At 41.2% G+C, this 240148-nt stretch overlaps 4 protein-coding genes across 13 annotated transcripts; 1 reads left to right on the forward strand and 3 right to left on the reverse strand.

The window, feature by feature from the left end:
• The first annotated feature begins 2588 nt into the window (after window positions 1-2588).
• Window positions 2589-186349, forward strand: nbeab (neurobeachin b). 4 transcript variants are annotated; one of them, XM_041941455.1, is made up of 57 exons: window positions 2589-2861; window positions 48544-48775; window positions 49821-49921; window positions 50150-50245; window positions 51465-51586; window positions 53618-53744; window positions 55662-55781; window positions 56843-56989; window positions 62336-62533; window positions 62679-62812; window positions 64649-64757; window positions 66132-66284; window positions 67594-67762; window positions 72765-72844; window positions 73884-73946; window positions 74321-74418; window positions 74874-74966; window positions 76455-76563; window positions 76667-76748; window positions 76858-76981; window positions 77769-77961; window positions 78111-79115; window positions 80033-80250; window positions 80498-80651; window positions 81650-81830; window positions 82858-82985; window positions 83317-83424; window positions 83743-83911; window positions 85794-86232; window positions 92356-92513; window positions 93936-94059; window positions 94853-94972; window positions 95804-95931; window positions 99904-99965; window positions 104169-104233; window positions 106115-106223; window positions 108274-108440; window positions 117113-117237; window positions 125228-125374; window positions 131019-131155; window positions 152659-152776; window positions 152861-152963; window positions 153670-153785; window positions 155949-156061; window positions 164868-165008; window positions 166081-166200; window positions 169767-169919; window positions 172504-172671; window positions 177297-177386; window positions 178464-178656; window positions 179513-179584; window positions 179743-179898; window positions 180600-180770; window positions 183617-183718; window positions 183892-184088; window positions 184597-184748; window positions 186259-186349. In XM_041941455.1, the coding sequence occupies exons 1-57, from the start codon at window positions 2589-2591 to the stop codon at window positions 186347-186349; spliced, it is 8823 nt and encodes a 2940-aa protein (XP_041797389.1). The 4 variants fall into 4 exon arrangements, with proteins under 4 accessions (XP_041797389.1, XP_041797393.1, XP_041797390.1 ...); XM_041941459.1 differs by having other exon boundaries at window positions 83359-83424; window positions 95804-95934; window positions 99901-99965; XM_041941456.1 differs by having other exon boundaries at window positions 83359-83424; window positions 131019-131170.
• On the reverse strand, window positions 131845-134171 carry mab21l1 (mab-21-like 1). The gene has a single exon (XM_041941477.1). It carries the CDS (start codon window positions 133781-133783, stop codon window positions 132704-132706), a length of 1080 nt encoding a protein of 359 aa, XP_041797411.1. The 5' UTR covers window positions 133784-134171; the 3' UTR covers window positions 131845-132703.
• A 2201-nt stretch (window positions 186350-188550) lies between the features above and the next one.
• dclk1b (doublecortin-like kinase 1b) lies at window positions 188551-210974 on the reverse strand. Of its 6 annotated transcripts, none has more exons than XM_041941471.1 (16): window positions 210614-210974; window positions 210037-210383; window positions 199195-199294; window positions 198312-198422; window positions 196346-196440; window positions 195334-195421; window positions 195066-195235; window positions 194425-194544; window positions 194024-194170; window positions 193095-193228; window positions 192831-192908; window positions 192559-192655; window positions 192339-192419; window positions 192099-192212; window positions 191178-191251; window positions 190374-190557 (listed from the first exon to the last, which is right to left on the reverse strand). In XM_041941471.1, the coding sequence occupies exons 1-16, from the start codon at window positions 210972-210974 to the stop codon at window positions 190500-190502; spliced, it is 2175 nt and encodes a 724-aa protein (XP_041797405.1). In that variant the 3' UTR covers window positions 190374-190499. The 6 variants fall into 6 exon arrangements, with proteins under 6 accessions (XP_041797403.1, XP_041797402.1, XP_041797401.1 ...); XM_041941470.1 differs by having other exon boundaries at window positions 195340-195421; window positions 198306-198422; XM_041941469.1 differs by lacking the exon at window positions 191178-191251 and having other exon boundaries at window positions 188551-190557.
• A 3020-nt stretch (window positions 210975-213994) lies between these two features.
• Window positions 213995-222392, reverse strand: spartb (spartin b). 2 transcript variants are annotated; one of them, XM_041940529.1, is made up of 8 exons: window positions 222101-222387; window positions 220668-221491; window positions 218914-219111; window positions 217384-217525; window positions 217071-217265; window positions 216820-216978; window positions 216637-216727; window positions 213995-215632 (listed from the first exon to the last, which is right to left on the reverse strand). In XM_041940529.1, exons 2-8 carry the CDS (start codon window positions 221484-221486, stop codon window positions 215428-215430), a joined length of 1809 nt encoding a protein of 602 aa, XP_041796463.1. In that variant the 5' UTR covers window positions 221487-221491; window positions 222101-222387; the 3' UTR covers window positions 213995-215427. The 2 variants fall into 2 exon arrangements, with proteins under 2 accessions (XP_041796463.1, XP_041796464.1); XM_041940530.1 differs by lacking the exon at window positions 213995-215632 and adding an exon at window positions 215642-216445 and having other exon boundaries at window positions 222101-222392.
• Between the last annotated feature and the right edge of the window lie 17756 nt (window positions 222393-240148).

Genomic DNA, 240148 nt, shown 5'->3' on the forward strand with positions numbered 1-240148 from the left:
CGGGGTCATGAAATGCAAGCTCAGCTTCTGGCTGTCAGTCAGGATGATGGACAAGATTGTTGCCAAGCTGTCAGTGTCAGTCTCTTTTATATAACCACTGGAACCTGGTGGCTTTTTTAAAAAAAAAATGTTATTTGCTATTACATACTGTATATCTCTTTCCATATGACTGCGGGCAAAGTAAAATAGGCCAAACATGAGATACTGAAGAAATCATTCTTCCTGATACTCTTCTCATAAAACATTTAAAAAGGCAATAAAGTGCATAATTTCTCCAACACAATGTGTGGAGGCAATGCATCGTTCAAAGGAATAATTGAAAATATTTTTCTGGCCTGGAGATTAATATAACATAAATATGCAAATATGTATCATGCATGGTTAACCATAATGGAAGCAAACCACGAGTAATAAACCAGACAATTCATGAATTTGCACAAATGCTGGTAGATGCTTAAAATTCTGCCTGCATTTCCAGTTCAATGTGTCAACAAGCAGACACTACTAACGCACAAGGAGCATCAGGAGGAAGCTTCACCAGCTGACCAAGGGAATTCATTTCAGTGTATACTGTAACAGGATTTGTTGTATTGCTTTGCATGCACGACTATCCATGGTCACCTTTGTGCCTCACAGACTGATCAATGAAGAGAGAAGAGAGGAGGAAATTGTAAGACTATAGCACAGGTGTGATGAGACAAGTCAGATGTGCACTATGTCCAGGTTTTTGTTTATGCATGGTCTTGAGCAAAAAGATCTGTCACGGTCTGCACTCGCTTAATTGAATAACAACCTTAAAGGTAGCCAATTTAAAAAAGCAGACCATCAAACCTTATAGCTTTAATTAACCTAACAGCCACTGCAATAACATTTTACATGGCCATAAAACTAAGATCTCTTGTTAGTCTTTGGCTAGGCTGCTGGTACAAATCGACCAAAATGAAATTAGATCTTTTCACTGTTCATGCATCAGCTTTTTTGGAGAATTGAATCTGTTAGACCCAAAGGGCAGAGAGATAGAGGAGTATAAACACAGGACTGCAAAATGTTTGACACTGCTTTGTGTAGAGTTTTTTTTTTAAACTAAATACACTAACAGGCATCACTTTTCCTGCCATTGCTAATTATAGTTAATTATGAATGTTTTTCATTTCATTTTTTTATTTTAGATTTATAAACTATTGCTTATATGTTTGTTTAAGAGAGTAAATATAATCATAGGGTGAAAAGTACAATCACCCTTACAGGTGTCACAAGAGTTGTGATGAGGCTGTGAAAAGGCTGCTGCTCCATTAACACGAACACACACTGGTTTGAGTTGCTTCTTTAACAGTTTTTTCATAGGATTGTGCTTTGTTGCCTCATCCCACCTGGGTAGGTGGTAGATGAGCATGTCCATGTTCCTTCAGCCCTATGACAGGCTATGTTCCCTGAGGGTTAGGGAACCCTAAACCCCTAACCCTGACTCATTCAAAAAGCACAGCACAGGTTCATCGGTGTAAGGGTACTTGGCATATTTTCAGTCAGTATTGTTTAATCTCAATATAACCATGTATATCAGGATCAGATAAATACAGTAAATTGTGGATTTTTTTTTTTTTATGTTGAGAGAAGATTGGGCCTTTTCCAAGTGAAAACATTGCTTTGAGGGAGCATAGGACGCAGCCTGGTGGTAGACCTGGTGGTCAGGTGAGGCTGAGGTGGAAAAATGCCATTCACTTGAGAGGAGGGGAGGAGGGTTAGTTTTGTTGAATTCTCGGTAATGTTTGCCTCTATTATTTTTGTAATTAATGTCACTTTTTTGCATTTACTCCTGCTTCTTCAACATCCTTTTTAAAGATTTCTGGTGCCGCAACATCATCTTCCCTTTATATGGGGTTTGTGTGTATTTTTTGGCGATATCATTTTTTTATGCAAAAATAAAATTAATATGTATGTTAAGAAAAAACTGAAATGAATGAAAAGAATTGTATAACATGGAAAACAAAATAATTCGCTCCAGCACTTGGCCGATGTTATGCAGCAGCGGGTCAACTTTCGCTGGTGAAATCTAGCTAAATTGGTTGAACTAACCAGACGAACTTTATTGAATGGATGTGTGCGGTTGTGAAGCCACTGCTCATCTTTTCGTTTTTTATAAGCAACCAGCTAGCGGTCGATCTGCGGCTCCGGCGCGTCGCAGCCAGCGCAGGCGTGGTGAGCGGAGCCGCAGGCAGGGGGCGGCAACATGGCGGTGACAGACGCGGAGACGCGCATGCAAGAGAGCGGAACATGCACACGCACACGCACGCACGCACGCACGCACACACAAACACACATACATCTTTGTGTACACAGCGCAGGTCAGTCCGCTCAGTTAACCGGCTGGCACCGACAACACACCGGACTCTCTCACCGGAACTCTCCACAGAGGATTTTACTGACAGAGTGATTTCCTGTGTGTGTGTTTTGTTTTTGTTTTTCGGTGCTTCGCGAGTCTTCTTCTCTTTCATTTCTTTTTTAATGCTTCAGAGCAGTGATTCAGTTTATTACAGGAGAGGGGGGGAAGCGTGTAACTAGCCTCTGAAGCCGCCCGGTGTTGGGTGGAAATGACAAGCGAGAGACCGGTGACAATGCCGAGCTCGGTGTCGCTCTCGGACCGACAGCCTCCTCCAGGTCACAGGCAACACGCGGCTGCCGTCTCCGCTGCCACCCGGGAGACAATGATGATGTCCGGCTCAGGTTCAGTGGTCCTCCCGGCTGGGATTATCAATCCATCGGTTCCAATCCGGAATATCAAAATGAAATTTGCTGTTCTCATCGGACTGATACAGGTTGGAGAGGTTAGCAACCGGGATATTGTTGAAACGGTGCTGAATTTGGTAAGTAAACGCTTTCCCCCCCTCTCCTTTCACTCAATGACTGGACGTTACTGCCTAATCCCAAATCCGGCAATTCAGTGACAACAATGACTGAATACAGTGTTGACATGCAACAAAGCAATGGTCTTTTAACACCAAGACGGTGCAAATAAATCTTGAATTATTTGCAGCGCCGATATGAGTGATTGAACAGCAAGATTCAAAAGTCACACATGCACACAGTCAAGGTGTGCTGAGGGATGAGGGGACGGTGATCCTAAGCCAGTTCTCAAGTTTTTAAGTTCAACAAAGTCCCAACTTCACTGTGTTTGCTTGTAAATCAAGCAGACTGATGTGGATGATGTCAGTGAAGATAAAGTGCATACCTGTGGGGATTTAAGTGTACTGTGAGTACTACATAGCTTGCTGGCACACAATTTTGTAGGTGAGCAGAGGCAAGGGGCATCTTCTGCTGTGTGTGTGTATGAGGATGAATATTCTTGGTGTATCCTGGACTTGCTCTTAATAAAGTGCAAAAACTTGTGGGAGTATGATGGTCATCATCCCCAGATTCGTTCTGAGTATTGCACGTATAGCCTTTTTTTCCTCCTCCACTTTTTCATTCGAATTATGCTCAGCACAAGGTGGACGGGGATTTGAACTCATCCTAAGACCGGGGTCAGCAAATGAAGCCAGTTGGCTCCATTGGCACAGAGTAACATGATATGAAGAGACCGTAAAGACTGCTAATACCTTTGCTTTGCCCATCTGCAGGAGTACGACAGCAAAGCTTATTTGCAGTGCTCTCGCTTCTTCCTTGTTAGCACACTAGAGATTAATTACAACCTGTTCTGGCACAACAGAAATCCACTTTGTGGAGCAGGACAAATTGTAGCCCCTGGCGTGTTCAGACATGAGAGCAGTGGAGTCTCTGACACCTTGCCCTCTCACTCTTTGCAGTGCTATTTTCACAAGAAAGAATAGCATTCGATTCAAAGACTAACAGGCTGTGGTCTATGCTGATTTGATTTAATTTGAACACAGAGGGTCTTGACAACAGACGACACATTTCTTTGCACCAGACACTGATCTTGTTTTAGTAATTTCTCCATTTTGCTTTCTTCTGTTGACTCATTGATTGATTGTTTAGATGTTAAAGTATTTTGTGCATGCCCATATGTACAGTATATGTACATATGTACAGTAACATGCACTTTATCCATTCTCTCAGTCACATCCAGGTCCCAAACTTTTGATTGACAGATTTAATCAACAGAAGGTATTACTGCTTTGCTGTGGTTAGCGTTTTGGGATGTCAGGCCATTTGGATTCTACTTGACTTGTTTGCAAACAGAAATACAACCTCTATCCAAATTATGTGCATACAAATAAACCACATATAATGCGGCAATCTTGAGCCGAGATGACATAGTAATTGTTATTATATCTGCCTCTTCATCTAAATTACATCACAAAATGTGCATGAATAACACCAGCCAGGGCAGAGGGTGGAGAACCTGTCATGCAAACAAGCCTCCTGCCTGTAAAATGCCATGACTACAGGATTTTTTATGCTTATAAACTCAGATTATTTTTATTTTAAGCGTATTAAGTGTAGAGAGAGCCTGAAACTGTATCTCTTTGGGGCCAATTTGTGGAGTAATGAAATAATAATGTTTTCTCGATCTCTAAGGAGTATCTTGGAAAAAAATGTGCGCAGGCAGGGGAGATGATCTGAACATCTATCGTGAGAAAGTGTCTTATTCTGTTATTTTTATTTTGTTATTTAGCTGCAGATCTGTTGAACTGCCAAGATGGAAATTTGATGATAAAATGAATCTGATGTTACTGCTCCTTTACCAGAGTTAGAGCCTTCATAGAAACCTACCTCAGATGTTAGAGATTTATGAAATGGGCACCGCCCATCAGAAAGGTAAATCTTAGCCGACTTAGGCACAAAACACCTTCAGAAGGTAAAGCATTCGGTTATAGTGGCCCAGAACTATCAGCTTGAAATGGCCCATAAAATAGTCATGAAAAATAGACTTGCATAGAAATAAGATGTTTGACCTCATCTTTTCTTACTTTTCTTCTTTTTCTCTTATAATCTGCTGTTGTTTTCAGCCAGTGGTTTTGCTATTCTGTGCCTTTAGGAGTGTGTATGTATGTGCACGTACCCCTTGTGTAATGATTTTAAAAAAGTGTGCATCACAACCTAATTACACTACTTTCCTTATTAGTTTATTGGATCAAATTACTGTCCCTAAGGTGTGAAAAACTTTGGTAAACAACTTGTTAGTCTTTTTAGTAAGAATCGTCAGCAGCTCTTTTCAGCTGCATATAAGGTTGCACTCAAGCTCTGATCACTAATATAAGTCATACACCCAATCAAATTTGGAATAAGCAAGACCACATTGCTTGTTGTCTTCTCACCATTAATTTGGAAACAAAGTGGATTTGTCTCATACTCAGATGTGCAATTTACAGTACGCTCATCCTGCGTGACCCATCAGCTGACTCACTGCTTTCTCCAAGATGTGAAAGTACGAGTGGGTATTTCTTCTCTCTGCTAATTGTCATTTGGTATGAATCACTGAATGAACAGTTCTCTGGCAAAACAGAAAGTCGCATTGCTCAACACCAAGTTAAGTAGGATGGGATGGATAATGAAGAGAGATGTGAAAAGAAAATGGCTTGACCTATGAAATCAGGGAAAAAGTCATCACAGCACATCTTCATCTTGACCCCAGCATTTCGGAGTAACAGAGTTTGCATATGCTGCTTTGGCGAAAGCATGAAACACATGTGGTTGGAGTGCACCACAACCATATCACGATTGACAACATGCTTCACTGCTAGAACCAAAGCTATGGCCTCCTTCTGGATAGTTGACTATGCTTGCTTATGTTTGTTAATCTTCTTTGAGAGGTATAACACTGGTTTCTCACAACCATCCTCCCCTGCTTGGAACAGCTCCTGCTCCCACCTCACAAGCATCAACTGCAAGCAGAAACGGCAGACAGAAATCTGGAGCTGTTGGATTTGAGCGAGCACCTCCTGACATCTGTCTGACCAAACCCATTTCACACTTTTCCTCAAGATATTCATCAAAGGGGCCGTAATGGTTGCAGAATTGCGCACAAAGCAGCGACGGAATCCACACATCCAAGAGTCACATCAGGTGTGTGTGGGTGCATGGGACCGGGAAACCTATAATGGCTTGAACTTCTCGCCGCCCTTGAAAGCACAGCTCCATCTATCTGATGTCCAAGACAAGTCACTCAACCCTTGCCGAGATCACACTTGGCCAAGTTAAGTACCAGACCAGCCAACTTGAGAGATTATCTGTCTGATGTGTTCTTCCCAGACTTCACTAAAGGTTACCACATCATCAATGTGAGTGACTGTGTTCCTTATCCTCTGGCTGACAGAATTCATTAAACACTGAAATTTGGCTGGTGCATTTTTCATCTTCACTTTAAAGCTGTACCATTGTGAGTACCAAACCTGAAATCTCACTTGCACGTTCCGTCAGTGGCACTTGAAAATAACTCTTCAAGAGATCCACCTTAGGTACATACTTGGCCTGACCAATCTGATCGATACAGTCTTCAAGACGAGGAATATGGAAAGCATGATCTTTGGTCGCATTGTTGGCCTTTCTGTAAAACATGCAAAACATGTCTACCTTTCCTTCCTGGTCTGCCAGCACAACTGGTCAGCTGGCTCACTGATGCCAATCTGTGAAATTAGAACCTCTCTATCACTTAATGGTAAGAGGCAGGCCTGCCCAGGAGAGGAACTACAACTATGCTGTCCACTATTGGCCTGATGCTACATCCGAGATTCTCATTCATCCAGGTCATGATTTCCAGTTGCCCTTTGGAAAAACCTTATAAGTACATCAAAGATGGTCAATCAAGATTTGAGTAAAAGGCTCCTGTTCAATAGGCAAAGGTTGCAATGGTGCAACAAGGGGAGCCCTTCCAGGTTTTGCAACCACCTGACATGCATGGCATGAACAACAAAACCGCTGCATACTTGTCCTGATGCTGGGCCAATTAAAGTGTCAACTTATTTCTTTCCTTCATTGTCTTTCTTGTGCCCATATCCCCATGAAGAGATGAATCGTGGGCCAGTTGCATCACCTCCTGACTGTAACTTAGCGGCTTACCAGCTTGTACATGACCCACTCCTCATCGATAGGACACGCAGCAGGCCTTCACTTCCATCCCTGGCATCCCTAACCCAGAAGATTCAGAACATAGCCCACTGATGGCTCCTTCTGCTGCTCTTCCACTAGGAGTCTTCTTGGCTTTGCTCTGCAGGCTCATGGACCTCACCATGCCTTTGTGCTTCCCTTTTATCCATGGCACGGATAGTCTTCCAGTTGTCTGAGCTCAGGTGAGTCCACCTGCTGCTCAGATTTGTTTGGAATTAACTTCTTTCCAGCCACATCATTGCTCATAACAGGGTCAATCACATTAAAGGTAAGGGTCTGCACACATTTACATAACCAGACAACCAATTTTAAGTAGAAACAATTAAACAACACAGTCTCATGTCCGCCACCTACCCCTCACACTACAGTATACTGACCATACTGACCTTTTCAGAGTAGGGTGTATTTGGCCCCAGTGTCTCCAACTGTGGTGACTCAGAAACTGCCGCTTGGAAGATGAAGGCCTCATAGCCATGAAGATCACGTACAACCACACCGCACTAACCCAGCTGGCCTAGTTGAACTTCTTCTGTTAAAATTCGGACAGCGACTTGGGCCACCTCGTAGCTGTCATCCAACTCCGCTGCATGCTGTGGGCTGGTCATATCATGTTCGTTGAGATGGACCTCCGTCTCCCAACGGACACTGTCTTTTAACTCTTTAAGTGGCAGTCGATCTTTCAGTTTGTGGTAATCACAGGTATTACAAGAAGGAATCCAACAATCAAACTTCTTGCCTTCGCCACAGATCCAAGTGTGATTCATCTTGCTTTTGTCTTAATCACAGAATTGTCGCCTGAAGGCTTCTGGTGCACTGCTGTAGGCTTCTAATGCAGCTTTTCTCAGAGCATTGTAATTACTTTTTTTTTTCTTTATCTGGAAAATCTGTTGAAGTCAGACGTTTAAATCTCTCTTGTCATAATGTGAAAATAATTCAAGAGTTGCTGATTCTAGAGAGCCCCACTGCTTCTCTGATGTCCTCCCTCCCTCTCCTGCCTCTCCTGATATTCTCACATTTAACTTGATGAATTAAAAGTTTATTTCAACCAAGCCAAGGTTGGTGGTGATTGTTGGGGCAGTGAAAGACGAATCAAGAAGGTTTAGGTTAGTTGATTTTGTTTCTGCTGAGTTTGAATGAAGTTTGTTTTAAGATGATAACATTGCTGTTTCTGTAAATGGAGTCTGATGGCTTTGGTGAGAGCAATATACTGGCTGTTTCTGGTTAAACAAAAAGGGTCTTACACTTCAACAAAACAGTCTGTCTCTGTAGGAATCCTTTTCATAATACTGTCAGACACTTAAAATAAAAAACTGAGCGTGTCAGTGGCAAAAACAAACACTTTTAATGGACATAGATTGACGGTGTGCAAACGGCCGCAGGGACTACATTGCATCCCATTTCACGGCTGCTGGCTGCAGTGCTCTCGCTCAATACTGGACCAATTTCAAAAATTGTTGTCCCCTTTAGACAAAAAAAACATGAAAAAATAGGGTCCATAAACACAGATAATTTTTGTCTGGAATTTTGCCCCCTTATCTGGGACATTGAAATCTTCCAGGACACTCTGGAACACAAACAGAAACACAATGTCACTTTCATTGATAAATAAAATAATAAAATAAAATGTAGGTCAAGCTGAAACGAGCGGATAATTCAAGTGCAACCGTACAACCATGTGACAGAGTGGCGCTCACTCTACGTGGTCCAACATTCTTCAGTGTCGGTGCTCCTGTGACAGTTCATTTGTAGACATTAAACTCAAGGACAGTAACTTGAAACAAGACCTTGTGGGGAAAAGGGGTTTAACTCCACAGTCCTTATCTCTGTTGCGGCACTCAAACATATCTCAAAACTCCAGTCCTGCACCTGCTCTGAATGGTCTCTCGTGATCACTTGGGGCCCCTTTTCCAACTAACACCTGCTTGATGACAAGTTAAGCCCATCCACCTCGCCTGACCGCCATGCAGGACAGCCAACAGGGAGATAGTGTGCTGTGACACACACTATAGATACCCTTGACTGACATGTCAGGTCAGAGTTATCGCCAGGCTTATTTCGCCTCTGTTAAAGTGATACTCCACCAGATTCTATTCTTTTCGTATCAAACACTCATCTGCTGTAGACTTGCCAGTTACATGGATTTCAGTTGTTCCATTTTTGTAGAAAAAATGGAAACCATCACAACACCTGTAGAAATTTATCAAAACACTCCTGCAACCTAATCCAGTCATCTACTGTCCATTTCTACACTCATGATCCACATGTTCATATTTCACTCAATATGGTAAAATACAGTTTCTGTTGGCTCCTGCAGTTATCTGTTTGTGTTTGTAGCTTGCATCTACATTTGCCAGATTTTGATGGAAATATGAGCTTGGATACGACTGAGTGTGAAAAAAACAGGGAAGATACTTATGCTGAAGGAGTGGATTGATACACTTCTGCATTATGGATGTTGGAATTCATGTACAGACATATGTATATATGAAGTCAAGCTGACCACAGAGTATTTTTCATGCCCAAAAGAACTGCCAGCATTGTTTTTCAGCCTACAGTGGTGGAGTCAAAATTTTTGGTGCATCATCACTTGGCATGCTTCCCCTTGCAGGCCAAATATCTTGAAAAGGGGAATGGAATCCTGTACCACTGGCCAAACGTAGGGTTTTACTAAAACATTTCCAAAAAATACTGACAGAGTTACATTACTCTTGCTACTACAGTATTCCCTCCCCATCTATATCAGTGACATATCAGCTTAGATAGAAAGCACACCAGCATGCTGAGACACTTTGAATGAGAAATTGGCAGATTCTCAGTATTTCATATGCCTTTATTGCTTCGTTAAATATATGATCACCAATAGTTGCCAAATCAATTATTTTCATTAGCTTAATGGAATTACACACACTACCGCAATTATCCTTATGACAGGCGCAATGACACACATTGAACTATGATTAGTAATCACTCATCCTTGCTGTTTCTTATTACAAGATCCTTTTGAGAGCAATTTTCTTGAATCAGAACCAAATGCAGAGAAGAAAAGCTCGAAGTTGAAACTCATTATTTAATGAGACTTAATGTTTTTTCTTGAAAGCCAAATTAGTCAGGATGTTCACCTTGACGATGTGACCGGAGAGTTGTCATGCCTGAACCATGTGACTGAAGTACCTAGGAATCAACCCGCACTCTTAGAAACTACTTATACATTGCTCATTTATTTTCCTAATCATGTTGTGGAGTAAAATGTAATCACTGCCTGGACTTTGTCCAGAGGCAGCGTTTTTTGAATTGCCCATTTTTTGCCCATCATGACTCCTATAATATTTGTTGGTGCAACAGAGTAACTGAATGTCCGAACACCCAGATGCACCTGTTATCTATTTATTTGAGTTTTTAGGAGGCAATAAAGACTGTAGCATCCCAGATTTTACAGCCTGGAGCCTGAACACATTTGTGACTTTATGGCTTATTATGCTAAATGGGTTCCATATTAGCAATAACTTTGTTTATTTTACCTTTTTCTGCCTGCTTACTGTAAGATCATTTATTTCGAGTGTAAACTCCAAAAGTGTCTCAGTACATTTTACAAAGAAGACGACAATAACAGAAAGATAAATAATAACAATAGAAAATATACATGTTTAAACCAAGTTTTAGTTGCTTATTCACAGAAAGTTTTTAAATCAGAAATAAAACTCAGAAAAAGGTGACATTTATACAATTCAGTTATAGGAAAGGTGAAAGAAAGCTCTTTAGTGATGTTGGTGTTATATTTGCTTCTTAAAATATGAGTCAAAGGTGACTCTCAGATTTTTAACCATTGAATATGGAATTCTAATACTACTACCCAGGTTGAGAGCTGCATTTGGGCAAATATGATCAGGATAAACAATAACGGGCATTTTCTGCTTGGATTATTGCATGCATCTGAAAAATATATGTGAGAAGAGTTTGTTTTTGCAGAGGAATAGATATTTCTTCCTCCACTGACAGTTGCGTCAGTAGAGCAGAATACAATGCAGGCACAAGGCGTGTTGAGACTAAGGGGATTTTGCTCTGCTCTCTTCATGTTGTTATTGGTACAGCTATAACTTTTGTTCTCTGCCTACACATTATGCACTACATGTCATATTGCTTACTTCCCTCCAAATAAAGTCGCTAACAGCTGCTTAAAAAACATTTTGAAGGTAATTCACAGCAGTGTTCTCTGAGGCATTTAATTCACTCTATCTTGTGATTACAATTTTCTTGATTGAAAGAATAGAGCTATGATGACACCCACCGAAAGCGGAAACCTAATGGAAAAACAAATGAATAAGGCATCGTGCTTCAACATACTTTACTTTACTTTATTAACATGGTTCCTCTTGGTCAACTAAATTTGAGTTCAGTTTTTTTTTTAATATTTTTTAAAGAAATGATATCTGCAGTTCTCTTTGGTGGTTAAAAGTCTCAAAAGTAAAGTACAGGATGCTTGTGCATGCACAGAATAGTAGTAAATCACCTTTCTGGACTCAGACCTTAACACCATCATATTTGTGGTACAATCCATTGCTTAAAAATGTGTCAGCTTTTGAGCCTTTATAAAGCTCTCTTACATTATGCAAAATTATGCATTTGGAAAACAACCCTTTTCCAGATGTATGTCGATATGAATTAAAAGAATTACAAAGATTTGGCATTTGATGTCATTCTTGGTCAGGAGTAAAAACAGCACTTTTCTCCAGAAATCAAACTACCCGTTCAAGATTGTCTAGAGAACTAATAAAAAACGTGTTTTATTAGTGTTTTATTAATAGTTTTATTAGTTTTAAAGCCCATCAGGTGCGGCCTGTTAGATCATCCTGCCTGACACAGTTTGTCATCCCAAGGTTTATGTTAAAAAAAAAAAGGTGGCGCGTTGTTTCTGTCAACGTCCTCATTTTGTGGAACGGCTGCCAGGAGAAAATCTGACCTGTCCTTCTTTATTGATATTATTATAAATTATATGTTGAAATATATTTTAGTCTATGATGTTTTCTTATGCTACATTTAGATAAAGTTTGCTCCATTGTACCTCCCCCTTCTAGTCAGACCCTGGTACTTAGTTCTGTGGCAAAACGCTGATCTCTGAGTTTGATGTTTTCTTCATCTGTGTTCTTTTTATCCACAGATTTCAACAGTCAAAAACCAGGAAGCATCTTTGACATTCCCTCTGTTTATACAGTGTAAACTTAAATCTGGCAGAAGTGGAAGAGTCTATTTGTATCTGTCAAAAATAAATACTTTCATGTAGATGATGACTGAGGGAAGACTTTCCATCGCCAGCTCTGTGAAGGTTGTCTTTCCTTCCTCTGAAGCCATCTAAGATTCCTGTTGCCCCACGCTGGTGGTGATGAGATGTTTTGTCATCGTAGCGTCAGAAAACAGTGTTCACTTGGGATTGCAAAGCATCATATTGTGTAGGGAATTAATTGAAAATGGAATCAAAGCTGCCCTAAATCAATTAACCTTTGTTTCGTAGAGTTGGATGAAAATCAATTGAATGATATCAGAGCTAAACTTTTATGCTCACCAACTGCCTTTCCTACAAAAATTAAACTCCTTTAGTCTGCAGCTTTGCCAGTCAGTATATCTGGAAATGCATAACCGATGAAAGACAAGGACTGAGACTTGAGTGTGGAATACTCTGTTTTCAGTCATGGTTGGCCTTCACTGTAAGCATCCCTCTGCTGCTGTTGAGTCAATTGCACACTTTGATCGATCTTGGATCGATATCACCTCTGGGCACTGGTACAATTTTGCAAATGTCGCCCACAATTGTTTTCCGTGTCACTCTTAAAACACGACCGAATGAGTCCTTGGCAAAAGTTGGGATGCTGTATAAAACGTAAATAAAACAGAATGCAACTATTTGCAGATAAGCTGTCTTTACCAACAACAGTTTACCAAATGTTCCTGAGCCCATGTAATAATATCCTTTATACAATCATGTGTTCACAAAGTAGTGAACCTCGCTCCGTCCTTGCTTGTGAACGATTTAGCTTTGCACCTGTTGCCAATGAACCTGTTTACCTGTGGAATGTTCCAAGCATGTGTTTTTGGAACATTCCACAACTTTCCCAGTCTTTTGTTACTCCTGTCCCAACCTAGCTGAAAAAGGTTCATTCAGAATAAGCATATATTTACAAAAATCTATGTTTAGGAGGTAAAACGTTAAATATATTGTCTTTGTACAGTTTTGAGTTAAATATATGTCAGAAAGGATTAGCAAATTGTTGTGTTTTATTTATATTTTTAGCATCCCAGCTTTTTCGTATCTGGATTGTATCGCATACCATTCGACATTCTTTGATTGATGTGTTAATTTCCTTTAGGGCATGCTGCAAAGATTTTGCTGACTTTAAACTTCACAGGTTTAAAGTGAGATGAAGAATTCTGCTGACATTTTTAGCCTGTCCTGAATGTGTTAGACATCATTTCAAGCAATTCTGAAAGAAATGTCTCAGTGAATGATCTTAAACTTGTGTATTTTTTATTCCATCCTAGCTCTTCTGATGTCCTGCTGAAATGTTCCTGAGCGTGAATCTCTGCTTTAGGTTCTGTGTAGCTGTGTGCACGTAGACGTCTGTGTGGAGTGGGTCACTGAAAGATATTTTACCTACATGGACCAATTAAGTATCACATTAATGCTGCTAATGTACCTAGTGCTCAGTATACTACATTCTCTCCATGGTAAGATAATTAACTCATTCATCCGGAGTAGTGTTCACCTTCATGAAGTCTATACTGAGCCCTTCATATTTTCCAGTTTGAACCAAATGCATTGTAGGAGGGTACTGTATGCTAAAATTGTGCTTCCTCAGTGAAGTTTATTCTCTACTAAGCCATCCAATTTCTGCCAAGAGGAGTTTCCTCTGATCTACTTCATGATAATCTTCTTAGGATTTGAGAGAAAATTGAAATTCTGATTCTGTGCGAATTTGTTTGTTTAAAAGTGATTTACCTGAACTGATGATTGATTCACGGAGCATGCTGACATGCATTTTCTCAGCCAAGGGCAAAGTGAAGGACTGCATTTTTAACATTGTCTGAGTCCTGTCAAATGTTTTCAGCAGCTTTTTCAGCCTCTTCTTATGTTTCTAATTTTCATGAGGTCTCTATTTAAAGCGTTCTTGATGCCCGTGAATCATCTCATGTTTATAATCTGTCTTTTTTTTAATCATTTTTTAAATCATAACCAGTGTTTAGAGAGTTGTATTTGTTTGTTTTGTTGTGGAGGAGTTTGCTCACTACTCCTGCTACTACCGTCCTCCTACCTGGCAAATTAAAACAATTCTACTTTCAGTTTTATCTATTGTGTTTTTTATCCACTGTTTGTAATGCTGCCAAAATAGGAATTTAGGCTTGTTCTGTAAGTCAGCTTTCTCTAGATAACATTGGCAAAATGTACTTGGTATAGACCCTTTGTGGCTTCAATGATAACCAACAGCTAGTGCCTTAAGGGAATGTTAAAGAGAGAGGTCAAATGACTGTGCAAAGGCCATGGATCTATTTTCTCTCTCTGTTCTCCCCCTGGCCTTACTCTTTCTTGCTATGCTCATCCCTCTTACTTGCCCATGCAGTGCTCCCCCAGAGAGATGCTGATCGTATATTATTTGGCTGCTGCTTACATTTGTGTCAGGGCTCATTCTGTGATGCATCCTCCAACTCAGTCGAGGCTGGTCTACCAGGTGCACAACTGACTCCTGGTTGCAGGGACTCTGTAGCACTGGCTGGCCCTTTCTTTCAGAACTTTTTGATACAAATGTGTTTCTTTGCTGCTGTATGATGTGGACAAATGTGCAAAATCCTCAGTTCTCAAAAGAGTATTGTCCTTTTTTTTTATCAAAGGATGTCTGAATGTGGTTTGGCTGTGATGATGTTTCTTAATCTCTCATTGACAGGACATTCCATTGATGCTTGATCCAATGTGCCGTCACTCTTCCTCAACCAACCCCTGAGGGCCATTTTACAAGAAACTGTTCAAACCAACATACATTCAGATTAGTCTGTGATCAAGTCAGACCAATGTACATGATGGACTTTGGGCTAGCATTTTGTTACATACAGTATGTGTATAATGAATTCCATATTCTTAAACTCATTGAATTTTTTTTGCATTGGTTAACACTACAACTGCAGACAAAACAACAGGATCTTAACCCCCTTTGAGTAGCAGCCTACACACAACACATTGTTAACATATTCAGCAGTGGTCAGCTACTGAACCATTGTTAACCAGACCTGTTTACAGCATGGGACAAGTGTGTTGGATCATCTGCAACAGCCATGTGCTTACTCCCGGCGGTGGAGCTGGTTTTGGCAGTCAACCAAATCCCAGCCTGGATGTTAATGCGTTGTGTCCCCCCATAGGGACGAGGCCCTGCGCACACATGCTCATTTCTATGGAGATGAGCTGCATCTCTGATCAGGCAAACATGCAAAGTCATATTGCCTGCTGCAGCAGGGTGACAGCCAGTTACTATAGCAAAGTGTTCACATCACAGTGCCAATGCAGCAAGATCAAACACTGCTTGATAACTAGATAGTGAAGGTGCAAATAAAATCTATGGGCCTGCTCCTCACGGTCCTCACAATACGGTTGTGCTGGGAAATGGAAATCTTTGTCTAATATATATCTAACCAGAATATATGAATGGAAGCCAAGAAACTCATTCATGTGCTGTAATGTTATAAAATAAGTTGGCAAATATTAGAACTTGCGTTTGACAAAAGCAAATGAATCTGAAGGCAGTCACCAGTGTAATTGGATGTGAGGATGTGGGTGATTTGATTTTTGAATTGTCTCTGTGTTGAGAAATTATAAGCACATCCTTAGGTCATGAAACTTAACAAATGGATTTAAATGTATAGACCTACAGTGTTTGCTTTTGATAGCAGCAGCTATCTCACCCTTGCACAAAGGGTTATTGTCTGTGCAGCCGTATTTTCTGTGCCTCTTTTTTATTTTAACATTAAAGGTAAATCAAGATGCTTTCTAGCCTGCTATTGTTTTGTAACAAGATTGTGATTAAAGAGGGTGTGGGCAAAAAAGTAAACAAACCAAAAATGTGCACATATGTTGTGATATATCTGACATTTGACCCAGTGATGCAGTTGTGTCTCTCTTTGAGTATGTTAGCATGGCTTCTCAGTCACTGAAGTCATGGATGGATCCATGTACTTAACTCCATCCTTAACTGCATCAACAGATACAGGTACTTGAAAACATGTTCATCGGCACGGGAACGGGAGCCCCTAGTGGCGGATGCTTAGAATCTTACATGCAAGAGTGAGACAACCCCATACCTGTCCCGTAAAAATAAGACTGAAACGCCTACGCAAGGCATACCCATAATAAATTGAGAGCTGTTCTTGAACCAGTACATGCATGATTTAAATTGTGTGCAACATCCCTTTTAGCACTGAGTTTCTTGATTTGAGGTGCAAGATCTGTAAATACTGCACTGCAGTGGCCTGTTGGCATATTCAAAATTTCATTGGCTATTTGAAGCGTCAGTCATCGTTTGTCATTGAGTTGAGCTTCACACAAAAAAGAAGGAGGCCCTTATGTTCAGCTCAGACTGTTATTGGCCTCTCTGGTTTCTAGTCATCATATGGCAGATCGTGATTGGTCAAATGAGTTCTTATTGGAAAGGTGAGACTCCGTACGTAATTGGAGACAAGATCGTCAGTTTCCGGAAGTTGTAAAGGGAAACAGAGAAGACAAACACTTGGCCGGTAAATTTGAAAGGACAAAACAAACATCTTTCCGTGGATTATTATCATGTTTTGGACTAAATATTTTGACTGCACTGGACCTTTGTTGATGTAGCCAGACCGTTTTTGAGGAGTGTTTTGATCTGTTGATCACTGAGAGAGGTAATAGGTGAGTTACCTCAATGTTGTCAATTTTTAAAAATGGTTGTTGGCGTTTATTGCAAGTCCTGTTATGATGATTGATTGATGATTGATTATATTTTGAAATCGCTTGCATCGGTCTTAGCTTTCTAACTAGCCTATGTATGATATGAGTATAAGCATAATTGTGTCAATACATTTAAGAAGAATAAGCAACGCTAAATTTTTTCCTCCGAACAGTGTGTGTGTGTGTGTGTGTGTGTGTGTGTGTGTGTGTTGCATGGCTGCTAGCCTAGCTAGGGGCTGTGTGTGTTGTTGTCATAGCTACTTTTGAGTGTCATTGACTCAGAGCCCCTATTCTGCACTTCTGACTTTACAGTTAAATATTTAGTTGGCAGCCCTCCCCTCCCTTTACTTAAAACATCTTCCTCATGTGCATTTACATGTTCACGTCATACAACAGTAGCTTCCCGATGGAAAGTTAGTCTTTGTGTAAGCAATTTCTCTTTCCATCTCTGCTAGTGACAAAGCACAGACAGCAGAGACTAACCCAGTTTATTGGTGTAGCATTAGGCGTCTGAGGTCCGTATTACAGGAAGTGACAGATTTATAATTCTCTGTTGCACATGAGCCACTAGGCAGTTAATGATGTGTGCTGTGAATACAGATTTCAACATTATGCCTGACAGGGCTGGTGTTGTTGATGGGATGGTTCTGTTTCAAATATGTTATGTTTTCATTTACACTTCATTCCCTTTGGTCTTGAAGTGCTGCAGCGCTGTAGCCTGCAGTGTTTTGCCATTAGATAACTAAGGCCAGGGTGCAGTGCGCATCCTGCTGTCCTGCTTTATGCAATCCTGTGAGGGCTTTGCATTTGATAAAGGGTAGTGTAATCAATCTCCTAGATGTTTATATTTATTGCTTTAACACAGCTGGGATGTTTCCATTTCCTGCTGATATTGAAGCATGAAGGACTGTATAAGAGCTAGATCACACACTGATTTAATGTGGCTGAAGTAAGGGGGAAATAATGGAGGGCTTAGTGAGAGTTAGGGTTTTGGATTACAATTAATACTAAGGGATCAGCTTAATGAACGAAGACACCATCCATTTTTATGGCTCATTATCCTCCCTGCCACATTCTACCGGGATCTTTTTATAATTAGTCACTTGGACATACTTTGTCTGCTGTCTGCTTGTTTTTCCATCCTGTTCAGTGCACTTACTTTTAAAAACCATTTTGATGGACGCTCACCAGTCTGCTGTTGAATATTTAGGTACGTCTCAAATAAAAACATCAGTAGTGCATAACTTCAAATTGATTCAAATGCCATTTAACATCAGATTTCCTCTGCATGAAAGTGTTGCTCATGCATTCGTGAGAGAGCCCTGTATGTTCTACTTCCCCTTTTAATCATACGTTGACAGCCCGGCTTCTCCTCTATAGTTAATCAATTCAGATTGTGTTCATTTCTCAGTTGTCATCAGTTTGTCTATTGTCTTGGTGCCCTATAGATGACAATTTTGTGGTATATTTGATTCTTTGTTAATTTAATTCAATTTGATTAGGGAACCAGTGTATCATGGCCTATGTTGTAACCAATTTTACACCCTCTCTTCATTAAAAAAAAAAAACTATATCATTATGAATTGCACAGTTTACCTTGCCGACAAATGCTGCTTAACAGTGGAACATGTTGCCGCTGCTACATACTGCACTGCATATCTCTTTTGTACCTTTGGGGATGCGGTTAAGTCTGTGTACGTCGTACGCATGGACATATTGAAGCCCAATTTCAAGCAAAGGCTGTGTGTCTCTGGCTAATGCTATTAGTTGTGAGAGTTGGACTGCTTTGAAAGGAACATCTGGCTGGAGAGCCTCACTGTTGCTCCAGAGTCTCAAGCAGAGAAGGATTACTGCCGTGGCATTTGGTTGAAGATGATTCAGCTTGGAATTAGATGGCCTCTATGGAACACAGCTTGGGACAGGGTGACAGTCTTACTCTTTTTGTCATCGTGAATACAGGGTGTTAGGAGTGGTGAGGGCTGCTGAGATGGTGAATCCTGGCATCATGCTTCTGACTGATAATGCATGCTTTGAATTAATGTTTCAGTACTCTCATTTCCTGGCTTTGGGCTGAAAATCCCCATTCTGGACGCAGTTTATATTATATTTATTTCATGTTTCTATAAATTGTGCTGACCACATTTTTTTTCTCAGTGGGATGCTCATACAGTATGTGGCTTTGTCAAAGCTGCAGGCAGCTTTTTGAATTTTATCTATCCACAGTATCAGTATCCCACCTGTCAGCCTCATCTCTCCCCCTAAGCAGTACCCTATACACACAGTATAGGAGGGAAAAAAAACATGTGGGAAAAGGCAAAGTAAACCAATCGAACAACAAAAACTGAACAATGGAAGGATAGAGGAAGTCACTCGATTCATATTCTACTAATTATATTACATACTAACGGCAGTTTGTTTGTTGAAAAAGTTGAACCAGCTGCCTGGTAAGTATTAAATAACAAGTAATTAATTTTAAAAAATTCTATGTTGTGTCAACAGGTTTTACTTCTTTACCAATCTTTGAACCCACTGGCTGTCGTATGGTGAAGATTTAGCGTCTGGGGGCAGTGGCTAATGTTTCAGGGCTTCCTGTGTAGCCAGTGGATATCGGGGTAATGGATATCTGGGGCAATTCGGCTAATCTCCATAAGCAGATATCTGCATATGAATGCAGATAAAATGAAAGAAAGATACCAAAAAGCAAAATTGTCATGAGACAATACCTGATGGGTTTTGAGATTTCATTTTGGCCAATGTGTTCTGCTTCTTTTGCCCCCTCGACTACCTGCATGCAACCAGAACCCACTCAAGTAGGATTTGCCGATACTAATCAGACTACAATTGGGCTTCGAAAGAAAACTATACCAAAATCTTGTCCCTTGCCTACAGATTCTGTATTTGTATGCAGATATCTGTTTACAGATTACTTCTTTACTAAAAAGACCAAGAAGTACACACCCTTGACATGCAAGCCATCTGAAGTGACCCCAAATCACATTTTCAAAACACTCTGGTGTTTTGGGCCTTTCCCCAACCTAGACAGTGGAGTATTTTATGTATTATCTTCTTGTTACCAACATCAAGTTTGTGTCTGGGAAACGGGCACCTCTCAGAAAATAAAGACATACTAATTACCTTTGCTATACTCAGGAAGTTCAATTCTTTCCATTCGCATTTGTACACCAAGCAAGTCTCCTTAAATGTGCAATATTTCAAGGGGACCAGGCCGCTGCTACAAAGTAGTGAAGGTATGAGAAGATAAAAGTGCTTACTGAAGAGAGGCTCTGTATCCCAGGTGTAAGTTTTTGGGGGTGGCATATTTTCTCCTAGAAAGCACACTCGTCGTGATTATCCCACTGACAACCTTGTCTGCACACAGTTTAAAATGTAGGGCTGTAACTGGAGAGAATCTGCGTGTACTATTCAGTTTACTGGTTTCACAGTAGTGTGAGCCCATGGGTATGCCATCTCCAGCCTAAAGTTGTACTGCTGGTTTTCACTGCTACCAGCCAGGGTCATAATTGCATTCACTGGGTGTCCCAGGTCTAAATCAATACATCCAGACTAGATCACTAGAATGAAAACCAACAATTCTGCCTGGCAATAATTTGCTCAGTGTGACAGATAAATAAAATATTGTTGTTGATCATCAATACATAGGGTGAGAGGTCTCTCTTCCCAGAATTCCTTGATATGATGGTGCCAGTACCAATGCATTTTGTATGCTAAATTGGCAAGAGGATGTGCATTTAATTCTTTCTAAATCTCTGCTTTTGGACTAGAATGCTGTTGCGAGAATATTATGCTGCCTGGCTTGTTTTTGACAGCTAGTTTCACAGTTTTGTGTTGGTCAAAGCAATGGAAGCGTGTTTTTTGCTCCAGTCTCTGAAGGGCTTTCTCTTTTGCACATTGCCAGCCGTGGCTGATCCAGGTCTCTGTTGACCTTGGAGAAACCGCTGTTTCACCCCACCAGGTAGTAGGTGGAGGATGGGGAATGGGGTGAGGAGCAGTTCAGGACAGCCTCATGTCTACTCTGGGGCAGAGGACAGCCAAGCTAAATCCATGTGGCAGCTGCACCTGCATTTTATAACAGCAATGTGTTAACAATGTAGGCATTAACGATGATTATATTGTTCCAAGTTCATCTTCGCGGCTAACGCTAAGAAGAGTCCTGTGGCTACAGCCCTGCAGTGGTCATTGTTAACATTTCCAATCGGCCGTGCAACTTTGTGTCCATTACTCACAGCCAGCGGATGTGATGTGTAGCTGTCCTAATATTTTCCCCTGTTTAAGCAAGGAGCGTCTTGTACAATACTAAATTGGGCTCTTTTTACAGACAGTGTATTTCCGCCGGTCTCAGAGAACATCAGTGTGATGAAGTTTTTTTTCTAAAACAATTTGTGTTCATCATCTCCTCAAAAGTCTCGACCAGTGACCGAGGAGTCAGTGTTGGTCTCTTCTCCCTGCCCTCTTTCCGGCTGCGCTGGAGTCAGAATCACTTCTCTGCGACACTTTTATCTGCCTGACTTTATTAAGAGCGTTGAACAAATTAGTGAGCCACTACTGGCCCAGAAATGTCCTTGAGGCTTAAAAGTAAATTTGCACTGGCAGGTCTAACAAAGTTGTACATCAGGTCTCTGACAGCTCAAAACTTCTCAACCCCCCAGTGGTCCAGTGTCGTTGCCGCAGCCGAGGGGAAGAGGCTTTGAATTGGGATAATGTAGTGGGAGGTGCATGCTTGGGGGGTCGAGGAGAAAGGTGGGGGTTGCTGTATTTCACACATAAACTGATGTGTATTTAAGTTTAAGTGAATGTTTTTTGTGAGAATTCCAAGCGTGATATAATAAGAGTACATCATTATGCACAACCGCAAGAAAACACAAATAGCCAAGGCATACTTAGTTTGACACGTCTAATAGCACATGTGTACATTTCTAAACACGCACAATATTTTAACTGCACAAATACATTAGACTATTCAAACCTGTAACTCTGTGACAGGGCACGGACATCGGCTGCACACATTCAGCTCAATGAGGTAGCGTATGTTGACCATGATCCTTGCCGTTATTTTCATAATTCATAGTTATTCAGTATTGCTAGCTCTAGCTATTTCCCAAATAATCCTAAACTTCCTCTCAGGTAAATAACAACAACAATTGTTTAATTGTTTTTTTTGTATCTGATGAATCTTATGAATCTGTCTTAGAAACACCTGTAGATCCTGTGGTTTTTTGATTACGGAAGCACTCGTTTGGTAGTAGAGGCTTAAAACGGCTATAAGGAATATCCTGTTTTAAACAATTAACTGGTTAGCTTGTCACAGAGGCTGTGACGCTGCATTTGAGGAGATAAACGTCTGTTCAAAGTCTGTTGTTACAATCTGCAGCTCATTGAGCATCAGTCTCTTCATTGTCAGACCACTTCACCCCAGAAATGTCAGAGCATAAAAGTCTGCAAAAACAAGCTACTTGAATAGTTACTTAAACAAAATTCAAAACAGTTTTAATATTATGTGAAAACATCAACAACATATGAGGGTGACAGGCCAAAGCCAGTTGGTGACTGGAAGACTGTTTCTGTAGAGTTCTGAATAAAGTTGGTAGACTAATATACTCAAGCATAGTAGGTCTAGTGGTTGCATAAATGATCGTATATCTGTTTTGTTGTCTACCTTGTGTGCCTCTCTGTAGTGATTATGAGAGGCAGGCTTAGGCACATCCTCCTCCTCCTCCTGCGGATTCTCTCTCAAACTTGCACATTTGAATGACATAATGGCAGAGTGGAGTAACCAGGGCTGGAATTGGACACCCAACATGAGACATGATGGTTAAAAGTTTTTGTTTGTTAGGCGAATTAGTGTTAGTTATGATTAAAATGCCTACATTATGCATATACGGTCCTTGCATGTGTATAAACTTTGTCCGTGCTGATGGCAAATTGTCTGAACTAACCAAATCAAGGTAAAAAAAAAAAAACATGGCTCTGTATCTAACAGGCACTTGGTTGTCTGCTCCATTGGCTCAATATGAAGTGGTAGATCTTCTTGAGTGTTGAACCCGTTGAACAGATTTCTATGAAAAAATGCAACTTAATATTTTTCTCCATTTAGGGGTATTTTGCCAGGTAAAGTTTTTAATTTACTAACTTGGCTGGTGAGCCTAGATCAGGCATGTCCAAGCTATTCCATTCAGGGCCGTGTGGCTGCAGGTTTTCATTCCAACCAAGGAGCAGCACACCAGGCTGGACTCGATTAATCAGCTGGTCTCAGTCTTCAGCTGATCATTAGGTGACCTCTAAATTTGTTTGTTGGAACAAAAATCTGTAGCCACACAGCCCTTGATGAAATAGTTTAGACATTCCTGGCCTGGAATATTCACAAAACATCCTGAAATCTGGTCCTTTGGCACCCTGTGTCCTGAGCAGCATCTCAGAGCTCCATGGACTGTTTGGCCCTCACACTGTCTGAACCTGCCCTGAACCCAGAGTGCCCTTCGTGACAACAACAATATTTGCTCCCTATTCCAAAAGAGCTTATTGGTTGGAAGAGGGGGTTAGAAGAATCCAGCCAAGAAAAGTATGCAGGGTTATCTGAACCAGAGACTGAAAAAAGGATAGATCTTCTAAACTCTGTTATTGGCTTTCTATACGTGGAATGCCAAATGTAATGCTTTCAAAGGACACTTTCACAGGTTCAGTTGTACAATGCTTTTCTTCTTGTTTTATTTATTATACTGTTTTTTGTAGTCCTTAAATGGGATTGCCAAGATGACTTTATTGTAAAGATTAACATTTTCAGTTTTCATTGTTGCTGATATCTTGCACATATAGAAATATCTTAATCACCCAGTTCTTTCAAATCAGGCTTTTGGCTTGTTACATCAATAGTGATAAATGAAGACAAATGACCCAAAATTATACAGCAACAAATCTATTATAAAGCCAATAGAAAGCCTAGAGAAAATGCTAATTTTTGTTATAGTTAATAGGGATGTCCTGATCCAATACTCAGATAGTTAAATAAACATGTGGAATCAATAACTCTGCATTTACATAAAAGCCACCATCAAAACTTTCTCTTCATTTTGACATAAAGCTGCTACATGAATGTTTGTCCACTGCTTTGTACCGGATCCCACAAATGATTTTTGTGCACCACTCAGTGTTTGAGTATATATGTGATTCTTTTAGTGTGATGAAAATGGCACCGCATGTTCCCATTGCGCAGCGACAAAAATAAATTTCAGCCTCTTAACAGCATATAATATACAGTACCTACCATCTGCCAGTATGGTATTCAGCCACTGTGTTATGTCAGTGAAGGCTTGTTCATTCATTCCCTCTGACAGCTGCCATTTCAGTCAGTGAGTGGGAATGATTTTACTGTGCTTCCAGCGGTCGAGCATGTTACAAGTTTCGACCAGTGTTCTGTTGCTGGCTTATGAGATTGAGTGTGTGACCTGTTATATGGGGGGTCATCTTGAGCTTGGCAGGGGAAAAAGAAGGAACTAGAGTGACAGAGGAAAACTGATAAGCTGAGGAGGAGAAAATGTGTTCTACACAGTTCATCAACCAGTCATCATTGTCCTCAAGCCTCTAGTATTCAGTTCACAACTGTTCAACAGCGTGATTTTAGTACACACACTCATTTACAGTCCTGCAGTAAGTATATTAATGCATAGCATTGATATATATTTATTCATAAGAGCTGAAAGTTTTGCAAAAATATCTTTTTTCTGTTGAAACAAATACAACATGCACAACATCATTAACATTAATGAAGCTTGCCGCTATTCCTCAGAATTCAACATTTAAATGAACATTCCTGTTCAACCATTTTTGTGCATGATCTTTTCCTATGAAAGGCTGCTAGACTCCGTGCGAATGCGAAATGCAGAATGTTGTAGACTGACGTTGCTCTGCTGTCATTCGCAGCTGTATTTATTCCTTCAGGCAGGCTGTAGCCCTTTGGCTGTGCATGGCTAGACCCCAGTGTATTGTTTTAATTTGTCGTCTGTCATGTAGGACTTCAAGTTAATCCCACTTTAAATTACGGATGTGACAGAAGTGCTGAGTTACTGTGGGGTCCATGGCTTGTCTAATGTGTTCTTATTGTAATTGTTAGAATGTTTTATATAATGCAGTTTGACAGAGTATCCATTGGCTATGAATAAACTGAGTACCACAAAGGGAATGTTGCAGTCTGTCCTCGTGCCTTGTTTTCTGAAAACAATCACTTACACTTTACAAGTTACCACATATGATGACTTCTTTATTGCTAGCATCACAATCTCAGTGGGACTGAAGAACAAAAAACCATCTGCATTGACAGCGTTTCCTAAAAGTGAAAGCAGTAGGATGTTTGCAGCTCATGCTACAGTAACCAGTTTAAAAATTGATGTAAGGCAATTTAACCTAATCCTCGTGACTGACTTCATGCTATTACACTATCCCCTTTGCAGCTGTAACACTGAAAATGTCCCCGCTATGGGTTTAATAAAGGATTATCTTATCTTATCTTATTTTATGACGGCAGTCAGTTTAAACAGGGTATTCTAAACAAGTTATGACATTTACATGCTGAACACAACAACTGGATTACTTGAGTAACCAGATTAAGAATGAATTTCTCCATTCCTGTAAAAGTGGCCACTGATTGAATCAAGCCCTCCCCTTTAACACTCTCAGTTCAGCTCCAAATAACCTCTCGTCTCTCTGCCTGTGAAGCCTCCAGAATGACACTTCAGGGAGGAGACGGTCGGTCCCTGTAAGTACACTCATTCTCAGTCAGAGGGCAGCTGGTGCTTCCAGGTCCGTCACTGAGTCAGCGGTGTTGTGGACGATGTGCCTGTGTTTCTGCACTGAGCCGTGTGATTGCCATGTGTCAGAGAGCATGGCCAAATCTCATTCGGGGCATCTGCAGATTAGTGTGTGTTGGCTGAGTGACCATGTTTCTTGGCTGTCCAGTCCCCTCCTCTCCTTTCCTTTGAGTCTTAAGTCGCTGGCTGGTATTTTGAACACACTCCAACTGTGATACTGTTCACTACACATTGACATTAAGGTAGCACTGTTTGAAGCATCCGTGGTAATTATTAGCCTTTTAGCTTTTGATTTGGTGTATCTGTGACACTTAAAGAAGTTACACCTGTTGAAGTGTTTGCCTAAATGTTCTCAGCTGGCTGGCATGTAACTAGAGTTAAGCTGGTTTTTACTCGTTTGATTAGTGGCCTTTTGCCCAGTATGTAATTATAGCATTCCAGGTTTTCTTTTCCCCTCCATTTCTGGAGGTAATTGCTGTGCTTTTTGAGGACAGATGATGTGAAGAGCTTCACGCTGTGGGCAAACTCCACTGTTGGCACCGTAGGATGACTTTGCTGTTACATAGCCATCTGGCTCCTCTGTCTGTCTGTCTAGGTTGCCGCACCACACCCTGATCCATCCATGATTAATAAATGCCCACATGTGCTTATACCCATATGGTTTTAATAATTGCAAATGATTTTCATGTAGCACATGTTGGAATGTGCCACTGCCATTTTTGTTCAAGTTACTAGGTGTGAGTTTTTTGATGTTGATATTGTTGTGAAGCTAAAACAAACTACAAAATAAATTTGCTGCCTAGCATTGCTCAAACATATTTTAAAAGTTCTGCTGGATCGAAATCCCTTGAGCTATGGCAGCATAATAAAACAGCATGCCATTCATGCAACAATTACTGTGCTCCACTAATTTTTGTTTTATTTTATTACGCTACTAATCTACACACTTCTTCCCCGAGCACTGAACAAACAAACCTCATATTTTGTCCATCTGAACAGTTAAATCTGGTTGAATATCCAAATACCCTGCAGGAGCAAGGCTAGCATGTGCACTGTCTGCAACTCTGTCTGAAATTGATCAGTGCACATGAGTGAGGAGGATGCATTGTTGATATTATTCCCCACTTTCAGGGAGCGACATTCTGCTCAGCAGCCTCATGATGTTAGGCAGATTGAGGCCGACAGGTTGTGTTGATGCAAGTAATTACACAGTAGATCAAATAAGACCATAATAGAGCCATCAATCACTGTGCTGAGACCATGCCACACTTGCACGCATGCGTATACCCACATAAACACACACAGAGATGACACACACAGTTTGATGGAATGACTACAGTCTTTTTCTTAGACACCCATTTTAAGAAGTAGCAAGTTTATGTCTCTGATAGAATCCGTTTTAAACCGCAGCCCCATTTCGGTCTTATTTTCCAAGCATCTGTTTACTCTGTCTGAAATGCAGTTGTTTTTTGATTGATTTTTACTCGTTCCTTCTTCACCGTCAAGAGACTGTCAATAACAGCTTTCCATGCAAATAATTCCAGCTTTTTCTTGCTGTCTTTTGTTTGTTTTTGGTGTTTGATAACCTATTTGACATTCAGTTGGAGAGAAAAGTGAAAAGCACTTTGTCTTGGCCTAATATAAACTGAGCATGGCACTCGGCTGTGTTGTTTTATGTTGCTGTGGCTTGGTTCAGAGGAGCTTTCAGAGCTTGTAAAATCCGTGCTGCAGAGGGGCAAGGAATTGCCTCTCTCTCCCACTTTGTCACAGCGGTCCACCGATTGTGTAGTTGGGTGAATGTATAGCATCTCTGAATATTCTGGTAAAGCCTTGCAGCTGGCTAAAAGATGAGACAGAATTTTTCTTTGTGTGTTTGAGTTATACATATTCACATGCTTTAATATATGATGCATGCGTATCCGTACTCTGCTTTTCTCCATAGAGCACCGAGGCTGAGCTTGAATTATTCATTCCCTTTTCATTTTCTCCCAGCATGAACATGACAGTCAGGGTTGAGGTAGAGGTTGAAGTACGAGCAAGCCAAGGAAAGATTCACCTCTTTCTGTCCTGGCTGGCTGTCCTGTTCATTTTTATACAGCCTCACTGAGTGAATGAAACAGTTTGGACTCTACATCTGTTACTGAACTCTATAAATATTTGGACAACAATGGTTTGGCTCCACACTGATAGTAATGGATGTGAAGTGATGACACAGTGACTGAGGCTGAGGTGTGGACTGTCGGCTTTCACTGGAGAATGTTTTCCCACCACATCAACATGCGGTCCATTTCACATAAAATAACTCCTGTCTTTTTTTTTTCTGTCTACATGCCTCCAGTTTGGGCTATAAAGATCCTTTGGATAGATCAAGAATAAAATAAGTTGCATGACTATACAAGAGCCAAGCGGCAGAAAAACAGTAGTAGAAACTTATGTGAGAGTTATTCTGGAGGTAATTCTGTGGCTTTGGCTTGTGTAGTTCTGTTGATTTGAAAACATGTGTGAAACAGGATCAGGAAATGGGCAAAATGTTAGCTTATAATGAGAATGAATATTGTAAACATATGGCGTTGACTTGGAAAATATGGCTACTATTTTTTTATGTTTTTAAATGTCTTCATTAAATTTCTTGAAATTTGAAAGTGATATATAAGAAAATACTGTAGTGGTCTACTTTGTACTTCAATAATGGACCTTTGAATGGTTGTCACGTAGATTATTGCTTTTAATTTTAAGAACAAAGAGAAAAGTAAATCCCCAATTAGTCTGAGAGTCAGAGGAGTTTGCTTTGATTTTGTTTTTTCCCTACATTTCCAAAGCCAGAAACACCTTGACAGGTTACCAAAAACAACTTCATTCTTTAACAGAAAAAGAAATGAACTTATTCATGTGAATGTTTAATTCATGAGATGCTGCCAACATGTTGAACCCCCCAAAACAAATTAAATTGTAAAAAAAGTAAAAAGTAATTCCTGTTTTTCTTATTGGCACTTTGTTACTTGTATTTTCATTGATTCATTCGAAGTCTTTTCTTCTGCACTTTGCTCTGCTTTAATTCACATGTTGATTCGAGACTACTTACATCTTAGGTGTGAGGGTTTATGTCAGCACACCAGCAGCATGCATCCTTTTGAATTAGGCTGATTAAAGATCTAGCAAGTGTCTAGCCTGCCTCAGATAAAATTCAGCTACACTGATTTCATATTCCACCTGGCATGAGAGGAGAATCGCGGATGAAACCTGTAAATCCTCACAGCAGACCAGAGATTTCTTCATTTTGCTGTAAATGCTTGGCTTGCATGCAGGAACAGTTTTGTGCTGGAGTTTCACTGCAATTATACTCCATGACGTTGCCGTGATAATTTTGTGATGTATGTGACATTGTCTGACTTTCAGTGTTCATGCCTTTGCACTATAAAGCAAGTATGTCAGTGTTCTCACCATAAGTATCAGGTGGAGCATATGGGGTACAGCATGAGATGAGATTTGTCCTTTTGTCACTGGGTAATGACCATGAATTTTCCTGGACTGACAGGCCAGGCAGGTGGGGCAGGCAGTGAGCAGTCAAGTAATTACACTGCAGGACCAGGGGGGAGAAAGGCAGAACTGCAAGGACTCAGAAGTGTGGAGATTGGCTGAAGTGGCTGGCCTGCCAGTGTGGAGGTGACGGAGTGGTGAGAGAAGGCAGCTGGTGCTTGAAGGAGCAGTTGATGGCAAGGCGTAGCATTTGTTGCGTGCAGTGAGGATCGTGGCTAACACATGGTCAGCAGAGCCCTGCAGATAGACCAGATTTGAGAGACAGTATTTGACAGTATGTAGACTGATGGACGACAGCAGACAGTCACAAGAAATGGCCATAGTGTCTTCAGGTATTGGCTGTTTTGGAGACAGTTGTGTAACATCCTAAACTCTGTTCTTACACCATGTTGCTCTTATCACTTGCCCTTGTCATTGTTTACTACAAGTTTGACATATAGAATCAAATTCTCTCTATATAATTAGCTAGATTATTATGGCTATTCGGGGACAGCAGGGTCCTCCCTCCCACTCCCACTCCTACCAGCAGCATGGCTTTTGAAGTTCCCAGGAAGCTGTTAATGTACCTGCACTGAGAGATGACAGGGTATCCTATGACCCCTGCCTCACCCCGACGTTGAATATGCAAAACTCTGTTCTTTGCCGCTAGAACGGCACTCATAATGAGCTTGAACATCTGATTAATTGTGCTCACCCACTAGCTATTATGGACTGCTCTAACTAGTACCTAGTACTTAATGATACATGGGCAACCAGTATCCAGATTCATTTAGTCCTCACCTGCCTGCCCCACTGCTTTTTGTGTTGCCCTAGCCTGATGCCACAAGACCTGGTGCTCCCTCACCAGAAAGCCCTTACACTCTGAGGTCAGTTGCAGTTTTCCCTGTAATTGCAAATGTAGCGTTGCACTCTTGTTAAAATATATCTTATTTTTAACAGTTTTGTTTCTACAAGTATTAAAACCTGTCTTGTGAATAGACAAAACTAGATGTGGAAAAACTCCCTCCACCTCCTCTCCTCTTGTTAAACTCCCCCTTTAGAGTATCTGCATTTCCATCCAGAATCTATTGGAATTTTGATGTTATCGGAGAGGAGAGCTCTTTTTCATGCTGTGGACGTTATTGTATGTGTACATTGTCTGCACTGTTTGTCAGGCAGCCAGAGTTGGTTGAGCTGTGGGAGTCTCTGTTGATTGGGTACATCAGGTACAGTATGTCCATCATTTGAAGTATAGCCAGTGGATGGAAGCCTGGTGTTGCGTGTAAATACAGATTGTATGAAAGGGGAGAAAGATTAGGAGGATTTAAATGTACATGCCCCAGGCGAGGATCTGCGAGTGTAGGAATCAGAGAATTCCCAAAAGGCGGATGCTTTATTATGCTTATGCTTGTATTAGGTGTTGAAAGTGATACTGTATATGCTGTGTTTCCCAGAAATTAACATTTTTCCCGTATGAATTTCATTAAGGAAAATCTATGCTTGCTTTATTTATTCTGCTAACTGTACATAAACCCACTGGGAAAATGTTACTTTACTATAGTTTTGACGTCAGTGTACAGTTACAGGATATTCGTGGAAGCACATCACAGGAATAAATGTATCAGCACACAACCCCATAGAATAATTTATTTATTGCTTAGTTGCTTTAGCAGTGCGTTGGCAACAGAGTGTTAAGAGTGTGTGTAAGTTGCCATTATTCCTATACATGAACCTTTATTTTTGGCTCTATTTGCTGCATTAAATCTTCCCCTAAAACGCATGATAGCACGTATATTTGTACTGTATGTTTAACACTGTTGATAAGTGATCTGTGCGGTTTGCTGATATTGCATTGGCTCAGTGAAAGAAGCCAGTGTGGCTTGGTGTCAGTGTGTTGATAAATTGTGTGTGAGGAAACAGTGTCATTAGTGTTGTGGTCAGACAGAGGGAGTGGGGAATTGCTGCAGTAAACACTGTGGACTCTCTCCACCACTCTCCCCTCCCCAGTTCTGTGACCTGCATACTGATCCCTGTTTTGAACCTGGAGGACATCTTGTCCCAGTCCTAGCCTGGTAAGAGAAGTGACACTTTGATGATCTGGAGAGGACAGACTCAAGAGCTCTCTGCTGTCATTCCCCTTTTCATCTTTTGCCTTTCTTGCCTTCTCTCAACCCTCACTGCTTCCGCCGTCCCTTCCTATCTCTCCCTCTGGTGTCTGCATTGCAGTGTACTTTTCCTTCCTCTATCAAACAAGAGATGTTTATATCAGCAGTGGACCTTTAAACTCCTCCTCTCCTCTCCTCTCCTCTCCTCTCCTCTCCTCTCCTCTCCTCTCCAGATGGAAACTAGCAGCACATATTTCTGGATTGATGTCCCTTGTCGCTCTCTTTACGGTGTATGAGACATCAGGAGAACATATGTTTTTTGACAGCGGTATTCAGCAGGAGGAAACTGTGCGCACTAATCACGAAACCCCTCGATTGTTAGGTCTATCCCCAGCTGTCTGCTTCATCAAGTGTAGATGCAACACGGTGCGTTTGAAATGTGAGCTTGATTTCAACCAAATTATATCTCAAGGTCGGTGGGGTTAATGCCGGCTCACAACTGTTGCTCTGTATCTAATGTGCTTAATTAGCTGGGAATTGGGGAGAGGCTTGGTTGATAGTTGTGTGTTCAGAGATGGAGAGGAAGACTTTTTGTTTCAGTTGTCCTGCGTTATGGGATTATATCACATGGCCTGACTGCGTCAACAAAGGTTAACAGAGGAGACTGCTGCAGTGCAGAATACTGTCAAGGTGACTGTCTATCTTTGGTCAAATTTATAACAAACTCATGGTAGCTGCCAATTTACACAATTATAGTTTTTGTACAGCAGCCTCATGTCTCTGCAACCTCTCTTTGGATTAACAGGGTGTTCTTATTCAGATCATGTACAAAATGTTTTACTTTGTTGTTTGAAACCTGTGCTGTCCATCAAATTTGGTTTGTTATCCTCTTGTGACAAGGACATTTTTGAGAAATTATACAGTACATATTCTCTTCCCTGTGTTCCGTAGGGTTGTTATTGTGTCAGGTTACCACTCAGATTTGATGATGTGTGTTCTGCGACTAGCACTATCACTCAGTCAGGCTTCCTGGTTGTGTTCACGGCGCACCCTCTCTCCTTTTGCGAGATATATTTCCTGCAAGATTGCCTTTTAATTTTCTTCCTCTCCGGCTCTGGAGAGGTGAGCACTTCTGCTGTTTGACAATTCCAAGCATTTCAAGGGATTAGAGGAACGACCACATGATACAACCCACCAGAATAGTAAACAGGCCTGTGTTGCCACACAGTAAGCTGTGAATATGAGATAGGAAAAGCAGTGTGGCTTGGAGAGTTTTTTTTGTCCCCCCTTGGACATAGACCGCCTTCCCACTAACTGCCCCACTGCATGTGGCCAGCTAAAAGGTGTGATTAATTAGTAGAGTGGAACAAAGACAAAGTGCTCTCATACTCTCTCCCTTAAGTGCCATTCAAAAGCAAACAGGCTGCCATTATTGGGCTTTGACCCCCGTTCTAGTTTGAATCAGTCAGGCCGCTTTAAAGTTCAAGACTGGCCGTAGATGAAAGGCCTCACTTCTATGACCATTGGCTGCACCAGATGACAAGGTCTGGCGTGGAACTGAGGAGCTGAGGGAAGACGGTGTAGACACTGTAAAAAACATTTTACACCATAGAAAGTGAAAACTCCATGTTACAAAGCTAAACCTGTCAGCTTCGCTTAAAGCGGACCCTCCTGTTTGACACGTCAGAAGTCGAGCGCTGATTCCTCTGGGTTCCACAAGAAGGGAGCTGTCCTCAGTGCTGAAATCAAGACAGGCAGCTGGTGTCTGGGGTGGGAGCTGAGGGAATCTCGCTGTTCAACTGCCTCTTTATCATTGCAGTAATCAGTCACTTCATAGCCTTTTCAGTTTAGCTTTACCTGATGAGCTTTAAGTCCTGAGGGTGTGGAAATGTTGATTTTTGTATTGCAGGGCAGATTAGTGTATGAATAATTTGATATCATATTCTTAAAACAGGACCTCTATGTTGCATTGTTCTCCAGATTCAACTTCAGACTTTTCGATTTATTCACCCCCTCTGGCTTTGGGGATCTGAATCATATCCTGATGCCATAACTCAAAAGAAAGCCTACTTTTTCTAAAACAATTCCCGCATAACACTCCTCTCACGACTATTCAGTTTCCTTCAAATGCGGTTTGTTGCTTTTTTCTTTTTTTAAACATTTGAAGATTCGTAAGGAGGTTAACAGTTGGTGAGTATTTTTATTATACAGGTGAAATTATGAATAATGTGACTCATCACACTTTCTAATAACAGGGCGCCTATAGTCCTTTGTGCTCCACTGTCACCTTCAAATTAAATAACCTCTCGTATGATGAAGTGGTTCACAGGACTGAATTATTTTACCACACCTGACATGTATTTCCATTTATTTCATTTTCCTGCAGATGGAAAATGTAGTCATGCAATTACTGCTACTTTATATATAAGCATGAGCAAACATCCTGACCATTTTACCCTCAGTCAGGGCAGCTAGACAAATTGCACTTTCTGTGCTTTTTGAGGTTTGCTACACTTCATTTTCCCCTTAATTTATTGGTGGAGAAAATGAAAATAGGCAGAGGTCACACCTTTCCCAAGGTAAGGCACTTGACAATGGAAGGAATTTTTAATATTCACGTCATGTCTCTGTGCTTCTTTGCTTTTTTTGTTTGATCACCCATTCCCTCCCTCTTAAATAAGCCACAAATAACTTTTTAATGTTTGCTTAAGGCCTGCTGATTTGATACAGTTTTCTCTGTGATTGAAATAATTGCAGCAGCAGTGTAAGTTCAGGGACACATTTCAGAGCCTGGAGGTCTCGAGAAAAAGGAGCCGTATTATTTCAGTCAAGATTTTAATGAATGAACGTCGGTCAAGTGTGTTTCTCTCTCTGCATTTGCAGGGCGGGAGGTCAAAATGCTCTAATGCAACTGCTACTTCAGTTGATGTTCTTTACTTAGTTTGCGGTTTTATTTTTGATGATGGGATGCACTGCACTCTGTCCTATCATGGTCACCAAACTTATCTTTTAAGTTTTGCCTTGGTGGCTCAGTAGGAGTTGTAAGACCTGTCCCCTCACAGAGGGTTCCTGGATTGAAACCACCACCCTGCTTCTGTCCGGTCTTTCTTGTGTTTTTGTACTTATTATCTGTTTTTTTTACCTTTAGTACAATGCTTTTTACCGTCAATAAAAACAAGAAAATGAATCAGTGAGGGGCTACACGGTGGCTCGGTGGTTAGCAGCGTCGCCTCATAGCTAGAAGATCCCCGGTTCGATCCCGCCTGGGATCCTTCTGGGTGGAGTTTGCATGTTCTCTGTGCAGCGTGGGTTTTCACCGGGTTCTCCGGCTTCCTCCCACAGTCCAAAAACATGCTGAGGTTAATTAATGACTCTAAATTGTCCATAGGTGTGAATGAGTGGTGTGCATGGTTGTCTGTCTATATGTGTAGCCCTGTGGTAGTGGATAATGGATGGATGGATGGATGAATCAGTGAGTTGAGTTCATGTGTAGCCAAATGAAGTTATGTCTTGACTCTGCCAGAATACCCTGTAAGTCTCTTTTCTCTGCTTGTGTCCCACTCTTTGGTGCGTCCTCTCTTACCAGTGTCTTTCCTCTTCGTGTTGTAGCATTGCCGCCTCTTTCATTTGCTCTCTCCCTCACAATCTGTCTCTTTGCCATATGCCTTTAAGTCTAAATGCTGCTGGAGGCTCAGCCTGCTGGGCTAAGGAGTTCCGAGACTCAAGCAACAGTGAGCTCCATATGACTGCTGTTCATCTGCCTTGTCTGCTCTCAACGGCACTTTTAACGATATCCTCAACCCACTCAGGGAACATATTGGCTCATGTTACTCTTAGTTCCACTTCAGACACACTATGTAGTTGCCTTCCTGTAGCCTTTTAATATTAGGTCAGACCTCTGAACAATTTAGACATAAAGGATGGTCTTCATGAAATCCCCTTGTCGGATATCAGTAGTTGTACTCACCAACTGATGGAGCAACGATTGGATGTCACTTCAAGAAAAGGAGTGATTGACTTTGTGTCTTCTTTTAGAATTGGTACATTTTTCCAAAATACCTCCTGTTACGTCGACAGGCTGCCAGGGTCATTTGCAAAGGTGGCTGCCAGAGACTGATTAAAACTGTTGCTTGTGTAAGAGCATGTTCAGCAAAAAACTCTTTCCTAGGCAATTTTTACAAATCCTTTTCATTGTTATCACCTGTGACTTCTCTTTTGCTTTTTTCTCATTTCCTTCCTCCTTGAGCTAAGCTCCCATTAGCGCTAATCAGAGTAGCACTCAGATTCCAGTACTGGGGCTCCTGGATCTCAGCAGAGTCATCAGACCCACCTAGCCTGTGCCTAATGACAACAGAAAAAATGTAATTTGACTGTAGAGATTCAAAACATAAGGGAATCTGCACCAGCTGCTGTCTTCAAGTGCACCTATCGTGCAGAAGTTAACCCAGATTGTCCTTGTTGTTTGGAATGAAATACAACCAGTGAAAAACTTGTCTACTCCAACCTTGACTTTCTGCTTAACGGTTGTACAGCCAAGTGCTAATGAGACTGCTGACAGAGCTTAAGCTCAGCATTTGAACATTTAATTTGTTATTTACTCAAATCCAAAACTACAGCATCACCCTGATGCTCCTCTGACTTTGAATGTACAATGTTGACTTTTTTCATTAACATAACCATTGATGTGTCTGTTTCCCACACAGTTTCCCCCAAATTTTTTTTATGCAGACTGCTGTTATGGCTACTTATGATGATCAGCCAGCTTAATTTATTGTTCAAATGACCAAGATTTGTTTTATCCTCCTTATTGAGAAACAAGTATTATGGTAATTAAGAAAAACACTGAAATTGCTGCAGATTTTAATTTGTGTCAGGACTATGAAATAAGGTTGAGACATAAAAAGTTATTTACCAGCAATCACCACCGTGAAATATAGTTTACATTAGGTTAAATGAACTGCCAGGGCTAATTTATTGGTGATTTGAATTGGATGGGCTACACAGTGCAGTAAAATCAGACAATAATGTATAATTGCATATTCCAAAACACATGTTGTGCACAAGTTTAAACAAAAAAACTCTGTCTGAAATTGTTCCTTTTAGCTTAGATTCTTTTACTCTTTGCAGGTAGCCATAAATCAAAGCAATGAATTAAATCCTTAGTGTGTCAACTTTCAGTTTAAGGATATGGCTACGCTAAGCCCAGCTGATAATCAGAAGGTGGGAAGACAACGCTGTCACTAAACTGACAGACAGATGTTCACAGATAGATGATAAATTAGTGCTGTTCCTAATGAAATTCAGAGAAGCAAAAAAACACAGCCTGGCTCCATTATCCATGAAAAATTTCCAAAATCTTCAGTGATGGACTCCCCGCTAGACTGAATCATTATGAACCACCTTTCATCTTCAGTTTCCTGGGGGCTTGTTAGCCACATCTGTATGCCGCAGGCGTCCAGTTCAATGAAGCATGAACACTGTAATCTTTAAATCTTGAGCAGTGTTTCGACAAACAACACACCAACCCTCCTGAAGTCTCAATCACACTCTGGTCACATGCATGGAGTTAGTTGTTAATTCAGGTCACATTCTCTCCTGGCCTGCCAGTGCTTACTGGTAGGTTTACGCTAATCTCTATTTAAATGCAGTCGAACAGTCAGCACTCCTGTTTAGGTTCTGTAAATAAATGCTACTGTTATTCTCACCTCATAATGTAGGCACAGTGGCTGTACTCAAGGGGTGGTGGGATCAAACTACTACTTATGGTCCTACATATTGCTGGTTGTTGTTGTTTTTATGGTTCCTTGTGTATCTGTAGTTTCATATTTGCTTTCCATGTTTTTTTAATCAATTCGTTTTGGGTTTCTAGCACTTTTACATTTAATCACTGAAATAATGAATACAGTAGCTGAGCTGTGCGGAAACAAGTGTTAGCAAATTTGTTACGCTGCTCGACCACTGTCAGACATATGGATGTCGAATGTAGACTGACCATGGAGCCACACTCTGACTGTACATGGCAGAGGATGCACTCACTCAGACATACCAGGTGGCTGCTGTCTGGTAGCTGTTACACTGAGACTAATTTTTAGTGAAGGAGAGGAGAGTCTCCAGGTGTCACGCAGCACGCAGTGGACATTGTGTTGTTGCATCCTCTCACCTGTCTGAGTAGAGCAACTCAATTATGTGTTATTCCTCCAATTATGACGTGCACATCTGTATTACAGTCTGCAGCAGGATGAGAAGCATTTGTTTCCAACTCTTGGCTGATGCTACTTTATGTGTTCGGGTGACTGGTTGATTTGCAACACATTCTGGATATGTTTTGTACAGTTGCAGCATGAAATCAGACACGAGTATGTGTGCAAAATCCCTGTATTGAAGTCATTCAGTAAGCAGAGCAGGCCAGTAAAAAAAAATTTGGCCTGAAATAGATGCAGTTTTCACATGGTTTCGTGATGTTGGCAATGCAAATACGAATCCAGATTCAGTAGTAAATGAGGAAGTGTTCCACTCTCTCAAGCATGTCAGGAACAAGATATGGTCCTGCATTGACTGCCGTATCTATTGTAAGTCCTGCTCTCTCTCTCTGTCGCTCTCTGTCTCTCTCTCATCTTTTTTTCTACTTAAATGAAATACGTAATAGATGCATGCGAGCTACAGTGTATATACAATCTCTCTTCCTCTCTCCTCAATGGTATGATCATTTCTACAATACTTTAATTCACAGGGGCATCCCGGTCATGCGAGTTGTCCCTCACACTGCAGCTGTTTTCAAACATGTCGAGATGAGATGGAGGAGACGGGAGGTGTCCTGTCATTTCTAAAACTCAAAAGTCTGCAAGTCTAAAATTCATGCATTAAGGACTAAATGAGGAGACAGATAAACAAGATTGCATGGTTCAGCATTGATGTGAAGTCCATTCATCAAACTAAATGGAACCACATAAGCACTAAGCACTCCTCTCATACATACTCAACACCCCCCCTCCCTCAAACGTTCCACACCCCTGTCCCTTAAATGGCTTGACCTTTAGTTTGGTGACATTTTTAAAGTAAAGAAAGAATGGCCCTGGGTAGTCGTGCAGCTCAACTCTTTAGAATAGTTCCCTGGAGTGCCAGTGCCATTTTGTCTCAGTGCAGTCTATTGTTTGCGTAATATCTATTTAGACATCTTTCTTTTCAACTCATTCATTTTAGCAGTCACAGATTGAAAAACTGGAACTAAATGTTAATGTTTGTCTGGTTGTCTGAACAACTGGCACTCAAGTCAGCACTCTGATCTGAGATAACTACATATGCCCAGACAGTAAGTGCAGTTTGCCAATTTATGTACTTTTTTCTTCTCACCAAGTCTAAGCAAACTCTTTTGCATAAACGGATTTATTTGCATGGGGTTTTCACGTCCATGTTTTTTTTTTTTTTTGTACTTGCTAAATTAGTTAAATAGTTGTATTTCTTTTCATCATTTTGCATCCCAGGGGTGCAATACAACAATTTGGATACATGTTAATTCTCTTTGTGTACTTCTGGCAATTGAGAAAATTCTTTTTGCTTTTATTACATGTATGCACATGTTTTTAAACAGTTCCAGAACAAGGGGATGAGATGTTAGTTGTTGATCTCTGAGACAAAAAGGCTTAACGACAATGGAAGGTCAAAATGTCTGAAATGGCACATATCTCCCTTAAGAGTCAAATGTTAACTTATCAGAAAGCAGGTAAGGACGTGAGATTTGATCACTTTTCTGAACTGATGTCCAGAAAGAACCTCAATCCTAAAGTTCTCTTTAAGGTAATTGATTCTGTTGTTAGTGGTCCCTTCACTTTTTCTCCTGGCCCTGACGTTGAGCTTTCCAAAAAATTTCTCACTCATTTTGTAAAAAACAAGGTGGAGGATGTCAGATTCCAAATTAAGCATGACCCTTGCATTCTCTTCTTAATCCTCATGTCAATTCTACCACTTTTTTGCCCAGTTTCAATCCGTCAGTGTTCAAGAGTACAGTCTCCCATATGAACTCGTCTTAGGGCATCTTAGATATATCCGTACTAAGCTGCTCAAGCAAGCATTCCCCGCTGTTACCCCTGTTATTTTGTGGACTTTTATCAACTCTCTGATTTGTGGTTCTTTTCCAGACAGTGTTAAGTGTGCCATTGTTCATTCACTGATAATAACCTAACTTGGACCCCCTGTCTTCAAGTAATCTCAAAACTCTCTTTTTTTTATCTTAAGGTCCTGGGGAAAGTAATTTCATCCCAGCTGATATCTTATGAATAATTAGTAGTATTTTTGACAGTTTTCAGTCTGGTTTTAGGACCCTTCATTGTTCTCTCTGTCTCTTCCATCATTTGGACACTTGGTTAGGCATCAAGGGCTTAGCTCAGTTTATTAGCTATTAGCTTATTACACACAAACCTCCACAACAGAACCTTTTCTATCACTCTGGCTTGCTCTTCTTCCTAGACAAATCAGTTGAATTGTGGTGTCCCTCAAGGCTCAGTTTCAGCCCCCCTTCTGTTTTCTATATGCATGCTGCCTCTTGGCTAAGTTCAAAATCATGATGTACTACATGAGTTTCATGTATACATAAAACCCACAGATCCTATAGAAGCCTAGCTAATCTCACAACCTGCCTCTCTGATATCAAATCCTGGATGTCCTGGAGGGCATTGTGTTTGGCCCCCTAAAGTCCCTCTGCGCTTTTGGTGCTAGTCTTGGTGGTTGGAATCTTGGGGTGTGAGATTTGAGTCTTACCTCTGTTTTGACGATCGAGTCGAAAGTGTTGCTCAGTCGTGTTTCTTCCAGCTCAAGATTTCAGAAAGTTGTTCATGCTTACGTATATTCTTTGCTTGATTGATACAATGCACTTTACTCAGGTATCAGCCAAGGTTTCCTCAACCGTCTGCACGCTGCAGCTCAACTCATTACTGGAACAAAAAAAATATTATATTGACAACGTAATGTAATGATGTGTTCCTTTACTCTATGTACTATTAATGATCTAACCTCCAGTTTCATTGCTATAGGACTACGGCTGCTACTATAAGAGTATTATTTTCCACTTCAGTCATAAACAATGCTCTCCATCTGTAATAGTAGGGGTCACAGGGTTAAAGCATCACTGAAATGCTTCTATTGTCCTACCATTTTGCCTTTCTGTTAAATTTTCTTGTCTTTTGTGGGATTATTTCAGAATACACTATTTCACCTATACTTCAAAATACAGGCATTTAAAATATTTTCATTTAAATTAGATACTCCAGAAAGATCGTGAGTTTAATGAAAATATTATGTATGCATTGATTTATAAAATATTGAAAAGTTATTTATGCCAGTGCTTTTGTGCATAAATTGTATAATCTTTACATAACCTCTCTTTTATGTCTTTTACCTTTGAATAGTTCAGACACATCTGTATGCCTTTGCCTCGTTGTTGCTGAAAACAATTTTTTTTTTGGAGTGCCTGTGAAGTGAGAGGGGTTGATGGAAAATCCGAGTATTCTATATGGATATTGTGTTTTGTGTCTAACTCCCTCTGGTGCTGCTAAGCACTTGGCTGCAAAATGGCCATTTCATTGTTTCCTCCTCTACTTCTGCATACCAAATTTTTGCATCATACTTTATCCCTTTGACTGCGTTTGGTTTTGAAAGTCAGCTGCAGGCTATTCTGATTCTGAAGCTGAACTTTGTTATTGTGCTTTCGCTCAAGTTTACGAGGAGAGGAGTACTTATTGGAGTAAGCCACCAGTTAAATTGTCATTTTTCTGACATCTATGTTTGTTTGTTGTTTGTTTTCTGGGTTGTGATTGCAGTGCTGTTAGTTAGCAACACTGAATGCTGTATGTTGGAGCTTCATGCTAGCACGCAGATGCACCACACAGAGACGCACTCTAGCCTTTTGGTTGCATAACAATCCTAATAGGCAAACGTTAGACGAGTGTATCTGGGCTTTATCAAGCCAGTGCAGTCTCTGATGATAATGATTGGGGCTGAGCAATAGAGCACCCAGTTTAGTGTGATTTTTAGGGGTGAAAAGGCTATTTTGAAAATGGGGGAATGGGATTCATTCAAAAAATAAGGTTAGACAACATCTGCTTCTGTTCACATTTTGCAGACTAGATGAATATGTATTTGAACCTGTAACGCTTCTCATTTTTTTCGTTGAGAAATATTGTTGAGGACAGCCCTCCTCTTCACATCTGCCCCTGAGAGATTCCCTCACTGCAGTGTTCGCACTCCACCAGCAGTCTTCGTAAATAGGACATCAGTTCTATTTATTTTCACCCAATTTAGTGGTCACTGTAGGCTTCCCTTGGAAACTGTCTCAAGTCCAATCTTTGCTGCCTGTCACCATGGCGACAGCGAGCCATCAGCACTGGCCTAATCAGAAGCAGTGGAAAGTGGAGGGATTCTTGAGGGCTCAGATGTAACTCTCTTAATTCTCTGCCAGTGACGCACAAATGAATTCTCTCTAAGGGAAAAAAAAAAAAAAAAACATGCTTGATTGAGGCTCATAACTCTATCGTGCTAGAAGAGAGGAACCACAGGGGTGAGAAATTAAACCAAGCACACACCTTAATTGCTTTCACATAAACAATTTTTGGTTTTGCTGCACAGTAAAATAAATGCCTGCTTGGTGGAATGCTACTCCCAGCACATTAAAGAATCACTGTAACGGCTTAGGTTCTTTCATTTCCTCAGACACATCAAGCTCTGCTGGATTATCTGTAGCATCACAGGGTCTCATTCTTTCCCCGTCAGCATGCTGAAAGTGACAATAAGCTTGTGAGCAGTTCAGTGAACCACAGGCCAATGTACAAGGGTGACTGAAAGACTTTATTGCTAATCTAGTTGCACCTCTGGTTTATGAACGGTAAGGCCTTCTCTCCACGTCTCTGTGCTATTACAGTGAAAGGAGCTGGCTGTCACTCACTACTCTTGTGTAACCACCCTGACAGGTCTTCCAGCTTGAGCTGTGTAGATACCAGTTAGAGCCTAATTAAAGCGGTATTATTCTCCTGCCTCACATTGTAGTGTTGTTTCTATAACCTTCCTCTGGTTTGCAAATCATCGACCCGCAGCTCCACTGAGCTTCTGAGCATGTTAATAATCCGGAGCAGATATTCTTAATTGAAATTATATGATTAGCCATAGCTGCAGGAGGCAGGTTTCCTCCTTCTGCGGGTCCCTCTCCTGGGAGCAGGGAAATAGGTCAGCTTTACCTCTGTCGGCAAAACCCAGATTTGAACCAACACGTGGGTACTTGCATCATATGTGGATTCTTGACTGCTGAATTTGCTTATCTCCATTACACTTGGCTTCTACATGGCTACGATTTTCTCGAAGTCTGTGTGTGTCTGTGTTTGTGCAACTCTTCAATTCAGTGCATTCACGCTGTAAAGAACCCCTGCACCTCTTTGATGTTGAATTAGGATGCTTTCAAAGAAATGTCAGAAGGTTTAATTCCATTTGCGTGTGTGCGTGAGTGGAAAAAATGTGAATACAGATTGGCTGGGCGGACGTGCAAAGATAAATGCTTAAGCTGACACTTGACATGCTGACTGACAAGCTGTCTTTTAATATGACTGTACCACAGACCTCAAACACTTGTAGCACCTAAACACTTCAGTCAGAGCCTGTCATTTTTCAGTTTTCCCCCTTAAGTCAGACACAGAGACAGAAAAGAGCAGTCTGTATGTTGAACAATTATGCAAATACTCACAAATATGCTGTGCTCCTGGTCTAGAAAATACTCACTTTAGGTCATCTCTCCCATATGGATGAAAAAACTCAGAAGATGTCATCATCATAACATCAATTAACAGTTCTCCCATCCAGAAAAAAGGCTGATTTGTTGGCTGTGTTGCCTCATGTGATGAAAGTCATAGAAGCAAGAACAAAAATCATTTTGTCTGTTTTAAATATAAGATGTTTTTCAGTATTTCCTCATGAATCACGTGAAGTTTGAAATCGGTGGATCTAATGGTGACTGAACAGCAGAGGCGCAACACAGATTGACTGGCAGATTCATGGCAACATGGTGACCACATGGCAAAATAAAGCCTGTGATGATGACTCACAGAATGCATAATGTAATTCCTCATTTGCCATGTAAGTACTGATCCATCTAATGTAATTTGGGTTCCATAAAGTTCAAGGACATGTTGATGAGTTTAGTTTTGTCTTATCTTAATCAGTATAGCTTTGTTCTCAGTCATGAGTTGTGGGTTGTCTCTGCATGTTTTTAAATGCCTAATAAAGTTTTGTTCCTATTGAGTTTGGTATAGTAAAGGACTTCAACTATATCATAGATTCAATTCCCATCGGGGAACACACTTAGGCTTCAGTACACATAGTTAAACAATACACAACAGTTCACAGTATCAGTCAGCACAGCAGCACAGCAGTAAATGTGGTATATTGTGATATTGTTAATTTAATTTTTTGTTTCTTTGATTGTTCTGACTCATTTGCCTCAGAATTTATGACACGTGTGTCTTTCCCAGAGCAGGAGTTTCACTGTGCAGATTACTGGTAGTGCTATCATCTCTGTGTCTCAGTCAGAAAGGATTTAGCAGAGCAGCTCAGTCTCACCAGCACTCTGAGCTGCCGTTGGGTTTAACTGTGGTAAACAGACCAAGGCTAGCAGTGTTCTATCAGTGAAAACCATCAGGAATAGAAGTCAGAGATAGACGCAAAATACATCAGTGTACAGTCACTTTCTTTCACTGTCAGTGTCTCCTGCTGTTATAGTATTTTAGATAAGTACTGCAAAGCCATTGGGAGTCGGGAAGAAAATTAAACATGTAATTCAGATGGTGGGTTTTTGACAGGAGTGAAAATGTGCCTCACTTGTTATGTCTGTGCTTCTTGTTGCTTCCCTTGTTTCCTTTAAACCTGAGAACTCAGCAGTATAAGGTGTAAAGTGTAACACATTTTAATAGCATTGGTTTGAAAATTTGAAAAACATGGCTTTGGCACACACCTTTCTCAACGTTAGATGTGTTATAGACCCAAGTTATGAAGTAAAAATATGATTTCAGATGTTGCAGATTTAGCTGATGTGGTACAGAGAGGTATCTAGCTTATATTCAGACTCTATTACTTTCTAAAGGCCCCATTTGCAGCAATCCCGTCTTCAAGTCCTCTATGCTTTTACTATCTAACGTGCCTTTTTTTGTTGTGGAGATCCTCTCAGCTCCTGTTAGATTGGATGGGCACAGTCAGAGAAAATGCAGTTTTCTAGTCTCCCAGCAGATTTTCCAACAGGTTCATCACACCTCAGCCGATACCTGGGTGAGTCCACACTCGAGCAGTGTTTCCATCATGCAACCGGTTCGGTTCAGTTCAGTTCGTCACACATTAGAATGATTCCTTTCATGTTTCCATTGTCAAAAGTCGTGGATGGTACCAATAGAACCGCTCGTGGTTACAGAATTGTAACAGTGTTGGCTATGTGATGAGCCGTAGCCGCTTGTTACCGCTTGGTTTGCCGCTTGGCATTCAGGCCAATGTTCCTTTTTGTTTTTTTCCATCTTGTGCTGTCAAGTTTACTGTCATTAAGTAAACTCCAGGCAGGCTGCCATATAATTTATGGAGGTGGAATCTATATAGCTATTCTACCAACAAGGCTTATTAATGGAGTGTGACAGAGATTGTTTTCTTTCTAACAGGTTCTCCATCTCTGCAGAGGAACCGTGAGTGGTCATTTGGCCCTAATGAAGCTCTAAAAAATAGTCCTAGCCTGTCTAAACATTTTTTCCTTTGCACTCTTCTCCCACATTTTTACCTCCACACAATTCTCTTCACAGTTTCGAATTCAATTAACTGGATCTCAAGACCCCCCCCCCAAAAAAAAATAAATAAATAAATAAATAAATAAATACATTTGTGCCATAGTATTAGACTGAAATATACTGCACAGTCCACTTTATTGGGGACACCTTTACAGTTTAATGCAATAAATGCAGCTATTCTACCATACAATCTGCTGTTATAATGTATCCCAACCAACATGACCTATGACCTCAATACTAGATGTGTCATTGAATTTACAAATTTGTGCTAATGTCACCAAAATCTGAACATTGTGAGCTTTGTAGCGATCTGCTGTGGCAGGTCCGTTGTTTTGATTTGCAGTAGATTATAGAGGAGTACCTAATAAAGTAGCCCCTGATTGTATACGTGTGTAGATTCACAGTTTCACAATAAAATGTCATTTTAAAAACATTTTTAACGGTAATTCTTTGGAATTACTGATGGGAAATGAGAGAGAGAAAAACTTGACATGCAGCAAAGGTCCCCACTATGTGTCAACGTTCCCCACACAACGCCCCCTAACATTTTAAAAAACATATTGTTTTACATATATTTGGAATGCAGCCAAAGTAATGAAGCAGCTGCATGTTATTAGAATTCATGTAACTGGCTACAGGATGTGTTGGTGCAGCATGATGAATTTACAGGTTTGCACTCTTTTACTATGTAGCAACTATTGTTTTTACTGTCGTAACATGTCATCATATTACAGCAGTTTGCCCCTGTTTATAAAAATTTTGGTCATTTACTTCTTAACATTGTTTACGGGGTTTACATCACTGAACTTAAGTGGCATTCGCTGCACTGATTTAAGAGTTTTTGTATGGCTCAGAGAAGCTCGACTCTCCATGTGCTGAGTGTGTAATCAGTGATTTCATGTCTTTATTTACCTCTTGTAACATAATGGTTGAAAATTATTCTGCGGATCTGAATCTGCAATTACACCACTTCTCAGGATTGTGGTGTGCCTGTGAATAGTGTGATTAATAGCACTGAAGAATGATCAGGTTTAGTCTAGACATTGTGGCCTTTTCCCCCTTCCTTGCATGCAATATTGGGTGATATGCATCATGGTGGCTGCAACAGGAGAGCCTTTTGTCTGACAATGTAAACCTGAACAACAGCAACCTGTGACAGCCCCTACATCCATAAAAAGTCTCTTCTTCATTATCAGTTGATATACTGGTATTCTTTATACCACAAAAAGCCATAAAGTAAGAACCTTATAAACAGTAGTGGGAAAACACACTGTAAATAAGCACGTACAATTTCGCTGAGAATTCATAAAAGCGGCACAGTTTTCCTGTCTTCTGCAGCATGATCGAGATGTCTTTGTCGTGACATTAAAGTGAACGTGAATAACTTTTTCTCCTATGCACTTCATAGTGCTGCACTTCAGGTAGCTGAACTTATTCCTCATTGATAGTGAGACATTTTGTCTTAACTGGAATTCATAAACGATCTTAAAGCAGATGGGAGCTTGACAGGTGCTGTATGGAGGCTTTTGTCCTTGGCATTATCTTGACCATATTTAAATGATCAGTAAAATGCCAAGTTTACATTGTTTCATGTGAATCTTGTTGGTAATTTATTACTTAAATAAGTGTGTTCAGGTACAGCCACACACATTATTTGATACTTAGAAATATGCTTTACTCCACATTCATTTAAGCAGTTGCAACAAAATGTGTCAGTTTACACAAACAATACATGTGTGTAACTATTTATTTAACTGACCATCTTTTAGGCAGGAACAGGAGTTTTGGTACCAAACTGATTAGACCCAATCAGACTTGGCCACCGGATACAGCATGGTTCACCCAGAATAAGGATAAAGCAACAAAATGTTGCTTTATTGTGATTGGAGTGTGGGATTGGCTTTTTGCAGCAGATCACGCATGGTGGCATTTGTGGTCGGAGGAGCGGGCAGTTTGGCATTGAAGATTGTCTGCATACCCATAACGAGCTTTCCACCAGTTTGTTAATTTTCCGCACCAGTTAACATAGCGACTATATTTAGAAGACAGACGTGTTACAGCTTGCTCGGCTTTATAGGAGTCGTCTGCACATTTTGGCCACTGAGCCGACTCAGACTGCATATTACCCCGACCCCATGACTTTCCAAGCTGTGAAATTCCTGTTATTGTTAGTGCCTCTGTGCTCTCTGTGCTCATTGATAAAGACATCTGGTGTTCAAGCTGAATTTCAGCTTAGTGTTTTTATGTTGTATGTAGGCAATAGCTTTTTAATTTTTCCAGAATAAACTGCCTCTATAAGCTGCTCAAATCTTTTTAAGATTTCAGTCTGTCACTTAGTGGATCTGCAGTACCTTCAACTTCAGTTCAATGTAGAGACTAAATGTGGCACAACTGTTTTTAACAAGATTTAATTCTTTAAATTAGTTTAACATGCATCATTTCTATAAAGTTTTCTCTCATTTTGAATGCACAGTGATGGGTGCTGTAGCTGAGAAAGAATAACACACCTAGCTTCTGTGGAGGAAAGATGGTCTCTCCAGTCTTCAGGTCTAAGCAGGCCAGTGACACACATCATTCTAATGTAATTGCACCAAGATCTCATGATGATTGAAGTGAGGTTCGATTTATAACTCCACGGACCAGTCTTTTTCCACGACTTTAGGCTGCTTTTTATCTCACATAGCTATTACCTGTCAATCACAGTAATGTGCAGCGGGCATCTCGGCCCATTTTCCACCTGCTTGCTTTGATGCCCACCAGCAGGTTGTTGTCAGTGCTCTCCATATACCATACACTTCTTTAGAGGGCTAATTTCATGCTTGATGAACTTGAAGAACTGCATTATTGATTGTTGTTTTCTACTTTCTTAATTGTGATTATCATTTGTGACTCAAAAGCAACAGCAGGGCGATAGAGACTCCCTCCCCTCCACTTTTCATTAAATGCTAGCGTATTTTATTTTCATGAGTGCTTAAATTCTGATCAAAACCCTTTAGATAGGAAAAATATCTCCGCTTTCTTCCACTGCTGGCAAGCCCTTTAACATCAGAGTAGTGACCTGACAAACATGTGAACGGGGCTCCTGGTTAATTTCCCCTCAGAGAAAAAACCTGAACAGGAACAGGGTTGAAAGCTGGGTCAAACAGCAAGGCTCATCGTGAAAGTTTAGTTTAATTTTAGTCGCTCCATGCTGGAGCATTACAGCAACAGAACACAGGATTGTGAAAGCATGTGAAAGGCATAATAATCCAATCGTTTCTTACATTACCTATGTGTCCCATCTCATTCTGCAGTTGGTGGGTGGTGAGTTTGATCTGGAGACAAACTTCATTATCCAGGATGCAGAAAGCATCGGCTGCATGGTGGAGCTGCTGGAGCACTGCGACGTCACCTGCCAGGCTGAGATCTGGAGCATGTTTACCGCCATCCTTCGGAAAAGTGTTCGAAACCTGCAAACAAGCACCGAGGTGGGCCTCATCCAGCAGGTGCTGCTCAAAATGAGCTCGGTGGATGACATGATTGCAGGTATGATAATGGTGAGAGCGGGCCTGTTTGTGCTCGTTCGCAGTTTGTCGTACGTGCATGTTCATTTTTAGATTGATTTGTGCTCATGTTAATATCCAGAAATACTGTGTACTGTGTGTGCCTCTTTGGTTTTATTTCTCAGTCAGGCAGCAAAACCATCTGTGTGTATCTTTTGCTAGGTCTGCATTTAGAGTTATAATAATGGGGAACGCTAATTTTCGCATTTCTGCGAATTTCTCTGTGAGTCTCAGTAACTTTTCCAAATGTGCAAATTACACAATTTAAGGAAATATACCTTTGAAACTTCAAACTTTCAAAACGATTGAATTTTCCTCGTAGTGCTGCCTGTACTTATGTCTAACACCACCATCAAGTTAGAATTTCCCCTTGACCAACACTTTATTCATTAGCAACATGCGCTATCTGAAATGAATCTGGTTTTCCATGAAGTGTTGTAAGTGGCAGCACTGTGGCTTTACACAACCGCGGTTATGAACGTTGAAGTCTGCAGGGACTGCTTGTACTTTTAGTCTTTTTTTGATATTTATAGGGCTGGAATAAGTCCCTCAAATCTGTATTCAGGTCACTGTGTGGTTGTCTATGGAAGTCAGTGTCACTTTGATATTTTGCACTGTGCAAATTACATCCATACCTTGTGTAACCTGTAAATTATGTTTCAGCTGATGAAATTCAAATGCATTTTTCCCTCAGTGTTACTGTGCCTCTAAGTTTAACAATTTAGACATCACTTTGATTTACAAGTCAGGTTCCATGTAATTGCAGTGGAAGTGTTTCTATGATAGATATAATGGAATTTCACAGACAATGAACTCAGTGAGAATGAAGCTGAACGAAAGCGAAACTGTTTTTATTATCTGAGGAGTTGATGCATATGAATACTTTCCACCATGAGGACCTCCTGTGCAGTGTGGACGAATTCTAATATCAGAAAAATACAGCTGCATTTCATGATTGTCCTCTCTCTCCTTTTGTGTGTGTGCGTGCGTGCGTGCGTGCGTGCATGCGGGCTATCTTGCCATTAAAGACTTGCTGGTGGATATGCTGGGAGTGCTGGCCAGCTACAGCATCACAGTGAAGGAACTGAAGTTGCTTTTCAGTATGCTACGAGGGGAAGGAGGCCTCTGGGTAAGTGATAGCAGGGACCAGATGCAGGCAGAAGTGCGTGTTTTGTGTGTGCTTTGACACTGTCACTTGAGTTGCCTCCAGAGAGCCATTTCACTGATATGTTTGGGGCTTGTTTTGTAATTGACTAACTGCAGGACGAGGTAACTCACAATGTATTGACTCCGGTGCAAACAGGCATTGAGAAGACCTTGGCTGTCTTGTTATGACTCTTTTTTATCACCTGTGCAGCCGAAGCATGCGGTCAAAATGTTGTCGGTGCTGAATCAGATGCCCCAGAGAAACGGTCCAGATGCCTTCTTCAACTTTCCCGGCCGCAGTGCAGCAGTAAGTTTTCACGTTACTACTCTGCAGTCAATTTCAAAATGGCATTCATTCGTGCATTTTTATGGAGCTGCAGATGATCAGGGTAAAACAGCTGACTGTACATATACTGTGAGATAACACATGTTGTGTTTACGATAAAAATTTGAAGCATGTAAATTATGTATGAAAAAAAATGAAACCTGATATGTGCACCACGTGTTGCTTTAGGTCATGGCATAATTTTCCTTTTCCATGAGCCCGTTCTGATCCAACATGCCCTGTAAATCCTTCATTTTAAGGTTTCCTGAAATATGATCATAGGTGTGAACTTGTCTTTGTAGGTGGATGGAAACAGCTGCAGTAATGCTGCATATACATGCATAGCAAGTGTAGTACGATTCCAAATGCATTAAAGAGGTTTATAGATGAGAAAATGTGAGTAACTTACCCAAGAAAGATTGACATCATAGTTTGACTAAGTTAAATAGGCATATTTGGGAGCTGCTGATAGTTTATCTTGGGAGCTGACATATTGACAGAAACCAGGGACATTGTAGATGACATAGGCAGGGGGAGATGCAAAACCTGTGGCAGGACTTTACACTTGCTACAGAGTAGAGCATACTCTTCACCGCTTTTGCATCTATTTGCGTCAGGCCAGCGCTTATTGATTAAAGCAAGTAAATGAGTTGTCACAGTAGTTTCATAAAACGTAATTTTTCGCCGATGGTTGTTTTAAATGACTCTCCAGAATCTTGCATATTAATAGAGCGTTAACCTAAATGCAAATAGGACTTAAATTCATGGCTCGATTTATTTCAACGAGGCTGAACATTGTAAAATATTCAGCATGAGCAGAAATTATAATGCGATCAGTTGGCCTCTAACATTGTGGAGGTCAACACACATTTGCAATTTCCAGTGTGTTATTTAGTTTTATAAAACTATTAATAAATTAGAACAGACACAGTGGTCTGACCTAAGCAAAGATCTTTCATAGATCATTGAATATTTGCAATAACTATTAAGCCAAAAAGAAGCTTGAAGAAGTTTCAGATTACGCTTAAATTGCTCTGTTAGTCAGTAATTATAATTTGAACATCATAGTTTTGTGCTCTGACTCAAGTTTGTTCCTACATAGTGGAGCTTAATTTTATATTAAACTACTCTAGAGGTAAAGCAGCTTTCTAAACAATTGTCACTCATCCTGCATCTTTGTGCCTGTTGTTTTTTGTCCAAGGCCATTGCTTTACCTCCTATTGCCAAGTGGCCTTATCAAAATGGGTTTACATTCAACACCTGGTTCAGAATGGATCCCTTGAATAACATCAATGTTGACAAGGACAAACCATATCTCTACTGGTGAGTAAACAATTATATGTGTTCCATGTTTCCGATGTCCTCAGTACGCTCCTAGCTCTCTCTCGCAGGTGCTTTAAGTCCATATTATGACACCGGAGAGATGAAAATAACACTTTCCTGTTTTTCATCAATCTAATTGCTTTAGCTTTGTATGAGGAATCATTCCCTCTCTGCAGATACCTATAAAGCTACCAGCAGCTTTATTGACAAAGCAATATGCTGTCTGATACTCTGACCTACAGTGATTTTCCCATCTAAGCAGATTATGGCTGCAACTTGTTTTTCAAGGTTAAACTAGTTTTACAGATACTATTTTTCACACACTTGCAACACTTATGTAATGTGGTTTGTGAAAGGGTCTCATTTTTTCCAGATAGTGTTCATGAATTATAATGGAGTAAGAGGGGAATTAGGTAAGATTAGTGAGATTAAAACCCATGGAAGCATGAACTTCAGTGACTGGTACTGGCTGTTACAGAGGTGGACTGCTGCAGTGGGAGGCACTGTGGAGGTATTAATTTAGATTTGAATATCTGCCACACAAGGCCCACATACCAGCTCTTGCAGGGGCTTGTGGATAATTAGTGCTAAAATCAATAACCCAAAAGTGCCGTGATGTTCTACGGCTGTTTTTTCTGTTTATGAGAGGAGCTTTGGGAGAAAATCACGGGACACAATGGGACATATAAAAGAGTTGTGGAAGGAAATGAGATGAAAGGGTAGAGTTTGCTGACGGGTTCACACTATTTGGTCACAGATAACAGTTAGTTCAGTGTGTCATCTGCTGGCTGCCATTGCTTTACCTGGATCATACAGTTCGAATGAAAGAATCTGCTCACCTTGGAAGGACTTGTTCTGCGTTTCTCTGATGTGTAACATCAAAAAGGAAAAAAAAAATAGAAATACTGGCTACGCTAAGTTGTTAGTATTCATGTGGCAGCAATTCCTTACTGACAGAGTCACAAAAAGGCTGAGATATGCCAAGCTAATCCTGTTTATGCTTTGCTCCGAGGGCCTCGTAGCTCAGTGGCCGGGCATGTAGACAACAAAAAAGAGCTGTATCTTCAGAAGCGGACCAAGGCTTGCTGCTTTGCACCTGATGTGCAATCACAAGCAGGTTTGTCCACTGAAGTGTCTTGGCTGGCTCCGTGGTAGCTAGGTGTGGGGCTCAATATCTCTCTGTCCCCGCAAGCACCCCACAATATACAAGCCCAGGCTCTCTTTATCTACCTTGACAAAGAGGTCTGTTTGTTTTAGATGATCCCAGTGGGTGGGTGGTGGTGTTGGTGTGGAGCTTTGAGGGTGGTATATTGCTGTAGACCTTAAGACTGTGGGAATGTAGTGAGTACATGTCAGCAGTGAAAAAGATGTTCAGTTCAAGCAGGGAAAGAAAGGAGAACTAGTGTGTTATTGCTGTTATTGTTTGTTTGTGTGTGTGTGCAGGGTGAGGGCTGTACAGGGTCTGCTCATATTGTATATAGTTATCTTTCATTAGTGCTGGCATTATATGTTTTTTATCTGGTGACAAAAAGATTGCAGTGGAGAAATGAGACCCTGGATGCATCACTGAAGTGTGCTCATCAACTGAATGGTTTTGGTTTTTTTTCACATTTGTAGTTATTACCATGTCTGCAAAATTTGCAGTAGCTATAGTCTCCCTTAAGGTTTTTTTTTCCTGTTCTAACTGGTTACCCGTAATATCATAATTCTCATAAGAGTTACCTGTCAATTACCTCTGCAAATTGCTTTGTGTCTGCATTGTGCCAGACATTCAAATATTATGCTGACCCCAATTTTATTATGCAGAAGGAAGCCACTATTTCACTTCAGTTATTAGTTTGTACAGTATATGCAGTGTTGTTAAGGAGGAAATATCCGAAAGAATATATTAAAGAGATGCAGACTGTGGTCAGAAACCTTGCACCCGAGTTGGGTAGAAATCTATTATATCATGTCTGTTGATTAATCCATTAGGTTAACCCGATCAAGTTTGCAGCTCGTGCTATATACAATCCATGTTTCTGTTTACAGCTTCCGTACCAGCAAGGGAATTGGGTACTCTGCACATTTTGTTGGTAACTGCTTGATCGTGACATCACTCAAGTCTAAAGGAAAGGGTTTCCAGCATTGCGTGAAGTATGATTTTCAGCCCAGGAAGGTAGGAGAACCTTTGGCCTTCAATCATGCATTTCAGCTATTACACAACATATAATTTTGTTATTTAGACCTATAAAATTTTGATATAGGAATGGAATTATTGGACACTGAAGACATAGGTGATAGCTACTTCAAATACAAGTGAGCCACACCTGAACATGAGTTGCATTATACCAACCGTGGAATACCAGAATTGCACATAATTGTGGCCTGAGCTGAGAAGAAGTGGCTTTAGATTTCATTTAAAATGGTAATAACACTGCTCTTTAAAACAGCATGCAGGTTTGGCTGCACCTAAACGTGACTCCTTACCTACCAGCTGTTCTTTTTTTGGCGTTACGAAGTTGTATGTCTGCACATAGATCTGAAGCGTTTAAGACCCACAGAGGAGTCTCACAGGTGTAATTGGATGTAAATGTAGAGTAGAAAATTAAACTTAATTTAGCGTGGAATGTCAGTGTAATGCAGCCGTCCCTGCAGAGAAGGAAAACAGGCTCAAAGCATGTGTCAAACAATTAGAGCCCTCGCGTAACACCTGGGAACAACTATTCATCCCATTCCTACTGTCACAGCGCAGGTATCGTTTCGTAGAAGCTCTTGGAAGATAAAACATGTTGAATTAAGTTTCTAATTGATCCTGGGTTCAGACATCTGTGGATAAGTGCCGTTCTAAATTATCTGCAGGCTGCTTGCACTCTTCCCCTCAGCCATGAATCCTGTTTTAAGTGTCCTCACCTTTGTGAGTAGACGGCCGTAATTCCATTACACTGCTCACAGTGCGGGTCAAACCCATAAAGAGTGGGCACACAGTCACATAAGAAATGGACACCCTGTTGCTTACTTCTGTGAGTGGTTGTGCCAGTCTTGCCCTCATGTAATTCGTTCCAAGAGTTAACACAGATGGCAGGGAAGCATTGATTACAAGGCATTGACTGAAAATTGACAGAAAATAAACACACACACACACACACACACACACACACACATGCACAGTCGGCTGAACAGATCCCTTCGTTTTTAACTTTTCAATTCAAAGAGGCAAAAGAGTGATCTGAGTAAGGAGAAAATTTTGGAGATAAATGTGAAATGAACTGATGTCAGTGCTACAGCTGCTGCATCAGCAACACAGAATATGGATTAAACAGAAAACTTGAATAAATAAAATGCAGCTACAAAGTGTTCTGATGTGAATAAATAATGCAGTATATACGTACAGGATCCACATTATGAAATATGATCAAAGAAATGCATGTTTAAAACTTTCTTTTTTATTTTGCTACTTTATAAGCAGAACTTCAGATATGTTCCACTTTACTGACTCGGTGACTCGTCACAGTTTTTATGTTCACATATCAGTAAACATACCCACAGGAAGAGCTTTAAAGAAATAATGAAAATAGAAGTCATCAATCATGTTTCCCTCTCTTAACATACAGTTGTTTTGAGATCAATGCGATGTAGTTTCTTTGTGAGTTTTGTACCAACTTTGTCAACCATGACATCTTTTAAAATCACCTCTAGCTGTGGACTTGATCTGACTCACGTTATTGTTTCACTCCTGAATAATTACTGCCAGTACCTGACATGGCTTTGTTCAGAATGAAAAATGAGTGGTCTTGCGTCCTCGTAGCCTTTTCTCTGATCTATCAGTCACAGTCGTTGGGTGGAAAAGCAAGCAAGTTTCTAGCAACTTTGAGGTTCATCTGAATTTTCTGCCTTTAAAAGAAACAAACAGGAGAGCTTACCAGAAATGTTGTAGATGTTGCGCAATGAACTAAACTCTGTTGTAGTTTAAGTTAAGTATAGTCAAATTTAATTAAGTGTAAAGACAGTCTCAGAAAATACAGATAATGACTTGTGTAACAAATGACTTGTTCTGTACTTCACTGACATCATGTGTCTCTCTTCTCACCCTCAGTGGTACATGATCAGTATAGTTCACATCTACAGCCGCTGGAGGAACAGTGAAATCAGATGCTACGTTAACGGACAGCTTGTTTCCTATGGAGACATGGCATGGCACGTCAACACAAATGATGTAAGCGCGCTCCCTTTTACTCCTCACTGCTGTCATTTTTCCCCCTGGTTTTGATGTTTATTGGCACAGGACTGACCGAGGCTGGAACGGTGACATTTCGGATGGATAGTGCTCATTGAGTAAAATGAGTTTTACCATATAAACATGGAATTCTCTCAGAAATATGACTGACATTTCAGTCTTAATTTGGATATCCATTTGTCACAGAGCTGTGCTGCAGTGGAGGATGGAAGATGGAATTTTCAGATTCATGCATAGAGAATATGTACATGTATAGAGTGAAAATGGCTACATCTCAGAAGCTACTTTATATATGTGTACAGAGATTGTAATGTGTGACAACATTGCGAGTGATGATGTAACAGTATAATATAATATATTTATAATATATATAATATATTTATTTAATATGTCTGAATGACTCTAAGCCAAATGAAACTTAGTCACAGGACAGTTTTAAAACGTGTGTTGCACATTTCCAAAGGTAGCTGTATCTGTGTATTGAAAAGAAGACAAATGACGGGTTGCGATATACGCTCACTGGCCACTTTATTAGGTACACTTACCCAGTACTCAATTAGATAGAATGGACTTTTGTAAAAGGTCAAAGCTTGATCAAGAATTTAAATTCTTTATTAACAAATCTGATGTTTTTTTCCCCCCAATACCAGCTGTATAGACCTTCATACTGACTGTTTCTTCTGTTGTCATTCACTGATGTCATTGATAGTTATCTTTCAATTTTGTCCTGAATGCAATCACAGCACATATTCTCTCTATCCCAAAGGTTATATTGAGGTTTCCTATTTTTGTAAATCAGAGCCATTGTTTTCTTCTTCCCATTTGGGAATTGTCATGGTTGACGCAAAAACAGCACAGAAGGCGATGCTGGTCCAGATAGTTACATTTCTCAGCAAAAATATAATGCTTTTGTGCAATCAAATTTGCGTTTTCGAGTTTTTTGCCTTTGCCTAATTCAACTGTGTGTGAACTTGGATATTTTGTCTTAAGTCTGAAAGTATCAAATGATGTGGCTGTTTATTTCTATGTCCCTCTTGCAGAGTTATGATAAGTGCTTCCTCGGGTCCTCTGAGACAGCAGATGCAAACAGAGTATTCTGCGGGCAGCTAGGAGCCGTCTACGTATTCAGCGAAGCCCTAAATCCTGCACAGATATTTGCAATTCATCAGCTAGGACCAGGCTATAAGGTATGTGCTTTAGGGTGACTAAATTAGATTACATGTAAGCAGACCGCATCACCTATCAATCTGTGAAATCGGTGCCCGGTGCTGCCCTGCCGCAGCTCCTTTGCCATGTGTCTCCGTCCTGGGAGTGATGCTTTTCCTCCCGGATAAACGGCTGCATAGATTACCTTCCTCCTGGAAATAATGGCACAATACACAGAGGAAAGCAGCAGGCACTGCGAGGGGATGGAGTCCTGAGCTGACTTATATCAGCTGCAGCAGGTGTAGCACAACCAAGCTCCTTGACAAAGACCAAAAGATTGTGAATATAGACAGATGCTGACCTACCCGGAAGGGGATTCAGCTGTGAATGTTAATCATATGGTGACAAAATATTTGGTTTGCACATTTTATTTCTTTAAGTGTGGTGGGATGACTCATTCTGGAGAGAGATTGTTGATATTCGCTGAATTTGAAATTCGGTGACTATCTCCTCACGGCCGGCTATCTGTCCTCTCTGTGTGTGGAAAAAAATATCTGTGTTTTGTACTCATCCTTTCCCTGAATGGGAAGCAAACAAAGGGGTTCAGATGGAGCTGCGCAACACTTTTCCAGCCAATCAGCAACAGGTGGCGTTCATGCTCATGCACTGCAAAAAAGGAAAAGGAGTGGGTGGGGTCTGAGATGCTAACATGTAGCCGCATTTTGAAGAAGGGGAGATGGCATTATCGACAATCTTTCTCCAGAATGACTCACCCCTCCTTTAAATTCCAGTTTTAATTATTTATTTTATTGACTCTCTATCCCCAAATATTCCACTCATCTTGAACAAGATACAGGGTGTGTCCTCAGTTTATTCTCAGATTTTGAGGCAGCTCTTTCTCACTCTCACTGTCTCACTTTGCCTCCTGATGCTCACAAAGTGCTGCTGTTTCTTCACAGATTTAAGCCCTGCACTCTGTCACAAATTGAGGAATGACACGCACTGCCAAATCAGCTTTGAACACAGGATGCGTCTTAGACTATTTACAATATCTCTGCCCATTTTACACCAGCTCTGTTCGCTCTCCAGCTGCTTTGAAGACAAAATTAGGCTTCTTTTCATGGCAGGAAGGAACGGTAGTCCTTGGCGTTGTCATTGTAAAACCTACTCTGTCCAGGATTAGGAGATGGATGTTTGTGATTTCAATCATGTCTATGAATGCCTGGAGATCCCCAGGAGAACCCGTTGTTTGGTCTTTTCACTAATGGCTGGTGACTTGCCGTTTACCTCCTTAATTGTTCTTCCAGACCTTCTATTAGAGAGGTAGCACACAGCGGAGCAATTCTCCAGATTTCTCAAAATAATGAAGTGCATGTCCCAGGGAGACAATTACCTGCAATTGATGAAGTTGGGAACACGTGGTCAGGGTGAGTATGACAGAGCCAGCCAAGTGAGTTGAGGAGGAAGGTCAGAGAGTTGTCAGGCCCACTGATTGGCTGTTGTAATGGGAGTGCTGTCCAGGGGACAGAAGGCTCGTCTGTTTTAATTGCAAACTGCCAGGAAGAGTCTGAGTGCGGCAGATCACAGCGTTAATCTGCTACAGTATGTACATTGGACTCTCATTATATCTGTTTCAGCTCAGCTCAGCTCCACAGTCGGGGAAACAACATCTGAGCTGATGTATGATTTATTTTCTGATCCATGGTCCTCTCATCCATGTTTGATGTTTGACACGCTTCCCCTTGCTCTCACAGTGTATGGAGTGTAACTGTTGGTGCGGCTAGTTGAAATGCAGAGATTATTGCTGCCTAGGGTAACTATCTCTGTTGCATGTTATGATTTGTGGCTGTAAATCGGACAGACCTGTTAGTAGAATCTGCTCCCTGGGCTCTTTTCATATTGCTAGATGTGAAATTGCACTCTGACGCGAGATGGACTCATGGACATTTCATTTAAAGTACTAAACAACTTTTGCTGTATATTGCTATTTCTATGACTGACTGGAAACATTCCCAGCCTTTTGGAGATAACATCAAGGGACAGTGTTGGGTCTATAGACTCTGAGGCTGACACAAGCTGGCTGTCATATTTGACTGTCATTCATCACTGCTGTTTTAACAGATCTCATAAGCTTTGGTGTTAGTGTAGGAAATTGTAAACTGAAGTATTCATTCAAGGGAATTGCCTCACAACTTTGTGAGATGCAACTCAGATTAAAGAATATGATTCCCAATGGAAGCTAGCAAACACAGAAAGGGCCTCTTAGGGTGTTTATTCTGGATAGCTGGATATCTCTTTCCAGCTCTGGTAAATAGCCTGGTCTGGAGTCATAAAGTAACATCCGTCACAGCAATATCCAGTGACAGCTTCACTGAACACAAAGTATTAGTCAGTGAGTTGACTCGTCAAAACAATTAAGCCACGACTTAATGTCTTTTCATATGATTCACTTCGAGTTATTTCTGTCTTCGCTTTCTATCATCACTACCATATGTGTTCTACATGAGGCAGATTAGCCCATTGAATTTGTGCCAACACTGCTCTGCAGTATGCACCACAGATTGCTGTAGAAGAGACTGAGGAGCTGCACAGTCCTGGTCCTCCCTTGCCAGGGAAGACAAATGTTATTTCATCGTAGATGCCATGCAATTGTACAATATGTGGACATTACATGACAAGCTTATCAGTGTCAAACACATTTGGATACTAAACAGTCCTACACACTGTATGTACCTGCAAATTTAGGCCTATTTGCAGAAAACTGCGGCTGTCAATGCAGCAACAACTTAAGTCTCATTCACAACTAGAGGGTATATATAACGCCACCAAGGCTACAGAATAGAAAATGTTAAATCTGTCTGATGTTTTCATTTGCATCAAAATGCTAGTTCCGCTAGACAATCATTAGCTACACGTGGATGACTTTTTTTTTTCTCAAGCAAATGCACATTCTTCTATATTCCCCTAGTCTGGTTCTGCAACTAAATCTAATCACTTTTCAGTAACTAGCATGGGAGCGTCCCCAGCTTGTCCATTGTCTGCCCCCGGCCAAAGACAGCCTTTAGGACTGGGACAGAAAGAAAGCAACTGTGCTGTAATTCTTTTATATGACTGGCTGGTCTGTGGAATGATGCTCTCATGCTACAGGGTTTGTTACTGTAGCTACAACCCATGAGATCATTATTTTCACACTGCGGCAGGGCTCATACTAAAGTGCAGGGCACTGGAGCTTGTTATTTCTTGTCACTTGGGTTTCATGAGTAGGAACTTTTGAAGGATGTTAGAGACTACATGATGAGATGCACACTGACTGTTGTGGGGACTTGATCATAGCAGATGAGCAAAATACTTCTTATACCCTTTTTATCATCTGACTGGAAGGAGATATGCTATTAAATGTGGCTCGGCCATCTCAGTTTCTTGAACTTGCCTTTAAAACTCTTGTAAGAGTAATACTGCCAGGCCACAGATATAGCTCCAACAAATATACATGCATTATGACCAATATAGTTTAGACTCAGGGTTACCTTACCCAAAGTAAAATATGAAACCCAGAGGATAAAGTTCCAGGATCAGAAAACTTACTAAAGACTTGAACCATGATACAATTTAAACACTTTTGATACAAGCTCTTTTAAATGTATCGTACAATATTTGTAGCAGCTCTGGTGAATAATATAAAGTTGTAATGTTGTATCGACCATCTCAAGGTCGCCATGTCCTTAACATTCTGCACTTTAGAGGCACACAGAATAAAATGCACAATCGTTATACAATTTGACAACCTGATTCAGCTCACCTTTTTATCCATTTACTCCTTTACTGCAGCCCAGATTTAGATGGCTTTCAGGCAGGCACGTGAACCCTGTTTGCTTGTGTTGCATAACATACTGTATTTATCTACAGTCCCTCTACGACCAGATGGTTGTTTTCTCTCTGGTACTTCAGCTCTTTATGTCTCCCTTTATCTTATCACCAGCCGCTTGCTGTCCATGAGTCAGAGGGGGAAGGAAAAACATTTCTCTCATTCATTAATAAGTCAACCCTCCTGATTAGAGGACTTGATTTCCTTATTAAGCATGTTCCATTCACACTGCATTGATGGATGAATTCGGCTCATCTCTCATCCTCTAATTGATTGAGTAAATTAAGACTAGTCTGTTATCGATCAGCTATTTGTTATTTCTGCCACAATTAATGTGTTACTGAGCTACTGACGGATGGAAGCCCCAGTTATAGATGTGACTGAGTGTCATTTGGGTCTAGTTTTTCTGTCTCTCTGGTCTGAAGATGGGACACAATTAATAAATAAGAGAAGAAACCATGCTGAGTCTATATTGTTATCTCAATAAGTATTTGCACGGTGTTTTGATTCAGAGTCTGATTACTTTGGATGTGAATTGACACAGTAACTCAAAGCTAAATTGCAAACTGCTGGCTTTAATTTTAAGATGTTTTCAGCCATACTGGATAATCTTCTCTCGTATTTGCTCCTGTTCCATGAGTGCAAAGCATATTTGAACAGAAAAATACTTCTGCCAAAAAGAAGCATATGCATTGGAAAAATCTTACGTCTTGCATGACACACACACTCTCTGTAGCCTTTTTCCATTTCAGTGGATTTTTGTGAGAATTCAGCAGTGCCTGTGCTCAGCCTCGAGATTGCTCCAGAACAGGCTAGAGCGAATGGCTGGGTTAAATTAATGGCGGTAAACAGTCATCGGTGGTATCAAAGCAACTCTCATCCCTCTCTTCAGCCCCTGTTCCTCCTAATTATTTTAATCTGCAGTAGAACCTGGAAGATTGTCATCAAACAATGTTCCCACAGAGATAAAAAGGGAAGGCTCCAGAGTAAACATTCAGAATAAAACAAAATGAAGCCAACCGATAAAAGATGTGCAACAAATCCCTACTTAACCTGATAATGTCACATGCTCCTGAGGGGACACGTTTCTTGCACCTGGAATGCAGATTTTCTTAAGCAATGCAACACCATACTACAGGTTAATTTCACTATTTGCCCTGACACATTGATTATTTAATTGTGTCCACAACAGTTACATTGTGTTGTTTATTGCATCGATATGGAATTGTAGAAATGAAAAGGACAGATTTGAATCAAATCAGATAAAAAAGAAAGCTTCTAATCAATGTAATTCAGTTTCTAAATATTGACATACTGCGATGCACATAGATTGACCTCTAGAAATGCAGGGTCGTGAACACAAAAAGGCATCTTGCCATTTTTCATTCATGAATGGACATTTTTAATCAAGTTATAATGAAAAGATAACACCCAAGAGGTACTGAATGTGAAGGACTCTCTCTCTCCATGTCTTTCTTTGTCTCTGCCTTATTCTGCCTCATTTCTTCCCTCTTCTTTCCAGAGCACATTTAAGTTCAAGTCCGAGAGTGATATCCACTTAGCAGAGCATCACAAGCAGGTGTTGTATGACAGCAAGTTGGCCAGCTCCATCTCCTTCACCTATAATGCCAAGGCCACTGACGCCCAGCTTTGCCTGGAGTCCTCGCCTAAAGAAAATGCTTCCATCTTTGTGCACTCACCACACGCCCTCATGCTACAGGTCAGTTGCTTTAATCAAAGCCAACTCTAACTGTGTGTACACTATCCCAGATTTTGATTCGTTAATTTCCAGTGCACTCATTTTAAAATGTCACTACAAGGGTGTGAGTAAGCTTTTTTTTTTTGTTTTGATATTATCCTCACAGGATGTTAAAGCCACAGTGACTCACTCCATCCACAGTGCCATCCACTCCATTGGGGGGATCCAGGTGCTCTTCCCGCTCTTTGCTCAGATGGACTACCATCAGCTGAATGACAGCCAGGTGGAATCCACTGTATGGTAAGAAGAAGAGATGTTGTTACTGTATAAGAGAATTTAACTTTTCTGAAATCTGCGTTGATGCCTTAGAATTTTACAGATGAAATTGTAGGTGACAAGAGCTCAGTTTGGAGTTATTGTGAATTTGATTACTTTTTGATCCTTTAATCCTGAACCCTTTTTGACTTGAATATGAGGCTGTGTTTGTGTCTGATTGAGGGAAAACTGCAAGTCATATTAATGGCTTTCAGAAGTTGTGCAAAGGTAGATTTTGGGGTAAAAATCTAAATAAAAGGGGTGCTGCAACAATTGGAATGTCATATCTTGTTAAATATTATCACTGCTTTGCTGGAAAACAGCAGTTTTGTTGAACCTTTTGCAAGATACAGTTGAGTGCTCAGTTTGTTGACATATTGGTGATAAAGTATCAACATCCAGAATGATATAGGTGTCTGTTGGACAAACAATGTGGTGATATCAGTGTTTTGTATCACATCTTTTTTTCTGTATTGTATGCTGTAATTTTTTGTGTGTATATCAGTCAGCGTGTACTGTACACTGATACCAATATTTTTGTAATAGACCAATGCCTGCTTATAATACCAGCCTTGGTCAAACTGCAGTCCAGTTTTCATATTTGTCTCTACTCTCTGGTTCAGACTCCTCTCATCCCCATCATCCTGAATTGGTCAGTCCAAAGCTTCCCCACTGTGCCCTGGGTGGAGTCTGAGCTCTGCTCTAATCCTGTGTTAGTTCGACGACAGCAGTACGACTAGATAGACGCAGCGGTGGACACACAGCAGCGCAAACTCCTGATGCTCTGTGCCTCAGCAGCTTCCTCTCATCTCTGCTCTCTGTCCCTCTTTCTCTCGCGCTAACATGTCGCAGGTCCTTCCCTCACAAAGTGTCACTCTCCCCAGCGCTTGCCTTGTCCTTGCCTTGGCTCTCAGACTGAGTCTTCCTAAAGCCTGCTGAGCTGAGGAGTTCAAAGCCTCTGCAACAATTAACACTCTATAATGCCTGTAGATCTGCTGTGGCTGCTCTCAACAGCCCCCTTGAAGAGTACAATTAAAAAAAAAAAAATCCTTTAAATAGCCATGTTACTGTGCTTGCCCTTAAAATCCTAACAGCAGTGATATTACATCAGTTACTACTGCTCTGCCAAATTGGAAGGAAGCTGTGCTTGCAGTAAAGGATCAGAGGCTAAACCAAGACACACAGAGTTAACTCTCACCCAGCTCTGTATGTATTCCCCTTGGCTCGGTTACAGTGAAGTTGGAGCAGTAGTTAGAAATGAGCCACTGCAAACTGACATGGTAGTATGCATGTACTGTAGTTTGTATGCATGTAGTGTATGTGCAGTATCTGTTGGCTGCACAGGAGCGGTTGTGTCCTCGTGATTGTTGCGCTAGAGCGGAGGCCACCAGAGGATGTGAGGGAAAGCCGATTAAGAAGTGTCACTGAGCACCACTGTCACACAGCAAAAGGCTTCAACTGAAAAGCCCCGCAACAAAGAAAAAAAATGTCTTGTGCACTGCCCCTTGAACCCCTTCCCCCCTCCTCATACACATACACACACACACACACCCTGTTACAACTTGCCCCCCAGACCACTCTGTCTCTAGAGAGCCCAACGAGCCAACCCTTTCTTCTGAGTTGAAGAGGGATGAAAGTGGTGAGCGAGAGTTCCCAGCTGATTGCTGACATCCTCTGAAAATGACCTTGTTTATTCCCCTCTGCCACACTGTCTCCTCACGGCGCTGCGGTTTACAGAATAACTCCTTCACCACCTGATGAGTGTGTGAATAGATGGGTATTTCACCCCTGTGTGATACGTTGTGTCTTCTTCTTTTGCAGTGCCACTCTCCTGGCTTTTCTGGTTGAGCTACTCAAGAGCTCTGTGGCCATGCAGGAGCAAATGCTGGGAGGAAAGGGCTTTTTGGTGATTGGATACCTGCTTGAGAAGGTATGGTGAGGCTTCTATTACGTATCGCTGTGGTTTCCTAACCTCAGTGACACATCAGTTCTCTGGATCTTCTTATTTCCAAATTAACCAATTTCACCTCACCCAAACAAATACTGTATTGTTTACACTTTTGCTCTCAGTTAATATAAGAGGCAAGTGCATGTAGCCAAATCATAGCAACAGTTTTTTCTCACAGTAAAAAGAAAAATAAATGTGTCCAACTCTATTTATTTCTTGAGTGAAATAATGAATAGGGAATAATACTCTGATATGCATTTTTTTCCTGTAAAAAACCCATCTTCTTAACTTCTTTCACTTTCTCTACTATCAAGGTGCACTGTATCTTGTCTGTACTCTCCACTGACAACAGCCAGCTCCTCCATTGCATGTCGAGTCCTGAATGTGTCTTTGAACTAAACAGAGCTAGAAAGACAGAGACACCCCCCACCCCCACCCGGTTTCTCTCTCACTCCACATCAATCTTTATTTACCCATTTTGTGATGCAGATCCAGCAGCTTGCCGGCCTCCCCAGAGTGCTGGCTCTTTTGGAGCACTGAGAAATGACTCCACTTTGTCACTCAGTGACTTGCCTGCCTGCTGGCTTCAGCTGCTGTTAACTAACAGCCAGGCAGAGTCGGCACCTCAGAGCTGCCGTTTTTTCTCTCTCGCTTCCTTCCTGCTGCCAGGTTTCACACTTCCACATATCGCACCATCTGTTCATGATCTGTTTATGCCACACCTTCCCTTCCTCACATACCTTCATTTTCCCCCTCTCTCCTGCCCTCACCAAGTCCCCACCTGGGCAGAGACCAGGTGCCAGACAGGACCTGTATCGGTATTTGTCAAAGTGAAATTCTCTGCAAAGTCAAGCCTCTACAACTCGCCCTGATTTTGTTTTTACATTTTTTTTAGATTCAGTAACTTGACAAAATGACTAAGTAGATCAATTTATCACCTATGCCAACATGCGAAGTTGCTGCCAGAGAATGTAAGTGGAGCACAGAAATCCAGGCGATCCTTTAACTGAGCCTCTGTGCTGGGAAATTGACAGCATGATGTGAATAGTGAGTCATATTAGGCTGCACTCCAGTTACCAGCTCTCTGTTTCTGACCACTTCTGCGGTTTACAAATCTTTCTACCTGTCATTCAACCCAGAATGACCTGCTTTTGTGACAGGGTCGTACAAGTAGTTCTTTGTCACTTTTCGTTTTTTTTCTACTTTAAGTGCAAAGAGACATTTCCTGAACAGTTGCCACAGGATGTTGCTCTCAATAATGCAATCAGTATCAAGAAGGAAAAATACACACTTACAGCAGAATAGACATAGACGAAATGATTATTGTTTAAGGTGACTTTGTGCTTCTTCCTACAGTCATCACGTGTACACATCACCAGGGCTGTGTTAGAGCATTTCCTCTCCTTTGCAAAGTATCTGGACAGTCTGACACATGGGGCACCACTGCTGAAGCAGCTGTGTGACCACATCCTGTTCAATGCTGCCATCTGGATCCACACCCCTGCGAAGGTAAGCTTGTGCAAGTAGCTCCACCCATGAGGGGACAGGTGTCTTTGCATGTGTGTATCAGGCTGTAGTGGATGCTTATCAGGAGCTTTCAACCACAAAAGGCTTCAGTAGTCCCCTGCTTCAACCTACTCTAGATTTGAAATGGCAAGTCCTCACATGAGCCTGTTTTTCAGAGGAAATGCCCGTTGTCAAGTATGTACCACACTGGTGTACTGGTGAGATTCATCATGGCACCAAGTGTTTGTGGTCGTGGTGATAAAACCAAGTAGCGGAGCATATACACTGGATACGTTTTCACATTTCTAAGACATTAAATGGTTGCAGAGTTCATCACTCACTTCCACTTTCCTGTCCTCAGCCTAACCAAGTTTTTTAAATGTTCCACAGTCCACCCCACCCCCCCTCCTTTTAAATAATGACCCATGAAAAAATGGGATGAGGTATATCAAAGGAGCTGAGTTTGTGTGGCAAATACATTTGCCTCAGGAGTGCTGCTGGTGGGCCAAGCCATGAATAAATAAAAGGAGGAAATAAATACAAAAGTGTCTGGAGGCTTGCTTCAGACACTCCTCTAAAATAGAGCGTAGAGAAAGAGGTAGAAAAATGAGAGAAAAGGGTGAGGTAATGAAGTGGGTTAGAGCACTTCAAGCTGCAACGGCAGAGAACTACGATGCCTCCTTCCCTTGGGTCATGCCACAAAGTCCACATTACCTCTGCCCCTCTCTTCTGCATGAGGTCCAAAGAGCCAGCTGTGTGAATGATGGGTACATGCAATATGCATTCATGACATGGGCTCACTGACCTTGTCCAAGTCGATAAATAAGACCTCATAAATGCATTTTACTCTTCTGTTCTCATGGAAATTACATTACCAATGGCGTGGTGTTCACTTATCTCCACTGTTTAAATTCAGCAGCCTCAAACCATATCTCGTCATGCTAACATCGTAACCACACTTTAATCATGACTCACATTTGACTCCCAATATCCTATAATTTATGATATATGAGAGAACGCTCTCAGTATTTATAACTGCAGTAACTCTGGTGGGATTAAGGATTCTTGTCAGGTTTGTTGCTAATTACAGAGGACATGCTAATCATCACTGAATAGAGTGGAGCTCCAATAGTTATGAAATTCAGTAATATAGGGTCAGTGGCCATCGTTACCGTACATCTGCACAGATAATAGGCTCAGCTAGTGCAATCCACCACAGTGAAATGTGTTGGTTAGTCTGAAAAGGTGAAAGGTACAAGGGAGTAATTATGCTGTGGTGTTCATATATGTGCATGTTTTTTTTTCTCTACAGGTACAGCTCTCTCTGTACACATACCTGTCTGCTGAGTTTATTGGCACGGCAACCATCTACAACACGATTCGTCGAGTGGGCACAGTGCTTCAGCTCATGCATACGCTAAAGTACTACTACTGGGCCATTAACCCTGCAGACAGCAGCGGCATCACACCAAAGGGTCTTGGTGAGCATAAATTAAGCTAAGTTTATTTGCTTTTTTTGTTGTTGTTGTTGATTTGATTTGATTTGGGTTATTGTCTATATAAACTGTTTTCCATCCATCTGAAAGCTCATCCAAGTGAAGCTCAGTGTTTTGGAAAGGCAATCACTGGGACTGAACCAATCACAATCAGTGTGTGCAGTCACAAGCCTGCTCTTCCTGAAATGGCAGCAGCTACCCCCACATTTGAAATGACTCATCCCCACACAGAAGTCCTTGCCTGTCAGCTGTTAGGACCGTGGCCATCACTGGAGACGACAGTGAGGCGGACACGCCACATCAATACTGTCATCCCCCTAGGGTGCTTGGTGTGGGTGTTAGGCCTCTGAAACCTGGGCCAGTAGTATGACTGGCATCCTCTCTCTATGAAACAACAGTACGTCACTAAGCAGACTGTGCTGGAAGTGAAAGTGTCCTTGAACTGTCATTTCGTTTTTACTCTCCATTATTCTTTTCTGAAACTATCTGTGTTGAAGTATAGGGGTTGTTTTATAATGGTACTGAGAGCTCAGTTTATGCTGCACCAAGGCCTAATAAACTTCCTGAAGGTTAATGCTTGTATTCTGACAACGCCAGTGTAATCCTCGTCATATAGTCAAAGGTGTTATCTTCCAAAAAGTATTCTTCCTTACTTCCATCGACATTGTTAGTACCACCTGCAGTTTCTATGACAAGTGAAAATCACATTTATTAATGCTGCAAGATGCCAACAGATGCTCACTGCCAGTGTCAGAGCTGGCTGAATACAGAAGCATTTTAGTCTATATACTGTATATCCCACATCAAGGCACGTGGCCTACATTTTTGATCTCTTACAGCTGGGAGTGATCCTAATTGATTTCATGCTAATAGTGGTAGTGACCTCCAGACTGAGGTTAGCTGGGATAATATGGGAACACTTATCTGTAAGTTAGGTCAGTCCACAGGCCCCTCAATCTCTCTTTTCCTGATTTAATTAATTAATTTGTTCCTTGTCCCATCTACTTACACTGTGCAGGGTACCTTATCCTTTCATATACTGTGCAAGGGAACTTTACAAGACGTAATAAGAGATGAAAGCTCAACCTATCCAGAGCTCATGTTCTAGGGTGATGAGCTATATATAGCATGGACATCAGAGGAACTTTTCTTGTGGATTTATTTCTATCCAGTCCACTATGTTGGACGCTCTTGGTAGGTGTTTTGTTGCTTTCACTACTGTTGAATAATAGATTTTAATGTCAAAATCAGTTGTTTGGGAAAATCTCTCTGTGTGTAGCCTCAGGGAATGCAGTATAGTTCTGCTTTATATAGAAGCATCATAAGAGCAAGTAGTCTTCTTATTCGTTTCAACACTGTCAGAGTCAGAGTCAACCCTGGTTGTAAAAACACCAAAATGATACACAGGATGTGCTGTAGTGTATTCACTGTTGTTCCTGCATTGTGTCCTATACAGGAGAGTCAGGCCTACCACCTGTAAGGATAGTTGTTGATGCCTGGGTTGGTGCCAGGTGAAGGCAAGGTTATTGGGTGACTGATGCTTTGCTATGAAACAGGCGCAAACAGTCCATCTCCCCCTGTGGTCATGATGGTTCCGCTTAGTGACTGAAAGCTGTGTTTTAATGGCAGACCACACATTTTAAAGAGCATACAGTAGGTAAGAATCACAGCCCGACAAAACACAAACACAAAGTGTTTTTGTACGGGTGTGACGAGACCTGATGGAATACACACTGAAACAGTTTTTGATTTGATGGTTCTTGATAGCAAAGACGTATACATGCCATCCACGCATATTGTGCTATACTGCATATTTATCAACGGGCTTCTTTCAGTGAGCTCTCTACTTTAGCCTCCCGTAAATTTAGGCCTCTTGAACACAACTCTAAGTATGGTGCTAATTGTTGCTGTACTCCTGGTAGATTGTAATGGGCTGAGATTCTGGGGAAGACGTATCCCCTTCCCACTGCAGGTAATTTTCAGAGTGGATCTGCTTCCATTGATCTGCAGTAGATTTGGCAGGTCAGTTCTTCTCTCTGTCCTTCTGAACTGAGAAATGACCAAACACAGACACATATGAAGAGGGAGAGCGCCAAGCACATAACAAACTGTTCAATTACAGGGTCACAGAGAAGACATTTAAAACGGCGCTCCTCCAGCTACTCGCTCTGTTTCTGGAAGTGGCTCCTCTTTTTATTATCCTCAGGTCTTAATGGAGAGTGCTATCAAATTAAAGCCATGCATCATTCCGTTATGCGCAGAATCACTGCAGGCGCTCAACGGCGGAAGTCCATTGCTCAACTTTTGTCAGTTGTTGATATGTACCCACAAGCCAACACATAATCTGTCTCAATCTCTATTGCTCTCCCTTTGTCTCTGTCTGTGCCCTGCTTCCAGTTTACTAAATAATGAGTTATGAGGTGGCCAGTTAACAAAGCTGTTTGGCCAGTCACCACTTTCATTCAAGCTGGTTCTGTCTTGTTCCCATAATAGAAGAATTCGCCAGTGACAGAAATGTTGGTGCATCAGAGGAATAATCTGATCAAGGCTTGTGGTAGATTTAGATTTTTTTTTGCATGCTTTCATCCTGATGTTTTAATCTGATAGAAGACATAAATTACTGATCACAGGGAAGTCAGGGAACAAGTTGGCACACACATGCTCTTTTTTAACACTGCCTTGAAAGAGAAAGAGAGTTGGCCTGATCCAATAATTTTTTGTGTTTTTGCCTTCATGTTTGTCCTGTGTGTGTCATATGAAATGTTTAGTCATTGTAATTTAAACTCAACATACTCCAAATGTTCTAAATTGAGCAGGTTAAAGTAGTTAAAACCTCTGGAAACCACTTATTGCTCCTGCAATTACAAACACTTTGAGTTTTTCCTCATCAGCTTTTGTTTATTTACAATCATTCAGTGAGTGAATATTTTTAATTATTCTTGTTTTCTATTTAAAGGTTTGTAGAAATATACAGGACACATACTCTTGTAAATGCTGTGGCTTTATAATCATTGGTCATAAGATGAAATTAGATACCTGCATTAATCACATGGACATAAATTGTTTTTCAATGAACTTCACCTTCTCCTTGTGCCCTTGGGATGCGGAAAGCAAAGCAATATGTGAGTGAGAAACAAGAGCTGTGCAGAGCTGCTGAGCATAATTGGTCGTGAATAACTTGCATGCAGTGGCTGCGGTAATAATGTCCTTATCATCCCTTCCATGTCAGGCTGTGTCCCTGCACTGGGTTTTCCTCTCTCACTCTATTAATCAGTGTCTGGATGCAGCAGCACTCGCCGTCGTCCTGCAACCTCAGGGAGCCTCATCATTGATTACATTGACTGGCTGTTGAAGCAGCAGGATGGTCAGGTGTCTGCCGCCATCGTATCTGTCATCATGGCACTGTCCCCATTTAGAGTGAACATGTGTCCAGCCAAGGTTGAGGTTGGAGTTCATCAGAGCTGAGAACAGAAGAAAGACATTGGGCAAAGTGACCAGTTTTCTCCGAAAGGCTTTTGCTGATTTATTTGGGCCCGGTCATTTAATACTTCTGCAAATGGAAAAGATTTTGTCAGTTTGTTTATACCTGTCTATGCAGGATGAATAAGATATGAATGAATGTGTGCCATGTTTTACCTTTGTGCTACAGTGATAGCATTGCTAATCTTAAGGGGACATGTATGCCATATCCGGTACTTGCTGATGTGTCTGACTGAATAGCTCTGTGTTGTATTGATCTGCCTGTTGCTGCAGCCCATTAGTGAGCTTACTGAGTGCACGTGCAAACATTTTTTGGTTGCAAACAAAAGAGCTCAGCATATTGAACAGGATCTAGCCATGCCGAAATTAATTCTTGTGCCAACAAAACCAATACAACAGCAGCAGCTCTGTGATATGACAGTTAATCAATGCTTTCTGCCATATCCTGCCATTCGTCTTTATTTGCACAGCACACCTACACCTTCTGACAGCGTTGAGCCCATCAGATTTTAAAATGAGGACAGGAAAGGATTGCAATGGGAGTCTAACTCACTGATTCTCTAACTGGCCTTGCAAGGCCTACTTAGTGTTATAGGCCTCAAATTTTGTTTATTTATAAGATATACAAAGTGAAGACCTGAACACAAGCTATATTAACAGCCTTCACTCTCTTCTAAACAGCCTAAAAAATACAGACCAAGAACTGTAGAAAAAGTTCCTAAAAATACATCATCTGTGGTGCAATATTCACACGAAATAATCTGCTCAGAATTCATGCAAATTGCTAATTTTGCTCAAAATTACTGCAGTTATTACATTCACTATTTCGGTTATATGTGCAGTTCATCAGTTGTTCCATACTGCTATTGTTATGCATTGAATATGATATGAAACATCTAGAAAATCTGTCACTTAGTCAGAGGTTGTTTACATAATGACAGAAAAGAGGCTTCATAAAGAAAAAGGTGGGAAACCACTCATCTAACTTCAGAGTGCTAAAGTGACCTGAAGTCGGTACAGGCATTCTGGGTAGTTTTAATGAGATGTTGGCCAGTGTGATGGGCAGGTGTGACTATGGTGACCTTGGGCTTGCTGCCTGGGTGCTATGCTGTGACCGAGGCTATCTGGGATACACAGACTTTGGATGCAGCATGAATGATAAATACATTTGGGTTTAATAAACAAAAGCCCCCCTCCTAAACGCCAAGCAGGCTGTGTAACTAAAATATATATTCTGAATTTGAATTGAATGAACATTCATGGTGAATCCTGTGCATCAGTACAAAGCAGATGTTTTTTCTGCTTTTTTCAAAAGCTCAAAGGAGGTGAACACAAGACATCAATGAGAGAAATGTTTCATTAGCCATCAAAAAAACATAAAATAAGTAACTAGATCATTAAAATGCACCAAGAATAAAATTGCCAGTAAAAACAAAAATATAGAGGGGACTGGAAAGATATCTTATTTGGTTCCAGTTTCATTGCTTCTCTCTCTCTCCATCTACAGATGGTCCAAGGCCGACCCAGAAAGAAATAATTTCTCTGCGGGCGTTCATGCTTCTCTTCCTCAAGCAACTCATCCTGAAGGTATATCCCACCTGTCTTCATGCCTCGCAGCCCCTCACACGGCTTGATTTTGAGCTGCGGGGAGAAAATATGGAGATTGTCAAGTCTCCCTGTGTTGTCCTTTAAAACGTTCTGCCGATCTGCTCCTTAATAAATTCAGTGCTATTTATTTATTTATTATTTTTTCTCGAAAGTGTGCCTTGAAGAAAACCAGTTGTGCTGAAACTAATTTAATGGATTCATTAGTCAGTCAAGCGAAAATTAATAAATGACAGTTTTGATAATTATTTCATCATTTAACATTTGATGCTTCCAGCTTTTTGAATGAGACAAATTGATGATGATTTTCTTTGCTTCTGTTTATTCTAATTGACTCCCTCTTGGCTTGCTGACTTTATCAAACAAAGTTAGCCCTGATAAGGCGTCCCTTTTGGCTCTGGAATTGTATGACAGGTATTTTTAGTAATTGTGTCGTTTTACTGACTAAATCTATTTGATTATTTAAAAGATAAATGATAAACTCGTCACTAACAGCGGCATTAGAGTGCTGGGCTACATAGTGCACATTTGATTTGTTTCTTTTCATGTTTTATACTGCACAGTTTCAATCAGTGTATTGCTGCCCACATCCCAGCATGCCAAATCTCTGCAGATAATTCTCATGCCACACTGTGTAACAGGTTTTCCAGGGCATGGCAGAAATAAGAGGAATTTTAACACTGGATAGAAAACAGGCTTGGCACGTAAGGCAGATACAACTTATCTAGCTCTTCAATCTGTATTGTTATAGAAACCTAAATCCTCACACATTAATTGTACAACCAATTAAAGCACAACATAAAGGTTAACACACTGGAGGCCGAAACCTTTAGTGTTCTTCCTCCAGTAATTTCCAGGACCCTCTTTTCAGCTGTATGAAACTGAAAAATACTGTGATGCTTTTTGTCCGAATATACAGCAGACCGTTTTGTATGTTTTGAAATGCTACGATCCTTCTCCAATTATTTGCCTGGCACATCATTTAATTGTTTACCTTTTTTTTATTTTTGCATTCTTTCAGGACCGAGGTGTGAAGGAGGATGAGCTGCAGAGCATCCTGAACTATTTGTTGACAATGCACGAGGTACATGAGATTCTGTCCCTGCTCCAAGTGAATTCACTCAGTATGTTAGTGTGCCACTTGCTGCACTATAATCTTTAAGGTCACATTTCATATTCTAGTCGCTATTCTAGGTGTTTATTTTTTAGTTTATTTTTTCCTGCCCAGCAAGATGAATGAATCATTTTGATTAGCAACGGCCAGCCACTGCCCCTGCTCTATTGTAAGGTGTTCCAGGGCCCCAGGTGTATTCTTCAATTGCAGGTGATACAATTGCAAGGCACATACATTATGTGTTTGCTAAGACTCTGTAAGTGCAACGGCAGCAAAGAACAAAGACAGTATTTTCTCTTTTGACCTGCTTCTTTTTCTCTCTCGACATCTTTCTCTGTGTGCAGGATGAGAATCTGCATGATGTGTTGCAGTTGGTAGTAGCCCTCATGTCGGAGCATCCAGCGTCCATGATCCCTGCTTTTGACCAGAGAAATGGAATACGGTAAGCTCCTCAGGGGAAGACACAGTCCCTTCGCTCTTCAGGCACAAAATGAAGAGGTGATTTCGCAAAATAAAACGAAGCACCTTGTGCTGTTGCTGTGTGCCTATGAGACACGTGAATAATTCATAAGCTCGGGGAGAAAAAAAAACTATGCATGGAGAAGTAACAATATTAACATATTGATTTCATGATATGACATGGATGATCAAACTTACCCCATGTGATCCTATAAAATATAAATGCACACACTGTAGCACTACTTGTGAGTTCTAAGGACTTCATTGTGGAAAGGCTGCTGCTTTCATTCGGGCATTCATTTGATGCTCATGTAAATTCTCCCTGAAAGAAAGTGGTTGTCAGCTAACCAGCGCAGGGCCTTTTCATCAGCAGGGCTATACTTTTTTCTGTCAAGACAGTGTGCTGTTGCCAGCTTTTGCTTCTTGTGTCTATTCCAGGGTAATCTACAAGCTCATGGCCTCTAAGAGTGAAAGCATTCGAGTACAATCCCTCAAAGTCCTTGGCTACTTCCTCAAGCATTTGGGCCACAAGTAAGTAACCAATTTGAATAGCTGTGTCATAGATTGTAATTACACACTTTAAGTGTTTGTATACTGGATAGTCTACAGATTAATGGATCGTCAGATGTCTGTTACATGCCTCATGCTGTTATCTGCTCTGTGTTGTCATCCCTGCAACGACCAGGTTAACATCGTTGCGAAAGGCTATTAGCTTAGGAACTGAAAATTCATGAAGCAGCTTTTACATTCAGAGAGATGATTCATCTGGCCCTGCCACTCCTTTGAAAAAGTGTGCAATTAGAAGAGCCAAAAAAACTTTTGACTGCATGCCAGTTTTGCAAATTACGGTGCACGTCTTTGTTGAACACCTGAATTCCTGGCATTGTGCCCTGAAACCATTACTTCACATACGAGAATGGTGGAAGAGGTCCAAGTTACTGTCCCGCAGACTGAAATAAATAATAAAATAGGTAGTAGGATGTCAGCATATCCTCTTTATGCTGCACATTGGTGAGGAGAAAGAGAGAATGCCTATGGGTGGAGAGCCTATGATTCAAAATGCAGGATGCAGGGAGAGGATTTGTCTGTGCTTGCAATGGTGGGGCACCAGGTGTTGTGGTGTTACTGGTGCCTACAGAATGGAAGGAAAGGGCAGCCATAAGCCCATGCTAGACTGCCCCAGGCGCAAGTGAAAGGCCTATATCCTCCAGGGACAGGAGGGCTTCATGAAAGCCTGCCTTTCAGCCCTCAATTTAATAGCTTTCATACATTTTAAAGCACCATCCTAGTTCTATAAGCTCTACTGCAACTCATGAAGAATTAAACATGTTTTTTCCACGCTTTGGTGATTTTATGGCTTTCTGATAATTGACAGAGTGTATTCATTTTCACATTGTCTTGATTTAGACAATTTTAACTGTTTATTGAGAGTGACTTAGTCTGGATTTACACTCATGCAAGCCTTTACAAAAATGTCTCTCCTCCCACTGTACCTTGTTGGTTGAGCAGTCTTGTACAAGTTCTACCTCAGCTTGCCGTACATCATCAGTCTGCCCTTTTCTCACAAATTTCCATATTTATACAGTTGTGAGAAATACTACTCTTCTCCTAAGTGTCCAATTTGCCAGCTTCTGCAAAATGCAAAAAAATTGTCGACTTATTAGGAAAGTCCCAACTCTTCTTGAGGCGGTTGCAGCAGCTTTGGCATAGCATTGTGACAGCAGTCCTTATGCTGTTTGCAGAAGTAGTTTGTCACTGTTGAACCCATTCACCTGTGGTGTGCCTCCGTTATATCTTGGAGCCATTCCTAGTGACAGGCTGTCTTCGTTATCCTACACACCTCCAACAAAATTCCCCCAATTTATGACAGCAGGCAGTTCCTGACACTTGTCTCCAGAGCCCAGCTCCCTGTGGGTGAGACTAGGAAAGCAAGCTGACGGGACTCACTGATCCTTTCAGTGGCTTAGGGAGCTCTAAACAAGGCACTTTACCATTATGTCTGTGTGTGTTTATCCACAGGAGGAAGGTAGAGATCATGCACACACACAGCCTCTTTACTCTGCTGGGAGAGAGGCTCATGCTGCACACCAACACTGTGACCGTGACGACCTACAACACTCTGTACGAGGTAACAAAACATTTTCCTCTGAAATGTCCCAACATTGCTGCACCTTTGGTCTGTGCACAGAATGTGTGACCGATCATTCTTTTCTCACTGCTTCCCGCGTCAGATTCTGACAGAGCAGGTGTGCACACAGGTAGTTCACAAACCTCACCCTGAGCCCGACGCCACTGTCAAGATTCAGAACCCAAGTAAGCCTGTTATGTGTCACATTGAATTTTGTTCCCTCTGAAGCACTCGGTTCTCTGGTAAAACTGAAAATGTGTGTATATGTTTGTGTTTGCGTGCGTGTCATATCAGTGATTCTCAAGGTGGTAGCCACGTTATTGAAGAGCTCCGCCCCCAGCACGGAGCTGATGGAGGTTCGGCGGCTCTTCCTTTCAGACATGATCAAACTGTTCACCAACAGCCGAGAGAACAGACGGTGAGCGGAACTTAGACCGTCTTTTACTCAGCCACTCCTTCGTTTATCCTCCTGATTTATGTATCAAAGAAAGAGAGAAAAAACACGCACACACACTATTCCTCCTCCTCGTGCCCTGTTAACAAGACTCATATTGATGCTAAATCATCCATAGACATGCACATGTTTTCCAGCAGATGTTTCTGTGTCAGATTTGACAGTTGCTCATTCCTGCTTTCTCTCATTTTCACTCTCACACCCTGTCTCTCCTTCTGAAAGACACACTTTAAAACATATTGCATTTAAATTACAAGTCTTAGGAAACCACTGACCTAAATCAGTCACATAATTAGCCTAAAATCAATAGGCAGAAAGTGCTTAGTCAAGTCACACTGTTGAATTGAAACAACCCCCCCCCCACCACTTAATTGGTTTTCACTTGCTTTCCCCTTTTCTGTGTTGGCTGTCATATTGTTTCCTGACTTACTTCCACCAAATAAATGAAGGATATAATATATGAATGGCCAAATGATCAAAATAGTCTGTTATAATGTGAATAACAAAATGCCAAATAGCACCTGTATGTTCTTTTGACACAAAGAAAGGTGCTGAGCAGAAACAGAATAGTTATCCTAAAACGTGTTTAATTTTGGTGGAAAAAGTCAAAGTAGAAAGTTGTAGAAAATCATTCCTTTTTCCCATCAACATCAATTAAACTTGCTAAAGGCAAGGAGAAAAGAGTTTTCTTAAATTACCCAAACTATCTGGCTTATGTAAGGCAGGTTGTATTTGTTGATGCCTGTTGCAGGTGTCTGCTTCAGTGCTCCGTATGGCAGGACTGGATGTTTTCTCTTGGCTATATCAACCCTAAAAACTCTGAGGAGCAGAAGATCACTGAGATGGTGTACAACATCTTTCGTATTCTGCTCTACCATGCCATCAAGTATGAGTGGGGAGGGTGGCGTGTGTGGGTGGACACACTCTCTATTGCCCATTCTAAGGTGAGTACTATACTGTGCAACAAAGAGGAAACACTGACCTCTGCTGTTTAGCCAGATATTCCTATATGTTTTTCCCTAACTGTTAAGCTTCTTCTTAATTGATCTTCTCGTTATAAATATGTGGCTGACATGGTCTGCCCTTTTTATAGGTGACATATGAGGCACATAAGGAGTACTTGGCTAAGATGTATGAGGAGTATCAGCGTCAGGAGGAGGAGAATATTAAGAAAGGGAAGAAGGGTTTCGTCAGCACCATCTCTGGTCTGTCTGCGCAGGCCTCTGGCATCAAGGGCGCGATTGAGATCCGAGAAATGGACGATAACTCTCAGACACCTGAGAGTGAGAAGGACTATGAGAGTGCAGACTCGCACAACCTGCTGGCTGAAGGGAAGGGGCCAGAGGAGGGTCTTAGAGCAACAGAGGGTCCGGTAGATGGGGTCAAGGTTGAAGTTCATGACCTTCTGGTGGACATCAAGGCTGAAAAGGTGGAGGCTACAGAGGTTAAGATAGATGATATGGACTTGTCCTCTGAAAGTCTGGGAGTATCTGAGAATGGAGCACTGGTGGAGGTGGATTCTCTGTTGGATAATGTTTATTGTGCTGCTGTGGAAAAGCTCAACAGTAATGTTAACAGTGGGTTGTTGCCAAAGGGCAGCATGGATGACCAAAATGCACCCCCTCTCATTACTCTTGATGATGACAAGGGCGCCATCCCTAATAGCAACAATTTCCTGTTCGGCAAGGTGGTAGGCAGCATGGAGGATAAGCTGCTGCCTGATCTCAGTCCAGCAGAGCCTCTGGTCCTGCCCAGCCCAGAGCCTCCAGTGCACACCAGTGCCAGTGTTGAACTGGGCCTTCTTGCACACATGACAGGCAGCTCTGAGCTTGGCTCCTTACCCAGTATCTTGGAGAAGGATGAGTATGAACTACAGGCAGCCCTGGAGGGCATTAGCTCTGTGGCTGGTACAGACACTGAGGCCTCCTCCAAAAGCCTAGAGGTCAGTGAGGGCCAAGCTGCAGCGGCATCTGAAGGGGACCCCTTGACTGTTAAGACCGGCAGTGCAGCAGATGCAGCAAGCAACAATTCTGACACAGAGAGATCAGATGATAACAAAGACAAGGAGAAGAAGATTCAGACAACAGCCACCACACAGGTTTGTCCTAAGTAAAATAATTGTTGATGTAAATTGAGTTATTTGGTAATATCCAGCACAGAAAAAGTCGGTCTTCCCATTTTCAGACTTTCTTATGAAAGAAATAGTGAAAGTTCACTGACTTCACTAGAACAGCAAAGCTTAGCCAGAGGGAAAAATTACAGTAGAGGATCATCAGTGCTGAAACATAGCAGCACCAGGGTCACAGAGTGGAAAGCAAGGAGAGAAGCCGTTTGCCATTGTGAGCTTGTGTTGACCTTTAGTGAACAGTTCTATATTAACAAACCCATAGGGATCATTCCCTTGCCCAACTCTGGTTGTAATAGGGACAGAATGGCCTGGTGCACATCAGGCAACATCCCTCTGAGACTCAGGAAAGTGGGCTGCTGGAATAGTTGAATGAGCCAACAGCAGGGCAGAAATAGACAAAGTATTATTCTGCAACGATCGCCTGGGAATTGTTGATTGCTCCCCTTCTCTCATATGAGCTGTGCTCTTTCTCAGAGGTCATAGTCTTTTGCCTAGACTGGGTCACTGATGGAGGACCAGTGGGAGGCTGGATTTATTTTTAAACTTTTCTTTGCTGTTGCATAATTGCTCATGTTCAATTCATCACTGCTGCTTTTTAGACAGGCTTTTTTTTTTTTTTTTTTTTGCAGGACCTTGCTGACTCATTCATCTTACATTTAGAGGTTGCATTGAGCTTGAGTATTTTTCCTTTACCTGCAGGCAGGAAGAGGTTATTTGAGGACACACTTTTATCTGGCAATTCATCATTCTTAGTGAATAGTATGACATTAGCATTATCTCTCATTAAGACTGCACTATTGATCTTGACAGAAGAATATGATTAGCAACTAGTCTGTAAACAGTATCTCATGATACTGTTTTAAACTGATTAATTGGTCTCCTGTCAGAGTCTGCATGGCCGCCTGGCCACTCAGATGGAGAGGGACATACGCGTGGACTTGGGGTTCAGAGGGATGCCCATGACCGAGGAACAGCGACGTCAGTTCAGCCCTGGCCCACGCACCACCATGTTCCGCATCCCAGAGTTCAAATGGTCAGCCATGCACCAGAGACTGCTCACTGACCTGCTGTTTGCACTGGAGAGTGACGTCCATGTGTGGAGGAGGTGTGTGAAGTGCTTTATGTGTGCTTGAAAGAGACAGAGGGAGCGTGTCGTGATAGTCCTTCCATATCAGAACTAACACAACATTTTATTGCTGTTTTGAGAAATTTATTGAATGATGTGGCTTTTTTTTGCATATGGAATATATAAATATTTTTCGTTAAATTCACGGAGAAATTAACATGATTTACATGATGTGAAAAATGCTTGTACCCATAATAATCCAGTTCTTTCCCTCCTTCCCCTGCAGCCACTCCACCAAATCTGTCATGGACTTTGTTAATAGTAATGAGAACATTATTTTTGTCCACAACACTATCCACCTCATCTCACAAATGGTAGACAACATCATTATCGCTTGTGGAGGCATCTTGCCCCTTCTGTCAGCGGCCACCTCTCCTACTGTAAGTGCGCCTCACTCTCTTCACTGTAGAGGAATATCGCCATCTAGTGGTAGTTTTTCATGACCGCTTGATCTAAGGTTGTCTGTCCTTACTACTGTATAGTATGTACCTGTGGGAAATAAGACTTGTTTGCGTTTATTGACTGGGTGTACCTTTATTTGCTCAGCTTCACTTTGCTACAATTAATGTTGAGGACATCAGTTTGGTACAATTTCATATATTTGTAATTAACTTTATGTATGTCATTCATGGTTGCTTTTATCAGTCTGCTATAATTCTCAAATTTAATTTCCAGGCTTACCTGAAATTGATTTTAATCATCTGCTTTTGTTTATTGTGTCTGTGCATATCTTGAGTGCCAAGGTTTTTATTAACAGTATGGAATTTTAATTTCTCTCTCTTAATTTCCCACAGTATTCACAACCCATTTGTGCTTAATACTTATTACATAGATCTGAAAATCTAAAATCGCTCTGGACTGATTCAGATGGCATCTCAAATATTTTCCTTAGAAAACCTCTCCATCTTCCAACACAAAGAAAAGGACAGCTAACAAAAAAGTGCATGCTTTACCTCAACCCCCAAACTAGTATTTGACAGAATATCACCTGATGTGTTTTTGGATAGTCTAATGGACTCAGATTAAACCCTCTACCAATTTCTACAATTGTGGATTTTATCACTGCTTCCTCAGTGATACGGCAAGACCCTACGCACCCTCACATAAAGATGATGGCCCATGCTGCTGCCTCCTCCTGACCAGGCACTGTCTTAGTGGCTGGTCCTGAATTCAGCAGCACCCACTGTGTTGATATGTCTAATATGACCCTCTTTCCATCTTTTATTGCATATTTCGGTTAAACCATAATGCTTTAATCACAACTACAGAATGTGAGAATGTGGCATAGATGATATTGTGATATTGATGCATGATAGATAGATGATACATGTGCACTTTTGTTTTATGTGACTGATGTCTTTCTTGTTGCTTGTGCAAGACGGAGTTGGACAACATCGAGGCAACGCAGGGCATGTCCTCAGAGACCGCCATCACTTTCCTGTCCCGTCTCATGGTTATGGTAGACGTGTTGGTGTTCTCGAGCTCCCTCAACTTTAGTGAGATCGAGGCTGAGAAGAACATGTCCTCTGGTGGCCTGATGCGTCAGTGCCTCAGACTGGGTAAGATTATGATTGTGTGTTTGCCGCTGTGATGTGAATGTCAGTCACTGCAGTGGGGAAGTGAAATAATTGCAGTGTTTTTATGTGGTTTTGGGAGGTAAACTGCATCCTTTGCCAGTTACACTGCAAAACTGATGAGCTAGAAAATGCCACGACAATATTCTCTTCACACACTCTAATAATTACTCTAATCCCTGAAAATCCTCTGTTTGATCAGCAACGCTAATTAATTTAAGAGTCCTTTGCTAATTGTGTACTAAATTGGAAAATGTGCAGGGTTTTGCTGCAGTAGAAAATGACAGGATGATCATTTTAGAATTTAGAACAAGGATAGTGAATAATTTGCAGTACAATTGAGTGCTCTTTCCAAACTGTAGCCTTTTGTGTTTGTCATTGGCGGGTCCCATAGGACTCCATGGTCCTCTCTCTCCTTGTGTGTGTTTGAATGTGTACAGAATAGAGATTTTTTATGCTTTATATTTTACACTTGAATTTAAAGTTGATGACTACTATATTCAGACATAGACAATTGTTAGAATTTATTTTTTTGGTTGATTTGTTATATACATAAAGCAAGCAAAGAAAATGTGTGTATTTTTGTGTCCTTTTTTGTCTCGCCATGTGAGAGTTTCTGTTTCTATATCTGTTTGCACTTGTAGGTCTGTGTGTGCACGAGTCTGTGTTTGCTAGACTGTTGACTCCAAGTTGGCTCTGGGGGATGGGAAATAGCCTTCAGACTTCACAGTGTCCTTGTTGCAAACATGCAATTTCTCATCACTGGCTTCAGTGTGAAATCAGTCTGGCTGCTGATTTTACTCTGGGCTTCTGTCCTGGCAGCCTGGAACAAATAGTCATCAGAGATAACTGATTAGTTTGAAAGAGGTCATGAATGTTATCGACGTTTAATTTCCATTCAACTCTGAAATGAAAGCCAATTTGTCTGCTGTATATATATATATATATATATATATATATGTGTGTTTGTGTGTGTGTGCGTGCGTGTGTGTGTGTGTGTGTGTGTGTACAGTGTGCTGTGTGGCCGTTAGGAACTGTCTAGAATGCAGGCAGAGACACAGAGACAGGGGAAATAAATCTACCATTCCCAACAACCACAAGACTCAGGAAATCCTGCTGAATGCTGTCACTTCCAGCAAGGTAGGATGTGATGACATAGCTTCGCGTTCTGTGCCCCCACTTGCAAATGTCATCCATGTCTATATTTCACTGTACAGAACTGTGCCCCATGCTTATGATGTGACCTGTGTAATGACGTTAAATTCATTTTCCTATTCTAAACGTCACTTATGCCCCCTATTGTACTAAATCTATGTTTGTATACTATCTTACAAATGCTCAGGAATTTATAGGTTCATCATTAGCCATTTACATATCCTTATATAAAGAGAAGAGTAATAACAACAATGTGTTTAATTGGGCTTTGAATGAACAGAGTAGCATGTCATATTGTGTTATCTTTCTGCTTTAGACAGCCATAGAGACTGTCCCTAGTAACCTGTCTCCCATCAAGGACCCTGATCGCCTTCTGCAGGACGTGGACATCAATCGACTGCGTGCTGTGGTGTTTCGTGATGTGGTGAGTGCAGGTGTATGTGTGTGTCTGTGCATGTGTAGGACGTGTATGTGCACAACATGCATGTGTTTGTGACAAAGAGGAGAGAATGAAACAGGTGTGCAATCTAACACCTTTCAGTTAACAGGTGAAACACCAAAGGTGCCATTGTCCACTGAGCTGCTGTCTGTTGAACACAAGCCCACTAAATTTGAATGGATGTAATTTAAAGCAAGTTTTAGAAGTATTTTTGAGAATATTTCAGGCAGCAGCAGTGGATTGTGTGAAATGTGATTGTCTGAATAGAGAGTGGCTTAACCATATTGTGATTTCTCTCCACAGGATGACAGTAAACAAGCTCAGTTCCTGGCGTTAGCTGTGGTGTACTTCATCTCTGTCCTCATGGTCTCTAAGTACCGTGACATCCTGGAGCCCCAGCGTGAGACTGCCAGGATAAGCAGCCAATCAGGCCGCAGCATCCGTCAGGAGATCAACTCACCAACCAGCACAGGTGTTGACAGCTGTGCCCCACCTTTCTTACATCCATTCTTCCTGCCCACTAATCTTAGCTTGTGGTCACTGTGTCAGATATAAATGAATGTTAAGTGTCTTTGGTCCTTTCTGATACACTGCTGCCAGCTTGAGCTGAGAGCTCATTCAGTATAATAGCAGGGAAACCCTGCCTGCACTCTACTGGCTCACATATGATTTATTCATGAGCTCTGCTAATTGCACAGCACAGAATTAAATGTGGAAGCAAATGGAGACCGGGGCTGGAGATCGTAGTTATGAACTTGAATAGGCATCATCGTTCTCTATGAAATGAAAGGTAGTATTGCCTCAAGTCATAAATCATACATTAAGTCACATGAAAGGAAATCAGTTGCTGCCTACAAAGGTTTAACACAGTATCTGCTGCAGTGCCAGCTTGCTGTTACGAGAAGCTCGACTGAGCATACTTTATCAACTTCCATTCAGACAAAAGGTTTAAGTGAATAAAAGAAACAAGAGGAAGAGGAGAGATGCCAAAGGAAATATGAAAGTGTAATATCGAAGAGCTCAGAACCCACAGAGAATAAAGAAAGAGAAGATGAGCAGTGAGAAGTTGAAAGATGAGAAAGCAGCAGCATGCTGACCAACTACTGTGGGTTTTTGGGGCAGTGGAGCCAGGCTTGCTATTTTCAGCCCCATCTGTCAGTGCCCATTAGGCAAGCAATCCACCAGAGGAGAATGGGATCATAGAGGTTGCTGGGAGGAGAGAGGCACACTGCCGCCTTCATAAATTTCACCAGAAAATGGGGGAATTTTCCAGAAGGCATGTGGCAGACGATTGTCTGATGGACCAGGAAGCCAGACGACTTGCTGGCTAAATCAGGCCCTGCTGACCTTGTTAGGGGGCATGTGATGAATATTAATATGGCCTGCCTTGCATCTAGGTAACCACTGGGTCAGGATGTGCAAAAATTAGACTAGAAAAGCACCTCTGCACTGTTTCAGGGAAAATCACGATTTACTGGGTCAAGTAATCACTGTATAGACAATACATTTTCAGTACACAATCAGCATCTCATGTATATGGAGTGTGCAGTATATTATGTACCAGAATAATGGAGCAACTATCTGACTCCTCTGTCACAGTTTCAAATAATTTAAATAGATATGCCTCCCAGGGCTTCAGACTGGAGGAAGGTGAAGAAAAGGATTCATGTTTTATTAGCATAGACGGCGAATAACCAAGAGATAATCTCACCAGAGGATCAGAGCTTCTGGAGAGAGATCTAAGAAGCTGCGTTGCCACATGGCTCTTTCTTCACATGCTAAATTTACTCTTTGAGTAGGAATGTAAAGCCAGCTCTGAAATGCAATTTCAGTCATTAGCGTTGGTATGAAATTTTTTCATTTTAAATCCCCATTTCTTGCTTCTCTTGACAAATATTATGTTATCTTAGTAGGCATATAGGAAGACTAATTATGATAAGTGTGTGTGATATGTTGATATATGTAGTGTAGGGATTGACAGAAATTGTCAAATACTTTAATTTTATTTTTTTTTAATTAATTTAATTTAATCACTCTACTAGTCTATCCAGCAGAAGCACTCAAACACTGGATGGTTTCAGCTTCTCAAATGTGTGTTGTTTCATATCATTGTATATTTGGACAACTATGGGTTTTCGGACTGTTCAAACAAAAGACATCACTTTGGACTCTGGGAGCTTGTTTACTCTCCTTTTTTTTCTTACTAATTCACAAGTAACAATGAAAAATTTAATGAATATTTTGAAAATAATTTGGTCACATGTGGGGTAAGTGTACATGTATTTGACTGTGGCTAATGTTGGTCTCTACCTGTCACTCCCTGTTTTTTCTGTGTGTGTGTGTGTGTGATACAGAAACACCTCTAGCATTTGACAGCAGCAAGGAGCATCCCGCACCATCAGAAGACCTCCACATGGAAAGTACCCTTCCCCACACAGACTCTGGTATTGGAGAGGAGCAGGTAGCGAGCATCCTTAACGGGTCTGACCTGGACCACAGCACAGGAGGGCCGGATGCCATGAACGAGCTCATATCTACACTGTCCTCAGAGGTGAAGAAGTCCCAGGAGAGTCTGTCTGAATCTCCCAGCATGGAGGTGCTGAAATTATCCTCCTCTATTATCAGCATTAGCCAGCCCAAAAGGGGCATCAATGTCAAGGAGATTCTGAAGAGCCTGGTGGCAGCTCCAGTGGAGGGCATGGAGGCTGGGCTGGAGCCTGTGTCCTACCCAGACCCTACTGCCAAGGCCCAGGCCCAGGCCATGTTACCCATGCAGTTTCACTCCTTTGACAGGTGAGGAAGTGTTATTGTTTTTTTGTAAAGAACCCTTCCAGAGGTTTTCCATGGTTAAGCCCATTTTGCAATCATTGTTGTAATTGCTGATGTATTTTTCCAACCATTGCAAACATCCATTGTATTCTAGTTATTTTTTTCCAGTATGAAAGTCAATCAAAAACACTTCCTTGAGTTGTCAAGTCCATAACACTAAAAATTACCTCTTCATTTCTATCAAAGTCACATTATCATTAAAACACAATTCTAATGGAACTAAAAAAAGATTGTGATGGATTACACAGCTCAAGATTCTGCTAATAGATTTCCACACCTTGCAGAAATGAATGAAACCAAATGTTTCCTGAAATGGTAGAAGACCTACCCTAAAAATCTAAACTATACAAACTATACAGTTTATGTTGCTCTTAATAGCCAAGTCAAAGCAAACTTGAAAGCCAGAAGCAAACTGTGACAGATGCAAGTTATACAAAAAAACTATTATTATCTATTATAGGGTTGACTGTATCATTCTCTGAAGTTTCCATTTCTCTGAGTATATAGCCAGAAAACATTTCATGCCATAAAAGATTTGTGTGTGTGTGTGTGTGTGTGTGCGTGTGTATGCCAGTGCTATCACTCAAGCGACCGCAACATCAGTTAATCCTCTTGGTTTATTTTAGTTATCCAGTATACCGCTAATGGTTTTTAAGCAGCATGCGCCACATTTTTTATGTCAGACCACTTGTATTGTGCTCATCCTCCACAGCAAGGAATTCCAGTGTTTGAAAAGGTCTGTGGCACTGTTGCGGTTTATTTACATTCCTGGATTAGATAAAACTACACAGTAATCTGTCTGGATTTGTGAGTTTACAAAGCTGCTCCTGCAGGGATTTCAAGCTTCAGCCCCCCCCCCCCATCCCTGTCCCCTATGGTGGGTAAAGTTTTGAAGATCATAATTTTTCTGAAAGCAATTTGAATTGGTTAAACACAAACAAAAACTTCTGGACACCACTGATTTGGTAGAGTTTTCGTATGTGTTTGTGTAATCACTGCCAGGCCCCAGAGAGACAGCAAAGGACACACTGAGTCAGGAGGAACAATGGGGCCTCCCTTCTCTTTAATGCATACTGCTGCTGCTGGTGAGCCTGATGAATAGGGGAGAAGATGGAGGAGTATGTGGAGAGAGGACGCCGAGAGGGTGGGGGTCTCCAGGGCGTTGATGACAGATTAAACAGAAGCGGCCTCACGCCACACTGCGGCCGGCTCTGTCGCCCTCACCGCTCACACCCGTAATGGGAACTGGCAGCCTGAAATGAGTCGCCAAAGCAAAGTGTATTATTTTTGAAATGCTTTCACACAAACCCTCCTGACCACATATACAACTTTGTCTCATGCTTTTCATGTCACTCCCCCTCTAGCCTCCATTTGCTGTGTCTAATTGTTTGCCACCTGCCAGCGAAATGAGCTGCCAGACATGGACAGGCCTTTCATTTGTCTGTCAGGGCGGCAATAGATTGGGAGTGACAACATCAAAAAAGAAAAAAGGAGAGAAAAAAATGGCTTTAAGAGGAGCGCACAGGGGCAGTCTTCGTAGAGGCCCCTCTGCCAAAGACTTTCATAGAGGAGGGGTTTAAATTTCTTAACATCCAGATTTCCGTTTGACCAGATGGGAATACTGTACTTCATCTTCTTAAATCCTAAACTTCCTCTCTTTCCTCCTCTCATTCCCAAAAAGTAAAAAATAAAAAATAGCTCTATGAGAACTTGTTTGTCCTTGCATATTTGATTTTTTTGATGTAGAGCAATGATAATTGGTTTTAATTGAATGTATGAGTGGAATGTAAGCACATTTCCACTGTATCCATCCTACTATTCCTGAATAAAGCATTATTAGATTCCATCTATTGGATTTGTAAAGGAAACATTTCTTTGGTTATACTTTACACCGCAGTCATCTCCCACAGCCGCAGACCTCATTAATATTAATTCTAAAATTAATCCTTGCTTTATTCTCTGCAACTCAATTAAGACAATCCTATTAATAAGATATGCGCTAGATAATCCATAAATGATTCATGAGCACTCCGCTAATTAATTATTCATTAAAAGAGACTCATGCTTTATCAACATCCTGTAGATCTAATGTAATGTCCCAGCTATGCCAGCTGTGCAAGAGCAGGCAGGCTTCTGCTGGAAGATGCGAGAAAGGGATAAATTTGGAAAGCAAGATTAAATTCATGCCCAGTTCTGACAATCAAATACTGCTAGTGATGTTCTGATATCTGTCAGTGAGATTTCACAGGGGAGAGCAGTACAGAGATATACTAAATAAATGATACTTGTCATCAGTGTTCTTCACAGCACAGCTGTATCTCTAGAGATAATGTTTCGGTAAGCTTTCAAGCTTTTCTATGACTCTCTCATACTCCCCTGTGTGATTCTAGTTGATTTTGATCTGCTAAGTTTCAGAAATGTTACTACTATTTTTGGTATTTTATTCCTATTAGGTTGTTGTCAGTGTGTGATGCTTAATGTATACTATAACCTGCTTTTTATATGTTCTATCCATAGAGAGAAACTGCAGAGCTATTTCATCTGCTATATAAAACATCATAGCATTGATCATTTGGTGAAATAAGTTGCAGCAGAAAAGGATGTAAGAAGGAATTACTAAAAAGCCTGAAAAACTTTGTTTCACTTGGATTCCAGCATGTTGTGCTTCACTAGGAGATAAATATATACAGTAATAGCAACATGGAACAGTAAAAGTCTGTTTTGTTTGGTTGAGGGAGGATTTCTGGGGATTTGCTTCAGATGACAGCAGACATAGCTCGTGACAGAGCAGAGGCCTGGCCTGTGTCACCCAGAGTAACTGCCGGAGATTGGACAAGACATTATCTGGCACCCTCACAAACCCAAAGGCCAACTGCAGACCTGATAAGGACAAGCTTTCCTTCTCTTTCCTGACAGGGAGCTCTTGCAGGGCCAAGTTCACTGCATCATCTTTAATCCTTGGCCAATCAGATTGTTTGTGAGTGTGTGTCTGTGCTTTCATTCGCTGTTACATAAGGTCACAAGTGTATCTCTCATCTCAAGCCTCAACAGGCTTTTTCTTTACATGTTTCACTTAAGGGCTCTGCCCCTTTCTCCTTTAGCACCATGTGATCTTTTGTACAGCTTCTACAAATTTTCTGAAAGGAAAACCACTACTTAAATTATCATGTATTATCCTGATATGTTGTTTTCCAACATCTAAGCATCACAATGTAATGTACACCTTCTGTTCCATGTTTTGTGCATGCTGCCAAGAACCACATCAAGAGCTATGTTAACATCTAGAGTGGTCAGACCTCTGGAAACTTCTTTACTGTACGGGTATTGGTGATGCTTTCATTAATATGAATTAAACACAAACCCATTTGCAGCTTTCATTACAGTTAACAATTTCCTCATTCTCCTCCTTTCATAGAAGTAGACAAGTGGACCCACTCAGTCTTATGCTTTTTATTCTTGCAGTTGCGTTTTGCACAGTCCATAAGAGTATAAGTATTTTATTCAGCGCTAATAAAAAAGTTTTATAAAAAAGTTGTATCTTTATATGCAGGTGATATTTTGTTATTTTCTTAAATTTTAAAATGTTTCTCCCAAATATTTGATCTCTCTTAAGAGAGTGTCTAAAGTATTGGTGGTCACTAAAGCAAAAGAGTGTGGGAGTAGTATGGAACTTTTTTGGACCTAAGAACTAGGCTATGTTCATCAGGACATTGTCGAGCTGTGGCACGACACTTTGAGGTATTCCTGAACCTGACCGACACCTCCTCTGTGGAAAGACCTAGGGAAAAGGCTCACCCATGTCCCTAGCAGAGGTCTCTGAGGTATTTAAGAAGCTCCTTCTCTGCTCTTTGCAGATGATGTGGTTCTGTTGGCTTCATCACACCATGACCTGAGCATGCACTAGGGTCGTTAACAATCAAGTGTGAAGCAGTCATGATGCAAGTCAGCACCTCCAAATCCGAGGCATGGCTCCCTGCCAGAAAACAGTTGATTGGTTGGGAGTGAGATGCTGCCCCAAGTGAAGAAGTCTCTCAAGGTCTTGTTCATGAGTGAGGGTAAAATGGAGCGTGAGATCAGCATAGGAATTGGTGCAACAATGTGTTAGGGAATAAGATGTCAGATACAACCGGTTCCTTCGTAGTGTTTCTTGGCTAACCCTTAGAGATAGTATAAGGAGCTTGGACATCCAGAGGGAGGTCGGTGTAGAGCTACTGCTCCTTTGCATCGAAAAGAGCCAGTTGAGGTGGTTGGGGATTTGATCAGAAAGCTTCCTTCGCGCCTTCTTTTATAGATTTTCCGGGCATGCCCAACTGGTAGGAGACCCCAGGGTACACCCAGAACACACCAGAGAGATTACGTGTCTAATCTGTTTTGTGAGCATCCAGGAGGAGCTGGGGAGAGGAATGTCTGGATTACCTTGCTCAGCCTGCTGCCACTGTGGCTCGGCCCACAGATAAGCAGCAGAAAATGGATGGATGAACTACTCACCAGCAAAATTAAACAGGGCTAGTATAGACACCCCTAAAGCTTGGAAAGGTTATATATCATCGGTATGGGTTAAGATCGTATTCTCTAAATGAGCTTTTCTTGGTTGTTTTTGTTTGTTTAATTTGTGGTTATATTATCAGCATTATGATGATTATTATTATTATACTTTTCTATTTTATCTTTTATATATTAGATATTTCTCTAATTGGAAATTTTGAAAAAAGACTTCATGTATACATTATTCATGGTTTATTCAGACTTTCCAATTGATTGATGCCATCTCTTGCATTTCTACTTTCAAAGTTTCTGTTTCTCAAATAACAAAACAAAACAAAGTGATCTATGTAGTAACATATTATGAAAACCTGCAGTATATAGGCGATAATCTGCAAGTATGTCTTATTCTCTCTATATGTGCTTTGTGTCAAAGCCAGATGCTGCTCTGTGTGTCTGTGCAGAGTAAATGCCAAATAGAAAGGTCTGAATCTAATGCTCAATGAGCCGTAGGTCTGTCAGTTCAAACACAGACGGTAGCTATGCAAATTCATGTCAGTAACAACTGCCAAGTTGCTCCTGGAGAGCTTCTCATTAGGGTCTGGGATGTTTTCAGCTCTTGCAAGCAGAGCAGAGAGCAGCAGAGGGCCAACAGTGGCAAGAGCAGATGTAAGAAAAGGTGTAGTGGCTGGCTGGCTGGCCTGCTGCCCTCAAGTTTATTTACTTTAGCCACTTGTGTTCATGTGTGTGTGTGTGTATTTGCATTGCATGCTTATATTCTGAAAGATGGAGTCACAATTCAGGATGTTTACCTTTCGGAATGTACTGACTAACATCTGGGCATGCTCAAGCTGACTCGGCCTGAGAGCAGAGACAATGACAGTGAAGGCATTAGTATTGGCCTTTTTTCTTCTAAAATGTAAATGAATTTTATTTTATCCACTAATATATATTTTGGGTATTTAAGAAAGATGGATTAGAAAATTCACAGTTGAATCAAAAGTCAAGGAAATTCTGGATATTCTGTTCCAAGACCAGGGCTGAAAAGCCTCTGCTGGCTATGCTGAATATTTTATCATAACAACGTTTGTCTTAAAGCTAACCTGCTATATGGCTGGTTAATTCCAGTTTAACGCCTGGTCCCAGACTAGTTTGCAAATTCCAACTCTCAAATATTCGGCTCAACCGTAACCCTCCGCCAATCCTAAAAAAATATATATATTTCACCCACAATTCTTGCTTAGTGGTCTTTTTATATTATTGTGTCAGGGGCCATAAGCGAGATTATATGAGTAATGCTATGAAGTTATCACAGTTTGAGTTTACAGTTACCACCTGCAGTTACTACAGCACCAGAGAGGGTTTTAATGTCTTTCTTAAGGGCAATTTGGCAGGGAAGGTACTCACAACCTCCAGCTTTTCCTCTTCACTGTGCAACTCTTCCGCCCTTTTTGCATCCCTTTTGTGTATTTGATGTTTACATACACAGATGTATATTCTTATGATGTTAACTCTGCTGAATATCTATTTCTAATATTTCAGTTAGTACGTATAATTATTCTGTGCCTATGTGAATGAAGCATATTGGGTGTGTGTTTCTTGTAGGAGTGTAGTGGTGCCTGTGAAGAAAACCTCCCCTGGCAGCCTGGCAGTTAACACAGTGGGAAGCAGCAGCAGCACCTCTGCTGGGCTGACAGCTGGCAGCACCCCCAACATCTTTGCTGCTGCCTCTGCGACCCCCAAAAGCATGATCAATACCACGGGTAGGTCGCGCACAAGGTTACTGAAATATATCTACACAGTTAAAATACTGCATTCAGCCTTGGTAATGTGGCTCACTTTCAAATAATACTATTTAGAGCAATTTGAGTAATTACTGTTCATTTTAATGAGCAGTCTGTTTTTTTCTTTCTTTGATGCCATTCCAAGAATAGAAACAAAGGTTTTCCCCTCTGCTGCATCATGTGATCCTCTATGCCTATGCAGTGCCCTGGACCTACCACTAGGTGGCCCTCTTTACCTTGCTATAATGCTATCAGCTCACTACCAAAAAGAAACTATTGTCCTTCAGCTTCCGCGATTCCTCCTGATACAACCAAACCAAACAATCGCATGTTAGTCTGCCTGAATTCTACAATTAAACAAATGTCTTTACAATAGTGTAAAGGGTTTGTACACATCCCTTTCATGTGTAGTGTGTGTTCCTCTCTGATTGACTGTATGCCCTCACCCCCCTCTGCTGTCACGTTGCTTCTCTTTGGGCTCTGCTGCATTGAGTCGGTTCCACCTCAGGGCTCCTGTCGTCTGGACCTCTGAAAGGACCCACTTAACACCAAGAACCATTAGGAGCTCCAACACCTTTTTAATGTGCTCCATTAAAAAAAAAACTTTCCCTCTCCTCTCTGAGCCCCTCTGCAGGAATGTGAGAAATGTATCCAAGTCAAAGTGTGCTTTCAGCTAAAGCCACAGGCTCTCACCCAAGCCCCATGATCTCACTCACTCTGGTTTTACCCTCTCACAAGGACAGTTATAATGATTTTAAACTTCCGCCAATGCTGCCAAGAAGATGTGACTCAGGGCTCACCTTGAAATTACACTTGTCACGATACCCTAATTTTGGTGTCACATATAACAATTTGATGCGGATGCTGACTCTTCATTTTTGTCGTCCAATAATCAAAATAGCTCCATATGTTGCTGCTGGCACCAGTTTGAGCAACCAGCTTAGTTGCACTTGGATTTAGTTAGAGATTTGGTGCACAATTTGACCATGCTGTCATTTGTTTGATGTGGCTGAAATTTGCGCTGACTCTTGAAGGCAACTGTCAGGTGCCAGATTGCGGCTGGTTTTATAACTTCCCGTTCTTTTTTTCTTCTCCTTCCAGTTATTTAAGTCTGCCTCTGGAGGTGACCCTGAAATGTAATTTCAGCCAACATAGTATTTTTTATTTTTTTAGGATTCAGTATTACATTTAATTTTTGACAACATAATTGTATAGTATTAAAATACTTAAAACATTTTGAATTTATTTTCATTACCTAAAAGTCAACCCTCACACCTCTGGAAAATTATTATATATTAGATATAATTTTTATCTAACTGGATAATTAAAGACGTACATATTTACTATTACCTAATCTTGCATTGCACTAACGTTGCATCCTTCTGTTGGTCTTCCCTGCAGGAGCCACTGATGCAGCCCCCTCTACCACCTCTTCCTCCAACTTCGTCAATGGAGCTACCAGTAAGAATCTGCCGGCCGTGCAGACGGTGGCCCCCATGCCTGAAGACACAGTAGAAAACATGAGGTACAACAGAGCCCTATCTGTTCACCCATGCTCGTATTTCCTGTGTTAGTAAACTCACTTTACTCCAATTGTGTGACTATGTATTAAGTCCCACATGCAAAATGTGTGTGAAGCTTAACTTCCACATTTTTTTTTCTAATTTCAATTTTTTTTAACGTTTTTGCCTTTCCTTTGAACTGAATAATTTCTTTTACCTGCTCTGATTTGATGCATAACCACCATGTCTGCATGCTCAGGTGGTTTATTTTTTTTGTAAATTCAGACCTTTTTATTCTTCTCTTGAAATAAACCTTAGGCGTTTTTTGTGAGCACTATGGCAAAGTTTGGCCTGATTGTTTGTGTACGTTTGTGTATATCTGTGTGTATATCTTGCTGTGACCTTGGCTCATCTTCCTCTCTTGCTCTAATAGTTTGTGACAGGGGTCCTTAGTTCTGCACTGACTGCTGAGCCCAGGTCTTTCTCCACAGTCTCTCGCTCTTTGCTTCAGCGTGTTCTGCTAGAGGAACAGAGATTCAGTTTCCATGGCAGCAGTAACCGACACCACTTAGTCTAATTGTGAAGTCAATGATAGTACTATCTTTCTGTAGAGCCTGCTGATGCCTAACTTATATTTTAGATGAGGGAAATATACATCCAATCTGAATTTCCTGCTCTGGTCTACTGAAAAGTACAACTTAATATGATTATAATTCGAATTTTATAATTAATTAATGAGCCCAACGGTTAAGCCACAAAAGAACATGAAGGAAGTACTGCCTGTGGTTTCATTTTTCATTTCTCTCTCTATTTCAGTGCCTTTTGTGAAGTGGACCAGTGTCCACTACGCGAGGGGCTGACACCTCCTGAGCTCAAACCCTTTAGCTCCCTGACAGGATTACAGGCAGCCTCCAGAGGTGCAGGCCAGTGTCTTAGGCAAGAACTTTTATGTTAGCCACCTAGACCCCTTACACCCTGCTTTTTATGCTAGTGCATCACCCTTCTGCTGTGTTTTCCCAGGGAGCTGAAAGGCAGATTACACTACAAACACATGCAAGGAACACTCATACAAATCCCAAACCAGACATTTCCTCTCCTCTCTCTCTCTCTCTGTGTCTCTCTATCCTGCTGCTTTCTGCCCATCGTAGCTGGGAAAACAAGCCTCTACTCTCCTCACATTGCCTAGTATCTGTGTGTGTACACGTAGCGGCACAGAGATATGTTGTAGCTTGAGTCGTATCTCTGCTTGTATACAGTCTGAGTTGTATGTCTGCATGACTCCAGCTCACAGTTTCTCTGAGGTGCTTAGATAATGTCAGGCCACAGCATGTAGTGAGTGCGTGGAAGATAAGAAACTTCTCTGTGCAGTGCTGAACAACTGCGATCTCATGTGCAAGCCTGGTAACACGTCACAACAAAGAATGCAAACAACTGGTGAGGAATCCTCTTTGAATGCTAAAAGGGCCATGTTAACGTGGCTTTTAATTAAATAAAATCTTCAGCTCTCCAGTGATAGCGACCATTCTCTGATGGATATCCGACTTGGTTTGCATCCTCTGAAATGTGTTGGTTACCTTCTGCACCCACCAGGGCTCCACACTAACGGCTGTTAGCTGAGTGCACTGGGTCGGCTATCGGGCTCTCACTGCTCTTTTCCTGTCTTACTCTTGATGGAAGGCCACAACGCTACCTCGCTTAGATTTTGACTCCAAATCGAGTGCCTTATTTCCTTTTGCGACTTCTGTCTTGATGTGTTTTCTTTGACAGCATTACTACAAAGCTGGAGAGAGCCTTGGAGAAGGTGGCACCCCTGCTGAGAGAGACCTTTGTGGACTTTGCACCCTTTCTGTCACGCACCCTGCTGGGCAGCCATGGACAGGAGCTGCTCATAGAAGGTACAGATGTTGTATAGCACAAGCTGTGTGTGGAGTCCTGTACACACCACCCTACCATTGTATGCACTCCACTGGCTGCCACATTGATGGATGTGTGCGCAGTAGTAGGTGTTGACAGGAGAGTCACTATTTTGCACACAAGCTGGGGGTCTGTCACAGTGTGATTAAATCTGCTTTCCCTTTAATTCATCTTGTGACGTCTGTGTGTTTTGTTTTCTTCATGATTCACTCCACATATTGAGGATTATTCCTAGATGTAGTATTTTTAAACATCACAACAAATGTCATGCTGAAATGAATGTTGAAATAATTGGTGGCCTTTGCCTCGTGCCAGAGATATTTTTAGCTCTCAAAACTAAGATCGCATTTCACCCTCTTGCTTGGTGTTAAAAGGCGATTCTGTCTTTTTTCAGCAAAATGTTTTTTGTTATGTTTTTTAACTTCAGAATGAATTTATGCTGATTTCTGTTGGACGTTTTGTCATTGTAGGAAAATTTGTACATTGGAAGTCCAGTGACCTTTTTACTGTTTTGTGCCATAAAGAATCTAGCATATAGTCTGTACAGTCCAATCTAAATCCACTTACATGGAAAGTAAATTAAGTTCAGATGCTTACACAGGCCTTTTTAAAATTTCAGTAATGATTATACAGTAATGATTCGTCGTGGATGTTTCTGCACAGGCGTGGTACTCTCCGTCACAATGAAATGGCGTTCAAGATGAATGTCTTTACCATAACAGCTTTATACATTTATTTGAAATTGCACGACAGCATTCACATTGCATATATTGAAAGCGCTGGCCTGACTGGCTCGGTTGTGCACAGTGTTTGCAGAAGTGTGCGATCCCTCTGCTGCACTCCGCTCTGGGCTCTAGTCTTATTTCCTGGTGGCTATGTGAAGGCTCCCAGTGCCTTCCTCAGGCCCCAGGTTGGCAGACGCTCATAATGCAACTCGTGCCTAACCTCAGGGGCTGTCTGCCTGCATGTGTGTGCACTGCCACTCTATTCCCAATGGTTGTTTTGGCTTGCATTCACGAGAACACACTGCCACCACAGCCAGCACACGCACAGTGTGTGACTGTGAGTGTCCGCAGACGTTTGTGTGTGCGCAGTGTGGAATACACTGTATGCGTGTGGTCTCTTGACTTGCAGTTTGCACAAACTGAAATGATATCTCTGCCTTTTCTCACTGCCAACGCATTTTCTTTTAACTGTAAGCTTTGCAGAGAATGACAGCGGGCTGAAAGAATGCACTTGTGTGATTTTATTAAAACTTGTTCCTGGACAGAGTTGGCTGACACATGTCCGCTTTCCTGCGCATAGTTTTTTTTTATGAACTATTTACACTGCCAGTTACTGTTAAATTATTTAATTGCTGTAATATTATAGTATTTTAAATAATAAGATGTAAAATATTATATTTAGATTTGCATAGCTTATTTTTGTTGATAATGAGCTCGATTTTAAATTTGAAAACATTTAATTGTATTAAAATTTAGGATTTGTTACTGGCATTTAATTTAAGCTTTGAAAGTAATCAACCATGGCACGCTTACTCAATTTATTTCATACCGTATAAACCAGTCTTGTAAAAAGTAGTTGGTGAAATGATGAACTAAGTTCTTGTCTACAGTCTTTACGAGGACATTTACTGTTTACATTTACTGCTTTTTTAAATGTTTCCATTCCAGTTGCACAGTTTTTCCTCCATATTATTAAAAATACATTATAAATGTATTACATATGTAAATAGCTATGTGGGTATGACATGCATTTGTGGCCAAGGCTACTGACTCAAACTCAGGGGAAAGGAATGAAAAATCAGGTAGCATAGCCTTGACAAGTGTGAATATGCCTGTTACCCTTTCACTCAAAGTCTGTCAGCAGACTGACCAAGCTGACAAACCAGAGCTGAGCTGAGAGTGTAACCCCACAAACAAGGTCGTGGATAGACAGCTCGGGCCTCAGTGCTCTTCAACAGGCATGTTTAACCCTGTCTGGGTCTGTGAAAGGTGCACCCTGACATGGATTAGAGCATGTTTATCAGACAAAACAAACGCACATTTACCACATGCACTTTTTAAGGTCTTTAAATCTCACTTGATTGAGATGCTCAGGTCTGTCCTGGCTGCAGTGTGTGTGTCCAGATGGTTGAGCTGATTTTGCTGTTCCTCCCTCTCTTTTCCTTTTTTCCTCATGGCCCTTCCCAGGCTCACAGTTGAAATACTGTGCTGTAGTGCAAAGGCGCTCCATTTACCAGTAATTACCAGCCATCCATCACTCCCTAGATTGCCCGGGGTCAAGCCCCCCTGTGCCCCCTGTGCCCCTTTGCCTCACCCTATTCCTTCACCCACCCTGAAGACATGTGGTCTCTGCGGCAATTATGTTGAGTGCACCCTGAGCTTTACACTTGGAGTTGGTGGGTAAGGCCTGTGTGTGAACACTGCTCCTGTTGTGATGCCTGCCGCCTGCTTGTTGCTGTCCCCTGAGTGGCCCAGTCTGCCGGCACATTGCCCCACAATGCCACATTCACCCGTGCCTTAACCCTGCCCTGTTTACAGGAAAGGACTGGCAGGCCATGTTTAAATAGAATGCATTTAGTTTGTCTACCAGCACAAGGCCAGGGTCAGTTGGCCACCTGACTCCTGTGTCAGACTGGACTGACTTATGGCTCAGCATGTCACAGCTATAACAAGAGGTCAGCCGTGGCACTCTGTGTACAAGAGAAGGGTCACATCCTCTCAGAGTATTTACAATACGCTCCCTCGGACAGTCTCCACTCATGAATAGAGATGGATGTACAATCAGCGACCAAAACATCCACCCAGCGCTCTGAATATTTGGCATACTGCGTTACATTGTGTAATATTTACACAAGCAAAGCTATGTCCATTGAATGTTGATATCAAGCTACGATATAACTTGTGTATTTTGGTGTAGTGTAGCATTAATCTCTGTATTAAAAGACCTGTCAACCAATTTAAGTGTAATTTTTTTGTCTAGTTGCAGTAGAGCGCACATCATGTTGCATATGTCAGGAAGTATACAGTATGGAATTTTCCCCGCTGAACGACATTCAAATATCTTCTGTGTGCAGTCATTTCACTCCCTACATTTTTCGATGCATTCATCGTTGTCATGCAAAGTACACTATATTCTGATTGACAGTTTTAGAAATTAGTCAGTGTGATTGCAGCCAATGATATATAATGTTATGTATTTATTGAAGATGCTGCACTGCACAATGCACAACTCCTGCAACAACATTAATTGAAACATTATATCAAGAATATTTTGCCCTCTCCTCTGATTGACACCCCACAATCGATGAAACAATGGTAGCCCTGTGGTGCAGAGTCCTACTCCTGCCAGCCTATAACGAGTCCTAGAGAGCTGCAGCCTTTCTTTTACTAATGACTGCACCTTTAATGGCTCTCGCCAAGTGCAACAGAAGGAGCTGGAGGTGCAGAATACGAGACCAGTTGCAGCCATTGTTTCTGCAAATGAGCTTTTCACACCTGCCCTTGTTTCATTAGAGAGTTGTCGGCTTCTGCGGCTCACCACCTACAGAATGGAGATGAGGGAAGAAGCTGTGAATGTCTGTGTTCACTTGTGTGAGTGTGTGTGCATGTGTGAAGGTAGATGTGTGTGTGTGTGTGTGTGTGGAGGGGGCGCTCACATGTAGATGTGTGCATCTGTTCTGTGCATATCTACTCTGTGCAGATGCTTTTTGCATTTTTTTTTTTATAGTTTTATGATCGGCAAATTGGAAGCACAAATAGTGACTTATCAAAAATCTAGCTCCAAATTCTATACTGTCAGAAATTTAAATGAGAATATTTATTTTTAACGAATTATCTGGTACTGCTGCATAAATTATAAAATACCTACTGATAATACCCATCTATTCTGTTTGTAACACTTGTGTAATAAAATGTTTGGTTAATATCTAATTCTGGTTTTGCCTGCAGGTCTAGTGTGTATGAAGTCAAGCACCTCAGTGGTGGAGCTCGTCATGCTGCTTTGTTCTCAGGTGAGCTTTTTTCTTTCTCATCCTCTTTTTTTCTCTAGGTCCCATCTTTACCCGGTGACATATGCCTTTCTCCACTAAGTTTTTCTTTATAGCATATTTTCACAGTATGTGGAGATCTGTTAGGAGCTGGGTTCACCTCTCAGTCATAACAAATTGACACATTGCACAATCTGGCAAATTTCAAATGGTCTCTGCAATAGGCCATTTCATTCTACCTCTGTAACTCTTTAAAGATATGTTTTAAACTAAATAGGTTCAGTCGTTATGCTGTCAAAACTATATATTTTTGTATAAATTTATTGTTAATGCTTGGCTAAAGGGCACTGTCTTATATCAGAAAATAAATTCTGTAGCAATTAATTGATTAAATAAGTAAAATGAATAGATGAATACTTATTTAACTGGAGCATTGCTTCTCACTGTATTTTTTGGAAAATGTTCCATAAATGAATTGTCCAAACCAGTGGGGACATACAGACACACACAGCTCTCTGAGAATCCAGTAACTTTCTCACTACACCCTAGAGCTTCAATCCCGAGCCCTCCTTTCGAGAATGAGCCCCACCTCATGCAACACTGCTAGTGACTGATCACCTCCGAGCTGACCCTCTGAATCTCTTGTTAAGCCCTTGTTTTAGAGAAGGTCAAAGCCCCGATGTAGCAGTTAGAACAGGAGATATTTAACATACCTTCTGTCAGCCCATCAGTCTTGCGTCCGGAGCCCATAAGGAAGCCATTACTTGGTGCCTCTTTGTGGATCCAGTCTGCAGGGCCAGAGCCTTGAGGAGGTGGATTGCCACTATGTGTGCTCTGTGGTATCCGCAGTCCAAAGCCCTCTTCTGTAGGCAGCTCAGCCTCTGTTATATGGAGGCCATTATTCAGGGGCTTTCCTCTAAAAAAAAAAAAAAAAAAAACATAAATGGGGCAGCCAGCATTGAGTTATTGTTGCTCTTTTGAAGGTTTTCGACAGGCTCCTTTTTGTGCTGCTTTTCTGTCTGTAGAGTATCTGTGGGAAGTTGCTTTTTCCAGCTCTGGGATTTATTGCAGATGAGAACGTCAGCATGCTGCTAAAGGTCTGAGTCCATCCCCCCTTTACATAGATAGCATTACTGTGGCTCCAGAGGTTCCTGCCATTAGGGGCTCTGGGGATGAAACCCAGGCTGAGATATCGATCAGACAGTGAGGCCTTGAAACTGGACCATATAGCTTGGTGTCCTTCCACAACCTTTCAGATAGAGATGAGCCATTGCGTTGTATCCTGATGCTGCACATCAGTAATGAATCCAGTTATGTTGCCAGCTAATGTGATTTAAAAATCACACAAATCACACACATCATCAATCACAATGATGGATGATAATTAGTCTCTTCTATATGTCTTCTTTCAGGTAACAAAGCTGATATATGCAGAGCTGTTTTATCATGAGCAAATCTAATGTTTATTCTGATTGATAATTGCATTTCAATGTACCCGCAATTAATGTCTTCGGTATCACAGACTGTGTCTGAAGTGCTTTCAGGAAGCACAGCAAGGCTTCTCATATGCAGGGTCAATATAAAATGCCAACTTCAACGTATCCCTAGCATATTTCAACATTAATATTTTAAGACAGCAAGGAGGGCACTTAGCTGACCTTTAGTCCCTCTCTGTTTTGTGACCTGTCAGTTTTATGAATGAATTAGTGCTAATGATCTTCCTCTTCTTATTTATGCATACTAATCATAGCAATCATCGTGTGGCTGGCCACGGCTGCAGACACTGTGTGTCTCTCCTCAGCCTGGGCAGCTGAATGAAAAGGTCAAGCAGCTCTGGTTCTTGTAACAGCTTAAACATACGGGGGGGTTGGGGGGGGGGGGATCTAGTGTGGAGCCACTGAGATTTAGTGATGGAAGGCCTCCAGATGTGGGGAGTATAACGGAGCAAAGCAGAGCAGATAAAAGCAAAGGCTCCTGCACACTGACAGGTTGGATTGAAACACCACAAATACTTAGTGCCCTGCTGAATTTCAGGAAGATGAAAGTGTTCTCCGCTTTGGGTGTTGTGGGGTTTTAGGTCCACAAAAAGGTGATGGGCTCTTCAAAGATAGATGGAAGAAAGGTACCATCTCCCCAAGTGAACATACAGCATCATCAGTGACTGTCAGACATTTCCCAGTGTTGCGTTGTGTCAAAGAACTCACCAGCTCATTACAGAGCTTTTTAGCTGCTTTTAGCTAATTGTTTCCAACAGCAGCAGGCAGCTGTTTTCAGGCAGCTGAGCAAAAAAAGCTCAGGTAAATTAACAAAGTACAACCTGTCAAATGTCAAGCACAAGTGTTCGCAATCAGCTTGTGCAGTTATTTTTCTCAGATGTTTGTGGAAACATGAATTTTTTTTATTTATCTATTAGAGAATGCTAACGTTGGCCGTGGATATGAAAGTAAACATTTGTTAGCGTACAAGTTGTTCTGTACATTGTTGTTATGTCCATGCTAACAATTGCCAAAACTGCAACATAGGGCGACAATATGGCAAGGCTGTTTTTCAGTTTGTTGTGGAGCTCTTCTGCCCCCAAAAGGCCAAAAAGTAAATGAATGCAGCTTTAAATTGCAAATTTTCGTATTCAGGACTAACCAAACTTCCAGCGGCCAGAGGTGCTGCACTCTGATCATGGTCTGCATTTACAACGAGGATCACATTGCTTTTTTTAAGCAGCTGTGTGTCAGGCCTAATTCCCTTCAAATGGGCAGCAGAGGACTTTTTAAAATCTTTGCAATCAAAGGCAGCCCCATGGGAGCTCTGTTCTCCAGTAAAACAAAGACAAGAAAAAAAGAGAGCCTCTGAAGTGCTATCTCAGCTGTCAACAAGCATACCTCAGACAAGATAGCAAATTTGGCTAGTTCATGCTACACCTCCACCGACCTGCTGCCATTTTCCTGGCAACACCCAAGTGTCACATCTGCCTTGATTTCCGTATTTATTTTTGTCACGTGAGCATGGTGCAAGTGGAACCTCAGAAGACTGGCTGTACATGATCCCTGTCCAAATCAAGAACAGCTTATTCCAGGCAGATACTGTTGCAGAGGAAGGGGGTCATGGGGAACATTTGGAGACCAGATGCTCAGCGGTTTGTCAGCACCATCTCCCTGATTTAACGCATCGTAGGGTCAGACTGTGTACTGTTGCGTGAATCGGTATGTGTCAGGCACGACAACTGTGTACAAAAACACATGCCCATACATAATAATGTCAATGTCAGTTATTCTGGTATCATACACAACAAATGCTGCTTACCTTGTCCAGACATTGACAGTGTGTTTTGCATGTACACCTAGAGATGAGCTATATCCATATTTTCTTCCTGTTGGAAATAATATTAATTACTGCAAATTGTAAATGGTTCAAAGGTTCCTTATATATGTTAATAGCCTTGATTTGCATATACATTCGTAGCCTTCAGGAATGGAAAGCTTTTTGCTTTCATTTTCCTCTGTTTTCCCTCCTCTTTTGAACTGTGGCCTTCTCTGTTCTCTCTTCCATTTGCACCTCAGTGAGGGCACAGGAGAGCTGAATTTCCCACAGTGAAAGGCGCGCTCTCAAACTGCTTTTTAATCATTTCCAGAGCATGTTGTGAGACGGCAAGTGCTGGCACTCTGGCCCAGGGCTCGGATCCCTTCCAGGCGTATACTGCAGGGCTCAGTGAGCCTGCTCAGTAATCTGTCACTGTAAGGGACAGGGGAAATGGCTGTATTTAAGTGAGAGGATACAGTTTCATCCCACAATTACATCTCTCCTGTGTTTACAGATCTTTTCACAGAGGAAGAAAGGATGGTCACACATGCTGTGCAGGATTTCAGCTTTTTATAGGAATCACTTTTTCTCCTCAAATGATATATGAACTAAATGCTTTCTTTACCTACTTGAATTACAAGCTATGAAATGTAATCCAAATTACAGATGAACTATGCAATTTGGATGAAATGTGATTCTCGTGTGTTTGAGTCATGCTTTCATGAAAGACCTTCAAAAGAGTATTTTGATACTCCTACTCTACCATTTAAACTTTTTGGTGTGCTTTGAGGGGTTGACTAGCCGTACTGACAAGATCTTTTTCCTAAGCCCACATGTAATATCGATTAGAAGGATGTAATTTAATGATATTGTGTTTTTCTTCAGAACTGCACAGCTTCTGCAAGTAACAGATTGCAAATTCTGTCATTTCAGGAATGGCAGAACTCCATTCAGAAGAACGCTGGTCTGGCCTTCATTGAGCTAATCAACGAAGGAAGGTAATGTGTCCGTTCACTGTCATACATAAGGTTAAATCACTCAGCCAGACAGTAGTTTATTTGTCGTTCCGTTACCAGTATGTGCTTTTAAAAAATATTTCCTCTCCTTGGTTGCTGTGACAAGGTTGTTGGACCAAATAGCAGGATTAGCTCTAAGCCCCTAGTTAGCTGCTCTTTAGGGGGTAATGGTAAATGAGATTGTGGTGACTTTGGTAACAATATGAACACTAGAGTGCGGCCACCATCTCTTATTTTCTACCTTCTTATATCTCTCTCTCTGCCTGTTTACTGTACATCCAAGTGTCTGTGTTTCTCTTTCTGTCTCCCTCCGTCTTCCTCTTGTCTCTGGGTGTGGCCAGACTCAGTGTAGAGCAGATCAGGGGCGGCTCAGCCTCCTTGTCCATCTGCTGACCCATCTGGCCAGGCCTTCTCTATGCCCGAGCTCTTGCTGCAGCCCAGCCAGGCTTCTCTGAGTCCCCTGCTGGCCCTGGAACAAAGAGCTTGAGTCAGTAGGGCCACACGTCGCTGTCCAGGGTGCTGCTGACAGATACATAATTTCCCAATCTTACTCAAGTCTCTGCACACCTGCTCTGCTTAACTAGACAGATCTAGAGGTGGCTTAAGTCTGGTATATCTGTTTGCCTTACAAGGCGTGGCTGGCAAAGTATCTGCTGTATGTGCAACAACACATGGAGCGGTAGTTGTTTGCTGTTATTCTGTTTCATGATGCAGCTGTTAGAATGTAAACTGCTATGAGGCACACTAAAATGTCCTGTGTGAGAGAAGATGCAGTATTATTTTCTGCATGCAGCTCTGTTAAGACAGTGTCTTTAAGTCTCAAAAGTGAAAGCTACAGGGATCACAGTGTTGACCCCTGACTAGTGTAATCTTGTGTATTGTAATCTGATACCAGACTAACAAATTTAATACTCCTAAAGACAAGTTTAACAATTCTGATAGATATTATAGGAGAAGCTCTGTCTCAAATCTGGTTGTGTGTTTTTTTTTTCATTTTCAACACGTACAATCAATACTTGTATTGATACCTAGTATCAAGTATGAAATATGAATGCGAAAGTGTTGTAGAAAGCGTGCACATCTTTTTTCCCGTCTCCAAATATCACTCGTCAACATGCTTTCTCATCTATTCTTGGTTTCAAAACAAAGCTTGGCGTTGTCAGGCTCTGTCTTTGAACAGTGAACGTCTGTCTATTAATGAGTGCCTGTCAACAGTTAAAGAGGCAACAGCAGCTGATGAATGCAGCCTCGGGATTACTGCCTCTCCTTGGGACAGAAGGGAAATTACAATCTGTATCAAGCACTGGAGAGGAACAGGAGATGCTTTAATTAAAACAAAGCTAGCCTAATGGTGTGTAAAATGGCATGTAATCTACACACAATAGCCGGAGTGTTTTCAATTATTAAAAGATAGTGGATTTAAATGTGAATGTGGGTGGGGAACGCAGAGCCTCCAGAGTCAGCCATGTGAGAAGTTGTTCACGGCCAGACTTGTCAGCAATACAGGCAAGGGGCTGATGTTCTGGTCAACGGAAAGGGATGCTCAGTCAATCAGGAGTATGCCAGATAGGCTTCGATGCTCTAATGACACTCCATTCCCTCCTTAATGCTACAGAGGGATCTGTCACTGACCTGGAGCCTTGCAACATAACGCAGACAAATGATGCTGTTTACGAGTCTGCTCTATCAACAAGCCGAATGCTGCACGATCCTGACAAGCTATATTTGCCCCAACCTTGCTCCTTTCTTGCAAGGCATTGCAACATATTTTAGCTAATGCAAATGGTATATTTCCTAATTACCGATGATATGTATGTGAAAATGCAGAGTCTGCTGCATTTAACTTTGTCTGCAATGTTAAAGGTTGCTCTGCCATGCCATGAAGGACCACATAGTTCGGGTTGCCAACGAGGCTGAGTTCATCCTGAACAGACAGCGAGCAGAGGACGTCCACAAACATGCAGAGTTTGAGGTATAAACTGAGCCATCCATTCTTGCTTCTGAAATGAAATGTTAAAGTTGGGCTGCTAGCAGAGTCTTCTATAAAAGCGAGTATAATCAATAGTGAATAGCATGATTGCAGATCACTGGTTCTCCAGAATCAAATTTTACCATCTTCTGTGAACATAGAATATTTTGTCAATCTCTGAATTAATAAATCCTATTAAAATAAACATGTCATTCAAGTGTATGTGCCCATTAATCGCGTCCCTTTGTGTCCTCCTGAGCATTAATTCCTCACTCTTACAATTACTTTAAATTAATTTAATTACTGGTTGCAAAGAGAAATGCGAGCAATATTAATTTAGGATTTTGAAATGAGCTTCTGCTAACCAACTCAGGGGATAACCTTCTGAGTCTGTGTTTAGCCCACCACTACTATGTCGCACATGAAAGGCAAAGATAATAAGGTTAAAGCAATTTCTGAATATGAATTTACTTGCATTAATGAACATTTAGCTTTTATTTTCCACTAATGCATGTCCTTACAACAAATACAAAAAGAAAAACACACTTGTATTTTTCAGTGCAAGCTTGTCGGCAAAATAGCACATGGAGCAATTTAAAGCCACAGATTGATAGAAAAGAAATCTTGCTGTATCAAAAGTTTCTTTGGTTATTGAAGAACATCAGAAGACATATGTATGTGTGTGTGTGTGTGTGTGTGTAATCACACAGACACACACGCATACTTCCGCCCCTCTGTTAGCAGCTTGTACATGTGAGGAGTGATGAGTTTCTTATCTGGAAAAAGCAGCCATCCTCAAACAGCTGCTTGATATACAGTTCTTGAGGATCCTTGACCTGCTAGATAAACTGGAAGAGACGGCTAGATATGCAATGTCAGGAGAGGGGGGAAGTGTACCTGGCCCCATCCGTTCTGTCTGCCAACTCCAGACAGCCTACACTTTTCATCTAGGTCTGACGTTACTTTATTACCCACTCTCCAAGATTGAAGATTCAGGACACAGATAAGACATTTTTACAATTAAGTTGGTGTCAGGGCGAAGCGTCATACACTTTAAAGTGATAAATAATGTTTGATATTTGTCACGGAATCACGTGGTGATGTGAGGTGACAAGCAGAGATTGAGTTATCTGCCTTATGAAGAATATGTTGAAGTATAGTATCTGACAGAATTCAAATTTGAAGCCGGGAATTCAATTAACTTCCAGCTTCTGTTAGCAAATTAGATTTTGAATATTAGCAAGAGTCCCCCCAGGGTGCCATAGAAAGACAATCTTGTTTTAGCAGCAAAGAGAGAGTCAGATGTGCTCCTTTAGATTACTTTTAGCCACCTGGAACACTTGGAAAGTTGCACTGGCTTCTGGAAATTGATTTAAAACCAATATTGCCATATTTCACATCGTGACCAATTAATTTTTAAATAGTCTGTTTAAACCTTATCATTCTGACACTTTGATATCAAACATTATGTGGACTATTTTACCATCGATATGTTTAATGTTTTTATCCTATTTGCAAGCTACAGAAGGCATTGTGTTCTTTTGGTACATATTTGTTTGCTGCATATTTACACCATTCCTACACCAGAGGAAAATAATGTATTCTTTGATATATGCTAGTGTGGCTTTGTTAACCTTGACAGACTATATTCTTTGAGGATGTATTATAGTATTTCCCCTCCTCCTTTAATAGCACCATCCACGGCTACCTAGCAGGGAGCCTCATCTGTCCGCAGTTAGGGAATGGACTGCCTTCATGTGCTTGCCATGATTTACTACACTCCTCCAAGGGAGCAGAAATATATCTCTCAGCTGTCCACTAATATCTTTATGCACTCAAGTGTGTTGAATGAAGCCATAACATTCTTCAGTGTGACAAATGCTCCATTAGAGGGTATATATTATTCTGGCTTTATTCAAGTAAAACATTCTCGAATGCTATTAGTACACTGTCAGACATCACTTTTGGCAGTGGATACTGTACTGAAAGCCATAAATATACAATGAGGTTCACACCATGTTTTCCCTTTTCCTTTTTTTCAATCTCAAATTAGTCCAACTGTGCCCAATATGCTGCTGACAGAAAAGAAGAAGAGAAGATGTGCGACCACCTGATCAGTGCTGCCAAACACAGAGACCATGTGACGGCCAACCAGCTAAAGCAGAAAATTGTCAACATCCTCACCAACAAGCATGGTGCCTGGGGGACACTGGCCCAGAGGTAAGCCCTCACACTTGAACAAGTTCACCTTTAGACCAACATGGGCCATGTTACGTCTTTAACATGAACCATAGCTGCTCCACCAGAGGACAAAAGTTTACTGTTTACAAAACTCTGCAGTGATGGGATTGGACCACCAGTTAATGTCATTTTCCCAGGATCCGATAGGGTCAGCAATCGGGTCAGCAAACGCAATTACAGTGTGGAGTGGCTTAATCCCCTGGGGACAGCTGATTGGCCAGTCGTCTGACAGACCTGGAGAGAGGAAGGGGAGGAAGGGGGTTGGGGTGTTTCTGCAGTGTTGTCCAGGCATTCATTGACCCTCTCAGTAACACAGCCCAGCACCTGGTGGTAGTTGCAGACTTCCCAGTGGGCCCTGTTAAAATAACTGCCGGCTCTCCTGCTCTGCCTCCCATTTCTCGCCTGTATCCACATGGTCCCACAGATACAGAGTGGAAAGGCAAGATCAAGAGGCAGTTATATCAGACTAACAGAGGTGTTACAACATGCTGTTTGTATTTTGTGCTGAGCATAGAGCTGAGGATTCGAACATTTTAAAACGGCCTACATGCAGCGACTATAAAGACACAACTGGGAAACTTCAGTTGCTGCTTACAGGTGAAGCTGTAGTGGGGGTTTATTCGACACTCATTACTGTTCACCCAGACTCTGATGCAAATACTTGATTAATTGTGAATTGTGAGCTGCTTTCTGAAAGAGCAGGCACTTGAGCGAAAGTCTACCACTTTTACATAACCCACCGCTGCCGATTTGCCAAAACAAATTTTGCCTCCTTTCTGAAACAGTAGCTTTGGTTTTGTTAATAAATTTTGAAAATACAATGCAGATGTTCAACCTTGTTCAGTGAAATTGGGTTTGTTTCATATCCTAAGCCCTGTTTACCGCTGTCAAGAAAAATACTCTAGCTGGTGTAATTACTTTTTACGGCTATATTTTATGTCTTTGACTTGCACTAAAGTTCAAATAGTTTCCATCCCAAACAGCAGATGTCACAAGTAGCTACATTTGGTTTCTTTTTCCATGATTTCATGGAAGATTATGTACCCTGTCTAGTGTCTATTTACTTTATAATCAAATGTATGCCCAGTATATTGACATTATTCCCTTTTATGTTGAGGATTTTAAGTCTCTAAGAGACCATTCATTTGTTGCAATTAATTTGAAAAGTAATTCAAAGTGACTGAAAAGGTGCACCAATTGTCAAACAGTTGCATTATTCTGGTACAGATTTTCATAAAACCGAACCTTAGCAGAAGTCCTCGTGACAAAATCTGTGGGAACGAATTCTGGGCTCTTGTTCAAATATTCATGGAGCCCCTCTCAGAGGCAGAGCATTTGCATTGAAACAAAAGGGTATTGAGCGTGGGTGCATTGCAAATGATACTGCAAAACTTCCAACAAATTCAAATTTAATGGTAACCTGCTGGTGAAGAAAAATGATGCAATATGCTCACAAGCTCAAGGCAGTCTTGCAGTTCAGCGGCTTAGTCTTATTCAATGCTACATTAACTTTCCCATTTATGCTGCTCTTGTAAAATATAAAGCCCTCAAGCGTTTTTTGAGGTGGCTGTCTGTTATGTCTGTGTGTGCATGCGTGTGTGCGTATGTGTGTGTGTGTGTTTGTGTGTGTCATAGAGAGAGAGAGACTTTAGTTGGTAATGTTTGTTTTCACCCTCATGCACAGAAATTGCTTTGCCTTTTACTCCTGAATTCTGCCTGGAGACATGCCAAAGGACATTTATCATTTGTGTAGAATATATTATAAACAAAATTCTTCTTAGGCAGACAGGCGACAGAAACTAGTGTAACTTATATGTTTATGTTTTTTCTTTTACTAGTGTGTGTTTTCAACTGTACTCATTAGATTGATATAACCACCTGGCCTGCTCTTAGATGCATCCGTTCTTTTTCCTGAATTGCAGACATCTGCAAATTATCTGCCTCTCTGAAGGCGACTCCATTTTGAGCTGTTCTCTTTGTGGCAAACTCTGTCAGAAATTGTATTGAAGCGCATACGACAACAACCCAAGACCAAGAAATCATCTGTGCAAGGCCTTAAAACAGCTGCTCTGGCGTCATGTGATCTGAGTGAGGAATAAGCAGATCAGACCCTATGGTGCCCTGCTAGATCATACTATATGCTTGCTTGATGATGAATGTCCCCCTGTATAGAGTCAGCATAGGAAAATCAATACTCCTCAAATTGAAACAGTATAGGGTTGTATTGATCTGCCGTGCTAAATCAAAATGAGGAGGCTTTGATACATCTCTCCAAGACAGCTCCCTGCCCAGTAATGACACACTATCAATTTTAGCTTTACACTGATAAATCAAGTTGAAAATTGGATGTCAGAGTTTTTTCCAGGGAGAGAGTGATTTTCCCTGCCCTCTGGTCCCCGCTGCTGTTGACCTCTGAACCCTGCCAGTGGATTATAAAGTTCAGGCTCGTCTAAAGTGAAAGTAGATGTCAAGGCGAGGCTGATGAATTCATTGAAGAATAACGTCCACCGCTTTTGCAGCTTGTGACGATAGGCCGACTATAAAATCTGCAGTTCTCTCTGCAGGAGAGTAGATTCAATTCAGCATCACAGGAACTTTTTATACTGTATACAGACAATATGTTTTTATTGGTGTTTGTGCCATTTGCAGTACATCTTGTGCAGGTGTTGCAGCCTTACACAGACACACCTGCACGCTACTGACACTTAAATATTCACAGTGTGCGCTTCTCTTGTGTCATTTTACTACCATTCATTCGCCAGCACTCCTCAGGTACTGATTTTCTCAACACAGCCACCTTAACAGAAATGTAAAAGCGGCGGAAGGAGACAAACCTCTCTTTGTTTCCGATGCGAGCATCCATGTTCACATCAGCAGCATCAGTGACAGCTGACGGAGGAGCCTCCGCTGGCCCCCACAGCAGACCTTAACCTTACCTGACTAGTCTATTGATTGTCAACATTTCTTCTGTATAATTACTTTTTTGTAGCGGGGGAGAGAAAGGAAAATGGCGGCATATATTGATCTGTGGCAAGGCAGTGAAACAGCCGTTTCCCTTGACTAACAGTGAGTTTCATCTCTCACACTTGATGAATGGTAACAGTCTGCCTGTGGATAATAACTTTGTGATGGAATGAACCTTTTTACTCACGATGTGCCCACAGTAGTTGGTCTCGCCTGAAAGGGTTATCAATTCTAATAGAAGTCTACTAGCACAGGGGGAGAGCACCTTTAGAGAGGCTTACATCCTCAGGGGGTTCCAGGTCTGATGACCTCTCTGGGGCAGAAAAGCAAGGCCAAGGTCTCTGGTGGAGCCTTACAGTATTAACAAAAATCAGCCTGACAATATAACAGATAGAATTCAAGAATGTTTTTTTTTCTCTTTCTAATTCTTATGATCAATGAAATATGTCTCTTAAAGATGTAGTTTTGTGTAAAATTACTGAGATTATAGTATAATTATATGAATATATAGAATGTCCCTCTAAGTGGCTGTAAGGATTGCGTTCTCTGGAAACCATCTGGCGTTTTTCAGTCCACTGTACGCAGGGTTAAAGAACGCAGCTCCTTTAAAACAGCTTGCAAGAGATAATTCTTTTTTTTTAGTCTTTATTTAATTAGATATTATTTAAAACATGATGCTCCTTTGTTCTTGCATGTTGATATTCTCTCCACTTGAATTTGTTCTTGACCTACACCAGGCTCTATTCCCTTGGGGCACTCTTAACCTTGCACACTGTGCTAATTATCTCTGGAAAGAGGCCCATTCACACAATCATCAATTTCATCGGTTGCTGAAATTGAGCTGGGCATCGCCTGACTGTGCCCCATTTCCGATGAAAGATGGGGATCCGCAAAACTGGCGATCCAGGGGAGTTCACCTACAGTACAGTGCGGATCCTCATCCCTCGTGTGAACGCGTACGTCTGTCTTCATTACACCAGATGACCTGGAGTTAATCTTGTTGCTGCTCTGTTGTTTCCCTTTTGTCTTTGTCCAATACCCATTCCTCAGAGTGTCTATTCTCTATCTCTCAATCTACAAAAGAACAGTCATATCCAGTAACTAGAAGCATTTGGATCTTAGCTTGGTATCCTCATGACTGCAACAGTGTTGAGTGTAGTGATGATAAAAAATGGCGAAATTAAAGAGATGAAAGTCTCGTGTACCATTTGCAGCCCTCTGTGATAATCTGATCATGATGTTGGCCTTACGGTCACTTAACACTTGGCATTTGACAGACGCATGATCAAACTCGATGTGTTTTTATAGAGGAAATTACTGTGATTTTTTTTTTTCTTAGTTTATAGGTTCCTTTGAAAGCAGTGGGCTGAGAAATGCTCATCACCATATGGCTGCCAGTCATCACTTTTTGATTCACAGTGTCTTTTTTGCGGCTTTTTTTTTTCCCCCCAGCACCAGTATGTTGAGGACTGTGGTGTAAAAATGCTTAGCAAACAGAATGCATTGGTTTACAGACAATGTGTTAGCATTTCCTTGCTTAGGCTTAGTGTCTGCAGACTGCCTGATGGTTTTCATGATGCGTGGAATCCCGATCATTACAGATCTGCATATGTGGTTGTCATTTTAATAGGATCAAAGGTCCAATTCAATTAGGTAATTTTATTTGGTCAAACAAGAGGCTCTTTCTTACTTTTTTGGACTGAATATGGTGTCAGAATTTCCTCAATAATTCTGTTTGGGCAGGTACATATTTAAGTGGATTGCCCCTGAACTATGTCTTTTGTTTATTTATATTTTTCTTAAATTATTTATTTTCTAGAAATCAAGTTTTGTATTTCATGTTTTTATTTTTATTTTTATTTTTTGAAATATCAGGGACACTTGCTTCTCAAAATAGGTCCTCATGAACTTTGTAGCTCACAGTCTGAGCCCGTTAGGACAGCTGAAAAGGAAAGAAAAGATCACTTGTCCTCAGAGTTGTACTAAAAACTGACGTGTGTTCAGTGTCCCAGTGTGTTTGTGATAGAAACCAGTCACTGCGCCTTTCAATGGAATTGTCACTGATTACTGGCATTTATTATAATTACCCCCTGCTAATGTCACCAATGGAAGCATTTAAAAGGAGTATAATGGTGTTTTATTGCATCAGCATGTCCCTGTCCTTCCTCTTGACCGCCTCACACAAATCTCCTCTGAACATAAATGGAATAAAAAGGACATTTTTAACCATGAGATCCCCAGCTGTGTACATGTTTTAATGAGCCATTCTGGTTTAAATGACTTCACAAACATGAAGGTAGTTCTTGCTTTTGACAACAGATCAGTGTAATGTCTTTATTTCAATTTTATGTTGATCAGATGGGATTTTATCTTTTACCCCACAAGGCAATTTTGTGAATTTGAGTATGGAGCACTCTTAAGAAGCTGATCTGTAATGTACTCTATAGTTTTTGTTTGCCTCTCATCTATGTGGCCTGAACCTCCCCGATTTGACACACAGTTGACACCTTTTGACCTGGTAACAGCACAGGCGTTTCCTTGCACTGACTCAAGTTGACTCTTTCACTGGACCACAAATACTATTTTCCAAATAGTCAGAAAATATGGGAAAGAAAAATGTCTCTGCTCCCCTGATATAACAGTAGCCCTAAGAATATATCACCCACTAATGCCAGTATTAGCCATTGTCGCCTGTCAAAAGTGTCTGTGTTTTCTAGAATGATGTTATAGTTTCCTATAAAACTGTTATCAATTTTTTTTATTTTCCTCCCCATCTTATTTTGAATTCTGCCTGACAGCTTTCGCTTTCCTTTTACAAACAAAACACATTCCCTGTAGACTGGGGTGTTAGATCTGGCAACTCAGAAACCTCAACACTGGCTCATTGACGAGAGGTGCACTTTAAATACCTATTTGAGGGAGTAGAGAATAGACGATAGTCCTCTTACACATTCATCCTACTGCACTTAGCAAGTCTGAAAGCATCCATAAATAATGGTGCTCCTGTTTCCTGTAGGTTATCAGTGCTGGAAAATTAGCTTTTAAAATGCGGTTTGAAATCCATTTGGGTGATTGATGGGTGACGGGACTAATAAATTTTGCCAGTTTGTAGGAGGCCAGCTCACAGCCATTCTTTATGGTTGTCATGAAGCCAGACACATTTGATGTGGAAAATAAGGAGGTCTCGAGTCAACTCTGTTTAATACAGAATGCATTTGGATGGACAATTTGTTGTTGTTAAACAGACAATAACAGGCAACCAGATTTGTATTAAAGATGCTTGATTGTCGCTTTTGCTATATATTAAAATGGCACAAATGTGTGCATGTTCTTTCCAAGTACAATTTTACTATATTGAGTCCCATGTGGGTGACGAGGGTGTGATTTTGACAAAACGTTAAGCTTCTTGCTTACTGCTCATTTCCCACCATGTTTTTAAGACATGGCTGTGCTGTTTGGTGGCTCGGTGCCACCTCAGAAATCCCTTGTGTGAGAGCTCAGTAGCTCCCAGCTGTAGATCTCCATCAGGAGTGCAATCCTCCTGAGCACTTCTTGGACCACCCTCAGAGAGGAGGTCCGTCAGCACAACACTTTGGCTCAGGCCAAATCCGGTCTAGCACTGACCACATAGTCTAGAATATCATAGGTCCTACAGAAGAATACCACATTCAAACTGAAACCATCTGCACAGGACAAGGACAAGGAGAAGATGTGTCAAAATATTGGCATCCAGCTCATTAATCAGTCATTATAACTTGAGGGTTTGGTTTGTCTTGCATTTGATTGCTGCTAAAGACAAATGAAGACATTGTGGCTTAAACTGAAGTTGTACTCAAATGAGCATCCTGAAGCAGGCCAAATAAAATGCATCAAATGCAGTTAATACTTTTATAAGGGAATCTTCAAAGTGGCGGATTTATCCCCCACTTGCATCTGCCGTCTTTTTGCACAAAGAATTAGGGGACATAATCTTCAGCAGTAATCGCCCAGTTGCCTGCAGTGGATTTACATTTTTTCACACTGTGTAATCTTGCATTTACAATATCATTTACGTGGGTTTCTCCTTTCAACCCACTGACATCTCTCTTTTCCTTAGTTAAGCTTTGAGGGAGATTGACAGGGGACAAGCTCAAGGCGTTCAGTCTTGCTTTGCATACAGCGGCTCATGATACTTCGTGCATACAATGAGCGCACACACACACACACACACACAGCATTTTGATTGATACTTAACTGAAACTGAGCTCTTGTTGCTGTCAGAGCCCAGCTAAGTCTCCTGAGCCTCTTGATTTCTGACATTTGTAGATATTATATTCACGGAGCAAGCAGGCTGTATTTTGTGATGTGATCCCCTGTAACACTTTAATCTGTTTAGACTGCTTCAGTACTGTGGCAGGGAAGGGGGAAGAAACCATACAATGCAACAGACGGCTGCCTGCCAAGGTCTTACTGTATCCTTCACACACTGAAAAATCTCTGCTTGGATTTGGACGCATAGTACAAGATCCAAGGTTTTATTCGGAGCTTTGGGTTGTGTTTCCTGGTATTTTGCTTTTTTTAATATATGCAGGTAAAGACAACAAGAGCATAAAGCGTTCGGTTCTACTGCAGCATGTACTTCATGTTTGTGTAACAAATAGCAATAAAACTGTCCATATGAGTTAAACAGTGTGCATGTTGGGGTGTTGTCTCCTCCCCACACATAGCTGTTGAAGTTGAATAAAATTAAACAGCGATGCCATGTTTCTTCACATTTGACTGAAAATGAAATGAAATGAACTTCATGCCAGGCTGATGTAATCACCTCTTACCTTCCTGTCAACTGCACACCAGTTACTTGAATAATCACTATTCTTTATGTGTTACACTTACCTGTTAAGGGTAAATTAAAGCAAGATTCCTTTGCTGCATTTCCCTCTAAAGGAAACACGAAGGCTTTGAAATAGCTCCAGCTAGTGCACAGTTGGAATAAGCAGCACTTAGTAACCCAATGCTAGTCCTGGTGCTTAATGGTTTGCATTAGCTGCAAGCAATAAAATTATCCCAGGTCCTCACTAATGTTGGAATAATCATTTACAAAGATGGTTACCACATGCTGGAACTGTTTTCTTCTTTTTCTCTTTTTTTTACGGCCCTAATTCGCTGTTATTAATAATGAATAAAAATGCAATTTTCTGTCGGGTTGCTCCAGGGCTCTGGGAATCATTTCAATGAATATTTCAGCACATTATTTTAATCATGGCTCCACATATGCAGGGAGGGGGCTTGTTTTATAGGCTCATGCCTCAACCGCCCCAAGACCCTGATCATTAAACCCCACGCTGTCTGCGTTGAGGTTCCTACCTTTGATTTACAAGACTTGTTAAAAAACATTGTAAAAAAGGAGGCAAGCTGTGCCATTTATACTTGTAATTTGATGCTGTATTTGTTAATGGGAGTGCCTGTGATTTATGTGTGCGGCGGCTGCTGCTGCTCCCTGCTGTTCTGATGCTATAGGCTTTAGCAGAGCTAACATTATTGGGCCTCTGCAGAGCATGCCACGAGTCAGCCTAATAAATGTGCTATCTGTGGCCTGATTCTTCTCCTCAAGATTTTTTTCCCCCGATCAGGAAGTGGCTGCTGTAATCAGACCATCACTGAGGGGTGTGTGCTCCTTCTAACCCCCCGTCTCCTTGTCTCTCTCATAGTCAGCTGCATGACTTCTGGCGCCTGGACTACTGGGAAGATGACCTGCGCCGGAGGCGGAGATTTGTCAGAAACCCATTTGGCTCCACCCACTTAGATGTCACATGCAAGTCACTGCAGGAGTACGGTGAGTTTATCATTTCTTTGTGTAATCAGTATTTTTTAAACCCATTAGAACTAGGGAGCTGAAAATTCAAGGGTATCATTACCTCATATTAAATGTAGAATATAAATTCTTCCATAGAAAATCCATTGAATGTGTGCCAATGTTAGCCCATACTTGGCTATATAGCTTAGCATGTTACTTAGGAGACCCTCCATGTCATTATTCATTCATTATAGGCAACTTATTTATGAGTCCTGCGAATTGAACATGACACATCCATTTTATTGCACCTTTTTATTTCCATCAAAACACACACTCAGGAACAAATTGGATCTCTCCCTTTATTGTTTCTTCCCTTTGCCTGAAACTTTTCTTACTGACCCAGGCAGTCTTGTAGTGTTGCCCACCACCTTGTGTCAATTTTGCCTTATGTCATGCAACACCGACTTTTAAAGGAAAGCAGCTCAGTACTATTAAACACCCTTGGCCCCTCTCTCCTGCCTGTAATTGAATAGCAGAGAAAATGTATTAACGGCACAAGGCTGAATGTATTGATTCTGAAATTAATGGAGTAAGCTCGTTCTTTACTTTATAGGAAATAGAAAACAGGCAATGCATTATGGTCAGGGTAGCCTTTAAAACAACGGTAGATTACAGCAACACATGCACAATGATCACAATGTACGCTGACCTCTGGCTATCTTAGTGCTGAGCTACTGACGCCGACCGTTGGCCGGGTTCAAGATTTCATCTGGCTGCTTTCAACTCTAGCTCTGCCATGGCTGCTGTATGAAGATTATGGCAGCTTTGTAGATAAACACATGCCAGCTGCTGCCTCGGCTGCAGGTGGTCCATATATGAGACACACATGAAATAATTGCACCGTCTGCTTTATAGTTTGTAGCGGCTCCATTATTTTTAGCCATAAGCTAATTTTGTGGGCTTTTGGTGATGTGTTGATAGGTGGGAAGGGCTCAAGGAAACAAATGCTACAGCTTTAGCATTTTTAGAAATATTAAAGGCTTTTAAGAACTCCAGTATCATCTGTAAAGAAATTTCATTGTATTGCATCAACATTGCCTACCTGTAAACACCAGAAAACCTGTTCAACATATCAAAACATCATTAAAAAACTCTCAAACTAGTCGTGCATCATAATCTGCTCTTCCATAGTCTCAGTATGCTGCAAACAATCCTCACCTCGCTACAGCTAATAAGGGTAAGTGTAATGGGCTCTGGCTTCAGCTTGCACCTTTTCATTTATTGCTTTAATCTCTTTTTGACATGTACTCATTATTTTGTATCTTTGTATCTCATTGTTATTTTGTCCTTCACATCCTCTGGAGGAGGAGCAAGCTGCAAAGTTGTCAGAGCTGCTTTCCAAACCTATAGACCATAAGTATGTAATGCTCAAAAGACAGATTTTCATTGAAACATTTCTGTAAGGTGATGCAACAAAAGCTAACTGCCTATGGGATGCCACTGCAACAATATTTTTTTATGATTGTACATAAGCATAAAACACATAATATTCCTGTGGAAATGACTTCCAAGCAGGGGAGACAATTACACTGAAGGCAGATAGAAAAGCTATTTCATCCATTTCCATTGCTCCATCTGCTGAATTTGTCTGTTAGCATCGGCGATGGGCCTCTTTATCCTCTGTGCAGTTGTTCAAAATGGTATATGTGTGTATCTTCCCCTTAAGTGACTTATGAGACAGATGTTCTCAAGACAATGCCGCAAATACATATGATGTTATTTAGCCCATCAGATCACTGGAATATGCTTTTGAGCTATCCGTTTCGTTTCTGTTGATTGACATTAATGCCTCAGTGTAGTTGACTGAAAAGTTCTGCTGGCATGTGGTGGTTTTAATGAGCGGAATAATGTAGAAACTTTTCAAATGAAAGGGATTGCCTGCAGTCGGTTGGCCTTCTCTCTCTCCTCGCGAGGTGAGCTGCACTTTCAGGGTTTTTCCAGCAGGCTTTGATGTGGCTGCACGGCGAAGGCCAGGTTTTGTTGAGTTCAAATGAGAAGGGTCTTTTGTTCTTTTGTAGAGCTTCAATAGGTTTCGTTGGCAGTGACAGTCGGCAGTTTTTTGTTTTAAATGTGCTTTGACAGTTTGTGGGTTTTTTTAATTATCATTATTCACCTTTAATTAGCATGGTATTAAAGATAGGACCTGTCTTTAGCGAATAACCCTGTGCAGAGGCTCAGAGGTTGGATATCCATTAGTCATAACATCCAGACTTTGTTTCCTAAATTCGACAGGGACTCTATAGAACTTTTAAATGGGTTGCTGGCTGCATAGACACCAGAGTAGAAAAACAAAGAGGCTTGTTTGAGCTGACCCTTGAGAGTCATTACTAAAGCTTTAAAATCTGGGCCTATTGGAGAACCACTAGGTTGTGTAAATTGAATACACAGTTTCTAGCTTGACAGTGAGATACAACGATATATGCTCAGCCACCATCTTGAGTTTGAAGAGGGCAGACTTGCACTGTGGTGCTCACAGTAAACGTCAGTCTTACAAGCTCACGAGGGGAAAATGAAAGTGAGCAGAGAGTTTCTTTTTCACAAGAACATTTCAGTGATTGAGGGGCTTGTGTCGTTTTTTACACCATCTAGGAGTCTCACAGTCTTCTTTGTTTTCTCTTTGATAGGAAGTAAGAAATGAAATGTTTTTTTTTTGCTTGTGATTATTTTCTTTATTTGTTGTGGGGCTTGCTAAGAAAGATTGCTTGACCAAAGTTGAAAACGTATGGGTTTTGGAAAGCTGATATTGATGTTTTTAGACTAAAGTTGCCAGTGAAAATATTTTTAAACCCAAATGTTAAAGTTTGACCTTTTGGTGAATGACATAGTCCAATGCTTTCCCCAGAATGATCAAATGCCATGTTGAAATGGAGTGTAGATAATCCTCTGACAAAAAAAAAACATCCGTCTTAAAATTCTTCGAAAGTGCAAATGTCGGTGAGAAACTTTTTAAAAAATCAGGTTCATATATTGGCGTGTGCATCAGTGTAACCTTTGTAATCACTTTTGTGCATTGTGTGTGTCTGTGTGTGTGAGTGTGTTCCTTCATGAACGCGTGTGATGGGAGGTTAAACTCTGCCTTAAACTCTGCCTCGTTGTCTATTAGCAGCATTGACAGCTTAGCCAGCACATTCTGTCTCTGCCCTCTGCCTGTAATAACCTGCCCTGTTACAGCCAGTCACGGCCCAGTATCAGAGTATATTGTTAGGTGATTGGAATTGGGCAAGCATGAAATGGAAGTCACGTTAATATTGATCCAAGTGTTTAACGGGGTGTTTTACCTCCGGGTGTCCTTGCTGTCTCATTTCATGTGAGCAGCTTCTCTCCGAGCTGATTGCCCCGGGCGGAGATCTTTATGGCTCTTTACTGCAGCAGAGGCATCAACCTGGGGATGTGATATTAACCTTCTCCAGCTTTATGATTACAGATATTAAACTGTGGCATTAGGGCATTTACTAACATGCAAATATGGACATTTGAATGCAGCCATTCAGCAAACGCATGTTCAGAAACAGTTGTGTGGAGTACCTAACCATCATGTCCAGATGTTGGGATTATTAGACTCTGCTGTTAATGGTTTGATCAAGAGAAGATGAGGCTGTTTGTGACCTCAGGCAGCACAGTAGACACGCACTGTACTTCCCAGGATATTGAATAAAGATCACCCCAAGAGGAAGCGTCTGCACCGTATAAACTCCCCTACATCAAAGTTATAATGTTTACTTCTACAGTCTCAAAACACATTCTCTGCTAAACGGATGGCTTGCATCACAGGAAGTATGAAGCTGTCATTTGTTCCCCCTCATTTCATCTTTCATTGCAGAGTAAATAAAAGTGAAGAGACGGAGGGCAGAATTGCATCGCCCTAGCGGTAATGCAATCCCATGGACTGGACTTTTTCTCTCCATGTGGAATGTGGAGCCCGTGGAGAGGGTGCGTAGGAGGGCAGGATCTGACACGGATAGAGTCTGGGAAATGGAAGAGATATATTTAAAACATTCTATAGAGCTCACGTTCTATAGATGTTGGAATGACTGCACAAAACGATGATGTACATTATAAGATAGTGTAGTAAAAAAAAAAAAAAAAAAAAAAGCTGGGGCCGAGGCTTACACTAGTGCGTGTTATCTACAGAGATCTGACAGAATGAGACACAAAGCAGAATAATGTCTGCAGTCGCTCCGCAGTTAAAGCTCTCGGTCCAAGTCTTTGTTTAGAAAGAGGTCAAGATGGCTGTTTTGTCTTTAGCTGTGTCCAAACTGCTGCTTGTCATATCAATTGACAAACGCTCCGTGATTTCTACAAGAGTGCAATGTTTGGTGTTTTTTTTTTCTCTTTCTTTCCAGATCTTGCTTTGCTGATCACACTGCTTCATGAAAACTTCTCGAAAAGAGCAACTGGGGTGTTTTGTATTGTATTTATAGTCGTGGATATTGGATTACCTAAAGTATTTGTGAAATCAGCTTTTTTTTTTCCTCCTGAAGAGACAGACCCATATATATTAGTTGAACCTTAAGTGAAACATGATGTTGTGGATTTCTTTTTGAGGAGTGGCAGTGAAGTGTTTGAGGCAGGGTGTATAGTACAGAGGAGACTTAGGAAATCTCATGCTCGCCGCCTCTATGAGGCTATAAAAATGAAAGGCCAGTGCCACAAAACTCTCCAGCATTACAGTATAAGAAACATGGAGCCTTGACAACAGTAATTCAACAGTCTTTTAAAGGCCTTTCAACTCATATCTGTTCCATACTGAACAGTAAAACTACCGAACACTGAAATATTTCCAAAGTGGTTGCTTGTATCTAATATTATAAAATTTATATGAATTGGGCTTTAGCTTGTTCACAAAAAAACACATTTACATGATTTCATCACTCCGTGACTCTGAAGAAAATGATTATCTCTTTGTCTGAAACACAAAACTTTGCTGCTCATGCATGTTATTTTGTGCACAACTGAATTCTTCTTTTGTCAAAATATATATCCTTTTTCCTCTTGAACTGCTAGTGATCCCTCAGTGTGTTACAGCCTGGCACCAAATCCTGTTTCAGCAAGAATCCAGTCACATTAAAGAAGTAAAGAGGCCATGTCATGGCATCTATAAATAGGATCACACCCCCTTTTTTTTCCCCCAGAATTTCAACATTGCATTATAAATACGTTCTCAAAAGGAAAAGAGAATTTTAGTTTCATGTCAGTAACTTAACTCTCTGGCTCCAGGATGTTGTCCTCGTATCCAAACCCATCAGTTCATCCCAGGTGATTTTTTATGATGACTAGATTATATAAAACAAGTCCTTTTTTAAAGGAAAATTATGCCACAATAGGAAATCTAGTAGATAGCAGCAGTAGTAGATACCTAGAATGAACTCAACACCATGGATCCTTGTTGAACTCCAGTGATGAGGGCACAGGGCCGTCATCCTTTGGTCACAGCTGGCAGATCTTCATCAGCCTCCAATGGGGTCACAAAAGCTCTGCAATGCACTTTACAGAGTGTAGTTAGTGCACTCTGAAGCAGTTTCAACTCAGTGATTGAACAAGAGGACCCGTGAGACTGGTGATCGGTGGCTTCTCCTGGCACTGTTCCTGAAGGGCTTTAGAGAAGACATGAGATGAAACTGCTGTTTTTCCAGAGACGTTGAGAAGTCAATGGCGGTGGCTTTTGATGGACTGCTCACTTTGTAAGGTTAATTAGATAGATGCTAGTTGGTGTAGCATCATTATACAGTGGCATGGCATAGGCAACATTTTTTTTCTTTCTTTACAATTGATATACTGTATAATAAATACTGCTTTGAAATGCACATTTCATAGTAACTGAGGTAAACATCTGACTTATTTTACAGCTTCTCAGAACCATTGCATACATCTGGAATTGTACTGATTTTTATTTTATTTTATGTATGATGACGCTAGACCAACATAACAGTATTCTGAAGATCGGTTCAATATCTTATTTATTGTGTAATTTACAGCATATCCTTGACTATTTAACTCCTTCAGAGATTTGATAGGCACATCTATCCCAGTCTGCACTTGTCTCCTGTTCTTTTTCATTGTAGGTCTTTCATGTGAGTTATATCAGATATTCAAAGGGTCATTCTCTTTGTTTTGCCATTTAGTGGTCAAGGGTGAACCCATGAAACTGTTTCTAATGAGACTTCCTCGACACCACGGCACGGCAGATCCTTTAATAGTGACAAATAGTAACCCTTCTCCCAGCCGCACTTTTAATATATGAATGTCCGTGAGTCAACGGGCTATCACTCATGAGAAGATCACTCTTCATGTCAGCACATTTTCTCCTTCATGCCATAGCTCTTCATTTCTCGTTATTTATAACCACATTACTTCTTCTGTGAGAACAAAATTGCATTGTGGGTAAAGCTGATTTTCTATCCCGCATTGGTGACCCCCCCACCCTCCGCTCGACCATTTTCATGTAGAAATCAGCATGGTTTATTTTGTCAACCCTGTACAGACTTGCCAATCAGAACATCAGCCTGTCTGCTGAGCTTTCCCTCATTTACTCGGGGCGTAATGATGGTTTACAGAATTACAGTTTTAAGTTTCACTCATTCCGCTTTGATCTCTGACCGCTGGCTGGCTTTTGCCTTTAACATTACACAGAATTCATTTCCGAAACGCACAGGCTTCTTCCCTCCCTCTGATGAAAGCACTCCAGATATGAGACAGAGCAGGAAGCAGACTTTTTTCTCAGTAGCAGTGTTGACAACAGTCAAATGTGACCTCTTCAAGACAAGGTACATGTTCCTCAGGGGAGGGAGAAGCGAATTAAGAACTGTGCTGAAAGGAAACATGTCAGACGGGTGTCAGCCACCTCCCATTTCTTGATATGTGTTCTTCCTTTCACACACGCAAGTTTTTCCTCTGGTTATTTCCTACCATACATTCAGAAAGACAAATTCACATAAACGTTCTGAGCAGCCGTGTGGCAGGCACATGTTGGAGATGGGCTGATTTAAGTTGATAAATGTGTTGTGAGACCTCTTTGTTTTGCAGGATGTACGAACACATCTTGTTCAATGAGCGTGCGCCACTATAGCCATATGATGAAATCCTGGTGTAAGCAGCCTCCTAATTGTGCTGTCTGTTCAGTCTCACTCTTGTCAAGCCTCCAAAAGCGCCAAATGATATCTCTAATCGACTACGAGCTCGAGATGTATCCCCGACTCAACTGTTGGTCTTTTAAAATACAGGAAGTGTTTCATTGTTGACCTTGTCTAAAAATAAAAGCTGAAACACCTCTGATGTTCAACCATGCGAAATGTATTCAGCGAACGAATGTGTACCCTGACATTCTTTCATATGCTGTGGCACGTACATTAGTGAGCATCTCGTTTCAGGTTCATCGTGCATATTGTGTGTATTTCCTGCAGAGATTCTCCGTGCTTTTTTTATTTTTTAGATATTTTACTATGCTTGTCATCTGTTAACTTTATTCATGTTAATAACCTATAAAAACAGACTATTTGTTTCAACTTGGATATGCAAAAACTCGACAAAAATCAAGCTGTTGAGCTCATACTGTGATCATCAGAAATTTGGTTATGACGCCTGGTTTGTTCAGTTACTTTGACGTTTCTGCAATGTGTAAATGTGTTACTGCGCGACACGAGTAATCTTTAAATTTTCTTACTTATTATTTAATTTAATCTGAAGACATTTCTATATTTTCACACTTATAATAGTGCAATATATTGGAAATCAAGTTGCATTGCCTTTTCATACTTCATTGACAGACACACAGGAAAGTACAGTATTACTGAACAGAAACTTCTCAATGGAAACCGCAGTCGTTAGTGGCAAGAAAAGTATAGGACTTCGCCAAGGAACAGACCATAGCCAGGTGTCCTGTCCATTTAAGCGTAGTGACGTATTATGACCTGAGCTTTAGAGGTCATGGGCAAAATTAAGTGGTTTCTCTTCCCGATATTTCTTTTGACAGGCACAGAGGAGGACGAGGTGGTCAAGTCTAAGAAGGTCTTCCGCAGCCAAATTGTGGCCAGCCAGAACCCCGAGACAGAGTTGGTGCTGGAGGGAGACGATGATGCCGTCAGTCTGCTGCAGGAGAAGGAGATGGACAACCTGGGTGGTAAGTCAGCACACCAGCACCTCCATTAACCCCAAGTCAACATCACCTCTGCTGGAGCATCTGCGCTTGTCTTTTATCTGTCTTCTTCCTAATAGCTAGCATAGTTATAGTGTACACGATTAATATCAGTGCATGAAATGAAGTGTTTGGATCAATGTAGTGACTTTTAATGCTCATTCTATTGCATCAGCAATAGCACAAAGGAGAAGCTTTGAGATGTCTGGCATTAATATAATTTAATATTAAAAATCTATTTATCTAATGTATTTAAGTTTGGAGTTTACACGTTACCTTCAGCAGTTCACCTTCAGCGTAGCTCTGAAGCCAACGACTTTGTGTCTGCGTTCTAATCTGGACAGCTTTGCTTAGGTTTGACAGCTACATGTTATTTTGGTCTGATAAGTGTCCTTCTCTGTTTTGTTTTGGATCTCGTCAGCACGGTTCCTTCCTCGAGTGTTTATCTCCAGAGGCAAGTCTTCTAAAGTTAAACTAACACCGGAAAGATGATCAATCCAGATATGTCACAACTCATATTTAGGATTTCTCAAGGAATCAGTGATTAAAGTTGATATGAACCACTGCTTGCTAATGCTGAACTTTACAGTGGCCTTATTTAACCTGTCATCTGACCTGAGACTAAGCATTGTGTGTAGTCTCAGATTATACTTACTTAAATACTAACAGCATCATTATCTAGAAGTTCTGCTGTCTATGGCTAGTATATCGGTCATTAAACTTTAATAAGGCCACAGTAAAGTGTCACATGTCATAATAAAAGTGATCTTACTGCGGACACCTGATAACACAACTCTCTCTCTTAAACAACCTGATACAGAGTTGACATATTTAAAGATTACTGCGTGGAAATCTTCTGTAAAAATCTGCAACAATCTGTAACCCTGAATCAAAATCCTGTGTAATAATAACATACAGATAATCAAACATATGTATCTCCATAAATATTGTACCATAATTAGTCAACAAATGATTTGATTGTTAGAAACTGTTTTAGTTAATGAACCTCTATTTGAATTTATTTTTCCAGGAAATACAATCCAGTCCATGGAAAATCTAAAATTACAGTAATTATCTGTCCTCGTGTCTAATTCTTATAATGTGTTCTATTTTATCTGAACCTTGCTGAGAAAATTGCACATAATGTGTATTTGCTGTGTGGATGTGAGCACTTGGATGTTAAGGGAGAGCAGACAACAACTTAATTATCCTGCAGTCAAACTAACCTCTCTGCAGTGAACAATAATTAAGAGATTAATTTGCCTAAACAGCTGAGGAAAGGCAATTACAATATTAAATCTTTATTAATTTTCGATTTATTTTACCCCTGTGATTGCTATCATTTGTTTTTTAATCGGTATCTTAATACTTTGTCTGGCACAATTCAGTCAAAAGTGCAACTTGCTGCCAAGGCGAAGGTTTCCCAAAGATCCTGTAATTTAACCAGCATCACGCTCTGTGTGTGAGCCAAACTATCAAGCCAACCCCTACCTGCCAAGTAGCTGCCATAGCTTTAAAAGGTAAGTTTATCCAGAGTTCACTTCAGTGTGGATCAAGAATATGGCACTACGAACTCGTCAATAAAGCCAAATATTTGCTTAACACTAACACCTCATGCAAATAATTGGTTCCTGGTTTGATGCCTAAATTATACAGGCTTTTTATGTTCATAGAATGAAAGTAATGCTCAGCCCTGCCAGCCATTAGAATTTCCAAAAAACATCTCTCATTCTCGACTGAAAAGGATAATAAAGCAGTAAAGAGGTGAAAGTTTGTCCGCCAATGGTGAGAAGTCTAATGGCAGCTGTAACTGACTGTTGTTGTCATTGGATGTTGTTTTATTTTGGATTATTACGTTAGATAATTTAAAGCATGTCTAATCCTAGAGATGTGAGATTTTCATGAATCCATTAATACTAGCTGGATTGAAGAGAGAATGGAGGGTGCTCTGGTTTTGGGAATGGGGATGTTATGGATTTTCGTTGCCAGGTTCTGTAAGATAAATAACTTGGCTTTAAACTGTCTTTTCACAAAAGTGAGACTAGTCTGATTGCGTAATCACGCCAATTGACCCGTTATGTCACCATAGTGTCTTTAGTAAATCTGGGCTGCCACAGAAACATGTGTAAGTAGTAACAAATATGAATGCATGTATGTAATGGATTCTTCCCAGGTACAAAATGTGATAAAAATTGCATGGAAAAAGATGCTCTGAGACTCTAGATTTCCAGATACTCAAATAATAACATCAGAGTCATTGCCTTGTATACATTATCTAGTTACCCTGTCTGATGAGGCCCAGGCTGAACCAGGGCACTGCTGAGTAGTGAAATCCTCTCCAAGATCCCACAGATGAATCTCAGAGGAGGAGGCTAACCCCACCCCTTTGTCTCAGGGCCCGCAGGCAGCCAAACAGTCCATGTCTGTCAGATGAACCCTACGCTGCCCAATCAAAAGAGCAAGACGACGGCTAAAATACAATGAGAATGAATTCCCTTGAGAGAACTAATAATGACCTTGTACAAAACAGAAATGCTGAGATTGAGTACTTGTGATACATTTATGATGTATGAGCTTGTTTGAAATTATTAACCAAACTTTGAATGTGGACATTGACTTTGAAGAATAAATGCTAGGACTCTATTTTTTTTTTTTTAAATGTATTAAAGTTAACACATGTTTTCACCAGTAGGGGAGCTCCCTCGCTCACAACATTTGGGTAATGTTTTTACCGGGATGCACTGTCTGTGTTTGGCCTGTATCTAATCTCAGGCATGAACAGCCTTAATGAGAGATCTGGGACTAGATCCTTGTCAACAACAGTGCTCCTCCTGCCAGCCGCTGGGTCAGTGCCTGCTGCTGCTGCCAAAGGGGCGGCGCCTGCACTCAAGGGCCCAGGCAGTTGTGGTTACTGAACCTATGATTAGTTTTGCTCCCCCTCAAACACTGGAGATACTCTCTGTGCCTGGCATTAAACAAGCCTTTTTGTATGCACATATTGTAACCAAAATCGGGTAAAATAACAACTTAAGATGAGCATGTGAGAGGAAAAAAGACAGGAGTCTGAGCCTCACATGGCATTTTTTCATGTCAAGCAAGAGTCGGTGCATTTGACTGTTCTGCTGGCATACCGGAACTGCCTTAGTGTACGCCGTAGTGTGGTTTAGTGGCCACAACCGTTTTGTTCTGCCTTAATTTAGCCTTTCTGTATCCATTTTAGTCCCCATTCACAATACTGATCCCTTGAGTGGTGACATGTTTATAAAAGAGTAAAACCAACACAACATTTCTGAATGTGTAATCTCAGACAAAAAGTGAGTGAAGCAAGGGGCGTTATTAAAGGGGTTATTTTGCATGACCAAGTTTGTCTTTTAGGATTTTTTTTTTTTTTTTTGTAATTCAAAGGTCTACAAGTACTTTCTTAATAGAAACAGAATATGGGTGACATCAAAAAATATATATATACCAACAACACTGGAAAACTGAATTACTTATATTAATATTTAAGTATTTTTCTGCTCGTTTTAAAGTAATTATTGTATGCTGCAGCCTTATTAAATAGTATTTCTCTAGGCTTGTACATATAAATGTTATATTTTGGAAGATGAATGCGTACTTTGAAAGCAGTGGAAAAAGCGATCTTTGCCTCAGTGACTCAAATGAACAACAAGGCACTTTGCTTCAGACACTCAGCCTACAGTAGCTTATAATGGCTGCAGCTGTGCATTCGTGTGTATTATTGTGTGTATCTACGATGCGTCCACTTGTGCACGTTTGCAAGTGAATGATAGTGCTCAGGTGTGCAAGTAACCTCTTGCACTTGTATTTCTCTCATAATGTAGAATATAAAAGCGCTCGGCCCTATCAAACACTGCAGTCCAGCGGATGGATTGTGGGTAATAATATACCCATCTTCTCAGCAGTTCTCCCAAACTCCCACCACGCCGAAATGAGACTTTTCATCACTTCATTAAATTGGCCTGTCATTTGACAAATATTTGCATTTTTATTAAAAGAAAGACCCAACAGCCGGATATTCCAAGCTTTAGCTTATATACACCACTCATCCTGTGTAACTTGCCCTTAATTTCATTATTCTCCTGTAAACATTTTAATGCCATATAGCCTAATTATAGAAGAATCCCTGAGGGGATTACTGCCTAATCCTCTTCCTCCCCATGAGCAATGGATGCTGTGGCTTAATGCTTCAGGCATTGTGTCTTTCTCTCTGTGCAGCCCCCTAGGGCTGCAATACAATGCACCAGCAAAAGTGTTAATGATAATCATAATAAAAGTGATAAAAATGATAATGATAACAATGCATAAATGCTTTCACCTCCTAATGGCGTGCAATTGAATCTATTTTTTACTTTTTACTTTTTATCTTTAATTTACTCTAAACGTTATCTAGAATGCAATAAAAACAGGCTGCAAGTATTTACTCTTTATAAGAGGCTTGTAAGCAACGTGTAGCGCCTGGGCCGATAGCATCAGCAGATAGGATCACCGTTAATGGACCCGAGCAACGCGGAGAAAAAATCCGGGGAGGGCGGCGAGACTGTGCAGCCTGCAAGAGCGATGAAGGGGCGCTCTGGGAGTTGAGACCGAAATCCACTTGTATTCCTGTAACACTATCGGCCATAATTGGCTGAGGAACGCAGATTAAGATTGATGAGACATTAAAGTGGCTCTTTGGAGTTTAAGGGATCGATAAATATCCTGATTTCGAGAGCTTTCGTTTGAGAGCAGACAAATCACTGTAACGGTGCTCCACAGCGACACTGATCTGAGAACATGGAGGATGAGGCAGAGGAAGAGAGGGAGGGAGGAGACTGAAATAAAGATGTGATCACTATCAGCTGGCGGGGTCACAAGCCCACCTTAAAATGCTGTTCTATTATTTGGACTCGAGAGCAAGCTTGTAGTTTTATTGTTTTCCTTTATTGCTTAATTTATATACTGGGGAATGAAAGAGCCAACCCCCATTTTTTATTTGTTTTTTTGTTTGTTGTTGTGTAGACTGATGCCCCTTCACCTGTGCTGCGAATACATTATGATGATATGATCATGTGAGAAAAATAAGAAAATAATTTGCATTTGATTTTATTTAACGTGTGAAAACCTATTTTTTTTCTTGGTGGTAGTTTGCTATGATCCGATCGCATCATAAACCCTTTTTGTTATCAGCGCATCGGTGGTTTACTAACAGGTACAAATAGGCTCCATGTTTTGATGACACCTTTACCTCTTTATAGGCCAGATAAATCCACCGTGTTGTGCGCGTGTATAGAAATGTGCAATTCAAAGGCGTTCAAACGCCTTTGTTTTGTGGCGCGATGAATACTAAAGCCTGATAAAGTGAAGACTTTCCCGGAGCTGTCGTAGTGCGTAATATTTGACTGAGCCGCAATAATCAATTTTAAAAATCCCCACTGTATATAAGCGCAGGGTGTGCGCGCACGTTGCGGTGTAGTTTGATGCAAACAGGCCGCTGGCACGATGTTATCCCCTGTAATCGCGTATTACAAAATGAACCTCAGGCTCGCTTTATTTATCATAAAATCTTTTTTTGTGTGTGTGTGCATCTTTACTGATTCTGCATGTGGTTGCCCCCCTCTGCACTCTGCAGGCCCAGTGGTCCTGAGCAGCCCGGCCCAGCTTGTTGCCCCTGTCCTTGTGGCCCGGGGGACTCTGTCCATCACTACCACTGAAATCTACTTCGAGGTGGACGAGGATGACCCTGCCTTCAAAAGGGTCGACTCAAAGGTAAGTAACCTGCAAGTGAGTGTGCAGTTTAAAGCGGGCAGTTTGGCTTCTGACATGTTTCACTTTTTTCATTCTAACTGGCCGACAGGTATGAACATGCTCTGTGTGGTAAATACGCGATGGTTGGTGTTGGGATTAAAAAAGCGGATTTGCACAGGTGATGTTTTCAGAGAGGTGCGCTGCTCTGTCTTGCTTTTAAATGTTTTGTGCCTAGAACTTTGCTGTAAAGCACGGTTGATTTTTACTTTGAGTGTTTGCTGAAATATTATGCATCCAAAAAAAATAAAGAAATTAAAAATAAAAAAAATCATATAATGACCACTGAGGCCTGCTCATCGTGCAAGCTCAAGAATCGAAGACAGTTGATCCACCACATTATGTCAAGATAAAAGAAATGACACGAAAATCTCTTGCGATGGGTTTTTGGTTTAAAAAAATCCAAACTAAACGCCAAAGTTGCAGACCTATTCAGAGTGTTGAAGTGTGTATGAAAAAGATTCCCTCCTGGTTTCCCTATTTCCCTGTCCCAGGTGTCAAACTAATCTACATAGAACACCTACAACAGCCAGAGATCCGAAATGAAAGATTTCATTGTGTTATTATAGCGTGGTATTAGGCCTACTTCACTACTGTCAAAAACACATTTAATAAAACCATAATGGGACACAAATATAAAACAGCTCGATTTATTAGCTCTTTAAATTAGATCAGAGACAGAAATAAAAAAAATCAGATCACAGATGTTATAATCCAGTGTATTTCAAGTGCATTTTTTTTCAATTAAACTGTAATATATATATACTATATATATGTTTTCATTTTCATTTTTTATCAGGTAGGCCTAAGCATGGTAGAGAAAAACAACAACCAAAAAATGTTCGAGTACTTTAAATAAAAATTCAAGTAAATTGATGGAATGTTTTCAATGTAACTGTCGTGCGCCTACCATCAAAATGTAAACTTTCAAAAACAATGTCCATTGAAACAGATGAATCAGACTACCACTGATGCAAGTATAAATTAATAACGTTTCTACCAGATAAAGAAAAAGTTCAGAAGTAGATTTAAACAGGTGGATCCTATTTACGTGTCACAGAACAACATTCACAATTTCAGACCACTTGAAGCACAATCTATGGATGTATTTACAGTATAAAATGTACAGATGTGTGTTTTCATTTTTTTTTTTCAAAGTTTGTCACGGGGCTTTATTTTAAAGCATTTAAGAAAATGTATGATTTTGGCCAGCCTTGTGGCACAGAGAGAAAAGAAGCCACTGCTGAGTTGGACTCCTGGATTAATAATTTAAATTTGCTCCTAAATATTTGGCACCGCCAAAAAGGTGCACGGGCGTAATGGCAAACTAAACTGTCTGTCATAAAAATCATCTGGAAACAGGCTCGGCCAAAACATATTCAACAACAGAGGACAGTCACATTTCACAAGACTTTGCAAATCGGTTGGCAATATTTTTTTTCTGTCCGTTCATGAGCTCGTTAGGCCTCTTTACCACAATTATTAAGACGAGGTGAACTGACATGTTTTACCTCAGAGTTTCTCCAAGCTTTTGGGGTTGGTCAGTATTTCTCTTGCCAGTCGCCAAGTCTGTTTGGCTGCGTTCTCTAGAGCAGAGTGAGGTTTTCCTTGAAACAGGTCTAAATTGGGCAGGAAATAATGCGGGCACCTTCTGCACTGCAAACACGAAATAAGCTGCAATAGTATCCCGTTCAGGCGGTCGCCGAGGCAGTTCTCATCCCAGTCCGACTCCCTGGGATGCTTCTCACACTCGTAGGAAACCAAAGTTTTCATGTGGTAGTTGTTCAGGGGTTGTCCGGGCAGTTCGAGGTGACGGTCGCGTAAGGCTTTGAGGACTGACAAGCACTTCTTCCTGCATCCACCCAGGAGGAGCCGGTTCTCGGCCTCGGCGAACTGCAAGACCCAGGCGTCGCTCTCTGCTGAGCTCTGCTTGCCGTTCAAGGAGTAGCACTCTTTGGATAAAAGATTGAAACCTTCCGCTTTGACTTCTGCCACTCGGTTAGGTCCCGGCCAGGGGATGTGAGGGAGAGGCCAGTGCGCGGCGCTTCGCGGCCAGATCCCAGTGCACTTGAACGCCGGCGTGATTTGCACCACATATCTGTCTCTAATGCGCAACTTCACCTCACTGGTGTCAGCGACCATTTTGACAACATCTCTGTAGCTGCATTTATCCACTGCTTGCGCCACCAGTGTCTGAAATCTCGACCGGATCTTGCGCGCCGAGAGGTAACCGGAGGCTGTGATGAATTCAACCCAGAGAGACATGCTTCGCTTGCGGCCGTCGCTGAGCTTCAGCACGGCGCAGCCCGGGAGAGATCCGTCATCCACAAAGTTGAATACTCCCATCTGATTCAGATAGAGCACAACCTCGAACTCGGTGGGTGAAATGACCTCCAGTCCCTCGAAACGATTATCCATCTCGCTGAGAGAGCTGATGAAGCGGGGTTCCTGCACCTCGACCTCCTTCAGGACATCCGATACCACCTTGCACACCTCCCGGATGGTCTTGGAGATGGCTGCTTTTCGAGACTGACATTTCTCGTTGTAGTATTTGTTGAGGTGATACACCAGTTTTGCCTGGGCGGCTATCATATTAGGGCAGAGATCCGGGTTATACACCGGAGTCTCGCAATAAGCCGAGGGATCCAACGCGGCTGTTTGTACGGGAGCCAATTTTAGAGAAGAAAGAAAGCTATTTATAAAGAAAAAAATGTCTATTTATAAGACAACTAGTCGAAACTGTGCTCAGAGCACATGCGTAATAATCATATCATAACATTCACAGCTGTTGTACCGTAAACTGCATTGAAGTGCTCCAAGCAAGTCCTCGAATTTATCAGGATGGTCTGATTAAAAGTCCATTTCAACCTCGTGAGGCTCAGTAGCTGGAAAAATAAAGCCTTTTGGTTTTTCCTCTGATCACTGTGCCAGTCAGGAGTCCGCGTAATTGCGCAGAGTAGAGTGTGCCCTCCTGACGCAGACGCCCGGTGTTGCTGTGTTTTACAACAGGGAGACACACACACTCTTTATTATAAGGGAGGAGTTGAAACCAAGATGTCCAATCGCTGTCTGATGCGTCACCGCTTCCCAGTTTATCGAAAACAAATTCGTCCCCGGCTGTTATATACAAGTAAAAAGTACAGGTAGTAGTAGTATATCGAGGAGCGGAAGTACACCTACGCAATTGGAGAGAAGAAAAAAAAACAGCATTTTAACAGCGTTACGTCGCTTTTCCTTGGACTCTATCTGCTGCTCTTTTTAGTCAGCTATTGAATCATATATGAAACAGTAGGTGAATTCAGAATTGTTAAATTAGGTTATTTATGTCTTCGGATTATAAAACATTGAATTTTGCCATAGACGTATTATGTAAATCTATTTTTTTTTTGTCTCTTCCAGTGGACCGGATCTAATTTCTTCTACATACGACACATCAGATAAATTGAAATTAGAGTCATTTAGGGTGTTTTTTGTTACGCAAAATATAATTCCATTTGATAAAGGAGGTTTGGCTTATTTGTGCGTTTTGGAGCCATATATTAATGAAATATCAATGAATTAGTTTATTAATTAGACCTTTCCGCGTTAGTTAAATTCATTGATGTGATACCAGGCTTATATCTCAAAGATGGAAATAGTTTCTGTGTATTTATTTTTAGCACTTTGATTATATTTAACTCATTAACTGTCGTGGCTGCGATCCGCCAGAGAGTTTATATCTCGAGTTAAGCATCTCGAGCTTGAGTGTCACCATGCAGACTGAGAAGGTTTACTTGCTTTGCTCTTTTACTGTGCGCGAGCAACGTGTGATGTGTTGTGCAGCCATTCCACGCGGCAGTATTTTTCTGTCGTTTAATCCATGTATATTGTGAGAAAAACACTTGTGATCAACATACATTTCTTGCTGACCTTGCTCAGAAATGTGAGGTAATTGTATTCATCTGACAAAAAGCAAACAAACAAACAAAAAAACGTTCAATAACGTGAATGTGTCAGTTTGTGCTTTTATGATTATTTTATATTGGAAATAATTATTGTTTTTGTTTGTTGTTTGTTTCAGAAATGTCATTATTATACAGAAGAGAATAATATAAATTGCCGTTCTACAACCTGTTAATGATAGATATCAATTTTATCTTCAACAGCAGGATTTTAATAGTAAGAACAGAACAATAATTGCATAAAATACACAGTTTGAATGTTAAATAAAAGAAAGCTAAATAAAAAAAAAACAGCTGCTAATAATTCTAACATTTAGGTTAACCATTTTGTGGAAAGTCCCATGATGTATAAATGTGCTGTTTTTAGGTACAGCTATGATGTTCTGATACAGACAGTGATGCACAATAAAGAGATATTGCATCCACACTAAACCCTCTCTGGCTCTCATCATTGCACTGGCACTCCATCTCACAAGGTACAGTGCGTCCTTTGAAGAGGACTTCAAAAAGATAATGCTGCACGGATCAGATAAGGAACACAAAGGCATTTACACTCATCCCTGCTCTAGTCAGAACTGCATAAGACCAGACATTATGAGGGCAAACCGCCGCACGTCAGCTCTGACTCTCGCTACATGGATGTGGCTGAGCAGGAGGGTGGCGTGTGCGGGAAGGACCCTGATAGATAGGTGACTCCCATTATCATCACAGCCTGTCATGGACACACTGCCAGTAGCTTTTTGGCAAGCCCAAGTGATAATTTCAGACTGTTACCAGGCAGAAATTACAGATATCTAGACCATCTTTTCCCCCTAAATTTAATTGTAGGACATGAGCTCGATATAAAGATTTTTTTCTGAAAATTAAATAGCAAGATCAGGTCTATATTGTAGTTCTCATCACATTTAGGTCTGATTTAATTTCACAACAAAAAATGTATATTCTCACTGACATATTTTTGGAAGATATGGAGGACATTATGGAAGGCTTTCATGTGGTGAGAGGTAGCTAAAAGCCTCTTCCCCTTTCAAGCTTTGATAGTCTTTTCTCTCACTCTCTCCCACTGTCTGTGGCCCAGCAGGTACTTGCCTTTTATTGAAACCAGACTAGCTTCACTTTCCAGGCTATCTTGCTCCAAGTCAGATACCTCAGAATCCAGTTGCACCTCTCGAGTTTGTGCTCCAGCCTTTGGTCGTCTGTATGCGTGATAGAAGGGAGGATTTTCATTGAGATTATCACCTCCTAATCTAAAGCATGTGGCTGCACAGATCTCACAGTAACTCAACCTGCTCTGCAGTCCCAAGACTCCAGCCGTTGTCAGGTCTAGCCTAAGACAATCAAATCTGCTTACCCATATCTTTACCATTACAACATTGCAAGCTTTGTTGCTTCATTCGCCATCCCGCCAGGCTATTGGAGGCCCTCCAGTGTGATATATGGGCCTGTGATTCCAGCACAGGCCTATTTCTGACCCAGCAATATGCATGCACGATTGTGTAAATCAATACAATGACTTCTGCTTCCCCTAATTTTGCACGAGCATGTGACCCTGTTTTGAAGGCTTCTTTGTTTCCACAGCATGCCTCTACACTTATTCATTTTTTTCTCCTCCATTTTTCTTTTTCCTTTCTTCTACTAAGACTGATCGTCCTTTTAACATGGCTGGGCATAAGGTCAATGGTGCTTGTCTGATGACTGAAATTGCCCTTTGATGACACCACTTGTGTGTTGAGTGACTTGAAACGATTGTAGCCAAAGTCATTAAATGTGTGTTGCTTTATCTTATATAGTATCCTAGAGGCTCTATGCAGAAGTTATACACATAAATAACTAATATATGTATTAAACTAACACGTATGTGTTCATATGCAAATAGCGTAATCTGTGTAAAAACATGATTATTTTTATTGCATGTACAATACAGTGTAGCCTCAAGCATTTCATAAAAAAGAGAACGTTTTGAAAAAGTGAGTCTCCAGAGGAGGAAATGAACAAGCCATGCTCCACAAAGAGGACTGTTTATTGGCTAATTTGACCAACACAATCCTCTGCGGCTTTGTCTTTGACTATATTTTATAAACAAAAGGTTTCACAGTATTATTTATGTATAATCTCATGACTATTAACAAAGCAGTCTATGATGTTATAAAAGTATAGCATTTAGCTGATTTTAAGCTGGATCAAGACCTTTACGACCAGCAATCTTATGATGACTGGCATCATAATTATGGATGACATCTTATTATTTCAATAATCCTATTACACAAGAACAAATAAGGTCTGCCATATGTGTTTTCATCCATTTTCTGGGGTCATTTAGTTTTTAAAAAGGGAATCTCAAGCCATATCCCGAATAAAGGGAGTTTACCAGCTAGCTCCCAAGCTAATATGCAGATTAGTCAAAGTGGACTTAATAGGATGACATATTTCTATATAAATCAGATTAAATGCAGTAACACTTCAGAGATGTGACATCAATACTCGCTCTCAAACTGTGAGAAATAATATACTTTAATCTCATGGGATAGCCACTCACATTGACACATTTTCTATAATTTTATTTGTCACACAATGAAATTGTCATTGGGATTTTTAATAACAGAACATTAGTATTCCAAGCAATATGGTGTCTCTGTACGAAGCCAGTTAATTTTTGGGCCCGGAGCTGCACAGAGGACCCCCTTTGGATTGTGTCCATTCATTTGTTTTATTCTCTGCTGTGTATTAGCAGCCTTCTTTGGAGAAGTCAGGAAGCAGGACCACATAGCCAGAGGCTCTCAGAGACCCTCTGATGATCAACTCAACAGGCTCTGTTCCCTGTGAACCGTATCCATAACATATACATACACAGAAAACACCAAACTTCTCAGCATGATGGAAATTTTTCAGAAAACAGACAGGTGGAGAAAAGTGTAAATTATGAAACTTAATTGATTGTCTCAGCTTCATTTGGCCCTTTACCCCTCCCCTCTGCAATATGGTACGCTTGTCAGCCTTTGTGATAAATTACATGCATGTATTTGCATGAATTTAGCATGAATACAATTCAGTTTTGTTAGCCAAAATACTGATCCAGAAAATGTCTGATTTGCTTCATGAAAGGAAAACGCAACCTTACATTGTGCTCAGTGCTCTTTTTTCCTGCACAGGTTACGCTGTTGGCAGTTGAGTGCAGTAAAACTGCTGGTGCAGTGCTTTCCACTCGTTTATTAGTACACAGTTTAGCATTGTATTTTGTTGTACATGACAATGCTAAACATTGGTTGTGTTAGATACTGGGGTAGGATTGTTGCTGGTTTATTATTAGTTTATTCAGCATGTTTTTACCTGTTATTTTCTGCAAACTGGGAGGGCTTAGATTGCTCTAAAAGAATGGACTGGTTTATTTATAAAGATGCATTTCTTTTTCATTTTCTTTTATTTATCAAAGAAAACTACATGCCTGACTTCTGTCTTGTCTCTCGTAAAAGGCAACCATTCAGCAGCAGCAGCAGTGTGATTTATCTTAATGTCTGCGAGTTGTCTACCATCTGAAGGTGGGCGCTGTAATCATCTGCCCACTGACCCCATGATGCTCATCTACAGTCCTTCCTGCAGCCCCTGTGTCTTATAAGTAATTTCAAATTTCAGATTAACTGAGCGTGGTTCTCTCCCACGTGTCATGTGATCTAAGAGTAGGAGTAAATCGCACCAAAACAAAGGGAATGGAAGACTTGGTGGCATATTGTAGGTTTGGGGCTGTTGGTAATCAAATGCTGCTGGTGAGGCCTGTGATGAAATTAGGCAATGTTGCCTAAATAAGGGATGAAGGGTTCATAATTGCCAGTCCTAGAGATCTGAGGTGCCGGGTGCCAACTGTCAGAACAGGGCTAATGATGACAAATGTCCCTGTATGCAGATTGCTGCAGCAGCACGGGTGTGCAGCTGAGAAAGAACAAGAAAAGAAGATGCAGAGGGCCTAATAAGAGAAAGCTTGTGTGCACATATTTATTGACCTACATGGAAACAAACCTTCCAAACTGATGGGCTTCCTTTTCAAGTACTCAAGCTTGATGCTGTTTAAAGCTACCATTAAATGGAGGTGTCCCCTACAGTACCTGTGACTGATGCTAATACTCATTAATTTCTGTGACTATCTGCTTCTTTCACCGATACAGTGAACTAAAAATTAGCATTTTAACTTACATTTGCTTGCAATCTTGTCAAGATAAATGTTTGTCCTGTTGGAAAAATACCTCTATATTTAGCCTAACAGTCCATCATCTCTAGAGGAGAGGACATGCACAATAAGCATGGATCAGCATCGTCCTTGTGTGTAGTTTTCCTCATTAGCTTCTCTAAGGTTGATGGTCATTATTGTGCAAGATGCCAGTCTGTTATAAAAAAAAAAAGAGAAATGGCCTGTTACTCTGTGGCTCATGTGCAAAATAACAGACTATTCCTGGTTAACATAACTAAACTGTTTATAAAAAGTTTGTGTGTCTTAAAAGTGTGCTTGATTTTAACCACCTTTTGTAGCAGGGAGCCATAAATCTGATTTCACTTACTGTGACGTAAGGCTCACGCTAATAAAAGAGCAAACCCAGAGTGTTGCATGGCCAGATTTCCCCAATTTGTTGCATGAATGGCTTTTGAAAGGGGTCCCTCTTTGTACAAAGGGAGTCTCGTCTTTGTTTGGTTTCGCCCCATCTGTGTCATCTGGTGGTCTGTGCAAGAGGGTGGTGTCTCGGGGTGCTCCCCAGCGGCGATGCCAGTTGTTTTATGGACTCGGTGGAGTGGTGCTGGGAGTTCATAAGTTGGCCGGCCCATTGTGTGCTGAGCCCAGCTGACACGTGTGAATTGACTCCAGCATATTGACAGATCATTTCCATTAATGAATCGGAGGAGTCTGCCTTGTTTCACTCTGTGATTTATGCCCTTGCTTCATCATCCTCTGAGCTCAGGGTTAACTAACAGCCCTCTGAATGACTCAACCACGGCTTGCTGAGTGAAGGGAGTTTGCTTTGTGCAGTAGTTTTATGCATGGATGGATATACTTTACACTATATACTTTATATTTAAGCATTTCAGGTTTTATAATTCAAGATTAATCAAGTGAATTTCTTTATGCAGCCCAAAATAACAAGTTTTTCTCAGAGGGTTTTACAATTTGTACGATATCTGCTATCTTTAGCCTGTCTTCCAATCATCTTAGAGATTTACGTCTGATATTTACATAAATGCATCTTAGTTCAAGTACGAATAACTGTTATCCAGTTAAAACACGAAAACTGCCTACGAGGAATAACTGGGTGATGTGCAGTCTTAACAAGCCACCCTAGACAACTACGTGTATCAAAGGACTGTTTTCTGTTAGGGATCTGTGTCTTGATTTGATATTGAGCTGCTTTTGTTTGTAACCGCCGGTGTCTCATCAGCTCTGCCCTGATCCTCCATGGCGAGCATCCAGGTTGTTCAAAGCCACAGCCACACACTGCTGATAGCGCTGGCCTCAGCCTGCCCTGTCACCCCCACCACTGCTGCCACATGGAAGGCACATTTGCTCGCCACCATTTTATGCCGCTGTCACCCTCCCTTCAAGAGCGAGGGGAAAGAGGGGAGGTGAAAAGGAAAGGAGGGAAAGAGGGAGGCTCACCCTGAGCGGATGCTAGACAAAGATGGCAGCAGAGACATTTTGTCTACTTTCATTAGTTCTGGTGGTGGTGAGCTGTGCTGAATATTAGCCTGTTACCGGCAAAGCCACACATTGTGGAGCACAGACGGGGAGCATGTCACAATCAAATCTACCCCACCTCATTTCCATCTTCCTCACTGAAAAAGTGGGACATATGGGGCAGGATGCCAATTGCTTATTTTATATGGTAATTAACATCCCTCAAACCGTGTTATATGGTAGGTGTGTCTCAACCGTGACAAAGTTTATCTCACAAATTTACATATATATTCCCAGTAAGGAAATATATTTTCAGATCCTAACAGACTACAAAGGCTTATGTGCTATATGTCATTAAGAAATGAATGAACTTCGCTGGCCTTCAATCATCGTTTCACTGTAATAGTTTTGTTGTGACAATGTCACATTCAGCTAAACTCAATCTCTTCCTAAATCAGTGCTGTCATTTCCTTGAGTATGTACTATCTAATGTCTGTCAGGTTGAAGTGGGACCCTACCTAAACTCATCCACACAGTGTGTGTGTGCTTGCATGCAATGGTGGAGGGGTCTAATGCATGTGAGTGTAGGACAGTTGGGGAGATTGTTAGATTGCTTTTGTTTGTGATCAGCATGACATAATCACCCAAATCTCCTTTTTGGAGTTCTGCCAGAACACAGATGCTTCTGATTCTTTTGTTTATCTAAATAACAACAGTCTCACAGTGAGTCCCTGTTCTGTGCTAACCCCAGTGTGTGTGTGTGTGTGTTTGGAGATGCATCTGAATGTTGTTTTGTCCTGCTGGGCTTTCATCTGTTGGACTCATTATAGTAGTCATCTCACTGGGTGCTAGTAGAAGCTCAGGAGACAGACTCCCCATGAAAGAGTCATGATGGATGAAGACGTGCTGATGTGCTGGTTGCTGCCTCCAGGCCTTCACCTGCTCAGGAACAGCCCCAAGGCAAGAAGAACCAGGCCGCTCTGACCAGCCAGTCAGACTTTTTTATTGTTGCTTACTGTGAACTGCTAGCTTGGAACAAAAAGAAAAAGTTAACTAAGCACTCAGTGAATTTTTCCGAATCTCTTTCTAATGATAAAAAAAAGGTGGATGAAAGCACCAAAAAAGATGGATAAAGTTGTGCCGTTCTACCTTGTTAAATTTCAAACGATTTTATTACAGTGTCAATTCCTTGGTCTTGGCAGGGCTTTGGAGGTGTCTGGGTAGGGAGTGCGGCAGCAGGGTGAGAGAATGTCGGCTGTTGACACCATCTAACGAAGGGAGGATTAGGAGTTTACAGAGGCAGTAATATGATAGGTCAAAAAGAGGAGGCACTCCTCCACAGCACTTGGCTCTGTAATGAATGATTGACTGGAAAAGGAGAAGCTGCCACTCGCTGGCTGAGTGCTCATCTTGACGCCTGCCGCACCGCTCCACGGCTCCCCTTGATCACGTTTCGCTGCTCCCTTCTCATCTAAGGCACCAGTCTGCAGGGAAAAGCTGCTTTTCCCTCTTATTTCTCTCCCTAATTTACACATTTAAGACATTTTTGTTTGCTTATTTGCAATTCCTTTTTTTGTCAGTGAGCCTCTCTCTATCAGTTCCATTCCCAGCCCTGAAACCAGCCCCCCGCCACACACACACACACACACACACACACACACACACACACACACACACACACACACACACACACACACACACACACTCCCACACTTACAACCTTCCCTTTCTCTTCTGTTTGCCTTGAGGCAATGAACTAATTTCAGGTTCCATAATTGCAGTGTGTTGTACACCTGTCTGCTATTAATTCTCCCCTGTCTCTCATTCTCTTTCTTAATGAGATATTATTGTAATTATTGTCATTATGCTATTTTCCGTAATGAACTTGATTGATGTTGTTGTTGTGGCCATATTCATTCAGTATAATAAGGGTTAATGTGAAGTCGTCTGCAGGAATCGATAGTCTGAAAATGTGGTTACGAGTGAATCTGATCTCATAACTCTGATCTCAGAGTTCCTGCTTAGTGCAGAGTTTGTCTTGGATATGGAGAAGAGAGCTAAGCAGCCTGGTCACCTCTGAATAGGGCCCTGCTTGTAGCCATTTTAAGACCATTACAACGGTGAAAGGCTACACAATGGCCAGCGCCGGGCTTTGTTTCAGCCTGTCACTTGCACCCTGTGAAAATCAAATAGTGCTTTGCCTTAAAAGAAGAGGTGAAAAAGATTTTGCCTATACTCCCATTTTTGGAAAATCTGGTTGTGTTTTGAAAGGGAAAAAAAAGTTTTCAGTGACTTGATTTTGAATGTTATTGTTCAAGAGGCAAACTACTGGAAGGAATGCTAAAGAAAATCGCAGCTGAATGAACTATGTTGAGTTTTTTTTTCTTAGCGGCTCTCAATCCAATTAGGAGTTTAATAAGGGTCATGCATAGGGACTTCACGCTGCAGGTTGGTTTCTTTTGGGTGCTTTTGGGGAGTAGGATGGGTCTGAAGTTGGAGAGGGCCTGACTGAAGGCTGGTCTCTTTAATGTGTAGTGAGGGGTCTTGTGCCCTGGTGAGTCATTGAAACTGTCTGGGGAGCACAGATGATCTTTTCTGTTATTCCAAAGGCGAGGTCGGGACATAATCTGACACTGTGGTTAGATTGGTTTCTCAGGTGGTACCAATTACCTGTACTCTCTCAAGCCTTTGCTCCCCCCTCACATGCTCCTGTGGTGTTCTCTCATCTACCTTGAATTTTTCCAAGGATTTATTTCTTTATACAAAACATCTTTTTGCTGATCAAACTTTATTGAAGTCACCAACTTACAGCTCTCAATTGCAGTGTTTTTATCCTCATTTTCAGCTGCAACCTTTCTTGAAAATTGGAATGTGAGTAAAAGCAGAATGGCTATATGGGTCTTTAAAGGGCCCTTCGTTGATCTTTAATCTCTCCCTATGAGAGGGAAAGTGGGTAGGAGGGCCCTAGAAGTGAACACGTCCAGCCTTTGTGGGTTTGTTCACATGCTGGGGAGCTTTGAGTGTCTGACAGCCGTTTAACTCCACACGACCTGGTTCTCAAGTGCCATCGTTTGGGTGCTCTTGAATCCTGTTAGGAGCCATAATTACAATTCATGCACTCCCTGCGCTTCTTTGAAGAGGCATTGAGCGAGCAAAGAGGGGTGCGGAGAGCCCTAGCAATACTTGCCCTTCATCAGTGTGGAAACTCTCTCTCAGAGGCTTTCAGTAAAGTGTGTGAATACTGTGGCCTGCATCTTCAAACTAAGATGCAACATCCACAGATTGATAAATAATTGAGTTATAGAATGGCAGCTGGTGTAAAAATGTGTATACAAGTAAATATTTTCTGCAGTGCAAGAGGAAGTATACATTGTACATGACACATTTTAGAAAATTGCGCTTCTTTCAAGTATGCAAACAACTTGTGAATTGAAGTGCGAGTGATGTGAAGCACATTCAATGACTTTCAAAGGGAAAGAGTAGAAAGGGTGAGCATAATGCCTAATAGGTGCTTTAGTAATTTCTGAGTTTTCATAGCTTAATCCGTTCTGAAAAGCTCAGGAGAAGAAAGGCTGCAAATGGCCCTCAGTATTAATTTGATGTGACTTCTGTACAATAAGGGCTGTGGATCCCAGAAGCCCATTTTCAAGCTTACCTTCTTTCATCATCCTCAGCCCTTGGAACTTTTGCCTAAATGTTTCATGAAACCAAGGCTGTAAGCCTCTTTGGTATTCTGTCTTTATAACGCCTGGTTTAAGACTATTATTACACCATGTTCAAGGCAGAGGAGCACATACAAACAGTGAAGCTGCCTCTCCATTGTGTGAAACTCAAATTGATTTGGTACAATTGGGAGAGCACTTGTATTAAAACACACACATTCTATGGCTCATTTCCCCTCTTTCATTGTGGAGTTTTGCAAATGCAAATGAGGGTTGGTTTCCCTCCTTCTTTTTACATATAAGTATTCTTTCTGTTTTCCTGAGTATATCTTCTCATTTTAAAGCAGATCGCAGATCGCCTTTTATTATTTATATTAATCGTGCATTTCAACACCGTTTTCTTGGAAAAACAGATGTGTGACCAAACCACACATTAAATCAGTGCCTCATTACTCATATTTCATCCTGATAGTTTGCTAAGATTAAAGTCGAATTAAAGTGAAATTTTGCACTGTTGTTGTCAGCATGTGGAGACCCTCCTGAGTCCCCCTATCTCCATCTCCATGTGTAAAAAGCTGTTTTGTGAACTCTGGTACTTCTGTGAGATTCATAAAAGGCCTTGTTTTGTTTTTGTTTTTTGCAGCCGAGAGATGAAGCAGACAGAGGATTCGGTTTGTTATCAAAGAATCCTGTGATGATGTGCCTCAGGAAAGTGCAGGCTATATCTCACAGCTTCCTCCGCTGTGGATGCTTTGTAGTACATTCTCTCCCATTATAAAAATAATGTCAGGGATACAGACACGCACATGTTCATTGTTTTATAATTTTAAGAAACAAAGAGTCTACTTTCTCTCTTGTGTATGTTTTGTTTACACCAAATTGGGGGAAACTAGCAAGGGGCACACTGGGTGGGTCAGTGACCCTGGAGAAAACAGCTTGCATTAATATGGTCTAATCCAATGTAATTAGTCAAATTACAGCACGCCAAGCAGCTTGTCAAGGGCTGTCGGCTTTGGCAGGCACACAAGATGGCCTGGAGTCCCACTGGACAGCAAAAAGACCTCAAAGCTCCGTAAAACTGCCCTACTGCACTTACTCTACTCTTTTCAGTCCATTTTGCTGGTCTCCTCCATCTTTCTTTCTTGACAAAAATGGGGAGGGCTCTTTCAGCTGCGCTACAATGTTTTCACCTTTTCTGAGTTGTCTCCCATACCCCCAGGCTGCTAGCTTGGCTTCCTGCCTGCCTGCTAAGGTGGATCAAAATGATATGAGGATTCATAGCACGGGCCACAGAAAGTCAGAGTAATTATATCAGTGCTGCACTCCTCCTACATGTTTTTATGAGAGAGAGTCAGATGCACGCTAACTAGTGCCGCTAAGAACCACAGACATGGTTAAGACACTTCCTCGTGTCGTAGGATTAGCATTGGTAAAAAGATTTAAACTATATAATTACATGAGGATAAAGTACAAATTATCTAGTGCACTCAACAGCCAGATTATCATCCCCTGCAAGCCCCGTTCAGCCCCAAGGGGTGAGCCCGTATGACAAAAGGCCCTCATTATCATAAATTTACAAGCGCTCTCGTTCAGAGAAGCTGATAAGAACCTGTTCCACCTTTGCGTTGGCCCTGAATGGCTTGTTGTGCTTTTGGCAATGACAGATAAGTCAGGGTAATTCCACTTTATGCTTGAAAAAATGATGCTCCAGATTCTGGCTGCATCCCGAAGGTGTCACCCATGATAATCCTCAAAGAGCGTCCAGCAGAAAGGGGGCTGTGTGTTTTCCAGATGATATACTGCGAATGACAGAAAGAATTATACGAAGGAGGACAAATCTGTAACATATTATTAAGCGATTCCCAGTGAATAACAGGGATAAAAGGATAATGGATGAGGGTGTCGTTATTACCTTGGTGCTGAGGGAAGCGCCAAAGCAAAGGTAGAGAGACAAGATTAATTGAGGACGAGTGAGGCACTCATTGCTCATCAGGCCCTCTCGTCTAACCACTTGCTCTTTCTGTCCCTCTCCTCCTCTGTCTCTCCGCCTCTCCATCCTTGTCTCCTTCTTTCTCTTCTTCTCTGTCTTGCTCTGAGCCCCTATCCCTCCCACACACACACCACCAAAAAAAAAAGAAAAAGAAAAGTTGGATTTAAAGCGATCAGCTTGGCACTCTCAGTGGCAGCCAGAGGAAGCTGGTACCCAGGCCAGGAAGATTTCAGTCATCTTAAGGCTGACAAGTCCCTGAAAAAGTCCCATTAGGAAAAGCTTGCTGAAAAGACCCCATACCAAATGACTGCATCCCTTCTCTCAAGCTCCTTAGTGAAGGCATCCTCAAGCTGTTTATCTGGATGATGTGCTCACTAAGTGTGTTCATGTGTGTGTATGCATGTGGCTGTGGGTGGGTCAGCACTTGAGCACGCTCATATGCATGTTTACATGTTTGTTGTGTCCCTTTCTTTGATTGTTTACTCACTAGATGTAATTTACTTGCAAGACATAATTAGATTACTACTTACTTTTCATGGAAAAAAAGACTTAATTCTGACGTAGCATGATCACCATTAGTAACATTGCTACAAAGGTGATTCATGTAGCGTGAATGCTAATTTGCAGCATTTTCCAGAAGAAGCAAGAAACCTACACATTGATAAAAGTTTCAAAAACAGCAGTAACTGACAAGGGGACTAAAGCAACCAAGCTGTGATTTTAGTGGTGATTAGTATTTTTTATTTCCGCTTTATTTTTGCTAAAAGGCTACAGTACATTGTGCACTATTGCTGTGATGGGTAAGGATGTGAACATGTGTCTGTAATCAGCACAGGCATCCAGCCACATGTGAAAGTGACAGTTGTGTTTGAATCTAGTAAGTAAATGTAAATGTGCTTTCATAATAAGATTGATTCTAGCATTTGTTTCCTACTGCACATGTATAACCTCTCGAAAGCTTTCTGCAGGCGTGATGAGGCTTGATGCCAAACTTTGTGTATCATCTCTGTAGGGAAGCACAAGCCCATGCAACTGTTTGGATTTTGTTTTTTCCTTTTGCATTTCTTGAAGCTTTATACTTTAACATAGGCAGATAAAAGATGTTTAAAGTTGCCTTGACTCTTTAAGACGAAATTGCATACTAGGAAAACAGCTCCTCCCACCTGTCCTACCATGGCAGTGTTGAAGACAGTGCTGCAGGGCCTGCTAATGTGCGTGAAATACCATCCCTGACATAAATGTTATTGACAAACTTGGCTGGACATTTGGGGCAGTGAACTGCCAGCATATTTAATGCATATTCATCTCCTTTATCCCACTGGTCTTGCCAGAGCACCCAAGCTGTGTCATCTTGCCACACTCCAGCTACAACGCAAATGTATAGTGACACTGATTATGCAAATCTGTATCTTGTTTTCCCCCAATACCTGCATTAGGAGCCTGCTACTTTATTGAAGTTGAGATATGGGTCTCACAGAGAGGAACCAAGTGGAATGCTGATTTTTTTTTTATAATCTGTGGGAATCTTTCACATTTTTGTATTTCTACACTTCATAACAGTTGTCACATTAAGGGGGATCAGATGAGGAGCATGCTTTGATGCTCAGACATATGTTATAAATCTTTGCAGGATGTAAAAGGGATTAAAGCTTAAATAAAAGTGCGGATTTTGGTTTGTCGTGGTCAGACGACTGCGTGACTTAATAAAGTTTGATATGGCAATATTAGTTTCATTTCACAGTGTGTGGAACACCTGAGTCATTTGCAGAAAGAAGCATATGTACACTGTTTGTTCCCACTTTTGTAATTTAAAGGCTCAGTTTACCCAAACTACAAAAAAAAGTATATGGTCATCTGAACTCCTGGAGCTGTTTATCCATGCAGATAGTGTAGGTTAAATAGGTCATGGAAAATTTGCAGCAGCATCTTTTTAAGTTCACTGTTTCTGCTTTAAGATGATTAATGTTTTTATTTCCGTAAACACAAACAAAACTGCATTCACCTCCATTGTATTCAAATAGAGGCAGAAAGGGCTAACATTTTTGCGAATAAAACCAAAATTGCATTTCTACATGGCTTTATGTCACTAGGGAGTAAGTAAGAAAATCTTTTATCCCATTCTTATGTTTGTTTGTTTTTTCAAACATGTCTGGATTTTTCTTTTTTTTTTTGTCTACCACATTGTCTCTGGCTGATGATGCTCTCCCACTTAGCTGAGAGTTGCTCTCTGCTCTCCCCGTTACCATAATTTACACTTTCCTCCTCGCCTTTTCCGACTGCTCTACCTCTTCGCAGATTTGGCCCATATTGCCTGGGGTCAGCCATTGAATACAGTATACGCAGTGTGTGCTGATCCTCCAAATTGCCATGTGTGAAATCCATCCCACTTGCTCCTGGGGGAGTAGTCATATCACTCAAAATGAAACTGCCTCTCGTATCCTCCCCGTATTCTTCCACTTTGCTGTTCTCTCTTGCCGCCTGGGACCATGCAGTTGTGAGGCTTTATGGCGGAAGCCTATTAGACAAATCTTAGAAGAATGCAGCAGAGGCACTATGATACCAGGTTGTCAAAGTGCTACACAGTCTCATATAAATATATCAGTCATGCTGGCTTGGAGGTCTCACTGAATTATGTTATTTTCCTGTTTTGGTATAAATGCAGTAGAGGGGGATTGCATTGTTCCATAGGGGAGAAAATTGCATCAGGTTTTAGGAAAAAAATACTTCGTTAGATTTATTAATAACATCTGTCATAGTGTCTCAGCCAATGTGGGGTTAAAGCTACTGGCAAGTCAGATATGATTAGAATCTATTTACTTGCGTGAAGTGGCTTCCTATTGCTTTTAAGTGTGATGTGCTCCATTTGAGCATCTGCGCATTATTATATTTGAGTTTTAGCCTAAACACCAGTGTCACCTGTGCCTCTCCTCATCTCATTTCATCTGTCACAATATTTTTCTGTTTTCCACCTGTGATGTTCCACAGGCAGAATGAAGCCTGCCCTCTGTCAAATCAGGGAAAGAAGAGTAGGGGAATAAAAGAAAGAGCGGACAGAGACGTTAAATTGCATTATGGCTATTATGGTGTAGAGATATATCTCCCTGCAGCTGGCAGAGCAGCGCATGCGCCTGTGGCTCCTAATGAGCCTGCGTGGAGGGACCTGTGTGGAAACAAAAGGCTGTGCTTGTCGGCCATACCAGACCCCTCCACCCGTCCCCTCGCTGCTCCCCCAGCCCTGAGCGTGACAGACCAAGAGCAGAGCGCCGGTCCCTTCCTGGTGGCGTGATTAGATTGGGGCCGAAGTCTCCAGCTGGCAGGCCTGTCTGTGACTGGAGGCGGCGGTCCCCAGCGCTTGTCACTGGCTGACACCTCTGACAGGCAGGGGACAGCTTCAGCAGACAGGTTCATTAAATGGCATTTTTTACAGCTGGGCCTCCAAAAATGAGGGCTGGGCTTTGTCAAATCTCCAAGTCTACAGGGGCCTCAGCGTGTTGGTTTAGACCAAAGCTTTGTTGTTATGACAAATTTTTTCATCTGGGCTGTTTGAAATCAGCTCTTTTTTCTCCTCTTTAGCCTCTCTTTTGTTGACAGCTAGCCCTTTGGCCTGTGCTTTGTCATGGCAACAAAATGTTCACTCTAGCTGGGTAACAAGAAACAACCAGTGCTAAAATATTATTGTGCTGATAATCAGTTAAGAGTTGCCATATAAAGCTGTTTTTAGATAATTTTTTAATTTTTAAGAACCTGAAGTGGAGCGTCTGTGTAAAACATATTTTTTTATTACTTGCTGAATTGTCTGTTACAATTTGTTTTAATGCAATAAATTGAAAATTCAGGAGGCTAATTTATGACACTGTTAAAATAGTAAAATTAATGCCGACATTGCTGAAAGTGACAACCAATTCAAAGTCTCTAGACATCCAACTTAATATATATTCAAATAACACCTTGCTCCTGCCTTGATGGAGTAAGGTGTTGCAGCATTCCCATGATGCATATCTGCACAACTTGCCTTTCAGCATTGCACTCAGAAGACTACTTGCAGAACATCTGGCTGCAGAGCAGGAGGGGGATAAAAGGTACCCTGCCTCCTAGTGAGCTGCTGCCGGCCCTCAACAGTGCGCCCGCAGCTCCAAAGCCGCGGCTCCACCTCACCTCCCTTCCTCTCTCCCCCTCCAGTCAGCCCGCTGCCTCCTCTGGGCCGTGCTGTCTCTATGACAACTGTTTGAGTTGGGGGTTGCAGAGGTGTCAGGCAGGGGCATTACTGGGAGGAGAGCACCAGAGATGCTGTGCTGCACATCCAGCATCTCCACCTAATCCAATTTTAATTGAGCTCCAGAGATTTTGGATGTGGCACGGAGGTCGGGCATGAGCTATTCCAGGGAGAAATTAAGGCAGCCCGGCTCGCACTGCACTCTTCCAGCCTGTCACTATTTTAAATGAGCATTAGCATCAGACCTAACCCAGCTGAACATCTCACTCTGGCTTCCCTCCCTCTCTGCCTACTCCACCTCAATCACCCCCCGAACTCACACACATACAGACACCCACACACAAAACCATCCACACTAATGTACTGCAGGGCCTCACCCCCTTACTGCCCTATTATATCTTTATTCTCTCACATTCTCTGAACTCAACATATGTGTGATTATAACCTGGGGAGTTGATGAGGTTGCTCCCCGGCTCATACTGTTGGACAAAATTGTTCAGTCAGAGGGAAGTGAGATGGAAGGAGGGGGGGAAAGGTGCGTGAGGGGACCATTCTCACCTGTCAGAACAACTGTCTTGGTTTTCTGTGTGTGGACTTGCAGCCCCAATGGTGCTGCATACACTAATGATCCTTTGTCTGCTCTCTCCTCTCCTTGGCATGATGATTTTTATTGATTATTTATGTGCCACTGACCCAGGGGATCGTTTTTTTAACCACTTGCCTTGCTCAGGTGAGTTTTATAGACAAACTGAAAAAGTGTGAAACACTCAGAGAATCTGTGGAGAGCTTCATAATGTGTAGAAAAGCCCCTTGAAATATTGCATAATGCCTCAGTAATGCTTTGTTACAAGTTAAAATAAATGAATCAACTGGTGTGATATTGTCATTTCATTTTTAATGAATCTCATCGAATAGTTATTAAGAATTCATGTTAGTATCATGATCTGAGGACTAAGTTTGCTGGGAAATAATGAACTGAGTGTACTAGAGCACTATTCAGTGTCTCATTAACAATTGTTGTGGTGCCCATAAACTAGACAATTCACAAAGAAAATGCTAAAAGGTGCAACAACTGGCAACTTTTTTTTGATGGTAAAGCATTAAACATTAATCACTCATCTCTACTCTGTAGAATTTAGTTCAGGTCATATTTACTGTCATGTGCTCCGAAACAGTTTGGAAAAGAGAGTTGGCTCATGGATTGCTTTTGTGTCCAAATGTCAACAAACCTGCAGTTCAGTTTAAATCAATACTTTATTCAATAATTTTAATCATAATCTGAGAAGTTGCCTCATTTCCACTGTGATCGAGTATAGCAATTGAAAGTGGTAATGTAGATAAAATGTTAGACAATCTAAAAGCCTGTTCGAATACTTCACTCAACAACTTGTTTTGTTATATGCAACTTTAATTTCAAACATACCGAAATGGACAGTAGTCTTCATACCTTAACGACTGAAGAGATCAATTACCAATGAGGCGTGCCACACCTTCATCATCACATGGCGAACTGTGAAATCCTCTCAGTTTCCTTAGGTTAAAGCACCTACTTGCTACCTAACAACTGCTTGGTAAGGTTTAGGAAAAAAAGCATGGTTTGGGTTAAAGACATTCATTTTATGTAGGTTACATAACTGGAGTATGTTAGGAAAGTAAAAAAAAAAAAATCCAACATTGACTTTTACGGTTTTACACAAGAGAAAGTGCTGTGTTTGTTGGGTCTATCTATTGACCCCACCTGTCTTCCTATGCTGCCTTTCTCACGCTTTATACCACATTGCCTGACTTCCTTCCTTGCTCCCATCATAAGGACTATGGCCATCAGAGGTTGCAGCCTAACAATAAAACTCAATATGGGTTGTAATAACCTACTTGCACAGATGGCTTATACAGCTGTTTTTCTGGTGAGCACTGCCTGTCTTTATCACCTGTAACTTGATATGATGTCTGGTTTGATGCACCTATCACAACCTGAGAACATTTTTCCCTTCGTTTTCTGCCCTTCTAGGTTTTAGCATACACTGAGGGTTTACATGGGAAGTGGATGTTCAGTGAGATTCGGGCCGTGTTCTCCAGACGCTACCTCCTGCAGAACACAGCGATGGAGGTCTTTATGGCCAACAGAAGTACGTGGAAGACCAGTTTCAGCATTTGAAATTCATGGTTCTTCTGTTCTTTGTAACTCAGTGATCTCTGTCACTGTTTCACAGCATCAGTCATGTTCAACTTTCCTGACCAGGCCACAGTAAAGAAAGTGGTGTACAGTCTTCCTCGCGTGGGAGTGGGCACCAGTTATGGACTTCCACAAGCCAGGTGGGTCACAAAAGAAAATGGACTCAACAACGTTGTTAAATATTTCTAATACTATAATTCCTTCATGGCCGATGTTACCTCCTCTGTGTTTCGTGTTGGGGCCTCTGTGCAGCCTGGCCTGCAGCACAGTCATTTGAAGTCCCATTGCTCCAGTCATTGAAGCGGGTGTGCACTGACCCTGACTGAACTGGCCTAATTCTCTGACAGAAGACTCTATACTGCAGGGCTGCAGCCAGGCCACTGACCACAGTGAAAACCACAGATTCCCTGTAGACTTTCATAGTGCTAACAGGCCTGCGTTTATACTGTTACAAAAACAAGTTCATTTCCTCAAGTTGTTTGTTAATTAAAAGGATATAAAGCTAGCCATTCTAAATTCGCCAACACATCCTCATACCTGTGGTTAACATGGTGAAACTGTAGCCGTTTGGTTAGGTTTAAGCACCAAAATACTTCTGTATTTTTAATACTTCAACTGCTTTGTTGGGTTTAAGAAAAGATTATAATTTGAGTTCAAATAAGTATGTTACTGTTATGTACATGTAATATTCAGTCAACACTGACTTGGTCCTGGTGAGGACGGGCTGAAATAAACACATGTACCTTTTTTTTTTGAAGTAGCCAATTCCATGAATTTAGTTTTAAACTACCTGTAATGAATACCAGGTGTCTGTTTCCTGATTCATCGTTGAAGTGTTTTTTCCAGGCGCATCTCTCTGGCCACCCCTCGGCAGCTTTTCAAGTCCTCCAACATGACCCAGCGCTGGCAGAGGCGAGAGATCTCCAACTTTGAGTACCTCATGTTTCTCAACACTATCGCAGGTAAGGATTCCCAAGTGGTACTCTGTGCTTTTAATGTGGAAGTAGTTTAAAGTATGTATATAATATATTCTCTTTTTCACAGCCATCAGTTAAATAGATAGATTGTGATTTGTTTTCGTCCTTATCCGGGCAGAATTTACAACCTGTGAAGCTGTTAAGTTTTAATCTATTATCTATGTGAATCTCTTCACCATTAGAGCCTTGTGACTTTAAGTTTAGCTATCATGATCAATAAATTTTATGTGTCAGTGGTACTGGAAACATACGATAAGTGGCCTCAGGTATGTCATATTTGTTTAAGAATTCATGGTACCCTTAAGTGTGACTCTGTGTGGTAGACTTCACTGTTCATGGGAGTGTGCTGTTTGAAGCAAAGAGCAGGCACAGCAGATTTTGCCAGATAATTAGTGCCTGGCTTTGGGAGAGTGTACACATGTGTGTCTGCGGAGTTGAGAGGTTCTGTTGTCTACTCTCTGATCTGAACTGCAACTAACAGGGAAGGCGAGAGCGACTGCACGGTATTTTGCTCTGAGAGGTGTCATCCTCTCTCTCGCTGCATATTCATGCATATTTATATTTAGCCCGTGCTTGAGTTCGATACATTATTGTCAGCTAATTAGATGTAAGGCAGACAGCAAAACATGCCCAAAATTCATTAAAAATCCCTGGTAATGACCTGGGCTGACAGGGATGTCAGCGTAGTGTGGGGTAGCAGACAGGCGGGGGGTGAAGTGCTGAGAAGAGGTGCGAACGGGAAGTGGTCGTCTAATTAAACACTATTCCACTGTTATTAACATCCTGCCACCCCAACTCAGGCCTCAGAACCAGTAAGTTGTACCACACCAACACCCCCATCTCTTCCTCCACACTCGGCCCACTGCTTCCTCTTCACTGTGTGTTATTAACCTGCATAATTATGCTCTCTAGTGTCTCCCGGACGCGGGATACTCTGCAGAAGCCTTCCCATTGAGTACCCTGTCACACTTTATGACTCGCTCAGATAGATTTAGATTATCTGTTGCCAATCTGCTGCAGTCCAGGAGTGAGCAGAGGCACACCTGCTAGATTGGTGTGAAATGAAAAAAAAATTGGAGGTAATAATAACTTGTAAAACTATTAAAAACTATTGTATAGCTCATGTAATGCATGAGCTTTCTTTTAGATTCGATATAACAACTTTTACTGTTCTGACCGTAGTGTTGCCTCCTGTTAATACTACTTTGATTTGAAATGTCCCTATTAAAAAAACGATGCAATAATGTTTAACTTACCAGTTTACATTGACCTCCACTTTAAAAAGTCATTCTTAGCATTGCTTGGTATGTGTTCGTCAACATCAGCACTGGAAAAGAATAAAAACACTTGTGGTCAGACCTTAGAATTAGCACTGCTCACCTTTACAATTTATTTGAATTTTTCTCTGTGGGTGAACTGTTGCTTGATGTTTTGGAGCCTATTTTTTTTTTTTTTTTTTTTTTGCTTAATTTACACCCACAGTAAAAATTCCAACAAAACCATCCACAGCAGCCCTGTCCCAATCCTGGATTACGACTGGCCAACACCTGACCTCACAGCTGTATCAGTGTCATCTTCAAAAGAAAAGTAGAGCATTAATGACAACAGGGTACATGCTCTTGGCTTTTCCCATGGATTTCCTTTGACACGTTTTGCCATCTGAAAACCATATTCCCACTGCCAGAGCACAGAGGAAGCTCACATCTGGCCAATCAGTGCATCAAACGTGCAGTGACATTTCAGGCCTTTCTGACCCTCAGAATAATCTATATCCCTCATATTACATCCTCTCCTCACAACTTACAGATACTTATGTTCTCTGTGAACTGAGGACAACGTGTTGAGGCCTCCTGTAACTCCCACAGTCCATTGATAAACTACACTGAAGAGGGAAAGGCATGGGGAGCACAGAAAACATTCTTTCATAGCAGAGAGAGATTGCCATTAGTGTATGCTTCCTTGGCAGACTCCATATGAGACAGGAAGTGTGTCTGATTGAGGGCTCTGAGATTGGGGGCTTGTTGGAATGTTGCATGCTGATCCCCCAAAGTAACTGAAGCCTCAAGTGTACCCTGCCCCGCTTTCAACCCCTCTGTTTCCTTCCAACCCTTCATCACTCACAGATTTCTGTCTGCTCTGTGTGTCTAGGGAGGACATACAATGACCTGAACCAGTACCCGGTCTTTCCCTGGGTTCTCACCAACTACGACTCAGAGGAGTTGGACCTGACCTTGCCAGGGAACTTCAGAGATCTCTCAAAGGTACCAAGGCCTCTTGGCCATGCACCTCAGTACTACAGACAGAGAGGGGGGGGTTCCTTATTAAGGACCAGGCTGTAAAAGTATATCATATTTAATAGCTAAGGAATCATGTGCAGAGTCTAAACTCATGAGATGTAATGCAGAAAGTGGAAAATGATACCGAAATGCACTCAAATACATTTTAAGTTTACCCCCAATGGTAAAGCCACTAGAGTGGATATTTATTTATTAACAAGGGATCACATGCCTACTCGGGGAATCATCACTCTGCTGTTCCCCACTGCTCTGCAGAGCTTTGTAGCATCTTTCAGCTCATTGTTTAGCTTTCCAGCGTTTAAATGCTCCTAAATGCTGCTAAATGCTCCTTTAAATGCTGCTAATGTAGCACTATTTTTGACCCCAACAGTCCAGCAGCCCAGGACGAAATGTCAAACAGATAAAGTAATGGAGAGTCACGAAATGCTCCAGAGCATCAGATTCTTATCACAGGATATTTTGCAGATTTTGTAGCTGTAATTTTCTTAATAAAACATTGCCATATAGGGATTTAAGTATTGTGCTTGGATTTGACCATCTGTGTTGTTGAACCGATAAGAGCAGCCCATTAGCACAGTGTTGCAGTGAAATTCCCTGTAAATGCGGCGGGTCAAAAAGACGTCAAGCTGTGCAGTAGTGAGAGTCCTGCAAATGCTGCCACATCACGAGAGCTCAGACACAATGACACTGATGCCCCGCAACGCTGGGAGATAAAGTTCAGCGTTATATTTGCTCTGTCTTTGACTGAAGAGGAAAAGGCAGCAGATCACTCTACCACAAACTGTGGCCTGGTTTACTTGTTCACCACCCCCTCTCTCTTTCTCTCTCTCTCCCACATGCACACTGCAGCTCACTGACCTGAAAACAGTCGCATTCCTGTCTGAGCTCTCTCTCTCTCTCTCTCTCTCTCTGTCTCCCTCTCTCGCTCATTTTATTGCTCCCCCATTCCCCCTTGTTTCCCTCAAAGCGCCGACATTCTGACTAAGAGCCTCAGTTTGCCATCTCAGTTCCCAACAGTTTGTATCAATTTTCAGCCTTTCAAGGCATGTGTGTGCTGTGTTTTGTAGTGGGAGAAGAGGAGATCTATGAAATGGAAAAAAAAAAGAAGTTGCCATGGAACACTTCACAAAAGAATCATGGACAAGTTAGATAGAGTGTTGTGAATTTTAAAAATGAGCTCCCACTGCTCTGGAGCACTTCCTCATATTTCAGGACGTTTTGGGCGAACAGCTCAGTTGTGGGTCTCGCCACCGTCATCTCAGCACTTGTCTTCTTTTGGCGGCTTCGGCCTGTGGGGTATCCAGGTGGGCTGAGAGAGCCACAGGATGTGTGTGTGTGTGTGTGTGTGTGTGTGTGTTTGCATGCTTGTGTGTGTTGGGGGGGGCGGTGATCAGGGCTGAGCACCCCTTCTGCCCTGGGGAGACAGTTATGTATTGTAATGTATTCCAGTGACATCCTCCCATGCTGTTTACAGGGCTGAGCTGCCTTCATTAGCATGAGTTCACAGCCCGTGTCTCCTGACAGTTGTCCTTGGAACCCCGGGGCTCTTACCTCCAAAAGTTCACAGCTAGTGTAGCAGGGAGGGACACAGGCCCCCACACTTCTCTCTGCTTGGCCTGCCCTTTTGTTCAATTATGGATCAGAGGTAGCTGCACGGCCTCTCGAGACTTGTTCATTGTATATTAGGGCTGTGTGTGTCTATCTAAGGTGCATATCCAGTGGGTGTGGTTGCGTACCACGCAGGCGTGTGTGTGTGGTAACTAACGCTGGGTATCATCTCAGATTTTTTGATACAATACCAATGCCAATATGATACCAATTCTTACAACACATTTACAAAGTCCTCTTTTTTTCCATTTAGCAATATTCAGTGCTGTCCAACACTCATATAACTAAAATAGAATAGTTTAAAATGAGGACAGTTCTGATCTAAACTATTCTCTGATTAAATTCTATAAACAAATGAAACTTTATTAGTTTGAAGTATCAAACAGTTTTTGATTCAAACACGTTTTGGTCTGTTCCTAAAAAGTATTGTGGTTCAATACCCAGTCCTAGTGGTTACTACATCAAACTTTTTTACTCACTTCCTGTTATAATTTGTTTGTTTGTTTTTTTTTCCTGCAGTTGAATAATATCAAATCACAACATGTAATATCATCTGTCAGTCCAAAGCTCAGTGAGCTGTAGCGTTATGAAGATAAATTGTCACATCATTACTCTAAAGTTAATACACTGGTTGTAACTGCAGCTAAATTATAGACCATAAACCAAAGCACACTCATGTTGCACAATAATTTTGGAGGCTTTCTTTCCCACAGATCAGAGTCATACCTGAGACCTGTTTGTCAGTTACAGGTGACTGTCACACTGTTTGAACTGCAGGAGCTCTGTGCTTATCTGCCAAATAATATCCTCTCAAATCTACTGCACACACCTGCAATTACCTGCTGGTTGGGCATTCAGTCAACTGTGAAAAGTGCTGTTGAACACTGCATTGCTTTGCCTCGGGGCCAGAGTTCTGCATATTTGGATGTCAGATACATTCATGCAGTGAAGTGTTTCATTAGATTCTAATGATTATTTCTTGATGGATCGACAAGTGGATGACAGATAGGCGGAAGCTAGTCTTCCTCATAGCTGTTAAATGTGATGGAAATTCACATAATTGCATAAGGAGAAAGAAGCACACGTAGCTAAACACTGTGCTTCCTCATCCATTGATTAAAATACTGTATATTACATGTATCCTTTGTAAAATATAATTTCAACAGACAAGCAATACCAAAAAGTGACAACACACAAGTGTTTACATACATTTCGACTGTAATTAAAATGGCAAAAATAATGCAGATGATGTTGATTTACCCTTGTAAGCATGTTTAGAATGAGCTGTGTTCCGAGAGAACCTTTTTTAATCTGTTTCCTTCTCCAAGCTTCTGCTGTGCTCCAGTTGGTGAAAGCTGAGAAACTCTAAGAGGAACACTCTGGGCAGCGAAGACATAGCTTGGCTGCTGTAAAGACCCCCTCCACACTTTTCTTTCCATGATGGAGCCTTCTTAACCCTCACTTCCACTGCAGTCAGGCTCTTTGGGAGCACATCTGCCTTATCTTAAGTTTGAGCAACGTGATTGCTTTAGACCTGAGCTGCATGCAGCCTTGCCTGTGATGAGACAAGCAAAAACGGCCGTGACTTCTCCTGACGGAGCACCATAGCCACATACTGTAATGTAATTTATTTTTAAATATTAAATGCAATATGCGTCTCTTTGGGAGGTAGCTTAGATATAACCAAAGAAATGGAGGCTCTCTCTGCACACTCTTTCACCACGTTTTGAGTGCAACACCAGAAATGATCCTGATTGAATCTGAAGCCAAATGTGAGTTTGATCATACTTTGTTTAGTTGTGTTGATGTATTTCACTGGGTCAGGTGTAATACAAGAAATGAACTCCGATAGGAGCAAGTGTGGAGCTGTCTGAACCGGTTGTTGTCATTGTCTCATATCTGTGATCAGTGTGATATGCAATGCAGGGAAAAGGGAAGAGGTGATTATTCTTTGCTGAATAGAAGTAAACAAAGCCTGATTTGGGCTTATCAACAGATGTGGCTATGACAGGATTAAAGGGTACTCAAGGACTGCAGAAGTGCTTATGCTATCTTATCATAAGTGGGTTTTTATTTCTCATTCAACAGCTAATCAATCACACATTCTCCTCATATTTTTAGCAATCCTTAGTCAAAACAAAAGCATATCAGAGTAGTTTACATTCATTTTTGGAAAGTGTTGTTTGACATTTCCATACAAAATACATACATAATATTTATTGTAGTTTTTTTTTATGGCTAAGACACTTAGCTGAGATGTACAGGATCTGGACTAACCTGGAAGTAGCCTTTAGTTTATTTTATGCTTGAACTCTCCCAAGAGCAACAGCGTAGGAGCTGCATTATGCCAAGCTTTGCTATTCTGTGGCTGAGAGTGCATTGTCTTGGCAAACATGTCGTGGAAATAGTGTCTCTTTCAAGGCTACCCGTGGTCAGTTCATTATAATTTCACATGATTTCCTTAATTAGTGTGCTTTGTCTGTTTTGGTGTCAGACACTGGGACATCAGGATTTGTTTAGACAGAGAGTCATAGTTGGTGCTACAGTCTGATGTTGACTTTGGAGGGATGCAACAAGCTCGCTAATCAACACTCAACACTTTGGTTTACAGCCTCATGTTTATATATAACTGGGGGACCACAAGCAACCAGAACAGCTTTAACTTTCCTTCTGCTGTGATTTATTCATGTTCTCTCTTTAATTTGTCACCCATCTGTATATTTCTAACCATGCACCTAACCTCTATAAATACACATTCAGTTTGCTTTATTATGTACATCAGTGCATCTTTATTAATCACCTTAGAAAGAGAGATTTGTCAGCTTAACTTATCCTTACCTATATTTTGTTGTCTGTTTTTTTTTTTTACATCTCAGTGTGTGTATAATAGTCCCCTATTTGAGCAGTGTTCAACATTCTGCCAGGTGCAAATTCCCTTTAAGATGACAGCAACCAATGACAAAGAATAACTTCTTCAATGAAATGCTAAAAGTTTTGCCATGCAGCCAGTATAATAATCCTTGCTCACCAACCTTGCAGGTTTTCTAGAAAACAAAATAAAAGCGTTCCTACTTTTACACGACACTACAAGTCACATAGAAAATGTCTTATCATATTTATGCTTACACAGCTGAGCAACTTGGGAACACTGTGAAATGTTTTTGTGTCATTTATGTAGTGGCAAATAGAAGAATGAGAAGGAAATATCTTGTCAGTAAACGTTTCTTTGGATCTCTTCCCCGTAACTTGGTGCTTCATTGAAGACGTGCTTGTGGTTAGTTTAGTCTTAGGAAAAGGTAGAGAGGTTGGTGGCAGTGGAATCTAGATGCAGTTTTTGCGTGTACTCAAAGTTTAAAACCTGCTTGTAATATTAATAGATTTTTTTATATCACATGCTCTTGCCTATAATAAAATGACTTGGTTTGTTTTCCAGCTTCTTCTGGTATCATGATAGTAAAATGGGAACAGCAGTTGTTCAATAACCATTTTCTGAGCCTTGTTTCTAATACCTATGAATTGTTTAGTTATTCCTCTCTTACACTCGATACTATTACCTGCAGCTCCCCTTCATTATTGCTTATTCTTCTTCCCTGTCACATGCATTACCTGCATCTTTCATACAGTTTTGCGCTGCATTAGTTACACTAGAGGCGGTTTTACGGAGTGTGAGACGTCTTGTGGCTCACACCCTGATCCAGCTGGGCCAAAACGTCACATGCAAGGCTATTATCACCCCATAAATCTATGCAGATCTCAATAAACTCTATTCAATTGTGCTAACACTGATGTGGTCTGCCATTAAATTTTAAGGAAGAACCAAAAAAAACAAAAAATGGCCCCATTTAATTTTGACATAGAGCTTCAGGCATGTGCGCTGTGCCACACATGGATATGACCATAATCTTCAAAATGACCGAGAGAGTCTGTCTGTCGTACTGAGGTTGCATACAAACTGTACCAAGCCAAAGGAATAACTGTGCAGTTTTAATAATGTTAGAATAATTGGCTTTATTTTTAGGCACCAGTCTCGGACCATTTTGAGTTGTGGGCTTTTATTTTATTTCTTGTGACCTCTGAGTTGCAGCTTTCAGGTAGAAAAGCTGCCATTGATTACATTACCAGTCTCCCTTCCCCCTCTGTGACCGATTCAGTGGTACTGAGTATATTAATATTGACTGCCAATATGCCTCTGAGGCTCTTATATTGGATGGGGTGATTGAAACAGCAGAGAAAGCAATTTATTCACCACTAAATGTATGTTTAATGGGAGTAATTTTGTTGCCTTAAGAACACATGAAAATGAAACAGTCGCCAAAGGGCAAAAACCCAGTGATGGTGTCAGTACAATATTGAAATTATTACAGAGGCTGCGGTTAAATAATGAACCATGCTATCCAAGGTTTGGCCTAACTATGAAATAATTGGCTGGGTGTCAAATAAATATAGCAGGGATGTTATTTTTTTCTTTTTTATATCCTCACAATAATTTGGCAGCAATTCTTCAAATGCAGAACAACGAATAGGAGAGTTCGTATGATTTCTGACATTTTCAGTCTTGGCACTGCATTCATTGCTCATTTAGCGTTTTGGAGAATTCGAGGCTCTGCTGTTGACCAAAGAAAGGCCGGTTTGAGGTTTGTAGGGAAAATGTGTGTTTCTCTACTTCATATATTCATAATAGGAAATTGTGAAGGTGGTAAATGTTCAGTTCATGATTCTGTGCGTGTGTTGTTAGGAGCTTGTATAATAGCATGCACACATGAATAAGGTAATGTAATCTAACAGCCGATTGGGCTTCTTTTTTTCAGTTTTTCCATCAGTTGGTTCAGTTCTTCGAGTAGGTGATTTCAAAATCATAGCTTGTAGTGTTACAGTATCAGTTTCCTATACTATATTGTGTAGGACTTGGTAACTGCCATCAGCAGTGCCCAGTAGCACAGAAGAGCTCTGAACACAGATGGGAGTAGCAGTGCTGAGTAAAGTGTTTGGCTCGGTGGGTGCGTTGGGTGTAAATCAGGTCAGCCAGGGTTAATCCACATGGATTACCCACAACATTTAGCAGGAGGCGCTCATATCTCCTCCCTCCGTCCTCTGCGCGACATCCTGCTCACCCATGCCTCCATACCCCTGTAAATTTCAGACAGAAGACAGCGCAACAGGAACTTTTTAGGGTTCGGGAGAATAATGGGGTCTGACAGACAAATCCCAGAGTAAAGCTTCTTGTCTGCCCTGAACTCTCCCCCAGCCTCTCTGCTGGCCTCACCACATGTAGCCTAATGGGGAACTACTATGACCCTTGCAAGTCTATATGTTAATTAAGCTCAATTATGCTTTCCCATTTCTTGTGCTTTCTTAACACAAGAAATGGGACAGCAGGTAATTTACACTATGTGCCCAACAAAAGATTTGTACCTGTAAACAAGAGTATAAGCGCTGTAGTTTTAGTACTTGGTTATGGTTTCAGTGCAGCTGTGAGTCTAGACTATCACATCATCAGCCACATGATTTCTTTACAGCAAATTGTCTGTGGGAAAAACTCGGTCTGGTCCATGCAGTTTACACTTATGCTTACACTATATATATACGAACTGCACCCAAAAGGTGGTGACTACGAAGTGTAGTAAAAAGACTCTTCACTTACTAAAGGCTACACAAAAATTAGAAGTATATAGACTGAATATTTCCTATAACCCTCTCATGATTGTCATAATCTGCAGCATTATTATCTGCTGTATTTGTTAGCATAAGATTTTTGAGACTCAAAATAGATCAAGATTGGGTAGTTCATGCATAAGATTATACTGAAACGACTTCTAAAGGCAGATCCCTTTGTTATGAGTGTGACTTGTGTGGTTTCCTAACAAGTAAGTCAATTTAAGTACAGACTAGTTTAAGCTTAGCGCTGATGAAGGACTTACTAATGGTGGAAGCTAAATTTTATGTTTCTGAGGATATGAGATCTGAGATGGTACAATGTAATAACATAAACTGCTTTTGGATTGCAAAAAGATTTATTTTCCTACTTTTGATAGGTTAATTGATCTCCAATTACTTTAAATGCTCTACGCTAAAGCATAGTTTTGCACAGTGATATACTGACGTTGGTGAGGTGAACCTAGGCTAAACTCCTTAAAAATTCCTCGTAGTCATAACCTTTTCAATATTATGGGTGTCAATTGTAATTTTTCAGAATATAATTGGCTTGCAGTTGTAAGCGTTGCTGGAAATGCCAGCAGTGTTCACTTTTAGTACTTCAACAAGCACTGTGTTGAAGCAACTACATTTAAAGTGTAGTTTTCACTGACCTGATGACACAGCAATCTAAGATAAGTCAGTCTGCGTGTTTGTGATGAGAGGGCAGTTTAGACAGTTAGAGCAAAGAAAGGAGCTCATATCACTTCTATTGTAAAGTACTCACTGGCTGACAGTTACGCATAATGTAGAGTTTAAAATCCTTGAACTTGTCTATAAATCCTTTCATGGACTTGTCTTTCACTATATTGTTAATATGCTGCCAAGACATGTGTCTGGTATAGTCCTCAGATCTAGACTTTCTGCTGCTCTGTGAAGCCTCTGCAGTTTTGAAACCAAACCCAGAACAGTTTAGAGACAGCAAGATCAGTGGCTAGAATGTGGCTTTTAGCCTTGCTTTACCTTCAAATTGCTTATTACTATTTTACCACTCTTACTTGATACTTGATTTTAACTTTTTGGCTGTTTTTGGCTGTGCTTGTGGCCATGGTTTTGACAAAGTAGGTACTGAAAGACTTGGCTGTTAATTGTCCTCAGTAGGAGTTTATCAGTGAGAATGCCTTCTATTTATGGGATAATGTTAGCCAAAATGTGGATGTCACAAACTCTTAAGAAAGGAAGCTGCAACAAAGGAAGTGTTGATATATTTAAGAATCCTAATTTACAGTAAAAGTCATCAAACACAGTTTTGTATAATGATTCTAAATGCAGCAGTGTATTTTGCAATGTCTGCAAAGTTAATTAAAGTGACAGAATGATCCAACCACAAGTGCATATCAAGCATACTACTGACAAAAGCATACAATAGGAAACTTAGACAGTTTTTTTTTTTTTTTTTCCTTCTTTCTTCAGGGCTGCTTTGAGGGGAAAATGCAAGTACTGAACCTCTTATTTCCTTATTTTCTTCCAGCCTGTTGGTGCTCTCAATCCGAAACGTGCAGCATTCTACGCTGAACGCTATGAGACTTGGGAAGATGACCAGACGCCGCCTTGTCATTACAACTCCCACTACTCCACAGCGGCTTCCACATTGCACTGGCTTGTCAGAATAGTGAGTAAAATCATTCCTTAAACCACTTTCACACCCATTATCATGCTGTGTTCAAAACCCCCGAATTAGTCGAGCATCTGAATAGAAATGAAGTCAATCCCACATCCTCAGACAGCTTTTCATTTTTGAGTCTGCATTAGTTGATTGTCACTTGTCAGACTTGATGATGCTGTTACTTTGAGGTCTGTCGGCTTCTGCACAGGAAACGGCTCGACATCTCAATTTGATTGGCCCTGAGTTAGACCAATGGCGCTCAGAAAACACATTTCACAGGCCAGTAAACCGGCATATGTGAACTAAATAAAGAGTGGCTGGGTAATGATTTACAGAGGCTGCTGTGACAGGTTTATGTGTTTCAGGCAACCCAGTGAGCGCTGGAGACATGTCCATCAAGGTTACTGAGCACTGTCCTCATTTACTCTGGGAGAGAAGGAGGAAGCACATGCACTCTCTACCAATCTGTTCTCCACAAATCAGGCCGTTAGAACCTGCAGGGCTTCTCTGAGTATATGTTTGATTTTGAAGTCAGCTTATTAATGTGAAAGAGCTTTATGAGGAGTTTGCAGTGTATTTCTCCTCCTCCCCCATCATTAGTGGAAAGGAGCTGATGAACTGAGGGGGCTCCCTTGACAGCAGTTAGATTGGCCTCTGTGGGTTTTTTCCCACAATCCATTTCTTCCTCTGATGAGTGATGCATCCGCCCCAACCGGCAATGGTCGCCATCTCAGACTGTGAAAACCAAATTTGAGCTAATTATCATTATGGCTTACTGTACTCAGGAAGAACACTAATTAATTCTCCCCCAGGCTTAGATACGATGAATGGCTGATATCTACAGAGATCCCTTCGTCTTCGTCTGCCACAGAAAAGAATAACAATGAAATAATAACCATGATTAAGTCTATTCACATGTATATTAATAAACTGCATCGTAATCCAGGAAGTTCAAAACAATACTAAGGCTTTCATTATATTGATTATGATGGTTAAAATCAAAATGCAGATCAAAACTGTGAAAAATGTAACGACGAGATCTTTGATCTTAGTTATGCCCTATTTGCTTTCTCTGTAGGAGCCCTTCACCACGTTCTTCCTTTGTGCCAATAACAACAAATTCGACCACCCTGACCGCACCTTTTCGGCCATTGCCCGCTCTTGGAGAAACTGTCAGAGGGACACCTCCGATGTAAAGGTGAGAATCACAACAACGTAAGTAGTAGTACGATGGTTTGCATTTCTATGGATGCACAGGTCTAGAACTGGAGACCTGAAAAAACTGTGTTCTTAAAACAAGTTAAATCTATGATTATTATTTGTTAGGTATGTACATCCTTGTCACATACCACATACTTCTTTAAAAGGATGCGTTGGAGTTGTGGGTGGTATTTTATTCAGACAACAATGATTGCAGTCATCAATATATATATTGCGCTACATGTCTACCGGCAAAATTGCAATTATACAGGCTTTATAATTGGCAATATAACCATACCAGGCTTCTTACTCACTATGCTCTCCTCCTTAGCCAATGCACCACTGCAAAAATATATACCATTAATTATGAATGCCTCATCCAAACATCAAATCACATAGACCCATAGTGTACAGGAATACCCTAAGCACTTAGAAATGCACATTCGAGTTATCTCATGCAGAAAACAAACTATCTCAGAGGTAGACTGATCTTGTGTCTCTGCATGCAAGCACTCATGAGTTTTAACAAAGGCTGTGTCTGGGAGAAAGACAAAGCCCTCCCTCTGCAAATCCACAGAACAGTTACCGAAAGCGCTGAACCCTGCTGATTCGCCTCCATTTTGCCCACTGCATAACATGCAGCAGGAATACGCACTGACCTCAAAGTGTCATATATTTCTAGCACACCCTGCATCTGGTAGTGTTGCCCCAGGCAATTAATAAAGCATTAATGACAAAAGCTATTTAAAATGTAGTCTTTTATGTACGGACAGGGCTTTTACTCACCAGGATCTGGGCGAAAGCAGCCAACAGTCTATGCGAGGCAGAGGCAGAAAGCTGCGAGCCAGCGAACAGCTGAATAGTCAAACGCCACCCTGTTAACAAATACAGCCTACTTTCAACTACTTGTATGTCTGCATGCATTTGTTTTTACACACATAAGATGGCTACTGATCTATTAGGCGAGGCATTGTACTGTGGAGGACAATGCTGGATTACTAACAGTATTTCATAATGTATTAGAAGCAGGAGATATTACACAAGAGCTTGTTTGGTTTATCCATGGTGCAATAGGGGTAAACTATTGTATTAGGCAATACCAATATAATGACTGATTATATTATTGTTGTGATCCTTTTTGTAATAATCACCATTTCTGTTATTTCTTCTATTTTTTGAATGTCTTCCAACACAGTTTTTAATTCCTTTCTATGTAGAAAAAGGACATTGATAAATATAGCCCTATCCAAAATTTAATAAAACCATAGGTATTTATGCATGCCCATAGAAAGGCAGCCAAACATGTAGACAGACATACAAATGCATGCACAGACACCATGTAGCGACGGAGACTGAGGGGAGAGTCGGGGGTTAAGGTCAGCTTCGGCCCAGTACACCGAGCGGGCCATCAGGCCTCTGATTAAAAGGCAGCTTGTTTTTACCAGGGTCTCTCCTTCATTAACCCCGGCCTCCTCCAGCAGTAATGACGACAAGACTGAGGGAGGCTGAACCCCTGATGGGGATGACCTCCTAGAGCAAGTCAAATGGAAACAATCCTGCGCCGACCAAGCCCCTCACCTCCCCGACCACCCCATCATTACTGTGCATCCATACCTCTCATTTAATTCTGTGCTCACACAGTTTTGTTAAGCTGGCACGGCCACCATGTGCAGAGGGAAGCACACTTTTCTTGGAAGTAGTGGGCACACACAAACACACACTCTCTCTCTCTCTCTCTCTCTCTCACACACACACACACAGACAAACACACACATACACACAAACTGCTACCATGCTGTCTGAAGGAATCCAGCAGCACTCCACTAGTGACAGATTTTGACGAACATGTCATTAAGGTGACACAGTGTAAAGCAATGGAGGCTTGTGTGATTGACTTGTTAGCCCATTACGATGCTGTTGCAGAATTAATGGCTGCCATGGGAGGGTGGCTTGAAAACAGAGCTGGCAGTTTTAACGGCTTGGCGGTGAGTTACGGCAGGAAGTTTACAAACGAAAAAAAGTGGTGGGAAGGGTGTGCATGTGTGTGTATGTGAGAGACAGAGGGAAACAGAGAGGCATGGCTACTTTACTCCCTTCCCTGTCGTGTGCGGAGGGTGAAATGTGACCAACAGCAGGCCAGCAGGGTTATTGGCCTGTACCTTGTCATGCTAACTCGCTCTCTCAAAACCCAGTGATTTATGGGGGCCTAAAGGCTCTAGACGTTATGTATCCCATAGGCAATATAAAGCTCCATAGTACCACTGAATCCGACAAACACTGCATTCATAAAACAAGCTCGATACAAGGAGTTAAAATACCATCTTGCACCCTCCTTTACAATCTCAGTTGAAGACCCAGACAGCATTTAACTTGTCTTTTGTGTGTGTGTGTTTTCTAATGAGGAGAGAGTGGAGGATCTACATTCCTCGTGTGCATGTGCCTCATTATGCAGAGGCTTTACTCACTCATCCTTTCTTAGCTGTATGATCAGGAGAAAGCAATCACTGGATCACAGAAAGTATACATACAGTAATTTATGTTCCAAGTCCCTGTTCTTAAAGCATCTTAGGTGACCATATCAGCAGTTTTGCATTTTGAATCTGTTACCTATCCAAACAGCCTGTTATCTATCCAAAGCAAGCAATAGTTTTCAGACATCTATTCTATCTAATTGAACCTTGAATTTAAAACCATCTGAGGTCATCATTAGATACCATCTCCTTTATTTCTTAATTTTTTTTGGCAAAGTTGAGCTGTGGTTACATAGTAATGCAGTTGACAGCAAGTGTTGTCTGTACAAATCTTGTTGCTTTCAAAGATGCTATGACATCTAAGTTTCAGAGTTAGCTGCCAAAGCGCTTTGCACAAGCTGTATGTTTGGAGAAAGAAACCAAGAAGACAAACAGTAGGCAACCATGGATGTTGTGAGAGTTTTCAAACAGTCTCTGTATGTAACTTGAGCAAGAGAGTAAAGTCATCAAAGTGTTCACTGCTGAGGATTGACTATCTCAAGCAAATCTCTGTGAGTTGATGTCCAGAAGTAGCTATAAGAACACATACATGATATGTACTTAATGGGTTAAAAATGTCTTATAAGAAATAGTCTTGTCTCAAAATGTGAGTAAATATTTGCTCTCTTCTCCGATGTATGGAATCACACTAGGCTTTATGTCGGGGGCTCCTTTACCATACTGACTTCCCCTCCACTGCAAGGTCCTGACCTCATCACAAGAGCCCAGAGACCAGGGAGAAAAACCCAGCTCAGTTCCAGTTTCATTTAACACACCTAACACCTCTGCCTGGAATAACTGGACTAGCACCTCTCAGCGCCTTCTCATGGCCTGCTATTTAGTTTGTTTGTGTTACCTTTCCCCTTGAATTCTCACTTCATCTCAGTGGGATACAGAACCTTTTTTCTCTGTGTTTTGCGGCTCTGTCCTCACTTATGTTATTTCTTGCACTTTGCTGAATTGTTGGCCGATTATATGGTGAAAACTGTGGTATTAGATGTGGTCCTGTCAGTGCGCTATAAAACATGAACATCTCTCTTCCTTTAAAACGCAGGAGCTGATTCCAGAGTTCTACTACCTCCCGGAGATGTTTGTGAACAGCAACGGCTACCATCTGGGAATGAGGGAGGACAGGGCCATGGTTTGTGATGTGGACTTGCCAGCCTGGGCCAAGAAGCCTGAAGACCTTGTTAGGATCAACAGAATGGTAAGCTTTCGTCGGTTTCAAAATGGTAGAATTACTTTAGCTAAAATTATATCTGTATATGATATTTCTTACTTCATGATCCAGATAACATGTTATTTGTTTTTTTTACCAACATAAATAGTTGTAAATAGTATATTGATTATTGTCCCAATTAATTTCACAAAGTGTATTTATTTGCTTCTTCTGCTATCAGTACAGACCATCCTCATGTATAACAATATATGGCACACTGTATCATGTGATGTTAAATACTATGATGTATTTTGGTATGTTACATACATGACAACATGAAAATCTGCTATTAAGGTGGAATAATGTCATTTAGATAGATTTTTAAAACTAATTCTTTACATGTAGCTTTTCTGCCTCCTGTCTCACAGCAGCATATAAATCCATTTCCCACTCCTCCTCCTAACCTTCCCATGCATCTGTGTCTCCTTGTCTTATTCATGAAGCATCTAATAAAGTGCACCGCTCAATACTAACACTGTACCCCTGACCCCAGTGATGTCACTAAAGGACAGGACTGAGGGCAAGTTTGCCCTATAGTGTTACCTTCGCTAATGCCGGGCCTCATCACTTTGGCAGTGCGCGGGGCCCTTTACGTCTGCATGTGCGTGAGCGTCTGTGTGTGCACGTTTAATACAGACAGCCTATCAACATGTGGTCCACAACTCCCAGCAGGTTTCAGGAGCAGCACGGAGACAGAATGGGGATCCAACCCGTCTCTCGCCGTCAAATAAACTCTGCTCTCCCTTTAATCTGGAATCACTTACTGTAGAAACTCAACGGCTGTCCTTCCCACTAAACCTATTGAAAGAGAGCGCAAAAAATGTCTATAAAAACCACACGATGAATGGCTATTGCATGTACTTACAACAGTGCAGATGCATTTTGAACACAAATTAAAAAAAAAGGTTATGGTTACTTAGAATTTGTGAAAATAGTATCTTCATTACCACAGTGTCAGTATACTGTACACAACATGCTGACATTTCCCAGCCTGGCTACTCTGTTATTACTTTACACAAAAAAGACATAATAGAACAAGAACACAGTTTGTATTCTGTTTGCAGTTATGTTTTGGTTAATATAATAAAATACACAAAGACCTTTACAAAAAGCGTACAGTTATCGAATTTCACACACAAAAAAGACAACATGATTTTCAGTTTTGCATGTGAATTAAAATAGCAAATTTACATTCTCTGTTATTATATAGCTCTATTATATTCCACAACTTTCTAATTTAGGCTTGTTGAGTGATGCACTTCCATAGGAAGACACAAGGTTCATACATGTTAAGTATCCTGGGGTTAGGGGCCACAGTGTTTTTGGACCAGAGGTAGAAAGAGGCAGTGGGAACACACTTGACCTTTTCATCTGGAGTGACAGAGCTGGGCTGGTCTTATGGAGGTGACCTTTCCCCATGCTCTACCAACGCTGCATGGCCGAGCTCTATCAGGCTTGTATACCGGCAGAGTAGGGGGTGGCGGGGGAGAGAGCGAAGGGAGAGGCTGGGAGTTGTTACGGGCATGTCTGCATCTCCAAAACAAGGAGTGAGGATGACAAAGGGATTACAGTGGATATTTTCTCACTGTTGAAGGATACATGTGTGATGTTGCCTTGCATTGTTAGATTCGCAGACCATCGTATTCACATGCCCAGAAAATCATAGTCTTCTGCCTCCATTTCTTTGTCTTTCTTTTGTTCTGCTCCCTGGTTAGCCCACACTCTTGCTTCCTCTATTATTTCATTTCTGTCAGTGAATCTCTCTTCCTGCCTCCCCCCTCTGTCTCACTCTTCCTCTTTTTTTCCTTCCCTCCTTCTCTTTCACCCTCCCTCCCTCTTCCTCCCACTTCCCATCTTTGCATGTGCCACTTTCAATTGTAGTGATATGCCCTGTGGCAAACTCTGCCTCTGTGTGCTCGAGCAGGCTTTGTTGGTAATGGCTGTTATTCCTGACGCGAGGGGAGGAGTGTAAATTCCTCTAGCAAAGCCTTACACCAGCATGCATGGGAATTATATTGTACCATATTTTGGAACAATATGTCCAACCCCCACTACATGGCTTTTCACAGGTGAATTTATAATAATTATCTGCCCTAAATCTAATCCCAAGTCTCTCAGGCCTCCTTTTTCACTGTCACAACTGACGTAACAATGCTGCTCGTGCAGACGGTTTTACAGTAAATTGGATCCCTGTTAGTATTGAACTGATTTCTGTGTCTCCATGCAATGATAGTCGGTCTGTTTTTTAAGTGGATAGAGAAATGCGATATAAGACGCTTGTCCTGAATTAGCTGATTACATTAAAAGGATGGGATGCAGCTTCTCTCTCTATCTGCTGTAAACCTTATTTAACTGAATGCAAGTTATTTTCCCCTTAAAGTACGTTTAATTAGTTTTTGATGTTTGATGCCATGAAATGCCCCTGAAGATCATCTGTGTACAGTAAAGTGGTCTGTGTTTTGTTGTGTTCAGTGTTGTGTGTGATGTACAATTTGTGTTGTGTCTTTTGGCCCATGTGCTGTGTACTGCTGGTATGCCTCTCACCTCTACTTGCCCTGTACTCCTCTGACAGGCCCTGGAAAGCGAGTTTGTGTCATGTCAGCTGCATCAGTGGATTGACCTTATTTTCGGCTACAAGCAGCGAGGCCCAGAGGCGGTGCGTGCCCTCAACGTCTTTCACTACCTGACTTACGAGGGCTCCGCCAAGCTGGACAGTATCACTGACCCTCCTCTCAGAGAGGTAAGCCACATACAGACATTGCCATGGAGACAAAGCCCCCCCCCATCCACCATAGGCACAACTTCCTGTCTCTATTTGTCCTGGCATGTGCTGGAGCTCCGGGAGCGTTCATAACATGCATCTGTCAATCAATTATTGTGTCATGCAAATTTAACCCGTGAGAGAATCAGGCAGAGCTGCTGACTCATCGAGTTTGCTTTGAGATTGGCATCGTTTTGCGATGACCTGAGTTATTAATTTCCTCTCTCTCAGATAAACAGTAATCACTTAATATCTGTCCACATTATTCATAGATCCATCTTAACATTGTCTTTTGTGCTCTTTTCTTCTTGGTGAGCAATATACTGTATGTTCCCTCCTCTAATCAGATCAATAAATCTGACTGAGCTCTTTGATCAATCAACAGAGGTCACGCAGTCAATAGATGAGGGAGTGAATCCTCTTGTTCTTAACTAATTAATTGAATATCTATTAGCTCTACCGTACTACTCGTGAATAGCTTAATTGCGTAGAGGGGAAAGGGGACCAGAGACTGCAGCAGCTGGCATGCATTGTGGTACTTTCCAGTGTGAGCTTGTCTCTCCCTGTGATATCCACCATCTGCTGTCTGCAAAACAAGTCATTTATATACTGTCACTTCCAGGGGCGCCTTTATTTATCAAGTGACCACTATGCAAATCACCTGCAGAAGATTTGGCTGATCTAATTACCAAACCATATTGTGAAAGGTTTGGTTTTCATCATTTTGAGAAAGGTTTAAGCGATGCTTTTTTTTATTTTGCGTCAGGCTGAGGGGTTTTTGGCTGTCTTACACCCTACTGTTACCCTGAGAGATGACAGTACTGTTAGCTAGACGCACATTAGGAAGCCTGCTACTCAGACTTCCTAATTGTGCCCAGTTGATGCAGTCGCTATTGTGACATGTGAATGTATTTGTGTTGGAGAGAGAAATTGGGTCTGCTAATTGCAACTGATGTAATGCTGATATGATGAGCACTAATTAAGATGAGGCTTCATACCTTCAGTCATGTTTCTCATTCCAGATGGATTGTGCCTCTCCCTGTAACATAAAGTGTAACCTCATATATCTAAACCCCATATACCAAAACCTAGCAGTGTCCTGAAAAGGCATTATTATCAAGTCTATTAAACTGGGATGTTAAAGGGTAATAATTTGATTTCCTTGGACATGCAAGTTTTGAAGCTGAATTACTGGCAGCGCTAAAACAGATCACTGTGATTTTTCAACAAACCACGAAAAAATATGTAGTGTAGAAAATAAAAAATATATACAGTATATATATTTTAAATGTTGAGTATTATGATTTTTTTCTGCAGGCTGATCTGATTACAACAGTTTTGCAGTAGTTTGATGCTCTGCTGAGAAATTATTAAATTAATTTTAATTTTTAATTTTCAAACTATTTCCTGCACAGTCCACAGTAACATTATGATAATTTTATAGGTGACATCCTGGAGGAGTTATCATACCATTATTCCCATTATTGTTTACCACTCCTCCTGTCCCACACAGGCAAGTCTGTGAGCTGCCTGCCTGAGTCAGTGAGGTGGAGCGTGGAAAAGTGCCCAATGAATGTCTTGCTAAGACCTGCTGAAATGCGATGATTGACTCCGGGGTATTGATTCATTCTGGGCCTGACAGGTGAAACTGCAGATCTGGCATTAGTCACAACAATTAAGGCATTTGAAATGTCAAGAAATTAGAGGTCATGAGAGATAATTTCCGTCCGTGTGTCAGATAGAAATGATGACACCTTCTGACATGCCGCCGGGCCTCTGGTTGAGGGCACGGTGACAGCTCTAGTGGGCACGCTGCCGGAACAGCAGTCCTTCTCCATGATGTTCCTCCTGACAGCCTTCTCTTATGGAAAAACATGACAGCAGCCCCTTGATTCAGACCCTGCTGTGTCACTCAGAAGTAAACAGACAAATTATTCATCAGTGGGACTCTCTTCCTCCTCAGCTGCCACTTCCCCTCCCGCCCCCTCTGAATCCACAAAGACAACAAAGTGTGCTGTGGCTAGCGAGTGAAGGGCTTTGAAGTAGCTTGATTTCACCTTGATATTCTCATAGTGATGAAACACAAGTGTTTAAATGCTTGACCTTAATAATAAGAAACTCCCTTCATATGTATCACATAGCATATAGGATCCAATGTGCATTGTTATTGATGAAAGCTGCATTAGAGACAATCACCTACTGGCGGACACATTGTTAGAGACATTTTTGCTCCCACACACAGTAGTGCACATGTCAACTCCCAAGCTGTCACTCAAGAAACACCCTCAGGGTAATTCTTTGTTAGTACTTAAGGATTAAAATAAGTCCAGATAAGCTTACCTTAAACAAATTTCCACTGGCATGTAAAGAATGGGCAGCAGTGCCGTCACATGGGAAAAACACAATCACAAAATTACATTAGCAGATTGTTTATGTGTATTTGAATGTGCCTGCGTGTTTTTTTTTTTTTTTTTAATCTGTTTACAGTATTTAAAAGCCAGAAGTACTTAATGAAAGTAATTTGCTTCTGCAATCTAAACCTGATCTGTCAAAAGGTGAAAGGGTTTAGCAGCTTCATATTTGTAGCTGCCACGGATGATCTCACGTGTTGTGAGTCAGCATGATCCCACGCTGCTTAGCGGGTCACTGCAAGGCCGTGTTTGCATTTGACAGAGCTGTTGTCTTGCTGCATTGCATGAGTACACTGGAGGATGCACGGAGTCTGTCACCAGATTGGGGACCAGGCTGGAGAGTGAGAGAGAGAGAGAGTGAGAGAGATGCAGCCACTCACCTCTGAAGCCTTTAGCTCATGCCAAAATCAGATGCGAACAAAGTCAGACAGACAGACATGCAGACACAGTGTGTTATGATGGATGTTAGGTGCTCACCCAAGCAAGGCGGTTGTTGCTGGGAGGGGAGATCATCCAGATGGCTTTGGCAATAAGTGTCACTTATCAGCCAAAAAGCAGAGCCTGAAGTGACTTAAACTAATGAACTGCCTGTTAAGTGCCCTGCATCTCAGACTGAGATAGAGATAAGTTTCTGACATACCTCAGAGAGGATTAGTGTTGAAGCACCTGAGAGATATTGACATGTTTTGATCATCCAGTGGAGGAACATGTTCTTGAGTTAACCTTCAACAAGTGAGACCCCTTCCCCTGACACACACAAACATAAGCACATACAGACAAATCATCCCCCTTCCTCTCTGGAAATAATTGTTGGGCGTCAAGCTTCTCTAAGACTACCAAAACGGGACATGCAGCAGCCCAGTTTCCCTGGTAATAGATTTATCACAAGAAATATGGTGATGTTTTCCACATGGCCCTCTCAGCCTTTCTGATCTTTGTATCAAATTTCTTTATTTGAGCAGACATTGTGACCCTCACCCCAAACCTAACCTTAAATAGCCATAATGTCAGTCGCTTATTACTTGACGGACTGCGTTGTAAAGAAACACCGACTAACACTTAATGGTTGCCAAATGTGCACACCAACTCACATGAAACTTTCACTGCTGTGCGACAGACAGCGCTCAACCGTGCCGACAGCGCCTTTTTTGGTGCTGTGGAGGATAGGAAGTGACCAGGGGGTGTTGGGGCTGACTGTTTGGCTTGCAGGTGGCCTGTCCTAATTCAGTATCACCTCCAAACTTCCCGTGCCACATCTCCCTCTGTGGCATGTGCTGCCCAATAGGTCCTTTTGATAGTGAGTGGTGTGTACAGGCGGAGTAAAATGAGGGCTAGTCACCCAGGCAGTCAGAAGGGCGGGCGAAAGGCTGAGCGATGTATGTTCCATTGTGCACAGTGGCATTGACGGACGTCTACAAGCTCCCCTCTGATGGTGGAAGTGGCTCCAGTCACATCAATCACTCCCACCGTGGAGTGCCCCACTTTCAGTCAAGCTCAGCAGCTCTTACTGCTTGTTTTATTCCTCACTCACTAGAGGTAAAAGAAATCTTTTGTCTATTTAAATGGAAGTTATTTGCTAATAATAGTAAAACAGTCCTCTGGTGTTGTGTTGTTTTTTCCCTTTACTCAGCCTGTGACTTGTGCTGATTATAGTTTTTTCCTTAGTCACAAGCATCCAGACTCGCAGTTCATAGCCCATAAATCATCCCTCATCAAGATACTCTGCCAAATCGCCCAGGTCTGCCTGTGTGATTTTTGTGCCTCTGTTCCATGCTTATGTGTGTGCATGGACATGCTTTTCCCCTTTGTTTCAAGCACAATAACATCTAAAAGCAGGCCGGCCTGCTGCAGTCCTAGCTGGATGTCACTCCAGGTTAACGTTTATGCAGTGGGGGCCTCTGTGCCTGGAAATGGGAATGGTTAACTGAAGCATGTTAATAGGAAAAGGCTTGTCTCTTCCATACTAACACTTGGATGACTCTGCAGGCCGAGGGGGGAAGGGGGAGCACCCAGGCGGATTGGGAGTGCTCCCCTTTCCCTTTACCTCCCCCCTTCCTCAGAGGCACGGCTGAGTTAGGATTTGCTTGCATTGTCAAGTAACGCATTGACCCATCACTTTGATGCATATTGATTGTGACAGCCGCTCTCTCCCTCACTCTCTCTCTCCTTCTTCCCTCTCTCTCTCTCCCGCAGGCCACAGAGGCACAGATCCAGAGCTTTGGACAGACGCCATCTCAGTTGCTTATTGAGCCACATCCTCCACGCAGCTCCGCCATGCACCTGGTGAGAGCAACGAGCATGCTGGGAAAATTCCCTCTACCTCTGGTGGTGGTGTGTGAGAGAAAAAAACTGTGAACCTGTGTGAGCTTGGCTGGTGTGTGTTTGGTGCCTGTGTTTGTAGGTAGACACAAGATTGAGATAGATTTTTCATGTCTATCAATCCGTTCTTTTATAACAAAAGATACATTTTTCAGAGGGCTTATCTCATGTAGGTCATAGATCTGCAATATTACAACACATTTCCAGCACTAGTTTTCTGCACTGTTTTATCGCTGTTACTGCCTGCTAGCAGTATGCTATAAAGGGAAGAGTGCTCCCTACTGGCCTAATGGTTCCCCTCTTTCTGCTGTAAGCTGCTCTTCCCTGTCTAATCCATGTAATAGCCAGCCTAGCCCTCATTATCCCCACATGGCTCTCTCTGTTTCTCTCTCCCTACAAGAAACTTTGTAGGGCAGATCCCTTTGAGACCCTTTAGTTCAATTTTCTACTTTTGCAACAGATGTGAATGTTTTTGTCCACTTCTATCCACTTCTGTCAAAAGTCTCTGAAATTGGTGATGAGAGATATAGCTGGTTCAAAACTCACAGAATTTTGTCAGGATCACTATCTCCTCTATTTTACTCCTTCTACACAAGTAGTTTAACCCAGGGTTGTAAAATTTGAGTTGAATGTTACAGCACATCTTCAGAAACTCATGTGATCTCTTTTTTTTTCTTTCTGAACCAAACTGAATCTTTCTGATAAATGTGCATCATGTACGTAAGAACCATCTCATGCGTACAGCCGACTTCATCCCAGTTTTCCATGTCTTACCCTTGTCTGACCAGTCCCCTCGCCTGACTGCACTGTCCGGGGGCAGTGCATGACTTTCCTCTATGTCTGAACCTAGTTTTTCCTCCAACCTCCACACTAATTGCCTCTTTCCATTCTTTTTCTCCCACCTTTTCATACCTCTTCTTTTCATCTTCTCCATCCCCTTCCTTCCTGCTCAACTGTCCTTGTACTCCTCCTCCTCCTCTCCCACCATCACATCCTTCCATCCTTTCCCACACTCCGTCTTTTCTCTCTTCTACTCAATAGTGTTTCCTTCCACAGAGTCCTCTCATGTTCAAGGACCAGATGCAGCAGGATGTCATCATGGTGTTGAAGTTTCCATCTAATTCGCCAGTAACGCATGTGGCTGCCAACACCCTGCCCCATCTTACCATACCTGCTGTGGTCACTGTCACCTGCAGCCGCCTGTTTGCCGTCAACCGATGGCACAACACTGTCGGTGAGTGGAGCTCAACTCGCATGGCAGGAGATATGTTCAAACAGACACCAAAAAAAAGTGCCACGCCACTTGTGATGCCTACCACAGCAGTGGCCCTGTAAAATCACTTCATCACCATCACACAAAAACCTGCCCATCGCTCATAATAGAGCTGTAGCCAGCTGGCTGTGTGAGAGGCTAGCACCTCCTAGGTAAGCTGACCATGAGTGTTTCCACATGTTCCTATTCAGACATGTGTGAACAACATTACCCACAGAGCCCCTCCCTGAGTAACAGCCTCACCTCTGGGTCAGAGGGCCAAAGTAATGGTTACTAGGAAATTAGGCCGCAACTGCACCACATTCTCCTCACACGTCCCCATCTGTCACTGTAGAAACACACAGAGCTCAGGGCCGGAGAGCCCACACCGTGTGGCTGCTCCCACACTAATGAACCCAGCTGCAGCGCCCTTGCCATCTTGTTGGAGAGGAAGGAAATGCGGTTTGGCTTTTCAAAATAATGATGATAAGAAGGCCTCCATATTTTCAGGCATGTCGCTGTTTCAAAACTGGCTCCAGATACAGATTGCACGGATAAAATGTCTCCATTAAGGTTGACTCTGGAAAAAAAAAAGACCAGTAAGACAGATGGAAATCTTTGTGATGGACCTCCAACACTTCTATCTCCTGGAAGAGACTCTGAATTAACTTTGGCTCTAAAAATGGAACAGGTGTGTGTGTGTGTGTGTGTGTGTCTGTGTCTGTGTCTGTGTCTGTGTGTGTCTGTGTGTGTCTGTGTGTGTGTAAGAAGGCACTCATGCAGAGGTTAGAAATAACCTCAATGATTCATTCTCCTATGTATCCCTGCCTGAATCCAGGTCTCCGAGGAGCACCAGGCTACTCTCTGGAGCAGGCCCATCACCTGCCTATAGAGATGGATTCCCTGGTTGGTGAGTGAACTCCATTGTCTGGGATGGAAAATACAGCATCAAGCAAAAAAAAAAATAAATAGAATATTGACTTTTAGATCTATTTTACCTCTAAGGGTCTTAATTAGTAACTTGAACATTTCTTGTAAAACCTCAGGTATTGACACTTTTTTTCACAGCCAACAATACTGGAAGCAACAAGCGTCAGATCACAGATCTAGTGGACCAGAGCATCCAAATCACCACACACTGTTTCGTGGTGACAGCTGACAACCGCTACATACTGGTGTGTGGCTTCTGGGACAAGAGCTTTCGTGTGTACTCCTCCGAGACAGGTAGGTTGCAGTGTAAACTCTATTTCCTGTAGAGGTGTGCACTGATGTGTGGAGGACTGAGCACTATGATGGGAATAATACAGTATTGTCGCTGCTCTCTCCTGACAAGCCTTATAGAAAAATGGATGACTATACTACAATACACTGGAACTTACTGATAAGTGAAAAAATACATTTTTGCTAATTTCTTTCCCATTGATAACGATTCAGTGAGAGCAAGATGAATGCTGGCAGCATGCCTGTTTAATTATATAAATGATTATCACTGCAGCTTGACAAGCTCCATTTAAGTCGTTGGTTCCAAATTTTGGGGTCAAGACCACCCCAAACATTAATCAAGACATTAATCTTAGGGGATACTTTGACCTCTTATGGCCTCTAAAAATTTCAAATATAACATATCAAGAGAGAAAAATCACTGTGGTTTGAGCTCAACTCTGTCCACACTAAGGCCATAACCTTTGACGAGGGGTCACAAGTAGACATTGTTTCATTTTAAGAGGCCAAAAAGGCTGGGAACCACTGATTTAACTATAATTGAAACACTTTTGCAGTGTTTCTTACAATGTTCCCTTAACTACAACCGGTAGGGCTTTGAAAACACAGCTGGCAGTAGTTGTACCATGTCGCATTTCAGGAACGTCTAACTAGCAATTTTTGCTGACACCAAAAACATGTTTCCACATATGCATTTCCTTTAGGCAAGCTGACCCAGATAGTTTTTGGCCACTGGGACGTGGTGACATGTCTGGCCAGATCTGAGTCTTATATTGGAGGAGACTGCTACATCGTCTCTGGGTCCAGGGATGCAACACTTCTGCTGTGGTACTGGAGTGGACGGCACCATATAATCGGCGACAACCCCAATAACAGTGAGTAAGAGTATGCATGTGCACACACACACACACACACACACACACACACACACACACACAGGGTATATAGTAGCATCATCTTCTGGGCAAAGTTGCAGGAAACTTTTAACACTTGGTAGTATTTCACTTATGAAATACGTACTCCTTTGTACTCCTATAGTACTATAGTCCTCCTTTGTTGTCAAGTGAAAGCCTATAAAGGTGCATAAGCTCATTGTTAAGATTTTTAAAAAGTGATATAGGAATAGTCTTTGATCAACACTGGAAAAAAGGCATTCTACCCTAGAATTTGAATAATGTAGAGCGATAGGGAGACAATAATTTATCTGCACTGTAGCTGTGATATATTACCGTGATCCACTGTACTGAGCTGTGCTGCTTTCAAGAAGAGGACTCCAGATGTCTTGGCATTCAAAATGGTAGACCCTAGTGTGTGATTACTGCTGCTCAGTTCATTTAGTTACTCATTCTCACTGATTGTCTGTGTTCAAAACAATCCATCAGGGAAGGGGAAGCAGGCGTTCCAGTACTGTAACAGCCAGGAGCGCCATTTATGGTGTGGAGTTGAAACACTGCAGATAAGGAAGAGAGTGTTTTTATTATATTTCTGGATGCCATTTATGTGTGTGTGTGTGTGTGTGTGTGTGTGTGTGTGCTAGAAGATCTCATGTTTCCAATTGTCACAGATTCTAGTAGCTCTGGATTAGTTGCGAGTGTTCTCTAATTAACTTCACTGAGGCTCCGACAGTTAATTAAGAATTTCAGCTTGGTTGCCTCCAATTAGCAAGGGGCAATAGCACTTGTGTTACTGCAGCAGGAAAACAGTATTCCCCTGGTATTTACGCTACTAGTGCTTACAATGCATGTTCAACGGACAGAAGGGAAGGAAGCTACATAGCCCATCTCAAGAAACAAAAGACAGGATGTGTTTTCACTCAATCTCATCGTTTCCAATCTCAATATCATCAATGTATCACAATTCAGAAACACCTCGTAGGCAGATTAACAATCCAACTTGGTTCAAGAATGCAGAACACTAGAGATGTGGCCATCAGGGACAGTGCAGTGGAAAATGAGTCAGAATCAGCTAAAAACGTGACATACTGTATGCTGATAATCTGAATGTCAGTCATGTTCAAATACAGATGGCAGGCATTTGTGAGGACCCTCAGGGATGAACCACTACCACCTTTTCATATCTACACACCTGAGTTCCTCTTCATTTCCTTATTGGCTTATTCATTCCACAAGGCTCATTTTGCTGATTTCATGCCTATTATATTTTCTATAATGCTTTCTGAAGGTTTTGTGAATACGTGGCAGCAGCCCTCTGGATCACTGCTCCCTCCCCTCGCAGATGTGGCGTGCCCAAGAAATTGATTTCACCCGTGCCCCAAAAGGTTGCATGTGTCTTAAATGTGTAATAATTAAAATAACTTCCAGCTCAATCATGGTCCTGCCTCTCAAACTCGGCCCATCACACCAGTGCGAGGGGATATTTGCACCGGGTAATTGTGGTGGCTGACTTCGGCTCGTCCCAAGGGCTAAGAGAGGGTGGGGGGTATGCAGTGCAGGCTGATTGAATCTTTTGTCGGGTAGGTGAGCTGCACAAGGTCCCTTTTTCCCCCTGGAGGCTTTTTCTGACGCTTGTCCTATTCAGCTTCCTATTCAGTGGGTGCTGGGACTGACAGCGCAGCTCAGGTCCTGGTCTCTAAGGGACTGTGCTGCATCGATCACAGTCCAAGCCCACTGACTGGACCGCTACAGCTGCAGAGGCGATACGCCGAGCTGGAGGAGGAGATGCTGGGGGAGGAGGAGGATAAGAGAGGAGGAGAGAGGTCTGACACATGTCTACATCATCTATCAGGACTTAACTGTCATCTAGGTGGAGAGAGAAACTTTCACTGAATTGGCTGCACTTTGAGTCATGTGTGGACACCAACAGCCACATACTGTATATTCACTGGTATTAGTTTGAGTTTACTGTCACTAATGGGCAGAAAGGTGGTGAATACTGAGGGCCTGCGTCAGAGTCCACACAAATTGCAGTAGGATTATTTTTTTTAGAAAAAAAAAAACAGAATCAAATAAAGAGAATGTCAAAGTAATTCCTATAAATAAAAACACAGGTGCCCAAAGCATTTTCTTTTTTCAGTTGACCCAGAATTCCTACCTACACCCTCCTACCCCTCCCCTTATGGTTTAATGCTAAAATTGAAATGTACATTTTGGACCAGTCCCTGCCTTCATTGGCTGTATTTTGTCTGTATTTCCTTGTTCTTTATCAAGTACAGATCTACATGAATTAAGTGATGGATTCACTGGGTGCTAACTCACTGTAAGGCACAGAGAGTATTCAGGGACATGGTTAGGGTTTGCTCATTATTGGTGATCAGTGCATTTCAGAGAGAATGCTGCGTTCATACTTCTCTTCAGACACTATTCTGGCAGTACTGGAGGACGGCTTCAGTTGCCGTGAAACTCCCCTCACTAACCTCTCCCCCGGCCATCATCAATCATGTGACACATGGGATGAAATCAAGTGGCTCGGCTGCCATCAGTGGGCATCCCTGCATTTACATGACAATTCAAAGGGACCTCCCTGCTAGCAGATGTGTGTCACAGTCCCTGTGCTTGTGTTTATATGATTTTATTGCCTAAGGTGTGGCTACGTTGCACAGAAATCCCAATTCACAAATTCAGCATATTGACTGGTAAATTTAGATTAGCAGGTCATGCAGGTATAAATATTGTCTGTATGGTGTTTACAAAGTCAAACAATAGATTTAATGAGTCAAACCAAGTCAGTCATTTCAAGATATTGTGTATCTGCCATCTTTTAGGTGACTACCCAGCACCACGAGCAGTTCTGACGGGCCATGACCAGGAAGTTGTGTGTGTGTCAGTCTGTGCAGAGCTGGGCCTGGTCATCAGCGGAGCCAAAGGTCAGTGTACTTTTCCATCTCCCTGCCTTCATGCAAATACCTCACAGAAAATGGTGGAAGCAGGAATCTCTCTCTGCACGTGCTCAGTAGTACCGTTGAAATCATGACCACAGAATTACAGTTTTTGCTCACACTTGTGCATGCATTTGTCTGTGAATGTTTCGGTTCGACAGAGGGTCCATGTCTGGTGCACACCATCACGGGGGACCTGCTGCGGGCTCTGGAGGGGCCAGACCACTATCAGTGCCCACGGCTCATCTCAGTGTCCAGCGAGGGCCACTGCATCATCTACTACGAGAGAGGCCGCTTCTGCAACTTCAGCATTAATGGAAAACTGCTGGCACAGATGGAGGTCAATGATTCCACCAGGGTAAGATGACACACGCTTTAACACCAGTGTACCCCATGAGATATGTGGCTGCCTATTTGTTCATCTGAAGTCATAAAAACACACAAACAGTGGGTAGCTACAAATCTTCAAGTACTTAAACTTTGTTCAAAATATTAACAGTAATTTTGCAGAAACATTATATAAGTACAGTATGTTTGTGGGTGAAGTACTACATGGCCTGAATCATAGTGTACAATCCAAAGCATGCTTTACAGTTGAGATTTAACTTTCCCCAGTCATATTTTGAGATCGAAATAATAGTCTATAATTGTACAAATATTACTATTTCTATTAATACATATGTCATTTGTAAAAACTTTAATTGCACATCCCTGCTGCATGACATTCTTATAATGTACCTCAGCTATCACAAATGTTTTGTGCACATAACCATCTCTCATTCTGCTGCAGCAAGACAACTTTACCTACAGGGCATAATAAAAGTTAATTTGGAAGTGACATGTTGAACCCCTCTCTATCCCTGTAGGCTATTCTCCTGAGCAGTGATGGCCACAACCTGGTCACAGGTGGGGACAACGGTGTGGTGGAGGTATGGCAGGCCTGTGATTTTAAACAGCTCTACATCTACCCTGGGTGTGATGCTGGCGTCCGAGCCATGGATCTATCACATGATCAAAGGTAAGAGCAGGAAGTTGAATGGCAGGAATTTTGAGGAGACAATATGTACAGGAAACTCTCCCATTCATCATGTGTGTGCCTTTTAATGTGGCCCTCTGATGAGGTGAATCCAGGAAATAGACATTATCTCTTATTGATTTCCAGTAATTAGTCTCTACCTTTCACAAAGTAGAAAATACAGAGAAGCAAACAACATTTAAATTTATACGAACAAGAGAGCACAGAATCATTATGTGGGCTTATGCTTTTATGTGCTTGTGTTGTCTGCGTGCACATGCACGTGTATGTTTATGTGCGTGCACATGTAAATGTTCCCACATCTTCAGTACTGCATTGTGTGCGTAGGCTGAGGTAAAAAGCCTGTGTTTCATGGTTGTCATTCTGCATTTTAGTAAGTGGAACATCCACCATCCTTTTCCTTTAAATAGAAGCTACAGTTGCCATAGAGACAAACATTACGGGGGTATCTTCTGCGAATGCACTTATTTTGGATAAATAGACAACAGCGAGCACACATGCGTACTGCACAAGTCTACTGGCAGGTCAGCAGCATGTTTTTCCTCAACGTTTGCATTCTGAGAGATTCGTCAGGAGTCGTATAATGGGTGCCATGGTGGCGCAGAGGCGACAGTGTTCGCTCTGGGGCTATAAGCCTGACGTCATCATGTGACCCTGGCAGTCAAGAGAGGTTAGAGAGTCTGAACATTCAAGCTGCACTTCACAGCCACAGGCCAAATCCCCCTCAGCATTTACAGTCTGTCCCAAAACAGAGGCCTGGTTCTTGCACTAATTAACTCTGCATCGTCATGACTAACTGCACAACCTGCAGAGGACGGTCAGATAGAGGATGAAATTTGTTTAGTTTCACATCAGGGAATACTGAAATTAAGTACTACATGCTATTACTTAATATTTCAACTCCTCAACAAATCACTTCAATTAAATATTTTAAGAAGCCCCTGATTAAGATCCAGTCTCTTTCCTCACTAAGCTGCCAGTAGGTAACACAAGTGAGCTCTGCTCCTCAACTCCATTTACAGAGAGGCATTCTGCCTCAAGTCTGTTCATTGTGTGTGAACATTTAAGCCCTTGGGGTGTAGCAGTATAAAACGACCCTGTGAAATCAGCTGCTTTTACTACATACCAGGCAGCCATGGACAAGAGAGCAAAGGGGTTCCAAAAAGACACTGGACCTCAATGATCTACCAGAGGAACCCGGTAATTTACTGTCACGGCCCTGATGACCTCCTGCACTTGTTTCATTCACCACAATGGACAATTTAACTAAATGTGCATAACCATGGAAATAATCTTTAACAAAGAACATATTTAATACATGATGGTTCCTCAGTCAAATAAATACACCTCTGAAATATGAAATCATGAAACAATCAATATTAAATTCATGTTTGTAGATTTGGTTTAATTGTGATTTTCTATTTTTACACCTTTTACTATGTTTATAATCTGCTTGCTGACAATGGGATTCCATGATTTTGTTGCTCCTCAGGACTTTGATCACCGGCATGGTCTCTGGCAGTATTGTGGCTTTTAACATCGATTTCAACCGGTGGCACTACGAGCATCAAAACAGGTACTGAGCAGAGACAGTGTTAAGAGAAACCAACCAGTGACCGAGCTGTGTTGCAGAGGATCCACAGAGCATGAGAGATCCAGTGAGCTGGAGAATATCGGCATGGTGACGCTAATAAAGAACAAGGTGTGCTTACATGTGTTCACGTGGCCTCTAAGGCGAACCTGTTGCTATTTGTCTGTTGCTGAACAATCTGGACGTGTTTTCTGTTGGTTTTCATGTCTTACCTGAGCACCAGCTGATGCATTTCCCCAAGTGAGTCGATCAGGTCTGTTGTTCCGGGCATGGAGAGACTGAGATCAACTTCAGTTAATTACACAGTTAAGTTAATAAAACATAATTAATGTAAGCTTTTAAGTTCCTCTTTCAAACTGTGAAAATGAAAAACAAAATGAATCCTCTGTTTGGAACATTTCTACAACATTTGTATGGCAGATACATATCTCACTTGGAACACTTTTATAGGAAAAAAAAACTAATCTGTAAATATGGACAATGTAAAGTGTTTGTTTCCTGTAAAGGCTGAGATAAAGATCGAAAATGCTGTTAGACTAGCCACCATGTTACCAACACTTATACGAGCCATGTATAAATGTTCAAAATGTCTTCGTTGCACTTCAGATATTAGTTGGTTAGTAATACATGTGTATGGCCATTGATTAATCATTATTAACAGTGGTCAGATGTATGTGTACGTGAAAAGACAAAATGTTCATTGTTAGTTTGCTGTGTTTGTCTATATGGAAGAAAAGTCAAATTCAATGTGAGCGTACTCCTTTGTGAAATATTTGTTTTTGATCATGATGTCAGCAAAAATTATAATAATGATACATCCATATTTATTTTAAATTGAGGACTATTTTCTTTATTGATGGCAGATGATTAAAATGGCTTACTGTAAGTAATTATTCAAGTGGGACATTTGGAACAGCAGTTTTTTTTTTTGTTTGTTTCTTCGAAACACATATCCAGAGGATTAAATACCAGATTTGTTGGATGGTATGCAATTGAGGTGTTTGTGCTAAAGCTCTTAAGGTGTTTTGTAAAAGGAAGTGTCACTTTAAAGACATTCTACAATTGTTGGCACCGCCAACATTAAAAGTGTCTTGTGCATCTCAGTTATTTGGTTTGTCTATTTTCAATCTGTGAATTCATGAACATCAGTTCATGCTGTAACACCAGGCATTGGTGAGCAATATTATGACTGGTTTGTTGAAAAAGTCTAAGGAAGGTTTTGAGTTGTGTGACAAAAAATGAGCGAATGATGAACACGATCTTCCAAAAATGACTATGGTCTATTTTTGGTGATATTAAAGCTATTTAATTTTGCGTTTACTTGAGAAATGAGAAGGCTGTCGCTGTGAGCTGACAATGTGAAATGAACAAAAATATGCAAATAGATTTTGAGTTTGCATTCTGATTTTCTAGTGGTGCTACAAGATGCCACCCTACCCAAAGCTGACGTTTTGCATGCTAAGAGCTACTGAAGGCATTAGGTTTACTTTGTTTACCTGTGAAATCATTTTCATTGTTATGAGTTTAAATTGGTTTGACAAAAATTGCTTTCTCAATGATCTGTTTGAGTACGTTTTGATTTCATGTAATATGTTTTAAGATACATTATGATTTATACATTCTAGTTTTGCCAATTGTTTTTGCATATGTTTGAAGCGTATGTGATTATATCAAAATCGATAACTGTAAATTCAGCTGCTTTCATTATTTTTGTTCTTTTTAATAAAACTGCAAAAAATACACCTGCGCTAGAGGAGTATTTGTGAAGACCACCAACATTCATGCATGTATTAGTGTAATCCCATAATAAAGTACACACAACTGTAACTCAGTTAATGCATGCTATAAATGAGCTACTGAAGGTGGAATTTTATTGGCGATATTACAAGCTTGTGCTGTTTGCTTATACTGCCACCTGCTGTCATAATGCGCTGCTGCAGATTTAGTGGGTCCATTGTTTTGCAGTGACCTTCTGGCTCATGGTAAGTCGCTGATGCATTTATTAAATCCTTTTTATTTCCAGGTTTGGTTTCTTTGCAAAGTACATTGTTGGAGGTTTGCTTTTGAACCATAACAAGAGATTTTTTTTTCTCATGAACTGAAAAGAAATGTCTTACTAGTTTTTGTTCTCTTTTAGATTGTTTTATAACATCCTTACATTAATGGAATATGGATGAATATAATACAGCATTCGCATTCTCCATCTGCATCACACTGAAATTTTCTGTAGTCATTGAGTACCAGTTTGTCAAACTGCATATAAACATTACATATTTTTTAGATGATGGGAAACACACATGTTCATGAAAGCAAACACATTCCCAAAAAGTCACTATCACAACTTGCTTTCCTTGTGCTTTTTGGCTCACGCTCCTCTAATCAAAAACTTAAAAGCCCTTTTAGAACAGAATCAGTGGTGTGATGTTATATTTCTGTTAAAATATGTATGTACAAGTCTTAACTCAGCTGTGGTATGACTATAGTCTGCCTTAACTGAACTGCATTCACCAAGACAGCGCGTACAATGACAACAAATGGTTTCATATCTGACAGGCGTATATCAAACAGTAGAAGACCAGAACAACTGATTTAGGATGTATATTAGTGCACATGCAGGTTACAGTCTCTGATGAAGGGAAGAGGACATTTACACCATGAATATTTGGTCTCTGGTGAACCGGTGTATGAAGTGGTCTGAGGACATACAGTACATACAGTCTAGTGAGCCAAATTTCATCAGGTTTGATCTGATTATTACAAAAGTGCGAAAAAAGTGCTGACTGACTGAACAAATATTTAAAATTAACTGATTGTACTGGAAGCACTGTTGTGTTTACCAACATTTAAAATCTGTCTTATTTTAGTGTGTGAAACAAAATCCATGTTACACAAGAGCTACTTGCCCCAGAGAGAAAAGCGGTCAGTTGGCTGCCAATAACACCTGCAAATGATCCGTTCTCACTCATTCAAGCATTTTGGAGGACAAATTTAAAAATACTGTGCTCAATGGGCAGTACACCTAATTGCACTTAAATCCATATGTGCCAAGGCAAGGCTTTAAACATGCACTTACTACCAACTACACATCACTGACACTCATCTGTACCACCACTGAATTACAACCACTCCCACAGACATGTGACAAAACTACTGTTTCAGGAATCATCCTCAAGCACACAGGTGAGCTGGACACCTGTCAGTCAAACATTAGCGCCCTCAGTTCTCTTACAGAGGCAAGCTACAGGGTGGCAGGACAATATTTGTCCTACACAAAACAATCTGTTCAGTACAGATGATGCTTATGTTACAATATAGCAGCATGTCTTTTCAGTTTCTTTAGTCCTCTTAAACTGTGTGTCTAAGGTTTATGCTCCAGAATCTTAAGTACCACAGCAGAGTAATCTAATGTCATACAGTAAAAAAGAAAGGTGACTGTTACTGTTAATGTTGTACTGAATAAGTTATTGTTCAACAAGCATTTTTTGCCTAAATCAGCTTGATAAGTGATAGGTACTGAGCATGTCATATCACAAAATCACGCTCATTAATATTTAGAGGCAGTGCATTTACACTTCCCAATAAAAGCTAAGTGCTTCATGAAGCAGGTCGTCTTTCCTGCAGTACACACTGTAAACCAATAGAGGGCTCTAGAGTACTACAATGAACCAGCGTTTGCTGTGTGGAAATAAGGCTTTAACAGTTCGGTGGCTTTTTAGAAAGAAAAGGAAAAATATGTTAAAAATTGTTGCATGCTCTTAAGGTGTATTCTTCGATCCAGAGACTAACGTGTTCCTTACTCTGATCAATGCATTCAGTAATTGGAATAAAAGCATTATGACTGGGAAAAAATAAAATAGGTGCAGGTAAGTATGCAGTCTGTGAATGTCCAAGTCAGCAGACTGAACCTAATGTTGGGTCTTTCCATTTTGCACTCCACCCTCTCTCCAACTTTTCCATGGAGGGGTGGATGGTGCTGTGGCCTCAGGAAGGCTGTTAGAACGGAGAGGTCGGGGAACGAACAGTGTCAGCCGAACTTGGGGAATAGTCTTCAGACTCAGAAGTGAACTCAGCAGGGGAGAGGCCGAAGTTGGCACCGTGGGAGGCGCCGGCGCCGATACTGTGCGGGAGGTGGCGAGTGAGCTTCACATCCTGGTGGCGTCTTCGTCGGAAAACTTGCTTCTCTTTATCAAGTGCCGTGGTCTGAGAGAGGGTGACACAGCAGCTACAGTTAGCTTCTCCAAAACAACCACAGACATGGGGAGTGTCGTCCACTCAACCACCAGTGAGACACTTGGTAAATGTTAAATGAGCCAATGTTAGCATGCAGTTGTTTCTGAAAAGCTGCAATTGCCTCACTGCTGTTCTCTTTAGAGAGTATAACTTCTTGTGACTGACAAAGCTTAACTCCATCTTGTGACAAAGCATACTAGTGCAGTGCAAATCCAGGAAAAGCAACAAGATGTAATAAGGTCTGCCAGCATTAGGCGTGTGAAATCTTGTTGTCTGTGACAGCACTTCTTCAAAAATGCATTGAATTCACTAAGCAAAATCCAGGTGCTCAATGCGTCACATGAACCCTCGGATGCCGAATAAGTAAATAGCAAGAAAAACTGCACGACCAGGCGAGAGGAAACAGCCACAGCACTAGTGAGATGAAGTAACGTGATAAAGTGATGGCTCTGATGAGGTAAGGGCAAGGGCAAGGCATGAAAAGGGCTCCATTGAGGGTCAATGGCTCAAACCCTTTGGGGGATGGGAAATGGAGACTGCCAGCACTTTGCCATGGAAGCACTGCATATTAGCGCTATGCTGTGTCATACCTTATCCAGTACAATCCTGAATGCTGGTAGTGGTCCAAAGACCCTGACCTCTGGATGGTTAAGTCCTGGTCCAGCTGAGCAGAGAGAGACGAGCGCAACTCAGAGGATCACCTTGAACTCAAAGCATCACTGACCTGATTAGCATTAAAGCGCACCGCTCTAAACTTCTGTTTTAAGTGCTGTGATGAGAGGGGGAAAAAAATGGCAGAAAAATAACATTTCACTGTCAACTGACACTGAAACTGTCAGAGAAATATTTCCATTTGACAGCTGACAACTGAGTGCTTGGCTTACCTGCAAAGTAAATAAAGGCTAAATATGAAAAATGTAGAGGAATGCAGCCCATTCCCTCCCTCCATCAATTGCAAGTAGTTAAAAAAGAAGGCAGAGTCTGACTTTCAGAATAAGTTATTTATCTGACTTCCAATTGCACAAATGCAGCTCCTTAAAACTATTTAAGAAATTATCTACCAAAACCTAGTTACTGTAGTCCAGACCTTCTAACAACAGTGCTGACAGTCAGGATGAGAGGCCAGAGCACACACAGGGGGACCCGGCAGCGAGAAGCATATGGATGAACTGATGTGCATCATATAGAAAATAAAGCGGAGAAGTTGCTAATTTGCAAATTACAACAGAAAGATGGATAATGGATTCATTTGCTGTGTTTCAAAAGCAGACAATGCTAGCATCAACTTAAAACAAAGGAGTTTTAATGACATCCAAAGGATAAATATAAAGAAAGCTTTTGCACACTTAAGCAGAAGGTGCATATGAGGAACTTCAAAATTGCAGGTCTTTTCAATTTTGAATGACATCTAAAGCATCGCAGCTAAAGCATAAAGGCATAAAAGAATGTAATCTACTGATGCAGAGCTGCATGCAGTGTCAGTGTGAGGAGGGCTGCAGATGGGTGCTTACTGTAATGACTGACACTCCTGCTGTGGTGCTGTTGAGCTTGGGCCTGGTGTTGAAGTGCTTCTTGATCTTCCCAGCCACAGGCAGCTGGTGCTCGTTCTCTGACACGCCATCATCCTGGAAAACACAAATAACAAACCTTCAGCAACTCCACCTGCTTTTTCACTGCTGCATATTCCTCCAGTGCTTGTATGTGCACAGGTAATTCCAGTGAATGGACTGACTTCAAAATGGTGAACTTACATTGACCCAAGGGTGATCGAGCACCTGCACAGCTGTATATCTCTGATCCACCTCTACCTGCAGCATCCCAGTGATCAGAGCCTAAAGAAAGACTTGTTAGCCATTAGTAAATGTAAAAGTAAAAAAATGCAGCCTGAGACACCAGAACAACAGATCACTGACAGATTCTGGCACTTCACATGGAGGATACTGTAACAATGGCCGATGAGGAGACACAAACCTTGGCGCCGTCAGACACATTGTCCCAGTACGGTGCAGGGAAATCAAGCAGGGCCTTCAAAATCTGTTCAAAGAGAGCCTCCTGATCTTCACCACTGCTGTAGAAATAAAAACAGGTATTTTATAAACTCAAACTAAGCTCTACATAACAGTTTGTAATGTGGCAGCATGCCATAGACAGTTTGATTGAGTTGATTTAAACAAATTAAACAGATTGATATGGTTAAAACATCATGCTTATCAAGGTAAACCTCCTGAAAAAGGAGAACATACCCACGGAAAGGAGGAAAGCCACACAGTAGTATGTAAGTGATAACACCAGCTGCCCAAATGTCAACCTTGAGGCCATACCTGTCATTGAAGAGGAAAATACTAGATATCAGAGAGATTAAACACATCTGCAAGTAGCAAGTCTGTCTAGAATTACTGTGGCAGTTTTTGATTGGGTTTATGGTAATTTTTTCGACTTTATTTCACAGCAAATGCCCTATTACTCATGCCGCAGATGGCTCAGATGATGCAACTCCTCTGACTCACCCTGTCTCAGCAACAATCTCTGGTGCTACATAGGTGGGTGTGCCACACACAGTATACAGGGGCCCGTTGACAACGGTAGCCAAGCCAAAATCACCAAGCTTCAGAGATTTACTACCATCATGGTGTTCATAGACCTGTGTAACACACACAGTAAGGGAAGGTGAGAAATCACAAGCAAAAGGGTCACCAATTAATATTCAAGATTGAATTCCAAGATCCCATTAACGAGTAAATCACAGAGCAATGACTTTATAGAGCTGAGAAATAAAGACCTGGGGACCGGCTTTGCTTTATTTGTATTACAGTAACAACAGACAGTACAGGAAAAGAACAGCATTCAAATTCATTTATGACAAATATAGCAACTGCAAATACAGACGGTCACTCTATAGTATAAAATTTAAATTTTGGCTTAAATCATCACATGAATATTAAAAAATGACAAGACTGAAACAAAAAAACTCAAAGCTGCACTGAGTGGAGTGACTGAGTTCACTTGTATTTGAGGAAAGTGTCCTGTTTTATTTTCAGTCTCTTCTTTTTCTGTTGTGAATGAATGAACTGCAGCCATTTCATTCACAGGTCTTCAGTCTTCTGCTTCTAAAACTAAATTCCAGAGTTATAGAGTAATAGATCAAACTATTTTAGATGTAGGTCAGGCTCTACAGAGGGGAGGTGTATGAAATCAGAGTGCCAAAAGATCAGAGTGAAATAATGCTGCAGTAACTACCTTGTGGAGCTGTGTACAGTAATTTAGCTCTATTAATATTTATTTGGTTCAAAGTGCAAGCTTACAAACTTTGGAGGACAGTTATAAGGGGGATGGACAAGGGGATTAATGAGGAACATGAAACTATGAGGACTGAAGACGGGAAGCTTTTACAGTGTTGCTCCACTCATTGCCTGTATGTTTGTAGTGTCATACTTACCAGCAGGTTTTCTGGTTTTATGTCTCTGTGGACAATATTGAGACTGTGCAGGTACTTGATGGCGCTTGCCAGATTGAAGAGCATACAGCTGGCGTCTCGTTCTGTGTATTTGTTAGAGGAGGTGATTGCATCAAAAAGATCGCCCCCCTGGAGAAAAAGTATTTGGGATGTGAAAGAGTACTAAAAGGGCTGCACGGGATTTGACATGAACACTTTATCCGTTAACAGGGATCCATTTTTGTAGACTGATATGAAATTATGCCACAAAACACACCTCCAGTGAAGACAATGATTTGAACAGAACAAAATGTGTATTGATCAAAAATGTCATAAAAAGCCTTAAACTACAACTTCTACAGTATTTGAGCATGCAATTAAATTTTTGTTAATATGTGTAATACCTTAACCAGCTCCATTACAAGATAGAGCTCACAATGCGTGTCCATTTCCTCAATTAAAAGTACGATGTTGGGATGTTTCACACGCCGAAGGATTGACACTTCACTCTGGATCATGTGCTCCTGGGCAATAAAAGAAATTCATTCACAGGAAAATTTATAAACACTGTGTAGTGAAAAGAATTTAAACACACATATATCAGTGGAATGTGAGACTGGGGAGTCTCCGTTTCTTTTGCATATATGAAATTCAGTTTCAGGAATAAGTCTAAATCATTTTGATGCTCTTGAACACAGTTTACAGGAGCAGTTTGTACGATTTAGAGGAATCTAGTGGTGAGATTACAGACTGCAACCAACTGAACACCCTCGCCTCAACTCTTTCTTTGTCAATCTTGGGCTACAGTAGAAATATGATGGGATGGAAGACACCCTGCTCTTTCTGCAGATATAATAGCTTATTCTAAGGTAATGAAAACACAACCATTTTTAGTTTCAGGTGATTATATACTAATGACAACATAATGATGAATATTATGTTCTATTTCTGCCAGATTTTGCCAATAATTTCCCCCTAAATCTTACACATTGTGCCTTTAACTAGGTTCATTTTATGGTGTTATTAAAACAAGAAAAAGACTCACCTTTCCCCTGCATTTATCTTTGCTGATGATCTTAAGAGCATACTCTCTTCCAGTGGATCTCTCCACACACTCTCGGACCACAGCAAAGTTTCCATCCCCTAAAGTCCTCCCCACTTTGTACCTATCTGCTATGGAGGCAGGGATTGAGGAGTACTCATCCATCGACTCCGCTGTGGCGCAAAACAATAGAAGATCTTAAATGTAAAGGGAGAAATAGTAGGCTTACTTGCAAATAGTCTTTTTTTTCCACTGTTGTGTTGTGTCTTACCTTCACTGCCAGGCCCGTCTCCTTCATCCATGGAGCTGCAAACCTTCGTAGAGGCTAAAGACAGTGAGGAACCACTGTGTTGAGACCCCTGGAAAGAAGAGACAGCCATGGAGTGAGAAGGAGAGCCAGGCACAGCGATGCACTTGTCTTACACAAACTTCAGAGAAGGCAAAGCTTGTAAAAAAGTGATTACAGCCAGCTTACACAAAGCCTATTTGTTCCACTCTGCCAGCCCTCAGTATGTAGTTTGAGATTAGATAGAAATAAATCAAGCGTGGTGAAACATTATATTAACCTTACCACCAGCATAAAGACTGGCATGTGGTTCGAAAAGGGATTGAGAGAAAATAATATCCTCTGCCACAGCCACAATACCAACCCCAGCCAGCCTTATGATTAATTAATGATGGTATCACTGGCAACTGGCTTCAGACTGCACTGTGCTATATGCAGTCTCAGAACTTGCTTGTCCTCCCAGATCTACGATAATCACAGCAAAAATGTGCTGCTGCAGTGCTGATGACGTTTCATTCAAAAGATAGCCCGAAAGCTTCATAACACATGAACAAACACAGCCTGTGCTAACAGAGGGGACATGACGTTTGGCTGTTTTTTTGTTTTTTTTAATCTGAACTCAGAAGCATTCCGCATATTAGCTGATATTTACATCTGTACACCTGCGTACACAGACCTGTGCCATCTTTTTAATATATCTCAGTAATATAAACAACACTAGCAGCGTTCCAGTCACAATACTGAGCAACAAAAACAAACAATAAGGTTAATAATGCATCACTAGAGGAGGCTCACAAATATGTGCAAGGCAATATTCTGAAGAATGAAATCTATTCCCATCAGTAAACTACAATGTTTTGTTTAATTCAGTCACAAGAATACTTTTAAATATCATTCATAGATGAAGAGAAACATCTTCATAAACCCTCTCTGTTATAATGTACGCCATTGTATAAAATAAATCTTTTAGAGCTTTTTTTAAAGAATTTTTTATTACCTGACGTCTTCGGAGGCTAGCTGGACTGGTCGGAGAGGGGCTTGGAGACTTTCCAGATCGAGGTGTGGACAGCTGACTGCCTGCAGTGCCATTAGCTGTCGGTAGCAGACACATACAATCAGCATGGTGACGACATTGCAGGATAAACCAAAATGTACTTTTCATACATAGTGTATACAGGCATGTGAGAAAATTAGGACACCCCATTAAATAATCAGCTCTTTATTTAGAAATGGTACACATACCAATATCCAGTCATGTTTTTATGTATTTTTCAAAAAGAAAGTGATTTGATTGCAATTTAACAACAAAAATGAACATTGTTTGACAAATCCAAAAAAAGAAAAAAAATAAAGTATGTATTTCAATGGAGGAAAAAGTTAGGACACCCTACCCCCTAGTAGCTAGTGTTGCCCCCTTTGGCTGATATGACTTCAACGAGACGCTTTTTGTAGCCTTTTACCAGTCTCTGACATCGATCAGGAGAAAGTTTGGCCCACTCCTCAATGCAGAATTCTTTCAGCTGTGAGATGTTTGAGGGGTGTCTTGCATGTACAGCCCGTTTCAAGTCACCCCACAGCATTTCGATGGGATTAAGATCAGGGCTTTGACTTGGCCATTCCAGGACTCTCCACTTCTTCCTTTTTAGCCAGTCCTTGGTGGATTTGCTGGTATGCTTTGGGTCATTGTCTTGTTGCAGTATCCAGTTACGCTTCAGCTTTAATTTTTTGACAGATGGTTTCACATTTTCTTCAAGCACCCTCTGATACACAGTAGAATTCATGGTGGATTCTATGATGGTGAGTTGGCCAGGTCCTGCTGCAGCAAAGCATCCCCAAACCATGACACTGCCCCCTCCATGCTTTACAGTTGGTATGAGGTTCTTTTCTTGGAAGGCTGTATTTGGTTTACGCCAAACATGTCTTCTGTTCTGGTGTCCAAATAATTCAATTTTAGACTCATCTGTCCAAAGAACCTTATTCCAGAAGTCGTGGTCTTTGTCTATGTTCTCTCTGGCAAACTTCAGTCTGGCCTTGATGTTTTTTTTAGAGAGCAAAGGTTTCTTCCTTGCACACCTCCCATGCAAGTCACACTTGTGCAGTCTCTTTCTGATGGTAGAGTCGTGCACTTTCACATCGACAGTTGCCAGAACCTGCTGTAATTCCCTTGATGACACTTTAGGATTTTTCAGGACCTCTTTGAGCATCTTGCGTTCTGCTCTGGGGGTAAACTTGCTCGGACGGCCAGATCTTGGCATGGTGGCAGTTGTTTTAAATGTCCTCCACTTGTAAATAATTTTGCGAATGGTGGAATGGCTGATGTTAAATTCTTTTGAAATCTTTTTAAATCCTTTACCAGACTCGTAAGCGGCCACAATCTTCTTTCTGAGGGCATCAGGAAGCTCTTTAGACCTCACCATGGCGCTCACCTCAACATACCAACTGTCAGGGCCACACCAAACTAAATTTGAGGTTTAAATAGGGCAAGGCTCCATTCAAATGCTGGGTAACGATGTACTAATCATGTGCACCTGACGTGATGCACCTGTTTGGGATTTGCAACATTTTAAGAGGGATAATATAGGGGGGTGTCCTAATTTATTCCTCACCAGAAATTGCATTATTTTTTAATTAAATTTTACAGAAAGTTTTAAACAGGCTTTTCTTATTTTTTTATTGTTTAGTTATATTACTTGGATCCCTCAGTTTAATTAAAATTGACATTAAATACCCATATGTCCAAATATATTTTAAAATACACAGGATTTCATGAGGTGTCCTAATTTTTTCACATGCCTGTACATATAATCCTATAAGAACACTGTGTGAAGCTTTAGAACAATAGCAATGCTATTGTTTCTTTGTGTCAAGACATGACACACACACACACACACACACACACACACACACACACACACACACACACACACACACACACACACACACACACACACACACACCTGAACCAGTGGATGAAGGAGATTTGCTCCTACGGGACATCCCACCACCTCTTGGGGAAGAACGACCCTGCAAAGAGGGGAGCCTGCCATATGATGCAGACTTTGCCACCCTGCATTCTACAGAGAAAGACAGAAGACACATAAAAACATTTGCTGCTGCAACAACAGTTTCACTAAAAATACTTATTCTACGTTTTCCATTTTCTTTTGGGTACAACAGCCTAAAACCACAGAGCAACAAACTATGAGTGACGACATCCTCTCTATTCTGACCTGCACATTCATCACACACACACACTTCACAGCTATGAAACTAGGTCAAGTGAATGAATGGAGGTAATGTCCTTCATATCATCTGTATTCAATGTGAAGCAAATATGTATTTCAGTCCTCATCACACTAATTGTAAGCATAAGTACTGTGTTCAAGCTGTAACACCAGTCCACTAAGGCCTTCATCAAGAAGTGAGCTTTATAAATGGAACATTTGCCAAACTAATCTCCAGTATGTGCTGTCAAACGGCCCCGCTCTCTTTGATAAAGTCTGGCCCTTATATTTTAAACACAAAGATTTATAGTGGCAAAAGGTGACAAGGTATGCAAGGTTGCAGCAATATCTCAAACTGAATGTGACTACTGTTCCTAACAGTATGTGCATTAGCAGGCACAGAAGCAGAAAGAGCAGATATAAACCTGCAAGAAGTAGTAGAATTATACTTCCACGTTTGGCATCTTTAGTATTTAGCTGAGCCACAAAAGAGGATGGTTTCATAAAAAGCGTAAGAGTCAATGGCATGTGTAGCCACAAACAACACGAAACCCAGTAAGTGTCAGGCATACACTCACACCACTGAGTGAGTCGAGCCTCATATTAATTAAAGAACACTTACCACTTTCATCCAAGTTGAAGTCATCCTGGTAACGGAACTTCTCAGGGCCACAGGCAAAGAATATATCATCTTCCCCGAAAAAATCCTGAAGGCAGGAGACCTTTAAAAGACAGAGATGTTTCTGTCAGTTACGGTATAAAATAAATAAATAAAATAAGCAATCTAGAAGGCTACAAAAGTGTGAGTATTATTTTTCCATCACTGCACTGACACTATATGTTGCTGCACTCCCTAGTCAGTTTTGGGCCACTTCCAAACTTTAATGGAGCATCTTGGAAGAGATTGAGTAACATTTCAGTGTGTGAAGGCAGTGAGCAAGACCCCAGAAATACCTCAGAGTCATATAGTTTGCAGATGGCCTACTACCACAGCAACGATGACATCCATAAAAAATACATTGCATGAAATGTTCCATTACATGAAAGACTCATATGTGCAGTGATCATTACACTGGCGATCAATTCAAAAAGAGAGACAATTGAAAATATACATTACATTGATTTGATTAAATTTCTTACTACAGTTATTATAGGCCATTATATTGTGTTTCTACCTATGATCATGCCCAAGAGTTTAAACTAAGATTTTGTTAATTATTTCAAACTGGACAATGCAACAATTTTACCATATTAAAATGATGACATGTCATATTTGTACATTCAAAAGGATACAGTACAGTTTATCGTATAATAGACAGCGGATATAGCAAATGCTAGATATTCCACAGCTCTAATTCCAGGAAAGTTGGGACTGTATGTGTCAAAACACAAATAAAATAGAATCTGCTAATCCTTTTTTGACAGACTGTATATTCAAATGAAAACATTACAAATACAATATATTTAAAGTTTTACCTTGTGAACTTCATAGATTTTTGTTACTGCATGCTTATTCTGAATTAACTTTTTTCAACTAGGCTGGGACAGGGGTAGCATGACAAGAAAGTTGTGAAATGTTCCAAAAACACCTGTTTAGAACATTCCACAGGTTGATTGGTAACAGGTGATAGTATCATGATTGGGTATGAAAGGAGCATCCTGGAAAGGCTCAGTCGTTCACAAGCAAGGCTGAAGCGAGGTTCAATGCAAACACAGTTAACTTGCAAATGTTGTTGCATTCTGCTATTTACATTTTACAGTGTCTCAATTTTTTTTGGAATCTGACTTGTACATAAAAAGGTCACTTAAGTTCACACACAAACAACATTGCCTTGCAAATATTTGTTAATTTATCAAAACCTTTTTTAACCTTGCCCTACCCTGATTCATTATATTTGAGGAAATAATCCACATCTACTTTATTGATCAAAATCAACATTAAGGTCATCTCAGTATAACCATGAAAGAAACACCAGTGGATTAATGTTGTACAAAAGCAGTTGAGCAGACACGCTGAAATTGCATATTCAAAATGGCCAAAGTACAAAGGGAAAATGAATGCAACAGTGTGTACAGCATATGAATAATGCAATTAGCATTTTTTTCTACTGGTGTATCAGCCTGGTTGCATATGAAAATGTCTCTAGGGTAACTACAAAGAGAAGAAAAGCTTCTTTTAAACCTGTTGGATATCATTCAGTGCAGTCTGTGACAATGGCATTTGCCGGTAATTAAATTGTTTCAATCCCTTGCAAGTTTACTGCCCTCCATTGTCTTGAATATTCAATATAAAATAATGCTAAATCTTGTTTTAACCATTCAGGGAGCCACACACATTAAATCACAGTTCGCATATTGTTCCTGAAATGAAGCATTTACGCAACTTACTGGATCTTTTAGTCCAAATCTGATATGTGATGGCCTAAATTACTTGAAATATTACAAACTGAATGCACAAAATAGGCCTGAGATGTGAAATTATAATAAATTGCTATTGATATGGTAGGATGTTAAAGGTTACCTTTATCCTGAGGATGGCTTTGATGCTTTAGAACTTATGATAAAATAAGATGGTCATCACATACACTTTTATCTCAATAACAGAGATAAACAAAAGTAATCATCTTTTTCACTTTTCTACAAGGAGAAAATAGATGATGAACTAGTTGCTGCATTTGCTGCTCTCATTAATACTGAAGCCCATCACAGTGGATGCACTGTCATAAATAAATGAAGATGTTGATGCAGTCCTGACCTTCTTCTCAAAAGGGTTATTGATGTGCTTAATGATAATGGATGGAAAGAGAAAAAAGAAATCAAATAATCTATAAATACAATTTTTAAAAAGCAAATCGAAATAATTTTGAAGTGGAATTGATTCTGTAAAATATTAAAGAATGTGAATTAGATAGAAGAGGTATTTTTGAGTATCATAATAATCACAAAGATGAACACCAGTCACAAAGGAAAATAAAACACATTTCCGCATGCACACACACATTATGTGAAATATTATTATGAAGTGACTCACAAAAGGAAGAAGTAGTATGTATGTAATGTGTATAGCATGTAATCTGGAGGTATAGGTGACAGGACAAGTGACAGCGTGAGAAGATGGGTGACGTTTGGAGCCACTCTACAAAGACACATGACAAATCATCATAACACCTACAGTACTACCAAGCAAATGATTTCTGAGTAGGTGAGCAGAAACTGAGACTTATTTTGACAAGTTTTGTTCACGTTCTGTGGACGTTAACGGAACCGGAAGTGGTTGGCTGCTAACTCACACCTTGAAATATATGACACCTCTGACTGTGATGCCAACTCATGGCAGCAATATCCCTGAATAAGTTCATATTATCCTTATTATACCGTTCACTCTGATACTCCCTTCAGAGAGCTCCTAGTACTCCGAACTTCGGAATGATTAAGGAAAGTTTAGGAGTGCTCTACTCGCACACAAAAAGCTAGCCAACATTACGGCCAATATCCACATACAAAACACAAGAGCTCACTTCTCACACCCACACCAAAATATAAATCAACATCTTAATTACCACATTAGCTGAACAGATTAACTGACTGAGTGCTTTAATTGAGATATTTTAAGAAGTAGGCCACTGCGCTCACCTTACGAAGGAGCGAAAGCAAAGTAAAGAAAAGATGGCAACCGAACAAATTTCAGAACTACGGTGTCCTGTAAGGGCGTAAACAGCAATAAATTCTCAGGGGAATACACAACGTAACAGCGACACCTACTGGAGTATTCAGGCTACTGCTTTACATCACTATGCTGGTAATAGAACGTGGTCTATTTAATAGGCCTATTAACTGGGGATAAATAGCTCAGCTTTCATCAATTTCCGTCATTGTTGTCCATCTTATGTAGCTGTGTTAATTGACATAACTCTACCATAAAAATAACTCCCCCATCATTCACACCAACAACAATGTGGAAGTCCACTATGTCCTTTTGTGACAGTTTTGCCTCATTTTGCTCTCCAACTGTGTGACAAATGAGAAATTTCAGAATCAGAATCGGCTTTATTGGCCAAGTATGTGTGCACATACAAGGAGCTTGACTCCAGTATAACCACTGCATTGCACACAAAAAACAAAAGAATGAACAAGTAGTGCAAAAGTATAGTGGATGTTTTGGTGTCAGAGGTTTAGTGATACTGTATGACTGCTAACTGTTGATCAGGGTGATGGCTCACAGGAAGAAACTGTTTAGCTATCTGTAGCGCCTCCGACAGGGGAGAAGTTGGAAAAGGTTGTGTCCAGGACGTGAGGGGTCTGCAATGATGCTTCTGCCCGTTTCCTCAGTCTGAAAGTGTGTAAGTCCTGAATGGAGGGCAGGTTGGAAACAATGATTTTCTCAGCAGTCCTTAGAGTCTGCTACAATCTGCTCTTTACTTGTTTGGTGGCAGACCCAAACCAGATGATGATGAATGTGCATCGAACAGGCTGGATTATTCCTGTGTAGAACTGGATCAGCAGCCGTTGAGGCAGGTTGAACTTCCTGAGCTAACACAGGAAGTTAATCTCTGTTGCGCTTTTTTGATGAATGAGGCTATGTTTGAAGTTCAGGTCCTGGGAGATAGTGGATCCTAGAAACGTAAAGGTTTCCACAGTGGAAACAGTGTTGTTGAGAATGGTGATGGGGGCAGTGTTGAGGGGCTTCTCCTGAAGTCCACTATCATCTCCGCAGTTTTGAATGTGTTCAGCTCCAGGTTTCCTGACTGCGCCAGAGGACCAGCTGTTGGACCTCCCATCTGGATGTAGACTTGTTACCATCTCGGATGAGACTGATGATTGTTGTGTCGTCTGCAAACTCCAGTGGCTCCAGTGCTTATGGTCCGGGTGCTGGATGTGATTTTCCCCACCCTCACCTGCTGCATCTTTTCACAGACTTGGAAAATTGAAGTTTCTACCTGTAGGTTGGAAGACGATGGACTGAAGAGTGACCGGAGAGCACCAAGGCTACATAGGAATAGACTAATATTTGTCCTTGTAATGGGATGTTGTGTAGCAATGGTCTGCTGTTTAACTGTCCTTGTGGGACACCTAATGGGCTTTATTTTGGCACTTCATGGCTGAGATTTGCTCTGTTGAAGTCCCCAAGAACAATGAGCAGGGAGTCTGGATGTTTCTACTCCTTGTTAGTAATCTGGTCACCCAGGTGTTGTACAGCCTTACTAACGCAGGCCTGAGGTGGACCAGAATAAACGAGGAGAACTCCCACAGTGAATAAAAGGGTTTACAGTTCATGACTATGGTTCTCTAGGTGAGGGCTGCATGATTTCTTCAACCCTGTGACATCTGTCCACAAAGATCAGAAAAACTGGATGAAAAGTGGAGAGAAAGTCTGACGAGTAGATTTACCAATGTTTAACATTTCCTCCCAACTATATTGTATCGGAGGACAGCTCAAGATTCCACAAATAAACAAAAACAAAGCAAGTAGCAAGCACCAGCGAGCACATCAACGAAGTGGAACAACAAGGTTTAGAAAAACTGAAAACTGAGAAATGAAGACAGCCAAACTGCAAACATCTAACATGTACATACATTATTCATTGCCTCATCATTTAGACACATGGAGAGTACAGCAGGGGTCTAATAAGATGACTTAAGTGCTGAGATATAGAGCAAAGAAGGCCAGACGAGAAAGCCACCACAGTCTGTAAACCAGACTGCCCTCTAACCATACTGAATATTAAATTATCCTTAGTCATGATGTGCCAATATTCTGGTTTCCATTGTACAAATGTCTGAATATTTTGGAAGAGTGTGTTAAAATAGACAATAATTAAGAAAATACAACATATGGAGCTTTAATATTCCGACTATCCAAAATAATGAAATGCTAGATTATCCACCAAACAAAGGGACTGGTTTATCAGTAACCTACAGCAAAAGTACCTCCAAACAGCCAAAGGTCATTCAGCCATGACAATTTTAAATAAAAACTGCACAGAGAGTGGGGCTTAATATGGCCCTTTTCTCTGCAGGCGCCCCACTCTGACAACCCCTGCCCCCCAACCCTCCTCCAAAAGAGTGAGAGATCCCGGAGGGAGGAGAGCTGCACAGCTGTTGCCAAGGAGACCAGACAGAATCTCAGATGAGTTTGAGACGATGAGAGGGACACGGCTACTTTAAGTTCACGGTCAGATCCTATCTGGAGAACCGAACAGTATGGAGTGCGGGCAATAGAACAATCTCACCATCAGTCTAGGTAAAACAGAATAACACAGAACACCTTGACATCTGACATAAAATCTGGATTTAGACACCCATAACGTCAATCTGGCTCTTAAAACAGTCCAATAGAAACAAAAAAATGTTCAAATAAACAATATGTAAACCTGTCTAGACAGAAAGGATATTATGCACCAAAAGGTGATGCAATCAGTTTCAGATGGTAGACAATTACTACTAAGGGTTAAAAGCCTTTAACAGAGATCTAATCAATGACAACAGTGTTGAATTTATGGATGACAAAATATGAACTGCCTCATTTAAGAGCTTGATCCAAATGTGGCTCACTGACTTCATTATTCTTTATTTTTTATATGCAACTTTTAAATAGGGGTTACACATTGTTCATCTTAAACACTAGGAAATACCTCAAACTTACAACGGAACAGCATAACAAGGGCAATCATGAATCTGCTGCTTTGTATTGATTACTTATGCCTGCTGGCTCAGTGACACAGCAGCTCCATCAGACCTACCATCCCCCCCTAATACACATTCACACACAGACACAGGCAGAAACACTCCTTGCGGTTCTGGGAGCATCCTGTGCAAATATTGATTGCCAGGATTTAGTCTGTGATTTCCTCAAGCAAGGAGCAAGCATTCCTGAAAACACAATGGGAGGTATGAATGCTATTAAGATCATCAATCTGGGCCATGGTAAAGAACATAGATTACACAAAAGACACAAACTGGTACTAAAACAATCTCTACCAGTGGACAGGTGGAGCTCTCCAGGGTGCTGAATCTCCCCTTTGAAGTGGAAGATTGAACACAACAGCCAGCCAAATAGGTCTAAGTCATTTTGCATGTATCATTTTTACACTGTAATAATTAAATTTCAGCAATCAGAGGTCAATTATTTGCTGTAATGTACATGTTTTACATAATCTACAGTATGTTCCCATGCTTGGAAGAACATGGTCATCCAGTAGAAAGAGGGAAGACGGAAGACGGATCTAACACAACAGACAAGCATAATCAAAGATTCAAATTAGGTCTGCTGCAGAATTCTGTGACATAACTGCAGTTGCTGCAAAGAAGGATATGAGTAATAGCTGCCTTAGTAAGTGCAAGTCAGCTCTATGAGGACATGCATAAGGAAAAGCCCACAACCCCAGCACCACAGAAAGACACATACAAGCCCTTACGATAGCCCGCACATTTCCAGTATTCCAAATCACAATGGCCTTGTTTTCAAGTTTCTATATTAAGCCCTTTAGTTCTAACAATGTCCGACTTTTGGCAGCAGAAAAAGAAGCGTTTGAATTGAAGAGCATTTCAAAACATTTTTCAAAAAGGCTTGCTTGCTGGTATGACTAAATTTATCACAGCAATATGGGACAGGTCATGTCATGTGAGAAGACTTTGTAAAACTGCTGTGTGTTTATTTCCTATAAACATAGCTCACAGGACTCATTTGACATGCTGTAAGTTTCTGCAGTATTCCAATTTAAGTAAGAGAGCAACTTCAACTGTAGCTCAAGCATCAGAACAAAAAGAGGATAACAGAGAACACTTCTTCTCTGTGCCAAATGCAGTGGGACAATGAGCAAGTCGCTGTTCTGTGTTTAACAGCCAAGTCACAGCGGTAGGTGTGAGGAAAGCCAGACAGCCTCCCTACCTCCCTCATCCTTCCTTCTCCCCTTTAGTCACAGTGAGAGGTTTAAAAATGGCAGGGTTTAAGAATGATTTATTCCACTAACACAACAACATAACTCTTAATTATTAGTAATAATATTTTTTCTTACATTAAATAGCATTTATTTCAGTAAGAGAAGCACTATTCACTATCTTACATTTGTACCAAAAGGTATTTAGTCTGTCTATCATTAATGAATATTTTGTCAGGTCTCCAAAACCAAAATCTTGATGCCTACTTTTAGAAGAACATAAAGTGATCAGTTTAAATCACATTGTGAAATACAGTAGAGTTTCTAAAAAGGCATATAGTCACTATGCATCATGCAGACATGACATCTGTGGTATGAGCAGAGAACAATAGTGATTAATTGTGGGCACACACAGGCCAAACCAGGAAATGGCAGAGTCAAGGTCAACATGAGGAAATGAATTGGAAAACATCAGTTAGAGTTTGCTCTCTGGCATGTAGAGCCCCATGAATCTCATAACCACTTTCACTCTGTATCTAATCTCTAAAGCATGAATGGGCTGTTTATCAAATCTCCTGATGCATAATTTTACCATGGAGAATTAAACCTCCGCTTTCGTGCATTGATGTTAAGCCAGGATCTGTCCTCGGGTAGCTGTGTTGACATCTATTTCAACAAGAACTGTTGACTAACATCCAGAGAAGTTAGTGGTATGCATAATACAATTACGGTGCAGAGCCATATCCATTACAGTGGGGATTGGAACGCCATGGGGTTATTCTCCTTAGACATACTCAGCCATGCAAATATTCTCTGCTCCATCACACACACACACACAACAGCAGACTCACACCAGGCCATGTTTTCTTGCCTCAAAGGGCCTTGTCTGTTCTTCAATCACTTCCTCTCTGCCTTTTGTGTATAACGCTCTCAGTGAGGATAATGTTTTATCAGTAATCAGTCATTCCAGGTTTATAATGCGCAGCCCAAGATCATTAACTTTGTTGTGTCCATGTGGCCAAGTTAAGCCTCACTCTCATGGCAGAACACCATTACAGAGTGAATCAGCAGTATGGAGGGATTACGGGCATCAAGCAGAGCAGCCTGCTAAGCAGATCCACTAATAGAAGCATGAATCATATAAGTTCAAATGTGAGTAAAAAAGAAATCACAGAAATCGTCTGTCCATTACTTACGCAGCAAAGGAATCAAAAGGGATAATAAGGGATGGAAATCTGAACATGTTCTTAAAACAAACTTGCTAGAATGAATTGTTTCCACAGACTGCCATTGTCTCAGGACCAAAACCACAAGCAGGTCAATTACCAAAGGTTAAACACCCATGAAAACAGGCCCTTTGATGCCGACGGGGGCTTATTTGGCCATCTGGAGCCACAACATGGCAAAAAACTACAGAAAGCACAGAAACTAGAGCACAGAGCTGCACAGCCGAGCACACAACACATGGGTTTATTATTAGGAAGGCATAAATAACACTAAAATCATGACGAAACAATGGTATCTGGCAATTACTGTTTGACAGACAAATGCAGAACCATAGAAAGAAATTTCAATTTCATGTCTGTTTATGCTTTGTGAAACAATCTGTATTCCTAAAATAATTTAGAGCATTTGTGAAGGCAGATTTGTTTGTTGGTATGAAAACCCCCAACTGTTCCCTCTACACACCATTACAGAATGGGTCCTATCCTGGGATTATGCTTCAGCCATGTGCTCCATCTCGCCGCCATGTGTATAATAAGACTGACAGACCGAGCGCTGCATCTACAGTATGAGCCCTCTCACACTACACCTACAGTCCTGACATCACTACTGCACCGCTCTGCCGCAGAGGCTGTTCCTTAGCAACCAGCTCAGGAAACCATGTCACCATAGAAACCATCAGAGGAAAAAAAAAAAAAAACTCATTATATTTTGTGATAAGGTTACTAAGATAGAGTGAAGGTGATGGAGTTTATGAATACATTTAGTTTCAATTCCATGTGCACTTGTCCTTCGACCTCACCTCACAAAGCCAATCCAACATCCCCTGTAATTGTGATAATATTCAGAAGAATGTTAATTAATGCAAAGTATAAGGGTACCATGTGGTGTGAAATAAGGCACTTAAAACAAGACTCATCAATGTCACCAAAGTATGATCACGTAAAGACTGAATACTGTCCAGAAAGTCCAGGGAGAAAGAAGAATGCAAGCAGCTTGTTATTTAGGTGCCAAGACACTGATCAAATTGTCTGTCTGGTACTAACTTACTATGTGAATATCATTCAATAATGCGCTGCTGTTTGGTAGGAAAAGGACAAGGAGTCCTAGAAACCTACTTCTTGTAATACATTTAGCAAATATTCCCTGTTGACTTTGAACCTACTGGGCTCTCGCTTTGGGTAAGGAAGCATTTCTCAGAGACGTGAACGGAGAACAGAACAGACCACCTCTAATGGCAGAGGCAAAGTTCCATTTTTTTCTAAAACCTCAAATTTCCCTCACTGTGCCAGATTAACTCAATGTGTGTTGACGGCAAATGTGTACCGACTCTGCCTCATGTGCAGTGTGCTGAGATAAGCTGGGATACAGTACCAGAAATGGGAAGACAGAATGTGGAGAGAATATTTAAACCAAAATGGCAGAATACCTGTGTGCACATCCAAACGTATCAAGGTAATGCAGACAGTCAAGCTATGAACAGATGTGCAAAGGTCATGGCAGGTTCCGTTGACGTCTGTCCAACAACTGCATCATTCCCTCTTACTCTCTTGTAAGCAATAAACGTATCAGTGGTTGAGCAAAAGACATAAAATAATGGCACTCTCTCAGGTATAGAGCACTTAAGGTTGTCCTGGCTGCTTTGTTCTACGACTTCAAAATCAAACATTCAGCTGCAGTCATTAGTTTGATATAAGCATGCTGTAAATAAACAACCTACAATACGGGCTACATAACTGGGTTAGCATCTTACATGTATGGAAATTAGGCTACTTTTTCAAAAATGCAGATGAGCTAATGTTTTCTCCAAAAGAGCAACGAGCTTAACCAGCAGCAAGCACAAAACCAGAGTTACTCCATCGAACTGAACCAAATATTCAATGAGAAGTTAACAAAGCAACTTAAGCAACTCAGTGTGTTTTCCACTAACTGTGTTTTGAATGGAAAGGTTGTGTGAAGCATGCACCTGGAAAGACACATCCAGTGCTTCCTCTCTGAGTGAGGGGGGCACTGAAAGACGTGTGAAGACAGGTGATGGACAACTTAAGACTTAAGTAAATATGATTGCTTAATTAACAGGCATAAAGTGTGTCCCAATTTTTTTTTGTGAAGCTATAAAACCCAATATTAACTGTATACTAAATAGTATAAGACCACAACACAGTAGCATTACACACACAACTAATTTTCACCATTTTAAGTAACAGTAACAGTTTAAGTAAACCTGTTTTCCACACGCAAGAACTGATCTTTGCTGTTGTATTGGGAGCTTTTTGGTTTGTTCTCCAGTATACCTTAGGAACATGCTTTTGTTAATATTAACTGAGGTTCACAGAATCACCACTTGAGATGTTAACACCTACCATCTTGCCGTCAACAGTGTATAGCCTTTTGACGACCCCAGAGTCCAGCTTAATGGCGTCTGTGATGTCGGTCATGACTTGCTCAAAGGAGTGTGCAGTCTTCTTGTTGAGCAAGATCCGGACGGCCTTGCGAGGCTTTACTCCACTGCGGACAATGGTTACCAGTTTGGGCTTAATAAAGTCCTTGCTCTCTCTGGTTTCGGGGTATCCACCCTTGGCGCTACCAAGGGAAGAAGGCTCACGGATGGACACGGCAGTCCTAGCACCAACTGCCCAGTTGGGATTTACATTCTTTGTGTAGTCCACCCTCTTGTAGGGCTCTATGGATGCACACACATAGCTCTCACCTGCAGAAAGTCAAGACACATTCAGAGATTTGTATTTACCCACAAAAAAAGTGAAGACACACAAAAGGCAACACCAACTACTTCTGCTCTGGACTGCAGAAGTCATGCATTTTGTTTTGATTTGCATCATTTGTTACTCTTGATGGATTCTGTAACTTTCATGATCTGACATTACTTGATATGAACTAAATCTGTGGGAAAACTTACAACAATTCAGGAGCATGACTCACCTTCCACCAGCTGCTCCATGCTGGTGATCTTTGTTGTCCCATCAATGGTATATATGGTCCGCACCCCCTGTGGCAAGTTGACATTATCTGACAGCGATCTTGTGAGGTCAGCCAGGAGTGCTTCTATGGACCTAAATCTCTCCTGAGAAATGGCATACACAATCCCTTTGAAGTAGCGGTCCCCATTGCGGTAGAAACGAATCTTCTTGGCCTTCTTTTCTGAGCTCAGTGCTTGCAGCGTCCTGGTTCTGTACAGGCTGCAGTGAGCACTATGAGTGGGACTGGGGAGCCCGTTCCCTCTTGAGCCCCTTCGGGTGTATCTCTGAGCCTTGTCCCGCTCATCAAAGTGCTCCAGCTCCATGACAGCGCAGTGCTATTAGACCCTAAATAATACAAGGAGAATGCTTGCTATTTGAATAAGCTCTTTAACTTGACCTTCCATAATACATGAGAGAAATTAAACTCTCTGTCAGTCTAGCTGCTTACACCCCTGATACAAGCACTGATGCTGCTGCTCATACACACATTATGAAGTAACATGTCACACCCATTTCATGCTCCCTGCTAGGTCTCCAATTCAATCTTCACAGCAATTCATTTTACATGCATTTGCAGTGGATAGCAAAACATCAACAGAATAAGCCTGTTTGGGGATCTTAGCTGAAAGGTTACTGTGCATGAGTAAAAAAAAAAAAAACGTTAAACTCAAGCAATGAAACCGTACAGAACATATGGTCTCCTTGCTCTGGTGCAGTCGCTCTTACCTTTGAGGTGAGGACAGGACAGATGCAATAGAACGTGTATCTATAAGCGCAACTTATCTCAATGAATCATTTAGTGATTTAAAGCCGAGGATGAACCATGCGTTCCTTTGTTGCCCCTGTGATGGTGCTCTGCCTGCCTGCCGTGCGTCTACTCTGCTGTGTGTTCACATGCAGAGAGGAGGCAGGGCTGTAGCCGGTGTCCTCCACCCTCCCCTACTCCTCTGCCATTGCGGTGATTTACACCGGACCGCTCGGCTGACAGCGCTCCTCGTGCACGTTGCTGTCAGAGCGCGCGCTCACGGTGCGTGCATGTGAGTCGTCCGCGTCGAGGTTAACCTGGTGACCGAGCCGAGCAGGTAACAGCACGAATGCGATGTGCCTTCCTGTCTGTCCTTTTCGGAGACAAACTCACGCGCAGGTGCGGGTGATGTAATTGATTGGTTCAGTCACACCAGCGCGTGATGAGTGGCTGAAGGACGCATTCCACACCGGAACTAATAAACATGATTATGTCTGAGCAGAAGACCACCTGATAGGGAGTTTGCGCATGTTTCTGTATCCAAACCATGGCAGCAGACCGTCAGCGCTTCATAGGCCTCCATCCAGCATGAATACTGCATGTGGGAGCGGGTCTAGGACACACACTGAGCTTTTGTGGCCGTCAGCATTTTTTTAACCTGATGGAAACACTTATTTTATTATGGGGCTTTTATCCAGCTGGCCTGCTGAAGGCATAATTTACTTATCCTCAAAGTTTGGAAGGTTATTTAAAAAAAAAAAAAAAAAAAGTCCCAGTTTGCTGATCAGGCTGTCCAACTAAAAGATCTTGACAGACAAACTTGTGACTTTTTTCCAACACCTTCCTCTCTATTGTATCTTACAGCATTATGGGAACATGAATCTGTTTTCACTGAGTCTTTGTTTCTCAGTAGAGTATAAAGATAAAGTCTAGACTCTCTCTAAGGGTCTACAGAGGGAGTCATATACTGGACACACTGTGATATTAAGCTATTTAATAGAACGTACTTGACTTCACTTGTTTAAACCTTAATATGTGCATCAGTTGTTTTGAATATTAAGGAGACATCAGCATGGATTCAGGGCTGTGTTTACCTGCTGGCGCAAACGTGATCTTGAATATGACCATGCTAGGAGGGACAGAAACAGAAACAGAGGTTGGGTTTCGACTTTACAGATTGTGTCATCAAAGTTGCTGAAGTTCTATGTTTTTAAATTTTTTTATAATTAATTGAATGGTGACACTCTGAACAATAATTTCTCTTGTCACACATTCACAAATTCTATTTTTCATATTTTTCCAGTCTTCAAATCAGAACATCTTGCCAATGCTTCTGTGACCTTCCGACCTTTGTCAATGATCTGCCAGGCATGACCACCACAGACCTCACTGCAGTGTCTTCTGTCTAAAGTTACTAGCAAGAAATGTTGTGACAATTTTCATGATTTATTGCTCTGTTTTGTTTTTGCAGGTGAATGAAGTGGCTGAGAAGAGCACACATAAGATCCGGAATAAAAGTAATAAATTAACTCCAAATCATGTCTCAAGAAGTTGCATTCACCAGTCGGCATGTTAACGAGCAAATCAGCCATCTCTGACTATAATCAATCCTGTGACAATGGATCAATCGCTTCCTCCAGCTGATGCCCCACCAATACTGTTGGACAAATCGGCTGTTCCCCGGGGACAAACGCTGCCAGTGTGCCAGGATCAATTTCTCCCTGCCTTGTTTCAGTCAGTGGAAAATAACATTTTTTTTTTTAAACCACAGATGGACCTGCACCTATCTCCAGGCCATGTGTCATGTCACTCCTGGCCTGGTGGATAGTCCATCCGAACAGACTACATAAACAAATGTCATCATATCCCGGAGAGCACAGAGTCACATTGATTCACCTCTGGCCCAGCTGCAGTGTTTCAGCAACAGATTCTACAAACTGACCACTCGTCCCTTCGTCTGTGTTTCAAAGTGCAGCTTCAAGTTCTGATACCTGGATGCCTGAGAATGGAAATCGGCCAGCGTCTCATGTTCTGCGTTCAAGACTCCTCCAGGAAAGCGACCTCTGTAGTAGCTGCCCTTTGACAGACAGTCCAGTTTGTCTTTACTAGCTGTTGGATGTTGTGCTTCCATGATGCTAGTCTTGTAAATGGTTGGATAATATGTGATTGACAATATGTGTAATTTACAGTATACATCAGCTTTGAATGGTCAAATATTAGAGGAATAGGTGTTTATTTTATGTGAAAGAGTTACTGTTTTTTGAAGGGCTCACATTATTGAACTAGAGCCACATTGTTCTGATTTGCTTGAGGGGGTCTACATATGCAAATACATGTCTATATTCTGTAGCAAACCAATGAGTTTGCTGTGACAAAGTCTAGTCTAGAAAGTCTGGTGCTATGCTGCACACAGACCTAAATATATGTATGTTTGACTGAATAAACGTGCTTGCAGATGGCACTTTCTGAGGTAAGTAAAGCAGATCACTCATATTTTATTGCATTTTCCATTTGACTATTTCAAAAATAGTCAATCCATGTAAGTGGATTATTTGTGTTACATAAATGGGAAACCATTTGGGGATTGTTGTTTTCTTCACTTAATTTATGAATAATAAACTCAAATAAAGCCAATGTTTATCTCTGACATGAACATGTTAGTTTGGCTAAATGTCTAATCAAACCGCAACAGGAATCTTATTCATTTTCAGGTTTTTGAACAATTAGAACTGAATTTGTATTGAGTGAAATTAAAAAAATAATTTTCTGAAAACACAACATTTAACAGTCTTCACTGTATTTCACACTTCGTACAGAGGGATTATTCCAGCCCTGGTTATGAGACAATAATTAAGAAAATATTTTGAGATTTTCCTCTATTGATGTTCCTATTCATAAGAAAAAGAATTTGCAGAATAAACCGCGAGTGTGATAAGAAATACTGGGGTAACTAACATATTGTAAAACATACAGCCACTAGATGGCAGTATTACGCTGACAAATTCAATATGGTGTTACTGGATGTAAACAGAATAAAACTGCTCAAATCCATCCTGCTCTTATCACCAATCCCTAAATCTTCAAAAACAATGAATTTCTCATTCACTTAAATATTTTATTTTTCCAAGAGTGTTCAGGTGGAAAAGGAATCTCAATGCAACTGAAGAACTAAAAGACATCTGAGAAGTACATTCACCTGCTGAGCTCTTAAAGCTGGAGTTTAAAAAGAAAAAAAAAAAGACTAGCTGGTTTGGAAACAAAGTTAGCATCACACTTCAAAAATCACATTTTGTTAAGTGTTTAAAATCTACATTTTTTAAAATAATATAGACATTAATATTCTGAAGATATGTGGATCAAACTCATCTGAAATGAGAGGACAGCACTGCAGATTGTAGCAGAACACAAAAATAACGAGATCTGGACCCTCAGACTCGCAGTGGAGAGGCATTAACGTTTTAGTAAGCCTCATTCAAAGCAGTGAAGGTCTAACATAACACTACATAACAGACTATATTTAAGTTTCACAGCTTTAGATTTTTGCATATCATTTGGTTTTTGCAGGCAGTCAGCAGCTGTGATGACTTCTCATGTTAAACACCACAGGGGGAAACAACAGTATCGCAGACTTTTTTTTTTATATCTGAAGATACTGATATATAGTTCAGATTTTTTAGAATTCATTCAAAGTATATAAATTGCACTTACCCTTCTGGGGAAAAACCTCAAACACACAGATGCTTCACGAAGGTTAGGAAAGTTTTGTGTTTATAATCTATATACTGCATTTATGTTTTAATGTGGGTTATCTAATCTGGTGTGTTTCTTCATTTAGGTCCACATACCTTATTTTAAATAGAGATTAAAGTGCTTAAGATCTGTATCAAACTATAGGATATGCATATAACAGTAGTTATTTTGTAAATATAGAACTGTTTTATAAATAATGAATATTAAATAGATTTATTTGACAGAAGAATACAAATTATGCTTTAAGGCGTTGCTGAGGGAATGAGGCAGGGCACTACCGGCTATTTGTCCGATTTCTCCAGTTGCTTTCCGTTCTCCGGTTTTTCCTGAAGATTGTAGTCTTCCAAAATGGCCTGCGCTGTGTGCTTGCCAGTCCTTTTCACCACAGCTTTGATCCCCAGGTTGTCAACATTGAAGGCAGTGATACCGACATTAATGGCAGAATTGACTGCGTGGTCTGTGGCTTGTCCTGCTGCTGCCCCATACCTTCATCAGAAGTCAGATCGGATGAGGGGTCAGAGGAAGAGGCGAGAGACAGAGGTTTTGGGGAGAATTAATTAATATGCAGTGCAAGGATTGCAAAGATGCCATGCTGTATGTGAATTTTGATGTGGAGATGACACCCATGCACGTGTACAATCTTAAATTAGGAAGTTTCTGACTGCCAGAAAATGGATTTTTATCACTTATCCACTAAGATTCAGAAAATAAGGGTGGCCAGTATGGAGATAATGGTTATGGTACATATAATTTCTTCTCACAACTGTTAACATATATTGAAATTGAATAAAAAAAAATTTAATTAGAAAATGGCCCAGGAGTGGGAAAGTTTGGCTAATCCAGTTAATTAAATACTGGACGAATCAAGGTACTTCACTTATGGGGAAAACTCTTGATGGTTGACAAATATGTCCTGTATTATCTCACAATATACATCTTCAATCAACTACTTTCTGTAGATATTTTGGTTATCATTGGAACATGGGCCACCAATTCATACAATATGGGAGGATTTTAAAATGAGGCAGGACAGAAATGTTGCAAATTTTCCATCAGAAACATTTGAGAAATCAGTGAAAAGCAGGACCATCGTGAGAAGTAACACAGGGGAGGGCAGTGAATTCAGACAGCACAGAAGACTTTAGAGAGCTTTGTGCAACAGCCAAATCATTCAAAAACAACAAACTCAGACTCATGTCTCATGCTTGTGATTAGTGCAGTTAAATAGCTGTGTATAATTAGGGAAGATTACATTTCTCCTCATTAGGTGGGTCAAAGATGTTTTGTAGACCCCTAAATCTGCAAAGCAAATTGAAACGTAAAGTAAGAGAGTGCACAAGTGGTTTCCAATGTGTAATGCAAGAGGTCGTTTGCAAAGAACACATCAAAAACCTGTTTAGCAAGCAGTGTCGAGTAAATATTTGCACTACGTTATATTAAAGCAAGTGACAGTGAACAGACAAGTAGATTGAGATGGAAGGAAGACGTACTTGTGTTTTACGGTGGTGACTGTCTCTGACGCGACGCTCGTTGTGATGTTCTTTGCTGCGACTTCCAAACCAGTCCACATGGTCGCAAATCCTGGACAAACACACAAAATACAAAGCCACACTTTAGTGCTCCTCTTCCTCACAGCTTCCTCTTCGAGAATATAAAGTGCAGCTGCACTCTACCTTGCACTCCACTGGCAGCCACCACCATGGCTCCATCGATGTTGGAACGCCCATCCTTGTCTTTCCTCATTGACTCTGGAATCAGCTTGCCGCCATGTTTTTTCACGTGTGGCGCCAACTCTCGACCCACGCAGCCAGCGACCGCACACACTCCGTCCACTGCGGTGACACAGCATTACTCAATTAGAGGTCCGCTGCCAAATAACCACGCAAGGTCAGTGAAAGATGCTGAGCGGGGACAACTTAGTCACCTAGAAACTGGCTGACTTTGACAGCTCCCCCTGTCGCTTGCTTGGCAACATGGAGGCCTTTGGTGACTGTGGGGCTGACGTGGGTGGGTTTGTCCTCCGGGGTGATGTGTTCTCGGAGTTTAGACGCCCCTTTGTGAATGGCCTTGCCTGTGAACTCAGCTCCTTTCACCAGGCCCCAGCTTAGCCAGGACGCACCTGAGTGGACAGCAGGGTCACACGGGGCGAGTCACGCGGCTTCTCGTCTTTCCCAACTAACTGTTAACAAACTAAAGCGGAAAGATGTTTTGAGGGGGAAGATGCAGTATGAGCTCACCTGTCAGGATCCCATTTGCCACCTTTTCGCTCCACTCGGGCAGAGGCTTATCCTCCTCTGTCTCCGCCGGCACAGTCTCCTCAGGTGTGGCGATGGACACCTTCTGACTGAGATTAACGGTTTCTGCAGCTTCATCTGGAGCCTGACCATACAGACACATTGGTTAGCTAAGATGAAGACAGACAACGTGGGCTGAAAATAAGTTGTCAGCCAGAACCTTTGAACTTGTCTGCTACTTTGTGCAAGCTGTACACATCTCCATTCAAACGCTTGCCTCCAAGTAACCCCCCCCAATTCTCACAATAGCTCCTCTGAGCATTCTGTGCTACTTGCTACAATGTGCTATTTGTTTGCCACAGAGAGATTGCCATTTTAAAATGTCTCTGCGCAGTCAGAAAACAGCCTCCCTTTGTGCTGAAAACCTTAAATCTTCTACTTGGCCCAAAAATGAAAACAACCAAAAAGTGCCTACTTGCTGATAGGGAATCACCTCCATCAGAGAAGATAACTAGCCTGACTGCAGACATCAGAAACGACCTTGTTAGGCATCGATCTGAGCCGGCGTCTCTTCCTCCGTCATGGCTGAACTGGCACTTGTCTTTCAGCTGAAGCTCTGAGGTTGTTCTAGCTGCTGCAGATAAGAGCATTATAACTGATTAATTCTCCTCACCTGCCTGTCTCAAATCCCCACAATGCTGAGGCAGGGGTAACTTGGAGAAGTGTGCCAGCTCAGATGGAAAGAGGAGCAAGAGTTTCGTGCCAGGCCAAAACAATTAGAAACTCCGCAATCTTCTCAGTTTGCAGTCTCGAAGCATCGTGTAAGCAGCAACTACACTTGTTTTGATGGGAGGAACAGATTTAATATCTGCAGTGTTTCCTATGCTTGCATAATTTGTTTGTAATATTCGACTTGGAGGAGGGTGGAGGGTGTTTAGAGACTGCCAAACATCAGTGAAATCACAAGCTAATTAACAGCACTCGTCTGTCAGTCTGCGTATCAACACAGAATTTATAAGAAGGACAACATCATTATGTGTGAGGATGAATCTATTTAGGTGACCTAAAAGCATTATTTATTTAAAGCACAGGCTTTCTAGTATTACATTAATATTATGGAACGATTAGGCTGATAAATGGGATGTAAGCTTTCAAAGAATACGCAAAATGATGCACCCGTTTTCACATGCCTGTAACTACCACCAGCGGCAGGGCGACTTCACAGTGTCACTTTGCCTAAAATAGCTCTCTATGTCCCCCACTGGCACAAGAGGATTTGCCAGAAGGCATTGTGTACCAACTCTTTGGTGACTACAAATATTTATGTAATATCCTTGATGTGAAAACAGTGGAAATACATTTGAGATTACAATTTCTCTGAGCTTTCAGCCAGTGAGAAAAACAGCATAAAAATGAATGGCATTAAAAGAGCTGTGTTGATGTACATATAGAGGCACCATTTGAACTGTGTTCCCCAAAGAATGTTCCAACATGTGTCGTGCTGTTGCAGATCTGAATCACAGCAGCGCTGACCTGAACCCTGAGATCAGTCATCTGGGACAGCAGGTCCTCGAACAGCGCTCTGTCTGCAGCAGGCAGCTCAGAGGACAACACCACTCCCACATAATAGCCCGGAGCCGGCGCCATCATGTCCGGAAACATAAACACGCCAGTGTTACACAGCAATACTGGAGAGTCCATGGCCATGAGGGGGTAGAGCCAGTCGCACACCTGCCAACAAGTAAAGGAAGGTTCAGGGAAATTAAGAATGAAGGTGGAAAATGTGGTAAGAATTTATATGTGTATGAAGTCATTATGATGTGTATCAGCCCATGTCTCATTCTTTTCTGAACAATGTGCCCTAGTATACAGCAAAGCAGACTGATTGCATTTAAATGGAAGTCAACACTATGAGAGGTGTGCATCGAGATCTGGCTTAATGATTTTGGTTTGTAGATACAACCTCGAAATGCCTTCCACGTCGACGGTGATTCTGATTAGTGCAACACAGTGAAACATCTGAGAGAAGACAAGCCAGAGGACACTGTCTCCCTCTGACTGCTGCATGCCTAACAGGATTACAGGGCACAACAGTGTAAGCAGGGTTTAGATCATTACTTGCACTCATGTGAATCACTGACGTCACCCACTGGAAAAACCACCTGGGAAATCCCCCAGTGAGGAGTCAAATTTCAGTCGCATGATCCACTAATGTCAGCCTATTAGGATGAACGATGCCAAGCAAACAACACGAAATTGCAGGATGAGTTGGCCAAATTAGACGTAGTGTTGATTCAGTCTTTTAACAAAGGACCCAGGATGGTATGTTTGCATGGCTTTGTGTAATTTGTTATCTTATCACTCGCAGTAGTGTTTACACATGACTTCCACGTTTAAAAACCAATCTCGCAGTTCAAAGGCCTGCAGGTCTGTACACCAGCTGAGGACACAGTAACACCAGTGTACCTAAATGTGAGCTGATGTATTTCTGTGCTTTTCATTGGCTGAATGACATCAAGGCAGACGAACAGAAACATCTGGTGAGCGCCTCACACTCACCTGTGAAACCTGTGTGTTTGAGTGGTTTGATCATGTATGTGCCAAAAGAAAAAGATCGGTTATGTTTTTTTTACGGTGATGCAGATGCACGATGCAGAACACTACACTGTTTTGCTGTTATGTTAATAATCTGGAAAAATACAAAAGGCCGGTGCAGCCAGACCCTTTCTGCAAGGTTTCTCTATCATCAAGGATTTTAAGGCAAAAGGGCAGATGCTTGGAAACAAGAACAAGGCTGCACATGAGTAACTTTTTTCTGGTATTTCTCTGCATACTTTGAGCCCCACAATTTGTGTGACATGTGAGGTGTGAAAAAATAGTATAATTTAAATTAAAATATGTGTAGATCACCGAGTCTAGGAGATCTTGACTGATGTTCACTTTTGATCCAGTAATGATCCTGATCTGGGATTCCACAGGAGGATGACATCATATCCATAAACCCAATGGGATTAGGACATTAAGTAAGCGACGCTCACATGATCACGCCCATAGGGTGAGGGACAGAGATCATTAACAATCTCCTCCTGCTGATGACTCACAGTCAACCAAGTCTTTGCCGAGCAAACATCTTACAAAATCAGGTTAAAGGGCACAAGACAGACTTAGGAGGACTGGTGACGCTGCAGTGATCACACTGATTGCATAAAATGGGCATAATGGTGGCTTACATCTTTACACCAGAGTGTTTTAGTGTGTGTGTGTGGGGGATAAATATTTTCTCTTACCTGCAGAAAGGCCGGTGGTCTGTTGGGCATTCTGTCAGAGTGATCACTAGTAAACTTCACCAGCCGCAGGTAGCCCGGGTACGACGGAGCGCTCACTTGCCCTTCAGGTGTGACAAAGAATATCTGTACACCGTGAGGGATGTAGAGCAGCTCCTCTCCGTCTTCACTCATAGTCTGGGAAGATGGTGTCGAGTTAGATGTGCGACTGTAGAACTCGTCCCCAACCAGTGACATTTCTCCTGCATCTGTTCCATATGAGATGGACAGGTGGCCGTCAGCCGCCTGAGGAGAGTACGCTGGGGGCTTTTCGGCTGGAGCATGTCTCGAAAGTGAGAGAGGCAGACCCTCGGTGCTGCATGCAGGCATGCCTCCCACAGCTCCTGCTGCCTGGCCATTAGTGGAGAGTGGGTTTGGTGGAGCTGGCATCTTCTTGGTGGGCAGTGCCGGATAGAGAGCCTCTGCAGGCACGTCCGGGTCAGACACGCTGCTAGCATTCAGGGTTGGTGCAGATTCAGCGTCGCTGCTGGTCTCGAGCATGGCCAGGCGTGTGGTGATGTTGTTCAGCGTCTCCTGCATCTTCTCCTGCATCTGTCTGGCCGATTCCCAGGAGCTGCCGACACACTCCTCACACCGTGAAGGCACACTGATGGCCCTGAGGAGGTGCTGCCGCCCTTGCCTGTAGAGCTCCAGGGCCCGGGTCTTGTCTCCAGCCTCGTCTGCTGTGAGTCCCTTATTGATGCACTCAAAGGCCCTTTCGTAGCCGTCTTTGATCACTTGAAGTCTGGCATTGTCGAATGCATCCTGTTTAGCTTTCTCCATTCCCTCTGAAATGAGGCAGTTAGAAAAAAAACTTTATTTACAATTTACTGTAACAGTGCAAACATGGGCTGACACTGATACATCACATATACATGTTAAACACGTATGTGCACACAACACTACCGATAATGCAGAACACCTACATGAGGGCAGATTGACACCTTTGCTAGAGTTTGACATAATACTTTAAGTTTCTTATGTGTAAACGTTATTCTACTTACATTTTACAGCTTCCTTAACTTCGATCTTAGTGCTAAGATCACCTCACTAACAATCAGAAGTAATTTCCAATCACTTAGAAAAGAATAACACGTGTAATTAAATTCACTTTCGCTAATGATAAGTAACGTTACCTGCTTCACTCTCGCAACGTGCGTTGTTTATGAGTAAAGTAGGTCGCTAAAGAAGGCTAAAACAGGCTAATGTTGGTGATAAAGTTACTAACACAGCAGCAACAGCTAACGTCTCTGCTCACATGAGTCAACCTGTTACGCCATGATGCTATTTTACCAAAGGCAACATAAATATAACACTAAGTAGTCTGTTAACGTAACATGGTGATTATTAGCTAGTTAGCATTAGCTCCTTCATTGGCTAACAGTATACACACTTACCCCAGTTAGCGAAAAACTCCGAAAAACAGCTTAATTAGCCAGCTAGCTAAGTCGTAGCTAACGTTAACAGATCCTCCCAGCTGACGAACTTTAACTTCAATCAGCAGCCGTCTTCCTGAGTGAAGTCGTCGTCTGTTTGAAGTCGTTAGTGGACCTTCTCACGACTCCCAAACGTAGAGTACCGTTCACAGGTGATGTTACACAGACTGTTCTCCACCGTATTGACCTTTCGCAACAAAAGTATCGTGACAGGATGTGTCAACGGTTGGCTTCAACACGACAAAATAACTTGCCCACTACAATGTCATACATCTGCCTCGAGCGAAGCTACGCCTTTCTTTTTATTTTGAAAGTATTCACAGGAAGTGCTTGTATGCTACCATGGCACCATCGACACAAACTTGACTAACTTTATATGTTGCAGTTGGTAAGTGTCACCACTGGATGGCAGTAAAGATTCACCCTAAATCTCTCTGGGTGGCGACCACTCACGCGTTTTAACTGCCATCTAGTGGCCATAGTGTGGAACTGCAACTAATTAAAATTAGTCAAGTTCCCGTCAGTGCATAATAATATATTAATACTTCCTTTTGTATACTATCAAAATATAGTTACCAAAAGAACTAATTTGATGACGCACTGAAATTAGTGCTTATAGAGACAAATGCGTATGAATTAACACACAGATGTACAAATAAGCGTATTAAAGAATGCAAACAATATATTATAAAGCCCTGCACATTGTACAGTAATGCCTTTTGAGAGACCACCTCGGTGTCGAAGACTTACTTCCGGTAAGTACTTTCTAAATACATGGACCAAATTGAAGAGATCGGAAACAGACAAACAAAAAACCTTTTAAATACTACATTCTTTGACTAAAGCCATTTCTATACTGCTAAGAAAGTTGTATTCCCTCATAATTTCCTGGTGTTAAGAGCCAACACTCCCGCTGATTAGTAGGTTGGAGGTGAAGAGGTGACTTCTTTAATGCAACATGTGACCTTTACATCTTTGCTGACCACCCACTGCCGGATTGGAGCAGGGGAATCTTCTTACAGGACCTCTGAATCATGCGATAATCACAAAAAAAAAAACATTGGTCAGAGACAGGAAATGGACACTCTGCTGAAAAATTTGGCATCTGCACTATGGTTGTTAGATGATCTTCCCACTGTTTAAACAACTGTTGCCACATAATTAATAACAATTAAGGTTTAGATGATTCATTAGATACATTTTTGAGTCAAAGGACTGGAAAGTTTTTCCTTCCTTCTTTCAAATTTCTAACCACAAATGTTGATGAATTTGGAAAAAAAACTCTGACACACACTGAAGTGAAAAGTTGTCAGAATCAATCACACAAACTCACTTTAAATCAGCGTATTAAAGCAAAAGAGAAAATTTGTTACACACCTTCAAAACATAGCAGGTCATGCCGGGAAAAGGGACACATTCTGATGCTGCTACTAATCTGCTGTACAAGTACACGAAAAGCTCCCAACTTGAACACCAGAAATATGCAAAATTGATCTAGATAAGAACGTTTTGAACTGGTAGGGACTGGATATGTGCATACTTTTAAAATATTTGTTAATTACAGTAAAACCAAATCACAAACATCACATACTCTTTTTTTCTTTGTTACTTAAGCACATACAAAAAGTAATCATAACTTGACCATACAAGCTTACTTACATATACAGAAAAGCAGCTTGAGACTGCATTATGATATATTTGTGAGGACCACCAGTGATTTTGTGCACCAGCTTGTAGTTTTGTTTTAACTATCAATACTTGAATCAACCCCATGCACAGGTTAGTGTTAAATGGAGAGAAGAACTAATAGATGAAGACTATAATCTGCAGAGGGCGCCAAATCCAATCTCAAATGGAAAGACCTGACGAGACACGAGGCTTTCAAACTGCTGTGGATTCAAGTTCATCAAAACATTTTATAACCGTCATATACTTGTCTGAGCATGGAAATGATTAAACCTACAGTTTGGTGGAAATGCGCCGCAAATGACCATTAAATACAGCACATGGGCATTAGATAAAAAAGGCTACAAGCTTTAACAGTCAGCTGTGCAAACCAACATGCATAATTAACTAAGAAGTCATTTTTTCACCATCTTTCATGTCCCCCGTTTTATCATTCTGACTGCCGCCAGTTTCTGCATGAGTCCAGATTGTTGCTGCGAGCCCGAAGAAAGGCATGTGATAAACATCAGTCCCATCAGCAGCTTGACAGATTACCAGCATGCATCCTGCACAGATACCACAGCACAGGGACCAGACTGAACACGCTCTTCACACATGTGGAAGTAATACAGTACAGTTTTAGCTCACATATGTCATAGCCAGTGATATTTTTGTTTTCCATCACACACAGAGTGCATCCATTTATAAGCTCCTATCCTTAAAACTCTGGCTCATTATTTTTGTTGATTGCCATGTTTAATGTTGTGCATATTGTCACAATTATAGTCAAAGTGAGTAAAACAGAATTTACATGAACTTTATACCTTCTATATGTATCTGTGCAGCTCTTGTGTGTGCACATTAATAATTCACTGTGCACCTCAGTGTCATATGTGTATCCTGATCTACTCCTTGAGGAAGTAGTAAATTTGTTATTTTACAGCTGATATCTGTAACTGAAACACGCTGATGATTCACGACTTCCGTCTTTCACGTCAGTTCACATATGAGCAACATATGTGTCCTTTATCATTTTGGAAGGTTGATTTCTTTTAAATCCATAGAATCATGGATGTAGTTTGGTCAAAGCAATAATTTGTCAAGATGATACTAAAACAATAATGTAGCTTCTGTTCACAAGTGTTAAAGAAAGCATGAACTCGTGCTAATTCTAGCTGCACTTTTAAAAGTCAGAATGATGCAATCGCCTCTTTATCTGTTGTTGTTCTTGCTGTTCTTGTTCTGCTGTTGTTCTTCATCACCAGTTGCCACAAAGTAGCCACATTTAGATTTTGTTTAATCTAAAACAGTCCGTCCGCATTCTTTGCACAGACTCGATTGTTTCAGGACTCGCTGAGAGGAACGATAACAGTGATAAATGAGGAACGACAACTCAGCCAACATTGAAATGATACTCACGTGCTCAGTGAGAGAAAAATGAGGAGAAAAATCAAACTCAAATTGGTTCATTGGTTTTATTGTTCCTGAGTTATTTAAATGATTTAAATGCACTAAACTGTATTTTCATGGAGTCTCGATTTTCAAGTTTTCTAAGCTGCCTGAATGGTACATACACACATAGTCAAATGGCTCTAAATGTTAATCTTTTATTCATGGAGGAATTCATCTGATGAATACAGAAATGAATGCACAGCTCTGATTTTCACAGACTGATCTGTGGATCTCTTTTATGATACTACTATTAGCTTTTATCATGTTGATTTTCCCCATTAAAGCAAATAAATCGTAAAACTGTTTTGCTGTTTTTCAGTTTCCTTTCGTCTGACCTCTTATTTTCCTAGACTGCTGGTCTTCAGCACATCAAAACACACCATAATATTTAATGATTAGACAGTCATCCTTTTATTTTTTTGTTCTATCTGCCAGATTTTAGGCTTTCAGCTATGGGTACAATTATGGCTGTCATTTATTGCCGCTTTTTATATGGTGCTCTATACTTCACTCCACTTGTCTGAGACATAAAAAGCCTATACTTGTTCCATAACTTATTATATATAATATGAATATGTTAGGGTCCATGTCTGCGGAAAAAATGCTGGTCAAAAGTGATTGATGAAGACACCTGATGGCTGTTTGGTATGAAGAGCTGTTTACAGTTTGTTGTCTCAGGTATTCATCTCACCTGTGCCTTTCTTTCATTGATGGCAAAAACAAAACATGAGCGCAAATAGAGCATCAGAAATGGGACGTTTCAGTGCAGAAATCTTTGTGCAGCAAAACTACAAATTACACAGCTCTGATGTCGGCCGTCGTAAAAGTATTTGTGTGTAATTTGTACCAGAAATCAAGATTTCTGACAACTAATGTTGCTGGAAGCAACACTACAGCAAGCTAAAATCATGCTGCCTTTTAGAATTTGCATCAGATGAAGTGGTTGCTTGTTATTAATGTCATCAGTATTAACTTATAGCTCATTAAATAAGCTATCATTATAACAAGGCAGATATGTCACTGCAATGACATATGAAGGTAATTAAGTAGACATGGCCAGCTATTACATCTACAAATGTTGAAATCAGTATAGAACAGAGTATGCTGTCAAATGTATTTCATGTTCATGAGCTCAACAGATTTATTAAAGAATGACCAACTATACCATAACCAGATGGAAAGTATGCAAACGGGACCGAGGGGAAAAAACAGACAACACATGATTCCAATTAATGCTTGTGTCAGAACTCACGCTGTCCGTCTTTTCCTACTGAGGCTGTAAAAACAAAGCTGACAAAAAGCAGGCCAGCTGTGTCCTCTGTCCCACATTTCTTTTGTTATTTTTGAGACGCAAATACACACATCTCGCGCACAGTGCCCGTATGAATAAATGCGGCTCCAAACATCGAGCCGCAGTTTCCCGTCCAGCATCACCTGAGTTATCGTCCCCCCCGGTGTGTGGAGTTAGACTGGTTATAATAAGTCGCTCCGTCAGGCACCAAAAATGTGCTCTGGTTTCAAGAATAGAAAAGAACTTGTCTCAGTTAATAGCTTATCATAATTCTTCGTCATAGAGAAAAAATGTATCAGACTGCCACATGTACTGTGTTGCCTCAGGTTAAAGTCCTTCTTCTGGTATCTCACCTTCATTTTAAAAAGGTATGATGACAAATCAATCAGAGGGGTGCATAACATACTAGAGTAGGAATCATTGGTTTCTGAGTGCTGGAGAACAGTGAAAAAGCATGAAAAACTTTCATTGAGTGTAAAGGTGCTGCTTTTTTCGTTTTTTTTTTAAAACAAATTTTCATTGTTCTCAGTTGATATCCTCATAAGTTACAGGAGGCTGGTTTACAAAGATAAAAAAGCTTTCTTCTAACGGTGGCTGAAGAAAATAGGGCTGGATCTGTGTCCCGCATAAACCTTTCCCTGCCCCGTGATTTACGGGCAGAAAGATCCGGTTCTTTTCCGACTCCAAGAAGCTGCAGAGTGTTGAGGTGAAACAAGGCTCTGATATTTGGAAAAAACACCCTGTCCCCTCTTCGACCGCTGTGTCTGCTTGAAAGTGCGCTAAACATGGAATGGGCTACAACTAATCTGAAACAGTCTTATACTAGGAATGATTAAAGTATAACATGAAGGTAAACTTTTAAGTGCTCTCGCTCACAATATAAAAAGTGTCTTCAATAAATCCTTCAGCCATTAAAGAGTTATTAGCTTTACCAGGGGCGATGGGTAAATCTTTCCACTAGCCTGACAGCACTTCATGTATGAGCACTTTACCTCCGGAGAAATGACTTATACATAACTGACGTCATTTGCATTAAACTAAGGTATGTCTCCTATAAACTTCAGCTCACGGAGGTTGTTTTGTCAGAACATACTTTAGGATTAAGACGTTTCCCTGTGAAAAATTCCGAATGCAAGATATTACGGCTCAGTTCGCCCTTGTTTCTTCTTGTTCTGTAATTACATTAAAATACAGGGGAGGCAGTTTTAATTCTGGCTGTGCATGGCTCAACTAGTGAATTGTGTTTCTGTGGTTGTGGATTACTCCCAGGCAAGAGCTCATTAAGTGGCTCTGCAGAAGAATGATTGTAGCTACATGATATTTAGACAAGATGCATCACTCTGTTTATAATTTCATGCCATGGAGCTACAGTATATGCACGTGTACTTACCACTAATGCTCATTGCGGTATATATATGTATTGTATAATTTCGTGCCAGAACTGGAACTGCACTTAAATAGACACTTCATGCTTTATGCATGCATTTGCATTACAAATAATATCCTCGTCTCACACAGTGAGCATCTGAGTGAGGCTACGTCTCTGCTGGCCCACGTTTGATAATCAGCTGAGCTGCTAATCACCACGAAACAGATTCAGGAGTTATCAGGTCAAATGTATCTTGGGATATTTGCTTGTTGAATATCTAGTGAACCTAAACGTACCATATTTGAAGAGTATCGAGTAGATTAGCCGTAATGACGAAGCCAGTAATGGAAGATTCACAAACACATGCAAACATCATTGGTGCGGTTTCCCAAGACAGTAAAATATTATTGGCAGGAAAGTGTGGGAGGAAGGCCAAACATATTGGGTCTGCTACATCAACGTCAAGGCAGCCAACAACGATCTCAGAGATAGAAAAATAAGGAACATATTGTTTAGCTTGTATTTGATTTTTAAAAACTATAGAAAACTTTATTTAGATATAAAGATCTTTTTTGTAATCAATGGTTGTATAAGATGTGGAACACAGTAAAATGTCTAAAACAGAGGCCCATTAATGGAGGTTAATGATTGAAATAAAAGGAGGCAGTCCAAGTATTCTCAACAGAGAAAAGAAACTATAATTATCATCACAAAGTAAAGCTCAAAAAAGCACGATTAATGACCTGCAGTGCTTAGAATAACATTAGCGATGTGGGTTTTGCAGCATGATTCAGCAGTAGGGATTTGTTTACAAGCTTAAGCTGTCACAAATCAAGGCTGAACCCAAATGCAGACACCAGGCAAAATGGGTGAGCTGCAAAAAAACAAGTCTTTGTTGTTGCTAAATGAGCGAGGTGACTTGGAAGCATCGATGGCAGCCGTGATGATAGCTGTTCGAATGTGAAGGAAAGGTGCTTCTTGTTGTGCTTCTTAAACTATTACATGCACAAGCTCATAATCTCCATATTAACCATAACACAGTCTGCTTTTCGAGAACAAGGGATATTACATGTGTTTAGCCAGCAGGTGCCATTATTTTAACATAGTTCAGTGTGTTGATATGACCAGTAGTAGCCTTATGTCTTGCATAAATTCAACAATTATTTTCATCCAACCGTACTAATTTTGTTTTACTGCTCAGACAGCAAACCTGAACGCCAACATACTGTATGTGAAAACAGCCACAGCAGCTGCACAGTCTACAACATGGAACTAATGCATGAGAACTGCATGGAGATGAAGTGGGAGAGACAGTGCCTGGACAGGACCCAGGGCCAGTTCATCTTAGGTTATACTAATGCAGCACAGTGAGGCTAGTTTTAAGAGCTGTGCAGCCCCATCAGCACCCGTGCTTCACGCATCCACATCCATATTGGTTTTTTTAAATTTCAATTTTGGTTATGATGTAATATTTTTCATTACGTTGTTGACACTTATATAGCCTGCATGAACCAACATAGTAAGAAAACACAGTGAAAAATATCTAAGATGTGCCTTTCTTTGTCCGTCTCCAGCACCAGTAGTTTCACCACAGCAGACCCACATCAATAACTTTCGCTGTTGCATAACTTCATTGCCTTGTGTAAGCAAGTGGCAACCTGTGGAGCTCAAAAATGAGGTCCACATGGGCCTCAGTGCCACAAACTGCAGTTCCTCAAATGGCCACTTGAGGCAGGCATGTCAGTCCCCATGGAAGCTCATATTTAAAATGGCCAAATATAGAAAGAGAAATAAACATGTTTACAGCCTGGTACAAAAAATGCTTTTGGTTTCTGAAGCTCAGTTCATGACAACTGCATGTGGGAGGAATTTTTATATAAATCACTAATTTAATTTTAAGCCCTAATGTTATGCGTAATTATGGGCATGTCTGCTTTGAGTTGAGTGACAGATAGCTACTGGGTTTCAGTAACCAGGCTTCATTCAGCCCATCTCAGCTCCACCTCTTTTGCCCATGTTTGTCTAAGTCAGGCCATTTGCCAAGATAGCGACGGCCAGAGCCGCTGTCACCGAGCTCCGTGAGTGTAAATGCAGTTGGATTCTCTTAGCATCAAGTCCTTATGAATTCTCTCCCACATCTTTTGTTGACCTCATGACATTTTCCCATCAAGGACAAGGAGAAGTTTTCAGGACAAACATAGGATGTAATTTTTTGGGCTATTCGACCAGACCCTACATTTGTGAACCAGGCCGACGATGGTGGCTGGCTGGAATTTGGGCTGAGGTATGAGGGGAAATCCAGGAGGAGGCCTGTCAGAGGGAATCCAAAGGATGTGAGAGGTTTGGCAGACTGGTGAGGTGGGCAGGCAGACCTGGAGACAAGGAGAGCAGGTGTAAAGCAAGCTGGCAGGCAGGCAAACAAATTAACAAATAGACTAGACAGGCTGATAAACTGGCATAAGAGCTAGAAGCCTGGCGCATAGACAAACCAGTCGCTAGCACGACAATCCGGCAGAGACTAGTAGACTGAGCAGGGTTCTTGCAGTGAAGTGGTGATTACTTGATGGCAGGCAGGTGTGCTGATTCTGGATGATGAGCAGGAGTGTAGAGAGAGACAGAAGGTGGCAAGGAGGGGAACAAAACACACTAAACACTCATCATTCATTATAAAAAATGGCTGAAAATAACACAAACACACTCACAACAGGCAGGCAGGCATCGCAGGCAGGTCTCAACCAAAACAACGTCAGAAAAATAACCTCATGCCTCGACACAGCTACCAACAATAACACAAACTCTCTGGTGCTGTTTCTTCATTTCGGCCATATCCAGTTTTTGACACTAGATGGATATCAAATCATTTATCTGCTGGTGTAACACAACCCACAACGAAGGGAAGACGCGAAAACAAATCCTGCTGTAGTACTGTACCAATGTCACCACTTGCCTCAACACATCATGACTCACAGCGTTCTTGGCCAACTTTCAAAGTGTGGGAAATGGAAATGTGTTCAGCATGCCAGCACAGATAGTGGAATTCATCAGCTGCATTTAGGTGCGGCTCTGCCATATTGTCTCATCTGAAGGCTACGGCTGTGGCAACCAGCTCTCACTTCAGGGTCTAAAAAAACATTTCAAAATGTAATAAATTCTGAGTAATGATGTATGAATGACCTGGCATGACACAGTGTTAAGGTATTGTAATTCACTATGTGCCCCACAACCTGACACATGACATTACCTTTTCAGCTGTTAACCACAGGGCAGTCACAAGGGGCTGGGGCTCCTCTTCCTATCTCACAAACCCATAAAACATGTTATGTAGGCTTATTTATTATTTAGGTATTTTGCTCGTAGTTATTTCACTTGGATATCTGACTAGCATGACAATCCGACAGAGACTGTGCAGAATTCTGTATGCAGAGTTTAGAAGGCTGTTTTTAAATTGAGCAGTCGAAGGTAGGCAGTTTCTCTTTGCTTACCTTAAATCTGAGTTTAAGGCATGTGCATACAAAGGGGATTTTATTTGGCAGCCAATCACAGTCCAACATCCAGCTTACAGGAGTGCGATTAAAGCGTCCAGAGCGCATACAGTAGATAGTTCATTGAAGTACTGCAGAAGACATCCTGCAGCCAGCAGTTAAACTTCATAGATTCTGTATTTTTCAACCAGTTAGAAGGAGTAGATGTGATTTTTAAGCAGGCAAAAACACTCAAGGTGTATTTTTATACATCTTAAAACAAGTATAAAGGGTATCCTTAAGCATTTTTCAGTGCTTTTGAACTCACTCCATGTTTCATTCTGTCTGCTGGCTCCAATTAATGAAATATTAATTTCCAAGTCATCAGTTGCTATGGACTTCACCACTGCATCAAATGGAAAATTCTAAATATTTCATGCATCATTTTCTACCAATTTAGCTTGACATATCCAATTTCTTTGGAGACTCCAACTTGTATTCAAAATAAACTTTTATGGGTTTGAACCCTGCTTGGCAACGTGAATACCTAATGGTGGCCCAAATGGAACCTTTTTTCTCTGTAAATAAAATGTATGCTGCAGAAAAATAGCTAGACAAAACAAGTTAGATGTAATTTCTTAGAAAAACTGTTGTGAAATATAATGATTCAATTAGTGGACTTCCTATGAATATTATAATGTTCCCATTTTTGTATGTATGTGTGAAGTTTGTCTGCCGATGCAGAAACACTGAGCCTAGTCTCAGACCGTCGCTCTACCACTGGCTGGACAGAGAGGAAACGGAAATTTGGAAAGCAGGGAATCCCGTCTACGTGGCTCATGACTCCCAGAAACCGCTGGAAGAGGGGAAGGGGAGTGTTGTTGGCTGCCAGCGAACTGATCTTGAAGGAAAAGGGTGAAATATTGCTTTCCTACTCCTGTGAGCAGCACAAACAAAACTCTCATATGTAGTCTGAACAATGATTACACTGTGAATCTGTGCACTAATGGCTTAATTATGACCTCACATGTAGTGGATGGCTTTCAGCATCATTCTCTGTGGTAACATAATTCAGAGTTTCCTTGGCTTCTGACTTACATATGTGTTCGTAAATCCGTTCTGATGGATTGTTGCTGTAAAAAACACTCAGTACTTGGATTCCACTGAAAATAGGTAACCACACATATTTTACAACTGGTTTAGGTCACAGAATAAATTTATAAGTAACTTTAGTACCATCAATCTGGCTTAAGTTTGGGGACTCAAAAAAAAAAAGAAAAAAAAACATATTAAAGAAAAAGAATGGTCAGAGTTATGCGGCAGAGGGCAAGGCACCCAAACTTTTAGTCAAACATCCAACTGAATCCAGAGCTTCCCTTCCTGCAACGTGTTTTTATTCCATGCTCACAGTCATAATGCAGACTTTCTGTTAAAAGTTTTTTGTCTCCCAAGCTGACAGAACCCTGACGTCATCACTGAGGTTTTTATTGCAGAGTCAACAAAACGTCCTCCAAAACCAGAGAAGACATTATACATTTACATCCAGCGCCAACTTTGCAGCAAGTAATTTACTCTGTATAAGTAACTCAGTTGAGGTTGGTGTGGTGGATGAGCTTGTCGTGCATCAGACTTTCATGCAGAACTCTGGAGTCTGCATCCCATTGCATACATGCTGCAACATTTGCCTCATTATGCCTCATGCCTCATCTCTCCCCAATCTTAACCAGGAGTTTAACTTACCAAATCATAATTCTGCTGTAACCAGAAGTTATATGAACCATAACTTATTTATAGTTTATAATATTACTTTCCCAACCTTGCTATGGAAACTCTGTTTGTATTCCCAAAAAGGTTAAAGTTGTTGTGCATCATTTTCTGGGGATGTGGTGGTGATGCTAACTTTACACCATTTGGATGCACACTCTTAAACACCATGCCGCATGTCCTCCTTTGGCATAATGGATGACATCTGGAAATTTTCCACAAGGTTGAATCATAGAAAAACACAAATGAAGCCAAACCTGTGCATGGTCTGTTGGTTATGCTGTCCAATTAAAACTGTATTACACTTTGCCAATAATATTAAATATTCTCTTAGCTGTCCCTTACGCCAAGAGCACACAAGTAAATATTCAATAAAAATGAAGTGTGTTATGACACCACTGTCCAATGTGTGCAATATACGAGGATGGTGCTCCAGAGGAAAGCAGAATGCTCATTTTAACATCATACAAGACTTTCTGAACTCCTCTTTAGACAAGTGACCACATCCTTCTTGGAAGCAATAAAGTTCCACTGAAAAACATTCCCCAGCTGTTGAACTTGTTTCCAGGTCAAAAGGGACAAATTATTAGTAAATGTAGAGTAATAATCAACACCCTCAAGGCAGACTGCTATTCAATTTTGTAGAATTGACATATAACTTACAGTGTAAACAGTACAAAGGGTTTTGAAAGAGTTAAAGTCTTCATTGTGTCTTGCAAGCTGTCCTGCAAGCGAGGGCTTGTGATAAGTAAGGCGTTTCGCAGTATTTGGGTTGGCGTAGGTAATGAAAGGTGTTGACCCTGAAGGCGATGAATTACTTTAAACAAGACTGATTTGAATATTATATCCTCATGTGTCCTTTCATCAGCACGCAGGAGCTGTCTGCTGTCAGGTGATAACTCAAAACAAGTTGCCGGGTCAAATGTGCAACTGTACAGTGTGGAGTATGTTCCGTAGAAACACTGTGATGCTCACAAAAAAGCTGAAACAAGAACTGTGCTCTGTCAGCAATGTGGTTGCTTTGATGCTGGAATTATCTGCTTTATCAAAACAGAGAGAGTAATCTAAAGACTGGATCCTTGAACTCTTACTCTCAGATAGCTTTATATGTTTTCCATAAAAATTGAACATAACCAGATCTTTTCTATCCACCTGCCTGTGTTGGACAAACTGTTTGGGAAGTTATTGCATGTCTGTTGATCCCTCCTGTGCTTTGAGTCAGCCGTGGAATCTGAGAAAAACATGAGAGTGCAGCTGCTGGTGGTCAAGCTTCCCAAGCTTTTTTTCTTTGTAATCTTACTAGTCTCAGTGTTAAGATAATGAACACTAGCTCAGAGAATGTATTAATATGAGACAGTGATTTATGGCAGGAAACCTCACAGTGACATCTTCAAAAGAAATTAAAGAGAAAGAGGCCTCGTGTTGGAAAGTACAGTGTGGGGAAAAAAGAGGGTGGGGAGATGGGGCTGAAAAAAAGGTTTCAGGAAAAAATCATCTGTTTTCTCTGAAAGGGACAAAAGGACATATCGACAAGCTCACATCTCCATGAAAACGTCGAGGGTACAGGTGGGCAAATACAATGATATGACAAATGCTTTCATACCTGCACATTTGGTAATGCAGTATAAATCACTGCATTGGCAGTGTTTCTAATTTCAAAAACAAAAAGAAAAACAAACTGATTATGCAACATAAATTTCCACATGTCTTGTACTTCTCCAAACCATGTACTGTCCAAGCAGCTCCAAGGAAAATTTAGATGCAGTACATTTGCATTTACATTTTAAATGACCTCAAAGAGATTGTCTCTTGCTGCAGGTGAAATGTAAAAAAGCACATAAACATTAAGTATTGAAAACAAAAAGAAAACTGCTATCTTAAACCACATCAAGTATGATGAAAGCACATAAAACACAAAACCTACCACATGAAATCGCACAAAATACAACATTCACGCAAAAAAAAAAGAGAAAAAAAAAACAACTGGCAGCATAAAATTCAGCTTTTTCATTGCATGTTTTTTGGAGGAATCATTATCAGGTGCCACATAAGTGTTTGATAGCATCAAACTGATAAAAACAGATGAAATAGTGTTATATTTTAGTGTATTCGATATCAGGCTTAGATACAGGTGCCATTCTTTCGTGGTACAGACCGAACTTCAATACAGCACCAGAAAACACAGTCCAGGAATAGCTGGATCTTGAAATATTATCCATTGAGGTATTGCCAGTGACTTTCACATTTGTTACAGATACTACGTCACTTAATCCCCACTGAACACTTGAGGATTGGTGGGTTAAGCAATCGGGAAGCCTGCTGTGAATATTTTGTGTTCATGTATTGTGACATATTTACTTCAAAGCTGACTTTGGCAGGTGGAGATCATTGAAAAGGACTATGGAGAGATTTGTGGGTAAATAAAGGGATCATGTTTTTGTCAGACTCAAGATGTTATTTAATCCACATGTGCTTTTTATTGCTTTTCATATAATTATCTGCACTGAAGCCAAATGATTGGTATTTTGGACCTGCATGGAGTAATATAAAACACAATTACTGTCTGTTTCTCACAGGAGAATATTGACTCCATCTGAAGGCACCACAAATGTTTAAAGAGATATTGATCAATTTTACTTTTTTAAGATGGTTTTAAAACAGATAGGAGGGCCCTCCATAATCCAAGAGTAGCCTAATGGTCATCAGTAATAGACACACACAAAAAAGAACAACCCCATTTCTTTTCAGCGCTGTAGCGTGAATCCCTGTAGCCCTTAGCAGTAATGACTTCACGAGCTTCTTTAATGATAACATTTTGAATATTAGTGACAAAAATGATCACCCCCTGCCCTCAAACAGCACAGATTTATGTAAAAAAACAAAACAGGAACCTTGGAAACAGCTGTAAAATCTGATATACTGTGTATTTAGACTGCTTTTCTCCTATCAACCTTTCTTCATCAAAACCATCAACCTGTTTCTTAGACCCTATCCCAAGAAGCCTGCTTAAAGAAGTTCTTCCCTGATAGATACAGCCACCTTGAATGGCCAGTTGGTCTGTGGCAGGGCCCATACAGATCCTTAGCCAAGCCCCACTGGGGCACACAACCCTGGACTCGTACCATGTAGTGAAAACCAGTTGCAATGCTTCATCTTCCCGCAGGGAGGAGCTGTGATTATGGAAGCCGTTAACTGCCATCAGACACCTGTAGTTTACCTATTCTACTTTGAATTTATTTTAAGGTCATGAAAATATTATGCTGAAACTTTTTTGTAAAACATCGATACAAATATTTGTTTTTAGTTATCATGGTTCTGCAGGGCACCATGGGCATGACACATGGGTTTATGTGTGAATGTGTTTTTGTGAAGAAAGTGCCATCTCATGGTGACACCCTGCAGCTGAATGAATAGGCATGTTTAAAGTGGAGTCTAAACACACCAGGAGGAGGAGGCAGACTCCCAGTGGCTGGAAGATGGCTGGGAGCATCCGGCTGGGGGTAGCAATTCGAAGTGGCTGGTACTGTAAACTAAAACATCTTTACTAGATATGACCAATCTGTCTTTATTAATAGGCTAGGACTTGTCTCTGTACTTGTCTTGTTAAATCTCAGTGCTGCATTTCACACCATCGACCATCACATGAAAAGAACCAAAGTACGCTGATTCAATTCCTATTTATCAGACCAATAACAACAATAATAATGTTGTGCATATTAATGATGATTTCTCCATGCTTGACAAAGTTAGTCATGGAGATCCACAAAATTTTGTGCCTGGACCAATTCTAATCACCTTACATACCTCCTTTAGACAATATCATTAGAAAACACAGGCTTTAATCGTTATGTGGATGATACCCAATTATATGTGTTAAAGCCAGATTAAACGAATCAGTCCTCTAAACTTCTAGCATGTCTCAAGGATATAAAGGCATAGATGACCTGCAGTTTTCTGCTATTAAACATAGACAAAACTGAAGTTATTGTACTCCGCCCTTAAATTTTGGCCCAAAATCTTCAAATTTGAGTTTGGCGAAAAAGATGAATTATGCAAGGACTTATGACTTAGTTTAAGGAAACATTCTGAAATATTTTGCTCCTGTTGCACTAATGGAGGAAACATCAAATTTAGTTATCTGCACCAGCATTATAGCAGGAGAAAAATATCATAATCAATTTGATGGAAGGGGTTAAGCAAGGTGGCACCATTAAAGGTTTTACTATCAAACAGCTGCAATAATATTAAATGTTCAGTTCACTTGTTGCTGATGTGGGTATCAAGGGCACAAGAATGTTTGTCAGCCATGTTTGTGGAAAAGTCATTCGTGACCATTTCACTCACATTCTGGACCGTCATAAGGAGTTAATTTAGCCCTAGAGTAACAGTTTCTGCTATTATATGCAGAGTGCAAATATACAATGTCATTTAATTTTTAACTGTCAACATGGATAGAGACGAAAGCTGACAGATGCTTATTAAAACATCTATGTGAAATCTGTTATTTTATAACAAATTCATTGGGGGGGTGAAACTACAGTCTTCTCATGCAGCTCATCTCCTGTGTTTAGCAGCCCAAACATTATGCAAGATCTTGGTATCCATGAGTGGAAAGAGAAACAAAATTTAAAGTCTGCATGTTTTGGATAAAGCCACAAGATGAGACATGTCCAAGAAAACTGGCTTTATTATGATTAATTATTATGCTGTTATTTATAATTATAGCAGGTATTGAATGGAATTTATATTTAATGAAGATTGTGCTAACCAAAGAAATTTGGGTGTGGAAGTACACAAAGGCATATTTATACAACATACACTTCCAGAAAGTATCCTGAGAGTAAATAAAGCTCTTGGCAAAAAACAAATAGTCTGATTTGAATATAGAGAAGATTATTTTTTTGGATTCCATTTATGTAACCCTGGCAATTATTTCTGGCAGTCTCTGTGTCAGAGCATGACAGATTATGTAACTGAATCTGCTCTTCTGAATGACACATAATGCAGTGATGGAAAATCAAAGTCACTGTGCTCTATGGATCCTTATTAACTGTGTAACCAGCTTACTTAGTATTAGGATTAATAGTGTTGATTTGGATGGTTTAACCTGATAATAATCCTGCAAACATTCAGGTGTGCATCATTCACTTATTAGAGAAGGTAAGTTGACCTGGCTGTTATTAGAAATGGTTCAGTTTGATGAAGGACAATCAACATGTAAATAGAGAATTAATAGTTTCTCAGTGACTTGTGGTCCATTGGGAAACAACATACCTTGTCATTACCAACAATTGTACATTTGGCAAAGAACATTCTTACATTAAAGTAAGAAAAATTACTGATCCAGATGGGATCTACTGAAGTGTTTTGTCTTTACTGTAATAGATGTTGAGTGAAGGTGCAATACATCACAGTGGATTTGAGATTGGAAACAGGCCCACGGGCTGGAAAGTAAGTTTTGAAAGGTGAATTTGTTTCTGCCTGTGGCCTGGCTCACAAAACAGGTTTGTCATTGTCAGGCTATCACAAAGCCTTCACAAAACCTAAAACTAGTTATACCTAGACCCACAATGCCGATTATCTGGCTCAGGTAATACAAAATTTACCAACTCAGCTACATGTTCATTCACAGCAGTAAAGTGGGATTAACAACAAATAGTCAATAAAAAAAGCCACATGCTTAAAATTTGCCCAAAGCAAAGACAAAAAACTCTCGCTTCACGAGACCTGCTTGATAAAGTACTTAGTCGTGGTTAATAGTAGCTAGATTTGTTCGTACTGATAAGCTACCGTCAAACAAAGTTCAAACACCTGCAGCCTTTCCAGTTATATTTTGTTACAGAACAGTTAAAAACTGCTCAATCCACCTGTAATCCACCATCTGTAATATGTACGCTCTGAAAGTCAGACTGTCGATTCAGGTGAGCTTTCATGATTTACGGTAAAGAAACACTTCCCTGACCTGGAACTGTCACCCAGAAATTAGTAGGAGGATGTAAATTCTTGTTTCCATCAATATGAGAAAATTTACATTTTTTTTACATGCTTGGATAATGTTCAAACATACCCCCCATCTCATGTGGATGAGGGCAAATTTGATTTCATCATAGCCAAGTCTATACACGATGGCACCGCAGTGGAAACTCATCCAAGACCGAGAAGCCACCATGCCAGGAACATGTCAGCTCTGTGGAGTCAATGTTGCATCCAGATGATGAGTCACTTTCACACAGCTGCATTCAAGGCATTCACCGATAAGCACATTTACTGGGCCAGAAGTTCTTCTGGTGTGCTTACATGATTGACTTGGGCCAATTAAAAGCAGACTGAAACCTTACCTGAACTCCTGAATGCTAGATGAGGTATTACTGTATGCTACATCAAGAACAGCTTGATTGAGTTGACAATTAAGTAATTGATTGACATCAATGACATCTGATCAACCCGACTCAATATAAAGCAGTAACAGCTTTAGTGTGATTTTCTAATTTTCTAATAGCCATATTATGTAAAGTTAGCACTGCATAGTGTATTGATTATTAGGTATTTGATGGATTATTGAATTCTGGAACTTGATCTGTCTGTTTGGTGATGTAGAAATTAATGTGGTGCTAATGTGGTGCTATAAAAATATCATTGTCTCTCATGTAATTAATACACTTTGGTCACAAAAAAACAACAAAAGGCTGAAAGTGAAGTGAACGCTCATCCAGCAGAAAGATTCTGCATATGCATTTGCCGCCTGTGTGGTTTTGCTTTAGGATGAATAGACAGCTGCCTCTTGGTGATAGTGATGAGCAGTGGAAACTGCCACGCCAAGTCAAGTGAAATTTGAATATGTTGCTGGTGATACCAGCAGTCTCATAAATGACTTAATAATAGATTGGGAGATCACTGCTGAGTACAGTGTGGAAAATCCAAGACCAAATGGAAAAGCAATAGGATCCTCCAGCAGATGTTTTCTCAATTCTCAGACAATGTTGTAAATGTATAAAATATTGCCTGCT

This window comes from Chelmon rostratus, chromosome 7 (genome assembly GCF_017976325.1).
Source record: "Chelmon rostratus isolate fCheRos1 chromosome 7, fCheRos1.pri, whole genome shotgun sequence".
Taxonomy (NCBI): domain Eukaryota; kingdom Metazoa; phylum Chordata; class Actinopteri; order Chaetodontiformes; family Chaetodontidae; genus Chelmon; species Chelmon rostratus.

Excerpts from the sequence above, each read along its gene's own strand:
- nbeab (XM_041941455.1), top strand. The coding sequence starts at position 2,589 with ATGACAAGCGAGAGACCGGTGACAATGCCGAGCTCGGTGTCGCTCTCG. Across the intron at positions 74,419-74,873 it reads GACCAGAGAAATGGAATACG|GGTAATCTACAAGCTCATGG; the intron begins GTAAGCTCCTCA and ends TGTCTATTCCAG. Across the intron at positions 153,786-155,948 it reads GTTTCTCAACACTATCGCAG|GGAGGACATACAATGACCTG; the intron begins GTAAGGATTCCC and ends CTGTGTGTCTAG.
- mab21l1 (XM_041941477.1), bottom strand. The coding sequence starts at position 133,783 with ATGATAGCCGCCCAGGCAAAACTGGTGTATCACCTCAACAAATACTAC.
- dclk1b (XM_041941466.1), bottom strand. The coding sequence starts at position 210,974 with ATGGAGCTGGAGCACTTTGATGAGCGGGACAAGGCTCAGAGATACACC. Across the intron at positions 210,384-210,613 it reads CATGGAGCAGCTGGTGGAAG|GTGAGAGCTATGTGTGTGCA; the intron begins GTGAGTCATGCT and ends GACTTTCTGCAG. Across the intron at positions 190,558-192,098 it reads CAGGAGTGTCAGTCATTACA|ACCACGGCACTTGATAAAGA; the intron begins GTAAGCACCCAT and ends ACCCTCTCTCAG.
- spartb (XM_041940529.1), bottom strand. The coding sequence starts at position 221,486 with ATGGAGAAAGCTAAACAGGATGCATTCGACAATGCCAGACTTCAAGTG. Across the intron at positions 219,112-220,667 it reads GACCACCGGCCTTTCTGCAG|GTGTGCGACTGGCTCTACCC; the intron begins GTAAGAGAAAAT and ends ACTTGTTGGCAG. Across the intron at positions 216,728-216,819 it reads GGCTGCCAGTGGAGTGCAAG|GATTTGCGACCATGTGGACT; the intron begins GTAGAGTGCAGC and ends GTGTTTGTCCAG.